Genomic DNA, 256,363 nt, shown 5'->3' with positions numbered 1-256,363 from the left:
TGAAAGACCAAACTTTTGTCTTCCAGGCTGGAAGGACTAAGAGAGCGAACCTTCTAAGAAGGAAGCTGGAACTGAGTGGTCTTTTTTGATCTTGAGATGAAAGAAGCTTCCAAGGAGGAGGTAACCCTCCCCTTCTTTCAACTTCTTTAGAGATTTCTCCCTTGGCCTTGGAGACAAGAACTCTCAGTGTCCCCGCAGTTCCAGTCCCCTTTCAACTCCAGTGTCGGATGGAAAGGGTTTTTTATTTCCATGGTCAGGCACTGGGGCGGTGACATATTTTGGAAAATCCCAGTGCTAATGCTGAAGGGATTAGTGTTAGGGCCAGGGTGGTGGAGAATATGGTGACTAGTGAGACCTCTCAAAGCCCACTCAACTCTAAATTGGATGCTATGCACGTTCTGCGATAGTCTTTATCAATGACCCGAACCAGGGAGGCAGGCTGTCACCCTTTGCTGTATGTCTGTCAGACACGGGAGCTGATACCTTCTAATATGGTCTGAACATTTGGCTCCGTCCCCTACCCCCCAAATTGGTAAGTTGAAATCCTAACTCTAAAGGTGATGGTATTAGGAGGTGGGGTTTGGGGGCGGCCATCAGGTGCTGAAATCAAACATTCTTAAAGCCAAAGCATGCTAAACCTTTTAAAAATAATTTCTATATTGAATTATTGTGGTTCATGGAGCAAATAGAGGTATGGCAATTCTTTGACGTCATAGTAAGGATGATGGGTGGCAGCTCTGTTCCAGACCTAAAAACCCACATTGTTTCTATCAACGTGACTGAGAGTGTGAAATAATCACCCTAGAGATGCTGGGCCTACTTCTTCTACCAGCTAATATTACCTTGAGCAACTGGTTTACCTTCAAAGAAGACAAAGGCCATACCGTGACGTTGGCTTTGGAATATAGCTTATATTCGATAATGAGTAAATTTGCAAATTACTTTACCTTAGATATAAAATTAGTACGATTTTTTTAACAGAAATCAGAATACTTGCATAGTTTCATCAATGAAATGAATGAGAAGTTTTTACATATATATATGAGAGAGAGAGAGAGCAGATAGGCATTTACTATACACAGCATCAACATCATAAAGCAATCTGTAACACTGCACCTGCAAAGATAGGCTAGTACCTTACCTACCAAAACTGCATGCCACTCCATTGTCCTGTGTTCTAACAATGCACTGTCGTTTTCAATGTTATCTCTTGGCCATGTGTTTGAGAGGTGTTTTGTCTACCACAATTCAACATGCTGCACTTCACCAAAAGAAAGCAAACCAAGGTAAAGAAAGTGAGGCCCGCTTTAATAAAGACTGTTCATATACTGTCCAGCTGAAACACAAACTCTCCTAAAGAAACCTTGATTTGGGTTAGACGATCTCAAACTCAATAACACCTTCCCAGTAAATGACTTTAACCCATTATCATGTAAGGGAACTACCTGGCACAGCACTTGGAATAGAACAGTAAGTAAGCGGCAGCCATTGCCAGTAAGGTTTTAGAAAACCAAAGCACAGAGGATCACTTTGCTTTTCTCAGAACTGGGCAAATACACCGAAAAAGAGAGTGGTTCTCAAACATACTGAGGCATGAAAATGATCTGATAAATGTGTTTAAAACATAAATTCCCAGGCCCAACTAACGCTGGTGATCTAAACCCCCTAAATTGCCATTAAAAAGATGTCCCCAGCTTGTTCTAATGCAGGTGGTCCGTGTCCTTGCACAAGGGAACCACTGCCCTAGGAGGTGTTTCCTCAAGGACTTGAAAGTTCAAAGATCCACTGTATTTTATTAAATATATATACATATAATTATATATATATTTTCCTTTTACAGAGACAGCATATATGTATATACTTTTCTATAGATATATGTGTGTATATGTGTGTGTGTGTGTGTATTTATGAAGGTCCTTTGCTGGGTCACAATTTAGCCAGGTCCCTGGGCCTTCTCTTAGGGCCCCCTGTGTACTTCCTTGTAAAATCCAGCTTTTGTCAGAGCCCTGCTAGCTCAGTGTACAGGGGTCCCCGTCCTCCACCTCTGCTCACTGCGTCTGACCGCGATCGCCCTGCGCCACCCGCAGGCGAGGTCGGATCGCCCCGGCCCGGCTCCACACGGACCCCGGCAGGTCCGTTTAGCCAACCTGCACCTTACCCGCGATGCTGCCTTTCAGTCATTTTCCACCCACCGCCCCCATCCTGCTCCCGGGCCGTAAGTTCCCGCTGCCTGCGCTGTACTTGGAATTGAGCCCAGTTCTATACTGAGGTCTCTTTTCTCCTGTTGCAATAGTCCTGAATAAAATTGATTTTACTCCTCTAACTATTGCCAAGGTCTGGTGTTTACTTGACAATGTGTGTGTGGCCACACTTTTAATTTCCAATGACTGCTTCTCAGAGAGAGACTTTTATAAGTATTTTGTAATTATTGTCCTGACTTAAAATAAGCAACAAAAGCCAATGGACCTCTCAAATATTTAACAGAGAATCCTCTAGACATTGAAACATTTAATCCCAATATTTATATATGTTCATTGACTTTTGTAGGATCAAAAATATCAGATATAACCTATGTTTGAAAAACTGATCTGAAAACTTGCCTTTGTGCTGAAAAGAAGGAGAGACTTAGGAAATATTACTGAAAAAGTGAGAAAGTTTCTGAAGTTTCCCAGGATGGATCATGAAGTCATCGTGTACCTCCTGCTTCCCTACTGCCCAGCCTTCCGCACTGTGAACACCGTACGCAGTGTGACTGCGTGCAAATGTTTGGACCATTTCCTTCAAGGGCTGGAGGGGCCGGTACACAAGGGAAAACAAGGGAGATCCCCTCTGTGACTGGGGAGGCCACTTCAGACCGGGGGAAGTTAATGGACTTCTGACCGAGGATGGAGGTATTTGCTACACCCTGGCAGAGATATTTTTACTGATGTTGCAGTCTGATCTGTACCTGTATTCTTCAATTTGGATACTTTAGAGGAAAAATGCTTCTCTTTCATTCTCTCCCTGGCTTCACCATCTACAAGGGACAGTCTAACAAGAAGGCCTATTCCTCAAAACTTCAGAGACTTTGGGGCTGAGGAATGCTGTAGAAAACAACTCCACCCCATGGCAGAAGGGTCAAAACAGTGATACTCATTCTCTCTTTCAACCATTAAAACAAAACAAAACAAAAACCCACCTAGGCCCAATAACATTTTCGTGTGCCCCACAACTCTAAAGGACAAGGCCTAAAAACCTGTGTCTAAGCTGAGGATAGAATCCTCAAACAAGTGGGATACTTGTTTGTTTTAAAAATTTGATAGACCACGGCGACGATAGTTGCTGGAATTGATGGGTGTCATCCGTCACTGACCATCTACCTTAGGAGGATTATAGTTTTATTATAAGTAACAAATGGACAGAGGTTTTCTTGTGACTTCAAGAATGACATGATTATTAGTGAACAGAGCCTGCTGAAAGATGATCGAACACAATTTTGCAGATAGGGCCCATGATATCTACACAATTAGGTGAAAAAACCCATTTTTTGGAGAAGCCGGGTGATTAATGAAGAACGCAGATGCAAAACTGGGGAAAACTACCCTGTTCACCCCCATCTTCCAGGAAAGTGCCTGAGCAGCACATAGCCTGGCGCACGGGAGCCACGATCTCTTACCGAATGAGTGAACAAACGGTGCACTATGGAAAAGCGTCGGGGAAAAATACAAGAAGAGAAGTACCCATGTGTTACAGTGTCTTTCTGTCCCTTTTTATTTTTTTTGATACTCTTTGCATAATTTTTTAAACATTAGATGGTATTTCTCTTATCTAAAAATACCAAATACAAAAACAAGGTCTTTATTTTCTAATTCTTCAGTTTTTCCCCAGCTGAGACCTTTGAGGTCTCGCTTTCCTATTGCTGGCAATTATTTTTCTATTTTCTCCTATGAAAGAATATTTCCAATATTGAAATATCAACATTTCCAATACCTATTGTACTGTAAGGAAAAAAGATACCCTTTTATTTGGAAAACTTACGGTTACCTAAGGAAGTTAAGATAGAACTTAACAGAAAACTACAGCTGGGCTTAATAACAACCAAACAGGAGCAAATAAGTAAACCAGGAGTGTCTGTCTAGAGAGCAGGAAGTGACAACCCTCCCTTAGGTCAGTGATGCTGCCTGCCATTTACTTCACCATCACTTACGGAGTAACACCTGGGAGGGCCGAGGAGCGCTCTGCAGGCTGCCTAAGGCTTCCTGTGCGTTACATTGTATTCATTCATTTCATCACTCCTGCGGACAATCAAGGTGCTGTTGTACCAGGCTGGTTGAGGCTCAGGCCAAACTTGTGGTCAGTAAATGACTCCTGAACTTCTTCCAGTCTCTCTCTCTTTCTTTGATTTCACACAGAGAGGAAGGGAGGGAAAGAGAGAAACATTGACTGGCTGCCTCCCGTCTGTGCCCCAACCAGGGGCTGAACATGCACCCCAGGCCCGTGTCAGACCGGGAGTGGAGCCTGTGACCCTTTGGTGCCCAGGACGATGCTCCAACCAACGGAGCCACACCGGCCAGGGCAGTTTTTCCAGGCTTAAAAGTCTTTGCAAATAGTACCAACTTTTGCTTAAAATGAAAGAATCTCATCAATCACAAAGCCTAAGGCAGTCGACAGAGGAGGGCTGCAGGAGCCGGCATGGCCCCACGAAGGGCGTAGATGGCAGTGAGGCAGGGCCTGGCGATGCAGAACAGAACCAGAGGCGCTAGGGGTAGAGGACCTCCCTTTTGTGTAATGTACTCTCTTTACCTCGGTGCAGAATTTTTCAAAATCCTTTCATAGCAGTAGTCACTCTACCCTCTGCAACTACCCTGTAAACGTGGCAGTTCACCCCGCTACAGAAAACCCCCTGCCCCGGGCATCGTGTTACTTCAGGGTCTTTATGCCCGCCGGCGTAGTAAGGACTGCGGCTCTCAATGCCCAAGTTTGGTAAAAAGGAAAGGAACTATTTATTCAAAATTTGTGCAGGTTTAGAGTAATGGCGGAATGTCGCTGTCAAACCTCAAAGTCCCTTTAAAACACCCACAAACACACACACACACAGTCCTGCCTCCCTTTGCCCAACCAGGCCAGGCAGGGGCATCGTATCTCAGGAAAAGAAAATATAAAAGTCCGTAGCTCGGTTAGGCTTCTGTTCTTAATCCGAAACCACATCCCCATGGTGAGCTGGGGAATCCTTCCTCATCCTTTTGAACCACATGGCCGAGACCCCACGCTGCTGCTCCGTGGTTGAGAGGCTTCTCCTTCCCCGGCCGCATGGTCAAGAGCCCCGCACGGCTGCTACGTCCTGCTTTTCTGCTTCTAAGCTGCGTGGTCAGGAGAACCCCTCTCTCCACTCCCAAACCTAATGGTAAAAGCCCCAGCATGGCTGCCGCTCTTGGTTTAAATCCTGGCTCGGATCTTCGTCTGTTACCCCATTTGCACCGCCTTTCACACTGGGTCACACCTCCCAGTAGCCTGGCTTCTTCTGCCTTCCTCGGCTGCCATTGTGAGTCCCTGGCTGCCAGCGAGGCCTGTGAAGTTAGAAATGCCCCAAGCTCCTCTCGCAGGCACAGGGAGGCCCTCCAGCTCTCGCATCACGGTTTGGTCATGCCCACCCCCAGGCTCCCAGCAAAGGCACCGCTTTTGACACTTTGCAATCACTGGCCAAGTTCTTCAGATATGCAAAGTAGCTCTCATTGGCCCTGCTCCACTTCCCCCGGTCTTGCAAGTGACAGCTATGGGGGTTTTCTCCATTAGGGGGCACCTCCAGCTAAGCATCTCCCTTTCCCGAATGGGTATAGTGAGGATCCCAGAGATGTTGTGACTTACCTACCTTTCTGGTGTTTTCTGTGTGGCAACTAAGGCAGGCCTGGCACTGGGTTGGCTTTCTTTTCGATGCGCCGCACTGCCTTCAAACGCCCCACAGGAGCTGAGCGAGCCGAAACGCCCCGGCCACGGCCCTGGGACACTCTGCGAGTCCTTGGCATTCGGAAAGCAGTCTCAGTAATGGATGCAACTGGATGTGTGCAGCGGCAAGTAATTTTCTGTTAGACATCATCATCATCATTAGCATTCAACGATTACATGTTTCGTCTCTTCGGCCCACAAAAGCCGGTGGAGAAGCTGTTCAGGTAGCTCTGATCCAAATTTCCCAGATCCAGGAGGCTTGGTTTTTCCATCTGAGGCTCAGTGCAGCAGGCAGATCAGTGGCGGCAGAGGCGCGTGAACGGCCAACCCTTCGGAGCTTCGCGGGCCTCCCCGGGTTGTGCTGTGCACTGTCATCTGGCGGCCGCAGCGCTCAAGCAATTACCCGTGGCCGCTTAGTGACAGTGTTAGGAAAGTCAAGCTGGAATTACTCCCAACTCCTAATTTACCACTCAATAAAAATTCAAAGTTAAAAAGAAAACTAGCTTGGCTGCAGCCTCTCCGTATTTTTGAAAGACACAGCTGGGCAGGTGGGTGTGAACAGAGCCATCTGACCAGGCACACCGACTGCTGGAGATGCTGGGGGAGGGCTCAGAGACACCCGAGAGCCAGTTCAGGGCGCAAAGGAGGCAAGAACTTCCATTTTTTAAAAATCCTCGCCTGAGGGGACACGCTTTTTAAGCAGTGATTTTAGAGAGGAAGGAGAGAGAAAGAAACATCGATTGGTTGACCCCTGTACACTCCGTGACTGGAAATTGAACCTGCACCCTAGATAGGCGCCCTGACCAGGCATCGAACCCGCGATATTTTGATATACAGGACAATGCTCCGACCAATGGAGTCACCCTGCTGGGGCAGAGCTAAGTAGTTTGAGAGGGGCACGTGGACAATCTGTCCTGACCCAGAGGCTGCTTCCCTTTTATGGATGTTCAGACTGACGCTGTGGCCTCCGCCCTTTCCAAGCACAGCTCCCTCTCGCCTCTGACAGTCCATCTTAAACCCTGTGCCATCACTGTGAAAATTCAGGGCGCTCTTTACTAATGGCAGGAAATTCCTCTTTCTCCCTGTGACTACTTGGCACACTTTAAAGAAGGTCAGTGTTATGTTAATATTTAATCCTGTAGGCTGCTTATTTGTTATGGAAATTACTTCCGATGCAAAGACTTTTTAAAGAACTATAGCAAAAGAAAGAAAAAGCAAGTGGGGGGAGAAACTCACCCACCATGCTACCACCCTAGGTTTCACTTTTCCTCTGTTACAATCTTCATTTCGGGGAATGATTAAAAAGATGTTTCCCATTAAAGATGCTGAATATTTCATGGGTTTGGGCCTCAGTAATCAGGATGAAGTGGCTGGCTGGCTGGCTTTCTGGAGGGTTGCTGCTGCTTAAACATGAGAGAATACCAGAACGATCGCAGAAATTCAGCTGACAACTGTTTAGCCACTTCCCCACCCTAGAGTGCCATATCGTCTCCCACCTCCCATGGCTCTGATCCAGGAATTCCCGACATTGAAAGTTAGCTCAACTCCTCATAATTTAAGCAAGACTTAATTTAAACAAATGGTTCAGTTACCATCTGGAAAAGGCCTGGCAGGGAGTTAGAAAAGCCCTCTAAAATGTTTAGTCTGTTTTACTCTACATGTTCCTAATATTTTGCCTTATGTGTCTCTTTCTGGTTCGCAGTTATTATTGGGTCTTCATCTTTCTCTGTGCCCACTTTCCCCTGTTCAGGCTGAATTTCCACCCTTCTTCCTTCTGTCTCCAGCTTCTTCTCTCGGTCTATTTCCTCCTTTCCCTTCTGATGCGCCAGTAGTGGAGTGCGCAGTCCAGCGCCTCAGTCTCAGTAAGGAAGGTTCCTGAAAGAGGTGTTGCGTACCTGTTTTGTCCATCCTTGAACAGGTAGGTAGGGGAGGAACAACAGTGATGACCCAAAATGAGAAATGAAATCACAACCAATTACAAATTTCAAAAAGCCAACAGACATCAAAGGCAAAGGCAGTGAAAACAAAATACTGAGACTACATCAAACTAAAAAGCTTCTGCACAGCAAAGAAAACCAACAAAATGAAAAGGCAACCTACTGAATGGGAGAAAACATTTGCGAATCCCATATCTGATAAAGGGTTAATATCCAAAATAGATTAAGAACTCAGTACAACCCAACAGCAAAAAACCAAACAATACAATTAAAAATGGGCAGAGGACCCAAATAATCATTTTTCTAAAGATGACACATGGATGGCCTATAGGTACATGAAAAGAAGTTCAACATCACAAATCATCAGGGGCATGCAAATAAGACCCACAATAAAATATCACCTTACACTCGTTAGAATGCCTATCATTAAAAAGACAAGAAACATCAGTGTAAGTGAGGATCTGGAGAAAGGGAAACCCTTACACCTTATTGGTGGGAATGTAAATTGGTACAACTGCTATGGAAAACAGTATGGAGTTCTCTCAAAAAATTAAAAATAGAACTACCTTATGACCCAGCAACCCCACTTCCGGGTGTCTATCTGAAGGAAATGCAAACACTAACTCGAAAAGGTATTTGCACCCCATGCTCACTGCAGCATGATTTACAATAGCCAAGACACAAATTACCTAAGTGTCCTCCAAAGGATGAATGTTTAAAAAACGTGGTATAACAATGTATAAATGTATAAAAATGTGTTATAATATATAATACACACACAATGGGACCATTGTTCAGCCATAAAAAGGAAATCTTGCCATTTGCAACAACCCTGAGGCCATTATGCTAAGTAAAGTGAGGCAGAGAAAGGCAGACAGCAAATGACATCACTTACATGTAAATTCTTTTAAAAAAATTCTTAAAAAAAAATCTGTGAACTCGCAGATACAGAGAAGAGATCGACGGCTGCCACAGTCAGGAGGGTGTGCGAGGTGTGGGTGAAAAAGGCGAAGGGGATTGAAAGGTACACACTTACAGCTATAAAGAGGTCCTGCCTGGGGATACAACGTGCAATGCGGTGACTGCAGCTAACGCGACACTATATTTGCAAATTGCTAAGAGGGTAGCTCTTAATAGTTTTCATCATGAGAAAAAAATTCTATGTGTGGTGATGGATATAGCTAGACTTATTATGGTGATTTTATATATTATATGCATATTATACACACACACACACACATATATATGTGATCGCTGTTATGTACCTGAAACTAATATGTCAATTGTATCTTTATAAAAATAAGTAAAATGCCAACAAAATCACACATTCTGGAGACATAGCATTAGATAGACATAATTTATAAATAATTATTGAAGTAATTGATAAATGCATTATCTAGAACATATATTAGTTGACTGACTAGCCCACCATTATTTTTCCTACATTCTTGGCTACCCACTTTTTATATCTTAATGATTTTTGTAACATCAAATAGAAAGAACTTATTCTTCATATCAGGCAAATTTTTAGGATTGTTGTCAAATTTAGGAAAAATCTCTAGGTTTTTTTCAAGTCTAATAAATCTTAAGATTTTGAGGGTACTTAAGAAACAGTGTGTCATAAATGTTCTTCTTGTGACAGTTCATTGTGCATTTATTTATTTATTTTTTAATCTCCAACAGGAAACAACTTCTGCTTCGACCCCAACACCAATGAGAATGAAACCTTCTACTTACAATTAAAATTCTGATGATTGCACAACTTTCACATGGACTAGCCTTTGGCTTTGTACATTTCAAACCTATTTCTCTGTCATGACATACATACTTTGATGTTGGGTACCCTTGTTTTACAATGCCAGGTGAGGACGCAGAGTAGACCTTAGGTATATTCATACAAGCCCTTGACACACTGGGACAATCAGCATGACTTATTAAGTGTATCCCGTGAAATCCAAGCCAAATGTATCAGCACTCAGCTTTCCCTTACCTGGATCCCCAAAACTATCATTGTGACTTTGATGTCACCAGAGGCAACAAGTCATTCGAGGGAAAGTGGAAGTAGAAAAATAGAATGGTTTTAACTGAGTACAATAGAAGTATCTCATTTTTTAAATTAAAAAAACAAACATGCGACAGGTGAACACATTCCTAAGTCCAGCTCAGGACCTTGGAAGAAGCCATACAAATAAACGCATGCCTTTGACCCCTCCCCTTCATCCGTTTCATTGCAGTTGTGGACCTCTGAACTTCAACTTCACTAGCTTCACTGTGAATCTGCTTCTGCTACAGAAAAAGTTTCTTTTTTTAATACAGAAAAAAGTTTTAAGAACAATAGAAACCTTGTTCTGTAACAAGAACTGTATTCAGTTGCTCCTACATATTTGCATAGATAAAAATCATAGCTTTGGTTCGGTGGCTGTCTGCACAGATGTGGCTGAGTAACATTTCAAGCCCGTGGACTGTGAGAGGCACGCGGTGGCCGTGAGGAAGGCGGCAGCTTCATGCACCAAGGACCTGGTGAGGCCGCGCTGAGTGGGTGGACTCACTTCAGTTCAGACCCCATGCAATTCACGCCTTGCTTTGGGTCCCCAACATCACCCAAGACGTTGAGATAACCACCATCTGATCTTTGGCAAGCAACTCTTCCAAAACCCACCCACCCAACCAACCAAGCAATAGTGAAAACGACAACCTCCCTTTCTCTTGGATTGCACCCAAGAACCTCATTCCTTCTTTGGCAAACCCATGAACCCAGATGACAGGAGAAAGGAGTTCTTTTTTTGTTCTTGTTTGCTAGATGGAAGGGCGCAATGAACCTCCGCTCTGGGGCCTATTTTTCTTACATGTGGCCCTCTACAGAGGGTTCTGACGTCAGCCTTCTTAGTCTGCACATTAAGAATCCATTGAAAACTGTTCCAAAGCAGGTGAGAGAACGTGAGCTAATCCAAGATGACAAGTCTTGGTGGCCCTTGACACAAACACAGGGAGTTTGGAGGGGGATGTGTGTCCTTTCAGAAACTGTGCTCTTGGATGTTTTGACCCCAGAGAGTAGAAGGGAGAACCTCAAATACCTACTGATATGTAAAATGGAATTCAACACGGTGGAGCTTTTTTTCTTCATGGTTTTTTCCCCACTCTCATTTCTCTGATGAAACAACATCTAATACTCAAAACACATGATTTACAAATTCATTCATAAGTATTCAGTCACAAATATTTGGAAGATGGAGCAGGGCACAGGGCAAAGTCCCTGCCCAAGGCCATTACAGCCTAGTGAGTGAGACCCTATACCAGGAGGGGAGGAGACAGAGCGAGGGGGGCAGCAGGGAATGGTGGAAGATGAGGAGGGAGCAGTCCCCTGGTCAGAGCCACTGGGGCCTGAAGGCCACACTTAGGACTTTGGATTCTATGCTAAACCACTGGGATGGTTAAGTGGCGCGATCCGATGGACACTTTAGAAAAAGCCCACTCTGCCTGCTGTCCTGAGAATAGACTGTAGGGGGCTCAGGAGGCAGGGAGCCCGGTTGGGAGGCTCTTGGTATAAATGCAAGTGAGAGCTGAAAGTGCCTTTGGTCCAGGGCAGTTGCTATAAATCTGCTTCTGTGCATCAGTACAAAGAACTGAGAACTCACCGACACACAGCAATGACCAGCATTTGACCAAATCTGGGACTCAAACCCCTGCTGAGTTTGCAGCGGCCTCCAAGTTAAATCTCCAACTCATTTTCTGCCTCCAGCTCCAATCTGAAGTCTGCAGAACTTGCATAGCATTGCATCAGGGCTCCGATCGACAGACTGAGAGCCCGCTACCCTTGTCCATGAATACAATCTGCACAGAGGGTAACTAAGCTGTTAGGGCCATACACCCAGGACCGAGTCCACGCTCTGCCACAGATTAGCGGAGCGGCTCTGGGCAAGTTCCCGAACTTTGGAAAGTCTCAGTTTCCCAGGGTAGCAATGGAGAGACTGATGCCGGCAGATTTGGGGAGGAACAAATGAGACCCCTATGTAAGTAGGGGTTTAGCAGGGTAGCAGACGTCTGCTAGTAACTGGATCCACAATGTTACCACATCAGTGGTGAAAATGGTCACTTTCTGCCCTTTGGAGGTAAAATTGCTTCTGTAATTTCCTAAGTACTCAGGGAAACAACTTTTAAAATAGTACCCAGATTGCTAGCAAATCTCCAGGAGATGGACAGTCTGGCTGATTCTCTTATTTAGTGTTTTCCAAAGTAGGCACTGCACCATGACGACACCAGAGGCCCTTGTTAAAAGTGCACGTTCCTGGGCAGCTTCTCGTTAGTTCCAAATACGAAACGAGGGCGAGGGTTGGGATTAAACTCCCCGAGGGGTCCTACTGGGCTCTAGGTAAGTCCAGGGAGAAGGGGCCCCAGGACTCGTCAGAGCTCGATCCAGGTCTCAACCCTGCTTTGCACAATGTCCTTCCGGCGTCCGCTGTGACTGCTGCAGGAGACTCAGCCACTGCAGCGAACAATTTTTCGTCTTGGGGAACTTTTCATTCTGTTTGAGAACTTAGATTATTTATGGATCAGTTTAGTGTCCCCTCCTTGGGTCCCCCCAGGCCAAGCCAGACGATGGCTCTGCTTTTAAGCCTGTCACAGGCCCTCACTTTCCCGACCACAGTGACGCCTTCCGAGACCACCGTGCCGGGCAGGGGGACCTCTGCCAGGCACAGGACACTGGGCCCTTGCCCTGCTGATGGCAGCCGCTGCCCGAGAGCACCCGGGGGATTCTCGGACAGGCACCCCACTGGCCTCCAGCTGCCACAGAGGCCTTGCGGGAGACCCGGTGTCTTTTCAGACATCAAAGGACACGTCCTCCAGCCCATGAGTGTTTCCCGTAGAGTTAAAGGAGCCTCTGGGAAAGGGAAGGGCGCGATGCTATTGCCCAAGAAGAAAAAAAAAAAACCACTCAACCCACTTGACAGTCCCTGCCAGCCAAGCCCTGGAACCTCGGCTCCCTCCCGCTTCTGCGCCCAGGGCTCGTCCATCCCACCGCCTTCCCCAGGCGGCAGCTCTGCAGAAGCAACGAGGCAGCGTGAGAACTCTCCCCCGGGAACAATTGCAGCCAGCAGGGGAAAGAGGGGACAGATGGCGGGGACAGGGACACAGCCTAAGAGAGCTTTCCTGGAAAGGTTGCCTCCCACGGTGGCGCGTGGTGGGAGAGGAGGGCAGGCACGTGTGAGCGGGAACCCTCGCCCACACTTCCTCCCGCCCAGCCACCCCCGGAGGGGTGCCCCACGGGGCACGGTCTGGAGGCGCAGGACTTGACTTTGAGGTCTCCCCGCACCCGGCGTCTTAGCTCCAGCTGCCCCACCAAACGCCACAGTCACTGGGTGACTGAAACGGCAGGCACTTAGGTCTCACTGCTCTGGGGCCTGAGAAGTCCGAGGCCAGAGGGTCGGCAGGGAGAGGCTCCGCTGGGGGCCCCTTCCAGGGGTGTGGACTGAGGTCCTCCTGCTCTGTCCTCACATGACAGGCAGAGCCGAGACGCAAGCTCTGTCCAGCCTCAGGAGAGCACCAGTCCCACTCGTGAGAGCTCAACCCGCAAGGCCGAATTTCCTCCCAGAGGCCCCACTTCCACATTCCGTCACAAGGGGGGCTAGGGCTTCGCCATTTGAATGGCGGGGCGGGGGGTATGGCCTAAGCACACTGTCCATAAAAGGGAGCCCCAGGTCACCTTGGGGATTCTGAGATGGACATACTTTGGTATCCGCATTATGTGCTATCACTTTCTATTCCCTCCCTTGTCAGTTTTATGAGGTCAGGGACTTTCTGTTTCCTCCCTGTTCTACACCAATGCCTAGCACATAGAAACCACTTAATACATATTTGTTCAATGAACAATAATAAAACACACGAGTTCGGTGTTCACTGTGTGCCAGGTGCTCTTAAAAGATCTTCACCTGAACTGACTCACTTAGTCCTCACCCCCCAGGAGGTAAGGCTTTCAGATAAGAAAAGCCAGACACCCCAAAACTAGCATGCCCAAGGCCATGCTGCCAGTGGAAGCTGCGGTCAGACCCAGGCCACTGGCTCGAGTCCCCACCACTAACCAGGGTGCCTCCTGACCTCTCCTGAGTGAATGAATGACAAAGGGCATGCAGGGTCCCCGTCAGGAGGAGGGCCCTCTGACACAGAGCTGGTGGAGGGCGGGGGTCCCGGGGTCTCCAGGCTTGGGCGCAGCAGTGGGTCTTTGTTCGCAGGTGAGTCACCTGCCAGGGACAGAAACACCCCAGCCGCCCGGGCCACGCCCCACGTGAACTGAATTAGAATCTTCAAGGGTCAAAAAAGTCAGGCATCAGTTCAGGACTTCTGAGCACTTTCAGGTGATTCCAATGGGCGGTCAAAGCTGAGGGGGGCGGGGCGGGGCGGGCTGCAGAGAAGGCACGGTTTTTCCCCCTCAAACAGTAGCCTCTGAGCCTCTGATACCAGAGACCCTGGGTTTGCTTGTCAACATATTTCTGCGTTCCCTCCAGATTTGTTGACTCAAAGTTTCTTGGAGGGGGTCACAGGATCCGTTCCAAACAATGAAGTTCCCCGTGATTTTTATGTGCGTGGGAGTCCAGGGAGCCTGAGGACCCCGTAGGGTGGTGCTTTGTCCAGTGTGGCCTGGCGCAGCACCTGGCACTTGCTAGAAACGCACAGACGTCCGCCTAGGCCGCCCACACCAGGTACCCTGGTTGGGGCGCCCGCAGCCCGTGTAACATGCCCTCCGGGTGCTCCTGGTCCTCCCCAAAGTTGGCAAGGCCCTCCTTTGAAAACTGGGGCTCTGGTTTGAACGCCAGCTTAGTCACTCACCAGCCATGAGACTCTGGGAAGGGTAACTGTCTCTGTATTTCAGTTTCTTCGTTTGTTAATTGGTTGAATTGTGTCCCCTGCCCCATTCATAGGGTGAAGTCCTCATTTCTGGTACTCAAATTGTGACAGAAGGGCCATTGTAGTCAAGATGAGGTCAGAGGGGAGCAGGCTGGGTCCCTGAGCCAATGTGCCTGGTGTCCTTGTCCTTACAAGGAGGGGAGGCTGGAGAGAGATGAGCACCAGGGAGGGTGTCACATGAGGGCCGGAGTTCTGCTGCCATGAAGCAAGGATCCCCCAAGAACTAAGACGACGACCTGGAAGGCATTCTCACTGGGCCTTCCGAGGGTGCACGGCCCTGCCCACAGCTCCATTTTGGAGTTTGGGCTCCAGAATTGTAAGATGGTCCATTTCTGTTGTTTAAGCCACTTGGTTTGTGGCTCTTGGTTAGAGCAGCCCTAGGAAATGAATACGCAGGGCTTGGGGAGGAGGTGTGTAGCTCAAGGTCTACTACTAGTGATCTCTCAATAAATGTTAGTTTGTTACTATTTAAAATGGCAGAGGTGGGGGGAGTGGTTCTCTACACCACCTCCTTAAAGAGGGTTTAAACTCAGGAAGAAGGACAAAGCAGGACCTTCTACCCAGCGGACTGAGGCTGGTGTGGTGCAGGGTGTGCCAGGCTTCTGGCTGGAGACTAAGAAACAGGGGACAGATGGCCACCATTTCTGGGCGCTCCTGACCTGGACAAGAACCAAATGACAGATCCAGAGGCAATGGCCTGTTCAGCTCTGCTGTAGCTCACCTCATCTCCAAGCTCTCCGTGGGGGCCTCCACCCCTCCCACGGACTGTGCCAGCCCCTCCCAGCCACGAGCCTCCCGTCACAGAGACCAGAGTCCGCCACGGCTGCCCTGATCCGCTCAGACCCTCCCAAACTGCCCATGTGCGTGTGTGTGAGGTCCATTAAACTCCCTGAATGGAAAGAAATGAGGCAGAATAGACAGTCCCTTGTCCTCTGCTCTCATAGTGCGGTGGCCTGGCCACTGGGCAGACAGTGCCACCTCTGTCAGCAAGGAACTCTTTTGACTTTTGCGTGTTCACCAGAGAGAGGGAAGGAGCCAGGCTGTTTGAAACGCCCTTCTGTGCATGTTACCTGAGTAACCTGGGACCCTCCTCTTCCTCACCAGCCCATCATTGCCCCCTGCCTGGCATGGAAGCTTTGAAGCTGATTTTGTAAACATCTGAAGGCGGCTGGCAAGCCAGGTTCACCAGGCGAGTAGGGTATAACGTGGTCTCCAAGGGCCTTTTCCTTTTCAGAGTCACTGAGGACATAAAGCTCATCTGAGGGACAGGTGTGTCCCCACTTCACCCGCCCCCACAGCAACGGCTCAAGGCCAAATGGAGTCACCAGCAGGCTGGGCTGATCGCCTCGGGGCAAGTTAGGGGTGCCCCCTGGACCCCAAGCCTGCCAGTGGCTCACAGGCATGACACTCAGGCCCGTGTCAGCTGGCTCCAGCGGTTAAAGAGAGTGGCTTTCTGCTCCGCAGGAAGCTAGCACTCCACCCGCAGCAGAGTTCAAGGGAAAGCTCCCGCCTGCCCGCATCCTGCCCAGTCCTCCAACAGCCTCCTTCGCCTCCGGGCAGTGAGGGATGGAAGGGGCTCCAGTCTGGGGACAGCAAAAATCTCTGCCTGTGAGCTTGTACAAAGATGCAACTTTCTAAATATGGAGACTGGTTGTTCTTTAAAACGGATTTTAATGATACCCCCTTGGCATTTCCGGTGAAATTCAAGGAGGTTGCATAGGTGAAGTGGTTTGAAAACAACAAGTTACAAACCGTAAGCGCTGCACACGGTGGGGGTGGGGTAGGGTGGAGTGGGGGCGGGAACTGAGCAGGGCGTTAGAACCTCTCCCGGTCAGGCAGGGCTCCCAGGCCTTGGTTCGAGGCTTTGCCGCGCCTTTAAATAGTGCAGATGAAATTCAACAGGAAAGGTAGCAGCTTGAATGAGGGCAAAGGGAAATGGCTACCATTCAACGCACAGCGATTTGTGACACCTTATCTCCTTTAATCCTCAAAAATCAAGTTATACCAGAGGTTCCCAAACTGTCTCAGTTCACGGTGCTCGCAGTGTGTCCACATCACTGGGAACAGAAACACCTGACAGCGCTGAGGATCGTGGAGTCGGGTTCCAACAATGTAACACGGAGCGCCAGCCCAACAACCCAGCACCTGCGGGGCCGCACAGCTTCTCGGATTTGGGAATCAGGACCACGCGCTCAGTTCTCCTTCCCTCGTGCCCTTCCCACGGGACCGGGGTTTTAACGCGGCGCGAACCCCAGCTTGTCACCGATACGACTTTCATCAAAGGACGAAGCTATTTCCTGCTGAACCTGAGCTGTCGCGAGCTAGTGCTTCACACTCGTTATTGAACAGACATTGCGCGTTTCCCTTACTATTTCAAACCTCCCCAGGCGGCCGCTGTGAGTTGACTGCGATGCCCCAGGTGCCTCTGGGCGCATTTTGGGAACTGAGGTAATAAACGAACGCTCAAAGTGTGAAGTAACTTCAAGCCAGAGCTTTACTAGCTTTAATAAGCACAGGAATCACCCCGGGGGTCTTGCTCTAACCTGGTTTCCGATTCAGTAGGTCTGCGTGGGATCTGAGATGCCGCTTTTCTAGCAAGTTCCTGAGTGTGTAGGGCGCGGCTAGTTCGCGGAGCACACCCTGGATCCTGAGGCTTGTAGATCAGCAGTCGGGGGTGGGGCTGGGGCTGGGGCTGGGGCGGGGGGGGGGGCTGGGGGCAGCCAGCCTGCACAACTGCTCAGGTCTCAAAGCCCGCGCTCTTTCCCAGGTCATTAGAACCGTAGGAAAACGTAAAACACTGCATTAGTGGATTTCCAGTCTGTCCTGTAAGGAAGCTTGGAAGCTGTCTGTCCCATCCACACAATAACAACAAATAGCTAAACTGAAAAGCAACAACTCTTCGTAGATCCATCAGAGAATTGAGGTCACAGGACAAGCCACCAACCCCCCCAAATGGAGAGACAACAAGCGGGTATAGAGTCACAACTCACCGGAGCAGACACGTCCGCGGTGGAGTCCGTGCCGGGCCGGACGAGCTCAGTGCTGGTGATGAGCTGCCGGAGGCCCCGGCGGACAAGCTGGGAGCTGAAACTGCCCCGAGGTTCCGATGCTTTCATGAGTGGTACCTGCCACTCTGCCGGGTTCTCACAGTGAAGTCCCGGAGAAAAAGCCCGTCCTGCTCCGGGACGGGAGAGGGGAAAACAGCTCCCCTTAAAGACGCCCAGAGCATTGTGGTCTTCGCCCCAGGCCCGCCCTCCAGCGCAGCTGTTTGACCACGGCCTCATCAGCCTGGGAGAAGGGAGGCACCAGTCCCCCTTCCAGCCATGAGAATCTAACAGGTTGCGAGCAGCAGAGGACCAGCTGAGAAAGTGAATCATTTAGGGCGGATGGCTAATAATGCAACATAATTGTAACAATAGGAAAATAAATCGCCATCTAGAACTACAAGTGTCCTTTTGAGGGTGGATTCTGGGAAAGGAAGAGACCCTTTTGTTGTTGGGCCTAGTTCCTAAACGGATTTGGATATGCAGATTTGGGCTGGAGCTCGCCTCTGGTGGTGGGAACTGAAAAGAGCTAAAGGGAGAGGAATTCGGTGTTGCTTCCAGGAAGCACGCAGTAGAGGAATTGAGCGGGAAGCTGGAGGCTGCGTGATGGAAAAATGGCCAAGGGATTTTTTTTTTTTAAATACAGAGATGTCTTGAATTCAATGTCAAGGTGTATGTGTTGCTATAGTAACAGGATGGCATGAAACGCTGATTGAAATCCAGCCTCATCTTAACTAATTACATCTTCAATGACCCTATTTCTAAATAAGATCACATCCTGAGATGCTGGAGATTAGGGCTTCAACATACGAATCTGAGGGTTGTGGACATAATTCAACCCCCAAAATGTGTCTGGTAGCAATGGTTATGAAACACATCTTATAAACACATGTCTTTGAGAAGAAAAGCTCCTGAATCCGAGCTTTGGGCAGCAGATGACGTTGCCCCCAGCAGTTGCTGGCCAGCGTGCCCCTGTATGGGATGTACCAGGCAAGGTATGGCTGACCAGCCTCTGAAGCTTTCCTCTGAAGATGCACCCACTTGGTGACAACTGCCAGATGAAACGCTCAGTTGCGGGAGAGGCCAGGTTACACTGTGAAGCCCATACGAGGTCATCTGAAGTTGGCTGCAAGGAAAGAGTTATCCCACTTACCAAATGTGGGATCACTTTGCCTTGTAAATGCAGAAGGAATCTCAGGGGAGAAGAAAGCAAGAAATACTGCGTGACTATTGCAAAATGGATTTTTTTTTTTTAGTATTTTAAAACTTGTGTTGGTAAACTGGTGTTTACAGACCCCCTTCAGTGGATTTCCTTGAGCACAGGAATGTTGAAAACTAATGCACTAAACAACCACTTTGATGAAAGGTTGAACTGCTGGCTCCTTTCAGCTGATTTGGGGAACTTCTGGGCCCTCCGGGTGCTCTTGGCCTCTCACTTTGGCTGCCTGCCTAGAGTTCAGGGCAGTTTAGGTCTGAGCCAACCACTGACACCAGGGTTGGGTCTGATCTGGGACCAGAGGGAGGTTTTGCAGGTTAGTTTCTTTCCGGCAGGGCAGGAGCGGCTCAGCAGCCTTGGGAACAGGTGAGCCACTAGATGGCGCTCCATGCCCATATGCTCCTGTGCAATCTCAGCACAACCAGAATCTCGCGGACTGGCTTCCAGGGCTGGCTCATCCTTCTTCCTTAGACACGGAGCCTGAGGCCCGAGATTCTCTTAGGGACCCAGAAAAGCATTTTACTTTCTTTTAAAGACTGGAGAGAAAAAGTAAATGCTTCCGATTATATTCATCTTTATAGTGCAATCAAAATACGCTTTTATATGTGTACCATATATATGTTTTACATGTATAAAATATACATATATTATGTATACAAATAGATGAAGTGGCCCATAAAGGCAAGGTGTCTAGAGCCCATGAAAATCATAATACAGCCCTGATCATGGATCAAAAATGTCAGTGAAATTTAACGCAGCTCCCAGGGAGCATCTTTCCTTGTAGACATCTTTCAAGAGGCATGCATTCATATGTGTATTTAACTCCATGGCTCCATTCTCAGTCACATGTCCTCTTGATTTCACCTCCTAGGTGTCTCTCTAAGCTGTCACCTCTGCGGTAAACCCATGCTGCCGTCCTAATCCAGGCCCCTGGATCCTTGCTCTGGACTTTCAGTAACAACCTCCTACCCACCTCTGTGCTTCCAGCCCCCTTCATAGGCAGCCAGAGGCAATTTCCAAAGATCAGGCCTGATCATGTCAGTTTTTTGCTGTAATCCAAGACCTTCCACGATTCCTTGCTGCCTACAGTGGCGCTCTCTCAAGAGCTGTGTGTGTACTTGAGGGAGCAGGCAAGATAATGTGCTGGAGCATAGGAAGAAAACACAACTGCTATTCATATTTACCTTTTATCTGATCTTTTAAGCATTTGGGTTTTTTGTATGATCTGTTTACACAATATATGTGCATTATTTATACACAAGTATATATGTATTGGGAAAGATGTGCATTTTCAAGGTTTTTTTTTTCTAGAAGGATGCAACATTGAAAGTATTTGGAAACCTTAAAAATGATGTTCGAGCCTTTCAGAATTGCACACAAGGCCTTTGCGATACAAATCAAAACTACCTTTAGAATCTTACCTGCTTAATTCTAGCCACAGAGGACACTTGGTAAGAGCCTAAGCTCTTCAGCATTCGTGTGTTTACAAATGTTTCTCACCTAGGATGCTCCCCGCCCCCCTCCAGTCATCACCCCTCACCTGGGACAACCCTCCTCCGCACTCAGCACCCAGCTCCTGGACCCCTCTCAACATGCCTGCTCTCTGTGTGTGGCCTTAGTTTTACTGTATTTATCTCTGTTACTTACTCTGTTACTTTTTACTCTGTTACTTACGTGGAGTGTGGGCGTGGCATGGTACCTGCGCATGGATGCCCAGGAGGGCTGCATTTATTGAGCAGCAACTAGATGCCTGGCACTGTGCCAGGCCTTTCCCATGTGTCGTTTTCAATTCTCTCACTTAGGTGAGCAGCTCATCTGGGTTTGCCTTGAGCTTCCTAGGTTGTAGCTCTGAAAGTCCTGTGTCCCAGAAAACTCCTCAGGTTTCTGGGAGGGTTGGTCACCCTGTACAATAACCCCCATTATATGGATGAGAAAACTAGGCTCAAAGAAGTTGTCAAAACTTAGCTAAATGAGCTAATTTTGCTAATGAGCGCCGGGACCTGGCTGTGTCCATCAGAAAATTGGCGCTCTTTCCGTTCTAGCGCGCTGCCCGTTCGTGCGCAGGGACCAGGTCTCATTCAGCTTTGTATCTTCCCGACTCTCATGCTTTCCACATATGTTAAATATTTGAGGGCCGAGTGATGGATGGATGGATGGGTGGGTGCATGAATGAATGAATGAACTCTCCACTAGAGGATCAAAACAAATACTACATGGTGACAGTAAACTATCCAAGCTGTGTCTCCTCCCCTCTGTGACTCTACATAGTCACAGAATGTTAGAAAATTGGGCTCAGAAAGGATAAATGATTTGCCCAAGGCCACACTTCTGAAAGGAAGTTGGAGCAGGGACAAGAACTCAGGTCTCCTGACTCATATCCTCCAGAGGCCTTTCTCCCAGAGCACCGTGTAAAGTGAAGTGAACCAAAGGGCAGAAGAGAGAGTGGGAGAAAACTCGGCTATTTTTTAAATATCTAACTGAACATGCTAAGCAGCTCTGAATGGCCAAGATTTGTACCATATTTTAAAAATCCTAAAAAACACCCCCTAAAGTTGGGAACTTTCCTTAAAAGATAAATAACCCTGTCAAAAATGAGTGCCTTCCACGTGGGGAGGGCTTAGCACAGGAGCATGAAATACAGGAAGCGCCACGCTTGTCCTCCAGGGGGAGCCTTTTCTCTTGTCAAGCCTCCCCATTCCCACCCTTGAATAACCAAGACTTGGGTCCAACCAACCTGGCATCTGCACACTGGAAGGGCTGTTTGGAGACCAGGCGGCCAGGCACTGCCTGCCAGAGGAGGGGTGCTGCCCACGCCCACTGCTTGAGCTGCTTTCAAATGCCCTCTTAGCTCCATGTTCATGGGCGTTTCTTGGCTTCCAGGCTGTCTGTGCTTTGTGCTTGGCCTTTACTGACCTCTGATTCTGAGGGGAAGCTCAGCCCCAGGCAAATGGAGATTTCAATGCACAACAGAAAACACGGTTTCCCCAGGCCACCAGCGGGTCCCAGCATCCTGACACGGGCCTTTCCAGAGAAGCCCCAACCCTGCCTGTGCCGAAGAACAAAAGGAGCCCAGCAGCAACCATCGGGGCAGGAGCAGCGGCTGAGAGATGGAAAGCTGATTATGTCTCCCGCACCCGCTGCCAACACCGCTTCGTGAGAAAGCGGGGAGGAGGGAAGGGAATCAAGTATTGCTTTGCTTTCTGTCCCCTCCACCCCAATCTGGTGGACTGAGGCCACGCCTGGGAACACTCTGGATGCTTATAAATGGCTGAGGAAGCAGGGTTGCTCAGCCCTTGTTGGAGTCAGGGAAATCCTTAGCCCTCTTGGGATCTGTGAGCCACCGAAGTGATGAGAAGATTGGGGTGACAGCGTGGAGGTGACAGCTGAGCAGAGCACCCCCAAATCGGCCAGAGTGTTGTTTCTGATCAGCGCTTAGCTCCTCTGAACCCGGGGTGGCGTGGTGCTGGAGTTTTGAGGAAGGCTGTGATGACGGTGTCCCGGTCCCCCTGGACCGATTGCTACTGGCCCAGACCTCAGGCGTGGCTCACCTGCCTGGAATCTGCTCTGGGAAGGTGAACTAGGACTCACCTTAGTAAGTGCTCAGGGATGTGCTGGAATTGCTACCAGCTCCTTGGACAGGCAGACACCAGGCCACTGGGAGGGACCAAAAGGAAACCCTCCCCCCTCCCCCAGCCTCCGCGAGATCCTCATTGCCCCTGGTGGTGTCACCGGTGGCTGCCGCCCTCATGGGGACTCGCAGCCGGCAGAGCTCGCCCTGTGATGGTGGCAGTGAGGCTGGCGGGTCTCCTGCTGCTGCAGCATCTCTGTGCAGTCATTCGTGTGCATTACCTGGGACCTTTAGCTCTCCCCACAGCCACACGAGCACCTGCCCAAGGCCTGGGTAGGTGCCCGTCTGAGAGGCATCCAAGCTGGCCGGGGGGCTGGGGCAGCTTCCCTGGTGGCGCGGAGACCTGGGGCATGGGGAGGAGTCGCTCAGTGGAGAGCAGAGAGGAGAAGTGGCAGGGGCAGCCCAAGTCCACAGCCCAGTGAGCTCTGTGAAGAGGGGAACCGACGTCCAGTTCACCGCTGTAGCCCTGTGTTTGTCACAACGTCCCCTGGTGCTCGAAAAGCCCGCTTGCTAATGGGGTGGAATGGCCCGTCCAAAGGCCTGGGAGCCAGGGTGCCTGAAGGGTTTAGCTCGGCTGGAGCAGAGCCGATGTGTGTGTCTCTTGGGGACTGGGTAGGGTGGCGTACCTCGAGGAGAGGCTGGGGAAGGAACCAGGTCAGGTCGGGGTGCCTAGGAAGCCATGTGTGGGGACTGTCACTTTCTCCTGAGGGCCTGGGAGCCAGGGAGAGGGAGTAGTAAGGACTGTCCTGGCGTTCCTGCTTCTCACCTGCTTAGGGAGACAACGTATTTCAGTGCCTGCCTGACCCCTTCAAGCATCCACATTCCCTAGTTGGGCTTTCTTATTCCCTTGATTTCTGTATTTTAAAAAACGACCCTGCACTGTATTGTAAACGCAGAGGACAGGAACCCCCTGGAAGGTGACCCGGTGAGGCAGCCACGCCACCACATCTCACTGTGCCCGCCGGCTTCTACCAGGGTAGATTTTGTCCTGTCATTTAACCTGGACCTCAATAGAACACGCAAAACCCAGCTACATTCTGGGCAGGATCACCACATGGCCAGCAGATGTCGCCAATACCTCACATTTTGGTCACTGCAGTGGCAGAGACCTCTTTCTGTCAACAAACTATCCATTAAGCATCGAATGTGCACTGTGCGCTGGGCTGAGCACTTTGTGGCTAATGATGCGTTTCTCACGAAATTGTTCTGAGGATAAAAGAAGGTTATTTTCCATATAAGATAAAATTTGGATAAAGTCCAGTAGAAAGTTTTAGTCAAAAGTCTGGAACCACTTCTTAAAAAGCTTGTTTCAAGGGCCTATGTCTGCATGGGTTTCAGGCATATGCATTTCACTGTGGCTAATTGCACCCCCCAGAACCTGTGATGGCAAAACCGTAACTCATATTTCTGTGTTTCTTTGGTGGAGAAAAGCCTGAACGAGAAGGCAGCCGCTGAACGAACCTGTGACGTCAATGTTGAAGGTGTGGTTGACACAGGGAGGGTGTCTAGAGTCTCAGTGGGTGGCCCCGCAAGATGACCTGCTGCCCTCGGGGTGACGTAGGTTTGGTGGAACTTGGGGGGGTTGCGCCACGGGAATGCTCGGAGCAGGGACTCGGAGGTTTGCAGGACCATCCCTGAGCTTAAGTCAACCAAAAGCACATCCTCATCCTCCTCGCTGTCCCAGCTTCCGCCTGGACCCTCGTGGAATCCAAAAATGGAGTGGGGTTGAAGGCCCAGTGTGTCCAGCATACAAGCTGGATCGGGAGCAAGGAAACCCCGACTGGCTCTCATCTGCGTCCAGCAAACATCTCAAACCGAATACACCTCAAACCGAGCTCCTGACTCTCCCCTTCAACCTGCTACCTCCACGGTCTTTCTCATAACAACTAGTTGCAATTTCATCATTTCAGTTTCGTAAGCCAGAATCCTTAGAGTGGGCCTTAACTCCTGCTTTCTCCCACGCTCACCCAGTCAGCAAATGCCATCAGACTTACCTTCCCCATAGACCTGGAATCGCTCCCCATCACACCGCCCACGGCCACGAACCAGCAGAAGGCACGTGGCACCTGGCTTGGGTCATCCCAGCGGCTTCCCAACTGCCCTGCTTGCCTCCTTCCTTGCCCGTCTTGGGTCAGGTGAAAACGCCAGCAGCCAGCCCGATCTTGCTGAAACACTCTCTGCCGGAAACCTTCCAGGGGCCTCCGCGCTGAGTTAGAGGAAACGTGCAGGCTCTGTGTGGTCCGGCCATGTTACGCCCGGCCTCCAGCCATGCCGGGCTCCTCGGCGGTCCTCCCGCTCCAGGTGCCCCTTCGGGGTCTCTGCGCTCGCTCCTCCGTGGGTCTGGGTGCTCTGCCCTCAGGTATGGGCGTGGTCGGCTCCCTCCCTTCCTTCTGGCCTTCCCAGCAAGGGTACACTCGTTCCCTAAGGCTGCCATTACAAAGAACCACAGTCTGGGTGGCCAAAGAAACAACTGTGTTGTCTCGCAGCTCTGCAGACCGAAGTGTGAAATTCAGATGCGGGCGGGGCGGGCTCCTCCCAAGGGCTGTGCCAGAAGCGGAAGCGCCTGTTCCAGGCCACTCTCCTCCCTGGTGCGGCAGATGCCTGTCTCCAGGTTCACACGGTGTCCTCCCTGTGTGCGTGTCCACGTTTACCATCCGTACAAGGACTTCACATTAACTTGATAACCTTTATAAAGGCCTATGGCCAAATAAGGTCATATTCTGAGACCCTGGAGGTTAGGACCTCGACAATCCCACCCACAGCCAAGGCCTTGTCCGTCCGCCCCCGCTAACAGCTCACCCACCCATTCCCGATGCCCTCCAATCCCCTTCCCTGCACAAGCTTTTCTCTTTTTAGAAACCGCTCATCATCCAGGGTACGGCTACGTATTGTACTGACCTGTCTTTATTGTCTCTCTCTCCAACTGTCCAACTAGATCTAAGCTCCATGGAGGAAGGGAACTTGGTTATCTTCATGCCTGTTTCCCATCACCTAGAATAGTGCCTGGCACATAGTAGGTGCTCAAGAAATACAGGGTCTGGCACAAATAATGCTCCCTTTTTAGTATAAAATCTTTCATTACAAAATCGTAAGCATGTAATTCTCTAACATAACAATATCATGCCAAGCACACCATATGGCATTTAAGGTGAAATGTTCACATTGTACCTATAAATGATTACACCCGTATTATTACCCTACCAACCACACTCAAGCCAGTGTTCCTCCTGCCAGACCCTGTATATTAGATGGACTTGATGAAATCTCTTGCAGATTAATGTTGGCTTCTAAGAAAAACAGGGAGAGGGAGCCAAAGACAGGATGGGAGGAGAGAGAGAGAGAGTAAAAGAGAGAGAGGGGTGCGGGCAGAGAGACAGTTAGTTATTGGTGATTTAAAGAAGAAAAACCCTAGGCCAGTGTGACCCCAGGCCCAGGGGGAGCCGTCCTGCTTTTGGCTCCCCGGCTTTCCTGCCATAGGAAGGGGACTTCATCTCAACCCAGGGCTCAGAGTGCAGGCGCAGCTCTTAAGTTTTGCACCAACGGACTCTGAATGAAACCAAGGGAAATTTCCCCACTGCAGAGGACGGGCTACAGAACCATGCGCTTGTGTCCATCTGAGTCTCAGGTCAGACACTGTGATGCTTCTGTGTTGCCAGCAGGAGGCCCAAAGCTTGGGAGGCGGAGCTGCTGCTTGAGAGTCTGGGGTCTGTGGTCCAGACAAGAGGGGCAGGGAGCGGCCAAGGACCGGCCCTCCTGGGAGCTGCACTGAGTCCTCAGAGAGGTCGTACCCCGAAGCCCGTAGCCCCGATCGGATGCAAACAGGCCCAGGGGCAGATCAGTGTTTTTCTCTCCCTGTGTTATTAACACGTAATGCCAATGTGAATGTTAACGCAAGGATTGCCCCAACTTTGGAGGCTCTGTGCAGCCATCTTTGTCCAGATCAATCAGCAGCCGTTCAGGGAGCGGATGCTTCGTCCCTATGTTGCGCAAGGGCAGCGGGGCTTCGAAAGGAGATCTCGCTGCTTGGGTCTCACTTCATTTCAGCACACATGCGTGGTCCACTTCCTTCTCATGTCCGCCCTGCGGCACACGTGTTGCAAATTGTCTTGTTTGACAATTGAGAGAACTAAGCATTAGAGAAGGAACTTGCTGTCCGTGGAGTAGAAATGTGGGTGCAAATCTTCTGGTACGTATCCCATACTAACCACCGTCTTCATCATCACTATTATCATCATCTTTTCCAATAGTTACTTGAGGCCCTACTGTGTACCAGGCATGATACTAAGCACTTTACATGCTTTTTCTCATGTTATTCCTCATACAACCTTTCAAGGTATGGGACATATTAACCTCCATTTGGTGAGACGCAGAAACAAACGTTAAGGTCAAGGCGAGACCTCCGTCGGTCCTTTCAGCACTCAAACGCGGGAGCCTGATTTGAACCGAGCATTCTGGCCGCACAGCCTGTGCTGCTAACCCCGCTCCTCACCGCCCCCGCCCCCCACCCGCAGCGGCAGGGAGGCCAGACAATGGGGGGCGGCTCCCCCAAGAGCCACTGGCGGGGCCTGCTGCAGGGATTCAGGAAGGGAGGAGGGGTTCAGTGCGGGGTCACCCAGCAGGGCCTGGGAGCGGGTAAGCTCTGCGTGGGAGGGAGAAAAGGGGTCCTGTGCGCACTGCATCCGGGGGCAGCGAAGAGGCAGGCCGGCCGGCGGGCCAGCCGACGGGAGAGCTGGGCCCAGGCAGTGAGCCTGGGAAGGAGGCGTGGCAGCAGCTGGGACTGCAGCCACACGGCGCGGCCGGCGCGGGGACCGTGCCCCCTGCTGACCCTGGGCAGCAGCGGCCGGGGGTCCAGGCCCCGCCGCGGTGCCACGGCCTTTCTCGGGCTGTTCACTGCAGGCACGCGTCCCGGGTAGAACTGTGGAGTCAGCACCGGGCACAGGACAGGGAAGGGGCGCGGCGCTCCTTCCGCTTCCTCCCTCGCCTTTCCCTTCCAGCTCGCGGCCCAGCCCAGGTCAGCGGAACACAAAGGAGCGCGAACAGTTCCTGTGTCCCGGGGCAGCCAAGTCACTTCCTTAAACAAAACAAAAACGTTAGCTCTAGCCATCGCCGGTCTGCACCAGCTTTCTCAACGGCCGGGGGCCGCAGGGACCGCAGGTCTCCCGCGCAGCCCTCACCCATGGCCAGGTGGCTCGCTGGCTTCAGGCCTCTCTGCCCGTCCCTGGTGGGAAGTCCACGGTCCGGCAGGCCATGCTGGAGGCCTGGGCGCCGCGGGTTAGGGACCCTCTCCCCCTCGCCCCGCCGTCTGTGTATCCTTATCAGTTTGGCTTCAAGGTTTCACACCTTGCAGGTAGCAAATAAACCTCACATTATTTATCTAGTAAATGTTTGGTGCCTGCTTCAGGCATTTTCATTAGTAAGCATCAATTAATCCTCACATGCAGAATATCAGTTTGAAGCGGGACGACTCGGTAGGGGTCCCGGAGGCGGCTCTTTGTCCCTGATGAGATAAGCAGAGGCCAGACTGTGAAGGCCGTGCGCGCAGCTGAGGCGGATTGAAAGCTGCAGCCTGGGAGGCGCTGGTGAAGGATTCTGAGGTGGGAAAACAGCATCAGACCTGTGTTTTAGGGGAAAAAACGTTTCTGAGAGTGGTTTGGAGAGTATATGAGGGGAATTTAGACTGGGGGGGGGGGCGGGGATGGGGGAGAGAGTAGGCAGGAGGTTCCTGCAGTGGAAGAAGGGCAGCAGGGTGTGAACTCCTGCTGGGGGTGGACAAAGGAGCAGCAGCAGGTAGCGAACTCGGTGACCCCGGGGTGTCCGGCTGGGCGTGATGGTAGTTCCCTGGGCCAGCTTTGGCCAGTGCTGCCTTCCCCACCGTCTGAGACTCTCCTGGAGGAAGGGCCTTCTGAGTCCTGAGATGCCGGAGAGCCACTGTGGCCGCAGAATTCGGGAAAGACCTTGCCATCGTCCCAAGTGTCTCAGAGAGCTCATTGCTCTCTGCGGATTTGTTTGTTTGTTTGTTTGTTTGTTTTGGTCAGGACTCAAGAACTAGTCTACTGCAAGGATTGTTCTCAGAATGCGGTTATTTTCACTCAAGTTCTACGAGAAATTACAGCCTCCAACCACACATGGACAACTTGGGGACCTCCCACCGTCTGTGAGCAGAAAAGGGGGCGCAGAAGAGGGGGGGCTCCGTGCCGCTTCCCAGGCACCATCTCTGCCCACGGGGCTCCACTCCGGGCAGCCTGGGGGTCTTCCTGGACAAGAGAAGCCCAGTCAGCGCTGCCTGGTCCCTGTCCCCGACTTCGGTGTGGAAAGCTGGGGCATGACAGATACGAGGGGGCGGCGCTCCAAAGTGGGGGGCTGCGTCTTTGTCAGTGGCCCTGTGAGGAGATCCACACCACGGTGTGGTTATGGCAGAAAATAAATGGGAGGTGGTGTGGTTAGGCCGCGGGGAAAGGTTTGGAATAGCCCCCACCGCCCCCTGGAGTGCAAAGCCTGTACAAGGAGGGTCGGGAAGCTCTGTCACCTGTAGGGACAAAGGCGGAGGGAAACGTGGACTCAGTAGGTGGCGGCACATGCCTGTGGTGAGGACTGACGTGATCTCACGGCAGAAGTGCCCTGAAAGCTGGCCCAGGGGACCCTCGCCCAGCCCGAGGGAGAGGAGCATGATTAGAAGGCCAGCAGGGTGCGGCGGAGGCCTGGGTCCTCCTGAGCAAACTCCCAGCCCACATCAAACACAGAATCAAGAGCTGCGACTTGACCAGCTCTGCGTGTGGCTGGAGCTGGGGTCTTGACTCCCGTCCCCAGGAGCCCAGTGGAGGCAGGAGCCCTGTGGTCAGAGTCCTGGGTGTCTGCGGGTGTGTACGCCCTGCTCATGCGCTGCGTCCTGTGAGATGGCTGCCTCTCTGTCGGGTAAGAGAATTGCGCAAGGGCCAGAAGTACTTGACTCGAGATGAGCATGCCTAAAGCTTTAGGGGCCTTTTTTGTTTAAAGCAGAGAAGAGAAGACCTTGAGGAATCCAGAAGACCCTGAAGAAGAACTCCACCAGACAGGGATCCCTGTCCCTGAGGTACGATTTTGTGGCTCGTGCACCAAGACCAGCGCAAACGCATTTCGGGGTCTGCAAGTTTGAACAAGAACCAGATTCTGAGGTGGCAGGAGCCCTCACCCCCATGGCACAGACTGTTTCAGTGAAGAGTCCCCAGCGTCCTGGGCAACGGGAACGTCCCTCCTTCTCCATCCCCCTCTGGCGTGCAGCCGAGGGCTTCCGCTCTCCCTTACCGGCCTGCACTGCTCCAGATCCTTACTCAGGTTCCCCAGACCCTCACCCAGGTTCCCGTCCTTCACAAGCTGGAGACCCAGGTGCACACAGCCGCCGTTACCCCGACTCCCGGGTCTCACAGCAGGGACTCGGCTGGCGCGGGCTGCCTCCTAAAGCTTCCAGTTACACGCCACATGGGTCTCTTCTTCCCTTTTTTCATTGGACAGAGCAAGTCATTTGGCCACTCCTGAGTTCAACATGGTGAGACATGTCACTCTGTGGGAGGAGGGACCACCCCGAGCCACAGGCCAAGCCTGACATCAGAGCGCAGGATGTGTCGTCTTCTGTAGGGAGGTGCAGCGGGGACTCCGAAGGGACAGTCTATCAGTGCTCATCCACCTGGATGTCCCTTTGCCCCCTCCTCCTGCCCTCAGGCCTCGTGTGTTGGGGCTGCTATTCTAGGCCAGGCCATCGCCACCAAGGCTTAGAGCTCCCTTTGGTACCTGGTCCTACTCCGGTGGCACGAGGCAATGACAGGGGTGGTTGAATTCTCCAGATCCTAGAACATGAGCAAATGGGTGTGATTTCCAACACAGGGTGTTTCAGTTCTGTGATAACTCGGCGGCAACCTCTGGTTTGGTGGCCTCTGGGCTGCCTGGGACTGGCTCGCTTACCTGTAGCTCTTGGCAAGCAAGCGATTTCCGAGTTCCACACCCACCGCAGATGGAGCAAGAAGCCACGGGGCACGAATGGTATCTTTAACATAATCTTATATTTGGAAAAGCAGTTTAAAAAAAAACACTTGAAAATACAAGGAAAGGTAACCGTGACTGATATAAGTTTTCACCTTATATTGCCTGGCCTTTTGTACATATAAATTATTGCTTACTAGCTTCGATAAATACACAGCACAGTCATATGTACAGAAGCAGAAAGCATGAAGTCTTAGAAAGAAAATACTGTTAATGGCAATTCTGGTAATTCAACCAATGTTTCATATTTACCAGCTCTTACAATGGTGGAAAACTACGAAATGTAGTCCCTGAGAAGTTAGGCAGACACCCTGATCGCGGGCTTGCTGTCTTCTAACTGTTAACGCGAGCTGACAATGCTGCAGCGGTCGTACTCAGTGATACATGAAAAGGCAGGAGTCCTTGCTTCAGGTCCTCGATGTCATCCCAGGATTTCATAACAGTGTCATATGAATACAATAAATAGGCTATGCAAATAAATAGTATTCTGCTAAAAAACGTTTAGTATATATACAGCTTTGCTTTTTACAGTAGTATATTTTCATCTAATTTTTTGGCAATTTTTAAAAACATTTCCTCCCTACTAGCTTTCAGCACAATGGCCCACTCATTACTAAGCAGGCTGAAATTTTAAGGACGTGTTCGAAGCATTTAAAAGAAACTCCATGTTAGACAACTGCAGTGCACCTGATCACCCCGTGGTAATGTTTGTGCCTAGTTTCTGGGAAGCTTGGATTAGTTGTGCCATTGAAGGTCACTAAGTTTGGAACTTGCATATGAGATGCTGTAACAAGGTTGGGGGGGGGGGGGTGCTGGGGGAGCTGGGACTGGGTCAGCAGGGCAAGCCTGCTCTGGGGATCTGATGTCACCGGTACCCTCTCCCCCCTGTAACCATTTCTCTCGCTGGGAGGGGGGTATGCCTTGTAGGGCAACGCCTTTCCCTGCAACTGGGAGGGTGGGTTTTTACAGTCCGCCCTACCTGATTTGTGGACAGTTTTTACTGTCCACCCCACCTGACACGCTCCCCTGGCCTGTGGATAGGGGTCTGGGAAAATGAATTTCTTCGAAACATAATTAATGATACTAGAATAAAGTAAATGCAGTCCATAATATTTATCTTGGCAACTGTGCAGATTATATCAAAGAGTGAATTTGAAAGACTGTAGTCTTTGGAGCATCTGCATGTATGAAAAAAAAAATTCAGAAAGGTTGCGATTTTGCCTGCATGAACTTGTCTGGGGCTAACTTTTAAGCAGGGATGGCTCGCTGGGAGGCTGACAAACCCACAGACCCGCGGGACTGTCAGAAGTTGTGCTGTAGCAAAAAGAACTGCTGAGAAGTGCCTGTGCGCCCCTCGCTGGTGAAGACAGCAGATTACAATTTTCAGCAGGAACGGAGATCTCACGCAGTAATAAACATCTGAGAGAACTGAGAAGCAGCGTGGACGTCTTCCAGGCTGGCCTTCTAAGAACAAAACCTACTCCGAAGAGGCTGTGGCACATATTTGGAGAGGGAACACGGCCCGCTCCTATAAACAGGGAGCCGCTGAGTCCCGCATTGGCCTGTTCATGGTTGGACAGCTCAGATTTGTTAGAACGAGCTTCATGTTGAGTAATCCTGGCTCCCACAGTTCTGCCCTGAATTCTTTAATTCCAGATTTACATCTTCGTGGAGCTTCTGAAATTTCTGAGAGCCGCTGCCTGGGAAATCTCTGGAGACAGCTGTTAAATCTTGCAAAGATTCGGAGAGTCTGACATTCAGAAGATGGGGATGGAAGAGCAAATCTAAACTGAACAACCTCCCCCCCCCCCCCCGCCCTTGCCTTGGCTGGCCTGAGAGCCACCTGGCTGCAGGGTGGGGAGGAAACTGTGGACAAGCACCTCACTCTCCCCCAAGCTGTTCCCACCTATGCTGTGAGGCAAGCTCTGCCTGCCCCATCAGGATGTGTCGAACCTTGATGGACGTGTGAATTCCTTTGGCTGTGTACCTATGTGCATTGGGTTCTAAACAACAGGTGCCATGCTGAAAGAGTTCTCTGCTAGAGCAACTGAAATAGTTTTAGTTGGAGCAATGCAGATTTCATGTGAAAAAAATTTAAACTGCAAAACATGGAGACAATGTCAAAAGGACCTTACATGATTTGACTGGGCCAATGCCATGTCCCAGTGTAGAGGACAGACCAGCACACCTGTGTGGGGGGTAAGCACACGCTATCTTCAGAAACTGCCAGACCTTTTCCAGCGCTTGATCAGCTATGAGAGAAGTCTGTCTCCCTGTTTCCAAGGCTCTGCTCTCCTTCAGCGGGTCTCCTTCCATCCCCAGCAGCCTCGAGTATTTCCCTGTGTGGGCCAGCCCTGGGTGGTGCCTTTGTATAGAATCCTAGCTTTAGGATTAGATTTAGGATGTAGATTCTATTGCCTTTTCAGGACTGGAGTTTTATAGGCTGGGAGAGACTGAATCTTCTTGAAAGTTCTACCAAAAAATCATCTCCCTGTGCTGCCTCTAGCCATCTACCAAGTGCAGTGTGGTTCCTGAGCCCCGTCAACAGCATTGCCATCAAGGTGCCAGGAAGTGTCAGGCACAGCTCAGGAGCGAGGTGCCCATGAGACCCAGGAAGCAGTTCTGCGCAGGCTCCGACGAGAAGAACCGGCGGGAGCGTGGGAAGTGCCCCAGGGCTCCCAGATGTGTTTTAGCCATGTGACAAGCATCTAGCTGGCAGGGGTGGATTCCATTACTGTATCCAATAGGCTGTCTTGGTCATCTGAAGGCTGAGGGAGCTCTAACCAGTTGTGAGAATAGTGAAGAGTCTTATCTACTGGAGGAGCCCTACTCTATAAAAATGGGCATAAAAAAAAAGGGACAAATAACAGGAAGGCTGCCGCCTTAGTTGGAAGGTGAACAACAGGATGTGTAAGTGTCCACCGAAAATCAGGCATCTGGATGTCTCGGGGCCCCTCTCACCTGCTGTAAGACGGGCAATCGCCACTGTCTTACTACCCTGCTCTTCCCCAGGGGCTGCTGAGTGCTCTGCGCTTCCCACCCCCTCGCCCTCCAGGACAGGCTGTGATCACTGCGCACGGTGGGCAGGGAGCCTATGGGGGCGAGCAGGACACCAGGGCATCGCCAGGCACGGGAGTGCAGATCTTTGTCACCCTGTCACCTTGATCGACAGTTCTGGAGCGCCTACGATGTGTCAGGCACTGTGCTCTTTCAGAAATCACGTTGCTCCCAGCAGGACATGACAGCCTGCTTGCACATGTAAAGAAAATCCTCAGAAATTAAACTATGAGTCAATTTCCTAAAGGTTCCTATTTTGTTCCTTATCGGCAAAGTGACTTAGCTTAACTTGCCCATAGCTGCAGATGAGTTGTGCAGAAACGAATTTCACCGGCGAGCCAACATCGAAAGTGATTGTGGGTGCAAAGAAATGCATGCCTGGCATTCCCCTCCAGGAAGGCAGAGCATGGATGGCAGCTGTGGGTCCTCACTAACTCCCTGGACACAAGTGGCCTTTGGTGATGTCACAGTTTGTATCAAAAGAGACCGCGCCTTCTCCCTGGAAATCTGGTGATGCCATCACTTCAAACAAGCTACCTCTTTGACAACCTATAAACAACGATCTGCCACCAGGCAAAGTAGAATCGCTTCCTGATTCACGCACCCTCTTACTGAAATATTTGGTCACTGTGTAAGAAGACCTGCTCTCTGGTCTTGACGGTGGCACATCTCAAACTGAAAACTGGGTGGGTGGCATCAACAATGTCAGCGTCAAAAACCAGGCTTCTCCATTTCCAGAACGCTGACTCTCTTTGTCTTCTTGTTCTGAGCGCAGTGAGGAGAGGCCTCTCCGCACCCCTGGCAGCTGACGTCACTTCCTGAGCACGCTTTGGTTGGCTTTCCTGTGTGCGTCTCGTGATTTACTGATAAAACTCAGCAGCTTCGTGTCCCACAGGAAAGGGGCGTGCTGGGCACTGGCATCCCCGGAGCTCAACGTGCTGCAGTTGCTCAGGGGTGGCGGGGGCAGTGGGGCGGCAAGGGGGTCACACCCGGGGCTCGATCCTGTGTGAGAGCTCGAACAGGGCCTGCTGGCTGTCAATGACGTACAGGTGGTTCACGTAGGATTTTAGCTCTTGGTGCTCTTTTGGAGACATGTCACCTCCTGATTTTTGGAGGAAAAAGAAAAGGCAGTCAATCTCATGAGAGTCATAATGCAACTTCTCCACACCGGTAAAACCCCACACGCAGGCTCTGAGTCCCCCGACCCGGCAGGCTCTCGTCAGTCAGAATCGCAGACGAGAAGGTACCTTTGTGCTCACGGCGGAGTTGGTTTTTCAGCTCAGATGAGGCTCCTTGGGTCAGGTAGTTAGACTGGCCGGGTATTTGTTTTACCAACATTTATACCGTGTTTTTTATGTAACATTACACAGTATTTAATGATTGTGTTATCTCCCTCCCAGGATGGGAACAGCACAGACACACAAGTCAGTGGCAGCGCAGGACCGGACCAAGTCCGCAGGCTGAGGTCCTGCGTCACAGCTGCCTGTTTACTTGGCTTTCCCTGGTCAGAAATCACTGCTGATCTGGTGAATGCACGGAAACATTAATTCTTTTTCTAAAAATTTTATTTAAGATTTTGTAGAATCCTCTGGTGTCCTTATTTTTGGGGGGGGAAAAAACCCCTAAGGGACCGACTGAATGAACAGATAGCATGGAACTGAACGGAAGGTATGGCTAACAGGCAACATGGGTTCCCTAAGCATGTGGATGGGCTAACATCGACCTGGTGAACGACAAGGTGCGGGTGGGGGTCCCTGCTCCCAAATCCAGGGCGGTTAAAAAATTGAAGGGCCGCGAGAGGCTCTGGTGCACTGTGAACCAATGTGTCCCCGCTGGTGGCCGCTCTGATAAGGAACCAGAGATAAGGCAGCCTAGAAAATGTGGTAAGCGCACTTGCCGTACTGGGGACGAACCAATTCCCCCTCACCGCCAATACCCAGGGCATCGGGAGACTGGCTGAACTGCAGTACGGAGAGACTAGGCCCAGGGGGGGAGGGGGGGCGAGGTCAGAGGCCCCTGCTGCGGGGGGCTCCGGGTGGGAGGGGCCGGCGCGGGAGGCTGAGCATGTTAGGGCAGCGATTTTTTCTCTGGGTGAAAACCTGTTTTTTTCCCTCCCCTATGACTGCGTTGGACATATAAGGCCTATGTGTCATGGGTGGCTTATAATTCTTCGGTTTACTAGAAACAAGACTTCTTGATTTCAAAGAGTAAAAGCATCCAAAGTTAAAGTTTTTACCATCTCACTTGTTTAAAAGTGACCAAAGAGCTGTGCCTTCTCAGGCGCCTTTTCTGGAAGACGCTGAGAGGCTGCTTTTGGTTTATCAAACGTTGGTTTAGCGACCATGATGCTACCAAGGTAATTTTGTTGTTAAATTTTGGCCTTAAAAAAACTTGATAGAATGAATGGTTCCAACCATGACAACTGACACACATGCATGCACTTTATCATTGATAAGATTAACATTATCTTGTTTTATCCCAAACGCTGACATTGGTTTACTAGGCTTATATCAACTGTCAAAATGAATTTAGGTAACTCAGTCCCAGACGTGATTTTTAAAGATACAGAAATACAGAACACAGACAGGCCTCTTGGTTGTTTAAGTTTCTCCTCTGCTTTGTGTGAAAGAGACTTGCTATCTGGTGACGAGACAGAAGTTGAAGACTGGGTCCAGGCCAGCTGAGCCGGTGTAACATTCCTGCCCACAGCAGCAGCGCACAGCGTAGGCAAAAGTATGTTTACAGTTGTGAGTAAGCAAAATACAGTTTATTCTTGTATTCTTATTTATTATTGTATTGTTTTCCATAGGAACAGCTGTAAACATACTTTTGCTCCACTCTGTATACAGACTGCCTTAATAAATGAGTCTTTAGTCTTAGAATTAGCCGAGTACCCATAAATACTTGGGAAACAAAGGAGGATGAAAGAACTATGAACTCATCTGCAACATTATGCTGGTACATTGGAATGAATCTCCATGGCAAGGTTATTATCACTGTTTCTATTATAACAGCATTGTACTTGTGTACGTAATGGAGAATTATATAAGCACATATCTAATGGAAGTAAGTGATAGGAATACTTAGAAAATTAAGTCTTGTATTTATAATTCTCCCTTTTGAACAGAAACTTTGCAATTCCTACAGAAGTTCAGTTGCTTGGCTGGGGGACAGTATTACCAGCCAAGGCCAGTCCAGTCTGAAAAAAAATTCTTAAGAACGTGCACCTATCCTTAGGGAGTGCGACTTTGTTCTACAATGAGGATATACTGCTCAACGAAGTAAGCGTTCCTTACTGGCCACCTTTGAATGATTTCTAATGATTGAATTCAACTTTCTATTTTTTAAAAATTGTCCTTGGTACCTACAGAATCTGCACAGGCAAAGGAGAGGGTATGGACTGGGAAGTCGGACAGGCTTGGTGTGATTCACAGCTCCCGGGGGCGCCCGAAGCTCCCCCTGCTCGGCGCCCACAGGACTGACGAGCTCTGTCCACCGATGCAGGTGGCAGAGTCCCGCTGCCCTGTGAGAGCTCCACGAACTCAGCGAGGGCGGCTTCCTTCCTTCCTGCAGTGTTCTACCACGATTTCAACAGAATGTAAATTGTGCCTGAGATTCAGAAAAGAACAAATATTCCTACTTACATTTGTCTCGGTGGGGAGTCTACTGAACTGCTCAGAAAAATACTTTTTCAGTGAAAAGCAGCCCCAGACAGGAAGTTTTTGTTGGAGAGGAGGAAAGATTCTAGAAGGCTGCACTCGGCACATTTGCAAACTATATTCCTATTCCAGGAAGGCTCCAAGCAAGGAGGTTAGGGACGGGGTCACCCCTGATAAATCCACTGGTACTTCCGTGCCAGTGGCCAAGCAAACAAGACTCTCTGGATTGGGGGTGGGGTGGGAGCTTCAGATGGTCCACAGTCACTCTCTACTGGAGTGTCCAACCCACGGCCCAAGGGCCACATGCAGCCCAGGTTGGCTATGAATGGGGGCCAACCCAAAATCGTAAATTTACTAAAAATATTATGATACTTTTTGTGATTATGTGTCGCAATGTATTTAATGTGTGCCACCAGACAACTGTTCTTCCAGTGTGGCCCAGAGATGCCAAAAGGCTGGACACCCCTGCTACTTTCTGCCATGTCTTGCCTTCCTCTGCATTCCAAACACGCAGCGATGACACAAAGAGAGAGCACAGTGTGTGTGTGCGACATGCACATTATACCTTACAATCTGTTTCAACTTATTACTGTCAAATACTCGTGGCAGGGTCACAGTCTACACCATTGTATGGCAGATGCACATGGCACACCAACTTCAGCTACTCACCGAACTGGTTAGTCCTGCAGTGCCTCAGGGTTCGGACAGTGTCTGCGATCATATGCTGGAAGGGAGAGCAGGAAAATGTCAGTGGAAGGGTCCTTCAGGGTGTTGCTAGGGTAGCCTGCCTGCCGGAATCACAGGACCCTCATACCCTTGGGCATAATTTGGAGCTGGACTCAACTGTCATTGATAATACTGGACTTGCGTTACAAAAGAAGATTGGCCCCTTGTCTGCAGGAGCCATGGCTCCTAAACTCCAGCTGCGCAATTCTGACCGAGCCTTGAGAAAACAAACCATAGAGAAACACAGTTCTCAGCCCCGCCCCTGCCCCTGCCCCTGGCAATTTGCTTAGGCCTTTCACTTCTGGGGCAGGGGGAGGGGGTATCCCGCCTCTTCTCCGCTGAGCCTTACTGAGCTCTCCCTTCTGAACTTGGGAGGTGCCATTCTCAACATTCCCACTGTTCTCTGTACAAAATATACTGGCTCTGTGTTGTCGTACTTGTTGTGGAACTTTTCCTGTAGACCAGGCCTCCCAGAGGGCTTTGCACACCCAGCCTCTACGGTCAGCCATACACATGACTCATACACACTTGCTGAATGGAGGCAGGGCTCCTTGGGGAATCAAAGGTTCACGCATCTCCAATGGTGGCAGGAAGCGAGACAGTCATGGGAGGCAAACATTTTTTAAAACATCCAGATCTTCACAAAGATGGTTTTCTGTTTTCCTTCCTATACTCTTCGGTATTCTACTTCAGTTTCTGCCTTTAAAGCTCTCACTGATCTCCAGGCAGAAGTCTCCTGAAACTCACAGCTGCTTTTGGCAAGATCCCTCCACCTCCTGTCTGTGTACCTGAAGCGGCCTTCTAAGCTCTGTCGTTTTCAGTTTTCCATGATGAAGGAAATACAGCATTTAGGCAGGGCCATCCCCCGCGCCGCTCCTCCAAGCTGCCCGGGTCATCTCCAAACACTGCTTGCCATCATGTTCTAGTCCTCTGGAGAATCTACAGGGGCTCCCTGACTTGCTTCCCATCAAACTCCAAATATCATCCCATTGTTCAAGAATCAACCTTGTTCACTGGCTGGTCCTTCAAACCTCCCCTCGCGGCTCCTCCCCTTTCACGCCCTGTGTAAATGCACCTAACACGGGCCCATCCCTACGCAGCAAATCCTCAATGAGGGGTTAAAATACAGTTAATTTTTCTTTTTTACTTAAAAATCCATCAGAACTACAGAAAGTGTATTTGAACATGACCTACTTACTCGACTGTTCTCACAGCTGTATTCCCACTCAATCGTGGAAAATTCAATAGGACAGTGATCACAGCAGCAGCTCTGGTTGCCTTTGTAAAGGAAATGAGACCTGACTCCTGTCTGTGAGCGTATTGTTCAACTTCCTTTCTCCCGAATCCCCGCCGTTCCCAGGACAGTCCCCTCGCTGTGGCGCACTCTGGCGTCACACCGATTCCTATCGTGTGCCATTTGCAGAGCGCACGCGAGGCTCAGCCCAGGGGCCGCACTGAAACCCGAGCCCGGATCCTCATCTTGGGGTTTTCTCAGAGAGGATGCTAAGGTAAAAGATGACCCTCTTAACGCAGAGGGATAAAGAGAAGAAGAGGACAGAGCGTTTGTTTCTTCATTACTGCCCAGGGTGAGGCTGAAACGTGAGGAGCTGCTGAGGCAGCACGGGGCACAATGGAAATCTTATTAGACCCTACGCGCGCTCCTGCGCCTTCGTGTCGTCTGCCTTAATGTGTTGGCCTGTATCAGCCAGATAAAGATAATACACTGAATTATCTGCTGGCTGGCTTGAGCTAATATCCATCATGAGGAATTGGCTCCTCACAAGTTAATTCAGTTACATTCTATTGGTTCATTATTGTGAAAGATGATCTTGTTTTAGCTTAAGTGAAACCCTGTCCTTTGCTAAGAAATACTCCTTGGAATACTGCCTCTACTAGGAAATTCAGTTTCGTTCCCCGGCACCTAAGTATAACATAGGGCTATGTACAATAGAAAATAGATCCTTGCCCTTCTAGAAAATTCTAACATCACCCTATCTTTTCTGTGCGAGGAGGGCATGCTGTATCTTAAATGCCATTTGCTTTGGACCAGGAACCCAAGGTGTGTCCTAGGGGACCTCATATATAACTGTACTTATCCTCTGTCTTTTAAATAAATAAAAGTTCTCTTCAGAAATTTAAAATTAAAAATAGACTATTACTTACCTATGTTATGCTATGTTTCCTTAAATTTTCTTAAAGAATTAAGGGTACAGGTAATTACTGACCTCAGTAGAAACACTATGCATTAGGCTTTCTTTGTTTATACTCCCAGGGGTCAGTCTGAAGTCTTAGCACATATGAAAGCAAGGCCCCAGATGACATCTGCTGGCATTAAAAACCGTCCCCTGGACTGTTGGAGAAAGCAGGGGAAGACGAGAGGCGCTGGCCAGAAAGAGAAGAGCGTGGGGGATCTTTCCATCGCTCTCTCCCCTTTGTGCCATTACTGCATTGTTCTCTCACTCTGGTGGCACTTATCTGAGGGGAAATGACAAAATGAACTTAACTAAACTGTTGGTTCCCTTTGGGGAGAAGGTCAACCACCAGCCTGCCCTTGACAATGGGTAAGAGTCAGCTCAGAGAGCACATTCTCCTCCCACATTCTTCCTGGTTGGTGAGAAGGAAAGTAACTAGACCTTCACGGGGAATTCCACTTGGTGTGACAAACGTCATCTTACACCATCACCATGCCTTCTAAAGCTTACATGGCATTCTTAACCAGATGGATTAGCCAGGATTTGAAGTAAGTATTGACCAAAGGCTTTATATTCCTGCAATCATTTCATTAACACCAAACACTGGAGATTAATCTGCCTGGGAACCAGAATGTAGTGCCCACAGCCTTTGGGTGCAAATAGGTGCCCGTGCGCTTCAGAACATTACATAGCGACACAGGACAAATCTCCAAAGAACTGGTACTCAAACCCCAACACTTTAAATACCCATTTCCAGCTGTGCTGATTTGACTGTAGCATCTAAACAACTGAACTCTGATTCCAAAGCACTCAGTGCAGAGACAGAGGCGTGAAAAGTTATAGATATATCCACTTTAATAATAAGTAGTCATAAAGGGATCATCCTCAAGGGATTAAAATGGACCTCTGGCAGGAGAGGCTAAGACATCTGCCATCCAGACCCTGGGGCTGCGGCTTCCAGGCTATGCGGTGATCCTGTGCTGCCTCATCCTGCGTGGGGCCGGGTAGAGCAGGGCCCTCGTGAGGCAGAGCTCAGACGCCCAACCTCCTGTGGACTCGTCGTTTGTACTGTCCTTGGATCATGGCCGGCAGCCCTCACCTCACTCAGCCTCCTCACACACGCCTGCCCCAGGCTCACGGGGAACTGCGGCCAGTTCCTGAAACAGCTCTCACAAATCCATTACCATTACTGAAAAGGTCACTCAAAGGCCAGGATCTATGGACAGGGGTCACTGGTATTGTTTTTAACCACAAAGGACAATCTAATCTATGACTAAAGTTCATCTGTCAGACAAACCCATCCCTCTTGTCAGCCAGGCCCCTTTGGATCACTCCTATTGTCTTCTTGCGCAGTTCTGACAGACAATTGCCCCCCTGCCCTCGGAGTGGGCGGTCAGAAAGGCCAGGAGGAACCTCTGCATGTCCTGGAAGTTAAGAAAGGACTGACAGGGCACCCCTGTCTCATGAGCAGGGGGTCACTCTGTCAGAGCTGCTCGCACTTCCTGTCCACAGGCTGATAAAAGGCTGGCCTTCCCCTCACACATTCCAAACCCTTCGCATCCCACCAGCCAGGAGTGTGGGGAGGTGGGCGCATCTCCCAGAAGGGGACCTTTCTCTGGTGCCCAGAAGCAGTGCATGCTGGGACAGAGACAGGTGCCTTTAAAGCAGAAAAGCTTGCCCTCACGAGTGTAACTGCCCCCGACAGGTCCCTTACGGCTTCATTTTGGTTCGATAACATAAATGCAATTGCTGGTGTTAATCTATCTAATTAAGTTCCATTTTTAAAAATAAAGAGCAGATTTTTGTATTTGTTCCTCAAAACCTCGCTAGCACACTTATTTTTAATTGGAATAAATTTTATTGACAATGCACAGCATGCAGCAAATAAGCTCCTGGAAATCATCAGGCATTAAATGAAGAAAGTGCTACGTCCACTGGTTTCTTGGTACGAGAAAGCAAAGTATACATTTGAAAAAGGAGAAATGATGAAATTTACCTACCAGCTTTTCAAAATTGACAAGATTATCCAAAAAGGTCTTATTTCCCTCGTGAATAAACGTTACATCTGAAAATTAAAAACAAAAAGGTACAGTAGCATTAGGAATGGATCATGAGTCAGGGCTGAGGAGGCCCGGATGCAATGTAATTTATTAATTTTTCTTCAACACTATGGATTGTTCCATGCACTTGACAAGACAACTTGAAACTGAGACTGTATACTAGTCAGTGTCAATGGGCATCATTAGTGTGTGTGTGTGGAGAGAAAACATCTTAACATTAACACAAGTATATATTTTGCACTTATAACAAAGTGTTTGACTTCAACCTGATTAATGTAAACTAACACTGTTCTATAACCTAACTGGTCCATTATGTTTTTCGGCCAGAACATTGAGCAGAAAAGAACTGAATCTCCAGAAATAATAGGATTTAATATTTACATGTTTCATTTTTTAAAACAATTTTTGGCCAAGTGTAGGGGACCTGCTTTATTTAAAATGTTCAGATTTAGATTTAGATGTTTAAATTTAGGTTTTTGGCTCACAAAGTCAGCGCCTGATTGTGTATCAGAAGTGCGTAAAGAAAGCGACAAGTTTGAGATAGCAAGGTTCCTGGCCCTATTCAACTGGCAGAAAGAAAGCAGGGCTGATTAAAATAACCTAAGGAAAGTGGGATGAGGGGTTCTTGTCAGAGGAAGAGAAAGTTACATTTGGTTTGAGCCCCACTTCACTTAAAGTGACAGATGCAATTCAAATACAAGTCTCCTTGTGGTTGCAAGGAGCACAGGAATGCCTCCAGAGAGACAGGGGTTTAGGAACTGGGTACAAGGAAGACAGCAGCTGAAGCTATGAGAATGGATAACAGAAAAACTCAGATCAGAGAGTCAGTGACTGAGCATTAGCGAGTCCTCACAGACAAGAATCAAAGTAAGAAATATGCCACACTTTACATGGTGGGCAAACCAAATCAAAATAACTTTCAAAAATCTATTAAAATAACCTGATGTCAACGTGGGAAAAGAACAACCTAAAATTCCCTTAAATAGAAAGGGAAAACATTTGCATGTAATCAAGACTTTGATCCTGCTGGTTCTTAGGGGGCAAACAAGAGCTAGGTGCTCGGAAACCCACCTACAACGCACTCGGCCACCCAACTTGGACTGCCCGCCAGGGGGCGACTCGAGTTAGGTAGTTACACACGCATTAACACAACACTTTCCTCAAGGCATCCCTGACAGCCTCCAGCACGTTCTGCAAAGTTTTCCTGTGCTCTTTCTTTTCTTTCTTTCTTTTTTTTAAAAAACTGATGTCCTAGCAGAAAAACAATTCACAATCACACAGTCATTTGACAAACTCTCTGATTGTTTTACCGCCTTTCATGATTTTGCTTTCAGAAAAGAACTGTAAAGTTTCGTTGTATAACAATCATTAAGAAAGAGTAGTCAGCACAGGTAATGTTGACCTTTTTTGTATCACACACAGAATCCTGTGTGTACTCCATCTACACGAAACAGCACTAAGCCTGGCCTCGCCCAACTCCCTGAGCATTCAGATTACAAACGCTGAGTCCATCCCCTAGTGCTACTAGATTTGTCATCCCCCTTCTACGTTCCTGAGGATGACGATGAGGGGTGAGGAAAATAACGACAGCTTATATTTATTAACAGCATCAGGCACGGCACTGACTCCTTGAATCTTCACAGGAGACTGCAAGGTAGAGCCCTAGCAGGAAAGAATGTGAAGAAACCCGGGTCCAAGGAACACATGCAGCTGGCCCAGGATCACAGGCTAAATGTCACAGCCAGGATTCACATCAGGGACCCATTTCCTGTGTCTCTCTGTTCCTAACCGGCTGAGAGGACTCGGACATTTCTTACAACCTGTCACCGTCAATTGCTGCATTTATGGGACAGAGGGTGCCCTGTAGCCATAAGTCTCCTCTTCCTGGGTGGTCTCACTGAACCTCAATGCTCAGGGACTTGTCCAGGTCAGGGAAGAGAGGCTGGAAGGGACAGCCACCCAGGAGGATGGGGGGGTCCCAGTGACTGAAGGTGTGACACTTCTGAATGGCAGATGTGTGAAGAGAAAGGCGTGAGAGAGATAAACCAACAGGTGGCTGAGCTCGCACCCTGGGATCTCAGAACTTAAGCCGCAGGTTGTGAAGCAGCTCAGGCTGTGGGGAAGGGGCACCTGCCAGGCCCCTATTACCTGGAGACCCCTGAACGCACTCCAAATGCTTCACAGGCTAGAACTGCTGGATGAAATGACTCTATTTAAACAGGTGGCAGGTAAAAGAGAAGGAACATACAAGCACCCTGACATTCCTTTAATTCCAATACCCCCACAAAACTGCAATAATAATCTCTGCTCTAAGACCCATACAACGACCCACGTGGACCTCAGTTTATCTTCAAAAACCCGTTGAATGCCCACTCCGTGGGAAGGAACTACCATCACCCAAACCCCCACATAATGGACTATTCAGCTGCGTTGGACCTTTAGCTCAGCTGCATCTTCTCAACAACACTTATTTAGGGTTTCCTGCTTTCTTAAAAGATTCCACACCAGAGTGGAGGGAAAGTATATCAAGAGGCAAGAAATTCAACTGGAAAGCAGGAAAGCTGATGGCTGACAGGGTCCTCAGGTTACGTGCTTCACTCATACTCTGCAGGCTCGCCGGGCACTGAGCACCTCAAAGCACCAGACATGGGAAGCCTTAGCTTCTCAGCACCTATGGGCCCAGTTCAGTCGTTTTCTGTAACTAAAAGGAACCCAAAATACGAAGTGGGGGGTGGGGAAGATTTTCATTAAAAAGTTGGGTCCTTTAAAGTAATTTATTGAAACTTTTAAAATAACTTTTTTGCAATTAAAAAAACCCCTAAGAAATAATGTTTCTTTTTTCCAAAATGTCTTATCTTTGCATAATACATACATATTTCAAATTTTCATCCTGTTTTCCTCTGGAAATTATTTCAGACAAAATGGCAACTTTAAATATGATGGCGTGCTAATGATGCTTATTTTTGTAATGACAAATAATTAAAGGAAAAAAATAAATGCTTATTTAACTCAAGAAAGCTTCTAAAGAAAAAAAAAAGAAACACGTGTTTCATTTCCTAGTGCAACTGAGTGAATGTATATTCAGTAGGAAATAAGGGAAATCTGTTGTGCTGCCAACCAAGGGGCCTAGATAAGCTCAGCCGAGCAGAAAACTGCATCCAGGCTAAGATGTAAATGTGTGACACTTGGCTGCATTGCGTGTTTTTGGGGAGAATCACTAACATCTAGCAGAAAGCTCTGCTCATGTTTAATTAAATTAAAGGGACACTGTCCACTAATTTCTCATTACCTTAAAAATAGTAGTTTTAAAATTTTTAATTCCTGAAGTCAATTCCTTTCTAAGGTCTGTCCTCATATTGTTTTCCTATTTGTGTCTAAATGAATCTCTGTGCTCCTTCCCACTACCACCCACCCCGTTCTCCAGCTGAAGGTGTTTTATTTTGCAAATAAAAACCATAAGCCTAAGTAAACTTATCTTACCAGGAAATAAATATGAAGAATCACAGGAACTTCTAAATTATTTCGACATTACAATCTCTCCTTATCTCGTTCCTTACATCTAGCAGAATCTTTTCAGCTTTGATGAAGCATCTCTATGCCTCTAGGTTGTCTTGCTATATTATTGTGTTCACTGTTTCACAGGGATTCTTACTTTATACCCGACGAAGACTAAATGACTAGCGGCAAGAGCGCACAGCGACTCAGCGATTCTCCAAGCTCTGCCTGCCCTCGAGAGGAGCCTAAGAGACTGGAATCCCGGCTCTACTGCCAGTGGGGCTGGCAGTGGTGGGGGTGGCAGGGGTCGGGGCAGGGGGCGCAGTGCGGGGAGTGTGGGACGGCCAGGCCACCCAGCAATCCAGTTCCTACATAACTCGCTTCCACAATCACATTCATGGGCTCGGTCACGGGGGCCTGACCCAGCCGAAGTTATGAGCCTCTGGAGAGCAGAGGCTATATAAAAGAGTATTCCTATAAAATCCTGTGGCATCAAAATATGGCCAAGAAACACGGCCAAATCCCCTTTCCCTGGAAAACACACAGGTAGGAGTGGAGACCAGGTTCAAATGGACTTCCCCTTCGTGAATTCCTGTGGTTTGAAAGAGACCACTGAGGTCTCATTAGTGAATGTAACTAATATGTCCTGTATGAAGCATGTGCTACTCCACAGAGAAGTTGGTGGACTAACGCAGGGTGGCCACCATCTTCCCCACATGGATTTCGCTCCTGGGAAGAGGGAGTCTGTGCCTGACCGCAGGCGTCTCTCGCACTGCGCCAGGCTGTGCGCTGCCCTCTGGGCCGCGGGCGGCTGACGGAGCCCCGGACCGAGCACTGTTTGGGTTCCTCACGCCAGCCGATTCTTGGTTGAATGCAGTGGTGTGTAAACTCACAGAAAATAGAACAGCGCTTAGGAGCAGGGTGAGGTAAAAACACAAAAGTGCCAAATTTTGTGGGTCAAGGGAAAATGTTTTGATGTCTGCTCAAGTACAATTCAGTATTTTAGGCATTTCAGAAATAAACGAGCATTTGAAAAACAATCACAAGCAAACACTGTTAGGTCTGAATGTCAACAACACTTTAAAGAAATAAACTGCGTCCTCTTTTCTTTTCTTTTCTTTTTTTTTTTTTTGCTCTCTACAGTTACAGCGATAAATTTCTGGAAGATGGAATTACAGAACATAAAAGATAAAAAATCATTACCTTTAAGCAATAAAGGCATGAAAGGGATCTTGGGTGGCTTCATCTTTTTGAATGCATCTCTGTAGGCTTTGTGATTCAATGAAGGATCCTGCCGAAGCAAGCACATTACGAAGAGAAAGAAAAAAAAATCAATGTGCTATAGAAACAATTCTAAATCCACTTCTGCTATACAATTTGAACATGGTTTAGATACTGAGAGAGCCTCCCTAAGAACGAAGTAGATAAAGGTTTCCTAGGAAAATAAACTCGCTAAATTAGGGCAGGAAATCTAGGCAATGAATGGAAGCCAAGTTATTGGTTTACAATAATGGGAAATGACAGCAAAGGAGAGACGTCTTTTGATTGCCCTATTATTTTCCTCGAATTGGTTCTCCAAGTATAGTTTCCTCTGCATAATTTCTATCATGAAGAAACCCCAATGTCTTTTGTCAGGTACACGGCAAAGCAAAACTGCCCTCACAATATACAGACATGCAGAGAAAACAAGAGAACTCTGTCTTGCTGTGTTTTGAAAAGAAACTATACATTTTGTACCTAACCTAAGAAGTGGTAAAAAGGAGAGAAGAATAATGCATAAGACATTGATTGCACACTAAATTGATACTCATTCCACAGGCTTTGAAGTGGACCACACTTAAAAATCTGCCTTCTCAAACTCATACTGAAAGGACCATTCTCACTACCTTTTCCCACAAAGAAGCAGCAGCATTAGTTGTAGACCTGCTTCACTTCCTAAGGAGCAAAGCTACATTTTCACATACAGGTGAGCTCGTCTGAGCTGCCTGCCCCAACGGAGGGCAGACACCCACTGCTGGGATCTAGAACAAAATCAGACACTAACCACTAATTTGAGGAATAAGTCCCCTCCAGCTCAACTACTTACTGTTAAACTTTCGAGTTCAGAGAAAAGTTTCTTAAACTTCCCAGGGATTTTCTAAAAACAAACAAAAAACAAAAACAAAAAAAAGGTCAGAGAAGTCTGTCATTTTGAGAGGTGCCCAGGGGAATGTTCGCTAAGTTGTGCTTACATGTGCCCTGTATCCGAACACAAATCCATCTCTCATGGGGTTCTTCCCTGACTGCTTCTCATCATGTGGTTTTCATCCCCAGTCAAATGTGACATTCCTTGGGATGTCTCCCTTTCATCCCAAATGTGGCTAAAAACAGTTTAGAATACATAACAGCCGCAGGACTGGAATCCAGCTGGTTGGACATTCCACACACTTGGTTTTTAATAATGACTTGGGTTTCAGTCCATAACCTACCTTTGGCAGGTGCTCCCATCTCCTTAAATAGCCTTGCTGGTTGGGAATAATATTGCCGGCGGGCATTTTTTGTACCAGTGATACGGTGATGCTTCACAGCAGAGGGCTAAGTCATGAAAGGCCACGGAGACCCTAAATGACAAAGCCTGCGCTTCCATAGGTAAAATTACTGACTTATAAAGGCCAACCACACCAATAGGGGGCGGGTAAAATGACAGAGGATATGCCATCCTCCCGGATAAAAATTGGGGTCTAAGGGAGAAGAGCCTGGCATTTTCCTGGAATTGTCCAGCCAGCCTTTAACGTGATTAAGTGAAAAGCTGGGCGCCTTTCATTTGGACGTAGTAGAAGACCATCTGAACTTGAATTCTGCCTCTGCCCCTTCCTAGCTGTGTGGTTTGTTGCAAGTCTCCACGCTCTCTAACCGAAGAGGAGACAACTCACAAAGAGTGTGCAGTTCATGGTCAGTGCTTCCCAATTCCAGCCATTAACACTCACGGCTATATTCTGGAAGATATTTGTCAGACTTCCTGTTTCCAAGTCAAAGTGATTGAGGCAAACCCCGCAGTAATTAGCCTTTTAAATTATTTAGAAATAAACTTTTCAGTTGGGTAATTTTGAATTTGGACTCAGTGAATCACTGCAAACAGGCAGTTGAACCTGTTTGGAAACTACTGTTGTACAGACACACCTGTTAATGAATGGAGGGCAAGCCACATGAGAAAAGAGAACGTCTCCATCTGCGACTTACTCCCATCATTCCTCTGAGCTGTGTATCTGCGTCTGCTGTAGATGCCACCGAATGGCCCGGTGGCAGCCCCCACTGTGCCTTCCACCAGCGCATCTCCCTGACTCACCGGAAGTGGGTCTGTAAGTTGCCCAGACCTACGCTGGACTCTAATGTGAGAAAAGAAACAGCTGGCCTCTCAGCCTTTCTCTTGCAGGTGTTTGCGATGGGAACCATGAAGAGAACAGAGCAGTTACTGCTCAGAGCTGAATCTAGGAAGACTGCAGAGAAGCTAAGGAGACCGCAGGGAGCCATAAACAGGCTAGAGCCAAGAGGGGCCAGGTGTGACGGTCAAGGAGAAGGGGTGACGTAGAGAAATGGTGCCCGGTGCGAAGCAGCCAGTCAGTAGGGAACACAGCCCCAAAGGGAAGAAGGGGACGGGGCTGTGGGAGAGGCCGAGCATCTCACATCTGTGTCTGGCTAAACTCAGGGACACCCCCATTTCAGTTCTCCCCACATATACCCTGCAAGTTCGTGTTTGAGACCGTGCGCTGACTTGGCGGTTCTCCATCTGAGAACCTGAACCACCTTCCCCATACAACACCAACAGAGGCAGGGCCAGGATTCGGGAGGCCTGGAACCTAGAGCATTTTGTGGGCCTTCTTTAAGAAAATGAAAATTACTTTACTTTCGCAAATTTTACAAAGACGTGTATCATCCACGTGAACACACTGCTGGGCGCCCTGCACGTGGCGGGCCTGGAGCGTGATTCATTAGTCTCCCAGCCAACAGACTTCCGGACCCGTATCGTCACACAGGTGAGCTTGGAAAGGAGCCACGCCGTCACGGGAGTGGAGCAGAGGGAGACTGATTCTAGCTGGGAACATCTTACAACTCTCGCCCCTTTCATATGTGTCACACAACCAGTGTGAAGACCATTTGATCACAACAGTCCCTCCCAACACGACCCATTTTTTTAAAACATTTTTTCTAGTAGTACTTATTAAAACCATGTAAGTCAGTTTATGCATGGTAAACAACGGCTTCTGGCCGTTTCCGTTTGGCTTTATCCGTCCCTCCTTCCGGGGCCCCGGCTCACCTCCCAGGTCTGCGACAGCCGGCTGACGGACGCAGTGTTGAGACCCATCACGATGGCAAAGAAAGAATTCAGGTTTCTCTGGGCTTTGCAGCTGCAACAAAACAGAAAGTGGAAGGCACTCTGAGGCTACATTCTTTCTCCAGATGATCACAAAAGGTGACGTTGAAAATACCCGCCCTAGGCCACCGAGTCCAACCTCAAGGGCAGGGCTGCACGCTGTGCCACAGCCCGCGCCCGCCAGCGCCCCGTCGTGGGACGGTGTCCCCGAGGCTGCCACTCACGGAAACGAACCAGTTCCAAGTGCAGCAGCGCACCCTTACCTGTAGGAGATCTCGGCTCTTGATACCCTCTCACCCTTCAAAAACTTCCTCCTTTTTAAAAACCTATGCTGGAGGCATTTACAATTTCAACTAACAATTCTTAAATTCATCTTTCTCTGCATATACCATACTCTCATTATATTTGCTCCCCAGTCCCGGCCCCTTTCTCAGCGAGGTGTCTGCTTAGTGGCAGACAAGCCCCCTCGCCTCATGGGTCTAAGCTGCCCCTCCCGTTACATGTATACAGACTTTCTTTGCTCAAGAAAACTGCTACTACATTATGCATGTACGTAAAATAGGGCATATATTACAGGGATACGGTCCCATGTTTCTCATTTAAAGAGAAAAGGAAGTAAAATGCAAAATAAGATCATGTGGAGCTCCATTCACTCTGTAAGGTTTTCTATTGTGCATGTCATACCCTTGACTTAACTGGTCAAAATTCCACCGATTTTCAAAGCCCGCTGAGGGCATTTGCCGTAGCAGAGGGAGGCTGGGCTTCCCGCGTAGCCAGGAGGACCTGTGAATTCTAGACACTCCCTTATCTGGGACTCATTAGGAAAGGACTTCTGTGAGGCCAGTCTTCAAAATTAAGAAATTACCCTAAGTTGGTGATTAGACATGAAAACTATGAAAGCGCTTAACTGTAAGCTGGGTGCAGAAAAAATGCCTATCATATTTTTAGCTTCTGTCAGACGTCGTCTCTTCTTTGATATCTCCATCAACGTATCAGATGGAATTTGGGACAGTGTATATATTAACTTTGTGTCTTGCTCTTTCAGTTATATACCATATTCAATTAAACATTACACACAGCAAGCCACTCAGATGGCATTTAATGGAACTGAAACCAAGACTTTTGGGGGAAATGGTTTGATTATTCTTCATTACACAAAGGTTTATTCTTTTCATTCAGCATCATTCAGCCATGTGGAATGTTAGACATATAATCCTCACTTTTTAAATCTTTAACTGCTCCCTCCCACTCCCACATAGTTTTCCTGGTCTGGATCTCTTTTTCAGTCATATTTAAAACAAACAAACAAAAAAGCATGTAAAACCAACACCTGAATCTGTAAAAAGGAAAGAGGAGTTAATACAGACACGATTTCTCTGGAAGACAGACTGAGGCGGCACAAACACTGGGTGCCATTCCAGCCTGGAACCCTCTGTTACCAAGGTCCGTTCATTCCAGGGTGAGAACAGGCTGCCTGACACTGAACATTCCGAATTAGCAAACACTCCTTTGTCTGTGTGAGGGATAAAATCCACTCAGTCCTCAGAGGTGGGGGGATGGGGATGGTGAGAGGAAAGGAAACATGAATATGCAAATAGGATGCCTTAGGCAGGGAAAACACTTCGTGATCATGGAAATTATTATTTTCCCTTGGTTATTCCTACTCCTGTGATTATAAAAAATTTAACTTTGTGTTTCCATTGGCATTCCAGTCCATGGGCTGGGGTTAGAGACCAGGACTGTAAATAATTCAAGATCAGGAGGCCACAGGGAGAAGATGTGAATAGATTTTATTTCCCTGGGGACAGATACAATCTTATACTGGGGACAGAGCTGCGTTGGATCATTTTACTCCTCGGGACATTAATGTCCCATTTCTCCCAAGTAGCTGATAGTTACTTATTTTTGATCCAAAAGAGCCTCACCTTTAGGTATTTCACGGACTATTATGGAATATATTGGCCAAATAAAATAAATAAAAGGAGCATTTAACATGAAAAGAGTCCAAGATTTGGGCTTCTCTCTCCCTCCAGTCCAATCACACCAAGCAAGTCAGGTACGTCTACTGCCTGTCGCCTAAGTGAACGAACTACCCCTGCTCCTGGCTTGCAGTTCGGTCTGGGTGCAATTTGCAGACCAGCCTTTTCGAGGGACAACCCGGGTCATCGGTTCCCTGCACAAAAGCCGGCCGTGAATTCCTGCCGCCTCCCCAAGGCCGCCTGCGCTCTTCAGGCCGAAATTCAAAATCCTTCACAATCTGGTCCCATCTTTCTTTGCAGCTGAATCTCCCACGACTTCCTCACCAATGCCCTCTGCTCGGGTGAAGCGGGACGTGGGTGCTTTCCCGGGCCTCACATTCTCTGTCTCCCATGAGCTTCTCTGCGTCTGTTCCTCGGTGACTCTGACCTGTTTTGGACTGATACCTGTCAAATTCTACCCAGGGTTCCAACATAGCCTTGGATGTTATTTCTTTCACAAATGTTTTCCAGGTCCTCCTTTCCCACATTGGTGGTATATGAGTTCCCCCTCCTCTAAAGCCCCCAGGATGGGACCCTCTGCGTTAGCGAAGCGCGGCCCCTTCTGCCAGCGGACCGCAAACTCCATGAAAGCAGGGCCTAGGTGTACTTCCCACAATGCCTTGCATAGCCCTGCACCTATAATGAGTGATGAATACATATTTCCTGAATATGACACACTGACAGGTACTCAAAACACTGATGTAACAACATTTTGGAAGACAAAGGAGAAATGAAATGGGAAGGCTGGCCGGTAGAAGGAACTGGGAAAGACTTTGGTTCCTGCTGCCTGCTCCTGGCGGGACGCTCTTCCAAGAGCAGTCTGAGGAGACTGATCTGATATTTTAAGAGATGCTCCCAGCCAGTTACTACAATGAAATGCCATTCAACCAGCATTTACTGCATCACCGGTGCTCACTAAGTTCTGTACCAGGCACCCTGGTGCAAGGACTGATTAGAATGGGTCCCTGTCCTCCAGAGGCTAACACAGCCCAGGGGAGGGGCCCTACGTAAACAGGTTAAGTTCAGTACAAATAAGAAAGAAATTTTTAGAAAGGAAAAAAGCATGTGTATGCGTGTGTGTGGGAGGGGGTCAGGGTAGGAAGTAGCTGGCCTTGCCTTTGAAAATCAGCAATGTCTCCAAGAGGGAAGCAACATCTGAGCTGCATCTGAAGGAGTGAGAGCAATCTGCTGGGTGGAAGGGGCCGCTCTTAGCAGACGCAACAGCACGGGTCCATGCCAGGAGGACGGTGTGCCCAGGAAAGAGAAAGCCTTTCCGAGTGGCTGGCCACGAGGCGCGCCCAGTGGGTGAGGCTCTGAGGTCAGGCGGGACCAGCCAGTGTGGGGCCTGCTAAGGAGTCTGGAAAGTTCGTACTGTGGCATCAAGAAGCCACGTGCAGAATTCTCGAAGGCGCCTGGTTTTCAGTGATGCCTTCCCCCTCACTCACCCTTCCCCACTTTCCGAGCCTGCTGCCGCTCACCAGCCGCACTGTGATTTAGCTGCGCGACGCGGTAGGTGTGCTTCTGAGTCTATAGCACAGAGCAGGGGGCTTCAGTCTGGTATTTTGACATTTACTTTAGACTATAAATACTTCAAGTACAAAGACATAAATATTCATGAACAGACCTTTTCAAGCATTTGGTCACTTAACTCAGTATTACCCACTTACATCCAACCCTTCTTATCATCACAAGGAAAAAAAATAGCACTCTTGCAAGGAGATGAGAGGAATTGCACTTTTCACCACTTGAGACTCACTGAGCAGCGATTTTGATGAACTTTTTCACCAGCTGCACGCGCTTGCCCAGCTGGCTGCAGAGCAGGATCTCCGTGGCCACCCAGAGCTGGACCTCGTTGCAGCGCCGCAGCAGAAGGCTCAGGTTCGCGGTGTGTTCCCCACTTCCTTGTCGGCTGAACGTGAAATAGATCAGCTCTTGCTGAAAGAAAATGTGTTCATGCCAGTGTTTATTTTTAGCACAAAGTCAACTTGATACAAAATGTAGTCCATTTAAAAGAGCTATTTCTGGTAGTCACTCTCATATCATAACATGCTACAAGAATATAACAAATAACAATGTATTAAATTTGAAACAACTCATTTTTGGTTTTCCAGATGCCTCATTAAATGACGTTCACTCAGACTCCCTATGGCTTTTTTTTTTTTTTTTTTTTTTTTTTTTTTTTTTAAAGAAAGTAAGAATGATGACCCTTTGTGAAAGTCTAAGACATACGAAGTTTAAATCTCAGGCTGAATCAAATCCAAACGTCCTAAACTTGTTATATTGGCAAATTCATGTGCAAATGAATACTATTACTAGCATTTGTTAAGGTGCACATTAGACCCTCACAGATAGATTCTCTAGACCCCACAAGTAGATTCCCAAGACAGGGGCTCTCAAATTTCAGTGAGAATCAGGATGTCCCCCAACCAGAGTTTCTGATTTAGTTGGTCTGCGGTAGGGACAAAATATTTTCCATTTCTAACATGTTTCCAAGGTGGTGCTGATGATGTTGTTCTGGAGACCCACTCTTCGAGAACCACTGACATAAGATGGTGCCAAATTGTAAACAGAAAGAGCAAGGTCTAAAATTAAAAAAAAGAAAAGCAACAAACAAATAAGACCAGTAACTGGTAACTATTTACTATGTATAACTGATTACATATAAAGCAATAGAACAGGTTTATTTCCAAATGGAGGTGTGTATATTTCACAGAAGTAATTCATACTCTTCCACGGCAGACGCAGGGACACGTCCCATTCAACTAACATTTCCAAAGTCAGACGCTATTTAGCTGGAATGAGTTCCCTACTTGCTCAAACTGACATCATTATGTGGAAAATTCAATGAGAAAATATGAGGACATTGAAAAGTCATTCTAAAATGAATGTGAAACTCAGGGATTAAGTTGGGCACGAACTCCTCCTTCAGAAGGAAAGGACATTTCACAAGAAAAAAACTTCACTACGTGGCAAAGTAAGTGCCACATCTGGTTGCACGGAGCTGCCTCATTTCTCATCTTCTGATTCCTGGAAGCATTTCCACCGGCCACATGTTTTCATTAATGGTCAGCAGCATTTCACCCATAACCTATCATTGTTATAAGCTGTCCTCAAGGGAGAAGTTGATGGATGTAAAAATTTGAAATATAGCTCAAGGTTTTCAAGAAAGTACTAGAAGTCTTGCCGAACAGTCTAAATTTATAGACTGTTCTTCAGTAAAAGGATGAGTGTGTATATGTGTACAGACATGTATATACATAAATATAATACGGTTCTTGTTTAACTTTGTAAACTTTATGGGAAAAATTAATATTAGTATCAAAGGTATCACATGCAAAATGGCTCCTTAATCCCATTAGAGCTCTATTCACACAAACACACTATACACACACACACGCACATATTTATACATATAAAAATGATATGTTTATATTAATTCTACAAACATATGATTGCACTAAGAACAAATAAAGCATGACTGAATATTTTGATTTTCCCAGGACTGGATAAGACTTTCATATATCTTTTTGGACCATGGTATCCTACCATAATGATACCACCAGAGGATGGATCTTTTAAAAACCTAGTCATATGCATAAATGCTCTTCAAAAAGAATTCACAGTTAAAAGAGCACTAGCATTTATTTGATCTTTTTACTCTTTCCTTACCTCGTGAATCGAATTGAAGAGGCTCCAATCAAAATTCATTAATTCCAGAGCAAGATCCCAAGTATTCATTCCCAAAATCCTCATCGGCCTTTGCTGCGATTCCTCATTTTCCGCCAACGGGTTCTAAAGCAACAGAAGCAAAAGGATCCTCAGTAACTCCCAAAGTTTGGCTGTGCACTGGCAGCCCAGAGGAAGGCACTAGATGCCGAGATCAGAAAAGCAGTCTTGTCTGAGGGCACTTAATATTCTCTCCAGTCTGTTCACCTTCTGTGAGTTACAGCCCATTTAGGAGACAGCCTTGAAAACAGTAGAAGTGCTCAGTGAGCGAGCCAGCCCCGGCCACTCCCACACGTGCCCCGCAGAGCTGAATATAGAAACTGCCGGGCCGACCGCGGAATGGAAGCTGAAGCCCTGAAAGCACTGGGGCTCCTGGTAAGAACTCAGGTGCCAGCAGGGTTAGCACAAAACAAACAGAAGAAATGTCACGGTGCACTTCAATAGAGGCAGACAAGGCTTTCACAGGAAATATGTTTACCAAGTCTCACCCCAGACACATGTTTACAAATTTTATCAAAACGCTTGTGGAAAACGGGAAAGAAATTGAAACATGAAATAAAAAATAAAAGTTTCTTCACCTAGGCTGGGTGGTTAAGTATCAATGGCTCTCCCTATACAAATAGGTATGTGTTTGGTGACAGTATTTCCTTAAAGTATGGTGTGAAATTATTCAATGCCCCCACTTTATATTTAGCATCTTTTCAAAATATTTGATATATTTTAATTAAAATATAAATTCTCCTATCTGAGGGGCTGGACTGGAACAGTTAATGATGTTGAAATAGTTAATGATTTAGGGGGGAAAAAAAAGAACGGGACTTTGCAAACTAAATGACGTAGCAGGATGAAGGGAAGAGGTCAGATTCCAAATATTAATCTCTGTTTCTAAAGGGCAAGATACGTTATTTGCATTTTAGAATTTTTACGTTTATAAATACATGGAGCTTCTCCACAGACTTAGTTTTGTTCAGAGCAGATACAGACTGTCCGTGTCCCTGGAATGGGAGAGAGCGCGGAGCTCGGTGAGGGCAGGCAGCAGGAACGCACGTGCCCTGCGAACACTGAGCCGCGGGGGTGGGGACAGCCAAGGCTTCGCACGGCTTGTCTGACTGGGACCAGACGGACAGCAGGCTGTGTGGCAGACAGTCAAGGGCAGAGCCACGAGCTGGGAAGTAACACTCGTCTCAGTTTACTAATCTGGAGTGTAAAGGTATCTTCACGTGGATTTTTGCCCCTCCTCCTTTCTCCCTAACTATGCCCCTCACCTGGTACTGCCCTATGGTTTTTCAAGATTGTCCACCACCTGCTCCAAGAAACACTTTATGTCTATTTCTCCAGCCCACTCACTCGGGGCTCTAGTTCCTGCTTTCCAGGAATATAATCCACAGGCAAGTAGAGAGATACTAGTGGTTTCACGTGTTATTCTTCCCTTGCAATGGTCCATTTCAACTGAAATACCTTGGAGATAAAAATACTTAAAGCTATGAGTCTAACAGGGAAATTTTCAGTGGCGTGCAAAGTTCGTGGGGGAACCACTCGAGGGCAGGATGGAGCCTGGCTTCTCTCGGAACCCACTTCACAGCACCCACATGTCCCAGGAAGGCGGCGGCTCAGGCCTGCCCCTCCTGGGCAGTGGAGGTGGGGGGCTCTGCGGTGCCCACGAGGGCGCTGCACGGGGAGTCTGTGAGACGCAGGAGGGCAGGAGGGCAGGGAGACGATGAGATCGCGGGTTCCCGCCATCGCCAGGAGCCCCGGGCAGCTACCCAGTAGACTGTCCTCCTCAGGGGGACAGCTACGGTCACATCAGTCTCACTATTTGCTCAAAGATGCTGCGCAGCGTCACCCACTGTGTCATTTCACTGATGCGATTACATCATGTACAGCCAGGGGACCAGTGACCTGCAGGACACGTGGAACTGGAAAGGGCCCACGTTGGACAAAAGGTTTCCCTCTTCCTTCCTCTCACCACATCCAAATGAAAGGAACATGCAGGTGCCTCAGAGCCAAGTACAAAGGGACAGGGGTCCTAGCAGAGAAAGCTCCTCTCAGCCTCTCAGCCTCAGTTATTGGGAATGTTAAATAAGACACTGAATGTAAATTACTCAGCATCTACGTGTCTGGTAATAAATTATCAAAAGTGAAACAGTGACAGATATTATGGTAGCTTGATATCCTGTGGATAATTTTACATAAAGCATTTTTATTATAAGCATTTTTTGTTTATCCACACGGTATATACGTCCCTCAAATATATATACAACAGGAAGCAGCTAGACAGATGCAGCCCTGTTCTGACCCCAGGACACAGACCAGGACCATGAGTCTGGACGATGCAGTCCCAGCCTGGTAAAGGCGACTTCTGACACGTGGCGGAGCCCACTGCACAGAAAGCAACTGTAAACTGAGAGTTTGGGAAGACACACAAATCATCTCGTTGGGTGTAAATGGCCTTATATTTGAACTGAAAGTAACTAACAGCATGGGGTCTACATTATTTCGGACACTTCCTTTCCAGTGGCAGCTGATGTCCCATTGCTGTCATGAGACCATTGTACCCAGGGGAGGCTCCCACTTCCTTCAGGGGAAGATACACTCCCAGTGCACCGACCGCAGGGAAACGAAGGGCAGTTTCTTGCCCCTCCCATCCGCACAGGGTGCCTTTCTCACCTGCTCTCCACATATCCACCAGAAATAAAGAAATGAAATTAAGACTCCCTTGGAGAGGGAGTCCCTTCTTTCAAATCACTTGTTTCAGGGGCTCAGAGAGAACTAGGATTTGACTTAGGAAGGGTTGAGAATTTCTCAATTTGCACGTCTTTGATTTGGCAAAGCGGTGTTACTTGACAAGTGCATTGTTGGCTAGAGGAGGAAATAGTTCAATGTATTTTTCTAGCATTCATTATCAAATGTACACAAATATGTTTTTAGTTTGGCATCTGTCTCTGTGTGTTTCAAGTACAAAGCCAAAGGTCCTCACCAAAGTGTCAGCCAGGTCTTTCCGATAGACATATATCCGACCAGATGCTTCCAGGGATTTGGAGATGGCCAAGTCACTTGGCTGAAGTTCATGTTTTTCTGTATTTAAAAAAAAAAAAAAGAGTAACTAGAAACACAAGAACAGCAGTAGGCATACAAGGTATAGCTAAAGAGTGAAACTTGCCAAAGAAAAATATCTAAAAGTAAATAGGATGTAAAGTAGATTTACTTTTGTTCTGCATACTCTACCGGGGTGTCCAACCTTTTGGCGTCTCTGGGCCACGCTGGAAGAAGAAGAGTTGTCTTGGGCCATACATTAAATACATTGCGACACATAACCACAAAAATATCTCATAATGTTTTAAGTAAATTTACGACTTTGTGTTGTGCCACATTCACAGCCCTCCTGGGCTGCATGTGGCCTGCGGGCCACACACAGGCTGGACACCCCTGTGAGCGGTACCCGTGAAGGCACGGACATCACAACTCGTTTTCCATAAAGGAGATCCTCTGATGGTTCTTTCTTATAAGTCTCAGTCACTCTTTGGAACACAGAACATTTTAGAGGAGAAAACAAAATTCACTCATAATCCCATCGCTCTACGTATAACCATACGATGGTAATATTGGTTAACTTTTGAGTATATTTTTGTTCTGATCTTTATGTAAGAGCATGCATGTCTCTGTACATACACACACATATAGAGGCATTTATACATATGCATACATACTTATTATGAATACATAAATATTTGCAATTATCCCATGTGTAGTTTTATATTCTGATTTTATTACAAGCACTAATCCATTTGTCAAACTTATTTATATAATGTCATGTTTAATTGGTTACATAACAGTCTATTATACCATGACTTAATCTTTCCACTTTTGTTGGACAGTTAATGTTTTCCAATTTTTTTTTTTTGTCATATAAATTAGATGGCAAGATGTATGCTACATACTAGCACAGGGCCAGACACAGAATCGGGGCTTGATAAATGGATCTATTAGTGTAGCAGCCATAATATACATCGCTGAAATCAATGTCCTTGTGCCTAAATCTTGGGCTGCTTAATGATGATTTCCTTTCTTTCTTTTTTCTTTTTTAAAGATTTTATTTATTTATTTTTAGGGGGAATGAAAGGGAGGGAGAAAAGGAGGGAGAGAAACATTATAGTGGGAGAGAAACATCACCCAGTTACCTCTCGCAGGCCCCGACTGGGGACCAAACCTGCAGCACAGGCCTGTGCTCTGACCAGGAAACAAACCGACAACCCTGAGCTTTGTGGGACGATGCCCAACCGACTGAGCCACGCCAGTCAGCGCGCTCATTTTCTTAAGATAGATTCCCAGTAGTGGAATTACTGGGTCAAATGGAATAGATATTTTTAAAGTTTTTGATACAAACTGCCAAATTGCTTTCTATTTCTTACACTGACCAACACTGATCATTACTTTCGGTAAGTTTGTTCTTTTGCAGAAACCAAAAACAGCTTTGTACTTTATTTTGTATTTCTGGATTAGAGACGCTGAAATTTTTTATATATTCTTCTTCCATTTTATTTTCCTTATTGCAAACTGCTTCTATTCTCTGACCATTTTTCTACTATGAGACCTCTTACACCCCAATAGAGAAGCACCCTCCTCCTAACTGCAAAACGCAGATGGGAATCGGCTAGAGTGACACTCAAGTTTGCTCCACTGTAATATAATCAGCTTCTCCTAATGCAGCCCTTCTGATACCCAAGCACGGTTGGGAAATGCAATATTCCACGTCCTTTCCTATATAACTTAATCAGTTAAAATGCCAAATTTTGTTTTGAACAGTTCTGCTTAATACAGAGCACACAAATGATAATCTAATGTATTCTTTACGGCCCGGCATTATAAAGATCAATAGTACTGTCATGTCAGGCTGTTGACGTGTGTAGTAAATGGTCCCACATGGCTGGGCTCTGAAGTTCTTCCATCTCCTCCCTCTTTGTTTGGTTACAATTTCTTGCAACCCTCTGTGTGCCCATAAACACCTTAAATCTGAATTTATGAGAGCCATTCCACACTTGCTACGGGAATAAAATATCGTGGCGTTCTCAGTCATTTTTCCATGTGCTAAGAAATCTTTTTCCTTATTTTCGGGTTTGTCACTACACTATAAAAGACTAAAGCTGATAAACTGATAAAATTTTAAGCTCTGAATAACTGGTACGTTGTTGTTACTACACACATATACCTACCCTGATACAAAAATGGCTCTAAACCTACTGAAAGCTATGAGCTTAATAGTACCAGTCCCTTTAAAAAAAAATCCACAAAATCTACCAATTGCCAACATCTTCAAAGTTTTTTGAAAACTAAAACAACAGTAGATGTCATTGTCATTTCACTGTGCAGTACCATTTAAAACATTATTTACTGAAAGTTATGTAACTAGAATAAGGAATACATTAAGCTGTTTTTTTTCCTCTTTCATACATACATTATTGTTTGGGGGATATTAAGCTGCAGGCAGAAAGGTTCTTAAGGGACAAAACTACTATTTGATGCAAAATGATGGCACATTCCCAAAGCTGTGGGATAATTCAGGAGATAAGCCGATATTTCTAGTGATGATTAGCAATGAGTATCGCACATTAAAACACCACTACCCACTCTGATGAACCCAGGTTAATAGAGTGTAAAAAAGGTATTTCATAGCCATCAGACAGAGAGCAGGTAGCAAAAGAGCCACTCATTAGTTTCCAGGTTCACAGGGGGCCCTGAGGGTCTCACGTGAATCCGTGGTGCCCCATATCCACTCCGAGTCCCCTTTCTCCCCCTGCACCTTCTGTCTGGACAGGGACCCGGTGATTCCTTTTGGTAACGGTACTGTCCAAATGTTGGTTTTCATGAAACTGAATATTGTTTAGAATCACTTAATAGCTTTGGTCACTCAAAATTAAATATAATTTACATTTATCGTATCTATCTGGAATGTCTGAAATATATGATTAAAAATTTCAATCACTCCCTGATTAAAATTCATGCAATCCACATGTTTCTCAAACTTTTGCTCTTTTTTCCTGGACAACGTTTTGATGGAATGCACAATTAAAGCCCAAGGAGAGGGAGGGGATGCGCTCATTGATGACCCCTCGGGAGTGGGCTGTGTCTGTTTGCACAAGTAATCGACTAGCCTGTAGGGCCATTTCACCTGGCGCTCAGCAACACAGCAATGGAAGCAGTATTCTGTCACATAATGCTCTAAGGTCACATTAAATTCTGACATTCTTCTCCTGACTCTAGAATGATAACAAAGGGTAAGCAGAAATGCCAGCAATCTGCTCCCCTCCCCCACCCAGCCCATCTATTTTTCAATGACTGATGCTAAGTCACTTCCTCTATATTTGCCTCAGGGTTAATGAGATACTAAATAAAGATGGAAAGCCAAAAAGGAGGCCAGCGACACTGAAACCTGACAGGCTCTGGTGAGAACGAAGGGGTCTGTTCAGGTCGCAAAGATCAATAGTGTCAGCTTGTAATCTGTGTGATCTTATTCAAAACAGACAATAAACTATTCTCTGAGGATAAGTAAGGCCCAACAGAAGAAAAAGCTGTAACCAAGCCTGCTCCCCACGTCTACCTGAAGGAGCACGGCCTTGTGAGCTTTGAGCTTACTGCACAGTTTTTATTTCCATCAGTAGGTAGTCTGTAAATATTAAATCGTCAGCCAGTGATATGACTAGTTCAAGCCTGCCTTTCTTTTTTCTTCCTAAAGTAATTTCATCCTTTAGCAATTTCCCAAGTTAATTTAAATATGAAAATAGAAGGCTTATCTAGAGTACGAAATATGAAAAGCTTTATAATATATTTCAAAACATGGGCCTGCCTCTCTATTCAGTTCCAGGGGAGGAAATTCAGTATCCAACAGCACCCAACCGTTGTCATGGCAACACCTCTGGTAGGTGGCTTCTCATTGTTCCTGTGGTCATCCAGCTGCGGACCCAGAAGGGACAAGCTGCACGTTTACTCTATAAAAATGTCAACTCTCTCCTCTGGGAGAAGATCCAATAAAAGATTAATATTCAAGGACAGAAAATAATTTACCTCCAGAGAACGTGACGGCCACCAGCGCCAGATCCTCCTCTGCGTGCTGGATCTTTTCTGCCACAACTTTCAGGATCTCTTGGGCTGTACTGGAAACTTTCGCCTTCACACTGACATAGGAGTGCTCTGTTATGTACACATGGCAAAAAACTGCACAAGACAGGAGCATTGTTAGTACGCAGAGAGCTGTGGTGACAAGGTGCAGACTTTTCTAAATCAAGGCACCAGCCCTCCTGGCTTGTCTCATTAGTATAAAACATTCGCAGCTAGATTTACTTATGTATGCACACGGGCGCCTGAGGGTACGCGCATACAAATGTGGGCTTGCACACCTGAGGTATAAGCTGGTGAGCAAGCCTGTGGAGGACTTAGCTTCCCCACACGGTATGTCTAATGCATACATTTTTATTTTACACTCCATTTCTGGACAGTCACAGTGGTCCAACCAAGGCCACATTTCATTACTAGAATTCTCATAAACTTATCTAAAAATCTGTCATTTGCCATGGTTTTTGTGTTCAGCCTTCTTTATTTTTTTAAGGATGACCCCCCGCCCCCTTCCCAATCAAGATGATGGTGAGTTTAGTTTCCAAATAGAGGTTAACATTTCTAGCCATTTTAATTTCCTTTTTATTGTTTGCAGTGCTAATAATTATTACTAGTATATTATCACTAGCTGGGTGAATGTGTCCTGGAGAAATGTTTCTTTATGATTTGATAGCAGAAACTGTTTTAATAGCAATAGAGATAATTGACACATTATTTGCTTCTTATATCAGCTATTCTGAACAATAAAACCCTAGCTTCTTTAGAAAAGACAGAAGGGCAATAATGTACTTAGGTATTTTCCTCTTCTATATTACAAAATGAAAAATAAAAAGGCATGTATCTGCTAGAGAAATTTCATATGCTATTGAAACGGCATCACAAAAATGAATCCAGGACTGTTTTCACAGAAATGCAAGTGAAGCAAAAGACTAGCTATGCGTTCACATGTGCAAACCACAAAGTAAACACACCACCAGGAGGCACTGATAGTATTTTGCTTTTGGTTTAGTTGGGCGTGTCACTAAAACAATAGCATCTAACAAAGAGTTGTTGTATATGTTGTCAACAGACTTGTGAGAGACAAAAAGGCTTTTTTCCTTGCACAGAAACATGGAATTTTTGAGCAAGGCAAAGGTCTGACCTGCAAACCACTCAACGTGATGTGAGTTTACAGCTTGCTTAACAAACTGATGAACAAAAAGGAGAGCCAGGGCCTTGAAATACTCAGGCTCTTTGAAACTCAGCTTGTAAAATTAGACAATGAAATTGAGAGACGAATAGGCAAGGAAGGTCAGTGAGCAAGGAATTAGGAGGTAAGATCATTTCGTTTGCTCTTCCTCTTCCCATGACACCGCAGCACCCTCCTGAGCAGCGTTATATACAACCAAGGTAAGAGAAGAAATACCCTTGGGACATTTTGTTCTTTACGTGTTCCAGACATTGAGCAAATGTTCAATGCTCACACTTGAATTTCAGTACTTACTGAAAAGCGTTTGAAAGAGAAAGTCTCTGAGTCACAATAGTGTGACCATTTTAATTGCTCTGTTTCCCGGCTCTGCACTTGACTCAACCTTATCCAAACAAGAGGAAACGAGGCTCTGTTCTGTTGCAAGATATTACCACAGAAAAGCACACCAGTGCATTCAGAGTGCTGAAAATGGGTTTCCCCTTGTACCGGGGGGCCAGCCCTCTTCCCGGTGGGTCAGGAGCCCTGTGCGCATTGCCGGGCACCGAGTGAGGACATGCTGGGCGTGTGGCACTGCCTGGCACTGTTTTGCCTCAAAGGAATTTCAGTCGCACATCCTTCCTCTCATTATTTTCTCTGGGATATCTTCCCTAAATGTGCCCTGCACGTGGGCTTCAGTGGACTTTCCAGTTAGTCACAGGCACAAGGCTGACAGAGCTGGGAGAAGATGACCCAGGGGAAGGCCGTGTTGCCAGGCACTCCTGCGCCTCTTCCCAGGAACGCAGGAGGCTCTTTGGAGCCTCCTTTCCTTATTTTCCAAATTGAAAATGTCCTTGGTCCCTGGGACACTATTACAGGATCAGGAAGATGGTAATGCCAAAAGCAAGAAAAGGAAAACCACCGTTTTTGATGTTAATGTGCTCCTTAAAGGGGAGGTGGTTGAAGGCAGGCTGCGGTGTGCTTGCTGGGGGGCCTCGGGGACTGACTGACAGCTCCCCGACCCGCCCAAACCCCGTCCCAACCGCACTCACTTTCCTCCGTTTCCGTCATGGCTCCTCTATGCTGGAGCCAGTTCTCCTTCAGACTGAATTGGTGGAAAAGAGCTTTATTCTGTGAGAAGGGAGAAAGAGAACAATGAATGAATGTGTTCCTGCCCTTTGGAAAGCCACAGCTGTTTACAACATGTTCCAAACGAGCTAGCCAATTTCGTTTCTTCAGTATGAAAGCCACCGTCCAATCACAGAGGAATAAACTGGGAGTTGCCTCAGTTGAAGCATGTGGAGGTGGAGAGTATGAGCAACGCCACAGACCTCGGCCAAGGCCAGCACCAGGCAAAAAGTCCCTATAATCCCTCCCAGCACCATGCGGGAGGGTATCTGGTTACCAAACTCTCCTCGCCCCCCCCCCTTCTGAGCAGCTGCTGTTCCCCATCCCAACATCAACCTTGCTTTTGAATAAAGTGACTTTGAGATGCCTTCCTACTCTGCAGGACTACAGTGACTTTCGTAAGGGACCTTACCTGCTTCTACACAACTTGTACCTAGCATCTCATTTTAGTCTCTCCAAGTTGAATAGGAAACACGTTCATTCTTGCTACCCTCTCTCTGTTGGGTTGAAAAGCACAAAACTTTTCCTCATAAGCCTTCCTTACTCTTGCAGTCAAGCTTCTGGCCTGGATTTCTTTTTTCCCCATCAATGTTTGACATTCAACTTTATATCACCCTGGGGACGTTGGGGAAACTCGGAGACTTCAAAATGCATCACAGAAATAGGCGAATGTGAGCACATCAAAGGCACAGGGCTGACGCTGAATCTGTACCGGCAGAGGGAGGCTGATAGACCCTGGGCAGGCTGCACCCCAGGTCCCCGCCTCGCCCTGACCTGCTGGAAGCGGTAGGAGTGAGAAGGCAAGGGGTCGAAGCTGAACCCCCCACTCCCCGTGGGGCTGCCTTACCTTCCTCTGTGGTGAATATTCGTCTACAGTGCTGAAAGGAAAAGAACACGGCGTCAATCTTTGTCCCACACCCAGAATAATGCAATTATTGTCACAGAAGGCTAATTTTCAGACACTGGGCAGAAAGGCTTTTGCTTTTCCGGAGGCTAAGGCGCAGTGTTCATTGGTTAATGGTGTGGAACACACCTGACTGTGGGCTCTGGATTTCACGTGAGCCGGGACGGGAAGAAGCTGTCTATTCAACAGGTCCGTTTTGCTTTCCGCCCACAGAAAGTGAACACTGGAGGCACAACTGGATTTCTTCAGTACACAGCCATTCCAGTTTTCTCACATACTGGGTAAATTTTAGTTGAAATTATTGTTATTCAGGTCGCTAACTAAGTAGCCGAACTGCCTCTTTTCCAAGCTATCTCTATGTGTGGTGGGACTGGGCACATTTGGCAGGTCCTCAGCTGAAATCTTCCAGAATCTAAAGATATTTCGTAATCTTATACCAAAGACACAAGGATCACATCACAACATTTTTTTATTTCAATCTATTACTTCCCACTTTTATGTTAAGTTCTTTAATGGAATGTATTAAATTTCATTAATGTCTTTAAGGCACTTAAGTGTATTAAACCATAAATTGAAGGTTCCCAACAGAAATAAGGCTTCCCTACAGCACAGACTAACTTCTATGTGGGGGATTCTTCTGATGCTAAGTTCGTCTTTTTCTGATTCATTTAGTTGTTCATATTTTCATACTTGTCCTAGGTTGTGGAAACATTATACTGCGGACTCTGATCAAAAAAGGCCACCAAAATTCACAACATTCATTTGTAACACATTGTCCTAAATTACACCTCATTTCTAAATTTCTAAGTATGTGATTTTCATGTTTGAGAATTTATTTGCTGCCTAAAATTATACAGATGTTTAGTTGGCAGTAGGATCTCCCTTTACTAAAATTAAGTCACACTTTAAATCTCAAATCAGTAATCTGGAAGGCCTGAATGAACATTTTCTATGAGATGTGCATTTCTGACTGCTGAAATCTTTTTTAAAAAATATATTTTATTGATTGTTCTATTATAGTTGTCCCAATTTTTCTTTTGTCTATTCCCCCCTGTCCACCTTGTATCCTCCATTCCCTCAGGTAATCACACCCTCCCACTTAGTTCACGTCCATGGGTGGTGGACATAAGTTCTTTGGCTTCTCCATTTCCTATACTACTCTTAACATCCCCATCTATTCTGTACTTATCAATGGTACTTTTTAATCCCTGTACCTTTTCCCCCATTCTCCCTCTTCCCCCTCCCAACTGATAACCCTCTAAATGATCTCCATATCTATGCTTTTGTTTGCTTAGTTTATTTTTTGATTCGATTGTTGAAAATTGTGAATTTATTGCCATTGCTCATTGCTTTGATCTTCTTTTTCTTAAGTAAGTCCCTGTAACATTTCATTTAATAATGGCTTGATGATGATGAACTCCTTTAGCTTCACCTTGCCTGGGAAGCACTTTATCTGCCCTTTAATTCTAAATGGTAGCTTTACTGGATAGAGTATGGTAATCTAGGTTGTAGATCCTTGCTTTTCATCACTTTGAATGCTTCTTGTTAGTCCCTTCTAGTCTGCGAAGTTTCTTTTGAGAAATCAGCTGACAGTCTTATGGGAACTCCTTTGTAGGTAACCATCTGCTTTTGTCTTGTTGCTTTTAAGATTCTTTATCTTTAACTTTTGGTATTTTAATTATGATGTGTCTTGGTGCAGTCCTCTTTTGGTCTATCTTGTTTGGGACTTTCTGTGCTTTCTGGGCTTGCATGTCTATTTTCTTCACCAAATTAGGGAAGTTTTCTTACATTATTTTTTCAAATTAGTTTTCAATTTCTTGCCCTTTCTCTTCTCTTTCTGGGACCCCTATGATTCAAATGTTGGTATGTCTGAAGTTGTCTCAGAGGCTCCTTACCCTATCTTCATTTTTTTTGGATTCTTTTTCTTCTTGCTGATCTGACTGAATTTTCTTTTGTTTTCTTTTCTTTTTTTTGTCCTTATGTTCCAAATCGTTGATTTGATCCTCAGCGTCATCTACTCCACTGTTGATTCCCCTGTAAATTTTCTTTATTTCACTTAGTGTAAGCTTCATTTCTGCCTGGGTCTTTTTCATGCTGTTGAAGTACCCAATGAGTTCCTTGAGCATCCTTATAACCAGCGTTTTGAACTCTGCAACTGAGAGATGGCTTATCTCCATTTTGTTTAGTTCTTTTTCTGAAGTTTTGTTCTGTTCGTTCATTCTGGCCACATTTCTTTGTCTCCTCATTTTGCAGCCCCCCATGTGTTTGTTTCTATGTATCTGGTAGAGCTGCTTTGACTCCCTGTCTTAGTAGCATGGCCTATTGTAGGAAAGTGCACCTGTAATTTGAATTGGGCAGGGCATTAGGTAATCGCCAGGATTGGACAACCTGTGTGAACCAGGTTGATGGAGTCTCAGATACGGTGTCACTGTTCTGCTGGCTCTGCGTGTGGAAGGGCTCAGAAAAGGGACAATGGCCACTGCCCGAGCTCTTAAGTTTCATCTGGGAGGAGGCTATCTCCTGCCCTGATGTCAGACATTTCAGTCTCTTCCCTTCAGGTTCAAGTCACTGGTGCCCCTGCAGCTGCTGCCCCAGTGTTGGAACCCAGAGGCAGTGAGTCTGCCTAAGTCCTAAGTCCACTCGGGGCCCTTGAAGAGGAGAAGGCTGAAACTCCCCCAGTTTCTTCTGCCGCCCCAACCCCCATGGTTTTACAGCTAGAAGTTATGGGGACTTATCTTCCTGGCACTGGGTCCCTGGGCTCTGTGGTTTGGTGTAGGACTGGGATCCCTCACTCCCAAGGTATCCTTCCCAATATTTATCCACCACACTTGCATGTGGGACTATGCATTCTGTATCTCGGTGTCTCTGCTCCTCCTACCCATCTGGATGAATGTGACTTTAATTCCTTGATTGTCAGATTTCTATACAACTCGATTTTCTGATGATTCTGGGTCAGATTTCCATACAGCTTGATTTTCTGATGATTCTCGGTGGTACTTGATTCTGGATGGTAGCTGTAATTTTTGCTGTGGTTGTGCAAGCAGGGAAACTGTATTTACCTACACCTCCCTCTTCACTGTGACTGCTGAAATCTTAATAGAAGTTTTTCACAACTTGACAACAGGTACGCTTTATGTTTGCTAAGTAGAAACTACATTGTAAAACACAGGACAATTTCCCCCTTCAGATTAACTTTGCAGCTCTATCTGAAAGCTGAATAATGACTTGATGTTTCCATTTACCAAAATAAATAAGGAGAGTTCATATGATCAGAGTACAGTCAGGTTTTGGCAATTTGAAAGACTAATGATAGATACCTGGGGGATACTTGGACATGCCAAAAGTCACTGAGTAAATGGTTTTCTTTAATCTTTCTAAATTGATAAAGAAAACTCAGGGACATAAAATTGAGATTTTTAAAATGCTCCACGACTTGCTGGGACTTATCTATAAAACATTTTTTCTATTCTATTAGAGATAGCTATGAGTCCCCTAAATGACAAGTTAAATATTTACACTTTTAAAATTAAATAATGTATTGAATGATCATTTTCATGTACCTAACTTATCATGGCTCAGTTTGTTTTTCTTGTATTAAAATAGGGTTAAAAAATAGTCAATACGCTTGATTTAGTGTTTGTTCATTTAGAGATATAAAAACAAAACACATAATTTACAACTAGAAAAGGTGAAGAATCAAGATGAATCTCAGACTCAAAATGTTCAAAATGAACTTTGTAAGTCGTCTCAAATTCTATCACATTTGCTGCCTTCTTTCATTAACTGAAATATGGAAAAATAAATACTTACTGACGACGGTGCATTCCAAGTATCTTTTGAAATTCTTTCAATTCTTTTTCAAGTATTGGATATTCATACACATCATCTAGTACGTTCCTGTATATGGTCTAGGGGGAAAAGAAGAATGTCAGCTGAATTGGCTGAATGCCCTTTAGTAAGAATTTAGACTCACGCAGGGGTTAACCTGCCCAGGGCAGTCGGTGCAGCTCTGGACACAGCGGGGGATTCACCCAGGTACCACGAGATCCTGGGTGGGGTTACACCTCCGAGCCCCTCACTCAGCCGGCACGGCTCTCTCGCAGCACGTAGGGGCCGTGGGCAGGAAATGCGGGAAACTTAGAGATCTCTGGCTGGCCACTGCAGATTTCTATGCCTATTCTATATTTAAAAAAAAAAATGATATCCACATAATCATCTGGGAGGGAAAAATTCAACTGATTTAAATTATCCAGTTGTTTTGAAAGACATTAGTCAAAGGGGTGGTTGAAGCGTTTTTAACTGGATGACTAAAAGATACCGGAATTTTGAATGCAAAGTGGTTCTCTTCATGAAAGGCAGAAGCAGTTTAGACACTTGCCCATTCTGAACAGAACTCTTCCTTGTTCAGATTCCATTCTACCCCTGTGCTAACCTGCACAGCTAAGGTGGTTGTGGGGGCCAAAGGAACCCGGCTGCCCAAAAATCATCTCGGGAGAATGGTCTGTGTTTTAAAGGTGTTGCAGCATATTATTGACTAGAAAAATATACCAGTTTATCTAATTCCAAAAGTAAATCTAGGTTAACATCTATTTTACAAGTTATTATTACTTAAAATTCTTAAAATACACCACATCTTGAAAAAGTTTCATGATGTATATATCGTGAATACAGTTTTTAAATGATGTTTTATCCACATATTGTATATATGAAACTGGTTAGTTCAAATTTACAGTAAAGCTCAACATATTAAATACTATTAAGTTTTGAAGTATGTTTTATTTTACCTTTTTAAATTATTTTATTGGTAATCTAACTTCCGATGACTTTTATGAAATAACATTAAATTAGTGAATGTAAAATTTGCCCTCTATATTTTTCCTTAATGAATTCTTTAAAATTAAAAAAATATTTATCTATGTAAGGAATATCAGGACTTAGAAGCCAAAATAAATTAATGCTTTGTTCGAATCACCACTTGCATATTACAAAAAGTGAATGACTGCAACCTACAAATGAGATTTTTTAAATGCATAACTAAAATTAAAATCAGTCATCTGGCATCAAAGAATACCCAGAAGTTTTACATTACCTTTAAAAACATTTTTGAATGTTCATCTTCATGTAACCAGTCTTTGTACAGAGAAATCCACTGGGAAACAAGATGTAAGACCTTACGTTTCCGACAAGGAACATCTGAGTTTTCATCTTTGCCTTGATACTTCTTAGCAGAATAGGTGCAAATGGTTAAGAAAGAATACTACGATGTTGAAAATAGAAATATGAAGAGGTCCATTTATTCTTGCTAAATCATATTTTCAAAGAATCTACATGTATATAACCATGCGGAAAAAAAATAATATGTGTAGTGAGACTAAAAGAGGTACATTAAAAAGAACAAAAACAAAGCCAGGCAAATAATTTACATACACTCAGTAACAGGCCATGAGCATAAAGGCTAGATGATGACATCAGCAGCTTCCGACGCGGTTCCAGAGGTGGCACAGGTTAACGCCACCTCTGAGAGATACGAGGTGGCCCACTAATTTCAAGGGTGGTCCAAGAGATCTGACCACACTCTATAGGCAGACATCGTTTGCATAAATGTTAGAAGAGAGCTAGATCAGATACCCTTTGATCCTCAGAAATTTACATTCTGTAAAACCAGTTAGCTCTCAAGTAGCCCCAAATGAGCACAGATTTCTGAAGCATAATTTATAACATTTTCCAAATGCCCACCCCTAGGAATTTACTTTAAAAAAAAAAAGGACTGGATAAATGTGCAAACATAAATAAAAAGGACTGCTCATTTAAACTTTCACTGGACTAAAAAAACAGAAAATATGAATAACTTGAATGCTTTAACCATTGAGGATAGTTAACAAAATTATTTACATATCCATTTAAAGGGCAATTCTGTAGCCATAAAACTGATGGCTCAGCTACATTTACTGACACAATGTTCCCAATACATGGTTAAGCAGGAAAGTAAGAAAAGAATACATTAAGACGATCCATTTTTGTTAACTCTGCTTATTTATATGAGTAATTCCATTACCTGTAAAGATATACTTACAATTAACAGTGGATTCTCAAGGTAATGAGATTTCAGAGCCCATGAATTGTTAATATACTTATAAGCATTTTCTAATTTGTATACAATGACCATGTGTTAACTATGTTGTTAAAGTGATTAAAAATAACAACCTCAAAGGCAACATGCTTAAAGCCTGAGGAATGAGACAGAAGCTTGGTGTTTTCCAAACCAACCTAGTGTTTTTCTCCCCAAAATTACTATTTCTGAGTATCCTGGACGCATTGAAAGGTCAGCTAGGAAGAGGAAGTGCTATGACACAAAACGCAGGTAAGCTTTGGGGTTGATGGGCAGGTTCCTATATTCCTTAGTGCTGATGTGTAATTGCAAAAGGGGAACAGATGCTCTGTCAGTCTTTGTAAATACTTTAAAAACATAATACACTGTCTCTTGAATCTGCAAAAGTGTACTACAACCAGCTGGTTTCTTTAATTTCTGTTGGTGAAATAAACTCAGTCAGACATGCCAGCACTCTGTTAAAGGACTCATTTCTTTTTGTTTTTCTCTTGAAAGGCAACATATAAAGATTTATCCTTCATTATTTCCACTTATGCAAATGTCCTTTTCTTCTTTTCCTGTTAAGTGTCACAGCTTCACTAATGTAAGGAAAAAAAATCTGGAAACTTAAGTAACATTAAGAGGTCGGCACATGTAAGTGAAGAGGTGAGCTTTTTGTTATGGCTGCATATCCATTCTACGATTATGGGCCTGCAGGATAAAGCAATTTGGAGAACTGAAATTTCAACAACTTTTCTTCATTCTTAGTCACTACCATTTATTTGCTTAATCATGTTCTCTCCCCTACAAGAGAGATTTTAAAAATATTTACTAATTTACATTAGTATTATTCTGGCTTTCTGTATTGGGTATATTCAAATGTATATTCACATTTTGCTCATGCTAAGTTATAAGGATCTATAAATTCAGTTGAGGGCGGGGAGAGGAATAGTGGGGATGTGTCCATGTAATGCAGTGCCCATTAGTCCACACAGGGCTGTGAGCTTCAATTACTCCCTTTATCATGATAAAAGCTAAAAGGTATTAAATTCGATTGCAATAAAAACATCCACCTAAGATATTCCAACACAGCACACATGGCTTTAATCTATAAATAATGTTCAAAAACACTGAGTAGAAAACAACAAAAAATAATATGGGCTATTCCCTAGAATGTAATAGTAGTAGGATGTAAAAGACAGCTTCCCTGAAATGTACATCAAGCTATCTCAGATTAAATGTGGATGCCACATTTCTGTTTGGGGTCTGCATCATTTCATAAAAGGTGGAGGCTGCAACTATATCAAAATAGTCACATAAAAAGACTCCTGGCTTAAAATGTCCTGGATTTCATGGGTTTTGATAATCAGTAAAAAGACTGCTAAGAATCTGAACTAAACTTTTGTATAGAATGTTGTAGTCAAAGACTCAAACATGTCTATAGCCAAGCAAAGTTTTAGACATTCCTCAGGGAAACTCTATGAGGCATAAAATTACTCAGTGTAATCACAAATTATGTTAGGATCATATTTAACAACAATAGTTTGAAGGCATGTAATTTGCTATAAAACGACATGTATTGCTTAATGGATGGTAATTCTCTTGGAAAACTGTTAGCATTACAGCAGAGAAGAAATTAGCTCAAAAATATTTTTTTCAAAAAACATGTTTGAAGAAGGAGAAATTTAAAACTTTTCAGTTACTGTTAAATTTCTTAGTAACACCTCACTTGGAAGCTTAAGAAGAAATCTGTTTTTGAAATTTTTCAAATTCAAAACTACGTTTCAAGGTCTAAAAATCTCCAAGATATCTTTAGTGATCACATGATACTAAAGCACTAAAAAGTGATCACCATTTCTAGTTTATATATTTTAAAGAGAGATTATGCCCTTTATGAAATTTTAAAGTATTACTTTAAGCAAAAAATGCTAAAGTGGGGGAGAAATGTAACAATTACTTCACAGGAAAGGAATACAACCAGGACTATTACTAGGGCTCAATAAAACTTTGGTGAATGCAAAAAAAAAAAAAAAAATCAATTTTTCTAAAAATTTTCACGTGGGCTCGAATGGAATCTTCATTTCAGCTTAATAAAAACCTGACAGTAAAATGTTACGCAAATGCTTCTGAAGCATCTTCCTTAAACACTGTGAGGCAGGAAGCTCACTTGGAGAACTAAATATGTTTTCTTAGCTTGGCTTTTTGGCCTTTCACCTCTTGCGTCTCTTCCATTTTGTGTACAAATCATAAAGCTTCCTTAACTGGTTATTAACCTTCTAAACACATCCCTCATTCTGAGAGAGCATGCTTCTGAAAAGAGGACAATAGACTTCAGGGATAGTTTAGACCTTCCAGCTGGGGGAATGGCTTGTCTCCCTGGGCCACGTACCCAGAAACATGATATCCCATATATACATGTACCCAGAAATGTGATATCCCATATATACACTTTCCTGCCCTAACGGTCCGGCACTAACTGACTGACTGTCTTATAAGTTCACCTATCGCCAGTTCACTCAACCTCTTGACTCTGGGGCTTACCCAGTAGGCCCGATTGGCCTCCAGATTTCTTGAGACATAGTTATGAGGAAAACATAATGGACAGTACAATTTAGAGCGTGCCAACAGAAGCTGCATTCCCAGTACCCCCCTTCCCACCCCCGTCTATTCTGTCTCATTTCATCTTTTACTTTGGATGTCATTACATTAATATTGAACACAGACGTCCTCTACCGAGGCGGGGTGGTGCGTACATTAAGAAAGGCAGTTAATTCCTAATGGGAGACATCTGCCTGAGAGGAAGGCGACAGCCTCCTGAAGTTAATGAAGGATATTGCCTCAGCAGCGCCTGGCACAAGTCGTCAGTTGTCATGAAGACGGTGTACGTGAGAAGGAAGTCATCAAGGAGGGTCTCTGCAAAGAAAGAAAAACACAAGGTAAGCAAAGCAGTGATAAGAAGGGCAGCCGCTTGACCAGATGCAGAGAGGTGCAGGGCAGAAACATGAGAAATGCTGGTGGGAGGGGTTAGGGAGGAGAATTTTAGCCACAAAGCACATTATATATTAAAGTTAAGGTTTGTTTGTTTTTTTAAATGCCTTATACAAAATGCCTCAAGCAATGAAATTTTTTTTATTGCAAAACTCAAAACATACAACTTTTGTCATTCCCCCCCGAAAAATAAAACGCTCATCATTTATATTTGTGGGTAAAGATGTTATGGAAAACCAATGCATAAATCATGTGCCTTTAGAAATAAATTTTATAAGATTGCCGAGGTGCACACTGCAGGCCTACAGGGAATGAAGCCTGTGTGTTCTAATAAACTAAGGCTTTCTAAAGTCATTTACCTAGGTCTCGGGCAAGAGCAATGGATAATAAAACCCAGAGGACACGTACCAGGTTCCCAGGCCATTCACCTCTCTCTCTCAAATGTATCTGTGAGAAGTTGGGAAAGTGGTGAGTGATTTTCTTATTGCTGTGAAGAGAGACAGAGCAAAGTCCATGCTCCTTCCTAGTTCCTCTTCTACCTCTTTAACCACCAAGAACAGGTTCTTTTCTTTACTGCCTCTCTGCCTTGAGTGCTCTTCGAAAAGTCCAGCTTACATATTAATATGGAACTGCTTATCTGGCAAACGCTGACCTCAAATGCAACTTCCATACTGACAGAAAAGATTATATGCAGAACACAAAGTAAAGCTTCTCCTATAATAGCCTTTATCTAATCTCCTTAACTTGAGATTCATTTTACTATATGATTTCATTTCCATATCTTTTATATTTATATTTGAAATAGTAATAAGTTATAAGAATAGTGGGCTTGTTGTACACTCAAGAACATTTATACTCTCCAAAGTCTATATGCTATAAACATATCAACAGAAAGAACTATTGAAGACTGGAAAAATTCCAGAATCTTTAGAAATAACCAGTAACAATTACTTTAAAAGTTAATGTAAAACAACAAGGCTATGTTCACAGATGCAAAACTCTGATAAGAGAGGGTGCAGGTAATGACGTCCTATATCAGCTGCATGGGTTAATTTATTTCTATGGTTTGCTTACGTTGCAGAATGTCAAGATAATCCTGATCCACACAGGTAAGTGGTTGCAAATGGGTAACATTTAACAACAACAGCAAGGGAATTAAGGGCATTTTTTTAAAGGCATTTATTAATTTTAGATACATAACAATATTCCTTCCTTAAAAATAAATTTGACAAGTGGCACCTAAAATGTAAAATAAACTTGTAATGTTGTATCACACAGCAACCTGTGAGCAGGCACTGGTCTAAATTCCCGTTACTTTATGGCAACAGCAAGTTCTCCAATGAACCGTGCCTAGGTCTTGCTCAGCATCCGTTAAGTCCAATACAAGAAACCTGTGGGAATGCAAGCGGACACGCAGAGGCTTGCGTTCATGGAAGACCTGGGAGTGCTCTACTAGAGTCTCTGTAGCGAAAGTTTTACATCTGTGCACAAAAAGGCAGGACAAGTTCATTCAAAGATCTGCCCCTCACCTGCGAACCTGGCAGCTAAAATTCATCACTGGTCACCCTAATAAAAAATTTGGAATATACATTTGAAACTTTGTTTCTTTCATTAAGGTTTTTAAACAGTTTAAATTAAAATCAAACAATGGCATAATGCCTCCTGAATCCTTGGGGTATTTTGGGATACAATTTAGATGCTGTCACTCTGGGATGCTACTGAACAGTAAAGCTCACAGATTGTAATATTTTTCTCTACTAAATACAGTTGATGAAAATCCTCAGCTTCTCTGCCATGGTTAGAAATGGAACTTTTTTTTTTTTTTACATTCAATATTAGATACAGGAAGCAGGGCCAGAGAGCAGCCTAGACTCTGTTTTACATTAAAGCCCTTGGAGCCAACAAGATTGGAGTCAACAAGATAGAGAAAGCACAGGGTGAGTGTTGAGAACCTCACACAGCCAGCACTTACGATGCTTGATGTGACACGCAGGGGCAGGCTCTTTGGGATGCTCACACACTTAGCTAATTTAACGAGGTTGAAATGATTCTCTAATCAAGATCTACTCCGTTTGTAGCTGAGATTAAAATGAACACCAGTAGCTTTGATTTAACCAGTCCTTCTATTCTGGAACAGCCTTAGATAATGAACTGCGTGACTAGTTGGATGGTGGCAAAACAATCTGGCATTCAGTTCAATTAATCAGCTCACATGTGACAGTGTTTTGTTAAGGGCTTTGACCCAGAAATGCTAGTTCCCCAAAGCTACTACAATATTTAATATTCAATGCATTTACCTAATTGTTCTTCTGCCATAGAAATATTAAATAAAAACAATAAGGCCACATAAACGCATCTCCAGCTAAAATCCTAATGAATAGAATAGCTAAAAATCATAAAGAATAGAACAGATTCCCAATACTCCTAACTCATATCTTTTTCTATTTAACTACCATATTGTTCTGAAAATTTTCTATAAAGAGCTCTCCTTATTCTTTTTCAGCATTGTTTTTTTTTGCTGTACATGAAAGTAATTGATATAATCAAAATGACACACTTCAAATAAAAGTACATTTTATAATAACCATGCTTCAGAAAAGGCTCCCATTGGTATTTAAAGATATTTTTAGAACCACAATGGCTATATAAATGATCCCCTTAAGACTATTAGAAAACAATACCCATTTAGAAAGACTAGCAAATCCATTGGCATCCACATTAAAACTCTATAATTACCTATTATATTATATAATGCTTAATTAGTAGTAATTTAAGACTAGGCAGAAAAGCACCTTTGTGTATAAAAGCATCTTTCATTTAAACAAATTCATAGTTGCCATGTATACCAACAGTTTAATGAAAAGATGTATTCATTTTGATTTCTAACTCTGTGAATACCTAGGTATCAATATACAAAAAAAAACTTATCTTTGAAATCCTATTCATTAAATCAATCACTAAATCTAACCCCAAATTCTTGGCTCATCACTGACAAAACTATTCAGCCATTCTTTTGGGAATAGTCCCTCTACCCAAAAATAAAAGAATATTTCTTGTAGCAGCTTTTTAAAATACAAGACGTACTCTTGCAGTCTAAAAGTAACACGCTGTTGACAATCAAAAATGGAAGGCAAATACCATTGCAGTTTTAGGTACTATGTAACTTGAAATAAAATATATCAATGTGCAGTCAAAACCTAGAGCCTTGATAGAAAGGGCTCTAAATTCATGTCTATAATTAGCAGCAATGCTTTGTAATACAGGACTTTTCCTATCATCTGTTACTGTTCTAATTTTAAGGCATTAGAATTGAGTACTTGGTTTTACTCAAATGCATTTCTATTTTACGTATAAATTATTTTCTCATTCTCATTTTGAGTGTATCTAGCACTAACAATGTCCATTTTATTTCTGCAAAACACCAGTGTTTCTAGAGCCTCTTAGGCTTGAGTCACGGTGGAACAGTAATTGGTTTGGTACAGATCTTTTCTAGGATTCTACGATTATACATAAATGTAAGCCAAATAGAGGAACTGAGCTAAACGTTTCCAAAAGGGCTAAGCTTAATGCTTTTTTTAATAAAAAAAGGAAAAAAATCCATAAAAACAACACTGAAGTCTAGAAATCACAGGAGCATAGGGTTACTCAGGAGCAATCAGCGGTACCTACTTCAGTTATTTTTCAACACTCATAACCAAATGCACTGCAAAAATGAAACCACTCATCTGTTAAAGTGAATTACCAAGAAAGCAAATGAAAAGAATTTTGACAGACAACTGCCTTATAGTAGCCATTTAATCTAAGTAAGGTAATGGGAATATTCAGCATTTCTGTACCAACTCATATTCCCTAAAGCACTGTTAGCAGTTTTGTTTCACCTGTATTCCCATCTCAGGTGCAATGGAATTTAAGGCACTCTAAAATATGTTCTACTTAACCTTTATTTCGTGGAGCCAAGAAAAGCTTTGTACTTGAAAGGGCCCATTTCTGGCCCTGGAATGTTACAACTTACCATTATTTTTTGAGAAGCAGTGCCAAAATGTACCATGTAATTTGATTAAGCACACACAAAAATTTTAATGTTCATGTTTGAATTATAGGTTAAAGTGCTTCACCATTAAAAGCTATGCTTCTTTCTCAGTGTATTTTACATTTCTGAAAGGAATATTAATGACCTCCAATGAAACTATTTACCACAGCTTTTAAATTCACTTAATTTCTGCATATTTTTACAATTTCACCAGAGTATTGCTTAGCCATTCTAAAACTACCAAATCTTATTTTTCTACACTGGCTTCACAAGAAATGCTTATTAGTTAATGCTGTTTCTACATCAAATTTTAAAAGTCACCCCTTCAATGAAAGGAACTTACTACAGACACGAGTTGGGTGGCACTCTTCAAATAATGAATTAGTTTTCATTTTAACTCGTAACATGTGTTGTTGGAACCCATCATTCCCTCTTTAGGGATGACTGATTTGAATACAACAGGTATTATGTTCTTAGGCACACTTCATTCCACGTGCTGCCTTTTTAAAATGTCAAGAAGGATCACGGAGTAATCAGCACAGTCCTTGCCTACCTCCTCCACACGAAGGGTCATGTTTACAGGTCACTCTGGCACCGAGAGAGGTGACAGGCACTAAGAGCTCCTGTTGTCCCAGCCCGACTCAGCTGCTATCAGCGTCTGGGCACAATTGTAATTATGACCCATTTGTGGCTCATGCATGTGTCTGCCACACTTCCTGGGAAGCTCAGAAGACAGTAAAGAATCAAAGGGAACCACAGAGCTGCACATCCACCTGGGTGGCCTGAGATGTAGCACCGACCCTCCCTGGGCCTGGTTGAGGCACCTGGAAATGGGTATCATGTCCACACTGAGCAGAACTATAGTCAGGATTCCACAGTGTATCTAAAGCTTCTGGCAGAGAACCTGGCTTTTGACAGACACTCAATAAATACTACCTGCTCTTTATTCACATAAAATTAGATTTAGATCCTGTCCCAATTTTCCAAATGCCTCCAATCAACCAACAACAACGGCGTATGGAGAACTGATTAATATCAGACATGGAGATGGAGCCAGGGGTGGAGAGATGGGAAAGGACAGAGCCATGGCTTCAAGCTCATGATTGGCTAGGAGGTTGAGACATGTATCCATATGAGATGAACAAAGAGAGACACCATTTCGACTGTGCTGCACCAACCATAACTGTCACGGGGGATGAAGGAAAGATGCCACTATGCCAGGGAAGGCTTTACCAAACAGGAGCATGTGAGATGACCCCCTGAACTTCCAAGAAGAATTGGTGGGGGGAGAGGTGAGGTAAAAGGAGTGCATGTGGGTGTGTCCCTGGCTAAGTCACAACAAACATGTGGCCTTCAGGCCTTGTTTAATCCTTAAAGATGTTTTTCATTAGATGACAATATTTAAAAATCAGAAGATCTTGCAACACCAGGCTCACATCTCATATGTTAACCACAGTGTAGAGCTGAGTTGATCTTTTCGTGCAGGGTGCAGGGTCCAGTTTATCGCGGCTCTGCCCTGGTTGGCTTCACTCGTTCAGAGCAACTGCCTACGGACGTGTGAATCAGTTCTGGAAAAGATCATGTGGTACAACTATAAAGTAAAGCTAGAAAAGTAGGTTGGAGTCAATTTCTTGACTGCATGGATGTTGAGCACCAGACTAAGAAGACTGGGGCTCCTTCTACAGGAAAAGGGGAGCGAATGGAGATTCTGAAGGTGAGGAGTGACAAGAGACACGGACTATGCTTGCTGCACCAGGGAGCTCAGACTGGATAAAAAATAAGGGGACAGAGGATGCATTTACTTTTAAACACCTTGAGCTTCAGTTCCCTAGGTTTGAGTGAAGCTAGTGGGCAGAAACACCAAAGACCAGAGCTTGCTAGAGAGGCTGAATGACTATGGGAGCCACTGTAGAACACGGATGGCTGGGAACACCGTGAATCCTCAGGTGCGATCCTGGAAAAGGCAAGCGGGGGTCTGAGGGCTGAGCCGGAGTGTATGTCCACACTTGGGCAATAGTAGAAGAAAGATGAATTAAGGAAGGGGAAGGAGGGGAAAAAGAGAGAGAGGGGATATGGGAGACAAAAATGTAATAAAAGCCAACAAGAAAGAAGGACTGGAAAAGAGCAAATTTTAAGTGTCAAAACGGTGGTCGGAAGGAGGCTGATGAACCAGGGCATTCAAAGGCCACTGGGCTTGGTGTGTGGATGGTCTCTGGTCTGAGGGCTTTAGAGAGATGCCCCTCGTAACTGGTAGAAGCAAACTCTAGACTAAAAACAACTAAGAATATTCTGATAATCAGCTCTCACACCATCTATCACCGTTTTCCCTGGAAGACTCTTAATGGCAGTTGAATAGCTTATTGATTAGTAACAGCAGTTGCTCTCAGGAATGAGCCAGGAGGAAGAACTTCTTCATGATCAATGCAAGTGTCATTTTACTTAACAGTATAGATTAGAACATGGGAATTGTCATGGGTATGTAGCCTTCAATACCAATCTGCCAACATCTACCAACAAAAATTAATGTCCGGTTGTGAGGTTCACTCAGGTGAACATAACTGTCCTCCCTGGATTGCTCTGTTTCATTGGCTAACATCACAGAATGCATTCTTATGATATAAACGGTGTTCCTAAGGGCTTGTCAATTAAACATTCTAAAATGTCATGCAATAAATAAAAACATAATTTAAACATTAAACCTTAAATTAAAAGTCTGGGGCATGATTATTTCAAGCACTAACTCTAATGCTTGAATCAATGTAGGACAAACTATGAAATATTTATCTCCCAAGAACCAAGAAGAATCTTGACTATCAGCTTTTTTTCAAAACTAGAAATAATCATACCTTGGTACTCGTCAGCTTCAGAACTCGTCAAACCCCGTACCCGTTGCATTTTGATGAGAAAGAAAGTGTTTCAGCTCTCGGCACTTGCCTGGGACTTGTCACACTTGCTGAACTTGTATGAGTCATGCGGCCACCCGACAAGCGACAATCCCTCATCATTTGGCCCTCCTCAGTTTCGGCACTCACAACGAGTTCCGGAATGAATTAACAAGTACTGAGGTACTCACGCATATCAGAATTTTTAAAGTTACTTTTTTTCCTGATTCTTGTGAATCATTAGCACTGAATTTCAGACAAGTAAAATTTTATTTATTTTTGCTTCTGGTTAACAGAAATTCTAGGGATACTAGAGAGAAGTTATTTTCTTTAAAGTTTAGCAGTGGAGACAACTGCCTACTTTAAAGCTAATTATCAGTGTGATAGCTAGATATATTAAAGATAAAAAGACATTATATAAACTTGCTAATTCAAAGTAAATGCAGCTAAACACAACTAGGCTTCTTTCTAAATAATTTGGCACAAGATCTTTGACAAATCAAAAGCTTCCAATATGGGAAAACATACTTTGATGTATTTCCTATAGTTAAAAGTATTTCTAGGACAAATATTTCTACCAGTGGCTGATAAGCAGGCATGCCTTTGTGTTCTGGTTTCCAGAACAGTCATTGAAGTTCTTTCCAATTGCACATAGTTGCTTTCTTTCTTACACAGGTGAAAGGGAGACTTCTTATTAGGGTCACAAAGAAAGGTTTGGTCACAAAGACCTAATACTTAGATTGAGCACGGTGCTCTCTGCCATGGACGAGACAAAGTTGTAAGATATGGGGGTTAGAATTTGGTAAGAACATTAAAGGACCACATAAGGCAGCCTACAAACTGAGGCTGATAAATACTCCATTCATAGGAATATCTGAGAAAACCTCCTCGTCCCGTCCCCCACCCCCGCCCCCGCCGTCTCCCGCCACCTACCACCACCACTCAACACACTGCTTAGCCCTAGGGGGCCCAAATTTGCTTGGAATCACACTTATTTCCTACTGTGCACCAGGAAGCCAGCAGTGGCTTTGGTGGGCAATGAGGAAGCAGGGAAAGGAAGACAGTAGCTAGTCTACTTGGAAATAATCGTAACCGCCGCCTTTTAACGACTACATACTGTGTTCTGCGCCAGGAGCTTCACCCCCATGGTCTGTGCTCCCCACACCCACCCTAGGAGGTCAGTCTTCCACTCTCTTGGTGGATGCTGACACTGGGGCTGAGCTAAGTAGGGGAATAATCGCTGAGTTGTCGCCATTTAGTGTCAGCCCAGCTCTCTCTCATTCACTGTGCTCTGTTCTCCTGAGGTTGTGGGTCCACAACATCCATACTGGGGCGGGGGAAGGCAGCGCAGGAAGGTCACTGAATCCTGGATTTGGACAGAAAGAAGTGCCACAGATACAGGAACTTGGTCTTTTCATTGCCCTTAAAGATGCCTCGATGAAGTTGTTTTCATCTATGTGCCAGCATGCAGAAGTTCCATTATTCCTACTCAAATTTTATATTATTTTCTAGCAAACATTTGGCAATAGAAAAGGGCTACAAAAGATCAGCTGGATTGCTCTTCTAAAGGTAGAACTGACAATCACATGGAAGGATTAAGACAGTCCACAAATTCATAAAACATCTTCTAATGGCCAATTATACTTATTTATATTATGGACACTGAAAATCATTAGCCACTTTATATTTTGTTCACTCTTTCCTAAATCAAAAGAACAGGCTTCCATGTCCAAGTGTGAAGTGTCCCTCACTTCAGTTATCATCTATGACTATAACCCCGACATCTGGGCAAAAAGGCCATTTAATATGTATTAACTGCCATTGGCGAAGATATTTTTGTCTTTTGCCTAAAGGCACTCATACAAACTCTCCCTCTCAAATGACTTTAATAAGTCAGTTTTGTTTTGTTTTAAAATAGTTGTACTGCTCATGTAGCTAAGAACATACTCAGGCCTTTCTCTTAGCATCGAAATCGTATGCTTCATGGTGACTTGACCCACACTCGTATGTAACAGGCACATAAGAGTTCTGGAAAGTCATCAAGAATATAATTATATACCATTATATACTACAAACTACATTTAGAAGAACGAATTTAATTTGTGTTATTACTAAAAAAACTTCTTGGAAGCCATCATATATGAAATATTTTTAGTATATGGTTAGTTTACTTTATGAAAAGTATTTCTAACAATTCATAGGGAGAATTTAGAGTGAAAGATGTAAACTTCTCAAATATAAATTCACTGGCTTAAATCAGTCATGACAAAGGTACTTACAGTTAAAGAAACCTTGTATTATTTTAAGAATACATGAGATTGTTGTCAATATTCACTTGTTCATAAGAATATAAGCTAATCCAAATCACTTCATAATCTTTAAAAATCATTATACAATGCTTTAAATGACAATATATTTATATCTCTTTGAAAATACAGAAATACATAAGGCCTAGGGTCTAAGGTATCAAAACAAACTAACATAAACTTTAATTTATAAAATTACATGTCATTTTTCTTCTCTTTAGGAATCAAACTATAATTTTTCTTGGCCATATTGTTCCCCAGATATTTTTAAAAGAATCAAACACTATATTTCCTAGCTTCACTTACAGATAGACATAGTGATGAGTAAGTTTTGGTTCATGAGATAAAAGCAGAAGCCACACCTGTGATGAACAGGTGTGTTTATCTTGACCCACTCCATCCTGATACCTGAACCACAATCCTAGCTAATATCTCTCTTGGTTCATGAGATGCTGGTCAGACTCCAGGGATACTGGAGCAAAGAGCTGGAAGGAATCTCAGTACTGGGTGCTTTCAGAGTGGCCTTACCAGCTCTGGAAGGGACTTCTCCATTTTTATTTTCCCATGAGAGAGAAGAATGTTTATAACCTTGTTTAAGTCATTGTCAGGGTTTTTCTGTTGTATGAAGCCACACCTAATCACAAACAATACATACACATAGATAATTTTCAGGAACTCAAATACATGACCAGTAATGTGGTCTGGTTCTGAAGTTTCTAAATTTTACCCAAAGCAGAGTAAGTACATTTAAGGGGAGAAAACTATTGTGAATTTATCCTGATCTCACTACTGTGGATTCTAGAATGTTTTGATGAAGACACATTTGCTTTCCATGTTTTTTTTTTAAAGGACAAACACCCTCCCTGGGAGACTGTCAAATAACGTCGAATTGCCGCAGCTCTGAAATGTGTGCTCACATTATGCCAATCAGCACTGGCAGAACCGAGCTTTACATTTTATATGTCCAATTTTTGGGAAAAGACCCAAAATTAGGATGGACTATCTTTACTTTGTTCTTTGTTTTCTTAACAAATACATGACACTAGATTTCCAAGGTCTTTAAGTCTACTATGCAAAAACAAAATATGTGATATCAAGAAATGCTAACTTGCGCAAAGCACTGTGGAAACTTTCCTCAAAACAAGTATATAATGTGTGTTGAAAGGGATATAATAAGGAAAATACCAGATGCTTTGATATGAGAACCACTGTCCATCATGAGCTCTGATACATACACCCATTCACCTAAAACTATGCCCATTTTTAGACTGAGAATTCAGGCAGAGATATCCAGCCAGGTACACAAGGGGCAATTTTAACTTGTACGTTTCATCTTCACACTAAGTCAAGCTCATTTACTGGATTAAGCGATTTAAAAATGAGAAGATTCACCAAGTATCCTGTGTGCTAAGCACACACAAGAACAGTAATTTTGAAATAGAAGTGGATAAAGAATTGCTCTGAAAATAATGTTCTATCACTATTTAGAATATAACAAGGTATTTTGGGTGTTATAACAAGGTATTTTAGTTTTCCACACTTTCTGCCTACCCACATTTAACCATTCTGTCTAATTTCACATTTGTCTCTGAGATTTGGGGGAAGGACTCTCAGCCAAGAAGCTGCCTTAAGTAGAAGGCAAAAAGCTGCAAACAGAAAGAAAAGAATGGTTTCAATTGTAGAGCAAGAAAGCCCCAAGGGCAGAGAATGAAGATAATGGGAAGGGGGAGGGGAAGTTATAATGAGAAAGACAGCAAAATGAAATGAGGAAAAGCTCAATTATAGGTATGTTAAAGAAAAAATTCTCCCACTCAAAGAATATCCCTTTTAGACATATGCCTGTCAATTACAGCAATTCTGTGGCAATGCACCCCTTAAATGAAGCAATAATTTGACTGAAACACGCTGTGAGAGATTAACAGGCAGTGATTATAATCAACAAATTGCCATCCACTAACATTCTTTCCTCACACTTATAAGACTGAAGTACACATTCTTCTACTTATTTTTTTCATTTTCTGATAGGAAGCTCAATTTTGCTTGAGGAAAATGTCACAGCATTTAAAAATACAGATAGGACATCTGATGATCTCACTTTAAATCCATCAACTGTGTGGGGAGGTGACACATGAAATCTCTGAGAGACAAAGAGAGAGAGAGAGACAGAGAAAAGTTTTTTCATCTTTTGACATTATCTTAGTCTTGAGTAATTTCAGTGATTGGTGTTACAGTAAAACTATGGTTTTGCTCAAATTACTGGATTGTCAAAGTCCCTATTGAACACAGTATCTTGTCTCCATGAATTTCAGAATCTATTGCTCCTTTCAACTTGGCTGCTCCAAAAATGCCTGACTTGCATTACACATTTAAACAAGTTTCTGGAAATATGGCTGGATACTGAGAAAATCACCAGCATGTCTACTAAAGTACAATATTAAATATGACAATAGACACAAACTCATTTAGAAAATATGATAAATTGAAAAAGTTTAAGACTTAGAACAGCATTTTCTTGTTAAAGGAACAAAAATCCACTTTCCTTTTAAAAGGACAAAAAAAATTTACAGGAAAAAAATTCAGAAGCAAACTACTAAGAAACTGCAATAGAGATTATAGAACTATATATAAAAAATAAATAGAAGCAGTCTTCATTCTTAAAAAGCATATATTAGGGAGACAGAATATAAAGAGAAAACTTAGATGGAACCTACAACCTTGGCATTTCAGGACAATGCTCCAACCAACGGAGCTATCCAGCCAGGACAAACCAATATCTTATTCACATAATAATAAAACTAAAAACTATTAGGACCCAATCCTATGTGAACTCTGTGACTTATTAGACAGGGCCTTTATACATTACATTTAAAATAGATTATCATTTTATATCTTCTGATCCTTTGAAAAGGAATAAATCATATACATACTTATGGCAACTCTCAATGTGCCAGAATATTGTATTACTTGTAATAATTTATCTTCCAGCCATTCTAGGAAATTGGAAATGTACTGAACAACAAAGAAAAATATCTATGGTTTCTACAGTCACCTATTTAAAGAGATGAGTATCAAATCGGGCATCTGAGGTAGAGGGAAAGCAATTCAGGAGATTCAAACACAATGGAAATAAGGGCACATGTGCAAACGTGAATAAAGGAGCAAGTCCATTCATTTCTAAGTCTTCCATGCTGGCTGTAGTTTATCCAGGGAAACCCCTGATGATTAGTGGGCTGAGGGCATTGTAACTGCAGAACAAGCTCAAGATGGTCCTATTCTGTTTCATGAGATACTGAGCTGCTGTTCAGAGAGGACAGACCAAAACCGCATGTTATTGCAGCCAAAGCATATGCAGAGGAGAGAACTTTGATCTCCAGCTGCATCTGGAACCAAAGTCTTGACCGCCAAACCAAAGGACCAGGACATAACCAGAACTTGAACACCAGGATCCTTTCAGAAGCCAAGGGTCCATCGTCCAGGAAGATCTGGTGTTGATACTCCATTACCATAAACGGTCAAGTGCCAAGGTCCTCCAATTAAAATTTGCACCCCCCCACAATGCTTCTGTGCACCTGTTCCACCATACCCTTAAAAGCCTGAAACCTAGTACAGTAAACTTAGTCCAATAAACCTAGTCCGAAGGATGTGAGGCCCCTTTAAGTCTCACATCTTCTCCGTTAGTGCCTTCTCAGTCAATGAACCTTGTCTTACTCCAGACTCCGACGTTTTAGGATTTGGCCTGCTGAAGCATTGGGCAAAAGAACTTGGGTTTGGTAACAACGTTACTACCAAGACTGAGTTTATAGAAACAAGCAGTCAGGTGCCGTATTTCATTTAGAACACAGTGTGGAGGAATCTTTCAAAGGCCCTCTAGCTCACCTCCAGGTTCTAGGACAAGCCTTCGCTCTAACCCAACAGAAAGGGGTTGATATTTTCCTTATAAGCATTCAAAGAAGGAAGTCTAAAAACTCTTGCTAAGATGCTCAAGTTTTTCAAAAATCTTATACTCAAGAGGCTTGAGATCTAATGTGTAAGGTAATTCTTGCCCCTCACACATTTCATTTTCCATTTCCTATCTTTCGATCCTCTTGAAATTAATTTCCCATAGCTTTACAATATTTTAGTTTGTTTCTAGTGTGCTATAGAGTTATACTTGATCTCTAAGTATGTAAAGAGGTCATGTGGAGTCAACATGAAAATGATGCAATTAAAACATTCCAATGATCTGTTCTCATTCTAAATAGGGACTAAGTCCCTGAAATAAATGCTATATTCCTACTTATATCCTTACCCATTAAACATCTTCCTTTGCCCATTGGTTATACTGTAATGAAAACTTCCACATTTCCATTATTAATCAGTGCATGTTAATGACCTTATGCTTCAGTTCTGTCTCACTTCATTTCACCTTGCTTCATTACCAACAAGAATATTAATTAACCCATAATCCACTGGCAGTGTAAAGCATCAATTCCCTTGTTATCATACATAATAGCACATGTTCAAAGGTGGTGTGAATAGATTAGTCTAGAAGATAAACACCCCAAATGAAATCCACAGTAAAATCTGATTTCTAATCACTTCTCGTGTGGATGTCTGATACAGCACCCAGAGCTGAAGCTAGGACCTCTTCCTTGAGAGCCCATTTCTTCTGTAACCTTCTTGAAGCAGCTAGCTCACCCAGTGACCATTCTGCTCACAGCTCGAAACCAGGGAGCAAATCTGTACTAGAGATTAGGTCGCTTTTAAGTGGCTATAAAGCACCTGATGTGCGGTTTATAGTTAGAGCTGAATGGTAGGTTTTTATTTCCTGTATGCCTTTCACCCATGATTCCAGTCACTAGACAAAAATGATAAAGGGAGAGAGCAATAAATATACATGGGTTCATTCCCAGATTCAAATGATCACTTGATTTCTGAAACAGCTTAGTTAACTTCTTTGCTTATCTGTCCATTAGATAAGGATAATTATCCTGTACAAAGATCCATCTAATAGAAAGGAAGTTTGGATAAAGGGAGTAGAATCTTGAGCAACTCTCAAATCCTGCCTCTCAAATCCGGAAGGGACCCCTCAAGCGTCATCTGGTTGAAGTCCTCCGCTTTATAAATGAGGCAAACTGAGAAGAAAATTTCTCCACAATTCTTATGATCTCATTGCTTTGTCAATACTAATTTGTAAAGTCTCCCAATGCTTCATGTACAGCAAATACATTACATTCTTCATATTATTTACTACAAGAGAAGCTAAGGAAACTGCCAACCAACCAACCAACCAACCAAGCAACCAAAGCAAACCAGAAGAAACCAAACGCGGAGTACAAAGAGGAGAGAGCAGAGCAGAGGTTTCATATATTCTAATGTGCGCACTTTCACTCCTAGCTCTCCCTCCCTCAGCAGCACTTCAGGGATTTCCATTGTCGCAGCGGATGGCTGTTTCAAGGCTTTGCTCTGTCTGGAAACACAAGCCTCCACTGAAGAGTGATGCTCTACATCTGTCTCTGAGGCTCGCCCAGGGCAGCTGGAGTTGGTACTAATGAATTTATTTAGCCTTTTGTTGGTTTTCTTTTATTAGCATGCATGCAAACAAAAATTAGCCTAATATTTAAAACTGGCAGTTCCATAAAGCTGAAAAAGGCCTCAGTGGCAATGTAATCCTGCCATTTGTCTCTGAGAAAGCTATTTTCATAGGTCAATGTGGTAAAAGACTGATACCAAATATTTCCACAAATGCAGATTCTACGGCTTCTAGCTACAGCTACTACCATCTGGAGCACATGCACCCACTTCAAATTTCATTCACTTCTTTTCTTCCTTTGTTTTTTCCCCACTTAAATCTATTGCCGTTGGCTCTGAACTTTGTTGCATAGGACCAGAAGTTTCATGCTAACTCTCTAAAAATACTACATATATATTAACAAGTCCTCTAGCATCTTTAAAGACATGCAGACAAAGTAATCCTAAACCTGTAATTATATTGATTATTTGGCACCCATCATTAAATATCCATGATCGCCCTACTTGTTTTTGTCTGACTCCCTTCCTAGAATGGAAGTAAAGGTAAGGAGTACGTGTATTTTGTTCGCAGCTGTCTCCTTACATCTAGAACAGGGCCAATGTAATAGGAGGTTGAAGACATGTGTTTGAATGAAGAAATTTAATTTTCCTAAGGTATTAATTCATGTTCCTCTAGAAAGTGAATACTTACAAATGTCCTGTTTTATTTCATTACAGAGGCAGTAAATGGTCCTGGCTGTACATGAAAAGTAAAGGAGTTACAGGGCGGCGCGGGTAGAAGAGACAGGGCGTAGTCACTTCATCACTGGGAAGACTGATGCTTTTCTCCAGCGACAGACCGCTTCTGAATATCCCAAAATGGCTTGGCAATAAAACTGCAATAGGATTTTACTAGCGGGTGATAAATCAAAGTGACTGTTTGGAAATGCTGTGGCATAATTTCTCAAAGGAACTTAAAAAGCTTCCCACTATACATACACAAACGTACTTATTAAACCATCACCAGGCATAGCCGCTGAGTCTTGGATTCCACGTCTCCTACCCTGTCAACATTCTAACTGCTCTATGGGGCCAAAGAAATGCAGCAGTAACATAAAGCAACATGAGGTGAGACCACATAGCCTAAAGCCTTGCGCAATGGCTAAGTGACGGTGCTTTTGGCATGAAATGACCACAAGGTTCTGGAGGCTGTCTGTATGAATTCTGCTGTCCCCTCCAGATCCCAAATTCCTTCATTCTGTGCTATCTTTTGAAAGGGAAGAAGCTGATATAGAGCCCTCTGAGTCAGAGTTTTAGTGATGAAAAACACTTCAGAGATCATCACGTGCATGACTTGCTCAAAGTCGCGGCTGGTTTATGAACGGAGTCCAGACATGGGAACCCAAGGCTCGAGAATCTCACTTTAGTTCCTTCCTACTCTGTTGTATGCGTTTTCTTCTGCCTTAGAACATCATTTCTTACAGAATTAAGCGGTCCTGGCGATGAGACCCCAGGACCACCCAGAGGCCTGTGCCGTGTGACAGAACCTGGGCAAACATCCACGTGGGCTTTGTGCACTGCACCGTCAGCTCCTCGTCCTGGGGGTTAGGGAGTCAGGCAGCTGTGTGTACAGAGCCTCTGTCTCCACTGATTGTTTCCTTTTCTCAAAATCATTCCAGTGGACGGACATGCAGGGCTGGTTTGTGGATTCTGAATTCCTCAGGCTGCAGAGGCTCCAGGGCAGGGACCAGGGGACATGAGGCTGGACCTAGAGCCCTGGAAAGGGACTGGGGAGGGGCAGTGAAGGACAGGGGGAATGGAGATGCTAGCTCTCAGAGGCAACCACATATTTATAACTATTGGCAACTTGGAACATACCCTTAGAGCAGAAAAAGGGGAAAGTGAGACACAGTGCAAGTTCCGTTTCAGTGGCTCTCTCACCTGGCTGAGTGTTAGCATCACTGGCGGAGTTTTTAAGCCCATAATGCTTAGGTCTCCACTGCATCAGAATCTATGGGGCGGAGCCCAGCATTGGTAGTTTTTAAAGGTGCCCCACGGGCTGCTAATGTGCAGCCACGGATAAGATCCACCAACCTATTTGTTACATGACAGTACAAAAAGGAAAAGATAAAATTTACATGTCTATTAATTTAAAGGTCATTTTATGTATATATTAATTGCACAAAATCAGGGAGAGACTTACCACTGTCTGAAAACTTCTGTGCCTCCTGCCCCAAAGCTGTAGCCCTGCCAAGGCCAGGCCGGACAGGCTCATTCAAGTCTTGCCGCCTGCACAAGGAAGCCTGGGACGGAGGCACCGGACAGCTTCCTAGAAAGCCTCAGGGGCAAGGAAGTCAAGAAAGAAGTTCGCCCAAGTTGTATTCTATCTTTCCAATGATCAGGAGGAAGCATTCTGAATCTTTCTTCACAAGAAATATGTATCAAGTGCTTACAACAGGCTTGGTGCTGGCAGGAAAGAAGATTTTTTTTGTTTTTAAAGTAACTAGAAAGTGAAGTGCCTGTCCTAGCTTTACTCAAGGTTCTGTCAGTGCGATTATGCTCTGAAAAAGCCATTAAGCTGGCGACGGAGAATAACTTTTGGACTCTATTGATCAAGGTTGTTGTCTTGTTACAACGAGGTGCTCCACCTACTAGGTGATAAACATCCATGACATGATCGAAGCAGGCTGAGTAGACAGTTCCACGCTTAGCACATAGTAATACAATATTCTAAATGATAACCCCATGGAGTAAAAAAAAAAAAAAAAAAAAAAAAAATCACCCACACCTTGCAGAAATCAGGTCAAGCCTAATAAAGAATCAGCTGGTAGGCTTTCCCTAGTTCCCCTATCCTACTTTCTGTTTGCTTATTTTTCTTGGATACCTGTAATCATAGTCACTTTCATTAAAAAGATGAATTAAGAGCCCTAGATGGGTAGTCCAGTGGGTTAGAGTGTCAACCCGAGAGGCCAAGGTTGTGGGTTTGACCCCCAGTCAGGGTACATACAAGAAGCAACCAATGAATGCATACACAAGCAGAACAACAAATTGATGCTTCTCTCTCCCAAGTCAATAAAAATTAAAAAATTAAAGGAAGAATAAAGAATAGGAAATAAAAAGAGGGGCACATATAATGCATTTCCTCTTGCATTATGCATTCTATACCTTTTGTGTTCCCTAAGGTCAACCCATCATAATGCAGATTTAGAAGGAAAAATCAATAAGAAGGTTTTTCTTTATAGAAGCCATCCGATACATAGTTCTCTCCTGCTCTGAAACAGAAATTCCCAGAAGCATCTCTAATAAAACACACTTTATCCTCTCCAGGGTGGGGAGGGCCTATGTTGGGGCAGGGACCTCGGCAGACCTGGCAGTGCAGGGCTGGCTGCAGACTCGTTCCTCTATCCCCTCTACTCAGACCCCTTGTTTTTCTTCCTTCTTGCCTTCCTTGTAATTCTCCTGGGCTGTGAATGCTCAGGGATGTCTGCCCTATTTCTGGGGAGATGAAAGATACAGCTGCTTGACTTTTCTCTAACATTCCAAATGTTTCAAGTTAGAATCTGAACCTTGAAAGAAAAGGAAATCTTTAAAAACGGCTCCAATCACTTTCCCTGTGTGCAAATAGATGTCCAGTTACCAGACTCAAATACTTGTTCCATTTTAGACAATTAAGGGTCATTCATTCATTGATTTATTCCACAGACATTGGCTGGATGACTCCTTGTGCCTGGTACTACCAGGGGGGAAAGAAAGGTATGCACATAGGGGATTATAAAAACCAGCATATTCAATGTGTCGTGTGGCTCTAATCATTCAGGAAAACCGTTGGTAGATTGCTTTTAAGCATCACTGATGTCACTTTTGCTTTTAAAACTCAGTTTGATTTGGTGGTAGGGTACCATATCAATTCAGGTAGCAACAGAAACACGCTGCTCCGACATTCTCTCTTCTTTCCATTTAATTAAGTCAACATCAATTAGTAATCACTTCAATTTGTCCTTTGTGACATAGAAGGTTTCTCCTTTCTACTTGGCCTTTCACCGCTAAGTGACTTTTGGGGAGAAGAGATGGGAAATAATTTGCCTCTCTTGCTTGGCTATTTCCCACAGCCTGCGGGGCAGGGTGGGTGGGTGTGGGGGGCATGGGTGGGTGTAGGAATGTCAGAATGCAGAACAGGTTCATCCCAGCCACCGGGACCATTTATTTCCTCCCATGTTCCCCTTTCCTCCTCATTGCCATCGGGGCCACGTGGACGACCACCATATGGATCCGCCCAGCCCCATATGGCTCCATCTCCCTAAGAGGGGTGCTCAAGAACATAAAAACGCGGCTGTATACTTTTATTGCAGCCCCTTCTTGTTTTCCTCCATCTGTCCTCCATATGTTTATGCGACTCTTATTAGGCTCTTGCACACAGAGGCCTTTTATAATGAGGACTGTGGGCCTGACCAAGATAAAGAACTAGACTTCCTCTCTGTCAGTGACGAGGAGCCTCCATTTACTTTAAATATGTGATTCCTTGAGTGTTCAAACTACAACAAACTCATAACCAGTTCTCTTCAAATTGTACACAAAATGTATTTTATTTCATAGTCATGATATTTCTTTTAATTTCATCAACAGAACCGCATGGCGGCTTTTCTGCTGAATCTCGCCCCAGCACGGCGTGTGACGTTGCGAAGGGCTGCCTGTGACTCCCTCTAAGACGTCCCCATTACACACACATCAATCGAAAGCGGGCGTTTTAACTTCCATAAAATTCCCCATTGATTGGAGGAAAAGTTGTTCCCGTTTTTCCCCTCGAGTGTCTGTGCCACAATCTGAAGTGTGTCCTCCTCAAACTCTTAAGAAAATGAGTGGGAATGAGGACAGGCCGACCCCAGCGAGTGCCTTCCTGTCCTGCTTTGGTCAACCCACTGCATCCTAGTCCTCTCTGCTCTGCTGAGCACATGGCTAGAGTGACATATTTGATCCCAGTGTTGGTATAATTGATAGGAAAGTGGAATAACAATCACGAGACACCATGCACAACACCATTTCTCAACAGGAGGCAACTCCTGGCACCAGCAACAGCAGTCAGGGTGACCGCTCATTCCGAGTGTCCACTAGTGGGAACCTGTTAGTGGGCCGCTAGGCCATCTTTCGCAAGAAAGTAATGACAATGAGAAACAAAGAAAAAAATAGAGTTAGGCCTAGTATTGGCCTTAATAATCTCTACTCTGATCAGTATGACCTAGACACAAAGTCTTGTGTTAAATAATAGGTGCTATTAAGAAGAAAGCATTCATTCCCCTAAACCCTCTACCCATGTTTAAAGGTGTCCTCTTCATGGCAGGTAATTTGCCAGTATTCTAGTCCAAACCACCTGTGCAAAGCAGTCTGGCGATCAGTGCACAGAATATTATGGCCAGTTCCATGAGGATTATCTCTGATGAAGCAGAGCACAGGAACACTGTGCCAATACGCAAACTACTAACTGATGGGCGTATAAAACCAACCCAGCAAGTGACGCGAGAACACATTTTTCTTTTAGCTGGTTTGTGTACAAATGACAACTATTGGTTTCCCCCCAAACATACATATGCAAAATAAAGTATTTATTTGAATTGTAAGATCAAACATAATGTTGCTGTAGGATACCTGATTGGGTCATTTTGCTTTTTTCCCCTTCCCCACCTATTTCTTTCACACATCTTTGTTTCTCTTTATAATGCGATATAGAGCCAGATGTCAATTAGGTTCAGACAAACCTTCTGGGACCCAAGGAAATTCTTGCTCTCACCTAAGCTGTCACTTCACAATCATTCCGGCATGAAAAAAACCCAAGGAGTTACTTTGTACTAATAAAACTGAAAAATGTCTTTTCTTGATGCAGTCGATATACTGTTGCAAACTCTGGGCATCACAGGTGCCCTGGTGGCAGCAAAAAGTGCATTTTAGTCAGGGTTGAAAGTTACAGAAGTCAGGCTACAGCCAGAGGCCTATTCATTGGAATAATTGCTCCAGGCTGGAACAAATTAGAAATTCTGGTTAAGAGAAGCAAGTACTCACCGTTCTGTGAAAAAAGAAAGTGTAGGTAGGTGATTCTGTAAATGCAATAGCAGTGTTACCAAAGTGCAAGGGTGAAAAAGCAGAACAGGTATTTTACTCCCAGATTCGACAGAAAGGACAAGAAGTCTCATCAATAAGACTCCAGTGAACTATAATTTCTGGTCTGAGAAACTATGCATATCATGTTCTGCACAGCAGGGCGTGCTCTGAGCAGTCTGTAAACCACTTGGAAAAAGGCAGAAGTTGCTAAGCCTATAGTTGCGGAGCGCTTGTATTAATTGTTGGCATTTCTGCGGAAGGCTACTCCCACCCGTTCGGTGCCCCGCACAGGCATGGGCACAGGCCAGGTGAGTGCCTGCTCGCTGCCTGGCACTTCTTCCCATTACTGGCCACTGGCTATTGAATGCTGGCCTCTTGCCAAATGCCTTTAGGTACGATCTGGTAAAAACTGCCAAAGGAACAAGAACATCTGCCTTCGTATCATTTTTCTTTGTACAGCTACTTCCCAGGCAGCTGCTTGGACCTACATGTGTCCATTTACCAGATTTAAACAAAACAGCCCAGGGCCACAGGGGAGGGGTGCGGAGCACAGGCTGCATCAGCCGCCCGGGGTCAGCACCACGGAAGCCTTGCCCCTAAGGACACTGACAAGGGCAGCCACCACTGAGTCTGGAAACAGGAGACACCCCAGTCTTACCTGTTTCTTTGTCCTGGACTTCTTCCAGGTGCAAGTCATTCAAAAGGTGCTCCAAGATCTTCTCTGGGGTCCCGGACACGACCACGTATCTGTCAGAGAGCAGAGAGTCCACTGAATCATCCTCGGTGGAAGACTGTGAGCGGCTGCTCCATTCATCGTCCTCATCCTCCTCGTCAATGTATTTGAAATAAGGCACATCGAAGGTAGGCAAGGGCAGCTCTCGGTCTGAGAGCGCTGCGGAATCCTTCCTCTCTAAATGAGGGTCAAAGACCCTCAGCCGCGAGCTGCCCATTGTGCCGGGCTACTAACAAAGGCATCCCCTAAATGCTACAAGATCTTGGCCATCTCGGTCTTTTCACTGAGAGCTGAGTCCATCTGGCTGCTAAGGGCTCTGCAGTCAGCTAGAACGCCGGAGAGGCGGAGAGAAAAGGGAGGGGGAGGGAAAAGGAGGCAGAGCGAGCGAGAGAGCCGGTGAGAGGGAGCAGGGAAGGGCAGGCAGGCAGGCAGGCAGGCAGGGGAAAGGAAACAGGAGCGCGTGCCTCGGTGGGAACTCACCTCCAATCACTGTCGGCGCTCCCGCCCAGGGGGGCTGGGCCGCAGCGCTGCACTTTCTTCAGCACCAGGACGTTCTGCTCTTGCTCTCTAACGGTCGTCACTTCGTCATCCTGCTTTAATGAGGGGTGGGAGAAGGAAAACGGGAGAGAGAAAATTAAAAAGGAAAAGAAAAGAACTAAAAGTAAAGCTGCATTTTCTTGAGTTGCTTTGCACCATAATTTCTTTAAAGATTCAGAATAAATTAGGAGTCTGGTCAAGAATCTCCCTCTTGGACAGTGCCCGGGCTCAACTTCTATGGCCACTGAAAGCGTGAGGGAGGCATAAATACTTTAAAGCAAATAGAAAAATAAATAAATGAAGTGGGGAGAGGATTCAGAGTGTTCATATTTAAAGCCACCTGAATGATAAGAATTAAGGACTCCAAAGTTCAAAGTTTCAAAAACTGCACCACACTAACTGCTTGTGTATTCCCTTTTACCTGGTTAAGGCTTACTAAACAATCACTCTTTTAAAAGGGGAAAGGTACTTACAACATCATTTAAGCACTAAAACAAAGAATAAGCCCCATTAAGTAGTCGTGGCAGGTAAGTATCATATGTGTTCACGTCACAGCCTTGCTTTAAAAGGTGAGCCAAAAACTACCTACTCTGTCATTCAGTTCATTTTTTTTTCCTCCCGGACTTGAGGTGGCCTTCCAATGTGTCATGCGCGGACTGGTTTTGCCAGAATACAAGCAAAAATGGATCTTTAGTAAGAATCTCATCTAGGATGTCGTGGGTCAGTGCACTGACTTTCTTTACCTTCAGCCCCTTTGCAAAAGGGAGGAGGCTGAACAATCATTCATTTCTGCACACACAGCTCCCACAGCCCAGAGCCAGAGTGGCCCGCGGACACGGCTGTCGGCGACGGGCTCACTGCTGATCCCGCAATGTGCAACCCGACCCCAAGTGCTGAACTCTCCCCGGGTTGGGTGAAGTTCTCCTGATGCGCGCACGACACCCAGTTAAGTGTAAGATAGCTGGGGAGGGCGTGGGTGGGGTGGGGTGAGGAGGAGCTTAAAAATGCATGTAAGAAAACCTAGCTTTCTGAGGATTTGAGCAAAAGATTAAAGCAAGATAAGTTGATAGTTAGTAGGCTTCACCTTAAAAATGATGTCACTTCTTTACACAGGGAAACATGTCCTAGGTTCCTAGTATGTTTCTGCTACTGGCAGAAAATGCCACCCTATAATTAACTACAAACATAAGGAATATCCCCCCCCCACAAATGATGAAAGGTACTAGGTCCATTATGCCTTATTATCAATCAGTTCCACAGATCTATTGGGGTGTTAATGTATTTTATTCACCCTTCATTAAAAAAAAAGACACTCATTATAATTGCCAACCATATCAGTGATCCAATTATGATCTCAATGCCCAGGGTCCTGAGTCCTAAGAAAATGTAGCAACCTCATTTGAATCCTCTAGGATATTCTTCAAAAACAAAAATATTGGCCATTCTAAACAGCTGTATAATTTTATGATAATTTTTAAACTCTTTTAGTGGCAGATCATTTTGCGCTGTAAAGCTGATGTGTTCCATCTGAGCAAGGTCAGACATGCAGTTACTGTGGCAATTAATGTTGGATAGTCATTGTTAAACTCCCCAAGGACCGCGGTGTGACTCTGTAACGTGAATACCAATGGGTAATTGCTATCTTTCATTTCTTCAAAAGGGTTCTTTTGTTATCCATGTGAAATAAGGCGGCTAGAGAGAGGGGCACATACTGACCAATAAACAAACAAACAAACAAACAAACAAATAAAAGCATAGAATGTGGGTGCGGGATCCTGAGACTTACAGAAACAATGATTCAGTGAGCAGTAGATCTGAAAGGACAGAAATCGTTCCCTGGCCCGCCTCTTCCTGTCAGCCAGCACTCGTTTTACAGGGGCCCACCGTCATTCCCAAGCACATTTGCCATTCTCTGTGCACGTGATGTATGGCATTATTAACTTCCCCGGGCCGTGCACACACGCGCAGCCGGGCAGGGCTTTGCCGGCGCCTGTGTAACTAATATGTATTACAGGGCTGCGCTCAGGGCCGCCACACTCTGCTGGGCAGGGGAAGAGCTGAATCCTACTGATGTACTATCAGCAGCACCTAATGACCTACTCATAGTTTCCATTTTGAAAACCTGTTCAAAATCAAGAAGAGAAAAAGCAGAAAAATCGATGTATAAAGGGGGATGTCAGTTATCTAAAATTGCCATAACACGTAATAACCTTCTGTATTATGGCTGGCGCTAAAGAAGAAGGGTTGAATTAATGCCTCCTGACACCTGCGTCCTTTCCCACTCGCTCTTCCTGGAAAAGAGCGGAAATACCATGGTTGGGGCTCTGGGCGTGAAACTTTATTCTAGAGCTTGCTTGGTTAAGGGTAAAAGTAGTTAGAGAACTAACGATGAAAAATATGTTCAATGACAAATAGCTCAGGAAGGGCAAGTAAAGCATTAAAACACTCAATTAACAGTCAGATATTCGACAAACAGTGAGGCTCTCCTTTGGTAAGGCACCGTGCTGGTCACCAAGTGGCATGCAGAGACGAGTGAGACAAGTGCCCTGCCCTTAAATGACAAGTTAATAGGCTCCCTAACGATGTACGGCTAACCTGGTAAGCATGCTATGTGGAGGCCAAAAGCAAGAGACAATGCAAAGCTGTAACCTGTGGGATTCAATGGCCACAGAGAATGGGATGCCATGAAAGGGGCCAACAACGTACAGACATACTGGGCCTGGTGAGCGTGATGAGTCTAGTTGCAGGCAGCTGGTGTCTCAGGACTGAGAAGGCAACACATCATGCTGTTGACGTTTAGCGGGCAGTTAGAAATAAAGAACTAGGCCCCCGGACAAAGGTCAAGGGCAGAGACAAATCTGTGAATTATTCGAGTTTGGGGAGTGGATGCGGTTGTTACGAGGAAACAGGAGAGAAAGGGAACTATGACAATGGGGATAAAGAAAAGACACAGAAAGTTGGGGGAGAGGGGAGGGAATCAGGGTCATGGAGGAACCCCAGGGACAGACTATGAAAAAGCAAAATCAAGAGGCGTCAGGAGGACCTGGGGGACACCCTCTCAGGAGATTCAAAGGAAAAGCGAGTCTGACGCTGTGAAGTTCACCGGGATGGTCCGTCTGAGACGCAGTGAGGAGAAGATCACTCGGGCCCCCCCCCCACCCGTGGCGGGCAGGGCGGGGCTAAGCGGGGAGTGAGCAGAGCGGAAGGGGACAGATAGGGAGATGGTGCCCCAGGGCTGTCATCCTGAAGGAAGGACTCAGGCTGGAGGGCCTGCGTGGCTGGGGAGGGCAGGGAGGTGCCCGGGGCACCGGGGAGTCGCGGCAGGATCGGAACACAAGTGGAGGGGTGAGGCGGCAAAAGGACTGAGGTTTCATCCTTTCTGAGAGGACTGTGAGAAAGAGGATGTTGAAGATTTGGAAAAAATTCAAGTCGAGAGAATAAGAAAGCTGAGGTGGATCGTAGGAGATGGTTTTTCCTTCTTAGTACACTGAGAACTGAGAGCCTCTGATGGACCTTCACAGTGAGGGTGGTGGCCTAATGGGATTATTGGAAAAACGGGGTCAGAGGCGCACAGAGGGTAAAGAAGTTATGAGAAAAAGGACTGCCAGGCACTTTGTGGACTGCTGAGGGTACAAAACACATGCTTCTGGTTTTAGGCCTTTCTGCCGAAGTGCTCAGAAACCCCAGGGGGGAATGGAGAACAATGGAGCCCATCTAGGGGAAGGGGTGGGCAAAGGAAACAATAAGTAGTGACTGGGGAGGCCGGGAAGGGATTCTGGGCAGCCGTCAGCTCACCAGGAGGGCGCTCATCACCTCGCGATGTCTTTCTGGTTAGGGGAAGGAAGAGGCTAAGAAAGGAACTGATAAATTGGGAAATAGGGAGGGGCTGACGACAGACCCCGGGAGCCAGGGAGCAGACGGGTGGATGAGGAGGGAGCAGGAGGAGGAACCAAGGCGGCAAATACGTATCTGATGCAGAGCAGCTCAAAGCGGTGAAGACCGAGAAAGAGAGAGCTGCCCTGGTACCCGGCAGCTGGCCTCACGCTGCAAGCTGGGCCTGGGTGTGCGGCTGCGGAACATCCATGATTTCACGGAAAATCAGCATCAGAAAAGGCCACTCTGTGACCAAGATGGAACAAAACAAAAACACAAACACTCAGTAATTGTATCTGAACACCGACAAAGCATGAACACTGGCCAACTTGGAAAATACCAAAAAGCCCAGGTAATGGGGTGACTGCTATTTCTTTTCCACTTGCAGCTTTAACTTTGCCCTAGTCTACCTTCTCTGTAGATGAGACGTAAGATGTCTAGTCATAGTTATGCCATTTACTGACAGCACCTAATCCAGAGCAAGGCCCTCCTCTATACACCCTTCCCCACGTCACCTAACATAAACCCAAGTCCTGCAAATCCTTTCCTCTGTCATCATGTCACACCATGCTGCCCCCCGGTCCTCAGGCTGTGAGGTCTCCATCACCACACCGAGCAATAAACCCAACTTGTCCAACTACGGCTGTGCTCCTGGTGGTCTCTGGCTAGGGGGCACGACAAGAGGCATTAGATGCTGCCCTGGCCTTGGTACGCAGTGGTGTAGAAATGGTGGTTACTGAGTCAAGGATAAAAAGCATTCCCTTATCAGGGTGATCAGAATCATGCACAGGAATGTTCCAGAAAGTGATGGCAGGGAACGGGGCTCAGAAGGTGGGGAGACTGGAGAAGGTAATAAAGCTACTGAGGAAAGTGGAAGAGCACCATGAGAGGAGAGGAAAGATGGCCTGAGCAGGTGGCACAGACCTCAGAAGTGAAGGGACTTCTGTAGGTACATCAATGATACAGAAGGTGAGGTGGGGAAAGGGGTGTCTTCCCAGAAGGCACCATAGTTCTTCATGCCTTTGCCTGCGGTATATAGCCCTAGTTGGAATATGGTCAGTGAGAAATCTCCCCTCTCCCCAGGACATCCTTTAGCCCCCAGATCTGCAAAAACCAGTTCTTTTCCCTGTTCTCCTCAAGGGATAGTGAGGAGAACGAGAAACTGACAATAAATAGGAGTCCTCGGCTAAAAGAGGGAGGATGGCTGATAAGAGGAAGAGTCCCAGGTGCTTTGAACAGAGCCCATCAGGAGTAAGAAAACAGAGAAGGGCTTCCAAGTTTTCCCTGCTTCTCATCTTTGCTCCCTTCTTTGGGTGAGTAACTATGATTTATTTTCTTTCTGTGGCAACACTGCTCTCCTGCCTGTGAGTTCTGAGTAAATAATAGAACCAGTACCTTTGACTTACTTTAACTTCCATGATCATGATCAGCTTTTGTACTCTGAAATCAAACTTTTTCTTTCATTTGTTCATATAAAACACATACTTATTTTAAGACGAAATACCTTTAAAGTATAAAAACATTGACTTTTTTTAAAAAGTAAGGTGAAAAACTGATGTTCCCAGTTTAGCAGGTCTTAGCTTGTACGGCCCTAACTCATGTTTCTGACGGTATTTATATTTTCCCTTACCACCAACACTGCAAGAAAAAGTGATCACAACGGCTTTTCTCAGGCTTTGCTGAAACAGCCACAACTCCTTGCCTGACTGTCCAGTAGCAGACATAATGGAAAATTCCTCTCCCAAGTCCTCACTTGAAGTAGCCTTTGGCATTTTCTAAGGCAGCACGTCCCTGCAGCTCTCTGGGCACAGACTCATACAAGGGCGCTTAACTAGGGGTTCATGGAGGGCTTTTGGGACTTAGAGAACCCTCTGAAAGTATATACAATTTTTATGTGTAGGCACATTTTTCTAGGCAGAGTCCAGAGTTCTAAGTCTCACAGAACCTATGAACCCCAGAAGGTAACAAACCATTCCATTCGTTGCCTTCAAGTGGTAACATGATGCAACTCCTATTTATCACCTCATCTTCTTTGACGAGTCTCCTGGCACTAACTCCCTCTATCCCAACGACACGCCCGAAAGCCCTGCCATGACATTGACCCCATCGTATTGATCTCTAATCATCCCTTCCCTCTGTGCTCTCCAATGAAAGATGGTATCTTGAGGGCAGGGACCGTGACCTCCATTTCTAGTCCTAACACAGAGAGGTCTGGCATGTGATAATGTTTATTGCGCATGCAAATTAATAAGCAAGCAAGAGAGTGAATGACTTACCTTTAAAACAAAGAATTCTATCTCACGTGGCTCCAAGGCCACGCTTCGTTGGAGGCATCCTTTACCTTCCCCAGCTAGTCACACTTCTCTTACAAAGCCCGTCACATGAGGTAACTGTGTTTTGAACTTGAGTGTTATAATTATTTATTCCATCTGTCAGAATTCTAACCAAACTAAACTCCCACGCAATGCACATATAAGCAGCCATGGAACTAACACACCACGAGGAAGTCCTTCACTAAATGGCAGTGTCCCTCCGCCTAGGGTGCGTGAATAAAAGGGGAGCACACGACGAGGTCAAACTATGATCTAAACTATGAACTGGGCAATATGTGTATATATTTTTTAGTCTTCTAATCTCCCCTTCCTGCTTCATTTGGCCCCAACCAGGGTCCTTGACGACCCAGGGCTCCCTGGTCACACTTGCCTGAAGCAGGCAGCGGCAGGGGCCCTTTCAAATGGAGAACAACAAAGAGTCATCTAGCTTGGTGCCACGGCATTCAAGGTCATACAAGCAGCACAACTCATACTGCTGTTCTCCCTCAGATTTGTCAACACAGTAACTCAAGGTGTCTATTCATAGGAAGGCATTCGCTATGGACTGAATATTTGTGTCTCCCATCAAGAGTCTCCTATGCTGAAATAGCCTCCCCTGTGTGATGGTGTCTGGAGGTGAGGTCTTTGGGAGGTAAATAGGTCCTGAGGGTGGGGCCCTTGTGAATGAGGTTAGTGCCCATATCAAAGAGGCCCCAGAAAGATCCCTCATCTCTTCTGCCACATGGGGACACAGTGCAATGATGGCCATCTGTGGACCAGAGCGAGGGGGCTCTCATCAGGAATGGCATCTGCCAGTGCCTTGATCTCACAGCTTCTAGAACTATGAGAAATACATTTCTATTGTATATAAGCCACCTAGTCTGTGGTATTCTGCTATAGCTGCCTGCGCAGATGAAGACAGGATTTATAGCCAATAGGTTGTTGTGACTCCTCTCATATCATAATCTTCTTGGTCTAACTATTATTCATCTTACCACGTTCACTTCAAGAATTGCCTCCTCTGGGCCCCCAACCTCCAGTCTGATGTTCTTGGCCCTTCCCCACGACTCCTCAGCTGCACGTGAGTCCTCTGACTCAGCATTCTGAGGAGCACATACTGATACACTTCTTCATCTCCCTCCTGAAGCATACGCTCCCTTGGGGGCAGGCGTATCTTCACGGGGCAGGCACTGTATCTTCTTCAATTTTGAGTTCCTGAGAAATAGCCAGGTCTTGACATTTTACAGATACTGAAAGAACATTAACTGAATGCATACATACACAAACAGAAAGATAAATGGATAAATGTGCATTTTAGAGTGAAAGTTTAGAGAATAACATCTTAAATCCTGAAGAATACTTTTCAAGTGGTAAAATTCTAATGGTGTTGATACAGGGGACATTTTGCCAAGAGGTGCTCTTCCTAAGGAAGGGCCATCAAACTATTCTGGTGGTATAACACACTGTCCTGCCCCGTTCTGAATCTTGATCATCAACTTAGATGAGGCACTCACACAGATATGGGTCAACTCAAAACAAGGGTTGACATGCTCATCAAAATGAACCATGATAAAGACAGGCAAGAGGTTACCTATCAGATCGAAATGACTTGCACTAATTCATGGTCTTGGCCTGAGGGCAGCTGATGCAGAGATTACTGTGAGGCAGCCCCAGGATGTGGCCAATATCTAAGAGAACACGTGATACATATCATGTGAAATATAAAATGTCATACAAGTATTAGTTACTGGATCATTAAAAGCTAGTAAAACTTTTTCTCATAGTGGTAGCGGTAACCACAACACAAGAACCACGGAGACAGCACCGCCACATGCAGCAAACAGACCCACTAGAAACAGACAATAAGGGAGTGATCAAGCTCTGACCAGACGGATAAACCTATAACAACAACAAACACTGAAGGCTTACCATGTATCAAGCAAAGCTGAGAGCGGAACACCTGTTACCTTACTAATCCTCACAACAATCCTGTGAGGAAAGTACTATTAAAGCCCCCATTTTGAAAAGTAACTTGGCCAACAAAGATCACAGCGCAAGGGCATGGGAAAGGTGAGACTGAACCCAGACAAAGCTCAACGACAGAGCTCTTCACCAGAACCACAGGCGCCCCCTACAGGTGGCCAGTGATACACACTAGAGACCGTAACTACGGGAGGCGACTTGGTTTACCTTGGTGCTGAAAGCCACAGCAGGCCAGTCTGTTCTGTAGGTCAGGCAAGAGGTGTGGCCAAGCCACAGGGAGGCTCAGAGCTACGAGGGCGGCCAGCTTTTAGTTCTAGGTGGCTAGTCTGGTTTGGAAGAGCTACCAAAGGACTGAATTCCAAGAGAAGAAGGGGGCTGGCGAGGGCAGAGCATGGTGTCAGGATCACAGCTAAGTCGGCTCAGACCAGGGCAGAGCTTAAGGCCCAGCAAGAGAAATGCAGTGCTGGCAGCGCTGGAGGTAACATGGCAGGGACCTGGGGCCTCTGTGGGCACCTGGTTCCATATGATGCACATAAGCTGCCTTGGGCTCAAGGCACTGGGCAGACACTAAATTGTATATTTGGAAAGAGTTAATTTTATGCTATGTAATTTTTACCTAAAAAAATAACTGGGCTGTGATTAGCCTGTGGGCACAGGGGTTTGCTGATGGGGTACTTGGGCCCCTGCACCCAGGAGCTGCAACAGGGCCTGAGAAAACACCCTGTGAGGTACAGTCCAGGTGGCTGGGATGTCTGAGAAAGAAAAGTTCGGGAGAATGAAACCACAGGAGGTGATATCCATTCTCTGAAGCTCCCTGCCTTGTGGGAAAGGGAGTGATAGGATTACTCACGATGTTCTAGAAAGGTGACCTTCCAGTAATGGGTGGCTACATAAAGGAGGAAGACTGTGCCTTAATTGAAGGAGTATTGACCGCAGAGGGGGAATGAGCTCTCCCACATCTGGAGCAGAGCCTGTCAGCACTAGAGAACAAGGGAAGATAGTTCTTTGGGGAATGGGGCCAGACGAGATGATCTCAGCAGCTTTTCCAATGCTGAGATTCTACAAAGTTCAGCTGTCTTGACTCTACTTTCCTCACGGACGTTCAAACTGCTGGCTCTCCTAATAGGAAAGATGCCCATGAGTTAGCAGTTAGGTATCTCCCCTCATCTTGTCCTATGGAAATTTGCACACAGCTGAGCAAGCCAGACTGCCAGCGCCCGCATCGACTCTGTGCTGTGAATGTGGGTACAGTGGAAATGAAGCACTTATCTGGAAAAAAATCTCTTCGGGCCAAAAACAATTTTACCTGAGAACAGCCTTCACAAAATTTGCTGACAATGTACCTCATGATTCTTTTTTCTCATGGAAAAGAAGTAAACAGACTTAAAAGAAAAAGGTCAAAAAGTATTGCTGGCAACATAGAGCTGATTAGGGAGTGTACAAAGAGAAAGATTAAGTAAGCAGATCTGTGTCAAGAAGGTGAGCAGCGACTTAGATTTACCAGACTGCAAAGCTCTGGCCCGACAAACACATCTTTGTACAGGCAACTCTGACAGAAACAGAGTAGTTAAATAATGGTAATTGGTTCCTTTTTAAAATCCCACACGCATTAAGATGAATAACTCAAATTAAAGCCTAAATGAGACTAACAGGATTCATCATCCCAAAAGTTACCAAGTCTAGTTAAAGTCTGACTTCCGTGGGTGTGAAAGCAAATACAGAGTTGTTATGGGACATGAACCAAGTCCCAAAGAAAACCAGCAAATGATGGGACAGGAAGCTCTGGCAGCTAGAGAAGATCTGCATTTATTAAATCGTATTGCCTCTAATGATTATCCTGTAAAACAAGTTGCCTAAGAACCCTTCAATTAGGACAAGCCTTGGAATGTGACCCTGAGGCCAACTTCCTCTAGTAAGCCTATTGCAGCAAAGAGCAGAAGAGACGAGGTTGGACTCTAAAATCTTGAACTATAAAGTCAATATCTTTGCATCTCACATATATTTCAATGTGCTTTATTTGATTAATGGACCATTCTGGCAAAAAAGAGAGGCACACTCAGCTAGGGTCCTGAACGTATTTAATAAAGGAACTATTTACAGAAGTGTAGGTAGGTTTGAGGAAATTAACCCCACCAAAACGGTGAGATAGCCATCAAGCAGCAAAGAGGGGCAAGAGGAGGTAAGAGTGAGTGCTGGACCCCACTGGGAGCCACAGACGTGAACGAGAGGCTTGCAAGCGGAGCTGCAGTCACAGTGGGGTGTGCCCATGGCCAGGACCATGGTAGGACATGGGTCAGAGGTGGGGGGAAACACCTTGACTTCTCTCCTACTCACTCATCTGCTACGCCATTTCCCAAAAGCCAAGTCCCACTTGAAGGCGGGAGCCAAGAGATCATGGGTGATATAGTCCGTAGGGTCAGGACTCACTGCTTGCAGCACAGAGCAAGGCTGGAAAGAAGGCGGGGGGCGGGGTACGAATGGGAATGATTTAGCACACCTGACCTTTCAGTTTCCAGAGAAGCCTGTCTCGGCTTATGAATTTAGATGTCCCCATCCCTCAACATAGGTCATGCTGTCCATCTTGATGCCAGGAAAACAACTCACACTCTCATAGCTTTTAGAGTAGGGCATGTGAGCATTTCCCTACCTGACTCAATGTAATTCTTGCAGGTATTATTGTCTGGATACTCTTTCTTGTCTAATACCTACATCAGTATTTGCTGCCATTCACATCCTATGATTTGCTTCATAATCGACACCCCCCATGTGACCCTTGAGAGTGGTTATTAAATCACACAGGTGTCACTGCTTTTTATCATAAAAGCTTAAATGTTATTAAATCTTTCCCAGCAACTCCTCCAGTTCTAGGATAAAAGTTCTTGGTTGACGCAGATTTAGAGATGAGGATGGGAGAGAGAAGAAAGTGGAGAAACGGCAGGACACGTTTCTCTCTGACATTAGCTGTGTGAAAGCAGGGGTTTGGTCTGTTTTGTTCCCTGTACTATCCCACTATCCAGGACAACAGTGCCCGTAAAATTAATGAATGGCCTAGTGCATAGTGGATGAGCGGAGAGACTGTGTGTGTGTGTGTGTGTGTGTGTGTGTGTGTGTCTGTCTCAGAATGGCCCAAGATTAAGGACAGGAAAGTTGGCAAAGGCACGGAGGCAGTGGTTCAGCCACAGAGGGACACAGTTCAGGGAGCAGGCTGGGCAGAAAGAAGAAATTTGAGCCAAAAGTCTACAGAGCAAACGTCAAGATCTGGACCACCCGTGGCTAGGAACCAATGCTCCAAAGTCACAGGTAGGCCAGAGTCGGATTAACAGGCATAGGTCACCCACAGCAGAAACAGAGCTTGAGTCTGACCCTGGGGTCTTCTGAGTCACTTCTCATTCAGGGAGAGCCCTGTCCTAGGGAAAGGCTGGGTTCCCGACCGCAGAGGAGGCTTCTGACTACACTGAGCAGACAAGGGGTTGCCTTGTCTAGAGTGAAACCCTACCAGCCATTGAATAGCTGTGCTCCAGGGGCAAATGTACTCTTGAAATCCTAAAGTGTCATTTGAAATATGAAGCTATTCTACTCCTCAGAATATTTTTAGGTACTAAAAAAAATGTGTACGCAAACTACCCTAACTCGCCCTAACTACCCTTCAAATACCAATGACTAAGTAATATAGGTTATCAATCCACACACCCACCTTACCAAGCTCCCTTTTACCAGACCCAATATGAAGGGTGTGGTCCATTTCTACTTCATGGGTAGTAACCCATTCTTAGTACAAAAAGTAAACTCAGGTGATGACGCCCTTAAAAGCCTGTATGACCGGAATCAATTAAACTGAGAGCCGCACCAAAGTGAAGACAGACCTGCCTGGGCCCAAATCCTAGACCTGCTACTAGCTGGGTGGTCTTATCTGTGCTGTTCAAGCTCCCCGGGCATCAGTGTTCTTGCCTGTGAAAGGGGATAATACCTCCCTTATTGATCCAATATAAATGCTGGATGCAGAGAAAGCCCTCAATAAATGGATGCAGAAAAACACACAAAGTGTATTGCAACCTTATGACATCCAAGTATGTTAACAACAAAATGTTACAAAACTGGATTTGTACTGGGGCCTTGGTACAATTTAGTGTACATGAACGTGTGTTTAAACATCATCCACATTTTAAATAATGTCATCCCATTTTTTCAGTTGCACTGAAAACTGCTCCGGCGGGGCTGCATACACCACAGAGAGCCAGAAGCCACCACGAAGTTCGCTGCAAAGCTCACCGAGCCGGGAGGACAGAGGGCTTGTAGCCCCTCTGCTAAGGCACTGGGCTGGGGGTGGATCATTTTCACGGAGTCCAGGGCTCTTCCTCTCTGACACCCACCTTACCTCGGGTAGTAAGTCTCACTCACGAAGAAGCCACACATTTCTAGAAGCTGGAGTCTCAAAGAAGGGAGAAAATGAATCTCTGACTCTTACATTTTTTAAAACTAAAATTTGAAGAGTAGTGAATGCCCTATGAGCCCCTAGTCTTTGGGTGGGGCTCTCGATAATCTGCAAGGGAGCAGGCAGCACCCTTCGCGTAAGTCAGTCAGTCCGAAGTACAATCACCAGCAGCAACAAACAGGGCGGGATGCCAGCCCTGGTCCGGGGTCGGAAGCCGCTGAATCCACTGCCTCTGCTCCCCTCCATGCCAAAACCTGCAGTGCTTTCATTCTGCTAAGACTCATGGGTTGCATACACTCCCCCTGGTTAGTGGGCCCAAGGGAATATACAAAGACTTGAGCTGGGAAATCACCAACGGACGCCTTGTCTTCTCTGGAATCAAGAAGCCTAGGCGAAAGGGCACTGGAGTGCGTACAAGGCCTGACAGAGGTCTACCGGAGGGAACTCAGGAGAAATGAGGATGCCTTTGAGTTCCAGATTAGATCCCTAAGCATTTCCTAATGCGTGGACAGGGGGAAAATGGTCAGTCATTGGGGGTCACGGGAGAAAACTCTGTCAATACTTTCGACATGTAAATTCTGTCAAGCCACAGCCTCCACGCAGATGATCTGCAAGATATGTTCGCAATGGGTTCTGTCACACTGGGATTTGCAAGAAAAGGAGATGACTCAGTGCTGGGAACAGCACCATTTGCCACCTCTCATTGTTGGTGTATCTTGGTGGCCCTGAAAACACAATTCATATGTTTCCTGAGATTAAAAAAACAAAACAAAACAACAAAACCCTGGAATCTTGCATCCTAGGTTTTATAGTAACGACAATAAAACGTTACACAGAAATACGTTTCAGTTTCTGAATTCTGAAATCACTGCTTGTGTGTGTAACATACGTGCGAAGTAATTCTAAAGGGAAAATATCAGTTGGACACTTCCCAAGCAGCCCAAAGATGGACTAAAACCGATGCTGAGTTATGATGCAAAGTCTCTGCATTCTAGTAGCAGATATACTTGTCCCCAGGGGTTGGAAGAACTCATGGCAACAGTTGGACAGAACCTTCCAAATCTGAACACCAAGAGGAGAGCCCGATTGTTAGAGCGGCACTTGACGGCGAGCCCTGAGTGGGTCTCGTGGCCCTGGCTCTTCTTCCCAAATGCCTCTTACTGGACACTCAGTTGTGTTAGGAAGTGCCTCTGATTAAGACAAGATCTAATTTATAAACTGAAAGCACTTGAAAAAGCTAGCTCTTAACTCTGAAGAGATCTAAAAGGAACATTGTTCAAATTTAAAAAGTACTGAATATTTGAAATTTGCTAAGAGAGTAGCTCTTAAGAGTCTCTCTCTTTCTCTGTACTGGTCAACTGTGAGATATGGATGTGTTAATTAGCTTGATTGTGGTAATCATTTTACAATGTATAGGTATATTAAAACATCACATCGTGCACCTTACATACATACAATTTTTATTTGTCAATCACACCTTAATAAGGCTGGAAAAATTAAAATGTACAGTAGTATATAGTAATATACTTAGAAAATGCAAAGGCTTCAAGTCAAGGGACTCTTTTTCTCAATCTCTTTTGTGTGCATGTAAATGTGAGTTTACCTGTGTGTGCCTGTGTACACACTCGTGTATGTATGTAACTTTACAGAGGGCAGAGCATTAATAAAAAGGGCAGCCTCAGTACTTATGTAAGTTATGGAAGGAAAAATTCCTAGTTACCATAGCAACTGCTAGATCACATGGCTTGGGAGCATGGAGATACAAAGCATCTTAAGTCAAGGCTCTTGTATTTTCCTGTTTTGTAGGTTCCTTGATGTTTTTAGAGAGGCACGCCTTTGGTCCCTGCAGTAACCTCAGAAACCTCAGTCCGCAGTTTGCAACAAGACTGGGAGAAAGGTAAGATCGTGTCACTCTTGGTTCACTGCATAACCATGCAATGAAAGTTGGTATCAAAATAGGTTAAGAGAATTCAAAAATGCAGTGAAATATTGCTAAAGCGACCTGACAGGCAAACAAATAAAATCAGGAAATGAAAAGGAAGAAAGAAGGTTAAAAGAAGACAAAATAAATTTGGTGGCACAGTAGTAGGTTCTTCTCCCTCTTTTTCTGGGGTGGGGGATGGGCATTAAGGGAACGAGAAGAATGGACTGAAAAGAAAGTATTTAAGTGATAATAGAGACAACAAAAAATTCCTCTTTTGCTGAGTATTAATGTAGACTTGGGGTGCCAAAGAGGATGGAAACTTTCGTATACAAACCTGACGAGGTAAGAACCTTGCTCCATCAACTGCGATTCACTGAAGTTTGAAAGTTTGTGCCTACTCTTTCCCAGGTATGAATTCTCCTGAAGGCTTGTCTATAGTTGCAAATTGACTACTGATGATGAACCTTCCTGCTTTCTTTGCTTGTCATTTCTAGGTTAATTTCTCAAAGTACAAAACCTTTTGTTTAAATCTTTAAATTGCCAATGAACTGGAATCCTGGAGCTAGCACAACTTGGATTCATACAGATTTGATCTAAGGGCTTGAACTTGGGAAACATTTCAAATCACCCACAATTGCCGTCTCTACCAGATTCAGGTCCACAAGCCTTGACTGAAAGCCTAGTGCTAGATGCTGGGGATAAAAGCTCAAATAAAACACGGGGATTGCTCTCAAAGAACCAAATCTTTATGAGAGAGACAATGGAAGAGATATCAATTTGCATCTTTAAAAAGCAGTGGTTTGGAGTTTGGCTGTGGACAGGGGCTAGTTAAGGAACGTAGCCAGTATAAATAACTAGGCCACATCCTTGTCGTTTCTAAGAGTTTAAGGCACTAAGATCAAGTAATTTTTTTTTTTTTTCATTATTTGGGAGCTCTGTATCTCAGTCCTCCTTAGGACATTCTGAACTCAGAAAAACAATTCCAAATATTTAATGACTTGACTTGAAATACGGCTTTAATATCCTGATAGCAGAGATCCTTCTAGATGGATTATGTTAGATCAGCCATCTGTCCCATATCAACACCATTTCACAAAGAGTAAATTTTTAGAAGTTCTTTCCACAGGAGCAAATTTAGAACACAGAAGAACAGAATGATTCTTGGCATTGATAGGCATATTAAACCAGAGTAAAAACTCAGAGCCTCCTGAGCAATCCACTGGTACCCACTTTACACAGCGACATTTTCCCAAAGAATGTTCAACACTCGAAAGTTTGGACGCTGCTGAATTTGAGAGGGGGGCTCTTCAATTTAAGAAAGGAATATTAGAGCTAGAAGAAGCCTTAGATCTTTAATCTTTTAACTTTATAAATAAGAAGACAAAAGCTCAGAGAGGTAATGTGATTCACTAAATTTGTACTCATTATATTTAATTTGGAGAAAGTTTGTTAACAGAATCTCAATTCCTCCAGAATAAAATGGATTTTTAAAATGACTACAAAATAGTGACTTAACTGAAAAAAATTTTCATTTGATAAATAATCAAGAAATCTTATTTTTACCTTACAAAAATAAATCCCAGCTCCATTGAAGAGCTGAGTGAAAAGTGCAACTCTAGAGGAAAGAGAGGAATATAAATAAAGTTGAGTATTTGGCCAAAAAAACTGGAAAGAACTTTCTAATTTTAAAAAGCAATTTTAAAAATGAAAAACACAAATCAACAGTTTTGCTCGTATGTGTATAAAATAAGTAAATAAGAAATAAAATGGGGAAAGCTACATGCAACAAACATAACAAAGATTTATATTCTTGTAAAGAGCATATTCAAATCAATGAGAAAAATCCCATTGGGAAAATGGGCAAGGGAGGCAAATAGATTATTTACAGAAGAAAGATAAATGGATTAACATAAACTGTAAATATGCAACCTCACTAGAAAAAAATGTATATTGGACAAAATAATATCCTCCCTCCCCCATCAACCTGACAAAAATACTTAGTTTCCCCTCCCAAGAATCACAGCACTCGGTGGGGGCGAGGGGGAAGGTGAGGGCGCGGGAAGGCAGAACAAGCGCTTTCAGGCACTGCTGACGCGGGCGAAAGCTGGCACAAGCTTTGCGGAAAGGAATGAAGCAAAAACACGGAAGGGATTAACACAGTTCATACTTGCAGGTAGTAATTACTCAGGAGTTTATCCTTAAGAAATAGAAACTTAGGTAAAGGGGTTTCTTTTTCGTTTTCTTTTCTTTTTTTTTCTGTAGTGATGTGCCTGTCAGGTCATTTATAACAGCAAAATTTTGAAAACACCTGTGCTCCCCAGTGGAAGGGTGGTTAAGTACAGTGTGTATGGAAACAGTGGGAAAGCCTCATAATGTACATACTGGGAAGGTGAGCGGGACTGTGGCTAAATGCTAAACTTTTCTTTTCTTCCTTGTAGATTCTTATTATTTTAAATCTCTCGACAAAAGGCATGTATCACCTTTACAATGAGTAGAACTTCAAACAAAAAAATGTTTAACAGAAATATAACACAAATTTCAGCAAGTTGCCTAGCATCTTGTTCTTCAACTGTTTTAAACACCTCAAAACCTCCTCAGTAATGAACTCTGTTTTCAAAAACAAATTCAGTCATAAAACAAGTCAAGAACTATATTCAATATTCTTCTTTTGAAAAATATATTTTGTAGCTAGAAAATGGAAGGGCTGAATGGTAAATGCCAACTTTCTTTAGATTTGAGATTTATGAACATTGCCATTTATAACTTGTGTCCTTACCTGGTCATCACCCAGGAAATTAAAAAAAAAAAAAATGCTTAATTTATCAGGAATGTGAGAAAACAACTTTCTGGAAATAAATACCTTACTCAAAGTGTACCGCTTTCTCTCTTCTGCCTGCTCACTGCTCTCCTTCTTTGCTACCTTTGTTTTCTCATCTGTCTCCCTCGCTAAATGGTGGGTGCCTTTGGGGCTCAAATCAGATCTTGGTCACTTCTCTCTCTGTTCTATTTTCTGTGATGCCTGGTTCCCAGGTGCTCAACAAATACTTCTCTCAATACGTGCAGGCAAGAATAAATTACTCCTGGGCAGAACTGTTTAAAAAAAAAAAAAAAATGGTGCTCTATCTGTGAAAAGAAGAAAGTTCTCCTGGGATTAAAAATTATTTACATCCTCAACAAAGTCAGCTTTATCAGTTACGGCTGAATGGCATGACCGGCAGCAGCAAGCTAAACAGCCGTTGGGCTGCCTCTCACCTTCACCCGGGGTGACTCTCCCTAAAGATGTCTACGAGCTCAGGCACGGGAATCAGAGATAACTGCTGATAGCAAAGAAACGAAGTCTCTGACTGCCTGATGAGGGGTGCTGGCCTCTGTCTGAAGACCTTGGTGATGTAGGTGACTTCCCCCACGTTCAGCTAAGGGCACATTCATTTCACTAAGGGGCTTGGACAGGTCTGTGCTACCCAACTCTCCTTCCTAGAGTCCCCCAGCCTGAGATGCCTGCATCTGCCATCCTGCCTCACTCAGAAGGCAAGGCACCCTTCCTGGCTTTTCTGTCCTGGATTGAAGCAGTCTCAGAACTTTGGTTTGTGCCAACGGGGGTCCATCAAAACGCTATCACTATAGTCTTCCCTTAAAGGCTCTGGAGTAGCCAGATGTGGAGTAAAAAAGCAGAAGTCAGGGCTGAGACGCAGAACTGGCAAACCACTGAGGGCGAGGCCCAGGGGAATAAGCAGCTGCAGATCCTGGATTTACCTAGGGCCACTCTGATCTTCATTAATAAGGCTTTTTCCAGGGTGTGGCGAGCTGTTCTCCGGTCTGTGCAGATCCCCTGTATATGCCAAAATTATGAGTAATACTGAGGGACAGGAATTTGTGATTTACTGACTTGAGGTGGAAATGGGATCTACTGAAAAGTGAGATAAAGGTCAGACTTGACCGCCAAATTACAGTGGAAATGGCTTTAATGGTTCATGAAAGGCTTCAGACCACAAGCATCTGGCATTCAAATATATTCCTTCAAAGACAATCAGAAGAGAGTGGGCTCTCCGCTTTGTTCCAAGGTGTCTTCCCTTGGATTTTAAGGGTTAGTCAGAATTCTGCCTTATCCAAGGTCAAAATTTTCCCTTCGTCACCTTGCTGGCTACCCCTAATCCCAAAGGCAGAGGCATATGTCAACCCTACTTGCACGTGTGTGTGCTTCCGTCTCTGTCATTTTCCATTCTGTAGTTGTACTCCCATCTTTTAAAATTCGAGCCAAATGACTCACTAGAGGAGACAGTGTCGCCTCCGTGGGTTCAACTACCCTCTTGGTTCCCTTGGTTTCAGAGTCATATCTGGGTATTGTTTTAATACTGAGATAATTTTTAGGTCTGTGCTTCCCTGTGGGTGTTTAATAAGAAGCACTGAATGATCCTATTTATTTTTTGCTGACAAAATTGTTTGTGCCTGCTTTCAGGAGGTGCTGTGCTGATTTTCGATGGAGTAATTGCTAATAAGTAGGGGAGAAGCAGTTCAGCAGACACGCTTTCCTGGGGCAAGGGTCATTTCACTCAGGTGCGCTCGCATCAGGGCCCCGCAGAACAGTGCAGCTGCAGGAGCGCCCGGAGATAGAAGCTCCACGCCTGAATGCCAACTTTCTCTAACAAACCTGAAAGGTCTCTGATAACTGCTTTTTTTATTAATGATTTTTTGCTCTGATTACAGAAGATAAAAGGTATCTTTCACTAAAAGAATATTATCAATGAAAATATTTTAAATATTTTTGTGTGTGTTTAACAAACTCCCAACAAAATTAATGGATTATATAGTATTTATTGCCCATTTTAGAGGAAACTCTTTATAATCCTATAGAGCAGGCACCAGTTTTTAAATGAAATGTTTTCTTGCCCAAATGATAAAGACACAAGACAACCAAAGCTCTTTCCAGCATCTGTAACTCATAGAGAAACGCTCTGTGATACTTTGATTGCAAAAAAATAACACATCATCACAGGCCCCCAACTTGTAATAACAATAAGTTCACTGAGCAGGGAAAAGGGGTAGCATCCATCAACCATAAAATTCAGTTTGGGATTTTATCATGCAGTGCACCATTTGGGGATCATTAGAATTCTTTATTCATACAAGTGTCAACATAGAGCATGTTTTACCTCTGTAAGTCCTAGCCAAGGGAAGACCATGAAAGGTTTAAAGAATCAACTGTATGAAGTATACACTCATTCCCCTCTTTGATTGCAAAGGACTAAAATTTTACCTTGACACATTCCACCCCACCCCCACTTTTGTGGTCACCCGAGACATACGCTTGTGACTCATTACATTTTCATGAGCCTCCTTACAAATCCGTATCCCCAAGCCACTTCCTGCCACCTTAATTGTCTTATTATCACCATTATTCTCTCCCTCTCTGTGTTTCTTGGATTTTGAGGAGCCCCTAATCCTTCATTCTGACTCAGCTTGCCTCAATCACGCCCAACCATTCCTGGAACCTGAACAAAGAGAACATTTACAAGTGTTTGTTGAAAGTGTTGAGCCTTGTTCACTTAATTATGTACAAATGTACAATAAAGAAACTTGCATACTGTATCTTATTTCTCCATTTTGTCTTTTGTTTTAGAAGGAAAATATTGGAAAAGAAAAAAATCGAAAAAAACCTCTACCAGGTAAACCTAAGTGCTATAGCAAGTCCTTTCCGTCTCAGTAACGGAGGGGACTATTTTTTAAAAACCAAGGACAAATTTTTATGTAACAACAAATAAGAACATGGTCATGTTTAAAGTAAAAAATGGGTATTTAACATGATTTATTAGAGAAATATGTACTGCACACTTGCCCAGAGTCTGTTATGTTCTGTTAGGGTACTTTCAGCTATCTTCTATTTTTGCTATCTTAAAAACAACATTTAGGGCCGCTGTATGCCAGATGGAATTTTTCCTTTCCATCCACTTCTCATTAAAAAGGAAAAAATGGTTCTTTGCATCTCTCATGGAAATCTTTTATAAATTCCTTTTCACTCAGAAATCACCAAACTTCAGCTGAATCAATATGGGGTAAATATCACACAACAGAGTAAGTATACTTAAAGTGAACATATATGCTTGCATGGTGCTTTTTAACAGAAACTGTTCATATGACATGCAAGCTCAAAATTCATTTCTACACAAACAGGACTGAATCAGTCAAGTTTTTGAAGGAAAACGATGATGCAGTAGCATATTTTAGGATAAAGCTAATGAACTAGAATTGAGCTATAATTGGACGCTCTGTCCCTGGACTTGAGCTCCCCACAGCAAAGCCTTAATGTTTAAGCTGGTTTCTGCTTCGTGTACAACCAGCAGAACTGGGGAGAAGGACGGCCAGAAACAAAGCTTTGAGAGCAGTGAGCGTGACCCCTTCTTCTGCAAACCCTTTCCCACATTGCAGCAGCAGAATCTCAAAAATTCGAATCTAATCATCTTTCTCTCTCTTGCTTACTAAATGCCTCACAAGAGCTGGGTCTTGCTCTCAGCACACGATTTCCAGCTAAGCCTGTGAGGCCCACTTGGCCCATGTGCCTCGCTCACTGGCTGCCGCTTCCCTCGTGCCCCCGCCCCTCTATGCTCCAGACGCTGGGTCCTGTGTCTACAGTGGCAGCATCCTCTCTCCACTAGACCCTTCAGTTATCATGCATGTTCTTTCCCGTGCCTGGAATGCCCATCCTTCCTCTCTTCTCCTAGTAACTCTTCTGAACCTTCAGATTCTGTCTCTTTGTCAGGGACACACGCATGCCTCCCTGGGCCAGCTGAGCTCCCCGTGACAAGCTCCCACAGCACCTTGCATTACACCCGACAGGCAACTGTGAATTCAGCCTCTGAGTTTCTTGCCGAGCATTAGCTCCGTGAGGGTAGTGATATATCAGGCCATCCCCGGATCCAAGGCACACTGTAAGTTGGCACCTGTGTCTCTCTACTCCTTCATACCTCTTCATGCTTTGTCTCCAAGCCTGAGTAGGACACATTGTCATGAAGAGCTATCCATCTGTCTGTGAAAGACTGTCCATCTTTTCTCTACATTTTTATCTTAAAGCATCTATTATAAACCCAAATGCAACCAAACCAGCAAAGATTTCTAGTGTTATCTGATCAGACAACAATCAATAAGGTAACAAAATTATTATTAATTTAGATCAGGACTTGATGAGAGTAGAGAAAAAAGAATATACAGGGTCTGGAATGAGATATACCAACGAGAAAAACAAAAGCCAAAGAAAAATAATCTGTTTTTCAACATTTCACTTTAATGATGTCTCTCATACTAGAGATGATAAGGCTATTTTAATTCAACAAGAATGTATTAAAATTAGAGAGCAGCATCTGTACCACACAGAACAGAAGATCCTTGGAGAACACGAGTTTGATAAATCCAACCAACTGAGCCAGTATCAATTTTCTTAATTGGGTCTTCTAAAATAAACTTGGATAGTTTCAGAAAAATAAACAAAAAGCATAATGACAAATTCCTCCATCTTTAAAAATGCTGAAACTAAATTTTTAAAACTGTTGGGACTTGCGCTGGACTTCTTACGAGGACCTAAAAATACAGCTAATGTGCAGATGGCTCACCACACAGCGGGAGCGCAGGCTGACGCCAGCACGTGCACACAGCGCCGCCCCCCCCTCGTTTGAAGAGCATGATTGATGCAATTGTGAAATATGTCTGTGGAAGGTATTTCCCACTCTCTGAATGCCTGTGGAATTATTTGAAACACTTCATTAAAAGCTGTCTTGTAGGGTTAGTTGTTTCCCTTGTGTGGATTTCCCTTCAGCTAGTCATACGCTTCTCAGAGGCAAGAACTATCTTCTACCACTTTTGTGTTACTCTCGTGGCCATATTAATTCTGGTTAAGAATGAACTAAAATTACTCACTCAAGGAAGCTATTCCCTCTGAAAAGGTGCTTTAATACCAAACCGACAAAAAGTCAGGGTTTTGTTATAAAGAAAAATAACATGGTTTCAACACAGCAATTTCTCAATTTATAGGTTGGCAATTTAAAGTATTAGGAATTGCCTATTACACCTGAATTCTGGCTTTCAACACTAACCAATAATATCATAAAATTCTCATTGTCTTTAAGTAGTTTCTTGGTTTGATTAAATTACCGTTCAACTTCAAATAATGCCAAGATTGCTCTTTACTTGACTAGATGGATGATGCGAGTTTGAATATATAATTATAAAAGCACGTGGCCTTTTAGTATTTCATAGAGAGTAGAAAGAGGGCTTTCAGCTTATATCCACGCTTACAAAAAAAATGCAAAGTAATAGACAAGATGAAAGTTGGGAAAAGGCGGAGACCAACTTTCAACATATGAAGTAAGAGTGGCAGCAGCCAGAACACTCCAAACCACTTCTGCCCTAGTGATCCCTGACCAAGGACCCTTTGACGTCGGCAGAATTCCAGGATGAGGCTGCAGGAAACAGGGAAAAGGAAGTCCCGGTCGGGAGTGAGAGGGACACTGCCCTGGCAGCCAACTGCGCCAAGGTTCAGCTTCAGAACGTGCAGAATCCCCTTCCCACCCATATTTCATCAGTGAATTAGAAAAGGGGAAGGAAGCAGGGTGGGTCCCCAGACTTAACAAAGGAGCTGAAGAAAACGGGGTGGGGTGAGGGAGGCACACAGACAGGGTCCCTAGGGAATGTGCTGCTCGGCGTGGCTCTCACGTCTGTTTTATAGATCCTCAGTTCTGCAGCGTGGAAATTAGGAGCTTGGTTCAGAAGCTACTGTTGGTATTTCCACTCTACAAGTTACTGCACCGTACAGTATAAACTGCATGTCAGGGAAAACAGTTTCGGTTTTCTGGAGAAAACAGTTTCGGTTTTCTGGAGAATAGTGCAGTTGTATTCCAGAAAATAGGACCTGTATCTGAACGTGCATTTTAATACAGCTATTTCACTGATAAAATGTGACCAGTTAATGTGCTTTTCAGATCTCAGTTAGGGCTCCAACTAATCAAGCACCTTAGCATGCTCCTTTCCCTTTGATCCTCCCCACATCTACCACCACCATTTCCATAAATAACCAGATGGTCCTTTGTCTGGGGACGAAGCTGGCTCCTTTCCTCCTCCAGTCCTCCCTCCAAGGAAAAGCACCAAGAGGCCATCAGACTTGAGTTCCCTCTTCAGCTCTGTCTTACCGCTCAGCGGCCTCAGCTTCCTAATCGGTCAAACTGGAAAAACAACATTAACCTCACCTAAGTCCTCCGTCCTCCATTTTTATAAACACTCACAAAACTACTCAATGGCTCCTCATTATTTCTAGAATGAAGTGAAACTTCTCAGCCCCCAGGATTCTCTACAGTCTGGTCCCAAGCTCCTTTCTCACTAAACCTTCCTTTTTCCGCCCCCTTGCTGCTGTCTCCTCCCTCACCACTGCCCTTGGTACTCTGGGGACATCAAAGGGTTTTGGATTTCCAAAAAAATTCCTTCTATTTTGACATTTCTTTGCATTTTCTAATGTTATTCCTTCCCCCTGGGAATTGCTTTTCTTCTATTTGAATTATTTAAATTCAACCAAAAACCCATTGTAAGGTCCACATTCAACCCTACCTCTGCCATAAGAGAATCCTCCTTCTTCAGGTGTAAATTCTTCCCATGCCTATGTCTCTCTCTTGGGATTATCATCACTGCCTGCTTGTGTCTGTTATTTCTAGCCATGTTTTTTCTCCGCAGTTTGACTAGACTCCCTTGGGGTCGGAGCCTGATGCTACTCCCTCAAGGCTGAAGCTACTGCAGTCATTTCAGATGCCCTACCTCACCCACTTCAACAGAGCTATGCTGAATGAATCAGTGAGCAAGAGTACTCCAGAACAATAGTACAGCAGCACCGACTCACACTGCCTGGGTCAGAAGAGCGCCTCTAGGGTCACAGTTAATTCTGAAGAAGGGATACGCATCATTGCAGCAAAGCCAAAACTTTGGCCAAAGAATGCAGTTTATTCTGGGGCCACCAGAGAGTCTCTCTGGTTAAGGTATTGTCCAGGTGCCTGGTCTGAGAAGAAGGTGTATGCAGCCGCCATACTGTTAGCCAGAATCTCCACTGAGTGTCTTATCAAATATAACAAAGGAAAGCAAAGCAAGGTAAATGCCTTATGCATCTTTTTGACAAAGGTGACCGACCATTCTGGAACATTCTTATGTCCACCACTATACCAAAAAACCTTAAAATTCAAAAATTGCTCACACACACACACACACACACACACACCCCTTACCAGTCATCAAATTCTGCCAATTTCACCACCTAAATGACTCTCAACATCTACACCTTCTTATGTCTCACAGTTACCTTCCTGGTTTTGGCTAACACTGCCAACTGGCTCACTACAATAGCTTTCTAAGAGTTCCCTCCCGCACTTTTCTCTTCCGCACTCAATTTTTCCTCTACAGATATGTGAGCGAGATCTTGTGAAGACCACATCTGATTATGTCACTTCCCATCTCTGATAGCTTTTGTTTACCAGAAAAGCAAGTCTCAACCCCTTAGGGTGGCTTACCGGGACTTTCACAACTGAATTCTGGCCTCTCCAGCAGCCCACTGCCTTCATTCCCCATGACTCACCCAGTGCTCAAGTCATGCGTCTTCTTGCCAGTCCCTTTGCCTAAAATGCTCTTCCCCACCCTGCCCTTCTAGGACCATCAGTCATCTTTCAAGTTCAAGCTCAAAAGTCCCCATCTGGTAACACATGATGCCCCTTCTCCATTGATAAAATCATACAATTAAGTAGGAAATACGATGCCTATATAAGAGGTAATTTCTTTAAAGAATTAATGACCAAATGTTAATTTCACTAATTATAATATTTAGAAGAAATGGTCAATTTCTGTCCTTAAAGTTCTCACGTAATTTTCAACAATTAGGAATACATGCTGGTAATTTTGCCTACAGCTAGTTCACAGAAAATAGGAAAACCAAGTGCTTCCTGAGAAACTTGTGATAATTATACATTTAACTTTCTTTCATTTCAGAAACACCTTGGCAAAAGCATAAAGTGAAGTGTTTCTCTGATTGCATGCATTCATAATCATGGCATTTACCAGTTTAAGCAAATATTAGAAATGCCTACTCAGAAAGCTCTGAGCCTCTTCAATTTGTAACAAGACATGCTAGCAACAAAAGCTTTATTCTATCAAATCCATGTCTTTCTCATTTTGGCACGTATGTATAAAAAAGGATGTGGCATTCTAGAATGGAGAAGAAATGCAGCTTTGTAAAAAGAATGACTTGAATGGCACCTTGGATCCTAACTCAGATATCACCACCGTCTCCTTAAAAACGAGTGGATTGAGCACTGGCCTGTGAACTGAAAGGTTGCCGATTTGATTCCTAGTCAGGGCACATGCCTGGGTTGTGGGCCAGGACCCCAGCGGGGGCGTGCAAGAGCCAACTGATTAATGTTTCTCTCTCTCCCTTCCCTCCCCCTAAAAATAAATAAATAAAATCTAAAAAAAAAACAAAAAACCCCCATTAAATAAAGGAAATCTGTAAGTCATTCCAGGGTTTGATCATTTTTGCTATTGTTATAACAAGAAGAGGAAACTGCAGACCTAGGTTTACGTTAAGTAAACTGTAGTTTCCTCTGCACATGCTGTGTGTTATAACTGCGTTTTCATGAGTAAGAGCAGATCACGGCTATTGGAAAGAAAGCAAGGGCAGGAAAAACAAAAAATGCTGCCCCCACCTCATAGACATTATGAACTTAACACTCAAACACCAGTATCAACATATTGAATGCTTAAGACATAAAAGAGCAATGTAACCTACCAGGTAGTTTTTATTCCTAATAAATTATTGTAAAAAGTATAATCATTTAGTATCAAATAATCCATTTAATGGATCACCCAATAAATATCAGCCTTGAATATGGAAGCAACCTAAGTGCCCATCAATCAATGACTGGATAAAGAAGACGTGGCATCTACATACAATGGAACATTACTCAGTCATAAAAATGAATGAAATCTTACCATTTGCAACAGCATGGATGGACCTAAAGGGGGCTAGGCTAAATGAAATAGAGCAGACAAAGAAACACAAACATTCATATGATTTCACTTATATGTGGAATCTAAAGAACAATATAAACTAAACAGAAACAGACTCATAGATACAGCAAACAGACTGATGATTGCCAGGTGGGAGGGAGTTGTGTGGCCAGGTGAAAAAGGTGAAGGGATTAAGAAGTACAGATTGGAAGTTACAAAACAGTCGTGGGGATGGAACATGCTGCATAGGGAATGCAGTCAGTAATACAGTAATAACTATGGATGGGGCCCCATGGGTACTAGGCTTATCGAAGGGTCACGTGATAAATTACATAAATGTCTAAGCACTACGCTGTACTCCTGAAACTAATAAAATAGTACTGAATGTCAACTGTAATTGAAACACAAAAAATAAAAATAAAACACTTAAAAATAAAGAAAACCATGAACACAGACAACAGTTTGGTGATTGTGGGGGTGGGTGTTGGAAGAGAGTGTAAGGGGCATAAGTGGCAATGAAGGAATAAAAGAATGTAAAGGGCAAAGAAAAAAATTAAATTTTTTTTAATTAAGAAAAATATAGCACTGAGAGCTGATTCGTTCAACTGGTGTCATCCTGTAGGAAGGAGATCAGAGAATGCCTATGTTTTTATTTGAAAAAGAGATCCTCATCTTTCCTTCCTTTCAGCTTCAGCAGTAAAAGTCTACATAGAAAAGGCCATAATTCCATGTTTATTTATACATCACCTTTCCTCTCAGAAGCACAGACACTTCACAGCTGTCAACACAACCCTGTTATGACATTATGCAAGAGGTAAAAAATGTTAGTGTTCCATTTTACAATCTTAAGATGCAGGTTTGAAGATGACAGAGTAGATAACATAAGCAAAGCTGCAAACCTACCACTAAATTCCTGTCTCATGTTAAAGGTCTTTACAATTATTGGCATCAAGTTCAGATTTCTCTTATTATATGTTAGGAGGGTATTATATTCTCATTAGCTAGAACTGTAAGTATTCTGAATTGAACTCAATATAAGTCAAAGGTAACACAGATACCTTTTAAATAAGCACAAAGGTGTTTGTGGCCTAAGGCTGATGATTTCTAACCTTGGTGAAGTGGTACTCTACTGTTGGTTTGATTTTAAAATATCTCGCTCTATGCTCAGGTTGTCGCTGGTCCACTGAATGGAATGTGCAATGCATTCATTGCAAAGTTTGTCATTCATTTTAAGGACTACTTGGAAGGAAAGGTGCCCACAAATAAACTATAACATGTTTTCATGCCATCCATCATTAAGACCCACCCTGATTTCAGTGATGCATCATGAAATCAAGGAAATATGACAGATGAAAGCTGGTGCTCTTCTAATTAAAATGAATTAAAAGAAATATTGCTTTGAGAAATTTAAGCCATGGGTTGCAACATGCAAATATGCTAAAGACATGGCAAGGGTTAGGAGTCAGTCTTTGATATTGTCAACCTTCAAATTGCTTTTAACAACTTGAGTACCTTAACTTTTCTCTTTTTTTGACTTAATCTTTATCGTAATATTTTCTACTACCATTTAGTCCCCTTATACCCTCCTCCTCCCAGCAATCACCACATGTTGTCCATGTCCACGAGTCCTTTTTCCTTTTTGCCCAGTCCCTCAAGTCCCTAAACTTTTCATCAGTGCCTAAGGGAGCGAGGGCTCCTGAGACCTCCATTTATAAAGTCAACAGTCGCCCCTGCAATAGTTCCATTCCATGGCTTTGAAACCGCTGAATTGTTCCGTGCCTTGAGACAATGATCGTGATCACTGGATGTTACACTGGGAGAGGTGTTATGTTATTAAACTAAGCAGCCTGTTCTCTTTGAACATCCTCCTCTCCTGCTCAGTGAGACCCTTTGGTATTGGTGGCCTTGGAGCAGAAAAGCATGAAGCACTTTTTTTCCCCTTTAGAAAGAGTTGAAAATAAAATTCCAAGGAAAAATGAAAGTCAGAGAAAGACATGTTTATAAGCACTGAGGAACTGCCCCCTTCATGAGCAGCCCTGGCTAGTTCGGCACTGAGAGTGAAGCCTGACAAACAACAACAAAAGCCAACAGACACCAGTGTGTAGCAGAAGAAAGTGGTTCCATTGTCTTCTCAGCATGAGGGCGGCGGTCTCAGCTCCTCGGCTCAATCTGAATAAACGCTTTCAGGGGAACCGAGCAGCGCGCCCCTTTCTTCCCGTTTCGCTACATCCAAACAACATAACTCTTGTTGGCACACAAACATTCATAAAACACTGGGAAAACTCCCTTCTGACTTTCCCACTTGGTGAGAGCATCTATAATCTGTTCTTCTGTTCTGGTCTCTCTAGTGACTTAGGATACATTTGTTTGCTCACTAGATCCACTCTTGTCCTAATTATAAAAAGTACATGTCCTCTCTAAATTCATATTCCACAAACTTTCTGATAGGATGACATTCCCAAAGTCAAACTTGAAGGCCATCAAATCAGGATCATAAATCAACAGACATTCATAGTTGCTAACATGTATCCTTATATTTCTACATGATTTATTTCTGAGAAGAGCTCTCTTATAAATCCAGTGTCATAAACCGCTGGCTTCAAGATCTATTTTTACTAAGGAGGATGCTTTGGGTGGTAAAACAAAACAAAACAAAACAAAAAAACCTTAAAGAATTTAAAATAATTCTTACAACCAGGCAAAAACCCCTTCAGATCTGCACCCCCAAGAGGGAAAGGGCTTACGTGTTCAGGCTTCTCCTGGTCTTTTTTGTCCGTCTGCAAAAACTGACAGTTCTCTCTTGCCAGCTTCTGGACCAGCTCGATTCGCCCCATGTCGTCTCTCTCCTGCAGCTTGCACATCACCCCTGCCTTCAGAGTTGGGGAAAAAGCAAAGATATACTTAAATCCACAGTCCCAGGACATGACACCGCTGCAGAGTTCACCTTACAATAAGCTCATCTTCTATGTCGCCTGGATTAAATCATGGTTCTGGTGAAATAGCTGGCTTTTCCCAAACTGAAATGGTATCATTTAAATCGAGGACTGCCACATCAAAAGTCTTAAAGTTGAGATCATTGATTGGTCTACTTTAAGAGAGCGAAGGGCAGAGCAAACTAAATCATTTGCTACTAATGTGTGCTCCTGATATGCCACTATTTGTTCCTGACAGCCTGTTTCCTGTTACATAAGCAAAGCCTAGCAAGAAGGTTAAAACTCATGGGAAAGTTAGCCAGGAACCACTCTGGCAAAAAGGGTGAAGTGATACAGAGTTCTAAAAATAACAGGACACAACCTTCTGATTCTTTAGCTCCACCAGATCATTCCATGTACAAACACACAGTTTACAAGATCACGAGGTTTGTTTGTTTTTGTTTTTTTTCACAACTGGAAAGTTACTATGGGTCATTATTGGTAAAATACTTTCAGTGTTGCAGAAAATATAGTGGAAAAGTTTATTAAAAATAAGCTGAAAAATAAAAGGCTTAAAATTTCATCAGGGCTTGGAAACAATTCATAAAGCATTGTTATGCCAAAGGACCCAAGTGATAATAATAATATGAAGGTGGAGGATCTAGGACTGTGATTAGATGAAAGACATACTTGTTATATACAAGTTAGAAAATGTTTCTGCTCAAACTCTTTCCAAAATGGTTCATACTGACATATCGGGACATGATCTAATAAAGAAATAAAAAGTTACTCTTAGTAGAAAGATTCAAAACTATGGAATTTTTGTTTTACCCAATATAACCCACACAATTTAAATGAACTCAGCAAAATAAATAAATACGGAAAGGGGGCCAGAACTGATCACAGCTTCATGGTCTTAACGCTAAGTGCTGATGACACCCATTTTGTTGAGTGGGTATCAGAGAAGTGGGACCATACACACAAAGCAATGACTACATCTTTATTCCCGGGGGCAAGGGCATCTACTTATCTAGGAGTTTCTCTAGCAAAGAGGAAGGAAGCAAAAACAGTCCCCTAAGTGGCCCAAATCATCCCCTCACCCAAGTCAGAGATTTATTTTTACAACATCCTCACAAGAGGTATTTCAGTTTCTTTCCAAGGTTTCCTTGCATACACATCTCAGTTTATCTTAAGATAGCCTGTGTACTCTGGAGAGTCAGGATTGCTGGAAAGTCCCTTTCACACTAGACAAAACTTTGAAACCACTGAACTTCAACCCACAAGTACCAGTTTTGCCTTTTAAAGCAAGTGAAACTCTATTACTTATACAACATGACAATCTTTCAAATATTTAAATACTAATATTTATGATAGCCTCCCTTTAGCCTTCCCCATATATATCCCCCAGTTCTTGACTTTATTCATTCATTCATTCATTCATTCACTCACTCACTCAACAGATTTTATTGGAGCACCAATCATGGCTAAGATCTACCGCAGGTTCTAGGAATATAGTAGTGAAAAAAAAAAAAAAAGTCTCACATGGCGCTTCCATTCTGTAAGAAATGTGGATTCCATAGCACACAGATATGAAATATCAGGTGGTAACATATGATGGGAAGGAAAATAAAGCAAAGTAATGGAGCAAAGAAATGATTGGAGGATTCAGACTGAAATGTCAGAGAAGGACTCTGTAGTAAGATAACATCTGAATGGAGAGCTGAAAAAACGTGAGGAAGAGTGTTCCAGGCAGAGGAAGAGGGGTGCAAGGGCCCTGAGGCTTGGGGATGTGTGGCAGGTTCAAGGAAGAGCGTGGCTGAAGCAGAACTGCTAAGGGAAAGGGGCCGGTGGGCCTGGGGGGAGAGGGGACACTGGCCCAAATCATGTGGTTTCCTTCCAGGCTGTGTAAGGACAGATGCTTTTGCTGAGCAAGATGGAAATCCTTTATAGAAGGTCTCAACATAGGCCTGGCATGGCTACTTACATTTTTAACAGGATCATTCTGTGTCCTGGGTTGAGAAAACACTGCTGGGTAGTAGGGACAAGAAGCTGAAGACAGAAGACCAATTAGGAAATTGGTCTTCAAAGCCGAAATGGCTTGGAAGTTGCGGTAGTGGTGGAGACGGCGAGAAGTGGTTAGAACTGGGTGTTCTTCAAAGGCAGAGGCAGCAGATTTTATTGTTTCCGTGGTATCTGGCCTGAGCAACTGGAAGGGTAGGAATACCATTTGCTGAGATGGGAAAGATCGGGGAGAAGGCCTGGGAAGGAAGGTGCCTATGAGACACCAGGGGGAGCTGCAGTCGGGGCTTCAGTGGAGAACTCCAGGCCAGAGATAGGCATTTGGGAGCCATCATAGTGTAGATGGCATTGAAAACCAGGGGAATGAGCGAGGCCACCAATGGAGCGACCTGAGCAGAGAAGAGAAGAAATCGAGGACTGAGTCTGGTGTTTGGACCCTGGGAAGATGAGGTGTAATCAGAGATGGAGGCTAAGAAAGAGCGGCTCCAGGAACCACAACCTGGCGACAGGTGACGAAGGTGCTTCAAGGAGCTGCTGAAATCACAAAGGCGAAGGGTCCAAAATAACTGACATGGAATTTCACGAAAGTAATCGGTGACGTTACACGGAGTTTTTTTGGGGAGAGAGAAAAGTGGTGGGGGAGAAAATCCTTCGCTTGGGTTCAACAGAGGATGAGAGACAGCTCGCCTCCAGAGTTTGTTATAAGAAATGGGCGCTAGTCAAAGAGTGACGCTGGAGGGGGTTTTGCTTCCTTGCTTGTGTAAGGTGAGGGGCCTTGCAGCCTATTTATCTTTATGAGAAGTCATCCAGGATGGAGGGAAATTTGATGGTATAGGAGGGAGAGAAGGCATTTATAGGACTGTGAGAAGATGCTGGAAGTATGAGAAAAGCAGTCATTTCAGTTGTGAGGATTGGCAAGCTTTTTCTGTAAAGGGCCAGAGTGTAAATAGTCTAGGCTTCATGGGCCAGGCGCATGGTTTCTGGTGCGACTCCCCAGTTCTGCAGTTTTAAGACAAAAGCTGCAAGGGACAATATGTGTGTGAAAGAACACAGCTGTGTCCCAGTAATACTCCACTTGGACAGCCAGTAGGCTGTGGTTTATCAGCTCCTGACCTAAGAGAAGAAGAGACTGAGTGAGGAGAGCAGAATGAGACTGCCAAGCTTCACTGAGGGCCCACTTGATTTTCTTTTTAACCCTTTTACCATCCCAGCCAGCCTCCTGAGGCTGTATTTTTGTTTGTCAGGGTGTTACGAGAGCCCTAAACCTGAGTTAATGCTAAATATGTGGGCCAGTCTTGCAGATGCTTTTTAAATCAATAGGAGAGAGTAAAAGACAAACGTGGTGTTAAGTATCCTCCTTTAAATTAAGAAGGCAAGGGAACTATTCCGAGAAATTTCTACACAAAAATAGTTAGCCTTCTTTAAATGTTTTGACATTTAAAGGAATACGTTTCTGTTATCTGGAAAATTCATTTATGTCGACCATCCAGGATTTTTTCTCTCTCCATCCATGTCATCCTCACAGTTTTAAATATTTGGTCTGCCCTGTGAAGAGAGGACATCAATGTCCCTGCAACCTCAGGACCTGCTCCCTGGCTGTCTATTCAGCAGTGTGATGGATTAGTCCTCATGTCTCTGCTCCTCAGGGCGGCCCCGGTGGGTAACAGAACAGAGGACATGTGGGATCTGGCCAGGCTGGGGTGGACACGGGAGGAAAGCACCCCAGAGCCATCTAATTTGGAAATGGGAACAAGCCTGTTATCTTTTCTCACCGGCACAGGCTCCAAAGACACTAGGCTAAACGCCCCTGGACTCCAACTGGAAGTCTTGCCTTCTGTTTGTGGGTCCCACATACATTAAAGAAAAAAAAAAAAAGGCGATAACATAATCAACAATAAAAAGGTGGGACTGAGTGAAGGAAATTTCAGAGACCTTGATCTGACTACTTTTTTGGTTCTGTGTAAGCATGAGTTTTTAAGGAACTCTAAACATTCTTCGTATCATATGCTTAGGATTCTAAATACAGACTTTTCTTCCTTAAGGAAATATATTTTTATTAGAACCTGATACTTGGGAGCACAAATTATGTATTTCAAACACAAAATGCTAATGTTACTTTTAAATGGGTTTCAGGTTGACTTAATTATTTCATATTTATAATTCAATCTTAAAATTAAAAAAGGAATACTGCTGTCTTGATTTTCTAGTTTCTGCATGATTCCTAAGATGCATTTTCAAAAGGTAATCAATTCTAAGTACTCTCTACATAACACTCATCAAAAAAGGTTTTCAAGGAGGGTTATGAATCCTTCTTCATTCCCTGGAGAACCTGAAGCCCACGGAGATGCTCATATATTCTATGTCATTCTGTAAGGCAGTCCTCTTTGGAGGTACCACACTAAACCAGATGTTTTCTGGGGATCCCTTTTAAAGCTCCATAATTCAGTGATTTAATTAAAAAACCCATGAATTTATTAATAAACTTTAGGAGCTTTTTTATGGCAGAAGCAGCAAGATTACTAACAGTTCTTGATCTAGACTTTTATATTCCTGGACTATTTAATTTATTGATGTGAAATTATTATAAACAGTTTACCTAACACTGCTAGGCCAGAAAAAAATTAGAAGATTAATGTGTAAGCGTCAGAAGAGTTATTTAAGAGCCTTACTTCAAGGTCTACTTTGAAAAAAAATCTGTGCAATGTATAATTAAAGTTATTCATATGATTTTCAGTATTTCAGAAGAGAAATGTTATGAATGTAAATGAAAAGTCTGTTTCTTTTATAAATGGAGTCATAAAAATGTTGGGCTCATTTTTCAGTGGTAAAATGAAACTTGGACAGGATTCCCCTAGGAAAAGCTATAGTGATAAATGGACAACCTTTATGACAAAAGGTGAAAGAGCACAGTTGTATGTATGAAACATTTTCTGCATTATTGTAACTTTAAAAATCACTTAGGAAAAGAAGTCATGCAAAAATTGCTATTGAGGGAAGATCTGGGACAAAAGAGTGTACCTTATATTTGTTTTTGGTATTTTTTAATCCTAATCTGAGGAAATATTTTCATTGCTTTTAGAGAGAGAAGAAGGAGGGGCGGTGGAGAGCGCAAGAAAGAAAATGAATGTGAGATGATGCTTCAGCCAACTGAGCCATGCCAGCCAGGGTGAAAGAGTCCACTTTTTATGAAGCACTTTTACAATTACAGAGTGCTATTTAATAGAAATTTAGGATATTTGAACAATTCTAATATAACAGTCAGTTCTTTAAAAATTAAACCTTAGCATGGCTGGTGTGGCTCAGTAGACTGAGTGCCAGCCTGCAAACCAAAAGGTCGCTGGTTCAATTCCCAGACAGAGCACATGCCTGGGTTGTGGGCCAGATCCTCAGTAGGGGGTGCTCAAGAAGCAACCACACATTGATGTTTCTCTCCCTCTCTCTCTTTCTCCCTTCTCCTCTCTAAAAAAGAAATACAATCTTTAAAAATAAAACCTTAAATAGAAAGTCACAAAATAATTTTTTTTTACTACTTTAAACAGAAAATCCAAATGACAGCATAAAACACGGATGGGTTAGGATGGTATATTATATTACTCAATTTTCTGTACCTATTTCCAACACAGAAAATATTAAGAACTCTTTCCAGGAAAATTCAGGACACACTTAATAATAAAAACAACAGTAATTACTACTACTACTACTTCTACTATTACCATTATTATTATATATTAGAGCAGCAAGTATTTTCTGAAATTTCTTCAGAGGAAGGAAGAAAACTAAGAAAAATTTCTTCCTGTTGGGATATAAAAATGCACCCCTTGATAACTGAGGAAGGACCACGGAGCATTCCCAGGGAGACTGCAGACGGTACAGACTGCGATGGTGGAGGCAGGTCTAAAATCCGGTCCATCCCTAGCGCAGGCCGCACACACCGTGCTGGGGCATCACAGGGCCTTAGACATCATTCAGTGTCTCCTCGACCCTCACCGTACAGGTGAGGCGATGCAAGCTCAGGGCGGTTCATGTCTGTCCTCCTCCTTTGTGGAATTGCTTGTGTCAGCACACCATGCTGGTCGGGCAGACCCATCCTCTACAAATACTCTGTTGTCCTGAGCCCTCAGAGCAGGCTGGGAGCAGCAAAGAAGGCAGAAACCATGGTTTTATGGAATTTATTGCTGTGATTTCCCTCAAACATTTTCTTACTCTATTATACTCATAATTTTCTCTTCTGATAAAACTAAATATATTACATATTTACATCATTGATACAGTAAGGGGTTCACTCATTATGTATATTTGATTCCTTGAACTTTCAGACTGAAATGGGGGAGGTTATGCATATTTTATCTTGTTTTGACCGGAGAGAAATTACAGCTCAGATCTGTATATATTATTGACCATACTGCTGAGCAGGGCAGCAAAGTTGACAGATAATAAAGTAAAAAAAAAAGAGGATAAGCAACTTCTAATAAATTCTAACATAAGTGATTTAAAAGGATCACCCTTTTTCTATGACACCTATCCCAGCCTTAAATAAGCACTTTCTTCACTCTACTAAAGAAAATTCACACTTTGGTTACTGAGAAATCAATTGTCAAATATACGTCAATTAATTTGCATAATTAACAGTTATTACACTTACTATTAAAATAATTGATTCAAATGGGGAGATAGGGGACAATGAAAATAGTGACTAAATCCAGTGGTCAGTGGCCCCCTGAATAAAAGTGAGAATTCCCAAAGTTTCACACATCATAAATTACTCATTGAAGCTCTCTTTAGAACACTTAAGCTAGAACCTGGCAAAAAGTCTATACATTTTGGTAAAGATTCTTTAATCCTTAGTCCTATGAAAGAGTCATCATGAGTGAAGGGTCTAGAATGTGTATGTATGTGAAGATACCCTAATGGTAGCCAGACAGTGCTACTGCAGCCCAGCCCGGTTAGGTACATTAAATATCTGAGCCAAAAGCAACGGGATAAATGATCACAACAGCGATAACCCATGAGGCTAACTTTTTTTGAGTACTACGTGTCAGGCACTGATCTAGTTACTTCACATACACTCATTGAATCTTCAAAACAACCTAATGATGACCCTCACTTTACAGATCTTAGAAAGGCAGTTTAGCACCGTGGTTAAAAGCCAGCATGCCGGAGCCAGGCTGCCTTGGTTTGATTCCTGGCCCACCACTGACCAGCTCTTCTGTAAAGCGGTGATACTCATACTACCTGCCTTGTAGGGTTTGCTGCGAGGTTTGAATACATTAACGAAAACCAAGAGCTTAGAGAGTGCCTAGTGCATAGGAAGTGTTGCATATGTAAGTGTTGCCTCTCGGTCTCGTTCCAGAAAAGGACAGGGGCACAGGAGAGTGGAGTCCTGGGCCACGGCTGGACCTCGAGACAGTACTCTTCAGCCTCACGCACGCTGCCTGACAGTTGCTGGAACTCTTTTACGAGCCAACACGGCATGGCAGGCGTATTTTATGTTGCTTCATTTCAAACTCATGACAACTTTATAGTGTCTCCACTTTACAGAGATGAAAACCAAGCATGCTAATTACTGCCAGCACAGTGGGGACACTTTGGTGACAAAGACACAGATGCTGCCCTGCACGAACTTGCAGGTTTCGAAACATAAAGAACCTGCCTACAGGCACCAGCTAGGAGGAAGCCGGGCTGGGAGGCGGACTCAACTCTGCACGCACTCCTCACTCTGCCCACGCATCACTGCATTAAAACAGGGCGTTACTTAAGCAGGAAAGACTTTTTAGTGAGAAAAGAAAAAAGAAGGAACCAATGCATCAGGGGAGGACTGGAGTTTTCTGGTAAATGGAAAAGCTGTGTACAAGGCCAGTTTCTCTGGGGTTAGTGATAGTCTTACCCCTTCATACACCCAACATTTTCCACAGCCTAAGGGCATATTTTCCCCAAGTGACATATTTCATCACATATAGGGAAGGAATGACAAACCAGTTTCCACTTAACATGTTTAAATATGCTCTGGAGTGAAGATTGCAATCATGTGAAATACCATAGAGCCTGGCATATAGGTGCCTACTTGCTTGCTTCCTTCCTTCCTCCCTTCCTCCTCCAACTCCTTCACTCCTTCCTTCTCCCTTTCTTGCCTCCCTCCCTTCCTTCCTTTCTTCCTTTTATAAAGATTTCATTTATTTTTAGAGAGAGAGAGAGAGAGGAAGGGAAGGAGAAAGAGAGAGAGAGAAACACGGATGTGCGAGAGATACATGGATTGGTTGCCTTTTGCACACCCCAACCAGGGACCTGGCCCACAACCCAGGCATGTGCCCTGACCAGAAATCGAACAGGTGACCTTTTGGTTTGTGGGATGATGCCCAACCTGCTGAGCCACACCTGTCAGGGCCCAGGGCCGGACAAGGCTTTCTCACATGCATTGGAGAAGGTGACAGCTGCCTCTCCTCTTACGCAGGCAGCCTAGGCCTGCGACACCTATAATTATGCATCCCAGTGAACTTGACTCATGACTTTCAAGCCTAAACAGAATCTGTTCCTGATCTAATTATCAATTCACTGGCTCCGACTGGTTTCATGATTTCACCCCTCTGTACATCCTGTGTGATTATGTCACTGCTACTGAAGAAAATCACAAAGTCTCGATGAGCAAGCTCTGTGTATCCTTTTGAAATACACAAAGAAATAAAATTACATTGACACAGATTTTTGCCCATAGAATTAGTTCAAAACAAATAAAGAATAACAAGTTTAGAAACATCTGTCCCACTAATAACTTAAAGATTAAAGAAAACTTCAAGAAAGGAATTCCTGCCCAGGTTTCCTGGAAGCCTGACATGTAATTTCACTATGAACTTGTGGATCGCAGCACGTAGAATATTACCACAGCAAAATGATTCCAAACAATTCCTTATATGACCTTGCTAACATTATAACCTGTGCAGTGTTGATGGAAAAATGCAATGTAATTATTCTGAAGAGTTTTAGAACTTTACAGGTGAAGTGCAATGGGTCAACCAAGCTAAGAATCTTTTTTCCATTTTTTAAGCTTTATGTGAAGCATACATAATATACAAAAAAAAATGCAAATATTTAATGTATATATCTTCATGAGTTTGAACATATGTGATGTTGTAATACTGTTGCCACAATTCTTAAAGGCAGTTTCCTCTGCAGGGTGGAGAAGAACAGCAACAGCCTGCAGAGAGGGCTCACGTGCTGCAGGCTCCGGCATCCTGGTCTGCCTGAGCACAGAGCCTCAGATTTCCCCGCCCGGCCAGACCTGGCCGGACCCGGCCAGACCGGCCCATTGCTCCGTCCACGCCCCAATCAATTTCCAAGCAGTAGACTCACCCAGACCCACTCCTTTCATGTAATAAAATCCAATGGCTTATTTATGTTACATACTTCTCTTTTTAATCCTCACAGGTCTCCCATCAGATAGGTTTATAGACGAGTAATCTAAAACTCCACAGCGTTAAGAAACCAGCTGAAGGTAACTAGCTCTTTAGCTATGTCGCATAATGCTATAGCTAGGTGTCAAGGCGGGTGGGATTCTGAGGAGTTGAATTATTGGGGACTTGCAAAAAGAAAGTCATTGTTCTGTTTCTCTTCTTGCTGTCCCCACTAAGAATCTTTCACTGCTCTGCTTTGACATCAAGTTAACAGTTGACAGCACCGGGGGGTCCACGGTTTCATGCTGCAATAGCATTTGGAGGCAGGTTGCTGCCAAAAACGTATCCGTGCCATGATTCTGGGCTGACGCAGAACCTCTGGCAGGTGAGGTGTCACAGCGAGTGGCCGGTCTCGCACCCGGCTGTGCTGTTAGCTGAGACTCCTCTGCTCCTGTGTCTCCTGGGCGTGGTCTGCCCAGAGGGTGCTCTCTTCCAGTTCTTCCCTTATTTCCCTTGCTTTCTCCTGGAAGTGGAGTATGTCTCCCTCCCTGTCCCTGCCCCATGAATAAAATCATCCATGTGATGACCAATTTAGAGCGTTCCCTGTGAAACGTCTGTTTACAAAAATAAGTACTCTATTCTCATAATGTGACACTTTTACAAAACACAAAAGGTAAAACCTACATCAAACCTGCACTCTCTTGCCTTTCTTGACACAAAAGAAAGGCGACTGAGGGACTGTCCCAGAACTGACCATACCTGAGAATCCGGAACACCGTCAGCTTCTGTCACAGTCACGTGCTTGTCACTGTTTTCTTCATCTTGTTCAATTGCTTAAATAAATAAAGAAGAACTATATTAGATGCAGCATCATAAGAAAAATCATTTCAGATCATTTTCTTTCTGACAGCAATTTGACAGGAAAAAATGTTAGGCAGATTCACAAAATGTAAATATCAGTACTACTTTGTTATTACTTGGACAAACGGTTTAACGAATAGCACTGTGCACTTTCCATGTACATGATCTCATTTATTAAGTCAATACAGTGGAAGACTTTGATCTCATTCTCCTTTTCACCAAAATCTGTCAAGACATCATCACGTCAGTTTTGTGCTTCACCCAAAGAGGAACTGAAGTGTAGATGAAGGCTTCTATAAAGTTCATGTGAGAACATTTTCTAATGTGATTTCTTATGGCTAACAGTTGAGTGTTGTGTAATAAAGGAAGCACAGTGTTTTATATTTGGATTGCTACCACAAAATTCCAAACCATTGAGTCTTGGGTCCACCTCTTCTCCCACATTCCCCCAGCATCTCCCCATCCGAGTTCTGCCTCCCTTTCTGTGCTGGGGCTGTAACCTCCTATCTCAAAGCCCCTGATTCCAGCCTCTCCCTAATACAGCCGAGCATGGGCACAACTTCTAGAATAATTAGCCTCAAAAAAAATATAACAAGTGCCGTGCTTTGGCCTATGTATTGCTTATCTTATCAAGTTCAAACTCCGTTCCCCATTGAAGGTCTACCTTGAACTCTCTTGCTTCCTCCTAATCTCCGACTTCACCCTGACATTCGGCGCCAAAACATATGGCACCCAACACTCACGCAAGTACAGTGATTTCATTATTTTCCTCTTTATACAGCTTGCTCTTCCATTTTGACAACTATTTATTGAGCATCTGTGATGGGCTTGGCACTGGGTTATTCCTTTGAACAAGACAGATTCACCCCTGACCTCGTGAAGTACACGCACAAGCTGGGGAGATCGCCAAGGAACAATAACTATAACTAATAATAACAATAACAATAACTTAAAAAAAAGGAATTAAAGATCACAGTAAGTAGATGACAGAAAACCACGTGGGAGAGGTCATTTTGGAGAGGCAGCACGGGGTGATGCTTCTCTAAAGAAGTGACATTTGGGCTGAGACCTGAAGGCTGAGATGGAGCCGCCCAGGGCAGGTGACAATGACATTATGAGACCCTCCTGGAGTACAGACCATGGCAAATTCAAATCTTAGCATAAGACATAAGGAAGCACGGAGGAATTTAAAATTGGCAACTTCGTGAATTGATGGATTTTTTTCAAAAGTTGTTTCTGCGTTCTTTATGGAGAACAGACTTAAGAGAGTCAGGCCAGAGAGACCAGTTAGGTGACTGTTGCTCTCACCTCGGCTAGAGATGACACTGACTCAGACCAGGCTGGGGGCAAGGAGCTAGAGAAACATGGAGGATGTGAGTTGTAATTTTAGACAAAATGAACACAATCTGCCAACGAATTGGTTACAGGGGGTGGGGGGAGGGGGGAGAAGAAGTAATCAAGGATGACTCCTAAGTAGAATGAGTTATTGCTCACATCCATCATACCATTTATTCTTTTTGCCCTCTCCATCTCAAACCAAAAAAAAAAAAAAAAGGTGGGGGGGCAGCCACAACATATACCAACCTCACTGACAATGAGGTCACCCACTGTGCTTTTGGATTCAGCTTGCATTGTTTTGTGTACTTTTAAATACTATGCTTTCTGCTGCATACTTTCTAAAATATCATGTCATGCACCTTTTGCTTTTGCATGCCTTTTATGCTCACGTAAATGCCGTACACACAGTATGAGCCATGTAACTACTAATGGGATGAACAGTTTCTCTGCAAGTGAGCAGAATGGCACGACTTGACTATACCTACTTATATAAGTTCTGTCTTTCAAAACTATTTATGAAAAAAGAGGGAAGGGAAATTCTCTTCAACTCCACGGGGACCTAGGATAACTCCTACCAGCTGAGCCTCTCAAGGAAAAGCAGGAACAGTGAAGGTGGGCAGAAGCTTTTCTTCTTTTTCCAGCAAGTTCCATTCATGCTTGTTCAAAGAAGGTCCCCTGTTGCTACTGTTGCTCAATTAGGAGGAAACTTAAGAATAAAGAAAAACACTAATGTTTTCTCTGAAAAACTAGAGGCAAATGCTAAGGAAAGAATAAAATATAGACTAACATCCTAAATTTCACTTAAAGATGCAGTGAGCTGGAGAAGTAAGGAACTTACCTCTACTAGTTGAAATAATAGGAGAATTCTTTTCTCATCCTGTAATGGGCAGTAATTTTCTTTGGGGGGGTGCAATCTGATACCATGCGAATGTGAGACAACTTCACCCGCATGAAGTACCAAGAATACCCTGGCCCTTAATTTATGCTTTATTTGAATTTTTATTCCTTCAAGTTTTAGTTTTGATGAAAATGAAAATTAAATTTTGGATTGATTTATTTACTTATTTTGCCTACTAAGTTCATGTTTTGTTTTTAAAACAACAATGCTCTAGGGTAGAGGCATTTTTTTTCCCTTACCTTAATATACTCAGAAATAGGACATGTAGAACAATGAATAACAATTTCAGAATTGAGAGTTAACATTATTGTTTGAACTTTACATGAAATTCTTAATACATATAGACAGAATTAAGGGGGCAAGAGATTAGCACAAAAGCATACTTGGGACAAAAATTCAATGCTATAGTTCTAGCTTCTCCCCAACAAAAGTGCTACATTATTTGGTCACATCTTTGAAGACATCAGTATTTGTTGTCCTGCATTATACTTTGGTTAACAGAACAAAAATTAGAAACACAAGCAAGTTAAGGGACGTGGCAAAGGGAACTCAGTAATCTATCTCAATCAGCATAATGGAGAGACTCACAAAGTTCTGGTGGACGCTTGACCTCAGCACCCTGATCGCAAAGAGAAGACCTCGGTCTCTCTCTCTTTTTTTAATCCTCACCCAAAGATATGTTTTTTGATTATTTTTAGAGAAAGAGGAAGGGAGTGCAGGGAGAGAGAGAGAGAAGAGAAACATCAACATGAGAAAGAAACATTGATCAGTTGCCTCCCATATGCACCGTGACTGGGGATCAAACCTGCAACCTAGGTAGATGCCCTGACCAGGAACTGAACCTGCAAACTTTAGGTACATGGGATGATGCTCCAACTAACTCAGCCACCCAACCAAGGCAAGACCATGGTTTCTTCCAATACACTGATATCATTATTTCCTTGGAAATACCAAAACATTATGATTCCAAAAATGTGTTTTTGCCAGTAGTTTATATATACTAGTTAAGAACAAAATTTATGTTGGACTTTTAAGGATTTATGATTTCCCCATGAAACCTCATGTATGAAATACACAGTCACCTAAAAAGAGAGTGCTCCAATAACCTTTAATACAAAGATTAATGTTGAGGAATAAATAAGGAGGCAATTTCTCTCTTCAAGGGTCCTACTACTGTAGCTAATGTGGTGGAAGGAGGAGGAAGCAGTTATTTAGAATTTTGAGCTTCGTTTTTTCATTTATCTGATCAGAATGAGAGTAGGTTGGGAGATATTTCCTCTGCAAATATTGATTCTGGGACGGTTCCCTCTAGTGTGATGCGTACACAGGAGTGACGGCTCGTGGGACCAGGGAGGCTCGCAGCCCAACTCTGCCAACACAAACCAGCCCCTTATCTCTCAGCACAGAGTCTAAAAGCAAGAAAAGGCCTTTGAAAATAGCTTAACACAACAAAAGTCACACACACAAGATCAAAAGCATATATTTTGAATAGTGAACATGAGAGCCCACGCAGGAACTAAGAATACATGTAGATTGATTATTTAGCACTAATCACATAACAGCCCTTAGTTTAATTGTACCGATTTGTAAGTTAGCCAAGAGTAATTCATGGGGGGCTACAGTTGACAGCCCCCAAGAACGGGAGGGCTTACCTACTATCACTGTCTTGTTGCCTTGGGGACAACAGGTATTCTCTCGCTTCCACTTACTGGAATGGCTACTAAGAAAACTCTCCTAATAACTCTACTAATATTATTATTTAAACACAAAAGGGATTGATGGCCTTTCAGAATGATGCTTATTTAATTTCTGTAGACCACCTTTGTAAAGGTAAGAGCCACACTGACACATTGAACATACAATGACTGTAATGCAATGAGTGACTACAGTTGTAAGAACTCCTTAAAAAAATCAACCAAACTAGTTTTTTAATTTACAAACCAACCAAAAATTTAACTATAGACAGAAAGTTAGCATCTTGCATATCAATGTGAGAAATCGGCAAACATAGTTAAGAAAAATAATTTCTTAAATGTTTTGCCAAGCATTAAAGTTTTGTCAATAACATAGCCTTTCTTCTGTGCAGCACTGCACTGCGAAAAAGCTCCTTCATGCAGGGTCTCATCTGATGGCCACACGACCTGACGAGTCGGGCAGGTCAGGTCAGCCCCATCTTACAGGCGAGGGTACGTGACCTGTCCCGGTGCTCCACGGAAAAGGCATGCACCCGCGGCAGCCAGCCTGCCTGGGTCCAGGCGGGAGCAGAACAGTGCCTGTCACACAGCACATCGCAGATCCATTCATGCGGACGTGTGTTTCTTTTCACTTCTTTAATGAAATGGAACAGAATACAATAGAAAAAATAGAAGAACATTTAAAAATCAAAATGCACTGCCACCAGTATTTTTCATGAGCGTGGATGAGAAGTGTACCAGCTCAGGCTCTGTTGTGTGTTCCATGGGTTGTGGACATAAAACTGTTAGGAAAACAGAGGTGTTTCCAGGCCACAGGAGGCAGGACCGGTTCCTCATTATCTAAATAACCAGCTATTTTTTTGTACCATTCCTGGAGAAGGGCCATAATATTTACTTTAGGAGGCCCCTCCACAGCACAGCGTCCACTCTCAGCAAGCAGCGCACCCCTTGTGGGATAGCGAGGAGATGAGCTTGCAGCGAGAAATGCTGATGGCGGATATTCAATTGTGGGTACCAGGAATGAAATCACAAATGCTTCAAAATGCTCAAGTCTTTTCTATTCTTTAAAAAGTACAGGAGAAAAAGCAGTTGCAACCTTCACCTTATCACTCTTTTTTTTTAAGTGTTAAAATTTGCAAAACAGTGATCAGTATTCACCATCAAGACGTGCCTTGTAGCATTATAACCTGGCCTATCCAGTGCCGTTCAAACTTCTCTTTGAAAGTTGACCAACGACCACTTTATCTCTGTCCAAACAACCTTTCCTCAGCCCCAATCTGTTCAGCCTGTCAGCTGAACTTGAGACTGTTGTTTTTAAACCCTCTTTTCTTGGTCCTTATCATCCCTGAACCCTCTAAAAACGCAAGCTTCCCGCAGGCTCTCTGTCCTCTGTGATCTTATCTGTTCCCGTGGTTTCAGCTTGCACCACCATGTGGGTTATTCCCGAATCTGCGTCTCCATCTCTTCCCTCGTCCCTGAGTTCCAGGCCCACCGCTCCAGTTACACGCTGAATGTTCTCTTTTCACAGACCGTCCCGTATCTGCATAGCAGCGTGTGAGTTGCTATGACAAGTGCAGCGGCACAACTTCCGTCCTCAAGAGTGTCATCTGTTTAACAAAGGCCTGAAATCGCATGCACCTTCGCTACATACCACAAGCCTCTTCCTCCTCCCGGGGTCTGTATTTTAGTCTAGATCACCACCAGGCATCTTCTTGTGTTTTCCTTTTCCCCAGTCCTCATGTAAATCTTTCACTAAATCCGGTCACTTCTACCTCTGAAATGGTTCCACATGCTTCTTCCTGGCAGCTCCCATAGCTCATAACCTCACCACCTCTCACCTGGGCCACAGCCACAGTCACAGCCACAGCCTCCGAGCCAGCCGGTCCCTCTACCCATTCATTCTCCACCCAGTTGCCCGAATTCCACCTCCAAGGGCCAGTCTGATCTTGGCCCCCCGCCCCCACCCTTCAGATTCCCGCCTCTCCTCATTTAGGGAAAATGAGAAGCACACAAGCAGCTCAACACCAATTCAGGCTCCAGGGCCTCATCCCCAGTGTTCCCGATGCAGCTGGGTTTCGCCCAGGGACACGCAGGTTGAGCACCTTGACACCTGTGATTGCCTGGACTATTATTAATAAAGAGTAATTAATAATTACTCTATTAATAAACACTGGCCAACATTCAGGCTGGAGCCTCAGCCTGCCCTGGAAGGCTGGGCCATTGGGTCTCAGACTCTATTCCCAGGTGCACCAAACAGTTATTGGATTTATTTCATATAGAAATCAGAACCAAATGAGATCATATAACTGTTATCCCAAAATGGGTGTTTACTCCGAAGTGATGTTTCAGGATGGGTGTATGGTTGGCCTTCTCCTTAATCAGATTCCTGGCACTATTTATTATGATCACCCTCATTTTACAGGTGAGAAAACTGAGGTCAAGAGATGCTAAATAGCTTGACTAGAGTGACAGAGGAAGTCAGTGGAGGGGACAGTTAAATACCCAGGTCTTATTCTTTATCTGCTCTAATATGCTATGGAAATTTACACTGTCTAAAATGAATTAAACAGGAATAAGACTGAAAAGACAGAAAACAGGAGGTTTATTGCAAACAGCCTAAGAACTGTCTTGAATTTCCTGCAAGGACTTCAGTCTCGCTGAAAATTAGGGCCATAATGACCAGTTCATTTCTTAAAAGCTCCTACACACCCACTTCCCCTGCAATTCTCCCATGTATCACAACCCATGGATTTATAGAGAACAAATAGTGTTTATTGCACAAAAGAAATGTATTACTTTTATTAACATTTGAATATAGGTGTGCTGATGTTCTGAAAATTCATAGCACCCAGGCAACATAGAAAAGGTATAGCGAGAAGGCTGAAATCAGAGGTAGCTGAAGAACCGCCACCTCCCCCATCAGACGCTGCACACACTGCACAGGTGGCGGAGGCGGCGGAAGCCCCGGAGAGGGCTCGGGCTGCCGCCCCGACGGCCACGGCTGGCTGGCTGCGTGATTTATCTCCCCCGCTCCGCCAAGGCAGACAGGTTTCCACTTCAGTTCTCCGCCTTTGTCTTATGGCAGAGACCCTCCAAACTTCCTTTCTGTCCACTTTTTATTAGGTTTTTACAGTGTTTTCTTTTGAGTAACATGTAATACATGTCCATTCCATGGAAAAGTCAATCAACAGAGAAAAATGACCATGCCACCAGAAGAAAGCGTGTCCTGTATCCTGTAATTAGACCATAAATATTTGCTTTGTAGGCCAGAGTGATAAAGAGCTAATTCGTCCGTAGTCCCAATAGCCCATTTGTTTGCCCTTCTTATAAGGAAAGGTCCCAGAAAAAAAACAAGTTTCCTTTTAATGCAAAGATGGCTTCTACATAATCCAACTAAAACGAAACCTCAATAAAAGGAAGAAAAAACAAGTTAACCTTCGTTATAATTTTTCTTCAATGTTTTTACCGAGGAACAGACAAGCTTTAGTTTTCTAAGTGCAACTCACAGCTGTGTTCTGGTGACAGGACAGGCTCCATCTACTCTGACCACACAGCAAAAGCATCGGGCAGCAGCGACGCCCAGACCCTGCCAGGCGTGCATTCCCAAAGATTCCCGTGCACACCACTACATGTCATTTCCCTCAGATGAGTTAAAACGTGAAGAGAATGTTAACCCAGTGGGTAGGAGAAAAGGGATTTCTGAGCCTATGTGCCAACGTGAAGCTATATGCCATTTCATGTAACTCTCCTCCCCTTCTCATCCCTCCTCCTCTGAAAAAACTCAAAAAAAAAACAAACCACCCTCCAAAATCCCCAAGCCCCAGAGCTATATCCATCAGCTCCATTTCATAGAATAAGAAAATGAGCCTTTGGAAGCCAGTGAGTCATAGCAAGTGGCTAAGGCAGAACGAAACCTGAGTCAGCTGATTTGTTCCTCACAGCTACACAAATCTGCCTCTGGGATCGTAAACCAGGAAACACAATAAGTCAGGTCTACACTGGCTCCCTTGTTAAGTAAGGTTTTATGGTAGATGAACATCTACATTTAAAAATTAACATTACAACTTTCTGCCACTCATATGATGCCCATCAGATGTTTTTCGTCCTGATTTTTCAGCAATTCTACTGCTAAATCTTCCCCTTGACATGACAATGAAATTCATGACGGAGGACTCCCTAAGGGCCCTTGTGTTTGCAAACACAAGCAAAGTATTGGTTCAATCAATTAATCAATCAATGGAGGGTGGGCAGCCCAAACGGAGGCCAGGAAAGATTTGTAAAATTTCCTTAACCGTCATCTAAACCTTACCTGTTAGAATTTAAAGGAATTTCCTTTTGTTACACATTTGGCATCCTTCCTGTATTATTTCTAGTATAGGACAAGGTGCATCAACTCACCAAACTTCAGTGTCATTACTTGCAAAGGGGGATGACGATAAGCACCACCCCACAGGACGGGCGTGTGGAAGAAAGGAGGGTGAAAAGTGCTTCAGCAAGGGTGGCTACTTTCTATTAAAAACATGGCAACGTGCTTTTTACTTTTGCATTTTCACCTGTGGATGGGAGCGTTTTTCCAATCAGACCCACCTCTTGTTGGGGTAGAATAGAAGACAAGGGATACAAAAACAAAGTCATTAATATTTGCAGTCCGACATCCAAGGCAGAATTTTGTAGCAAGACAGGCTTGAAAGGGCAAAATCTATGGAGAAATGTTACCTTCCTTCACACATCAAGGGCTCTGGAAGTCCCAGATCTCTGATCCTTCTCTCCTGGGACAGCTGTGCCACAGGGAGGCAGTCGGCAAGTAATGGGCTGGAAGAGCCCACGGCTGCCCTAATATGTTCCAGGTGGGCTGCGGGAAGGAGACGGGGAAAGAGGCGGCAAGCAGAGACGCAGGTCAGAGCTGTGGGCCTGATCTCCCCTGGCGGGGCCTGGGCTCTGAGAAGGTGAGGACACCGGTGACGGGGGTGGAAGTTTACACCCAGACGGAGCCCTGGCACACAGAGGAGACCGCCTGGCAGTCTGCCCCCAGCCCCATGTGGGGCTCAGCGCACTCACAGGAGATGGGCAGCGAGCAGTGCAAGGCTAGAGGCAGCCAGGCGCACAGCTTGTCCTTCCTGGGTTGCTCTTCTTTCCCAGGATGGGAAGTTTATAAGGACTCACAGGTTTTTATGTGCTCTGGGGACAAAGGCCAGCGAAGGAGCCTACCTCACAGAGAGGGAGAGGCTGGATGGAGCAGACGACAGGTGTTTACAACCCAGCAAGAGGTGCTATGGGGCGGGACAGCCAGGAAGGCCCAGAGATGCTGACCCAGCCGGGATGGGCCCCTGACCGCACTAAAGATGCTGACGGAGCAGCAGGGACTAACTAGCACAGGCGTCTCTGCAGGGGCCGCAGGGGCCTGGGGGCACTGCAGGGTCCCAGTGACCCTCGCATGCCAGAGACTGAGTGATCCAAAAGGGAGCATTTAACTAGGCCCAGGCAGGTGCGACATTCTGAACAGACCATTTTCCACAAGAACAGTTCAAATCAGGAACAACTTAAATATTGTTCGCTGGCGGTAGGTAGCAGCTTGTGAGGGCCACAGCGCAGTTGTCAAAAATGAAGAACGCAACATTTCCCGTCTACATTTCAGTGAATGATTTTGAGAACCTGCTACACTACCGTCTTTGAGAATCAGAGTAAGTGCTTTAATGGCTCATGAGGTAAGACAATCTTATAAGATTACGAGATAACAAACTAGGTCAAAATATAACTTTTCCAAAATATTTGGAAAAAGAAAAATTACCCTACAGCATTGGCTATTAGCCTGAACTACTTTTGATATTCATGCCTAAAGCTCTGAGCCATTATTTTCTCTCACAGAAGTAAAAGTAAATATATTTTAAATTTTCATATAAAATAGAAAAAATATGGGTTGTTTTACCTGTCTGGCTCTCTTCTTGAAATATCAAGGAAATAAAAAACAGCATTAGGGCAGGCCCCAAAAAACTCCCTGGGAGGGGCCTGGACCACTCCCATAAATGTGATCTTTGACAAGACTGTCCAGTTGGTTACCAGACTAACCCTGAAGTTAGTCGAACCTTGCAGGCCTCATGTTACCAGCAAAATAAAGCAACTTCAGGAACTTGGATTCACCTACGAATGCTAAGCCTGAGTTCCGAGCCCTTTGTTGATTTCAGCGACGGCTCTGAGAGGAGGGGCGGGTATGAGGAGCGCAGGGAGGGGCCCCCAGCCTCGATGTGCTGCTACCTCACAGTAAGGCCCAATGACGGCATCGGTCCCTTCCCTGCTGGCCAGGCAAGGTAGTCCTACCACTTCCTGGGGACCACAAACAGCTGGGACACTGCCTGTCCCCTGCACTCACCCACTGCCACTGTCAGCAAGTGCAGGGCTTGTCCACTGTCTCCAATCTCCCTCAATGCCCCCTATTTGAAGGATGGGGGAGTTTGCTTCCTTATGAATTGTAATGTTTGCTGTATAAGGCTCCCTTTAGACAGAAGGGAAGGTCCTGCACTTAGCTCCACCTTCTGAAATAAGATGTAGAAATGGGTCTTTTAAATACACGAAAACAAAACTGAAAATTAAAATGAAGAAAATAAGAACATACAAAACTAAGTTGGCAATTGTGATCTGTCAGGCTTTGCTCTCTACTGCAGTTAGAGTGGAGGAAAACTGGCAACAGTCTGAAAACTACCATCTGTTCCTAAGGGTATAAAGATAACCCCAATCTCAAATTTCTCAGTCATTTTTTTCTACTGGAAAACAATAACAGGATAAGGTGTAAACTTCCTCAATTGATCTTAATAGGTTTTCAAGTGAATGCTTCATTTTTATAAAATGTTTGCATTTTCAATAGATAGAAGTAAGTCACTTCTTGGCAAAAGGAGAACCAGACAAGACCTTTAGATCAACTGACCTGGGACCTGCCCCCTATTTACAAGGATATGGCTTCGGTGCAGGTGCGCTTGTTTGGAACCAGGCTTGAAGTCACTTCTCTTTAAACCAGTGCAATCACTCACCTAAAAAAAGTCCTCCTGCTACTGTAGTACAAAAACTTCAGTGAGAATGTTTACTTATTCCTGAGCCTGCCCACTAAATAAAACTTGGTAATAGTTCTCTTCTTTTATAAAGCTTTTACTGCTAATGCCATGAGAACTTCATAATAATTCTGTTATCATTCCCATGAGAAAGTCTCGTTTCGGGTAGAGAAACGCTGAAAAGTTAGGCAGTTGTCCAATAAATGAGTGAGTGGCAAAAGCATAATATGTTTGATGCCCTCTGCCATGCTTGGTTCCCTAGACCAACATAAAAGCCCGACCCGCTTCCTGACGTGGCAGGTTCAATCTGCAGACTAGCCCTGCACCCAACAAGGAATCATGATGTAGCTTTACAGAATGAAACCCAGGATTCTTTTGACCAGCAAGTATCCATCTCTGTTTCCTACCTTCAAACAAAAACCACTTCCATCAAAAGTGTACAATGCAAGCCTTTGCAAACTCTAGGGTCAAAATTTCCATCACTGATCTCAAAAACAGATCACAATCACTGTATGCAGTATTAAAATGAAGTATTGTTATAACCCATCTGAAAAATGCAAATAGCTAGAGCCATGGTTTGTTCAGCCACCTTCAAGGAAAATGTCTGATTTAGAAGTGATCAAATGTTAAGTATATAAGTGTCACATCAATGGAAAGAACAGCATGTGAAGTAGATTTCACTTTTATCAAAATGGCATCACTTACTCTGGCAGAATTCAGTTGAATCAAATTGCATGCTTCGCGTTATGCACCATAAGCATTATTTGCTTACATTCACACACACGGTGTTCATGCCATTTTCAGTTTTACTGAAAACAGCTCCATTTTCATGGCTGTTTATACAATTAGACTTTTAATGTGACGAATGATGGACAATAGCTGGGTCATATGGCCGAGGCAAAGATTTCCCTTGATAGCTCTTACTTCTCAGAACGAGTGACAGCAGCAAACATGCCCAGGGGTGCGGGGGGTGGGGGGAGGGCAGGGGAAGTGGGCCTTTGGTAGACGTTCACTTAGGAAAAAGTCAATGACATGAAAATGTTCGGAAAGCAAAATAAATAATCAGTAGTTATTATTCCTATATTCTTATCAAATAGACAGCAATGCATGATGAAGACAATAAAGCTGCACGGCATTTGGTACTTAGGACCTACCTGACAGCAGGCCGGCCATGGCACCTCGTCACCTACCAGCCTGGCCTCTTCCCTCACAAACAATGGAGACCGAGGGTGAGGGGGCCAGGACTTACCAGTGAACACAGGCTGGGGGGTGGGTGCGGAGGGTGCGGGGGCGGGGGCAACGGGTGGAATCCGCTTTCCTAACTACAGGCCTGCGACAGCTGGATGTGCATAGGAAACTGTGTTTACCAGACGGCAGAATTTCGTACCTTTATAAAAAAGAGCATATGGCCAGCATTCTTCTTCTTAAGGAATATTTTAGTTCATAAGAGAGATGATTTTAACCATTAATCTACCTTTCTTCTTAATTATCTAATCACCTTCTTCTAATATTTCCTTAACTATTCTATCTAGTACTTTAAAACATCTACAGACTACTCTTATTTTGTACCTGAGGGATGTACAGAGAAACAATCACAGAATTACTCATTTTGAAAGCAGATTATAGATCAAGCCACCTCCTGCCGTCGCCCATCCCTCAAATGCAAACTTTTCCTCAAACACAGAGGATTAGTCGGATACATGGTTTCGGGGGATGCATGTCCCTTTGGGGCACTTGGTAAACGGCCTCTCAGCCTCATGGGCCGAGTCGGAAGCTGGGTGGCAGTGATCAGGGGTCCGTCTGGGAGGCAGCTGCCACTCCCCAGAAGCCCAGGCACCTTAGAGCCCGCGGCGGCCCCGGAGGGGAAGCTGCCCTGTCCACAGTGCATGAAAGACAGCTATTAGTTGCCTCAATCAGCTAATTAGCTCAACAAATGCAAAACCTAAATCATTAAAGAAAGTGGCCCTGATTGCACTGCTGGCTCCTGATTCGATGTCATCAACCCAGCGGGAAGCGAACGGAGTAGTCCCACAAAAACAAAACACTGTCCACACTGGGGAGCTGGGATGGGACGGGGCTTCATTTGTTATGGAAGTTGAGCCCTGCCAGGAAGTTCCACTGCAAAAAAAGGGGTACTGGGGAGACCTCTGTGTTTATGCTTTGAAATTTAAATCAATTTAAATATAAATTGCTCTCCTTTCCCGTCATTATGAGAAGGAAGTAAAATGTGGGTTTCAGATCTCTGGTGTGCAAATGGTCATTAACTTTCATTTGACCTTGGGTGTCGAGCTAATATTGAATTTATGCACAGGGTACACTCATTATACTCATTTAGTTCCCTCACAGAAACTATGTTCCCAAGAGCTGCAACGCTAGAAGCTGCCTTTTCAGCACTCAAACAGAAAACACGATCCTCTCCTTCATGCCTTCCTCCAGCCTTACACCCACCTCCAAACCCCAGGAAACCGGTTCCCTACTCCTGACAACGTTCATAAAACACAGGCAATAACAGGTAGGAATCTGACCGATGTAAAATCGTGGCCTGGACTGCACGGGACCACACAAGTCCTGGTCTGTGAGCCCTCACATTCCTTGTTCAGGGACCTTCGGTGCTCATTCTCCTTCCCTGTATCTGCCTCTCTAAAACAGGAACAAAAGCCCATTTAGAGCAGTAATTACCTCTAATAAGCACTACATACTGCCACTGACATGCCCTGCAGCACGTTTTTGAAAACAAAGGCCTCAAAAATCTTGCATTCTTGAGTATGCTCTGTTGTGGTTGTAATTATTCGCCTCGTTGGCAGATCAGTTTCGTTTACTATCTTACTAGACAATACCATGCTGAAGGATGAAGAAGACAATCCTCTTGCCTTGCTTTCTACTTTCCTAAATTCTGAAGAATCCTCGTTGTTAAAAGAGTCCAACTTCCTATATTTGATACTCTCAGCCCTCTGGCTGTTCAGGAGAAATCAGGGCAAAGGGCTATTTTCTTTTATAGTATGTCATTGAATGGTTATTTATCATTTCGACTTAATAGCTCTAATTACAAAAGACAGTGTCATGGGATTTTTTTTTAAAGGCAATTTTCTTTGCATCCCAGTGGGAGAGTTAGGAAAAATTTACAGAGCATCAGCTGCGTGCATTTTCAATTGTTCCTGGGTTTTACCAATGCTATTATTTTCTCAGTTGTAAGAATTTTACATTTTCAAGTATCTTCCAACTTTATACTGCACTGGGAATTATGGTTTCAAGATTCTTATTGTGGTTTTATGCCGTTAAAATAAAAAAAGGAGACACACAACCTGTCAACCACCGAATTGATTGCTGTTCGGTCAAGAACATGCACTGGATGGGATGTGAATGTACAAAATCTGTTAGCAAGCACAAACAGAGCAGTCTCGGGAAATGTTATAACAAGGGGTTACTATAGCACTGGTGGAGGAGAGAGATTTTACAAACTTCGACAATCAGCCTGGTGTTAGATAAAGCTCACTCTTCAAGGAAAAACATCCTAGACCATCAATCAATCAGGGGATCAGAGTGTGGTTGATTACTTTAGGAGGAAAACACATGCTGCTTCTTTCCTCTTGGTTAACAAATGCTGAAGACCACATTTGGCGGGGTTATAGGACAATCGGTGTGAGCCTGTGCCGACCACAAGCAGGCGTGATGGCCACAGGCCAGCCCAGCACCCAGGCAGTGGTATAGGAGAAGGAAAGTGCGAAAACCAAACTATGGGAGAGAACAAGGTGCATTCTTTGGAGCCAGGCTGTGAAAGACTTGGAAATATTTAAGTGGTTGAAAGCATCACTAAAAATTAAGCACAATGTCTTCATTGCATAAATACAACCAGCAGACATCTGCCATTTTAAATCACTATTATTTTAGATCAAACATTCATCATAAGAACACTCAGAGATTAAACAAAAAAAAAATATTGAAGAGATGATCACTACAGCTTTTAAGCACATTTAATTTTTTCCAATAAAGGATGATGACAGAAAACCAAAAAATAGAGCCGGAGTTTGAGACAGCAATAATTGTACTAGCACATGAGTCTATCTTTGCTGGCCTTAATTTTATTATTAACGTCTACTCTAAAATCCCATTATATTATGCAGTTCTCTGTATATGAGCGATGTGTTTACAAAAGGATAAGGGTCAAGTCAAACAAGGTACAAAGGAAAAGAAGAATCTGTCAACCAAAAATAAAAACTAAAAATTTAGAGCACCATAAAAGTCAGAGCAATTATACAGGTTTAATGGTGATTTTTTTCTCCTAAATGTGCAAAAGGAAACGTCTTATCTCCTACTGTTAAAAATAATCAGTCAAACTATTTCATTTCTCATGACGAAGCGGCATGAAAATCTTGTATTCGGAATGCTTCTGCCCTGAAGGACAGTATCCCTTTTCAATTGGGTCAGACCTGAAACCTCAGACAGAGCTCCCTGCCAACATCTGACTTCCCCAGTTTACATATGTATGCTTAAGACGTGGGCTCAGAACTGCTAAAATTTCCTAAAAAGCGTTATTGGTGACCAACGATTGCTACTAACAGCGGACCCCCAAAGCTGGGAATTGAATCAGAGTCCCAGGGTGACAGGAGGACCTCGACTTGCCGGGTGGGCCCGCCATTATTACCAGGGGCAGAGGCTGTCTCCCTGGCTGCGTTCCGCACTTCAACGCATGGCAAACAGGAGTAACCGCATTGTTGAAATCACACACCATTCAAGTGCCTAGAGAAGGCTGAACATGGGATTCAAAGGTGATCGAGCCAGAGGATCTCTGAGGCCAGGAGAAGCAATTTAACTCCAAAGTGAAACACTGCCTGCCCTCTTGTTCTTTCTAGCCCATTAAAAATAACATTTATAAAAAGCCAAAACTAAATGCAACAGGTAAACCGTTTTATACTATTTTACATTCCATAATTTTAGTATGTCAAAGAAATAATAAAATATCGTACTATACAAATAACACTTTATCCGGAATCTCTGGCTGACTTATCTTAGAAAGAAGGGGGAAATGCTGCCATCCACTACTTTAAAAGTTTTTTGAGTTGTCTTTTCCATTTCCAGGAACAAAAGTAGAAAATGGGAATGTCTTTTCACAAATCACATCCTTCCTCTCATAATCCAGAGAATCACTAACGTCTGAGCGTGGGAAAACCTGGGTTTGCATTCTGTCTGCAGACTTCCTAGCTTAAGTGATCTCGGGCATTGCACTTCCTCCCTAGCTTTTGGGATTGGGTCAACAGAAACAATTCCACAGGCAGTGGACACCTGGAGCTCTGGTGACCAGCAGCCCTGCCCCTTCCGCTGGTTTCCTTTGAGGAGCCACGCCTACCTGCTCTAGCCTCCTCCTCTGTCTGGTGTGGGGCTGACCTGATCTACATGCCCCATCTACTGCTCCAGAGGTGGGCACTTCATGCCTCCAGCAAGGTCCCCACCAAGACTGCTCTCCACCAGGAAAGAGTTGCTCTCTTTCTGCTGAGATTACTGGTAACTCCATAGATTCTCTGAGCCAATCAATCTTTTCTGGTTTTCAGTTTGTCTATCCCTTGCACCTAAAAGAGTCCTGAATGAAATATTCCTAGGGTTGTAACTCCATAAAGGATAATGAGTGAAAATATTCATTGTTGTAATTAAATATTAGAGCTGGAAGGAATCTCTAAAGTTACCAGAATCTACACCAACCTTCCTCTGCCCAAGCCCTCCCCTCTACAAGATACAAACTGGAGTCACTTTGCTAAGGCCACAGAGGCATTTAATGGCATTAACAGAGCCTAAAAAACCATCCTTCTTTTCCAAACGTTAATGTCCTACATATGTAGTTTTAAAATACTTAATTAGCCATGGATTAAGCAGAGAGAGTGCAATATAAAAACTGCCAAAGTGATTTACCAATATGATATTTCTGTCTTTCTGGAAATAGAAGCCCACCATGGCACAAGGTTCATGTGATCTAAAGATAACAGAGATAAAAGTGCTTTGGCTGTGAATTCCCTGGAAAAGAGAAGAAACATATCTCCCAAGATACTAACTAGCTGACATTAACTGCAGAATAAGCAATCCAACGAAAAGAAAGACATGCAAGGATATCTGGGCTAAGTTTAAAAAATCTTGTGAAGCCTTAAAATGTTGTTCACATTCACTAAGGTTAGCAGGTAGAGAGAAAACATCCTAATGGCCTCTCAGAAGATTACAACAAAATGGATTTTTTACTAAGCTAGAGCCTTGAATCATTTATATAATTTATCAGTTGGATATTATTTTCATTTGTTTGTATGGTGAGCTGAAACAAACAAAAAAAACCCTTTTCTTTATCCTAATTTTTGTTTTAATAATGCTTTACAACCAGACATAAATCTGGTATGACCACCTGAGCCCTAATTAACGTTTCACTGCAAGACATAGATATTAGGGTAATCAATTCCTCTGTCAAGCCACAGATGTACCAGCTATCATTTTAATACATTTCCTTAGATGTTTACCAGCTTCTTTATCTTCTTCTTAAAAAAAACAAATAAGCAAACACAAAAATTGTTTTAAAAAACAGTAAGCACACACAAAAAGTACCACTCTGCAGTGGGAACTCTTTTAAATTAAGGCTGTGCTTAACAGTTTTGCATTTTATCACCTCCTAACTATACAGTAATGTTTTCCTTTTTCAGCCGGCCATTGACTATTAATGTTTTTATTTATAAACCACATGTTGTGATTTAAAAAACAGCAGGAACCATAGCTGTCCCTGCTCACTTTTGCATTCTTACCTCTTACACTGTACCTGGCATACAGTAGATGCCGAAGGAGAATCTGATAGAGGAATGAATGCAATACCTATGACTGAGCCTAGCTCGTACCTTGTCACTTTAATTTTTCATTTACTCTCCATGTCAACTCAGGTAATGAGAGTGTAGAGTAGTATCTCTAGTAATTCTATATTTGAATTATTTAAGTACTGTAAAATAGAACTTGTTGGCTATTTTTGTCCTTAGATTGCTTTAAAATTTTGTTTGTGGTATGGGGGAGAAATGTCCTGTTTCTCTCTAAAACAATATTGTTTGCTTATATTACTTTTCTACTCAGAAAATATTATATTTAGTTAAAGCCAGGGACTAAATAATAATGCCAACTATCAATGATATTAGTCAAACTTATATTGCAGAACCACGGGTAATAAAACAATAACAGAAAAAAAGGAGTTACTTGGATTGGTAACAGAGACAAAATAGTCACTATTGACACATGATGTATTTATTTACACATGCAGAAAATCCAAGATGATTTTAAAACAAGCTATCGGAATTCATTTGAGTTCAACACCTTTGCTAGACTCAAAATTGAGTTCTCATACAACAGAAACATAACCAATCAGAAAACAGCTGTGGCTATCAACAAACATTCTAAAGCATATACGAGAAGGAAAAGAGCCAGACGAGCCAGCACAATACTGAAGGAGAAGAGCAAAGTTGGAGGACTGACACCACCTGATGTCAACACTTGATATAAACCTACAGTAATCAAGAGAGTGCAGTATTGGTGAAATAACAGGCAAATAAATCAATGCAAAGGAAAACCTAGAAACAGACCCATACAAATCTAGTCAACTGATCTTTGACATAGGAGCAAAGGTAATACAAGGGAACAAAAACGGTCTTCTCAACGAAGATGCTGTAACAAATAGACATCCAAGTGCAAAAGAAATAAAAGAAAAGAAAAGAAAGAGGGAGGGAAAGAAACAAAGAAAGAACAGGGGAGGGAGAGAGGGAAGAAGGGGGAGGGAGGGGAGGGGAGGGGGGAGAGAGAGAGAGAGAGAAAGAAAGAAAAGGAAGGAAGGAAGGAAGGAAGGAAGGAAGGAAGGAAGGAAGGAAGGAAGGAAAGAAAGAAAGAAAGAAAGAAAGAAAGAAAGAAAGAAAGAAAGAAAGAAAGAAAGAAAGAAAGAAAAACCTAGACACAGACCTTACACCTGTCACATCATCAAATCAATATGTAAAATGCAAAACTATAAACTTCCTAGACTATAACACAGGAGAAAACCTAGATGGCCTTGGGAATGGCATCCTAGGGCATAATCCCATAACAGAAAAATAAGAAAGGTAAGTTCAACTTCATGAAAATTAAAGACTTCTTCTGTTCTTTGACAATGTGAAGTGAGTAAAAAGACAAGTCCCAGACGGGGAGAAAATATTTGCAAAATATCTGAAAAAGGACTGTTATTCAATATACAGGGTGGGGCAAAAGTAGGCTTACAGTTATTAGTATGTGAAAACAGTTTATTCTTGATTATGTATTAATTATTGTATTATTTCCCATACAAACAATTGTAAGCCTACCTTTGCCTTACCCCATACATGAAGATTTCTTAAAACTCAAAAATCAAACCACCAACCTGAATAAAAAGTGGACCAAAGACCTTAACAGACACTTCCCCAAAGAAGATATATGGATGGCAAATAAACATATGGAAAGATGCTCCACATCATAAGTCATCAGGGAAATGCAAATTAAAACAACAATGAGATACCGCTACACACCTATCAGAATGGCCAAGATCCAGAACACTGAAACCAATTCTGGCAAAGATATGGAACAAAAGGAACCCTCTCGCTCATCGCTGGCGGGAATGCAAAATGGTACTGCCACTTTGGCACACAGTTTGGTTATTTCTTACAAAACTAAACATGGCTTTACCATACCTTTATCCAGCAATCATGTTCTTTGATATTTATCTAAAGGGGATGAAACCTCAATCCACACAAAAACCTGCACAGTGATGTCTGTAGTAGATTTACTCATAATTGCGAACACTTGGAAGCAACCAAGATGTCCTTCAGGAGTGGATAAATAAACTGTGGCACATGAAGACAATGAAATATTATACGGTGTTAAAAAGAAAGAAACTATTTAGCCATGAAAAGTCAAGGAAGAACCTTATATGCACATTGCTAAGTAAAAGAAGCCAATCTAAAAAGGCTACAAACTGTATGATTCCAACCGCGTGACATTCTGGAAAAGTGTAAAAAGATGAGAGGTTGCGGGGTTATGAGAAGCGGGGCTGAGCAGGCAGAGCCCGGAGGATTTTTAGAGCAGTGAAACCACTCTGTAGGATATTCTAAAGGTGGGTACATGCCATTATACATTTGTCCCAAACCAGAAAACGTACAAGAGTGAACCCTAATGTAAAGTATGGGCTTTCGGTGACAAAGCTGTGTCAGTGTAGGTTCGCGGACGGTAACAGATGTGCTGCTCTGAGAGGATGACAGTGAGGGAGGCTGTGCAGGGGGGCGGGGGGGGCAGCGGGGGGGGGGGGCATGGGATGTAGGGAGCTCTCTGTACTTCCTGCTCAATTTTTCTGTGAACTTAAAACATCTCCAAAAAGTAAAGTCTATTTTAAGAACAATGTCATGAAAGACAAAGACCTGAAAAACCATCACAGAATGAGATGAGGACAATTATAAAGAGAGAATGGGAAAAACAGTTTACTTATACTAGTAACCATGACCACAAGGTATCTAACAGTACATCAACCAAAAAAAGTGCAGGACCTTTAGGAGAAAGCTTTAAAACAATATTGAAGATTTGAAAAAATGGAAAGATAACCCTGGGTTCATGGATGGAAACACTTCCCTCCAGAGTGTCAAATTCATCTAATAATCCACAAATTCAATATATTTAAGAAAAAACCCTACAGGGGTTTCATGGGGATTGACAAATAAGATAATGAAGAAAACAAGAAGAGAAGGGAACTGCCTTCTCCCTGTCCCCCCACCCCACCAAGAAAAGCCTTGTTTATAATGCCTTGGTAACTGAAACAGGATAGTACAGGCACAGGCACAAACAGATCAAAGGAATACAAAAATAAGAATTAAGCCCAAGCAGAGAGAGAAACTTCGTATTTGATGGCGTTAGCATCATATCCAATAAATGCTGCTGGGTTATGTAACTGGCTTAGCATAAGGAAAACAGAAAACCTGACACCATATACAAAAATAAATTCCAGATGACTTAAAGTCCTAAATGGGAAAAGCGAAATGTTAGCGCTGTCCACTCCTAGCTATTGATCTAGCCATCCTATTTTTAGTAATGGATTTTGAGAAAATAATTGGAAAAGGGCAAAAAGACATGTGTATGAGAAGATATCCTCAGGTCCTTCTATTATTATTTACTGTAAAATGGAAGAAAACAAAAAACCTAAATGCACAACGGAGAGTTAATTAAAGGGTATAGTAGCACTAATAGGATGATGCAGATCTACACTGCTGACATGAAAATGAACCCTATAAAAGTGGATTGCGTATAGCTCCAGTAATCAAGGCGGTAGTTTGTGTGGATACCAACAGAATCTGTTCAATGTGACAGAACAGAGAACCCAGAAATATACCCACACAAATATCCCCACTTATTTTTGAGAAAAGTGCAAAAGCAGCTCAACAAAAGATGCTTTTCAACAAATGGTGCTGGAGCAACTGGACAGTCGTAAGCCAAAAAAGAAAGAAAAAGATTTAAAAAGAACCTTGAACAAAATCTCTTATCTCATACAAAAACTAACTCAAAATGGATCATGTATTCAAATGCAAAACTATGAAACTTGTAAAGAAAAAAAACACAGAAGAAAATCTTTGAGATCTGGAGTTAAGCAAAGAGTTAGACTTAACCCGAGGACACGATCCATAAAAAATGAATAAATTAGACTTCACTACAATTAAAAACTTTTACTCTGTGAAAGACTTTGATAAGAAAATGAAAAGACAAACTATAACCTGGGGAAAAAAATATTTGCCAATCACATATCTGACAAAGAACTTGTATCTAGAATGTTTTCAAAACTCCCAAAAATTGACAGTAAAAAAAAAATCCAACTACAAAAAAAGCAAAAGACATGAACAGACGTTTCATCAAAGACAACATTCAGATGGCAAGTAAGTACATGAAAAGATGTTCAATAATGTTAGCCTTTAGGGAAACGCAAATATAAAGCACTTTGAGGTATCACCGTATGCTTATTAGAATAGCTAAAATAAAAAACAGTAAGAATACCAAATGCTGGCAAGGATACAGAGAACCTGATCAATTATATATTGCTAGTGAGACTATAAAATTGTTCGGCCACTCTGGAAAACAGTTGGCAGTTTCTTAAAAAACCAAATATGCAACTATTAAATGACTCCACAATTGCACTCGTGGGCATTTCAATGGTGAATGATTAAATGTACTGCCGTACATTCATGGGGTGGAATACTGTTCAGCAACAAAAAGTAATGAAGGTTGATGTATGAAATAACCTCCAGAATGAATCTCCAGAGAGTTATGGCGAGAGAGAATAGCCACTCCCAAAAGATTATATCTTGCATGATTCCATTTATGTACTATTTTGGAAATGACAAAATTACAGAAATAGAGAACAGATTAGTGGCTGCAGGGATGAGGCGGGGAGAGGGGTAGGAGGTCGGCTGCTGTAGCTATGAAATAGCACCATGCGGTGGTGGGAACAGCCTGCATCCGCATTGGTGTCCCGGCTGTGGCACTGACTCTAGTTCTGCAAGGCGCTACCATTTAAGAGAACTGGGTAAAGGGAACATGACGTCTCTGTAGTCTTTCTCCTAACTGCATGTGCTTATACAGTTATCTCAAAATAAGAGAGCACATACGAGTCCACTTTTATACAGTCTGCGTATTAATATACAATAACACAATCTCTACATCTTAATAAATGTCTGGAAACATATACAAGCAAAGAGAAATAGTGGTTATTTCTGTTAGTGACATGATGGGTGATTTTTCAATTTCTTCATATGTTCATGTATTACCAAATTTTTTTTAATGAGCATGCTATATCATAATTTTAAGAAAAAATAATTAAAGCTGTTTTTATTATGAAAAAGAGAATATATGCTTATGGTATATATTTTTTCCAGTGAACATTTTACTACATTAATTCTTCAAAATGTAACTTTAACAGTTGTTGAACATTCTGTTACACTAATCTATTAATTTTATCATTTCCCTTAAGGACGGTGTCTGATTTCTTACTGTTAAGAAAAATAACAGTGCAATAGATTCCTTGAACTGGCATCTTTACATGCATCGATGGTTATGCCCAATAGCTGGAACTCCAGTTAATGAGTTACTGGGTAGGAGTTAGAGATACTAGAGTACTGAAGAATTGCTGTCCTAAGACTAAGAATTTATGTCCCCATCATTAGTGTATGTGCGAGAGACCATTTCACTCTGTCCCTGAGAAGCTGTCAAAGCTGTGTTCGCATTCCCAGCTCCACAGATCAACTAAGTAACAAAAAGACATACTAACTTCATACAACCACATCAAGGCATAATACAGTTGACTTCATCACAACCTTCAACTTTGCACAATGTAACACACATGGGCCTTCCCCCTCTTCATTTCCCTTCACCTCTGGAAAATTTACCCTTCTTAGCCTGACAATCAAAACTTACTTCTTTTTACCTTGTTCACCTGGCTCCAGCCACTCTCACCTGCTTGCTGCTCCTCAAACATACTACACACACCTCTGCCCGAATGCCCTTGTCTGGGTACCCCCAGGCTCACCCCTCACCGACTCCAGGTCTTTGCTCGGAGGTCCCATCAGAGGCCTTCCCACCCCATGCTGTGCAAATTAGCAACCCCCTTCTCCAGCCTCCCTGTCTGTATTTACTTGCTCCGTTTTTCTCCAGCAACGACACGAGAAGTTTTTTAAAATTATTTTCCCAACATTTTCCAAAAGTGAAAAAACAATCCTCCAAGGCAACTGCCATCCCAACTTCAGTCTGCCCTTATTATTACAGGAACCGAAATCAGCTCTAGCACAGTTTATTTCTCAGCCTTCCCTCCTACAACCTTTACATTGCTATCTTTCCCCCACGTTGGCCTCTACCCACACAAATGTCCACAAGTTAATGCTGCTCACTGAGGAGCTCCGTTCACACCGCCCTCTCTGTTCAGTAACGTTTGGGTGAAGACTGCTGTTCACGGCATCCTCCTTTGCACCTTTATAGCACCCAGTCTCTGTCCCCGACAGAAGCCAAATCAACAAAGATTAGTAGAAATATAATTAGTTAATTCATCCTAAGGGCGTGTGATTTGATAAGTAACTGAGAGAAAAGCAAATTCTTGTAGTTTGTAACTGGAAATAAGAAAGATATAAAAATCTATGGCCTGTGTTCTTAAGATACTTCCATTCCATTTATTTCTTCAGGTTTTATCATCTCTTTTATTTTGTCTTATGTCTTTCCGCCTGAAAAATTCTTATTCTAGTTTGACATTATCCAAAAAGCATCTCCCTAGTGTGTGTCATTCCATTCAGCACTGACCTCCTCCCTCTGAATAGCTAGGGCTGCCTCCTTCTGACGGTTCTCCACCCCAGGCAAGTGCCTTCTACCTCAGTGAGTCTCCAGGTCGTACTGAATTTCAGCCTCTCCCTCAAAACATATTTGAAAGCTCCCTTTCCACACATCACTTCATGGACTGTTTCCTACGGGTTTTAGGACTCAGATCCATGCAATCAGGCCTTCAGAAAACGCTCGCTTTTAAATGCCATTACCCAATTAAATTATTTTTAGAAGAAAGTACTTCGAGATAAAAATACATCTTTAAAAAAGACAACTTTATGTTATTTATTTTCCTCTCTCATTATAATAGGCAATGCAATGCGCTTGCTTTCTTTTGTTTTTTACCTAGACTTTTCCATGGTTGAACTGGAAACATTTTTAATTTTTAATTTCATTTTCCTTGAAATGTAAAATAAACTAAAGCAAGGGAGAGAAATTTTAAAGAACCACAAGTAACATCCTGTGCTATTTTGATGGTAGAAAAAAAATGATTTTGAAAACAGTGATACCTTTCTGCATTCTGCACCAAAACTTCCTGCGCTGCACTCAACGGCTCACTACCACATGATACATGAAATATTCCCTAAGAATTAAAACCTTCCTTAGGGGCCATGAAAGACTACTCACCAGACTTCTTTGCTCTCAAAGCAATAACAGCTGCTAGCTCTCTCTGCACCTAATAAAATATTAGAGGAAAAAATCCATTAGAATAGGAAAAAGGTTAGCTATCAAAAGCGGTACTTTGTTCTTACATATGCAACCCAAATTAAGAGCTACTGCAATTAGAGCTAAGTTTGCTGCCACTTCTGGGGTTTTGGTTTGATTTCAGTAATGTGGAAAAACTCTGCATAGGAATTCTAGGCCAAAAATCCAAAAGAGTTATATTGACTAACTTTAAAAAGAAATTAGTTGCCAGAATATACATATTATAAAACACTGCTTTTCTGCCATCCCAATGGGAAGATTCAGAAATAAAGCAAATAAAAAATTATTAAAACAGGCACAAAGTTGGCAAGGATACTATTATTTATACCTCAAAGATTCTAGTTTATATAGGAATTCTAGAACAATTAAGATAGGCTCCCCCGCTTTAGTTGGACCTTTGCTCAAACACAATTAATGTTCACCTGAAGTCTAACACGTTTATAGCGAGCAGTTCAGAAAACAAGCCATATAAAACCTCATAGCACAGGAGAAATGGGAACAGGCAAGACGAACTTAAAAATCGAAAGTGCTATATCCCCCCCTCACAACACTTATTTCTCCAGATTTTTGCTTTCTCATTCTCTGTTTTTCATCCCCACACACTTTGAATACTTTAAATCCTTTCCCGAAAACCTTCTCAAAGAGGAACATAAAAGAGACAAAAAAAAAAAAAAATGTTAACCATGGTCACCTTCAAGGACAACATGAAAAAGGAAACTAGCAAACATCATTTTTGGGAAATCTGTGTTTGGTAGCAATTAAAAATTCCGTATCAAGCAGGCTCATTCCCCCACAGGGCACGACCTTTGAAGCTTAGAAGCGTGGTGGTGGCGGTGCCGCTGCTGCATTTGGAGGGGTCCAGATAATGACATTTCAAAGCGAGAACATGGAAGTTCAAGGTTCAAGAAGCTTTGCTGTTAAAGTAATCTAATTTCTATTCATTTACTTGTAGCAATAATAGCACAAGGTGCCGGACACTGGGGCTCCACTCAGGGCCCCCTTCACGACGGTCGGGGCATCATCCCCCAGAAGGGGGCCGCTTCCCCGGCTGGCAGGGCGGAATGCCGTTCCCAAGGGGATGTTCTTATTTAGCTGCGTCTTTGACACCTGAAGACTCTCTCTCAAAAATTATCCAGTAATGAGAAGACAACTGGTCCCACCGCAGCCGTGGAGATCTGAGTTCTGAAAATGCTCACAGCAGGAAGCTTTGCAGGTCAAGATCTTACAGGGAAAAAGACGGCTGGCGGAGACAGAAGTGACGAGTGACCCTAGGAGAACCTTCACAGAAACCTGCGGAGGTAGTCAGTGAAAACAACAGCAGTAAACAGCAACTACTGCTTATTTTATATATTGAAAGTCGTTAGTAAGTTTTATTGTAGTATCACCATCTCTTTCCAGGATTGTGCTCCTTCAGAGTGTCACAAATTTTGGGGGTGAGGCCAACATACAGACTATAAGCATTCACTGGGATCTTGCCGATGGCGGCCAGGTGTTAGGACCCCCCCAGAGGCTCTCACCACGGCTCAGAGACAGAAGGAGAGCGGAGAGGCAAATGGTGCTTGTGGATCACTTCGTTTGCTTACAGAGGGTCAAAACCAGTCTTTTCTCCCCGCCCTCCTCTTTCAGCTTTCCATATCTGAAACTCTCTTCATGAGACCTTCAGCTTCTCTTTTCTTTTTCTTTTTTTTTTATTCTCACCCCAGGGCATGCTCATTGATTTTGGAGAGAGAGAAGGGAGGGAGAGAGGGGAGAGAAATATTGATGCAAGACAGAAACTGGTTGCCTCTCCTATGCCCCTGACCAGGGACCCAACCCACAACCTAGGTATGTGCCCTGGCCAGAAATAGAACCCACAACATTTTGATTTATGGGAAGATGCTCCAACCAACTGAGTCATACCAGCCAGGGAGAGGTCTTCAGCTTTTCTTTTTCTAATTAGAACTAAGGATCAAAATACAAATAGCTCAGAAAAGGAAGGTATTCTATTCCTACCATTGAATAGCACTATGCCTTTTCAAAGATTTGGTGGGGGAAAGAAAGGGAGGAATGGGATGAGCAAGAAGCCAATATAGCATTTTGGGGAGCTGGGAAGGAGATGAGAGATGGCAGGGAGAAAGAACTGCACAGGTGAATTGGAACCCAAGTTTGCTTTTTTTTTTTTTTTTAAAACATAAAGTAAATGAGATTACTATAGGACACTAAATACCCTGAATGTCTGCAGTCTGGGAGGATGTAGGAGTGTTTGCTCTATGCAGGGTAGGGTGTGGAATAGCATCTGCTGCCCCAGGATGGAAAAGATTTTTTTGAGAGAACCCCAAAGTAGGTTATTCTTCTTACAAAACACAAACCACAAAACACTGTTCAAGCAAAAACACAAATTAGCTAAGACCACATTGTAAGATACTATGGCATCTCCACAGCACTTTCTTTTTTTTTTTTTTTTTTTTTAGTGTACTGGTAATCATTTAATCATTCTCAATTGTATGACTAATGCCTGTCTTCTGGAGGGAAGCTCCACTGAGGTAGGGACCTGTTTCCTTTCATGGTATAATCCAGGGCAATCAAGACTTATTCATTGACCCACAGGAGGTGGAGGCACAGGCAACCTTAAAAGAACATAGAAAAGATTTAGGGGAGAGAAAAAGCTGCCCTACGGAGGACAATGAAGATCAAAAGAGAAGGCACTCCCCACTAATAAGCTACTCTCAGCAGGAATCTTCAGGACTCAGGCCCGATTAGCATGCAAGGCCTCCTTTGCAAAGAATTGTTAGGCTTATATTGAAAACTAAAGCCCTGAGCAACTGCAGAAGCCAAGACTAGAATTTTTTCAGTATTAATAAGAGACCTATTGGAATTGAAAGACAAACGCCACAGACCAGCATCGGTCTAGCCTTCAAAGGACCCACATCCTGGCCCACGATTTGACAGCTTCCTGAGAGACTATGAGCAAAACCATCCAGCTCTAAGATGCTCCTGAATTCCTAACATTCAGAAACTGTGTGAGATAAAAGATATGTGTTGTTTTACACTGGTACAGTTGGGGGTCATTGGTCATGCTGAAGAGTCTTTTGCAGGACAGTGATTATTTTTCTTCTTATCTACTTGTGTGTTGCTGGTCAACCTTAGTCTCTCCCCATGATGGAAATAGAACCCTCTTCTCAGATCAGGCTGGAGAAATGGACATGTGTAGAGCCAAGAGCCACGTCTGCTACTGGCCATTGTTTTTATTTGATGCGGATGCTAAACCACTGCCGAGGGAATTACAAGAAAGGTTTTCTTCCTCTGACAGAAAGTACTTCACTGCCTTGGCTCTCCCCACCACAAGTCTTCCCCACTGTGCTCTGAAACCCCCGAGGCTAGATGGATGTCGAAATTCGAAATTTTATACATTTCAGAAAGGTGCCCTACTTACATCACACCCTCGGTGAGGTCTGGGGTGGCAGTTTGTCATCAGAAATCAGATGCATTAATATTTATGCAATAAAATGTGTGATTATTCACACCAAATGGGATGAAGGAAGACTATACAAAGCCTCAGGATTTTCCACTAAATAGGTTCAGTAGGTTTGATTTTTTTCACAAAGTAAATTATGAAAAGGTTTTGTTTTTCAGTGTTTTTATATTCAGAACTGAATATCGGATTGTAAACTATTAATTTTACACTAAAAGTTTCTCTCATCTTTTTTGTTTCCTCTTGTCAAATAGCTATGTAATCACTACTTAAATCTACTAAGAAATGTTTTAAAATAGTTTGGATATTCATCTACCTATTTCAGCAGTTTTCAAACCTGACTGCACATGAGAGCCACTTGGGGAGCTTTAAAATACTACTGATTCTTGGGCCCCAACTAAGTCAGAATCTCTGGGGGAAAAGTCCGGGCACCAGCATCTGCTGCTGCTGCTGCTGCTGCTGTTCCTGCTGCTGCTGCTTCAAAGGTTCCTAAGTGATTCTAGGTTGTACCCAGGGCTGAGAATAATTCCTCTGGACAGTAAGATATCTGAGTTTCCTCAAGACTCAATCTTTCAGTCCTATAATCATTTCAACGGACAATTGATCTTTACTCTTTATTTTGTTCTCCTCTAATTTAATTCATTTGTAAAGGAACATGGCCTTCACTGTGCTTTAAGTATTATGTAAATGATGCTATAACCCAATGCAATGATGAGATTCAGTTACTAACAGCAATTTGACAGACACAATCTACTCAAGTACAAGAAAAATTGCTAGGATGCTTTTTAAGAAGCTTAGACTTTAATTTAAAATGCAGTTTATTCAGTGTAAAAAACTACATAACTCAAAACACATTTCAAGCTTAGGGTATATTCGCTCTTAGAAATATCTAAATTGAGGGTAATTCAGGGACTGATAAGACATATTTCAAAATTTTCCCTCTCCCCTCCCTACTCATCAGAAACATGTTGGATTGCTTTGGTTTTTCTATCTTCAATAACCAGCAGGGCTGTTCACAAAACAGCCCTGCAATTTAACAGGCACAAGAGTCCATCTTCTTTCTAGAATTTTCTGTCTTCTCTTCTCGCTGGTACTTCAGCCACAAAATCTGAATGCCCCCAAAACTGTTCTGCATCAATGCCAAGATTCAAGAGGCAACAGAAAGCATCAAATGCAAACACTGAGCGCCAGGGAGCATCTCCGTGCGAAAGGTCAACTGAGAAGACACGAGCAGCCTGCAGGGAGCAAGAGGCCCTTGAAAACCAAGTGAGAAGCTGGAGAGAAAGAAGGTCATTTTTGGAGGACAGGCCAATAGTGGCAAACAGCTCACTAAAGGGTTGTCTGCCCAAAGAAATTTTTAATAGAATCACCAAATCACCAATTTCCTAAGGGTTTTTGGTAAATCTATTAATTTTAGAAACACTTACATTTTGATACCATGATAGAAATGTTTTTTAAAACATAGAACCCCTTTTCTCATTTCCTTAATTAACTGTAAGAAGAAACATAATTCAGTATTCTTTCCTGTTTTATTCCCAAATAAACTCATTTTTAAACTTCTATAAAATTTTAAGCTAGTAAGGACTTTAAACACTCTAGGGAAAAAAAATCAAATAAATATGCTTCTTACAGTAATCAAGGTACTCTTAGATAAAACACAAACAGAGCAGTGATAGTAACTAGACTTCTGCCATATAAATGCCTGTGGGCTAAATAACAATTTCCTTTGTTCCTCAGAAGCGTGTTTTCCTGTTTCCAAGTTCATTATTTTCTGTAATGTTGCCACAAATCTAACACATGGATAATCTTGCAATTACCCGTTCATTTTGAATAATTGAAAAATAATTGAAAAGTTATTTTTTCAATAATTGAAAAATTAATTATTGAGCTAATAATTGAAAAATTAAGAAAGATATGTAAAGACCTGTCTAGACACTAGGCTCTCCACCTAATAGTTTATTTAGCAAATAGTTGTTTTCCCAGTAATTGCTGTCACCACATCAGAAATGTGTTTAATACACTGGGAGGATAAAATATGCTCATGCTCACTCATCTGTTTCAAGGGTAGGGATATTTGAAAAATTTCTTATATACCTTTTTGTTGAACACACAGAGATATGCCCACTAATTTCATTACAACTTAGACAATAGCTGACTATTCAAAGGCTAATATATGTAGAAGTGTCCTGAACATAACAGATGAACAGAAATTGAGTCCTACATGTAGGTTTCTAAGTCTCTTCATTAAGTCCGCTACACATGCATACATCTACTTGGACAGAGGGTCACATTAAAACGATGTGATCATTTTCAGGTGGTCATGAGCACGGTATGAGTTAACAATGGAAACTGGATTACTTAGAGTGGGTGACAATGTTTTCAGGAATATTACTAGAAGAAGGACATTCAGGCCACACACACAAAGATAGTGATGGACTCCAGAAAGACCAACATCTGGGTGGTATTGGGCTCGGGGCACCCTTTGTTTAGGTTTACGGGGGGCAGACAGCATCCACAGGAGGCCGGCCAGGAGAGAGCCACCGCTTTGTACTAAACGCAACAAGCAGTCTTCATTTCCCTTGTCCTCTCTGCAGGAGTGGACTCTGTTACCCATTCTCTTCTTAACCACTGGGATTCCGCGATACCACGGGCTCCAGGCTTTTTTCTTTCCTCTCTGGCTACTACTTCTCTTCCCCCAAGGCTCTCCTTTCCCTCTTGCAGTTCTCTGAGGAAGCCATGTTCTTTCTTGGCTCTGGGCCTTTCCATATGATTACCTCTCTGTCTGGGATGCCTCTCCACCTCCCCCCTTGGTGTGCTTGCTCCTTCTTGTCCTCCAGGTCTCACCTTAATTGCCATCTTCCCTTGAGTGGAGTCCTCCCTGTTTATACTCCAGAAGAGTTCTATATTCCCCTCACTTATAACACTATCACAGGCTGGCAAAGTCACTTCTTTAGCTGGGACTCTTCAATAGCAGATTACGAGCCTGTTGAAACGAACTCCTTTATGAATCATTCTGCCCTTGGCTCCTGTCGCCACCCCTGATACACACATTTGTGCTCGAGAACACAAGAGAAGTGTTTGTAGTTGCTGCTGAGAAGACTTAGGGGGAACATGATCGCTAGCTTCAAATATTTAAAAGGCTCAAGGTAAAATTCAGACCAATGGGAAGAAGTTGCAAAAAGGCATGTTTCCCTAAGAACTTTCAAATAATCAGAGCTGTCTGCAGCGGAAGGGTCTCCTACGAGTCTGTGAGGCTCAGCAGAAGAGGTTTCATATGGGAAGGTAAATATCAGGAGCACCCAGACCAAGGAACTGTTCTAAAGACTTGTTTTTACGAATGCTTCTTTTCCAAATCATCCACTATCAAAAGAAAATAAGCATGAGCCTCCAGGGGGTGGTGATGTCTGTCAGCCTGCAAATGAGCAGTTGGTGATGTTATAGCCATTTAATCCATCCAACAGAGCTGGAGGCGGTGCAAATCTTAACAAAGAGAAGAAAAATAACTGTGGGAGGCCATTTTTGGTTGCGGCAATCTCATAAATTTCATAGCATAAGGAACAGGAGAAGCTACAAGTGTACTGGTTGAAAATTTTTTAAAAAAATAACAAAACAAACAGCAAAGAGCAAGCCAACAATATTGATATCTTTTCAAAAAGTAGGTATATCTGCTTCTTCAGTCCTCAAAGCTGCTTTAGGCACTCCTGATCTGTGGTTTCCCTAACGCCGCAATTGCTGGCCAATGCTAATTTCTTAACAAATAAAAAATTTATAAAAATTAAATGTATTTTAAGGAAACCGGTATATTTTGGATATTTTCATTTTGCTATAATAACGAAATAAAACACGGATTATGTTTACATCATTAAATTTTTTTCATTATCTGATAAGGCCAGAGTATTTTCAATATATACCACATTTAAATGATTCTTTAGTCAATTTACATGACATAGTTTATTTAACAAAGTATCTTTAAAGACATAATATAACTTGCACAATCATGTGTTAATATACCTCTTATTCCACATTACATACCAGTCCTTGAAGAGTAAAACGCCTTTTCTCAATCATTGTGCTTTTCGGAGGCAAACCCCTCAACTGTAGAAATGCCATAACCACAACACGAGCCAGGCCCCAGGTATTTTAGGGCCCTCCCCCGGCAGAGGTCACCTATCTGCAGGGGTCAGATCCTGTAGAAGCTTTAAGAGATGTTACGTTAGAAACACTGTATTGCTATGAATCCAGATCAAGTAGGACCTTTTCCAACTAGAAAGCCTACCTATAAAAACTGCCAACACAGGAGGGGTTCCTGGGCAAACAAGGTTCAGAACTCAAGATCCAAAAGCCTAAAACATGACAAGGAAATCTCCGCTTGTTCTACACCCACCTTGAAAGAAGTTCTAGGATTCCAGGGTGGGGTGGAGTCACAGCGCATAGGACTGTTACAGAATTAAATAAGTTAATACCTAAAGCATCTGGGATGGTACCTGACACAGAGTAAGTGCTTTCTGAGTGTTAGCTGCCATCATCATCATCATTATAATCATCATCAGTGCATCAGTATAAATACAGTTGAGCTTAACAATAAAATAAACAGAAGACAATCCAGTCCTTAATTGCCTTACTATTTCATATGTTTAAGCCCCATCTTCCCACCTAACTTAAAATATAAGTAAACTCCTTGACAACCAGTATTACCTCTGCTTAGTATGTTCCACCTACCTAGCAACCGCCCCCCATGCAACTGGCATAAAACGGGCTGATACATTTCATCAAAAAGTTGTGAACAGTACTTCAAGTCTTTGTAGTTTGTTTACTTGAAAAATAAGCTTTCGGATTTCCACAGAATCCTGAAGCCTTTATAAATTTAAGAAGGACAGACTTTAGTTTTAAAAATTCACTTTGAAACTTCAAAAGTTTCAATCAACTAGCTGTGGCCTGGCAGCTTTTGACATTGGAGAGGTAACTGCTATTTTATGAATCCAGGGGTTGTGGGTATGTAATCAACAAGAAATGTGCATTAATTTTGTAGTTCTGCCATAACAAATTACTACCCATTTAGCGGCTTAAAAAGGCATCCGTTTATCATCTCACATGTCTGAAGGTCAGAAGTCCAGGAACAGTGTGGTTCACCAGGATCCTCTGCTTAGGGACTCACGAGGCCAAAATCAAGGGATGGGCAGGGCTGTGATCCTTTCTGGAGGTTCTGGGGGAGATCGTGCATCCAAGTTCATTGAGGTTTTGGGAGGAATCTAGCCCTTGCATCTATAAGATTGGGGTGCTTGTCTCCTGGCTGATTGTGTCACCTGGAATCTGCCCTTAACTGCCAGAGGCCTCCCTCTGGTCACTGCATGGGGGCTCCTCCTCCTTAGAGAGGGCAATACGATGCTTTGTCTTTCTCATGCCTGGAATTTTTTTTATTGTACCTCTGTTTCTGTCATTTTTCTTTGATTTTTGCCAGAGTGAGCTCTTAGCTTCTAAGGGTCTGTGAAATTTGACTGGATCCATGCAGACAACACAGGTCTGTAGCCTTGATTATATCTGCGATGTACCTTTTCCATCTAATGTGATATTTACGGGCACTAATTAGGGTGTTCATCTTTAGGGGACCAGTCTACCTACCACAGAACAGTAACACAGATCCTCAGAACCTTTGTGAGAAACCATCCCTCAACACCTTTTTAGGGCCTTACAGTATCTTGCTAATAGAGTCTAGTTTTGGAAAATCATTGACCTGTTATAAAATCTTTACCAGAGTTCACATATTTCTGAGTGAACATAATGAAACCAGATGACGTCAGAATGAGTCTAAATGAATTATCAATTGCTAAACCACACAGCCATGTATACAAGTATTTAACGATTCCTAACAGGTTAAAAATTAAAATGTTATTTACTATAACTTGACAGGTCTCATTTCATAAAACTCTTCAAATGAAAAAAATTTATAATCAAACCTTAAAACCCCATTTGTTGAGACCTATTCAGTAACTATATACTGTTTTAAGTGAAGAGAATGTGAAAATTGCATTTTGAACCCTAAGTTGTTATTTTTAATTAATGTGGATTCTTAATTCCTACTTCCTGTCTAGGAGGCGTCACCTCTGCAACGGGAACAATGACACGCTCCGCTCCCTGAGACTGAGACGCGACCACGGATGAAGAGCGACAGCGGATGAAGAGCGGCGCAGAACGCCTGCGCGAGGTGAGAACGCCACAACCACCAGCAGCCACTCAGCCTCTGCCCCCTTTCTCGGCTGCTCTTTCGAAACCAACAGGCTAATAAACGAACATCTGCAAGCAAGATTCTTCCCAATTCACCCACACAGAAGTTCATCTCTGTGTTGTTTATAATAACAAAAGATTAAAAATAATCACAATATTCAAAACTAGGGCAAATGCTAAATCATAGAAGGGGGGACTATGAATTGTCATTGGAGGTACTTTCAGCACCGAAAACTTATTAAGTGAAAAGTGCAGACCACGAAATAAAAGAGTCATTTTTTTAAATATAAAAAATATACACACAAGACACGCCGGCTGGTGTGGCTCAGCAGATTGAGTGCCAGCCTGTGAACTAAAGGATCGCCATTTCGATTCCCAGTCAGGGCATGTGCCTGGGCTGCCAGCCAGGTCGCCAGTTGGGGGCGTGCAAGAGGCAACCACACATTAATGGTTCTCTTTCTCCCTCCCTTCCCCTCTCTCTAAAAATAAATAAATAAAAGCTTTAAAAAAATATACACACAAGAAAAGTAACCTAGAAAGTAATAAATACTAGAATGTTATAATAAGTTATTTCTGAGTGATTCCCTTGTGGGCATTTTTGCCATTCTGGGATTTTTAAAAACTGTAAAGTCTTTAAGTCCAAGTTAAACCATCAAGAGTCAGCTACATAAAAAGAAGACTGTAGGAAGAAGGAGCTCCTGCCCTTCATGGCAGCATGGATGGAACTGGAGAGCATTATGCTGAGTGGGACCTAATCAACGAAACAAACAAAGGAGCAAAATAGAACCAGAGGCTTGGAAATAAAGAACAAACTGACAGTGACCAGAGGGGAGGGCGTCGGGGGTCCTGGGGGAAACAACAGAAAAGGGCAAGCAAAGGAACGAGGACAGAGAACTAACTGGTGGGGGCAATGGTGGGGGGATGAGTGGGAGTGGTGGGGGCACGGGACAGGCTGAGCAATGGGGGAAAAGGCGGGGCAACTGTAACGGAGCAGCGATACATTTTTAAGAAGAAAGAAAACTACAAAGAATAATCCACAGTATTGACAGCTCATGACCAGGCTCACCACCATTTTGATACATAAATACAGGAAAAGCATTCACACTATTTTTACCCAGTAGTCACATGAAATTTCATTATATTCTAAAATTTTTATAACAAAATAAAAAACAGAAACATTTAAAAATCTATGTCATTCCATCACCATCAAAAAATTCAAGTTCATTTTTACTTTTTTATATTCCTCCCGGTCCTTCTCCAACATGAACATAAAGCGTATTATACCATTGACTTAAGAATATAAAATTACATTTCATTGAAGCAGCTATAAGAAGTTTTATTTTAAGAAATGCACAAAGCAGCAGCCCAATGTGAAATGTTCATGGATCATCCTTTTAAAGCTCCTTAAACTTCTCTCACGTAGAATTTCAAAATAACACTTTACAAACTCAAGACTATGAAGACACAAATTGACAGCTGAAGGGTGTATTTCTACTCCCTGTCAATTAAAAATGTCTTTGTTTTCTATGCATATTGCATATCAAATTGATTTCCTTCATCTTGGGAACAGATAGCCAAATACCATAGTATAAATATCCATGTACACACATGTACATGTCCACACACCCACATTCTTCCTTTATTCACAAGAGATCCCTTGAGACACGTTTTACTCTTGAATGGCTTCTACACACTCAGTCTCCCGAATAGATGCTTTTAAATGACTGTCCCCACATTGGGCTTGTTTCAGTAGCAACTCAGCTTGTATTCTACTGCTCACCAAGCTAAATTCTCAAGGCTAGAGATAAATCAGATTACCACATAGTCTGGGAAGGTGCAGAAGGTTTTCTTGGACATAGAGATGATAACTTAGCAATTAACTTTTAAAAGTTGTGTGTGTATCTGTATCTTTTGGAATTTGGGGGTCCATTTCCATGATGAAGAAAATCATTGTGATATATAATATACATAGAACATATATGCATTTTTTTTAATTAACAAAGGATAAAAATATACCATTCAGTTGTCTGTTCAGATGTTGACAGTCACAGGTTTGTGACGTGTCACTGGGATCCTTCCTGAAGGACACAGCTCTCCACTGTTCCCAGGGACCTACGAGCCACAGCCCAGGGCCCTGTGGATACTGTAGCTGATGAGGGAAGCTACTAATCAGCCCCATGACTTCTTATAACAAAATAAGGACAGGGACAGAAATGTGCTACAATTCCTCTGATGCTCTTTAAATGCTCCTCGAAACCAGATCTGTCTTCTAGGGTCTCACTTGACACTTTCTCTAAAAACTCAATCTCGCTGGCCCTTCTCCAAATCACACAGTAGCTCGTAAGCCACTGGAAGCATTGGAGCCAGGCTGAGGATTCCAAGTAGGAATTTTATGTTCCCTGCAGATAAGAAATATAAGGTAACAAGATGTTCCTGATCCTGTGGCAGCCAGACAGAAGGTTAGTCATTCCCTGAGGGAGCAACTTGCTTTGATTCTCTGAACCAACATGCTTGCTCAGGTCTGTGGCAGATGAAGAAAAGGGAGATTAATGACACTCTGTTTCTCCATTCCCCAGAAAGGAAGAGGCAGACAGCCAGGTAAAAGGTGAGTGGAAACTCGTATTTCAGTGTTTTAAAAATATATATATTTCTAAATATGGTAAAAATCATCACTAGGTTGTGCTCATCGTGTATTAAATGTGACAGATGCTCCCCATGGTGACTGACCTAAGATTATGTCTAGACCTTGCTAACTTGGCATACAGTCACTTAAGTCTCTAAAATTCCAACTTTTAGAGATTCATCAAAACAAAACTCCCATGTTATTTCTCCTTGCTGAACCAGTACCAATTGGAAAGTTTCCGATTTAAAAAGTTGTCATCGTTATCTTCAGATACTACTGTTAAAAAAAAAAGAATTCTCCAATGACTCAAACCCAACTTGCAGATTCACCAAGTACAAACAATAGGACTCCTGGCCATCGTGTATGCTTTCTGGACCCAGAAAGGCTATAAACACATCCTTAAAGATACATTCCTAAAAAAAATTACTGGAGCTTTGGGTGAAAGATTGGGCATGGCAAAGAAGAAAAGTTTTACATAAGTGAGAATAAAATATGGGAACCAGCAATTAGCGGGAGGAGATGGATGACAAGATAGAGAATCTTAAGAGGTTGGTGTCCTTGAGCTCCATAGCATTAGGGGTTCAGCGGCTGTTCAGTAAACACACTTCCTTGTGCCTCTGGAACCAGCACTCTTTTTTCTTAAAGAACTATAAGGAAAAAGATGACTTGGGAGAAAAATCAAAGGTCCAAGTTAAGTGCAGGCTTTGGCTAATGAGAGTAAAATCAGATCCATTTTACCTGTCAAGTAGGATCCCAAATGAGGGGAAAATGAGAACAAGGCTTTGGAAAGAATACTAGAGATCATGAGAGTTCACAATTGATGTGAAAACTGATCAAGTTACATCACAATTTCTGGGCACTGAGCAGGGAAAAATGTTTTTGTGAAGCTGATAATGTGCAGCATAAGTAATAATCATCTCTTTTTTTTTCCCTAAGGAAATACAGAAAGGAATTCCATAGCAGGTTTCTTTTCCACTAACACTTTCACCAAAGGCATGGCTTGTTTGCTTTTGGTGGTGGTGGGGGGTGGTCATTTGCTTCAAAATCTTCCAGAACTTTGAGCAGACACCTTCATTTATAATTTGGGTTTGATTGGGAAGTAAGATTTTTTTAGCTCAGCAGTATTTCTCTGCAGGGTACTTGGGAAGCATCCAAAGGCAGGAAACAGAAACACAGATATCCTTAAATAGGAGACCAAAACTGATTTTAGACTTTCATCTCTTGCTTTCTTTAAATTAACATCCCAAACAATCCCTATTAGAATATTTCTCTTTCTTTAGGCTAAATTTTTTTCAATGCACCTGAAGACCCCGGAGAAGAAATACAGAAAATACCACTGACAGCGTCAGAATCTCAGGTTCTACATTAAAGTTGGACGAACCAAAGAACATGAGTGAGGGGGATAGAGCACAGACATGCAGAGAAATTTAAACTGATGAAAATTGTAAACTCAATAGGCTCTGAGAAGGAAGGTGAGGGCAGCGTAGGAGTGTCTAGTTAAATGATCCCCAAACATCAGATTTTGCTCTCATCCCCACTGACCCCTCTTCCTAAATTCTGAACCCTCGTTTTGTAATTTTAATTCGTCTCTCAAGACGTGGCCACAAACTCTCCACCACCATCACTGCCAAGTCAGTGTTTTACTGTAGACGCTCAATACTCTTTGCTTTCACCATCCAAGTGATGGCTGATTTCATAGGACCGAGCAGCACAGGGTACCACATCACATGTCCCCTGTCCTCTTCTAAATGCCACTAATGTAATCATGCTGCCAAAGAGGCACCTAATATATAAAATACACGTCTTAGCCTAACTCACATCACCTCAGTGGTCTGACAATTAGACTGTGTGAACAAAATCACAAATTTCACTCAAGCACAGATAAAATGCTTGTGTTTTATTATCCCTACAATTTCCATCATGAAAATTGAGTCTAAACAAAGAGAAATGGCCTCATAGGGATTACTTGGGATGTTGATTTTAAGAAAGCAACAGATGAAAAGTCTGGAGTCAGTTTTATCTCCTATTTAAGAATATCCACGTTTCTCTTTCCTGCCTTGGGATGCTTCCCAAGTACTCTCAGTTCTTTACAATGCCTCAAAGTTTAACATAGCTCCAATATTTACATCCGAAGAACTATGGCTTTGAAAGTAACACTTAATTCATTGTAAACTCCTCCTTATATTTTGTTTACCCTGCATTGTAATACAAATATATAAAAGCTATATTATCAATTCTGAATACCCATTTTGTTATGAACACTGGAAGAATTCATGTTTAAAAATCAAATCAAATCGCCTTGCCTGGTGTAGCTAAGTGGATTGACTGCAGGCCTGTAAACCAAAGGGTCTCTGGTTCCATTCCCAGTTTAGAGTACATGCCTGCATTGCAGGCCAGGTCCCCAGTAGGGGGCGCACAAGAGGCAACCATATATTGATGTTTCTTTCCCTCTTTTTCTCCCTCCCCCTCTCTAAAAATAAATAAATAAAGCCTTTTAAAAATAATTTTAAAAATAAAATAAAATCAAGCCCAGAACTTCAAGAATGGAAACAGGTAGACTATGTCTTTCAAGGGCCCTTCTTAGCCCACTAGCTTAATCAGACCAAGAGACTCATAACAAATGAAAAAGAGAAAGTTTTCAAGGTAACAAAACTTGTAGGGTCAGAAGACATTAGAAAGGAAGCTACAGTGCTAAGGAAGAAACCATATGTGCAACAGAGAAACAATTTCCAGATAATGTCCACTGCGTTTCTGTAGACTTTGTATAATGGAAGGACTCTATTGTAACTATGTCCTTTCCCATCAGCCAAAAACTTCTGACAGTTTTATTGTTTTGGTCTGTGGATATCAGGCACTTGGGGGCGTGGCTCTTCGCTGAAAATCACCAGAATCATGGCTGAAATATTTTTATCATTCATGTTTGTATAAATTCAACAACTGCAAATCTGACTCAATTATAAAGACATTTTTTTATTTCTACACATGCACTATCTTTCCATGTTCCTTTCCTATGAAAACTGACTTGTGTTTTCTCCCAGGGTAGAATTTCAGGAATTACTGTTTTTTAGATGACAGGATGTTTCCCTTGATGAACCTAACCTGGGACTTAGAAATAAACTATCGGGGTTAAAGAAATGAGTTGTTTTTGTTTTTGTTTTTAAGACAGCCACCTACAAAACTTCCAAGTTTGAATAAAAAGAGATGAATGTACAAGACAAGTGCAGTGCACGGCATCGCTGCTGCCCCATGCCAGTGCCCCCAGACCAGCCAGCCCTTGCAGAGCACCCTAGCAACTCTGCATCGCAGGTGACATTTTGCTTTCCTTCAATGAATGCATTTGGGTCATGGGAGATGAGAATCGTTAACTTGAGTGAGCTATGGAACTATTTTCCTTCCAGCATGGTGCGAACACCTAGGTTACAAAGTTTTTATCCCGCTATCAATGGGAACAATTACATCAGGAAGACCGAAGCTCAACAGTCCCTCAATAAATGCTTATGCAATGGTTGCAGAAATCTTAGAACTTCGGTACTGTCTAGTCTAACCACTCAATTTGACCAAGGTCACACTGCTGGAAGAATTAAGAATCAAGGTCCTCAATCTCTCTTTAATGATTTTTTCACTATTCGGGGCCAACTGAAGAGATGAAATTTTCTCCTCTGCTGTTTATTCTCATGCATAAACACCACTACTCCAGCACCTTACCTCAGTTATTTCAGTCTAAAAACTTCAAGATTTTTTCCAGGAGGATGACCTCAACCAAACACATAGCAAACACTTTGCTATCCATGCCCTGCCACTTTTTTTTTGTAGAGGCTTTCTTGAATTTGACTTTCTTGAGAGAAGTTATTTCCACTTCCCCTGTCTTTCTCCTCCCCACTGCCCTCTCACCCAAGGCCTCGCCCTCCGCTCTGCGTTTCAATGGACAGCCTCTCCGTAACTGACTCCCGGTACTTCAGCGCGGACCTCTCTGAGCTCCAGATTCACGTCTCCCGGCGTTTCCCAAATACTTTTATGTTCTTCCCTCCTCAAATTCAGTATGTCCAAAAATATATCATCTCTCCTTTCACATATTTTGCTCAACTTCCTATGAGGATCATCACTTTCCCACTCATGCAAGTTCCGAACTTCAGTCCTCTGACTCCTCCTTTACCTTTATACCCGGTTCTATTGATTTTTTAAAAAATTCTTTGTGCTCCTCTTTGAACTGTTTTGTTTTGGTTCCCACAGGAACCACTCACTACACTAGGTTTTCATCAACCTTTCAACCGGTCCCCTCACCTTCCACCATCACCTTCCTTCAAGGTCTACTTCATCACTTTTCTTAGCTATGACCCTCTCTACTCGGGTGGGTCTACATGCTATTTTTCGACTGTACTTTCTCATTCCTCTGCCTGCACACAATAAACCCCACGGCTAGAGCACACTTCCTCCTCATCGTCACCTGTTCAAAGCCTGACTGCCTTCAATGGTGATTCAAGTCCAGTCCCTTCAATGCAACTTTCTGTTACTGTCCTTGAATTTACTACCTATGAACCACAATTTCTGGTGCCCAATTGCCAATCACGTTATATATTAACTTTCAAAATGTACTTGTCTTCCTGATAAGAGTATAGGAACTATATCTTATATGTCTTTGCTGCTCCTGAAAAATATCTCAATAACTATATTACATTATGAAAAAATGAACCATAGTAGTTAAGAGTACATGATTAGGAAGTAGAAAATTCTGTCTATAGATCCTGGCTTTGTTCTATTCTATTATAGATGGGTGAGCTTGGGCAAATTACTTAACCTCCACAAGCTTTGATGTCTATAAAACAGAGATAATGCCTCCTATTTCATAGGGCTATTGTGAAGTTTAACAGAATGTGTATGTACACATATACAATGTTCATCATAGTGTCTGGTCCATGGTGAGTGCCTTTTTAAGGATTTTGCACACACTAGGGACTCATCTTTGGTCAATATTTTAAACTGCATGATCTGCAGATTCAAGGTAGTCCCTATCAAAATTCTAGTAGCATTTTCTACATAAATAGGACAAACAATACTAAAATTCATATGGAACCACAAAAGATCCCCCCCCGCAATAGCCATAGTATTCTCAATAGAAATATTGAGAAAGAAGAACAAAGCTGGAGGCATCACACTTTTTGGTTTCAAACTATAATATAAAATGATAGTAATTAAAACAGTATGGTATTGGCATAACAATAGACACATACATCAATGGAACAGAATAGAGCCCCAAAATAAACTCATGCCTATATGGTCAATTAATGTATGACAAAGGAGCCAAGAACATACAACATAGGAAAGACAATCTCTTCAGTAAATGGTGTTGAGATAACTGAACAGCCATATGAAAGAATGAAACTGGATCACTACCTTAAACCATACACAAAAATTAACTCAAAATGGATTAAAGACTTCAATGTAAGATCTGAAACCATAAAAATCCTAGATTAAACCATAAAAAATAACCTCATTTACATCAGTCTTGATGACTTTTTTTTAATCTAAAACCAAAGCAAATGAAACCAAAACAAAAAATCAGTTAAGTGGGACTACATCAAACTCAAAAGCCTCTGAAGAGCAAAGAAAACCACCAACAAAATGAAAATGGCAATCTACTAATAAGAAAAAGTATTTGCAAACTATATATGTGAAAAGGGTTAATATCCAAAATATATAAAGAATTCATACAACTCAATACAAAAACAAAACAAACAAAAAAAAATACAATCTAAAAATGGGCAGAGCCCTGGCCCATGTGGCTTAGTTGGTTGGAGCACTGGCTCATAAACTGAAGGGTCGTGGGTTTGATTCCTGGTCAGGGCACATGGCTAGGTTGTGGGATTGGTTCCTGGCTGAGACGTGTTCAAGAGGTAACCAATGTTTCTCTCTCACATTGATGTTTCTCTCCCTCTCTATTTCCCATTCTTCCTCTCTATCTCTCTAAAATGAATAAGCATGTCCTCCAGTGAGGGTTAAAAAAAAATTTTTTTTAAATGGACAGAGGATCTAAATAGACATTTCTCCAAAGAGGATATACAGATGACTAATGGGTATGTGAAGATGCTCAACATCATTCATCATCAGGGGAATGCACATCAACAGCATAATGAATTTTTATTGCACATCTTGTTAGAATGGCTATTATTAAAAAGACAAGAAATAATAAGTGTTGGAAAGGATGTGGAAAAAAGGGAGACTTTGTGTACTGTTGGTAGGAATGTAAATTGGTGCAACCACTATAGATAAAAGTATGGAGGTACCTCAAAAAATTAAAAATAAACCCACCATATGAACCAGTAATTGTACACCTAAAAAATTTATCCAAGAAAAGGAAAAGACTAACTAGAAAAGATATCTGCACTCCTAAGTGTCCAATGACAGATGAATGGATAAAGAAAATGGAATATTATTCAGCGGTGGGGTGAAGGGTGGGCAAAATGGGTGAAGGGAGCCAAGGGTACAAACTTCCAGTTATAAAAATAAATAAGGCATGGGATGTGATGTGGCACATGGTAACTTCAGTTAATGATACTACATTGCATATCAGAAAGTTGCCTGGAGAGGAGATCTTAGAAGTTCACACCCAAGCTGGTGTGGCTCAGTGGGTTGAGTGAACCAAAGGGCCACTGGTTTGATTCCCAGTCAGGGCACATGCCTGGGTTGCGGGCCAGGTCCCCAGTTGGGGGCCTGCAAGAGGCAACCACACATTGATGTTTCTCTCCCTCTCTTTCTCCCTCCCTTCCCCCGTCTCTAAAAATAAATAAATAAAATACGTTAAAAAAGAAAAGAAGTTCATATCACAAGAAAAAAATTCTGTAACTACGTATGGTGACAGATGTTAACTACGGTTGGTGTGGTGATCATTTTACAATATATACAAATATTGAATCATTATGTTGAAGCTAAAATAATGATGTATGTCAATTATACTTCAATAAAAATAAATAAACAAAAATAAGCTACAAAGGTCATGCTAAACAGTTTTTCTTAACACACTGTCAAGATTCTATTTCACATGAAGTTTTATACCACCAATCACTGTATTTAATCAAAAATTACTTTTCTATGCTATTTTTAAGAAAAATAGGAAAGGCAATTTTTAACTTTGAAGCTGTGCCCAGATGCCAAACTGGTCTGTAAAACTGTATAAAATCAGTTTCATCCACATACATAACCCAATCCAGCATGGTTCTCAGCATTTACCATTTCAATAACACAGTTAAAGCAGAATTAAAGAATTGTTGGGAAGGCTAGAAAAGCCCCCAGAGAGCCAAGCCACTGGATAAGGATTTTGTGTGAAGGACTGTTTGAGCCTCAAAAGTGAAGGTCCATGATGAGCGACCGTAGCCGGCTTTGTCTACGAGGCTGGGCATAAGCATTTCTTCAACCAAGAAGGCAATTGCCAATTCTGACTCACGGCTTTGAAAAACACCATGAAGATACTGCAACCTGGTACATTAAAAGCCAACAACCTGGCTGTTTGTTGGCTGTGGTAATTCTTTTTTTTTTTCTCTCCCAGGAGTAATGAAACATACAGTCTTTTATTCTTCATGCAGCAGGTCACAACTTTACCTTACCTAAGTCATACTGCAGTTTAAACATCAGATTTTACACCTCCATTAGATTTTACACCTCCTTCAGATTTTTAAACCTCAGATATTACACTGCCATTAAGGTTCTAGGAACTTCCCACCAGGTATATCTATGATCTCTCAGGAGAGGCTGCAGCAAGTACAGCAAGTCAACGCCATTGTTTCCTTTTGCCTTGACTTGGGCCTCCCACAATGATAAGCAGCCACAGGGCAAGTGTCTCCACATCTTTACCCAAATGCCTCCCTTCAAAACCCTGGATTCACTGTTTCTGCACCGCTAAGAAGGGAAATTGCATGGCCTTACCGCAGACGTTAGACGAGCAAGAATTTCATCACTGCTTTCTTCCGAGTCTTCAATTTTCTGATGAGACCTTTGAAAAACAAAGAATGAATGAGCCTTCAGCTTTGGTTGCTCAAATTTATCTGTCAAGTTATGGGGAATACATGGCATTCCCCATTCTTTAATACATTACAATTTAATACTTTTTTAAAATTAATATTGTGAAATAAGAGGGGGGACCCCAAAAAACAGGAATTTATAAAAGATTATGTACTTATTCTTACATGTTTAAACTTCAGTCACCTTCAAAGAGCTCTCCATTTGATGCAATACACCTATTGAGACCTTTTTTCCACTACTCAAAACAGTTTTTGAACTCATTGATTTTGGTGCCTTTTAGTGCTTCTGCTGTTATTTTCACCTTTTCCACATCAGCAAGCCGTTTCACTTTGAGAACTTTTTTCATCCAGGGAAACAAACATAAAAGTTGCTCAGGGCAAGTTCAAGTGAAGGGGGGGACACACAGGGTCACGCCAGTTTTGGTCAAAACCTGCTGAACACTCAGCACAGTGTGGGCAGGTGCACTCGTAAATCGCCCATCATGAAATGGGCAAACGAGTTGAAAAAGTCTTCCAAAAAAATTCACTGAAGCTAAACACAGCCTCTCACAATAATGCCAGCTGGTACAGATACAGATGGGTTCCTGGAATAATCACCTAGCAGGGGAAGCCTATACTACAAGGGACCCACCCTCCAGAAGAAAATTCCATCTTTTGGAGGGGAGTCCCTTTCATACATTAGTGAAAATACCCAAGCAAATAGCATGGTGTCAACAGTGCCACAGGAACACAGCTCTGTTGCAGCCCAACTGTTTCTTCAAAAGCAGTTAGCAAGAAACTCTTTACAAAACACCAATTAAACCCTGAAGATGGAGTGTGGTTCTCCAAGTGATTTCATGGAACAATTCTGGCATACTAGATTTACAAATATGGGCATGCGCAAAGCACAAGTAGATGTGACTACGTGATGGGTTAAGTACTAAAATACCCTCCAGTCTAAATGAAATCCAGATTTTGAAAATATGAATCATGAATTTTCCACCACATTTGAGTTTCATCCAAAACAGATGTATTATAAAAGGGTCTATTATAGATCTAATGCTATGATAGGATTTATATGGAAAGCAACAGCAGAAGAAGCCCTTTATTCTTTTTTAAGAGACACAGCCCAGTGGAAAAGCCAAAAAAATTATGCATATGTTAAATAACTAAAGAAGCATATAACATATTACACAGAATAAGATCAGATTGTTTGCTTAGGAAAATCACCTTCCCAATCTAATTCATGAAAAAATTTTCACTGCACAGATGCACACACATACTGACATATAAAATAAAACAAGTCTTTAAAAACTGCATCCTTTTCCCTGGTTTGGCTAAAGAAAAAAATTAACTAATGCCAACTGAATATATAAAACTGCTCCCAAGCAATCCCTTTCAGCACCTTCTGTGGAATCGGAGTGGGTGGCGGTAACTGACCCGCAGAGCGGCCTTATCAGAATGGCCGCCCAGCGATTGATTTCAACCTCGGTAACTGCCGCAGGTCAGCTGGAGCACTCACTGGTGGGCAGGAGCGTCTCCGAGCTCAAGGGGAGCTAAGGACAGAAAAGCCAGTCAGATCAATTCTGATGCTGGCTTCCTTTATAAGTTATTAAACCTTCTTATGGAAAAAAAAAAAAAAAGCCATACCCTTTCAATCAGAGCAGTGAGTTACAAACTACTTCTTCTGTAAGAACTGCACGATACAGGTATGAAGCAGTGCAGATGTTGTCAAACGGCTTAATTACTTGTGTAGCAAAGTGTTTGAAACATTAGCTAATATCCTGCCTGATAAAACCAGTGGGAAATAAACAGTGGAATTTACCGTATTCCTCCAAAAGCAAGTTGCCTTGATAATGAGTATTTCAAACAATAAGCTTTATTATTAAAATGATCTATGGACAAGGTTTCCCTATACATGAAGTTACACTAAGAAGAGATTTGCAACCCTTTATAACCTAAGCCACCAAAACCGAATTTATATGATTAAGCGGAGGTGACTGAACAGACCTGACAGGAAATGAAGCGCCACGCGCCCCAGACACACAGCAATGGCTTCGACGCCCTGCCTGGGCCTGTAGTGAGGCGTGGGCTGGACATGCTGTCTCGTGTCTCTCAGACCCCAGCAGACACCGGAAGGATTGGCTAAGGGGATGTCGTATTTCGCACTGCCACAGAGTCTGCCATGGTTGTCTTTCCAACAAACTGCTGAAAGACACTCAAAATTCCTCGGAAAGCCCTTATGTATGTGACTGATAATGGCCATTTCATGAGTAATGGCTGAGCAGTTGCTGGTTTAGTGGCAAATAATTTAGTCCCTGTTCAGAAGCAAAGCTATCTTTCATCATTCTTCCAGCACAAAACATGCCTTGGCAAAAACGTTTCTAAAGGAAATATGTGTAAGAACGACAGGGTGATGATCTCCCGAGAGCTGCGCCGCAGTCCCTAGCCCACTGTTATCACCTCAATCACCACGATTTATGCCCTGGACTCCCCAGTCTCTCTCCAGCTCCGGAAGCTCCCCTGAGCTCACCCTGTTTTCCACCTGCCTTCAAAGTGGCTGTAGGTGCAGGGAATCTTACAGGTTCTTCGAACTCCACTTAACTTACACTGAACTCCTCTTGCCTCCTGCGCTGCTGTTTCTGTTGCGCCTCTCACAGCTCAGCTTCCTGGCCACCTTGTGGCCTTCCCTTCCTCCTGCCCTCTCTGCCTTTTCCGACACCAGACTCTCCCACTTCTCCTCCTCAAGCTCTGCTTTCCTTCAGTCCCTGGTGGTCAAGCCTGACCGTCGAGGCCTTCACCTTCTCTTGAACAAATTATGATAACCACCTCTGACCCCTTTCTCTGCCTCTGGCTTCTCCTCTTGTGCTCAATCTCCAATAGATACCAGGACTGCCTTTCCAAAACCCAGACCGGGTCCTGTTGTTTTCCAGACTCCAGACTGGCAGGGATTATCCCACTGCCCACCGAGAGCTCCAGAATTCAGAAATACCCTTCCGTTCCCGCTGATGTGCCCCATGCGCCCCTGCACCAGCAGGCCACCTGCATGTCACCTGGCTGAAAGGAGAGTCTTGGGAGCAGAACAGGTGGGAATGGGCAACAGGGGAAGTTTGAAAAAGGGGAAGGAAGAGAGAAGGTTAACCCTCAACCGCTCGCCTTCCTCCCTCACCGCTGCGGTCCCCCCCAGCTCGATGCCAAAATGCCCAGAGGTATTAGACTCTCTTTTCCCAGCAAGGGCATTTTTATAAAATGTAGGCAAATTCTGATTGTTTTCTGTATGTAAACACACATCAGGGCAGTCCAGTGAAGACAGAGTTCTCTATCGGATTGAAATAGGTAAAGAAACAGATTGGACCAGGGAGAATGCAGAAAAGAACCGACCGCAATACTGGCGCACTTTCTGTGATCACTGAAGGGGGCTGTGCTGCTCAGTGAACAAGAGAGGAAGAGAGAAGCCCGAATGCGGCTGCTCAGTGGTTAGAGAAGGGAAACAAAGAAGCCCTGGCTGGAACCAGCAGGTAATGGCGACGACAAGGTGACATTAAGACAGAGAAGAGAAAAGGAGTGACCCCAGGAAGGAAGACCTATCCCCGAGGGTTTGTGCCAGCAGGACACCCCAGCCCGACAGGCAGTCGCCTGTAAAAATTCTCATGGCTGCTTCTCAGGGTCTCTGCCTGACAAAAGCCCAGGCCTGAGCCCAAGTCCTGGTGCTGTGGGCAGGTGTCTTTATAAGTTCAAGGTCAATATCTAAGGGTACAGCTATGAGGAGAGAGTGGTGGCGAAGCCTGTGGTCTTCTGCCCTTGCCCCTCTAACCATCAAACTGGATATATTATCATACTATCCAGCCTCCACCAAACAAACAAGCAAACAATCGAAAGTCTTGTCCTTCCCTACAGTCTTCCCCCACCTTGACTAACGGCAAGTCCATCCTTCCCTTCGGAAGTCATCCTTGAGTCTCCCCTCTACTCACCCATATTCCACACTGTTTCCATCCTGGAATCCTACTGGCTTCAGGGTGTATCTCCTATTTAACCAGTTCTCACCACCTCTACTGCTACCCCTGTGGTCCAGCCACAAAATCTCTTGCCTGGGCCCAGGAGCTCACCCTGATTTATTATTAATATATAAGTTAGATCATGTCCCTCCTCTGCTCAAAGTCTCTCAAATAACTCTCCATCTCCTTCAGCATAAAGTCAAAGTCTTTCCAGTGGCAGACAAAGCCTTTGGGATGCAGCCTCCTGGTAGTTTTCTCGTCTCTCCCTTCCTTCCCTCTCCTCCAGCCACATTTGTCTGCTTTTAATGCTCTGCCCTGAGCCCTTACACTGGCTGTCCTCTCTACCCGGGACAGTTTCCTCCGATATCCACGCTGCTCCTCTCCCACATCCTCAAGTCTCTGCCAACTTCCTGGAGAAGCTTCTCCTGACCTGTATCCACATCCCTCATCTTCGACTTCATTTTTCTTCATAAAGGATTCCACCTTTAGCGAATGTAAATCTGTTTATTTGTTTAATTCTGTCCTCCCCTACTAGACTGTAGGCTCCATGGGAGTAGAGATTTCTGTTTTGTTCATTGTTACATTCCCAGCACTTAGAACACAACCTACCATGAGAGGCATTCAATAAATATTTGCTGAATACAGGGTGGGGCAAAAGTATGTTTACAGTTGTGAGTACACAACACAGAGTTTATTCTTGTATTATTATTATTTATTGTGTTAACAATACAATACCCCCACCATGTATATTGACTGAGTACCTTAAACTTCAAGGAATGCTCTGCAGTGAACTACCATCCCAGAAGCACCACTGCACAAAATATTAGCTTGTTGTCTAATCAAGGCAATGGGAGGACCCTGCTTATCCTCAGGAACTATTTCCCCTGGTTATTCCATCATTCTCAGTGCCCCGAAGCAACGCTTCCTTTCAACGACCTTTTGTCGCTAAAATCCAACAAGAATGACCATGTTATATCTAATACCAAAGAACTGGTAACTCTGAAAATGTAGTACCTAACAGCAACTTAATAATCAACCCCACCTCCTCATCTTTCCTTAAGAAATAATGAGTACAGACTCAATGACACTACGCAACCTAGGCACTCCTTTGACAGTCATTCACATAGTTCCTAATGCAAAAGAAAAGAAGCAGGAAGTCCCCCGCCCACCATGGCTGAGTTCCAATAAAGAGCCTAAGGAAACCACGATCTGGGAGTGGGACCCTTCTATACCAGCCAGACCCAGGGTGTCCTCTAGCAACTTGGATTTCACTGGTGTCCCTGCAGAGGCTCCCAGAATTTTCTCTTTGTGAAAATTCCTTCATGAGAATTGGTATAATGGACTTGAGATTATTCCAATGTGGTCTTTTTTAAATTAAAGCTTGTTGTAACTCTTCTATACAAGAGACAGAACCCACATTCCTTAATCAGGTTTTGATCAAAACATTTGCGCCTCAAATATTCAAGAGCAACCTGTACCATCTTGGAGCTGGAAAATCCTACTTTCCTTTCAAAAGTGGAAGAGGTTTCCTGGTATTCCATGGCAGAAGACTGGAAGCATTTCCTTAGAGAAATATTATCCAAATAATATCACTTTACTTTGTATATGATATAATTTTAAAAATGCACTAGTTCTGTCTCAATATTGAATAGCATATGCAGGCTGCCAAGAGCTAGCACTACATATAATACTGTTCCTACAGGAAAATGTGTTAAGCACATCCCAACAACCACAAAATACACAAACATTTGGAGTCAAGCTGTTCGTGAGATAGAGACTGTGCATAACTGGCACTTGCCGATCCAGCTGGGGTATCATTCACGACCTCCCGGGCCCCCTTGAGCCAGCAGTACTAGGCATGGTGCTGTTGCACATCACAGAGACATCTAACAACATGCCATGTGTCCTCAGCCAGCTATTATGGAAAATGCTCCTGCTGGCATCTCAGGGGCTTTCATTTGTTTCTGAGTGTGCCTTATATACATGCTACACAATAACCATGGTGCTAAAGAGAGATATTCCGGACTGGGGCTACTGAGGATGGTAACACACCTGTGTTCAAATCAGAGTTCTTACAGGAAAGGCACCAGCCGGTAATGGCGACAACAAGGTGACATTAAGACAGAGAAGTTCTGTGGAAGGAAAGGGAGTCATCTTGGGGGTACAGGCAGGCCTGCCCACTGCCTCCCACTGTAACCCCCAACGTCAGCCAGGCTGACGCTGACCTGCCCTGGACTGTTTGGTTTGGAGGGACTTGAGAGAAACACAACTTTTGGGGTGGACTTCAGACCACTCCTGCGGGGGCTAATGAAATCCTGGGACATGGACTCTGTTAGAACCAAGATAAACAACACAGGGCTCTTCCAAACATGATCCCACACCTAACAGGAGATGCGTGGCACACATATATGTGAAAAAATCATCATATCCAGTAGGTTTAGCAAAATATCTGTAAGATACTCTGCAAACACAAGTGAGGGTCCCTTGGCCTGACCAGTGATGGTCAGAGGTGTCCCGGCAGCCATGATTTCCACGGTGAGGGTCCAATGGATACGGATGGCCCTGGAACTGCGGCAGGATCACCAGGGCAGGGATGTGGAGCACGGCAGGCGATAAAGCTAGAGAGCGAGCCAAGGCCAGACCACTCAGGGCTCTGCCTGCTATTGCGAAAGAATTTGGGTTTTACGTGAGGACCATGAACTCTGGCTGTGATGCAAAGGAGACGGATGAAGAACCAGAAGAAGATATAAAATCAAAAGTAGGTTTGGTTTCTGTTACTATCATGGAAAGAACCATTGGTGTGCTGAAGAACAGCCAACAGAAAGGGAGCAACTGAGGAAGCCCAGGAAGAATGAGTCTTGAGCGGAAGAAGGGCTCTTCCTCCGCCCAGCTGAGAAGGAAATAATGTTAAAGTGGCAGATGATGCCACAGCTTCCATTCTCCTCGGACAACTCAGAGTCCAGTTCACGCCTGCTGATTATCACACAAGGAAAGGTACTCAAGGATTTTCTCTTTCAGAAACATGCATATTTCCTGGTCAGATTCAAAATTTTTTCTTTCTCAGAAAAACTTACTAGTGAGCCCTAGACACCACAAAAGGGAATGCTCCTCAAGGAGCCCAGACTCAATCGCTACCACATCTGATACCTGCCGACCCCAAGGCGGTAGGGAGGGTATCACGTCTCACACTCAAGTACTGTCCCATTGACATCCTCCTGTAATATCTATATTCTGGACAGCTGTTTTTTTTTTTTTCAATCCTCACCCAAGGATCTATTTATTGACTTTAGAGCGAGAGTGAGTGGAGGAGGGAGGTAAGGGGAGAGAGAAAGAGAGACATCGATCAGTTGTCTCCCGTATGCACCCCAATTACAGATCAAACTGCAACCTGGGCATGTCCTCTGACCAGGAACTGAACCTGTGAACTTCTGGTGTATGGTACGACACTCCAACCAACTGAACCACCTAGCCAGGGCTCTCTTTTCCTTAATGAAGCAAACTCTATGACAAAAAGAAAAAGTGGGATGGTAGAATAAAGAGAATTGGGTTCTTCTTGAGGTCTTTGGTATCATGAATGCAAACACCTCTTAAACCTTCTTAAAATAGTTTTTCATAACATCAAACTACTATTTATGTTTATAAAGGAAGTTCATCAAATGGTAGTAAATTAGGCATGAGACAGGTTTCATTAAGAGTTTGGGGTTTATAGTTACACATTCATCTAAAACTGAATAAGTTATTACTGATATCTCTTTTATACATTTTATATTGAGGATTTTAGGATTAGTGCTTAATATTTAATTAAACAGCTACAATCCAAATGCTAGCACAATAGGGCCTAAAAATTCAATTTGTTAATATCCCTGTACTATTCTTAAATATAGATATATCTGACAGAGATAAGTAATCTGACCCCACACCTAGAATAAGCCTTGTGTGTAAACAATGGAGAACTTAGTGTTTCCTTGGGATAAGGGATGATGAGTGACAGCAAAGATTAAGGTCAGCTGATTTCATAGCAATTTTTATACAAACAATTTAAAATGATAAATGGATTTTTTCTTTACTTATGATCCTAACACAAAACTTATGCCAAATTTTTTCATGAAAAAATTTTTTTTGAGAAATAGTCAAAAAGTGTTTGTTTACTCATACAGCATTTTATCCTTTCCAAAGATCATAAAATGGAAATCTAATTCGGAAAGTCAAAACGACAAAGGGTAGGTTTGGGATGTAGGAATGGCCCATTTGAAGTTGATCTCCCCAGCGAGAAGGTGTTAGTTAGTCCGGCACCATTTCAAAAGTTACGGACGTCCATGGATTTCTCCTGTTGCTGCTATATGTCAGGGGGGAAAGGAAAAGTTAGGGACTAGAGATGCCAGGGTGGCGAGTGGTGGTGGAGCCAGTGGGTGCTGATGGGAGACGGGGCCGTAAATCTGGGGAGTCATCACCATGGAGGTGACGTTAAACGTATGACTGGGGGAGGGCGCATCCAGATGGCGGAGAGGAAGAGAATTCGGAAGACTGAGCTCCAGGTCACTCCCTGTTTAGAGGTCAAGGTTTCCAAATGTAGGTTTTACCATTATGCACACAGGGTGAAGCCAACAGATCAGGAGATAACTGCCTCTGAGAAGACAGGTCAGCTTGGGAAGATTTAACATCTTAACAATATGGAGTCTTCCAGTTCTTCCGTGAACCTGGACAGATCCTCCACTTGTTTGTCTCATTTGATTTTCCATTTGCCTTTTGAAGTGTCTGGCAGACAGCTTTTGCACACATTTTTTACATTTATATGGAAGTAATTCATAGTATTTTTTTCCCTAATACCTAGAAATATAATTGAATTTTGTATATTGATCTTGTGTCTCATGACCTTGCTAAATCCACTTGTTAGTTCTAGTAAGTTTTTTTGTAGACTCTTTTGGATTTTCTATCTTATTATGTTGTTATTATGTTATTTCTATGTTAATTATGTTATCTGCAAAGATAGATGGCTTAAGCTTTTTCTTCTCATCTGTATACCTTTTACTTCTTTTTCTTGCTTATTGCACTGGTTAGTATTGAGTAGAAGTGGTAAGAAGAGACATATCAGTCTTGTTTCCAGTCTTAGTGGGAAAGAATTCAGTCTTTTACTATTAAGTATGAGGAAAATTCTAGATTATATCAGATTGAGGGAGTTTCCTTACATTCCTAGTTATCTGAGAATTTTTATCATGAATGAATATTGAATTTTCTCACAAGCTTTATCTCGTTTATGGAACTTATCATATAGTTTTTTTTTAAACTGTGAATATGATGAATTACATTTTTTTAAATGTTGAACCATCCTTGTATTCCTGAGATAAACTCCCTTTTTTCATGATATAGTATCATTTTTATACATTGCTGGATTCCATTTATTAATATTTGTTGAGAAGGATTTTTGGGTTTATACTTAGGAGTTATATTGATCTGCTTTCTTTTCCTGAACTTCGTCATACTAATGCTGGCCTCACAAAAGGCTTTACATTATTTGCATATTGTCACATCCTTCACAGAGCCAAGCAAAGTACTTTTCACAAACTGGTGATCAGTAAATGCCTGTTAAGTCACTTGGCAGAGTGTTGGTGACAAGTGGTTGTTTTTCCCCAGACTCTCTGCACTCCCTGCCCCTTTCCCTCACCTAAGAATTACAAGGAGCAAGTCCAATTACCAAGGAAATACCTTCCAGATACAAATGCTTATGATCTAAATTTATTGGATTTTCAGAAGTATCAGCCAAGTGGTGATAGGCACCATGTTTGATACAATTTTTTATATAACATTATCTGGCTTCTCTACATAGTATTTTGAGATTTGATTTAATTAACAATCACATTCCCTTTCACTTAACAGAGTTCTTTCTATAAGGGCAGCTTCTTAAAATAGTAGTTCTCAACCTTGGTCTGTATTAACCTCACCTTTAGAAATTTACAAAAAATACTGGTATCCATGTATCATTCTCTATCCTGATTCAGTAGATCTCATCTTAGTCCTCTTTATTTCTTAAAAGCATCATGTTTAACTACTACCGACAGAAGTCATTTCCAACTCTGCCTGCCTTCCATTCACCTTGCTGCCACTAAGTTCAGAAGCCTGTCCCTTTGGCAAGTTAGGTGACCTTGGCTGGCTCAGTTCCCTCATCTAAAACTCCAGAACAAGATGAGTCACAATGCTCAGAACAGTGCCTTGTGTGTAGCCAGTACTATAAAAGTGTTAGCTATTATTGTTACTACTGTTTTTTTTGTTGTCACTGCCAGGGCAGTTTAGGCAAAAAGACTAAGTCAGTTGTTCCCCCTTTTTTAAGCAGGGCAACTCCTTTAACATAGAGACACATCACAGACCCACAAACTCTCCAGGTTGATTGAGCAGACACCTGACAAAAATGTTACTGTGGATTCACGTAAGAAACTGTTTACTTCAGCAGCATCTATATACAGTTTGGTCATTCTCTTTATTCAGTGTAAAGACAATGCTTGGCTTCCCTGAGGATTTGCAGACCCCTGCCATCAGCCTGAGCCGTGCTTCCCACTCCTCTCGAAGCCTGAGTTCTCCAGGTGTGCCCGTCGCTCCGGTCACACAAGCTGCCTCGCACGGCCCCGGCACAGCCTGGCCTTTCAGCTTCCTGCCCTACACACCGCTCCACCCACATCAGGTGCCTTCTGCTTCTCTATCTAGAGCATGGAGATGCGAATGCTAAGAAATTCATCTTAACCCATGAAATGAAGCATTCCCTAGAGTTGGCTAGTGAGGAATCTGAATGTTGGCACACCAGCCAATTAGGCACACTGCTCAACGAGAGTGAAGAACAGGTATGATTTTAGAAAATTAGTTAGAAACTGGAAAAGTCAGTTTGAGATGCAATGAGAGGGAGCTGTTTCAGCAGAGCTCAAGTGGCTGGGGGAGGTGTCCATGGAAGCCACAGTCAGACCCTCAGGGGCATGAGCAATGCCAGCAGGCATCCAGAGGGCAGATCAGCCAGCAGGACCACCAGGCACTGATCAAGCTGGGACAGAAACACCCAGCTTACACCAGCCCCAGGCTCCATGGCAGGTGCAAGAGCCACCTCAGGGCTCACTGGGGAACTGGCTGGCCACCCCTGAGGCTACATCAGTGAGGACGGGAAAGGGCCCACCCTGACCCAAGAGCCTCCTCCACCAGGGTCCTTGGCCCACAGCCCTCACCAGAGACCCATGGGCCCTCTTGCTGAGCGGCAGTGAGAGGGTGCAGAGAGACTGAGCCTTTTAACCGAAATATGCTCAACAGCTCACTGAAAGGACTTTTAAACTTACTTGATTAGAATGATTTTACTGAGTAGGTTAAAAATACGGGGCTTCTTTCTTTCTCTTTCTTTCTGTCTTTCTTTTTTTCTTTCTCTCTTTCTCTCTCTCTCTCTCTCTCTCTCTCTTCTTTCTTTCTTTCTTTCTTTCTCTCTCTCTCTCTCTTTTTCTTTCTTTCTTTCTTTCTGACTATCCATCAGGATGGAGGCTTATGCAGAGAGCAAACAATAGCCTGCTTAGAGGAAAATGAAGAAGCTACACTTTTCTTTATACACGTCTGAGTGTGGCAAGCATGGGTTTAATTTTGGCAATCCTCTACAGCTCTTTTAAAAACAACATAAATGCTAATGGTCCTATAACTGGTGAAATTTAGTTTTATGTGTGTCAGGTTCATAAACTCAGCTATTCAGAGTACCCCCACACCCACCTATAACGGTGGCCAAGTTGAAACAGTGAAGCTTGCTCAGAGCCTAAATTCTCAAATGGGTTGGTGTTAGAGAGAGATGTCTCATTAGGCCTTTAGCAATTATTAGATGGACTTTCCCTAACTGTTACTTCAGCATTCCTACCACCACCCTGCCCCCTGCCTCCCCCCAAAAAAGAGGTAGAGAACAGTACATTTGAAATAACTAGATTTGGATTTCAGTTTGATTGAGATACCACGTCTGTTATTTTTTCCCCCAAGAGAGAATACCCTTGACAACCGATTCACTCACTTCTTTCAAATTACCTACTCAGTTTGGATATAAAAGTTATTTTGTATGGAAGATGAATTTTGTTGTCTTAAATTAGCCTTGAAACCTGCAGCAGCTCCATTTTCTTTCCTGCTTTAAACATTTGTTTTAAATTGGGAAAGAAAAGACACTTTTCTTTTTTAAAAATGCATTTGTACAGAACAGGTTGTGTTTACATGGAGACATTAAGAGGTTTCCTCACATAATTTTAAAGACAGAGAAAAGATAGCAAATTAGAGAGGCCTAATGGCGAACTGCAGAGGCCAACCTTAACAGCCTTCAGATATTAAAAAGGTTATTAAAAGGATCACAAGACTGGGTTTTCAGCTCATGAATGGTCAACCTAAGTTAATGAATCAAGTCGATGTTAGAGGGCACTTCAGGAGAATGGACTAAAAGTAATGGGTAACGTAGCAGAGTGGATAGGACTAAGAATGACAGAAAAATGAAAAAAAAATTGATACAAACACTAAGAACAGTTAAGTTACTACAAGAAATGCAGACACGGACTGGAGACATCACGGATGTGTTGCCGTCAGAGCAGGACTTGGGCTCCCCCTGGAGGGGTGGGTAGAATCTGACTCGACGGGACGGGGCAGAGGAAAGAACAGAGCACCGCTCGGGCACGGGGGATGGGCGGGCGTGGGCTGGGGGCCAGAGGAGCGCAGAGCACCCGATTCGAGCGGAAGTGAGGACGGGATCAGAGGCATCAAACCACAGGAAGGGCCGTGACAACGGAAAGAAGACAATGTCCCTGGGCATCTCTTTTTCTGAGTGCAATTTATTCCAAGGCTGCATAACCTAAGCCTTGGCTTTCCAAAATGTGATCAACTACAGAGAATATATATGTTCTCTGTCTCCAGAAGAGATGTGCAGTGGTTCAGTGATTTTACCTTTTTATAGTCAGTACTGGGACAGGCAGATCCCGAGCTTCGAATGACCACATTTTCCCAGAAGAATTACTACTCCCAAAGGCACGTGTTTGTGCTGACATAAAATTTTTGCCGATAAACAAGGCACGCTACAGGGATTCTCATCTCTAGGGATGACGCTGGTGTTAAGGGATCCATGTGACAAAAGACTGGAAGTATTCTGGACTACATGTTAAGACTCAAATTTTTAAAACCTCTGCATTCCTAGGACTTAGAGCAGACTTAGGACTTCCCTGTACACAGGGCTGCCTCCCTCCCGGGAGTCCTGATCTGCTTTCTGAGCGGAGGGGCGGGGATGCAGCTACAGCGTGAGGGCTGCTGGCAGTTGCGCCCGCGGTCCCGCTCACCTGGGGATGCCCGTGGGAATGCACCCAGGTCCATCGTGCGATCAGGGCAGGAGATGGTTAAGGCTGCTAAAGAATGCCGGTGCCCAAGCAAGCGAGTCACAGCCACCTCTAGCTTAAAAGGCAGACCACTCCTTCCCAGAAAGCCTGGTCCAGTTTATTGAGATGCTCCTTGACTTTTCTCAGGAAACTTCTGACCTATATTAAAAGCATCTTACACTAGAGAACATCCTCCATACTGAGACAATTGAGTGGGGAATTATATTTGAATTTGGTTTCACCGTTGCAAGGTCCTCTATAAACAGTGGTGGTGAATTCGCAACCGTTGCAGAGCCAGTCTAACATTTTTATAGCTTGTTTATAATGTCTCAGAAAGGGAAGCTGGAATGGCCCCCATAACCCCTGGGAACCTGGAAGGAGGTGTTAAAAGCATGGGCATTAGAGCTAGACAGACAGCACTCAAACCCTCAACACTCCACTCACTGCTTGTGTGACCCTGGGCATGTTCCCTGACTTCTGTGCTTCTGTTTCCTCACTTACAAAATAGGAAAATCAGTCGTAAGTGTCTTTAAGGATTCAACTTCATCGGAAGATGAAATAAAATGAATATAGAACATTTAGCATAGTTCCTGATATAAAATGTATTCTCTACAACCAGCTTTCCATTAGCACAAAGTCTCATTAGTATTCTGACATTTAGTTTTCCAAAAGCCTGCATTAACTGTTCAGCATTGTCATCTTTTAACAAGAGTAACTTTGTTATGGTTGTAGGTGTTTCTCAGCCATGACATGAGGACAATACTGTGTGCCCTGCTAATCTCATCGAACTGCAAGAGTCAGCCGTATGGGAGTGTATTCTGAACACTAAATGTGTAAAAGTCATTAACTGAAATTTTTAAGCTCCAATGCTCTAGACTGAAGTAAGCGTGTCATTCATGGTGTGGATAAACAAAGACATGTCAAAATCGCCATGTCATGACAAGTCCTTTTTCCCAAGCCTTCTCTAATGAGTTAATTTTAATTTATTTTAATCACATAGTGATTCAGTATCTTCATGTGATAATGACTCACGTGCTTTAATTCGCCAAACGTTGCTTCTAGATCATTTTCAGATATGCCTGTTGAGCTCTTTCTTAGGAAAGTCACGACTTGGGTAGTGGATAAGATATGAGATACTATTTTATTCTCAACTCAAGCCAAATCATGTTTATTACTAATTGAGGTCATCTACTCATACAGCAACAATTAAATAAGGTGGAGCATGGTGTGGCTGGCAAGGCATGGACTTCTGGAATTTGAATACTGATTCAGTCGTTTATGAGCTCATTTGATTTTAAAAAATTGATTTCACCTTTCTGAACTTGCAACTGAGAAATGGGACTAGAACCACCACCTTTTAAAGGAGACAGTAATCTTAAAGAGCAAAGCACAGTCCCTGGACACAGCAGCTGTTCTTAAAGTGAGAACAGTTCAACAACAGAACGGAACAGCGCCGACTTACAGCTCACAGATGCCAGCTCTGGTGGGGACGAGAGGCACGAGCTGCAGCAACAGTTTGACGCCGTTTTGCCATTCTTCTTCTCTCTCAAACTCACAGTACAAGTAGCTGCACTCATCAGATGAAAACTGGTAGAAAACATAGGTGTCTTGAAAGTATAAATGCTGGTCCACTGTTGGAAACAAAAAAGGTGTGGGTCAGTTTTTTTAAAGTGTATTATTTAGAGAGTTGTGAACGCAATACTAAATGGAAAGCACTACTAATTATTAGGGAGAAGCCAGGCATAGGACTATAATTATAGATCCTAAGTCCATTCATGGTCACAATCCCAGTGAATTAAAAAGGATTTCCTGAGTTCACTTATATTTTATAATTTTTCTGCTTTAGGGACAGGTGAAATTCATATTACTTCAAAGATAGAGGGAAGAAAAATTTTTTCAGTGTCTCAAAGAAAACTAATACATGTAATTACTTCAGTGTTACAAAAACAACACGATGTCGAGTTTCAATCAGTGGTTCTCAACCAGGGTGACTGCCCCCTAGGGAACGCTGGCAGTGTCTGGATATTTCTGGTTGTCAAAGCTAGAGGGTGCTAGTGGCATCTGGTGGGTAGAAGAAAAATGCTACTACACACTGTGTAATTGTAGGGGACAGTCCCCTACAACCAAGAATTATCTAACCCCAAATGTCAGCACTACCAAGGATGGGAAACACCGTTTTAAAGGAAGCAGAACTGGAGACTTTTCCAAAAAATATTACCACAATGTTTATATTAATGCTAACATTAACAAAATGTTGTGTTGAAACTCACAAGCAAGCTGATAACATTCCTCAAAGGTAGTTAACTGATTTTCTAAATAAGAATATCAAGTGCTAGGTATTGTTAACTCACTAAGATTAATTAGACCCAAACTTCCATCTGCACTGCTTTCCCACAGGGACTTGGGGTACGTCTTTCTACATTTCACTGTTCTCTGGCCCTCAGTATTTATTAACTGAAGGAAAAAAGGGCTCCCTAGTGACCAACCAGCACCTTTGTGACAGAGCTAAACAAAAAAATGCAGACTGCTTTACTCCTGTTCTTCAATTCACTGGGCTCAACAAAGAAAAGAGATATCTACCCTCTTGTTAGTTTCTAGTTAACATCAATTTTCTGATCTGCTTAAACAGCTAATGTTCATAGGTCATATCTCTTAACTGTTCATGATTAGTCAATCAAAATGGCATACACATTTCACTCATAAAATCAGTTTCTGATGATAGTTCTAAGTACAGCAAGATAAATCACAGATTTGGGGCAACTAAAGGTGTCACTAATTTAAAAAATAAAATTGTAAGCAACAGTTTCAGTAGAGAAGAGGGGTATGGGTTGACATCTATGAATCAGCAAGTACCTAATTATTTTTACAAAAGTTGTGAGAGAAATAACAATAAAAAGATGACCTGTCGTTTCTATTTCTAAAATAAGAGAGAATGCAAATATTTACCTGCAATAACAATTTCTATCCAGACTGTAACATCCTCTAGAAATTCAAGTGTATTTTGGTCTGGGTAGCTTAATAAAATAATGATCCTGCGCCTTCAAAACATGCGATACTAACCTGATGACAAAATCCCCATATCCAGTAGGAGCTGCCAGACCCCGATGGCCATAGACCTGCACTGGACGAAAGGACAGTGTTCCAGGAGCCAGTCTACCAGCTCTGACCCAACGCAGCTTCTCCTGGACAAACACAAAGCCATTCACCTAAGACATTGTTGCTACTCATTTGCAAAAAAAATTGATATTTAATACCCTCCCTCTCATGTGCTTGCTTTTTTAAAAAAGTGACTCAATAATAAATGACATATACCTCTTATTCATCTTTCAGATATCAGCTCAAAAACATCACTTCCTTAGAGAACTGGACTCAAATCCTCTTATACTTTTTCTTCATGTCACCTAACATTTAATAAACATGTATCTTTTTGAATGAATAATATCTGCTTTCCCCACTTAAGAACAATTTTCAGGAGAACAAGGACTATGTATAACTCACTATTAAACCCCAATAACTAAGACAGTCCAGGTAAACAGTAAGTTCTCAAAATACATAAGTTTGAAGAGATGAAAATACATGTTTAGCAGTTCTTTATATAAAGATAATGCTTCTGCCTTGGTAAGACAAGTACCTCAAATTGGTGGTGATAAACTTGGGTTTAATCATTCATATATATTCATCTCATCTCTTTAATAAGAACAAAATAATTCCAAGAGGGTTAGACAAAGCTGGGACCAGTGAGTGGAGTAGAATTTTGTTTGCTGCTTTTCAAACATTAAACCCTAAAATTTGTCTCAAAGAACAATAAATCTGACTGCGGGTCTTTTTAGTATAATCTAAGCAATCTAGCTAAGCAACCTCGATCTTAAAACCCATAAACCCAGATGTGTGAGAAGGATTCCACTAACCATACACACATTAAATATTCTCTGTAATCTATCTTAAAATATACAACTATATTCAAAGAATGTTTCAATCTTGGCATTATGAAAAGCATCTTGATGCCTACTTTTCCATCGTTATCAGTCTGTGATGAAAAACCAAAAGAAGAAACCGTTCTGAAATAGTTTTTCATTTGCAAAAATTTCATTGAATCCCACTTTCCTTTATGAGAAACTATCACCAAAACGGTTTTGTAAAAATGATGTATCATGTAAATGGCTATGTTTATTCTCTATTCAGTATTTAAGGACCAAAAGATGTCAACTTTATCTGTATTCCTAAAAATATTGCCTATCTCCTGTGCTTGGCATAGGCACAAATACCTAGAAATCACACAGTAACCAACAATACAGAAAAATCCCATGAGGCGCAACATTTTCTGGGAAAAAGAAAATAATAAGTATTTCTGCTGAGATATCTGATCCAATATTCTAGCTGTTGACAATGCATCACTTTTTTTTTTTTTTTGGTAAAGTGTCACTATTTGAAAGATACTCTAAGGCAATTAAGGCAATGCTAGACATGTTTAATTGCAGGTTAGCATTAAGAGATTGAAAAGATTAACAGTCAAATAAACAAATGTTTTTTTAAACAAAATGAGAAAACAGATCACAACAAAATGGGCAGTTAGGCCAATATTAATTCCTAATTCTACAGGACACCTTTCATGTTAAAGGCTCAAAGTGTTAATTAATACCTCAACACCTCTGTCAATTAACCAGCATCTTCAAACTAATTGCTCACAGTAGTTATCACATAGATTAAACACTGTATCATTTTTAATCATTATTCTCAGAACAATACAGCTCCTCAGCCTACTCTGTCATACGAAAGGACACAATGAAACATTTACTGAATAAACTAAACTGCCAAATTGCAAAAGGTGTCTAGACAGAGGCAGGTGCATGTTTGTTCACAGGTCACGTGGAAGAAATGTCTCAGACCAGGGCTTCTCAAAATCCTGTTCAGTCATTACCTGGGGGATCTTGTTGAGGTGCAGATTCTGAGGCAGTATGGCTGGGCGGGGCCTGAGAGTCCTCAGTTCTGATTGACAGCCTGGTGAGGCTGGTGACCACAAACCCCAAGCCCCGCCCCCCCCCGCCCCCCAGCTCTTCTCTGTCATGGGAAGAGCACAGCCTGTATGTGGGGCAGGGCTGAGTCCATATGCTAAAACACAGTACTGCCCTGGTATTATTTAATAATGAGGCAAGCTGCCTCTGCATTTAACTCACCCTCCTCTGACTTCTGACCAGGCCTGCGACAATCTGGTTAAAATACCTAAATCCACAGGATTTAGGGGAGAGCAGTGTGCGAGAAAACAGAGATGGTTGGAAGGGTGCAATCTGAATACCGACAGCTGCTCCCACTCCCAGCGTGCTTTCAGTTTTGTACTGAATTCGGACTCTGTTCTAAGGACATTGGCTCTAACCACAGCAGCACAGTAGGTAGGAACGCTGTGATACAGAGGTGATTAGCAACCAGCCTATAATGCGATAATAAAGCATTGTTTCAGCAATCTCTGAAGTTGAACATTTGATATCTGTTAGCTCCCTTCTGTCTCTGGTTACATTTTTAGCAATTAATTCATGGTCGTACAGAAACAACCCTCATTTTGAATATAGTAAAATGGGGCGATAGTATTCAGAGACCAGTTTTGAAAGTAATCTCATGCGTGCATGGGGGATACTTTACTTCACTTTAATACCAGACATAAGAAAATGATCCATACTGGGCCATCATATTAGCACTTTGTCTTTATACCCAGAACATTAATCAGTCCTTAAATTCTAAAAGAAAGGAGGTTCTGGCCTGGCCATTAGGAATCTGAAATAGCAAATCACATGCTCTCCCCTATTCTAGGCCCACCAGTGTGTTCTAATTTGGATGGATGGTTCTTTTCCATGAGCCTGACTCATGTACATCTCTCAATTCTTTTTTCAATCTATATCCATAGAGATCACATAAAGAAACAAAACAGAAAGTGAGAGATGTTAGACATAGCCTTATGTGGTAGCTAAAATGAGTCCAGTGAGCTCGCACACAACTAAACCCAAAGACTTATACAGTTTTTGTTTAAAAAAAAAGAAAAAAGTAAGACACGTCTAAATTTAGTTAAAAAATGTTTATTCTGGGACTCTTTCCCACTTTTTTTTTTTTTTTTTTTTTTGCTGTCATTTATGCTGAACACTCTTCCTATTCTTTATGGTATTATAATCTCATTTCTATAAGAAAGAATAATGGTAATAAATGATAGTTTTTCTTTCTGCTGTATTTTTGTAGTTTTCTTTTGGTATTGTTTGGTGTGGTTGACTATCTTCACGTAAAATAAAAACAATAAAATTATGAAAATAAAAAGGTGAAAATTCACTTTTGTCTTTTCTGTAGACTATACCAGAAAATGAAAACGTGTTCCAGACTTTCTAAGTGACCACTCTCTCGGTCCAGCTGTACTTGAAAAATGGCCACTAACCCTCCCACGCACCCTAATGCCTCCGCCCTCCTGCACCAGCCTAGGCCTAGAAAGGCTGTCCCCATGCCAACGGGCCCCGCCCCCTCCGCGCCACACCCAGGCAGGATGCTCACGCCCACCTGGCCAGCGGAGCCACAGTTCTCTCAGCCCATGGACCTCCAGGAGTCCTCCCCGAGCCTTGATACGGCCCCTGCAGAGGGGACCTATATTTATTGACGTCCCAGTGCAGCACGTGCCCAGTAAAATTATTATATATATCCCATCTCAGGGAAAGCAGAGGCTTCTCAAAGCCACCCACACTTGCAGACGCCAGACGCTAACTTCAGAGCCAGGAGGCCAACTGTCAAGAAACCCTTAGCTCAGCTTAAAGAAGAGATCAGTCCCCACCAATGTCCCCAAAGGACATTTTAAACAGACTGACCGACCCCTCCTACTCCTGATATAGCCTGTCTCTCTGTGACCAAGGTTATGATTTTTACACAGGTTTTTTTTTCCCCCCCACAAAGAATTTCTGCCTAGGTGTTAGAAAACTGTTTTACCTGTAAAATCCCTTGAGATTCACTCTGTCCTTTATCAGGTCAGCTGCCTGAACGATAATAATATTCCTCAGTGCTCTTCCCGCACATGACGAATTCTCCCCATAAATCTAAGTGGGAAAAACAAACATTCACTGTGAATTCAGAACAACAATGCAACACTTTGTGAGCACACTCTATGTAAAGAATCACGATCAAACCCATACGCTTAAGACGCTTAGGGAGCTACAAACACAATCACTTATTTTATTTCACTTTTGCTATTGGTTCATTTATGCTATGAAGCTATAACAGCTATTTTCCATATGGTAAACTGCTTTAACTATAATTATAAGTAATCTCCTTTTACACAAAGATGTAGTGTAAAATATCCTGTTTTTAAAAGCAAAGCATTTCTATCAATATAGCAAATCGAAGAATATTTTTATTATAACTCTGTCATATGAATAACACATTCCTGTAAAGGTCAGAAGATGGAAAATAATTGCTTCCTATCAGGTGACCGTCGCACGGCGGCGCGATTCGATGGCAGGCTGCCGTCTCCTTCGCTTTTAAGCTTCACTCAGTGGCAGAGTTCACAGTGAATTCCAACAACCCTGATTTCGTTAACCCCACGATTCCATCTAGCAGATCCAAATTTTATTTAACTTCTTGTTTTTAATCTTCTCATTTGCCCATGAGTCTCTGATTCTTGAAGGATGAAGTAGGGTATTCTTTAGATCCAGAGAGGTCTCTATCCTTTACCGCTCCTTCCTTTCCCCACAATCAGCCCCGCCTCCCCTGCCACCACCTGGGGGCCGCACCCCGCCCCGCCCTGCCTCCACGAGGCTGCTGCGCATTTGACAAAGGAGGCTAAGTGACAATGAACTGTCTTCTTAGGTGAAGTTTCATGAAAATTAATACATAGCGGGGGTACGTGTTCACATCGTTTCCTTGTTTCTTTTCATTTTTAATTATTTATTTATATTTTTTTTGTTGACACTAGTATAGACGTCCCCGTTTTCCCCCATTTACTTGTTTCTTGGTGAATTCTTTCTGCACCTACAGAATTTTGTCTCTATAAAATATACATATCTTCTCTTAAGGCAAACAAATTGATAATAGATTTGATTATAACTTGATATAACTTGACAGCGAACAGTTTAACCCTATCCTTATACTTCTTTAATATTCCTGTTATTGCCTCCTAAACACAACCTTATGAGAAACTGAGGACAGAAAATGATTTATTTTTAACATGTTAAAACTTAAAAACAAGAAAAAAGAAAAACCCAAACAATAAAACTTGAACAAGTCAGAAGACAGGAACTATTATCATAAGAGAAGAAGTCAGCTGACACCTGACTAGTCCTGACATGGTACCAATACTTGGTCATGCAGTCATTCAAAAACAAGGAAACATGTAATAAGCAGTTCTCAGGCCTCAAGCGAGGTGATGGGGACACAATAATGGAACAAGGCCAAAAGGGCCTGTGTTCTCACAAAGATCATGATCTCCTGTTAACTTAAAATACAATTCTGTTGACTGATTCTTTAACACAATACAAAAACATCTTTTCTTACCAATTAGCATACAGTGATATTCTACTATCAGTATAAATAACCCCCTTGGCAGTATTCATTGTAAAATATGCACTATTTGTAAAATACAGTGTTTCCATGCAGAAAATTGAAAATATTTCTATTACATATTAACTCGGCTACGTTGATAATGCATTCATGCAAAGGACTTGGCAGATGGGAAAAGACCTTTTTTCCTATCTAGTGAACGTCTTGAATTATGACACAGTTATCAGGACATGTCCTCTCACTGTGTCTGCGTCATCCCAGGCGAAGGAGATGGCAAGATCAGGAGCAAAGGGGACAGCTGCAACTAGAGAAGTCTACATACGGATCAATGTTTCAGTAAAGACAGTAAGAGAGAAAAGATCATACCTGGGAAGAAGAATGTTCGAGGTATGGATTGGAAATTCTTCTCGAGAGAGTCTATTTTAAAAGAAAAAAGGAACAAATTAGAACCCAACAGAACACATTGCACCATAAGGGGGCACTTTATGCAACAGCAGGAGACCCAGTAGTTAACTGCCCATGACAAACGGTAAGCTTAAATCTCAAGCCAAGGGCCACAGAAGACTAACGTCCTTACTCTCACTCAATGTAAATACTGCCTGGGCAACATTCACTCCAACCGGACAACATTTGCCATTTGAACGGCTCTCGATCCATAAAGTACAAATGTAAAAAGTGCAGCAGAAAAACTGGGATGTGTTTGTACTTGTCACTTTATTCTTAATGTGATGTTGCTTCCACTTCTCCTTTCCTTTACACATCCACTCCCCGCAGTCTAACTTGGGCTTGCATCCCCACCCGCCTGACCTGCTGCTTCAGCCTCGCCTTGGACCCCGCTGCTCTCTAGTCATACCCTCTCAGGCCATGCTGCAATCCCCAAATGAACAAATGTCTCTAAATTGTCCCCTCAACTCATAGCGGCCGTTATTGCGTACGTGCGTCAATCCAACTCCCAGCCGGCCCTACTGGGCCTACCACAGTCTGCGGCCGACAGGTTTCTAGTGTTCACTTCCCATCTCCCTGCCCGGCACCTTGATTTTTCAAGACGCACTCATCGGAAGGGCCTGCCTCTCATATGCTGCCTCTGCGCACACCATTCTCTGCGTCAGACTCCCCGGATGCTTTCCCGAACGCCACCAGGCTCTGAAGGCCAGGTTCCTGCAGTCACCTCCGACCCACCCCAGTCCACTCGGGTTTGTCCATCTCTGTTGTTTTGACTGTTCATGAGGCAGCTCCTGGGTGGTCTGCCTAGTTGGTTGTCTTGTTGTGAGTGCATTTGCCCCAACTAATCCATAACCTCTTGGAGAGAGCACTGGCAATGTATACAGCTTTGCTTTCACAGCATCTAGCACAGCAATGTTTATTTTTCTATTCATTTGTGTGTAGATATTTATCTCTCTCTGTCAGTAATATAGGAGCTAATATTTCCAACCTAACAATCCAGTAAGCAGCACCATCACCCACGCATCCTTAAGGACAATGGAAAATTATTCCCATTTCCCAGGGCAGTATAGGAAAAAGAATAGAGGAACTGAGCTTTCAACCTATGTTTTAAAAGCTTCTTACACCTCTAATTCCTAGGCTTGCTGTCTTTTCAGACCCCATAGTTTTTAGTCTGCTGCCTCCACTTCCTACAATTTGCTAAATTTACAAAACATACCCTGCCAATCATCGCTTTCCGGCATCTGAACCTTCCAGAATTTGATGTAAGACAGAATTCCCATTCTGCCTCTTATGGACTCCACATGCCTCCCACACTACTTATCTTCTGCTTAAACTAAAATAGATAAACAGACTCTTTATCCAAAAATGCCAGTTGGTACACTCTGTTATAGATTTGCAATGCCTTCAAAGAAAATGGAATTCATAAGGTAGGCAGGCCATTTTAAATTTCCATGTATAAATAAAATGTCCACCTACCCCTTCTGGTCTAGTCTATACACACTCCAATTGGCTCTTCCTGGGCCTCTGTCATCCAAGCCTTGGTAATGTATTCACTTATTGAAACGCTGAACAATTTAAAATTTGTATATGCACCAAATTTATAATTTGAAGATGATTCATCATGATAAGTGATTTTTTCCCCCTCTCAACAGAGAGACTTTTAAAAATCAATATGGCAGGCCAGAACTGACAATCTTTATTACTCATCTAATTGCTTGAATCAGCTCAGAAAAGCAAATACTTCCTTTGATCTAGTTAAAAAGAAAGTGTTTAGGTAGAAACAAGTTCCAAAGAACCAGGCAGGGGCACTTTCACAAAAGAAAGCGAATCACTTCCTTTCTCTCCGCCAACCTGAATAATCTGCCTCTCTCAACACTAGTCTTACACTCACACAATCCCACTTCACAGCAACTTCCCCCCTGGATGGCCCGTTTGAAAAGACAGGTAAATTGAGTAAATAAAGCAAAGAGATTCTTCTACGCTGACTAGATAACAGCCTTAGATAAGCTATAGCCCAGAGGGAACCCACAGGAGGGGAGAAGCACTGCCCCCCCCCAGGATACTATAGCTAGGTCCCTCGGAAGGAACTCCCGTGAAGCCCCCTCAGACCGGACCCAGGGCGCTTTGTTTCATCAAGGCTCTGAGGCAGCAGCTCTCGGACTCAGCTGAGCTGGGGGAAGCCACAGAGCTCTCTGCAGAACCCTGCAAAGTACTCATTATTGTTAAACTTAAAATAACTACCATAACGCTGTACTTTTTTTAGAGGCCACTCTATGTAAGTTGCTGTAAAAGTAGCAAGTGCCAAAGACTTAACACAAGAAGAACATGGAGGAACAGTCCATCTGTTACCTCCTTTTTAATAGGTATTGGGAAGGACGGCTGCCTAATTTTATCGGGGGAGCGCCGTGGGCCAACTTACAGGAACCTGAGAGTCCCTGCTCTAAATCACCCACAAACTGCCCTCGCAGCACCTACCTGAAGGGGTAGTACAAGAACCCCCTTGAAAATGCACCTCTCTCCTTTTCAATATGCGTTCTCTAATATATAGTGTAAAGTACTGAGCTGTTTTCGTCCTGTCTTTGAATCCCTTGGTTTTATTTCTCCTCTCAGGATTCCAGAGCTTCATCTAATTGCTCCTATGGCCACTAACTTCCGTTCATTTCACAACTACTTACGAAGCCCCTCCAGAGCTCCTCGCCAGGCACTGCGGGAGCTTCCACAAACGTACATACAAACACAAACAATATTGGTTCATCCCTAATTTAGGAATCCACTCACCAGAAGACCTGAGACCTAAAGAACACTGTAAACCCATGGATTCTCTTTCTGGAGCCCAATTTCCTATCAATTTCCTCTATAATCTTGGATGACTGGTCCAACTGATGGAGGGTGGCCCGTTTTAAATGGCTCTCACCCTCACACGTCATAAACACAGTGCCCAGGCAAGATAATGATTCTTCCCCGCCCCTTATTTCCAATTTCCTAGAATGACTTATGTTGGATGTAACGATTCTTTTATGAAAGACATACATACACCATAGAGAAAAGACTGCTAACACTACAAATAAAATTAGATTTTAATTCAAATTTATTTCTTTTCCTTTCCATTTTAATAAACCATGAAAAAGGATTCCCTAAATGATTCTAGGCAAGCCTCATATTTTAAACATATATTAAAAAATTACGACCCTTTAATATTCACAAATGAACTTCCAGGCAAAAATAACAGCATAACTCAAAAGAATAATTGGTTAGCATACATTACCTTCATGGTTTTTTAAAGTTAGGTGTCCACTAAAGTTAAACTGTAATATCTATGGAGGCTGGGTCTGAACCAAGCATGGAACTTATTACAGTCACTGAAAATACCAATAAACTATATGATAGACTTAAGGCACATTTTTTTATCAGCTTTTAAAGGACATGTCTTAATACTCTCCTTTTATTGAATTAAAGTACTCAAGCTACCAAGGGGAGGGAGAACTAAAAGGATAAAGGCTGAATCACCTCAATCACCAAAGAAAGAAGCATGACCCGCTCTACTACAAACAGGCACCAATAGAACCACCAAGTTTATTGATAACTTGAGAATTCAGTTCATGGCACAACTTTCTGTCACCTTTCGCCACTGTCCTTTTCCCATTCCGAGTGATCAAGTAGAATATGAAGATGATAAGGTAGGATAAGTATACTTAGATTTCTTACAATCCTAGGAAGACATAAAGCTCCGTAGGTAACTGAAGGGCACATATCTTAAGAGATCACAGACTAAAACAACCGAGCCTATGATCTAGCAGGCTGTCCAGTCGAGTGCCAAGACCATGGGTTCTTTTTAAGGCCCGGGATACACTTACATCTCAATCAAAGCTTGATCAAGGTTGAAAGGGCAGAATCCTAGCCTAGCATGTTGGCTTGAGATTTCCATGGTCATCACAAGTTAAGCACAGGCAATGCCAACTGGAGACATGAACCCAATGATAAAATGGAAAGGCAGGTGGTTCAACCATGACTCCCATAACCATTTCCCCAAGGAACGTGCTCCAAACAGCCAGTCACAGCCACAAAGGCCACTTGTAATATCGTCTCAGCACAGTCTGGCCACAGCCATGTCCATGATGTTCTTGAAATTACATGTTTCTATTGCTCTAGGATGAGTTTTAAAAAAAAACGGAATGAAAGGGACAGTGACAGAAAGGCCTACTGCGCACTTCCCTCTCCTTGTCTTAAGCACCTTCCCACGTCAGTAACTGCACTCCCCTACTCATATTTTTTACGGACAAGAGGCCTGAGGGTAAGGGAAATTAAGAAATTTACTTAGGTCCCAGAGCTAAAAGTTACAGAGCCAGAACTGAAACAAAAGTGATGGATTCCAAAGCTACCACTCTCCTGTAACACGCTGCATGTCATTAAATCATAATCGAAAGTATGTGCTAGAGGTTGTGTTAAATATTTTACATGCAACATATCACTTAATCCTTGAAAAAGTGTGAAGTGGGTACTATCATTAACCCCCTTTTAACAGACGACAAAACTAGACTTAAAGAGGTTAAGAAATTCACCTGAGTTTGCAGCTTAAGCCTATCTTTAGTTACTGCCCCATATATATATATAGATATAGATATAGATATAGATATAGATATAGATATATATCTTCTAACTTAGAAAGTGGTGATTTGAGAAGAAAATGACAAGCAAGTACACCTAAGCATGAAGAAGTCACAAGGAGTAGCTGCTAGATGCAGGGGTTCTCAACCCTGGTTGTGAATTAGAACTATCTGGGAAACTAAAACAAACAAACAAACAAACAAATAGGTGTTTAGGTCTCACCCCAAACCCACAGAATTAGAACCTCTAGGAGCAGAGCCTGCTGGGTTTGGGCCAGTCTCCCCAGGGAGTTCTAACCCAGGTTTGCGGAAAAACTGTCAAAATCAGTGGTTGAAATTGGCTGTTTGAATCTCATCATCCACTCTGCTATGAGTCTTGGAGCACTCCACAAACATCGCCTCAATAACCCTCCTGCCTAAGCTCACAACACGGGAGAGGAGCAAGTCATGTGACTAACAACCCTGGGCTCTGCGGCTGAGCTTCTAAGTCTGGCTGGTGCGGAACAAAGAGCCAGTGTTTCAGTAAATCCCACCTTGCACCTGTTCACGTGGCATATGTTGTCTCCACAGCCCAGCCCAGACACAGCCCTAAGCCAAGATGCCGTCTGTCTGCAGCGCGGCACAGCACCTACACACCCTCTGGAAGGGCATACCCTTTCAGCGGCATCCATAGCGTTAGACTTTATTTTTACTCCCCATTATTGAAGGACTCTTTTCCAGTATAAACATGTCTGTCCCACTTAAAAAGCTGAAATAGAAAACCAAAGTGGGTTCTAGGAACACTTACAAATATTTCACAATCTTGCCTACCTAGGGACATAAATCAGCAAAAACCAGCAGCTTCTGGGAAATATCACACACAACAGGAACAACAGAAACAAACCCCAAAGCGTCATCAACTTGATGTTATTCAACTCTTGGAAAAATATCTTTCTTCTCACTGTGTTTACAAACAAGAAAATTGTTTTGCCTAACAAGATGGGCTTCCTCGGTTAATGGAACCACCGGAAAGCCTTTAAAATTTAGGAATCAAGCCACTAAAGATTTGGATCAAGAGTCAAATCTTACTTAAAAGTCAAGCTTACTTATCTCTACTTTTCAATGAATTCCAGACTTGTATCAACACCAACCGCTAGGCACACCTGGACTCCAAGCTGAACCATTTCCACCACAACCAACATGAAGGAGCTCCCACTAGCCAAGTCTGGGACAACCTGAGCAGCAAAATAATTAAAGCATTACCTTATAACTCATAGAATGAATATCCATGAGCACATACAGATACAAATAATTGAATAAATAAATGTTTAGGGGGAAGCAGCTCTTCTGTACGGAATAAATCTAATTACTGAGTACAATAAAAAAAAAACAAACAGAAAACCACCATTACGCAAACACCACAGCACTAAATGTTGTAGATAAGAGTCATCGATGGATGCCAAAATTAATGGGAAAAGTATAATGAGATACAGGATATAGATACAGTATAATGAGATACAGGATACAGATACAGTATAATGAGATACATGGTGTCTCCCCACAAGATATGAAGGAGCACAGAGAAAAAAAACAGTAACTTTTCCGTGGAAATTAGCACACATCACCTTAACAATGTGATAAAAATTATTACCAATCATGAGACATGTTGACATCATTTGCCTGCTGATCTGATCCACTGATAAAAGATGCTTTTATGGTATTTTTACCAAAGTGCACACCTGAATTTAATGAGAAAACATTAGGCAACTCCAAACTGAGAGTCATTCTTCCATATAACTAGACTGTACTTTGCAAAAATTGTCAAGGTTATGAAAGACACACACACACCACCAAAAAGCAAAAGCAAAACTGGGGGACTACCTCCCGCTGAAACAGACCAAAGGAAACTGACCAGGAAAGGCACCGGTGATGCTGGCCTAGGAGACGGACCTAAGTGGGACAAGTGGCAAAATACGAATGACTTCCGTGTCTGAGTTCAGTTCACTGAGTGTTAAGGCCGGTTTTCACAAGTGTACTGTGATTACAGGGGAACTCTCTTTGTATTATTTGTACAATTTTTAAGTCCGCAATCATTTCCAAGTGAAAAAGTAAACAAAAAAGTAATGACCTCCTTCCTCCCCACAAATAAAGTCTCAAAAAAAAAAATGCAAATACAGTTTCGAAAGGCAGCACCTACTTGCTGCTCACAGCTGCACGGCCCTCTGCCTGCGACCCTCTCAGCTGCCCGTCAGCACGGCCCTCCTTGCTCCCTGCCCGCTCCGGCCTCCGGCACCCACACAAACCAGCCTCATCTTCCTAACACATCTTCCCGTTATCACCTTGTTTTGAAGAAATAAAACAGTTATCTAACAACAAACACCGTTCCCTTTTCCTGAGCGCCCCCAGACAACGTTCCCAGTCTTCCCCGGAGCAAGCAACGCCCCCAATCGGCGTCCGCGCGCCCCGGCGGTAGCCAGGCAGCCGCGCGCCCGAGCACGGGCCGTGGCCTGAGCCCTGCGCGACCTCCGAGTCCTGCGTTTCTCCGCATCCCGCTCTTCCTTCGAGTCCTGTAAATGCTGCAAGAAGCCCGCCCAAGCCCTGAGCCTCCCGCGGGTCACCTCTTCCCTCTAACACTTCTATTCGCCGCTGAAAGAGGACGTCTCCAGGCTCCATCACCTGTGTGTGTCCCCGCCCCTCAACCAGCCCCGTAGCCCCCAGAGGGACGTGCGCCCTCCGTGAACCGAGGGCCTTGTACAGTGTGTCACAGGGGCTGACCACTGCCCCCGGGTCACGCTGCCTGATGATCCCGGCCCTCAGGCCACCGGGGGGACATGATGTTACCGCCTCAAACGCCACGAGCCCCTCTGCCACCTCTGCCACCCCACGGCCGCCACCGTTCCTGTCACTCCTCAGCCCTGTCTTAAGTGGTCACGTGTGGAGCGCCGTCTACAGAGCGCGCAGCTAGTCCTCACTTACCGTTATCGGTAGGTGTTTGGAAACGGTGACTTTCAGATAAACGAAACATAATCCATACGATTCTACTTTTATGTGGCATCCAAAGAACATTATAAAGGAACGAACAAAACAGAAACGGACTCATGGACACAGAGAACAGCCAGAGGGGTGGGGACGCTGAGGCGCTGGGTGAAAAAGGCGCAGGGGCTAAGAAGCACACACTGGGAGTCACGGAACAGTCACAGGGATGTGCGGTACAGGGCAGGGAATGCGGCCAAAGACACTGCAGCGGCCGTGCGTGGTGCCAGGTGCGTGCTAGAAACATCGGGGGAACACCTGGTAGAGTATGTGATTGCCTAACCACGACGCTGTACACCTGAAACTAATAAGGAATAATACTGAATGTCAACTATAATTGAAAAAAAAATTTAAATAAAAAATATATAATAAAAGCAATTTTCCCATGTAATTGATATAAACCAAGAGTTAAGTTCCTACAATATATCCTGATCACAAACCTGTCACCAAACTGCTAAATAAGGATCCAAAACATTTGTAATGTTAAACGTTAATGTAGATGTGAGCTTACACATACATTTAAAAAAGATCAATGAAAACATGGAAGAGAATTTCTTCTCTCCCGATGGTTCCAGTTCAGGGTCAGAGTGGCCAGAGCCTGCCCTGGCGGCTCAGGGCACAAGGTGAGACCCACCCCGGACAGGACTCCCTCCCATCGCAGGGCCACCACACCCACGCGCACTCAGCGAGGCTGGCGCCGGTCAGGCCCGCCCGCTGCCCTCACTCGCACACCCTCCGGAGGCGGAAGGACACCGGGTACCCGCAGAAAACGGCGCAGACCTGCGGGACGCGCGGACTCCACGCACGCAGCGGCCCTGGGCAGTAATTCACTTTTTCTTCCTCATCAGCGTTGTAACAGAACAATGTTGAACGAAACAACTTTATTCAAGGACCTGCTGCAAATTTTTATACCCTGAATAATTTATGTGCTTGTTTTAAAACATAAAGATCCACTTAAATACCAATTAATTCTTTGTAATGAAAACCACTAAGTCACTGGGGTCTTCGAGAGGGAAAAATGTTCACTTTTACTTTCCTATGTTACTGGCAAGTCAGAAATGAGCAAAAGAAATACACTTTGGTGTAGATACCTTTCTTCCCCTCTTTGACTCTGGAAATAAATCTTAGATGTTTCTTGTCAATTTGTGCATAAATTTTTGAACGCTGCAAAACAATGCAGGTGATAATGAAGACTGTAGTCTTCTAGAAAAAGGCATATTTAGAAAACCAGTTCTGGTTTTTTATTTCTCAGTTATCTAAGACATACAAAGAACCTTGGAAATGTACCACCGCAAAGGAGCCCCTGAAGTTACCTGGCCTGTTCCGCGGCCTTCCTCTAAAGGCAGTCAGGTGGGAACCAAGATCTGGGATATGCAAACTACCACCCACAGGCCCACCTACCGCCACCTGTTTTTCATAACGTTTTATTGGAACACAGCTGTGCCCATTTGTTTACATATGGCCTCTGTTTTCCCGCCAAAATTATTCACTGTCTCCACCTTCACAGAAAAAGCTTACCAATCCTGGTATAGATGGTCAAATTTTACAGAGCAGGAGGCACTCTATAATCTCCCCAGCAATGTATTCCCAGTGCCAAACCAGTCATTGATGAGAATTTTTTTTCATTTTGAACCAAATTATCTCCCACTACCATTTAAGATTATTTCCTCCAAAACAGCTTAAGGCACATTTCCATCTTCACTTACATGTTACTTAAAGGCAAGAAATGGGCCAAAACAATTTTTTTGGTTTCCAAGATTAAAACAAAGGAACGATGAATTTCACTTATCCTTTTAAACTGGGAACTTCATAATATAGGCAAATCTAGACCATACAAAACTGATTCAAGGGTCAGTCCAAGAATATGCTGTTCCAAACATCTGAATCTTGCATAGTAGTCCTCTCGCCTAAAATGCCTTACTCCTTTTACACATTTAGGTTTTTATATAGTTCATGTTAAAATGTATTTATATGCTCAAATCTCCTGTTAGAATTCCTCTTCTATCTACTTCCAAAGCACTTGAGACTCCAGATACTTATTGACATTTGGATTTCCCCTAATTCACTGTAAGAATCTTTTCTCTTTTTTTTTAATTTTAGAGAGAGGGGAAGGGAGGGGAAAAGAGAGGGAGAGAAACATTGATGTGAGAGAGGAACATCGAGTGGCCTCCTTCTTCAAGTGCCCCGACCAGGGACAGAGCGCGGAGCCCTCAGACACATGCCCTGACCAGGGATCGAACCATCGACCTCTCTCGCTCTGCACGGTGACACCCAAAGAACTGAGCACGCCGGCCAGGGCTCTAAGAACCTTAAAGATATGGTCTGTACAGTTTACTCATATTTATAAATGTCCAGAGTATCTAACATGATTCATACATATAGTTAATTTTCTTTAAGTGTTTCGGAAAACCCAGCTCTTTTAACTCTTTACCTTCTGGACTTAACGGCTCCTTCCTCTGAGCATCACCCCGCAGGGTGGCTAAGAGCTGTGCTCTGAATTTATGTTGTTAGTTTCAAGGCCCATCTGTACCACTTAGAAGATATGTGTCCTTGGGCAAGTTATTTAACTTCCTTGTGCCTCTGCTTCTACCTCCTCACACTGGAGAAACAATATCTCCTCCTAAGGTTGTTGTAAGGATTAAATGACTTAAAACTGGTTCTCAACCTTCAGCTGCATTGCTGGGCCCCATCCCCCAAAGTGCGGGGTTCAGCACGTCTGGGGCAAGGCCTATGAATCTGCAGAAGCACTGACTTAAAATCTCATAAAAGAGCTTAGGACAGTGCCTGCTGTATTGTAAGCGCTCAGCCAACGGTAACTATTGTTGAACACGCAGCAAACTTTCTTACCATTTTGCACATGAATGTGGGTCCCCTCCACTCCACTGTAAGCTTCTCGCAGGGACATGATTGTGTCTTTCTCACCTGCCTCCCTGGGACCCTGCAGGGGGCCTGTGACGGCAAGGTCAGAGGAGCACCTCTCCGCCTCCCTTCTAAGGTTCCTCCTGCTCAGAGGATTTGGGGGAAAGAAAATTCCCCTACCGGCTACCTTCCTGGGGGGTTCACATCAAGGGTCTTTTGGACATGGGCTCTTTCCTTCAGCCGCCACGCCCATGAGGGCTCAGTCCCACATCCCACCCTCGGGAGTCTGGACGCGCTCAGTTAGAACCAATTGGCTTTTATAAGGCTCTTGGGACCACGGCCTGCTCCCAAAAGGGAAGAGAATCCCTACGGGCTTCTGTCAAAGATGGCTGCCTGCCAGCACCGCTGTTCAGAATTCTAGGTACAGCCAATTCTTACATAAACAAAAGTTTTACCTGGACCCTAGCGTTCATTCTCAGTTCATACCGTCTCACCTTCCTTACTGCTTCAAAATCTTTCACTTAATGATCCATTTTAGGATTTGAGAGGATCTATTCACCTTAGCTGTCTACACTATCACATAGCCAACGTTCAAAACTGACGACACTTGCCGTACCAGGGTTACGGCACAGCCCCTCCACAGTCACCAGCGACCCTCGCCGCGGTGCTCTGGCCCCATGCAGACTCTCAGGATCATGGGAGGCCGCTTCTCTGGCTCTCCGACGTCGGCTACAGCGGCTGGGAACCCCATCACTGCCTATCTTGTGTAATCCCAGTTTGAAACATCGTTTTCTTGATGGACATAAGAATAGTGTCATCTCATTGGGCAATATCTTACCATTAGCCACAAGGAATAGGCTGAGGCCTTCCTTGTTTTCTTGTTCTGATCACACGTGAAATTGTCTGCTTCCTTGGCCTTGGCTTATTTCACAAGCCCTCCCTGAGCTGGCTCCTGAGTCTTACAGGCTTGTGAAACTTTATTTATCCGGGGTCACATGTCTTCCTTTCTCTCTGTACTTGTCTTTTTAAAATCAGAGGTCCTCTGAAAGCTCACTTAAGTTTATAGCCGCCCGAGATTCCTTCATTTCCTTCTCCTCCTAATACATTCTAACGTAGTACTATACAATCAGAATTTCATTCATGTCCTGTTCGTATTTCCTCTGACTGTTTCCAGAGATGATACCCAGACTATCACTTCTCTTCATTGGCTGAAACCAGATTCCACGAAGTGCAGGGTTCAAAATAGGGTCACTGCCTCCCCGGGCTCCCTCTCAAGCCCGGGCAGAGCTAATCAGGATCCTGCAGCGCTGATGCTGAAGGCTGCAGGCTCACGCCTTCCGAAGCCTTGACCCGGATTTAGATTTCCTTCTACCGCCACTGAATCACCTTCTTTCTAATCTTCCCACCAAATTATTTCTTCTAACCTGTCTAGACAGCCTTTCTTTGCTGTAATAAATCACCACAGACAGGCCGTCTTCAGACTGCTTCCCCCCTTCCTCCCCACCCCAAACAACACTTCCTACTCTGCACTGCTAAAGTCTCAGCAAACATGGAACAGCGATGCCTTCAGCCAGGATGAAAAACAAAGCACTTCCCCGCCATCGTCATCACAGCACACAGGTGTTCTGGAATTCAAGGGGATCTCTGGTTTCCCGCTGGAAATCCCCCTTTTCCAGGGCAGGCACCAGCAACTGCCGCTCAGTTACCCCTGCTCACCGGGGGCCTCCCAGTAGAGGCTCCTGGGACGCTGCTAAAACCACCTGGCAAGTGCTCCCTTCCTCAGGCCCCGTCTCTGAATGTCAGATGCTGGTAACAGTGAGCGACACCATCCCGCCAGGGCGGCTCCGTGGAGCAGCAGCCTCCGTGGGTCGGCACCATCAGAGCACTGTTGGAAAATGCAGGTTTTCAGGCTCTTCCCGAGACCCACACTATGTACAGGTGAAGCTGAACAAGATTCCCACGTGAGTCACATCACAGTGAAGTTTGAAAAGCACTCATATGATCTAGGTAGGAAATCCTGCTGTCACAGATGTTCCTAAATCATATAAAGCCCCTGAAGATACCTACAGAGATCCTCCTAAAAAAGGATTATATGGGCATAATGAGTTTTAGAGATGTTGCTTATTCTCTCCTCCCTCCTTAAAGATGAAAAATGCACCTAAGCATGTTAAGGTACTAAAGATTTCCTGCAGTAAATAGGAGTGTTTCTAACATTTCTCAAACACATCTGACCAGGGAATTTTTTTTTCTTTTCTTTTCAACATTTTTATTTATTTATTTTTGGAGAGAAGGGAAGGGAGGGAGAGAAACATCCATGTGTGGTTGCCTCTTGCAGGCCCCCTGCTGGGGACCTGGCCCACAACCCAGGCTTGTGCCCTGACTGGGAATCGAACCCGCGACCCTTTGGTTCACAGGCTGCTACTCAATCCACTGAGCCACACCAGCCAGGGCTGAACAAGGAATTTTAAAAATCTATTCATCTATTTTTATAAACATCTGTTACCATCTCAAAGCACATTTATTGGCGTTAACAGAAAACATAAAATTTAAAAGCATGTCCTGAAGGAATAACAAGGACACAAAGTTGTATATACACATATCTACCATAAGGATTAAAAAAAAGTATATTGGTAAGGACTGGAAAGACTTATGGAGAAATTAATCCAGTTCGTTTAAAAAAAAATTTGTTTTACAAATACATACAGCATTTACCATGTGCTAGGCTTTGTTTTAAATGTTTTTCAATCCCCTTAGTTCAACAAAGTAGGTACTACTGTCATTACAGTTTTACAAGTAGAGAAACTGAGGCAGAGATGTTGAGAAAACTACCTAAGGCATGCAGCTGGTAAGAGGTGGCACTGAGATTATTTGGCTCCACAATTCCTTTTTTTTTGTTTTTGTGGGTTTTTTTTTTTTTTTTTTTTTTTACAATCTTCACCTGAGAATATGTTTATTGATCTTAGAGAGAGGGAAACATGGATGTGAGAGAGACACTGATCGCTTGCCCCTGGCATGCAGCCTGACCAGGGATGGAGCCGCCAACCCAGGCATGAGCCCTGACCAGGAAGCACACCCGCAACCTTTCTGGTGCATGGGACGACTTTCCAACCACCAGAGCCACCCGGCCAGGGCAAGATTTCATGTTTTTAACCACTATGTTATCCTGACTCTCCAGTGATTTTTTTTCCTCACGCGTGCTTTTTGTTGTTGCTGTTGTTCAATGTCTCTATAGTAGATATTTGATAATAAAAATCAAGAAATTCCAAAAAAAAAAAATAAGAAAAGCTTGTCCCAGAGCATAAGCACCTCCATCCAACAATGACAAAGTACTGCACTCATCCCTCCAAACCTCTCCTGCTGGCCTGTTTACCAACGGCTTGCAGGTACAGCCATTAACCAAGGTTAGATGTGATGTTGCCTAGTTTTTGGTTGGGGGAGGCCAAGCAGAGGCCACCCTGGGCCCCAAAGGCGGGACATTCTGCAGCCAAGGTGAACAGCGGGGGAAGAGGCCAGCACTGGAGCCACCAATGCCCCGACAACAGCAGCCTGTGGTCGCCCCACCCGGTCTGGACATACTTTGCCTCCTCTCTTTACTATTTTCACCAACTCAGAGCAAAATCACATTCAGATTCCAATTGACATGTATTCTGCTTAATAAGATCCAAATGCAACTTCAAGCTCCATGTGTTCACCCCTCCTCTTTGAGCATAATTACTGTAAGAGGTACATGAGGTTCCATTTTTAGAACTCCCTCAATTTTTACTTTAATCAAAGTTCATTTCAAACACCCACAACTGTACTCTTTCTGCTTTCCCTCTGTATGAAGATGACAAACCGAACATCTTCTCGAACTTTATTCAGTTCAGCTAGAGTTAAGTCACAACCCTGATTTTTTAAGAGGCCCCCTTTCAGGTATGTTTACATTGATTGATAATCTGTTCCTAGAGGAAAGCTCTATAGTTAATAAAATAACCTACATTCCACAAGCAGGTGACTGAGGAATTAACTGACACAATGTATGTGAACTGTAGAGGAGGAGGCCTCTTGCTAGGGTATTTTTTACCATTTGCAAGGGTTTTACAATCCTTGGTTATCGAAAAACAAAGTGCGCTTTCTCTTGCCCCACCCTTATTCCAGCTCCATCCACACTCCTACTCTCCAATGTACTCGTCCAAGTACCTGATGATGTATTAGGCAGCCACAACAAATTTTTAGGACTTGTAACACATGGAAATATTTTGGTGGAAAGTGGAGAGAGGGGTAGGAGTAAGTAAAACTGAAGAGATAGTGCAAGGTCAACTAAAACAAGTAGAAAAAATTACACGGGTACACCAAAATGCTAATAGCAACGGTCCCTGTGTGATCAGCTACTTGTAGGTTTTTGGTTTCTTTCCAATCTTCCAACTTTCCTACATTAAACACACTACTTTTATAACTAGAATAAAAACTACCTTAAAAGCAAAATAAAACCTACACTCATACCACCACTCTCCACTTCCAACCCTAAAAAGAAGGATGAAGTTACACAGATGAAAATGGCAATTCTTCAAACATAAAGGGCAAAGAACATGTCTACAGTCAGATAGAAATCGATAGTTAGGTTAGTTCTCATGGAAGTGTATTCACGGGTGGGGGAGAGTGAGATAAACCACGAAGGTGAGAAGCCAAGAGGACTGGACAGGTGAGATTCTACTCCTTCCTCCTTCCTGCTCAATGGAGGCCACGCTGCCAGGCTCTCAGCCTGCCCTAAAGGGACAGGACCGGGGAGGGGAGGCCTGCAGGTGAGTGCAAGGAGCCACCGGGAGAGAAATGGGGAGGGTGAGGACCGGAAGGGGCTACAGCCGGAAACGCCAAAGAGCACAGCAGGAGGGCGGGGAGCAGCGCTTCCGTTTCAAAAATGCCTTTATAGCCTCTGCACAGGACACAAATCGGACTCTGTCCAAAGTTCCTATTCTAATAACATCAATGCTCAGAGTGTCTTGTGTGTGTATGTGGCCAAAATGCTGAAGTGTTTAGGATCACTTTCTCTGGCCATTAACCTCTGACTACTCAGAGCTAACAGCATCTAAAGAAAATAATTTAGGAAGTAAATACCTCAAAGTCAAATATCAATACTTTTGGGGTTCCAAGTGGTTGAATTTAATTGTCTGCACAAAGCCAGGTCAGAGATCGGCTTCCAAGGGAAGAATGAGAGATACGCAATAGGTTATGTGACAGCTACATTTAATAGGTGATAAGAAGGCACAAAGTCAATGTAGTTTCCAGCAAAATCTAAACTCCCTCCTCTGCCCCAGAATACAGGCACTGCATTCACTACTCTTGGATATACAAACTGCACATCAGTGTTTTTATTAATCGTGATCCTCATATACAGGACACTGGCTTCATTGGAGCCATAAGCAAGATTTTACGTTTTGATCCCAGCTTCATGGTCTTCATTGCCCACCACATTCCTTTCTCAATCCTGAGTGACAACTCTCCAGCCCCACACAAGAGAATGTTTTCAGTACTCAACATGCAGGTAGGGACAAAGTTCTCAACCCATGGGAGGAAAAGGGGTTTTACAGAGCCTTTAAGTATATATTCAACCAGCTACTTTTCCACACAGATCTTTCAACGAAAGTGAGATTCAATTACCAAGATAGTTGTTTTTAAAGCAGTTCTGAAGCGAGACTGAAAACTATTTTAAAACTCACAAATAGAATGTAAAACTGAATTAGACCAAAATCTTTGCAGAAGAACACAAGATTGAAACCCTTTCATTTTTGTCTAAGAGATACACCCCTCTCTGGGTACGGGGCCCGCAGAACCTTGATATTCTTGTACTGGTGTGAGTTTGGTACGATCTATATGTGTCGCTTGGAATAAACGCAAAGACTCCTTTAAAAGTAGTTACAAGAGGTACTGACTTGACTAAGAACTTTCAAGAAAGAAGGAGACAGCAGTGAGCAAGTAACCAGGGATCCTTCTATTTCTGTTACGTATTTCAAAGCCAAGAATTAGACAATACTTATTGAGTAATGGAAAAACTTGGAACACAAATAGTTAAAATCCTAGGGCAAAAGCATATATATACTAAAGCTGTTATACTCCTCTGGCTTTAAATCCACGTATGATTCTGGAGATTGGTTGCACGACAATGTGAATGTGCTTAATACCATTGAACTATATATATTCTCGAAAATAGTTAAGAAGGTAAATTTTACATTATTTGCATTTTACCACAATTAATTTTTTTAAAAAATTAAACCATATTTAATAGATTCTAAAATTCCAAATTTTCTTACAAAAGATAATCTCCCCAAGTCAGTAAACGCAAGAACAGGGCAGTCCCTAGCCTTGCCTGGGGCTTGCCAGCGCCTCCAGGTGGTGGGGAGATTTGATGCCTTGTCAAACCTATTTCTTCATTTCAATGAGGTTTTAAATGGCAAGGCTAGAAATGTAATCACCAGCAAATGGAGCTCCAGGACTTAATTAACACAATTGTGTGCCATGTTGTCTTCTTATAAATGTATTTAAATGCAGCACAAAAAGTCATCGGTATAAATAAAGCCTAATTCTGAAGGGAAAACGGAAGGCCGTTCCCCTGCAGAGCACAGAGCTTGGCTCTTCCCTGGCAAAGCCCGTTCCCCCTCCACTCTCACCCACATTGCTGCTAACAAAGGTTTCAAAACTCAACCCCCATTGCTTGTTCCCGACTACATTTGACACACATAGGGAAACTTGCTTTTGAAAGCTTTCCAATTATAAATTAATTCCATGATTCACGGGAGGCAATTCCTTTCACACAACTCTCAGTTAAGTCCTATGTATCTCAAACTGGATGACAAATACTGCAACACAATCACAGTCTTATTAGCCATCTGCGGATGCCCTTAATCGTGAACTGTCATCTCTTTTCCGCACACCCTTCCCAGCCCCAGGGAGCAGCTCACCACGAGTTGAGCAGAGGCACAACTGGAAAAGGTTGGGGTAGCTGTTTTCTCTTTTTTTTTTTAAACGTCTTTGCTTTTCAAACTTTTTTTGACTGCAACCCAGTACACTTTATATGGTGGCCCAGGTCTCATAAACATGTATATATGTATATAACTGAAATAAAAGGCTTTTAATCATCTCCTTATACTGTCCACCAATGAGATAAACTCTGAGCTCCTCATTACATATATTCATATTAAATGCTAACATTCCATTATAATGATTCTGCAATCCTTGTGTTCTCAATGAAATAACTTCCACTTTTTGTGCTACTTGAATATTCAAAACATTCAATAGATTAATATTTTAAGTACTTGCATATTTATATATTCAAAATCATGCTGAGTTGCATGACTATATACTTAGATATTATGTGTGTGTCTGTGTGAGGAAAAAGAGTAACTAACTAATCCTGGGAACTGAAATAGCATATTCAACACACAGAATATACTTAATCATCGCTAGAATAACCAATGCTCCTAACAATCTTACTTAAGGGAAAGAGTATCTCAGCAAAAGAACAGATAGATGCAATTTTCTCTGAACCATATTAAAGAGGATAAAGAATGTATACCACAAATATCTTGCGTTATTTTTTACTTTAAAATATTATTGCTACATTTATAAAAGAGGAAGGGGCTCTTAAAACCCTTCATAGAGGTAGGATGGTTGATCTTTCATGAGAGTTTCCACTTGTGCTGTTCCTAATTTAACAAAACAACAGGAAGAAGAGTAAAGGGGATGTTACTAATGTTCATGAAAACACAGTGTCAAAAAGAAAGAGAAAATGGCAGGAAAAAAATGGCTATATGATCACTAAGGGTGGTATTGTTACTGACGATGTGGGCTCTCAGTTCAGCAACCTTGTTCTTTTATCTTTTTAAAAATTGATTATGCTATTAGAGTTGTCTTGATTTTCCCCCCTTTGCCCCCTTCTAGCCAGCACCCCCTACTCCCTCAGATAATCCCCCCACCATTGTTCATGTCCATGGGTCATGTGTACAAGTCCTTTGGCTAATCTATTTCCTATACTGTACTTTATATCTCCATGGCTATTCTGTAACCACCTACTTGTACTTAATCCCCTCAACTCTTCACCCGTTCCCCCACACCCCTCTCCTATCTGTCAACCATCAAAACACTCTTTGTATCCATGACTCTGTCTCTGCTTTTCTTGTTTGCTTAGTTTGTTTTTTAGATTGAACTGCTGATAGATACATATTTTTTGCATTTTATTATTCATAGTTTTCATCTTCTTTTTCTTAAATAAGTCCCTTTAACATTTCATATAATAATGGTTTGGTGATGATGAGCTCCTTCAGTTTTTTTTGTCTGGGAAGCTCTTTATCTGCCCTTCGAATCTAAATGATATCTTTGCTGGGTAGAGCTATCTTGGCTCTAGGTCCCTGCTTTTCATGACTCTGAGTATTTCTTGCAAATCCCTCCTAGCCTGCAAAGTTTCTTTTGAGAAATCAGCTGACAGTCTTATGGGAACTCCCCTGTAGGTAACTAACATCTTTTCTCTTGCCGCTTTTAAGATTCGCTCTTTATCTTTAACCCCTGGCATTTTAATTAAGGTATGTCTTGGAGTGGGCCTCTTTTTGCATCCATCTTGTTTGAGATTCTCTCTGCTTCCTGGACTTGCATGTCTATTTCCTTCACCAAATTAGGGAGGTTTTCTTTCATATTTTTTCAAGTAGCTTTCCAATTTATTGCTCTCTCACTTCTCCTTCCAGTACTCCTATGATGCGAAGATTGAACCTCTTGAAGTTGTCCCAGAGGCTGCTTACACTATCCTCATTTTTTTTTGTCTCATTTTTCTTCTTGTTCTGATTTATTGATTTTTGCTTTCTTATGTGCCAAGTCATTGATTTGATTCTCAGCTTCATCCACACTACTGTTGTGTCCCTGTAAATGTTCTTCATTTCAATAGTGCATCCTTCGTTTCTGACTGGATCTTTTTTCTGCTGCTGAGATCCTCAGTTCCTTCAGCATCCTTAAAACCAGTGTTTTGAACTCTGCATCTGATAAATTGCTTATCTCCATTTTGTTTAGTTCTTTTTTTCTGGAGTTTTGATCTCTTCTTTCATTTTGGTCATGTTTCTTTGTCTCCTCATTTTTGCAGCCTCCCTGTGTTTGTTTCTATGAATTAGGTAGAGGTGCTCTGACTCCGTGTCTTGGTAGTGTGACCAAATGTAGTAGATGTCCTGTAGGGTCCAGTGGCACAGCCTCCCCTATTAGCCAAGCTGGTACTTAAACAGTGCCCTTTGTGTGGGCTGAGAACAGCCCCCTCCTATAGTTGAACTTTGGTTGCTATTGGAAAATCAATGGGAGGGAATTACCCAGGCCAGTCAGCTGCAGGGTTTGGCTGTGCCCACGTACCACCAACCTCTGCCCTCCAGGGAGGATCAGCTGTGCAGGGGCAGCTTAGTGGTCTTCTGACGTGGTCTGTAGCTGTCCACTGGTTGTGCTGGCCCTGTGGCTTCCCAGGTGGTGCAGGCCAAGGTCAGCCCCCACCTTGTGTTTTACCCAGGGCCACCCTGCCTAAGTTATAAAGCAATCTGAGATGGCTGCTACTTGTGCTAGGTCTGGAGATTCCCAGATGAAGCCAAGCTTGGATGTTGGCTGGCTGCTGCTAGTGCTGGGTTTGAGGCTCACTGAGGCTGGCTGTTGTTTGTTTGAGAAGTATTATAAAGTTGTGAAACATGAGTGAAGACCAGCCATTCACATGGAAAAGCAGCTTCAGTGGGCCAGTAAGTTGGGTGGGGCAGAGTCTCTGGGAATCTCCAAGGTGGGTCAAACAGTGTTAGCCAAGTTGATGGAGTCTCAGATATGGCATCAGCTTGCTAGCTCTGTGGGGGGAGGGTTTAGAAAAGGGACAACGGTCTCTGCTTGCCTTGATGCCCCACACTTCGGTTTCTCCCTATATGCCACTGGTGCCTTTCAAGCTGCTATTCCAGTGGTGGAGCTCAAAGGGAGTGAGTCTGAGGAGGTGAGACCACATGTGGGTTCTTTAAGAGGAACAGCTTGGGACTCCAGAAGTTTCTTCCACCAACTCAATCCCTGCAGGTTTCTGCAGCCAGAAGTTGTGGGGACTTACCTTCCTGGCACTTTAACATGGGGCTGGGGGCCCTGGCGTGGGGTTGGTACTCCTCCTTCCTGAGATAGCCTTCCCATATTTTTATCTACCACATGTAGGTGAGAAACCAGCCCGCTCCACATCTGTGCCCCTCCTACTAGTCTGGATGGATGTGGTTTCTTTAATTCCATAGTTGTCAGACTTCCATTCAACTAGATTTCTGACAGTTCTGAGTGATGGTTGCTCTATATTTCAGTTGTAATTTTGATGTGTTTGTGCAAAGAGGTGAGCCATGTCTGTCTATGCCAGCATCTTGGCCAGAAGTCAACAAACCTTGATTCTTGAGTTCAGCAAAGAAAGAATTCAGAGCGAAGAACTTTGGTGCAAGAAAGTTTACTTAGCACAGAGACAGAAAAAGTGAGCCAGCTGGGTTATGTGGATTTGAGAAACAAATTATAGAGACAAAAGAATGGCCCTTGTAGGAAAACAAAGCAAAGATACATCCCTGAAGGGGGAAGGTGTGGTAGAGAGAGACAGAGGAAGAGAAGGGGAGAGGAGGAGAGGAGGAGAGGGAGAGAGGGGGAGAGGGGGAATGGGAGAGTGGGCAAGATGGGGAGAGGGGGAGAGAGAGAAAGAACCGTGTCCTTTGCCTTAAGGGTTTTTATCTGTCTAAATGCAGGGATTTTATGAGAGGATCTCAACAGAATATTCATCAATTTTCCAGATGCATCATTTCAGGGTCATGGTCTCTACTGATTGGTCAGCACTGGAGAAGGGGGTCATTAGTCATTGCATCTGGTCCTGATGTCAGCCATGGCATTGCTTTATCTGGTTTTGCACTTTTTCTGGATCTGGAGCTAAAACACAACTGAGGCCTAGATGTCATCTCTAGTTTAACTAAAACTCTGTCTCTGTGGTCAATAGACCCAAGGCTTTGTTCCTGATTATTTACTACTGAACAGAATCTCATTGTCCTGAGGGCTTAAAGCTTAAGCAAGTGGTCATGCAAGGTAGAAGAAAGCAGGTGAGTTAGGGTCAGTTTCTCCATTGTACTTGCCAAGGAAGTTTCTCGGCTTCTTATTATCTTACCTCAGTGTAAGGGATGAAGAAACTTTCCTGTACCCTCAAGGGTTCTTTTGGCTGTTCTAATACTCAAATAGACATGAAACAGATTAACAAGAGAAAATGACCAAGTTTAATTACATACATATGTATGGGAATCTCTGCACACATGAGAGTCAGAGAACCCATATACATGAGAGTTCCAGATGAAAAAGGGAAAATGAGGTAGATATGACATTCTGGGCTAAGGATGAGGTAAGGCACCTTGGGGATTCGGAAGGTAATTATAGGGAGAGTGCATGTTCAGTAGTCAGTAGTTTACCCTACCATGTAGATCAGTTATCTCTGACAATCTCTTACTACGGACAAGGCTCCTAATTCAAATTTCTCTAGATATTTGGGGGTGAGGGTTCGGAAGTGTCTCTTGAGCCTACCGGGTCTCAGCTGCCTTTAGCTCTAAATAATCTGCATACCATAGGGGCACATCCTGGGGTGGCTTGTTCTAAACCCCTGGAGTGGCAAAGTGAAACTAAAGCCCCAGATGTAGACATAAGGAACTTTATATGCATCTGTCATTAATAATGTTCCAGAGTCAGTGTTTCTGAGGGAACCATAAAAAACTGAGAGTCCTTGAGTAAAAGTTGGCAATTTGTAATAAGGAAAAAGCCCAGGTGAGCAAAGAAGAGGTTGTGGACATAAGCTCTTGGAAGCCTAGAGAGCAACCTGGTATATGTCTAGCAGCAGTTAAATGCCTATACATTATATACACAACACAAACACAATTTTATATATACATATATGATCTGTCCAGAAGGTATCCAGCCATATACTATGAAAAATAGAGACATTTATTGAATAAGAGACAAAATACAAGAAACATTGTACACAGGATGACACCTCAGTTCTCTTCAAAGTAGGCACCTTGGGACCTCACACAGTTCTCCTGTTCGCCATCAGCTGCCCCACCATATTTTCTTGAATTTTGTTGATGGTCTGAAATCTCTTCCCTTTCAAAGGTGATTTTAGTTTTGGGAAAAGCCAAAAGTCATAGGGCACCAAATCTGGGCTCTTGGCAGGGCTGAGTCACCGGGGTAATTTCATGTTTCACCAAAAAACTTTGCAGAAGATGTGATGTATGAGTGGGTGTGTTATCCTGATGAAGCTGCCAATCACCACTTTCCCACAGCTGCTGCCTTCTGAATCATCTGAATAGTTTCCTCAGGAGAATGTTTAAGTTTAACGCAAAATTTGATACAGATTTCATTGCTCTACTCACTCAGTCATTCTGAATGTGACAACCACACAGTACACATGCTCACTCAACAGTGTCTACCACCCCCACTGACCAGTACAGTGAAGTTGTCATTGTTCACACATGTGCATCCAGTCCACCCTCCTTGGTTGCCAGGTTACCTTGATGTCATGCAAACCATTCTCATTATACTAACAATGGCTAGACTTTTTCCAGACACACACACATACACACACACACACACACACACACACACTCAGATATACATATAGTTGTGTATTTGTGCTGTTTCTAATTTAATAAATTTAGAAGCAGCCCAAATACACAAAGTTTGGGGTCCATATATACACCCAAAACATTGCTATAGTGCTTATTGTTTTCCAGGCACTCTTTTAAGCACATTTTATAAATATTAATGTATTACTCATAATTACACATGGAGGCACAGAATGGTTAAGAAACTTGTCCATGGTCATTCAGGTAGTGAGAGACAGAGAAACCCAGGCTGGTTGGTTCCAGCGTTTATGCTTGTATTCCCCGCATTCTGTGGCTGCTTCTCTGTAAATGCGTTTGGCCCCTGCCCTTTTGGACCCTACCTCTCCAGCTGTCCAATAATTCTGGAGGTCAACCTGCACGCCGGTATCTTTCTAGTAATTTCGGAGTTGGTTTCTCTGTTTGCAATCAAGACCCCCTGACTGACTCAGTCCCAAATCCAATTATAGAGACAAGCTCAGGTGAACACAAAAGCCTGCCCTGTACTTTGGCCCAGTAACAAGTCAATTACCAGAGAAACACTGGGAAGAGGGAGGTAGGAATGGGGCATACTTGTCATGTAAATGAGCCAAATCTTCATCTTACAGGGTGGGAAGCAACAGCTATGATGACATTTATGAAAGCAAGAAATAGAGATGTTCATTATTCTCAATTTCAAGCAGAAAGCAGGTGGATTTCATGTGGTCAGCTGCAGACATTCACAATTTTCTACCTGAGTCTGCTGTGAAAAGCAGCTATGAGTATCTTCAGGCCACAATTCCCTGAACATCACACACAGAGAAATTTAAGAACTGGAAAAAGTCAGGAGTGATTAAAGGAAATAAACTCTCCTTTGTATCCAGTCAGCTGCCTCTCTTCCCACATGGGCTATCTCCTCCCTTATCTCCCTGCGCCTAACCCAAGGCTGGTTCGAGGGCAGCTGGCACCGTGCTTATCTGGCACTGAAGGTGGAGCCCTGGCACAGAGCAGATGCAGCCTGAGGACAAGGTGCTGGGGAGGGGAGGGGGGAGGGGAAGGGCGGGGTGTGGTGGGGAGGGGGAAGGCATCCATTTCTGTCTGTCTGGAGGCCACAAGGCAGTGCCAGCTCTGAGGAGACACACTAGGACAGTAGCAGACAGCCATTTAGTTTCTTCTTTCCTAAACCAAAAACTGAAACTTCAGAAAGTTTTGTCCTGGAGACAAATACCACCATTAGGTCATTTAAAAAACACAAAAAGCATCCCCTTCCCCTCTTTTTCCTTTACATAAACTGATTTACACACACAGAGACAATTTTTCATCTAAATATACACACATACATACTCTTTCTGATAATTAAGTGTCTCGGGAATCTAAGAGGCCTTCTCCGCGTTGTAGAATAAAGACAACCTTTGTGGTCTCTGTTTGGTCATATCTCCAACGGTTCCACTCCTTGTAACACCAGGAACTTACCTTGAGTGCTTGCTGATTGTTAGCTGTCCACTAAAGCAGAAGGGAAGCCACTGAGTCCTAGCACCCTGCCCCGCCCCAGCTCGGATTTCTCAGTCTCGGTGTCTCCGCCCTGGGACAGGCCTCAGCTCCCAGCACCTTGACCACAGCCCTTAACGATGTCCCTGCCTTCAGTCTCTCTGTTCTGCACACCATGAGCCTAGACTGATCCCACGAGAGAAATGCTTTTGTCAGCTGATAGTGACTGCCACCTTACATCTGTTAGATCACATCCACATACAGTCTCAATCTTACTGTGTCCCCAAAACCCATGTTTCGCATGAAGTGATTCCCAAATGTCTATGTGAGGCACAATAAGAAGGACAATATAGTAAGTTTCCTATAAACTCTTTTTAAAAAAATTTTCTTCATTTTTATTAATACAGAAGATACAGAAAGTCATCTTTTAATATCATCAAGGTTACTAATAAACTTACTAACCAATAAACAAATAACATTCACTTGACTCTTAGTTGAATAATTTCCTATTTGGTAATCTATTTATTTTTAAACTGCTTTATCATTTCAATGAAATTTCTTTTTAAAAAAAAATATTTTATGGCTTATGCTATTACAATTGTTCCAATTTTCCCCCTTTGTCCCCCTCTCCCCAGCCCACCCCCCACGTCCATAGTCAATCCCCACACTGTTGCCCATGCCCATGGGTCCTTCACACATGTTCTTAAACAAATACTTTTACCTTCTTTCAATCAGTATCCGCCTCCCCACCCCTTAGAGCTGTCAGTCTGTTCCATGATTCTGGGCCTCTGGTTCTATTTTGTTCATGGTTTATTGTGTTCATTAGAGTCCTCTTATGAGTGAGATCATGTGGTATTTGTCTTTCATCAACTGGCTTATTTCACTTGGCATAATAGTCTCCAGTTCTAGCCATGCTGTCACAAAAGGTGGGAATTCCTTATTTTTTTTTGCTGTATAGTATTCCATTATGTAAATATACCACAGGTTTTTTATCTTCTCATCTACTGATGGGAACTTAGCCTATTTCCAAATCTTGGCTATTTTAAATAGCGTTACTGTGAACATGGAATCACATTCATTCTTTTAAATAGATGTTTCAGGATTCTCAGGGTATAATCCCAACAATAGAATTGCTGGGTCAAAAGGCAGTTCCATTTTTAGCTGTTTGAGGAAATTCCATACTGTTTTCCACAGTGGCTGCACCAATCTACATTCTCACCAACAGTGAACTAGGGATCCCTTTTCTCCACATCCTCACTGCACCTGTTGTTTGTTGATTTATTAATAATAGCCATTTTGGTAGGTGTGATATCTCATTGTGGTTTTAATTTGCATCTCTCTGATGACTAGTTCCTTAAGATCAAGAACAAGACAGGAGTGTCTACTTTCACAACTCTTATTCAACATAATACTGGAAGTCCTAGCCACAGCGGTCAAACAAGAAGAAATAAAAGGCATCCAAATTGGAAAGGAGGATGTAAAACTGTCATTATTCACAGGTGGCATGATATTGTACATAGGAAACCCTATAGACTCCACCAAAAAACCACCTGACCTAATAAATGAATTTGGCAAAGCAGCAGGACACAGTCAATGTTCAGAAACTGATGGCATTTTTATACACCAATAATGAACTACCTACCAGTAAGAGAAACAATTAAGAAAACAATCCCATTTACTATTGCAACAAAGAAAATAAAGTACCTAGGAATAAATTTAACCAAAGAGATAAAAGACCTGTACTCATAAAACTATAGGACACTGAAGAAAGAAACTGAGAAAAATACAAATAAGTGGAAAGATATACTGTATTCATGGAGTGGAAGACTTAACATCATTAAAATGTCCATACTACTCAAAGCAATCGCTAGATTCAATGCACATTTCACAGAACTAGAACAAATATGAGTATTCCAAAAACTTATAAACTTTTTTACAATTAAATTTATTTAATTATGAAGAGCAATCCTTTATTCAGGATGTTTTTTGTTTGTCTTTGTCCTTGTGCTACAATGTCTTTCTCTTATGAAATGTAAGCGCTATTGAATACTTTTCAACCTTTATTTTGCAAAATAAAAGAAGTTTGAAGTCATGTTAGATCCCACTTAAAAACATTTTTATTTTTAACTAGGGCATTAAATATAAAATCTGGCAACCTCCATAATATATAGGTTTTCTATTGGCATTTTCTATTGCTAATAACAAGGTTGAGACAAAGACAATCTGAGGATCACTGATCACCTTCCCTCAGCTGACAGGTTCAACCTGTTTACCTCTTCTCTCCTGCCTCAGCCAGGCCCACCCCTCCGTGTCCGATCACATGCCATGCTCCTTCCTGCCATGACCTCTGCTAATGTCTTCTCTACAGTCTTACCAACTAGCAAAGTCTTGTCCCCAGCCACCACATCTGCCCACTAATCCCCTTACATCCGGCTACTTGAGCTCAATCTCCTTTCTCCCATTATAGATTTTCAAACCCATTATTCTTAAATGAGCCTTCATGACACACTTAGTTGCTAGATGCCATAAGCACTTTATTATTAGTAAGTGAAGTACTGAGGTTTACAAATAAATTATTGTTTTTTTAATCAAAGCAGATTGGTTTTCTAAAGTAACATCTTTTTCCAATATTCTTCCTGGGTGAGAGAACAAGAGGTGAAGACCAACTTCAGGTATTGTTTGGTAGAATCTTTATGGAAAAAAATAACCCAACATTTGTTGACAGAGGGTCCAACGTAACCATGCGATTGTCCAGCATGTGAACACCACCGTTCATGTATCTCACAACAGAGAAAAAGCTGAGAGCCATTTGAGTGCACCAAGCAACACAGGGAAGAATGTTCCATGAAAGCTCATGATGTGAAAAGACAAATCTTAAGTACCAGCATGTCATACTCAAAAAGAAGTGCCCTGGCCTGGGTGACTCAGTTGGTTAGAACGTCATCCAGTAAATAGAAGAGTCATGGGTTTGATTCCCCATCAGGACACATGCCTAGGTTGCGGGTTCAGTCCATGGTTGGGGTGCATGTGCAAGGCAACCAATCTATCTTTCTCTCACATCGATGTTTTTTCTCCCTCTCTCTCTCCCGCCATGTCTCTCTCTCTCAAAACAATAAGCATATCCTTGGGTGAGGATTTAAAAGAAAAACTAAAAAAAAAAAAAAAAAAAAAAAAACCCAAGAAGTTCTAGAGAGCAGGAATCCGATCCAATATTGACACACACTTAGCACTCCAAAACCTGCTAAGTTTAATGAAATATTACAAGCAGAATCAAACAAGTTGCTCCACCAGACTATGAGGTCCTTAAATGGTCCTCAATCTTGCTCCCCTAGGGAAGAGTATTGGTGCAATGTAATATTTACTGAATTAAAAAATGTTGAGTCTTTACGGAAGAAAAATATATGTACGTATTCAACTTTGTGTACAGTTTAGAGGAACCCTTATGGAAAAAGAAATTAATAACCCCCATGTGTTCAACAAGTATTACTGAGAACTTCTTATGCTCCGGCCACTGTCTAACTGCTAGGATTACAGCCAGGTATGAAACAGAGAGTTCTCCTGGCCCCTGAGAAGCTTACATTATAGTGGGGGAAGACTGCCTGATTATAAATAAAATAAATAAGTTTATTATCAATTATTTATGTTAGAAGGTGGTATAGGGAGATGACAGAAGAAAGAGGTAGATGTGACAATTTTAAAAAGGTGGCCAAGTTGCCTCATCGAGAGACTGGCCTTTGAGTGAACACTTAAAGCAGGTGAGCAGGCCTCTGGGGAAAGAGGGTTTCAGACAGAGAACACCAGGACAATGGCTCAAGACGGCAGTGTGTCCAGTGTGAGGAAGCACCAGCAAAGGGACCAGAGAGGCAAGGGCAGTGAAAAAGGACAAGAATATGGCTCTATTAGATCAGAGAATGAGATTGTCTTCTGTTGTCTATAAAGCAAGTTCTCTAGACTGTTAACAGACCAGTCACATTTATATCTAATGTAAAGTATGTCAGCATCTCTGGGCAAATCAAAGTACTGCATATGCAACCTTTGTTGCCTAATAACTCACCTTGATTGTTATTTTACACTGGCTTTGTTCTTGTCTTACTGTAACAGCAAGTTTAATTTTTGAGATCAAAGAACTGTCAGTTGCATAATTGCTCAGTAAAGTAGCTCTTGCGAACCTTCATTAAAAGGATCCTTGTGTGCTACACTTGGTGTGAACTAGCAGGCCAGTTCTGCTGGCAGAGTGCTTTCATTTCTTTCTTGAGGTCTTAAGGAACAGATAAGCCTACTTCTTTGTGCTGTATCCCAAATTATTAGTTGAGATGTGATACAGCACAGAAAGTAAAATGAGATACCACCCTCACCGAGGTAATGTCGATGCGGACCCAGGGAGCAGGCAAATCCCAGCTCTTTTTCTCGCCCCCAGCCCAGGGAGGTAAAGCCGCTCCCTCTGCACAACCCCGAGGCACTCTGTTCTGTCATAGTGGTTATCATGCTATGCATTCTGGGTTTCTTGTGCAGTTTTGTAAAACTATATTGTATTATTATTAACATGTTTATCTCCCCTGCTAGACATAAGAGACTGGGATCGTGCCTTAACGCATTTCTGTATCCTCAGCTTCTGGTGCCTGGGGTAAACACTACTAATACGTGTGCTGCTTTCCCCTTCAAAGCTCCTGGGTAGGGGACACTCCTTCAGCGTGAAATCAGGTAACGTGACTTGCTCTGGTGAATGAGATGTGAGCAGAAGTCACTTCAGGCAGAAGCATCACGAGCCTGTGGGAAAGCCTCCATTCTTCCTTCACCTGTGGCGGTCGCTGTGGAAGACGAGGCCACAGAACCGTGGTGAGGTGGCCGCAGCCTGGACAACAGCTGCCCGGGAGAGCACCCCGACACAAAATGTTCTCTTTCTGAGCGGAAAATAAACTTGTCTTAAGCAACAAAGATTTTGTTGTTGTCTTGTTACTGCAGCAAGGCCTGCACTATCCTGACTGACAAATCGGCGCCTAGGGGCATAATACAGGTTTTTAGAAAGAAGACACCAGGAAATGCAAATATGGGGGTGACCGCCCTGGAGTTCAGTCTGGGAGGTGAGAGGTAAGTACTATCAGGATGGCCAAAAAGCCCGTTTAGGTTTTTCTGTAAAATGAAAGACGCGTTTTTCATTTTTACCAATAACTATTGATTTGGATATTTTGAGTATGTCTGCTATCTCCTGCATGATATAACGTTGATTGTTCTCAAGTAATGTCTCAATTTGATTGCTATCAACTTCAGCTGGTCTACCTGACCATTTAGCATCGTCCAGCAAGAAATCTCTAGCACAAAACTTCACAAACCACTTTTGACACATTCCATCAGTCACAGCACCTTCTCTGTACACTGCACACATCTTTTTTGCATTTCAGTTGCATTTTTACCTTTCCTGAAATAATAAAGCATAATGTGCCAAAAATGTCACGTTTTCTTCCATCTTCAATATTAAAAAGCTACACAGAAATTCACTAATTTTGATAAGTTTTTATATGCATGCTGCTATGATAGCTGTCACAATTTTGTATATTATTATCTAACAAAATTGTTTTGAATGAAGTTAAAGACAACTAAACACTAATAGAGCCATCTTAATGGAAAAAACTAAACAAACTTTTTTGGCCTGCCCTGCTACTTTATAAGAAGCTGACTACAGTGAGAGAATAAAATACATTAATAAAATACATTGTCTTCTCTTTAGCCTTGTACTCCCAAAGCTAATTGCTTAAATAGAAGCGTCTACATTTATTACAGTCATTAAGAAATGAAACTGATTTTGAATTTCACAATCTTAAATCTCACCAGAGCAATAACTTCTTGTATACAATCTCTGACTGCGAGAGATATCCCTTAATAAACAAAGTAGTTTTGAAAATGTAATGCTAATCAGCAATGGATACATTTGTAAACTTTCTATCCCCTAATGCGGATAATGGTTACTTGTAAAAGTTCTACTTTTAGTGGGGATAGAGCAGGATTTGGAGATGGCGAAGGAGGGAATAATGTGAAGGTGTAATATCTTCAACAGCCTGAAAAAAAAATTAAGGGAGGTTGAACGAGGGCCTCTCAAAGAGTCATAAGGTAATTCTCTGTGGCACGCAGAAGTAGCCTTGAATCACCCAAACTCCATGAAAGAGCATCTAGAATCCTACCTAGTCCCTACGAAATAGAGCCCTCAGCTGGGGGCAGAGAAATGGAAACCAGGTGAAGAAATAGGGCTGTACAGTGAAACAAGGAAAACAAACAATAGGATGAGCTGATTCAGGAAAGACATGCTGGGCAAACGGCCCACCTGAAAAGCCTTAAGGCAACAAAGCTTCGCGGAGGAGAAGGAGCTGAAGAAGGAAACAGGAATGGTGACACCGAACCCAAAATGAAGATGGATAGCTCATTTCAAGGGAAGTGAGTAAGAAGATGAGTCTTCAAAAAACCAGGAGAAAGGCTAACCAGACATTTCTTAGGGCCAAACCAGAGAGGAAGACACTGAGAAAGGGCTCCTTTCCCAGCAAGCACTTCCATGCTAGACAGGCCATCTGCACCGTAGGGCCTGAGGCTGGAAACGCGGCCTGCAGGCCTGGAGGCCAGCTGCACAGGCTCCTCCCCACGGAGCGCCTCGCTCTTCCCGGAACAGAACGTGGCCTGTCCCACCAGTATCCCTCTTCTTCCCTCTGGCTAATTTCCACCAGCAGGTGGTGTCCACAGCACCACGCATGGGCACCCTCCCTGCGGATCTGGGACCCTCTCCTCTGTGCTTCTAGGGGCTTGCCTCCTCGGGTGCCCGGCCAGCAATCCTTACGAGATAAATGACTGGACAGGAGGGAAGAGTGAGTAGTATGTGATTTCATCATTAGTTGCCTCAGAAGAGGTCATACTCCCTTCTCGCTCACACATCCATGCTTTCTGACACCCAAGTATATGAAAACCCAGAAAGGGCGGGGGGGGGGGGGAATTCAAGTTAATTTTTTCTCTTAGAGAACTTTTCTTCTTTTTAAAGAACTGTAACAACAGAAAATGTAAGACCGAGGCCCTGTTTTGTCTTTAAACACTTCATTTATTAAGGCAACGTATTTGGATGTTGGTATTCAACTTTTGATACCCCTAAAATATCTATAAAAGCTGTGAAATAGTTTCAACCTGGGCATAAGATTTCAATGTAAGAGAACGAATAAACACACAGAATTGGCACGGGCTCGTGTTGTGGCCCCGCTTCATGTGAGGTTACTGCAGAAGATGATTTGGCCAAGCACCAACACCATAAAAAATGTTTTTCATCTTATTGACACACCCGTCCCTGAAACCCATGGGCAAAGGGAACTGAAGGTGTAATTATTCCATTCAACTATTTGTTACTTTGTGAATGTAGTTTTGGCAGGCATTTCAGACGTGTTCAATATACTGTGACAAAATTGAGCAAGATCAAAGGACCCCTTAAAGGTCTTATAAGTCCTGTGTATAGAATAAGAATGCTAAGAGTGGGGGGTGGGGAGTAAGGGTAGGGCGAAAAATGCAGATTCCTAGATGAGCCTCTCGGATTCTGAACACTAGTCCCCCAAGTGCAGGCATCAGAACGGTTCAGGAAAGGCGCCCGGGCCACCATCTCGCCCAGGACCGTGTCTACTAGCCACCTCTCAGGGCCGTCTGCGGTTGCGCCCTGCACCGCTTCAGAGGCCAGGCCCCTTCCCTGCACTCCTCACCCTCTGTCTAAACTTCGGGGGCTACTCTGGTTTCCCGTCTCCGGCACTGCCAAGGTGATCTCCGTGCGTGAGGTTCATCTCACCACGGCTACGCCTTCTACTGTCTCCCCTCCCAGCGCTGCTCTTCCCTGGGCTCCAACAATCAAGGGTCGTCTCAGGAAAGAGCCCAGCAAAGATGTATGGGCAGGATTCAGAGGCCCATCCGGAGATGCGGCAGCACACAAGGGCTAGTAATGACAAGTCTTTAACAGCCACAGGGGGCAGGGATTATGAGGAGATACAGCTTTACCAGAGTCTGGCAACAGCCAAAGCAATTGAGGAGGGGCTGCCTGGTAGAAGCTAGTTATAGATGGACGCAGTCTCTGCCAGTACCACGCTGAGAAAGAGAGGAAGCCGGAGCAACAGGTACCCCTGACTTTTCTCTCCTCCTGGCCTTCCATCGACTGACCCCAAACCAAAGCCTGATGGCCGAGAGGGTCCCAGGGACAAGCACCCACTGAGGGCAGCCTCCAAGGTACAGACCAGAACAGGCAAGTGTAGAGAGCACACGAGATGGACAAACAGGATAAGCAGCAGAGTGGCCACGGGCCCTTTATGTTCCACAAGTTCATCATTTCTTTTGTAACTGCCTGTCACCTTGTGGAAACCAATAAGGGGGATTTTCCAATATTATTAATCCAACAAATGTCTTATAGTCATGGTTTCACCCCTCGGTTAGGCCTTCCATCATAGAGGTGGTCAACAGAAAACTAGGCAGACTCCTGGCCTCAATAATTTTCCAGTGATGAAGGTCACCAAACTCTTGAGGCCCTTTAGACCAGTGCTACTAAGTATGGCCCATGGACCAGCGGCATCAGCATCACTTGGAATTGGATAGAAATGCAGATTTTTGGGCCCCATTCATATTCCTACGCTATCAAAGTCTCTTCAGCTGGAACCCTGGAATCTGTTTTTGAGCCCTTCGGGGAGTCTCGTGTATGCTAACGGTTGAGAAGTCCCCCTTCTCAACCGTACAAGGGATTGCCTGTGCAAGGGATTGACCTTGGAAACCGGCAGAACTGTCACTGCAGGCGATGATGGCGATGATGGTGGTGGCGGTGGCGGCAGCAGTGACAATGGCAGAGGCTCACACTTACTAAACCATCTCTACATAACTAGCTCTGTCTTCAGAGCACCGTGCATATTAACTCGTGTAGTCTCGCCACCTGTGGGGTGGGCACTGCCTTGGCCTCACAGCTGGTGAGGGCCTGACATCGGAAAAGCCCCCGGCGGCTTGCCTTTGAGTCACTGTAAGAAGGGAACACTGATTCCAAAGCTTTGAAAACCGTAAAATAAAAATGTGAAAGCGCTTTGTGAATGTCAAGCATTATACTGGGTTGGCAAAAAAAGTTCGTTTGGTTTCTCCCATTAAGATGGCTCTAGTAGCACTTAGTTGTCTTTAACGTCATTCAAAACAATGTTGTTAGATTACAACATACAAAATTGTGGCAGATGACATATCAGCATGCATTTTTAAGAAGCTTATCAAAATTGGTGAGTTTTGGTGTAGCCATTTTAACACTGAAGATGAAAGAAATTATGCAACATTTTCAGCACATTGTGCTTTATTGCTTCAAGAAAGGTAAAAATGCAGCTGAAACACAAAGATGTGTGCAGTGTCTGGAGAAGGTGCTGCGACTGTTCGAACATATCAAAAGTGGTTTGAGAAGTTTTGTGCTAAAGATTTCTCACTGGATGATGCTCACCAGTCCGGTAGACCAGTTGAAGTTGATAGCAATCAAATAGAAACATTAACTGACAACAATCAACATTATACCACACTGGAGATAGCCAACATACTCAAGATATCCAAATCAATAAAGTTATTGGTGAAAATGAAACATGTGTCTGCTATTTTACAGAAAAATAACCATACAGACTTTTTGGCCAACCCAATACAAATGACAGCAGTGTAAAAACCAACTACTGATGAAGTTGCTGAGTTTTTTTTAAAGCTCTAACTTCATTAGATTTTCAAAGTAAATTAGAATATGACTAAGTGGCTTTTTTTTTTAAGGAGTTGTGTGCCAAGAGGAGGGGAAATTTGAATGCTTCAACTGGTACTATTTGAAGATTTGTGCTATATTTAAAATAGTAGAGGAAAACAAATATTGATGCTAATTTGAAGCTAAAATACAGCTTTCACTGATGACAAGAAACAGCGACAAACCTCTTATCTAAAAGAAGATAAAACCACCTTGTAAGATCTCCCCAGACACAAAGAATTGGCTGTCACAAGTTTTCTTCTGATATCTCTCCCAGAATTCTGTTTATGACCAAACAATTTAATCTTCTAGAAGCAGATTTATAGGTACGTTCTTTTTACTCTTTTGATTCTTGATTTAATATGATTCTTCCTGCATCTTCAAACGCTCTCCATACTAACTCATTAGCCTCCCCCTCCCCAACTCAAGGGATGTAGTAAACATTAAAGATCCAACTCTCCATTTGTCCAGGACAGGCTCCAGTGTGCTCTGGGGGATGAGTTGGCATCTCAGTGGAGAAAGGCCACTGCTTTGACCTCAGTCAGACAAGGAGCAAGAAATGAAAACTGACCCCCTTCTCCCCCCATTGATTCCCATGATAGAATACTGGCTGGTATTCCATTTCAGAGACTCAAAAGGTTATTTGACTTTTTCCAGGTCATGCAGGTCGTTACCAGGTCGTTAACTGACAAACACAGAAAAATGTTCTCTCTACTGCACCACTGCCGATTCTATTTAATGGATTGATAGAGGCATCATACTTCCTCTAATTTCTACAAGGTGTCATCCTGTATCTCCCCCACCTTGTTTTTCTACAAAAGATTTCATACCTACATATAAATTCATAGCACAATATGCAGGCGTAAACCCTGTGTAGTGTTTGTTCATTACAGTCAACACTTAGTGTGTTAGATCAAGCAGAGGCGATAAGCCATTCACTTCCTTCAATAGGAACGGAAGAGAGTAAAACAAATTTACAGTCAGCACCGAAGGCATCAGTGTGGAGCAATCACAAGTATTTGCCTGTACACCTCCTAACAGCTGCAGGTAAATGATTTGACAAGGTCAAATTCAACTGAACAACAAAACCACCAATGGGGCTGTAGTTTAAGTTGCTAGACCAGTTAAGTTAGGGGGAAAAAAAAAATACAGGAAGACAACCAGCTAGATCGCAGAAGCCCTGGTTTTCCAGGCTCTTTAACTTTAGTAAAGATTTGTTTTGCTTTTATTAGAAATTCTGAATTAGGTTTCTTCTACAGATAACAGAAATAGTGCCAAATGAAAGAAAAGCATTTTACAAGGGAGAAGCCAATGCCCCCTGAACAAAGCAGATCTAAAAGGATGAACTGAGTCACAAGGTAAGATCTGCCAAATTACCACACAAAGTCTGGTGACTCAAACGCAAGTCTAAATCTATTGTCATTCAAGTATATTCACAGTTCTTACTTTTCAAAAATAAGAAATGCATATGGGAAGTTAAACTTTAAAATTTATTTTTAAAAAAATCTGTGAGGAAACTATATAATAGATTTTGTATGTATATATAATTCCACTTAACAGAACTTTAGTTTCTTCCATTTTAATGCTACACTGAGGCTATTATTCATGTTTCTTGAAGGAAAAATTTAAATGTACTCTCCTCTGATATTTAAATCATTACCTAAGCAATATCAGTGTTCATATACATTGGTAGTGTAATCTTAATTCACATTTTTCACACTTCACCAAGAGATAGGGATTTTGTTTTAAAGCTGTGATTTACTTTGTTATTTCTACAGATAAACTATGCAGCTAATTTTCAAAACTAAAACATGACTTACTATAATTCCTGTATTCTAAAACACCAAAATTTTATGACATACCATCACTTTAATAATAGCTCTACAGAGGAAAAGAATGTATCCCATTAAATGATCGCATCAGTTGTAAACATTCATCCCTACTTCAAAAGTGTTGAGGGAGGGAGGGAGGGAGAGACTGTAACCAGGAAATACATTAATTATTTTATTTAGAGAGAAAACACAGCAGAATAGAAAGATCTTGTAACATGGAGCCCAATTTCTTGGGTTCACATCTTGGCTCCTCCACTTAAAGGGTGATCTCAGACAACTTAGTGTCTCTGTGCCTCGTTTTCCTTTTTGGAATGAAAAAGGATGATGAGAGCCTCTGCCACATTAAGGTTGTTATAAAAATTAAGAGAGTTAATGTTTTTAAAGTACTTCAAACAACTGGACACCATAAGTGTTATATAAGGACTTGTTAAATCATCATCATCATCATCACTAAAGCTACCTACCAGAGCTCACGAGACACATTCACTACATTCAGAGGTGAATAATTTCCATTCAACAAACTGACAAAATACTTTAATTCAAGAAAATATTTACCGACAGCAGAATTACTGCTTGCTACTATGTTAGGTTTTTGAAAGACGGGAAGTGTAAATAAAGTAAAATAATTATAGAGTGTAGGGTAGAAAGGGCTTTGTTACTTAACCTCTCTGGATTGTAGTTCCCTCCATTTAGGGGACTATCGAGGTTTTAAACTGACAAAAACATGACAGTATCCACAATAACATATGTGGACTTTCCCTTTTCCATATACATTTATGAATGATTTATCATAATAAGAATTTACAAGAAGTCATGACATTGATTTTAAAACTATTTTGCCTTCACAGAAAATTGTTCTACTTCTCACAAACTACTTCCAGGTCATGTATCATTACAGAAATTATTGTATCCCTAACAAGGGTTGTTATGTAACATTGAAGCAAAAAAAAAAAAATCCCAAGCAGTCAAAGTCTTCACCAGTGACTTACCGCCCCACCTTTCCACCTATTTTTAGCTATACAAGTTACCAATTACTGCCAAGTCAATTTAAGAGATGTTCCAAGTATGAAACAGACTACTTTGTTATGGTGCCAGTATTTAGACAGCACCTAAAATATTCACTATCTGTTAGGATATCACTATTTTTTAAAACATGGAATCTGACATTGCATACAAAAGCAAAAAATTTTTGTGCCTAGGTTTCCATAAATATGTCTATGAAAGCCCATTTGTCTGGAATAAGCATCCAGCTGGAAAAGGAAAAATTTAAGCTGTGACATGTCCCAAACTTTCTAAAAGTTATCTCTATCCTTGGAAAAACCTGCCCCATGGTGTATCTCATTACCGAAGAAGAAACAGAGGCTTCAAAAGCTCAGAGGCTGCCATGTGAGGATACAGAGCGAGGGCGCTGGTATTCAAATGCTATTCCGAAGTCACAACCCCAGCCCTTTCCCCGTTGGTCTAATTATGCAACCAAAACCTGTGTGAGGGGTCGGAGAGGAGAGGGGGAAACAGCAACTGCAGCATCAACTTGCCATTGATTTCCTTTGCTAAAATTCACATGAAATTCATATAGAATAAATGAATCTATAATTTATTTTCCTTCTTCCCAAACAAATATGTTTAGAGGTGGCATCCGTGGAGTTTTACTTTATTTATAGCCACGGCCAACATAGTTTTATACTACTATCAAGGTTCCAGCTGGGAGGTAGGCAAGGTTTCTCAAGTAATATCATCACGTGTCCCTCTTGTCTTATCTGACTCACCTTTCCTGGAAGACACATGCCTCCCTTAAAGGCCTTTATCTTCTGACAGGCTACCATAAGCAGATAAGGAAAAACTAAACAGGTAAATTCACAAGCTTTTTGGATCGACTTAGATTGAGTTGGGCCCGGGTGATCTTTGCTTATGACACACTGAACACCACTTTCCATTTTAATACATATGAGTTGCCATTCATCCATAACCACAATTCTCTCTCCTTCCCTGCCCTCACACTCAGTAGGTCTATCCAAGCCTCTGTGTGCTCAAATGAAAGAAAATTAAGGTCTGGCATTATCAACAGCATTAGCTGACCCCTCTCCGAGTGGCAGGGCGCTATCAGTGGGTATTGTAAGGCTATGGTGGTTTAGAGTAAATATACCCTTTGCCCTCAGTGCATTTGAGAAAAACCAGAGAATCAATTCAACGCATGGACTATGGAACCAGAATGGCTAGATTCAAACCTCCCTCACTCCACCCCCTCCAGGATCTTGGGCAAGTAACATCTGTGTTTCCCTTTCCTCATTTGTAGAATGCAAATAATGGCCTCTAACTCATAGGTTTGGTGTGAGGGTTCAAAGAAGTTTATTGATATGAGAATACGCATAGCACCTCATTAAGTGTCATGAAGTGTTAGCCATTGGCTTTCCTTTAAACACAAAGGACAAGATATGTGTATAAAGTGACTCTAAATGGGGCCCGCAAGGATAAGTTGGATCAGTATGTGCTCTTCAGTCAACAGTCTCATTTCCAGCGGAGGTGGGCATTAAGTCACAGTTAATTCACTCCACTGAGGACAAAGGCAATGGGCTGCCCTGTTCCTTTAAGAGAGGGGACTGTCTGGACAGCGACTGCAAATGAAAGTGAGGAGAATCTCAGGCACAGCGCCAGCAGCTGTTCTCCCCATTTCCCCGACTCCCCCCGCCAGGCCACAGGGAGCAGCCCGAGAGGAGGACCCGGCGGAGGAGAGGCCGGGGAGGAGAAGACAGTCTGAGCCTGAGAACCACGGGAGGTCTTTTCTGAACACCCCGCCACAGTGGCGAATCCTTCGGCTGTTGGAAAAACGAAACCGATTTCCAGGCACTGATGAAGGTGGCTGAGCACCGCAGAAGACAGCCCCGCAGCCAAAGCCCAGAGCAAGTCAGTGCCAGCGCGTTGACAGTGCCTGTGGACGGCGGGAATGGTCGTCACCAGCGATTTCACTACAGGGAGAAAACGACGGTCTTTGAAACAGCCTGATGCGAAGGATTTAAAAAAAAAACAAAAAAAACAAGTAAGATGAAAAATAATGTAACCACTGAGATGCAAAAATTGGGAGATAAATGGTTTTCAGTAAAAAGAGAAAACAAAACAAAAAAACAACCAGTGCTCCGTGGGAAATGGCTGACTTCGGTCTGAAGCCGGAACAGACAAGATAAGCTTTGACTGTCTTGTAGCAGAAAGCAAGAAAGTATCAGAGACTATGGGGCCTCGTAAAATTACACAGGAGATAAGGACAAATTGAGCATCAGAAAGAATCTTGACTGCCATGGGGTGAAATGAATACATTAAGATCCACAAGTTCTTAATGATACTTTAAAAAGAGAATCTCATTGATTACCACGGGAGGTTGTTAGAGCACAAATCATTACATTGAAAATTGATAAAAGGAAAAAGTAAGCCTTTTCCCTGTCTCTCCTACACAATCTAAACTTCAGGAGACCCAAGTAGTCCATAAGGGTAAGTTCTTTATAGACAGAATTCCAATTAACAAATGCAAGAGGAATGATATAAAAAAGACAAGAAATAACATGTGCTGGCGAGGGTGTGGAGAAAAGGGAACGCTAGTATACTATTGATGGGAATGTAAGTTGGTTCAGCCACTATGGAAAACAATAAGGGGGTTCCTCAAAACTTTAAAATAGAACTGCCGTAGTATCCAGCAATTCCACGTTTGGGTATCTGCCTGAAGGAAACAAAACCACTAACTTGAAAAGATACATGCAGCCCCAGTTCACTGCCACACCATTTACAATAGCCAAGATATGGAAACAAACTCAATGTCCCTCAGTGGACAAATGCATAAAGAAAATGTGGGCCCTGGCAGGGGGGCTCAGTTGGAGCATCGTCCTATACGCCAAAAGGATGCGGGTTCAATCCCCAGTCAAGGCTCAGACCTAGGTCGCAGGTTCAACCCCCAGGGTTGATACACCCAGCCAGGGTGTATCAACTGATTGATGTTTCTCACATGGATGTTTCTTCCTCTCTCCTTCTCTCCCTCTCTCAAATCAATGAAAATATCCTTGGGTGAGGATTTAAAAAAAGAAAATGTGGTATATTTACAATAGAATATTATTTAGCCATTTAAAAAGAATGAAATGTTGCCATCTGCAATAACACTGTTGGAAACTGAGGTCATCAGGCTAAGTGAAGTAAGTCAGAGAAAGAAACAGTAGCTGTGATCTCACTTATACATGGAATCTGAAAAACGACAACAAAACAAGCTCATAAATACCGAGAACAAACTGTTGGTTACAAGAGGTGGACAAAATGGGTGAACGGAGTCAAAAGGCACAAACTTCTAGTGAAAAAAATAAGTAAGTCTTGGGGAGGTGACGTGTCAGCATGGCAACTATTGTTAATAACACCGTGTTGCATATCTGAAAGTTGCTAAGAGAGTAAATCTTAAAAGTTCTTATTACAAGAAAAAAAATTCTGCAACTACATATAGTGATAGACATTAACCAGATTTATTGTGACCATTTCACAGTAATATAAATACCTGATAATTATGTTGTACACCTAAAACTGATATAATGTTATGTAATGTTTTAACCCTTATCTAAAGACATTTTTTTATTGATTTTAAGAGAGAGAGAGGAAGGGGGAGAAAGAGAAACATTGATGTGAGAGAGAGAAACATCGATTCATTGCCTCTTATACGCAACCTTTTTGGTGTTTGGAGGACAATGCTCCAACCAACTGAGCCACCTAACCAGGGCTAAACATCTTTTAAAAAGAAAAATCATAGATTCAGATCATCACCACTTTACAATCCCTAATGAAATGGATCTAGGCTGCAACCATCTATGATGTTAAAATCATTATGTAAAAGGTAGAAAGGTTAAGTTAACTCTACCTGAACCCACTAATCAATCTTAACATCTCAGAAAGAGTCATCTAGACATCCTGTGTCTTGTGATGTGATGCAATAGATTTTACACAGCACTGCCTATGAAGGATGCTTGTCTTTGAACTTGAATCTAATCAAGCCTCTACATCTAGCTGCCAGGTTATAGGAAACATGAAGAATAGAGAAACAAATGAAATAACATCACGGTAAGAAATCAGCCCAGAAAGTGGGACATTCTATTGGACAAATGACGCACTCCCTCCATCAGATCAATGGCATGAAAAAAGAGGTAGGGGATGAGGAGACAACTAATAAAGTAGATTTAAAAACCTAATGACCAAATGCAATGTGCGAACCTTACTTAGTTCCTGAGTCCAACAAATCATAAGTGGAAGGATAGCCTTGAGAAAATCTGAATATGGGAATTATATTAAGGTATTGTTAACATTTTTAGCTGTAAAAAAAAGGCACAGAAGTTGTTTTTTAAATTTTTATTGATTTTAGAGAGAAAAGGAGGGAAGGAAGGAGGGAGGCAGGGAGGGACATTGACTTGTAGTTCCACGTATCCATGGGTTCACTGGCTGATTCGTGTATGTGCCCCGACCAGGAATGATCAAACCTGCAACCTTGGCTTATCAGGACGACGCTCTTAACCAACTGCGCTACCCAGCCAGGGTGAACTTGTTTCTTTAAAGAAAAAAAAAAAAATCCTTCTCAGAGATGTAAACTGAAACATTTATGCGTGAGATGATATGATGTCTAAGATTTTACCTTAAAAAACAGCAGCCTCCACAAAAAAAAGTGGGGAAGGAGGAAATAAATGAAAGAAGACGGGTGAATATTAGTAACTGTTGAAGCTTGGGTGCTTATTTTATTCATCTCTCATAGCCTCCAGAGCACAAAGTTCTAAAAAAAATCAATAAAGGGTTTTGGTGAGAATTCAAGCTGTGCCTTATCTTACCACTAATTTTTAGGAGGTAGCCAGGGTCCTTTCAGGCATGTTTAGTTTAGTCATTCCCCACTTAGCCTAAAGAGGTGCAGAGAGTCTTAATCAGTGTACATGTAGAATTCAATATGATTAGAAGTGACTGAACCAAGGAGCCCTGGAGTTCCGCAGTATTAACCAGATGTCAGCTTAATTTGTCCCAGTAAGAGATCGCCTAGAAGGCATCCAGGTTGGGCAACACAACTCACAAAGAGCTTACTTGCAGGCAGTGACCATCAGATTGTGCGGATTTGTGGGAGCCCAAGGCAGCATGGACAAGGGCCACCAGTATCCCTCAACCAGATCTTGGTCAATGCAGAAACTGCAAACTTTCTTACCAATCTGTGTAATGCACAGAGCTGTTTTTTTCTTTTTCTTTTTTTTTAACCAGTGGTAATGACTCTGTGTTAACTTGTCCATATAATCGCTCAGCCGTACTCTGGAGGTTCAGCCCGTGAGATACAAAACAAAAGGTCCAGAGAGGGCTTTAGCCATGAGTCATCTGCATTAACCTCATTGCCCTGACCAAGGGGCCAGCCAGATGACCCCCATTGCTCCCAAGTCGCCAACTGGTTTGGTATCTATGTCTCCAAAATGCTTCTATTATGGACTGAATGTTTGTGTCTCCTCAAAATCCATAAATTAAAGAGCTAAACCCCCGTGTGATGGTGTTTGGAGATGGGGGGCCTATAGGGGGTATTGAGGGTTAGACTAGGTCACCAGGGTAGGGCCTCTGTGACAGAATTAGTGGGCTTATAAGAGAAAGGAGGGAGAGATCATCTCCCTCCATGTGCATGAGGGGCCATGTGAGGACACAGGGAGAAGGCCGCTGTCCACACGCCAGGGAGAGAACTCCCACCAGAAACCAGATTGGCTGGCACCATGATCTTGGATTTTCCAGCATCCAGAACTGTGAGAAAATAAACTTCTGTTGCTTAAGCCACTCAGTCTACGGCACTTTGTTATGGCAGCCAGAGCAGACTCATACTACAGGCACGTATTTCACCTGTTTTTCTTTCTTTCAAATTCCTACCTCTTTGTTTTGGAAGATTCCAAAAATCACAAAGGTGGGTTCCAAAGCCAAAGGAGAGAAAGAGAAGTTGTTACATTATGGGTTCCCAACGCTGGAAAATTTGACAATTCCCCCCAATTAGAAACTAGCCGTGCACCTATGAATTGTGTCTGGAATGTCTCAAAGAGGATAGAGGATTAGAACTCCAGAAGGGTTAATAAGTATACATTATCTGAAGTAACCACACTCAGAATTATTAAGAAGATAAGGGTAAGTTTGTATACTGGCAAGGCACACAGCATCACCCCAGGCAGCGAGAATCGCAAGGCTTCATGCAGATGAACACTACAGATCGGTGTGCACAGGAGCCTGCAGCGATTTTCTCCATAGACTGCCGGACTGTGCTCCTGTCCTCAGCAGTCTGTGCCATGAAAAAGTAACTGTCAGGGATAATAGGAACACGGTCTGACCTACTTTCCTCTAGATTCCTGCGAAGTCTACAACTCTGGTTCTTGGATGTATTTAGTTATCACATCTTTGGAACATATTTCCTTGCATCCTTTGCAGGCAATCCCGCATGCCACACGTTCAGGTTGCTTGTGGGCAATTCCTAAAATCCCTTGGTCATGAGCCTAAAGACCAAGATAAACCTCAGAACATTCTCCTGAGGTAGATCGTGTAGTCAGCCCAACGTGAAAAAGAAAATGCGTGAGAAAGGAAGAATGCAGCCTAGAGAGGGTGAAGACCTACATCAATTCAGACCCTTCCCTTCCCACAGGAAGCCACGCCAAAACAAGTGTTTCTCCCCAACTCTCAAGATTCCAAGAACCTATCTTTGCAAGAGCTAGAAGTCCCCGAGTGAGGTTTTCTTTTAAAGGCAGACAACCAAGGCTTCATTTTTTAAAATATAGCCCCCCCAAATCTACCTTGTTGCAGCTGCTCAGTAAAACCTGATTAATAATGACACATTTTTTTTTTAATTGAGTAGAACCCACAAAAGTGTCCCAAAGCCCCGGTGAGCAGGGAAACCTGAGAAGTCGGCCAGGTGGCCGGAGGCCTTCGGAGTGGCTCCTGAGAGATGAGGGAGACCAGCGGGCCATCAGCTTCTCTGACGTCCGACATGCTCAGGCCACGGATGCTCTGGGAAGGCAACGGGGGGCACTCCTTCACCGCAAAACCATATTTGAACACACCATGGGGAAGTATTAAGATTTAAGATGGGGGGCGTCACCGAATACTAAGTGCTGGAGACTCCAGAACCCAGGAGCTAAAAGCTCGCTCAGTAACTTCCCACTCCGGGGTCTCCCCTCGGCGGCGGCGGCGCCAGAGCCACTCCCGATGCCCAGAGCTTGCAACGGGGCGTCCGAAACAAGCGCACACGACCCCTGCCACCTGCACGTTCGTGGATCCCACTCGTGGGCCCTGAAGCATGCTGTCGGGACAGGGCTGGCCGACTGTTAGGTACCGGGCACCTGCAGCTTGCCCTCTGGGGAGAGGCAAACTGCCTTTCTTCCGGCGATGCCCAACGGTCCGGCTGCCGGAGGCCAGGTGCCCTTGGGTTAAGTCAGGTGCATCTGGGGGGTGGGGGAGGGGAAATCGTCTCTCGTGGGGGGTATGGGGAGTGGAAACGGTACGACTCCGCCGTTCCCGGACCCTCTTCTGCCTAGCCCCGCAATAGGGTGCCCCTTCCACCACCTCCCCAACTTCCAGACGCCCCCTTCAGCGGCCCCCTAGGATGGGCGCGAGCTCCACGTGCGCGCCGCCCGTGCCCACTCGGGCCGGACCGAGCCGGCACTCACCCGGCCCCCGGCGACGCTCCGCTTCCTCCGCAGCGTGAGCCCGCTCCGCAGCAGCGCCGGCAGGTCCTTCAGGCGCGGCCGCAGCGACGCGGGAGGCTGCTCGCGCTCGCGGGCGCTGGGGCTGCGGCGAAGGGCCGGGCTCTCGCACGGCGGCTGCATCTTGACCGAGCCCACGGCCATCCCGACGCCCTGACGGCGGCGCGGCGAGGGCAGCTCCAGTCCCCGGCGCTCGCCTCCGCGCTTCGCCAGGCAGCGAGAGGGCGCGACTGCGGCTCGAGCGCGGGGCGCGCTGCCAGCGCTGCCCAGGGGCGCGCGCCGGGGCCCCTGCCGGGCTCAGCCCCGCGCACCGCCCCCTCCCCGCCCAGGTGCGCCCGGCCCCGCCCCGCCCCGCCCCGCCCTCTTCCGCGGCTCACCTCCGCCTGCGGACCTGGCCCACCTCAGCCTCTCCCGGAACCGCCAGGGAGAGGGTAGGACACCTTGGGCACCGTCTCATCCGTAGGTGCGGGGCTCCCAGAATCCTTCACCAAACCCACTTTACTGTCCACCCCCCAACTCCAATTCCCTTTAGGCTGAAAGGTCCCATTTCACTCCCTTTTTCTAACAGGCAGGGTTGACTTGGACTTCGGCCAAGTGAACTGGGAATTCTGAGACACTCCCTCCTCGTGACCCCTCCTTGTTTTTTGCACAGCCTAGCCCCAAATCACAACAGCTGTTTCTGGAAACGGTTTGTGCCGAAGAGCTTCCAAATAGGCTGTGTATTCTGCTACAAGTCAAACACCATGGAGACAGAATTGTCCCCTCCAACCACCACCATCATGCTGTCTCCTCCTTGGTACACTCATCATAAAAGGACAAGGGGGGAAAACTTGGGTTGGTCATGATAGATGTTTAGCAAAATAGGTACAAGTCTGGTGACCCGAAGGTGAATCTCTGCTAACATGTTGGAACCTGATCTCCCCTGAAAGCCTGATGCGTGTGATGCATGCGCTTGGTAAACTGTAAAGGCCAGCATGGTGTGAGTCATCGTTCACACCATTCCAGAAGCAAGGAATAGTGGAGCTTTGGCAGCAAAGTGTTCCAGCAGGGCCTTAACTTCCAGGTCTCTGTGAATCTTCACATCCCGTATCTTCAGTGAAGGCCAGCTAGGGCTTTGACTCCTTATCAATATGGCATTGGGGCCCCCATCTTTGTCTAAGACTTGTAAGAATTGCCTAATTTTACTCACATTTAAAAATAATAATAATAAATACAATGAACAAATAAGGATTACAGAAGGTCAGGAACCTGAGTTGGTTTACAGTGTACTCCCAAGTCCCTCACTGGGGGAATATATGTATGGAAATGTGGCCATGGAAGGAAGAAGGAAGAAGGAAGAGTGACCTGTGACCTTTGACTGCAAAGAACTTAAGATTTGGCCCAGGAGAAAATAAACATGTAGAAAAACAGAGGAATTGCTGCGTACTCTCGGTAATTGCCAAGTGAGTATGGATAATGAGGATTCCGAGCCACAGGAGCGAGAAATGCTTCTCGCCTTGGAAGGACAAAGAGAGACCAATGAGGGCAGTTTAAACTGTGCCTTAGAGCTAAGTGGAGAAGATCCAACCAGGCAGAAAGGAGGGAAAGGGTCCTTCAAGTAAAGAGGAAAATCATGAGAACAATTTGAAGGAAGTATCACACAGAACCTACTGGGCACTGCATGTGTCGTGCTGGTGGGAGAGAGGGCCAGAAATATAACGAGGAAGCAGGGGAACATATCAGAACAGATGCTGGTGACACACTGCAAAAAGCCTTAAATCCTGTCACCTTAAGCTGTGTGGAAGGAGCTCTGCAATGAAATCCATAGTCCATTACAGTCTCAAAATACCTACCACATTTATTTATTCAAGGCCGAATCCCACTTGTGCATACCGTATAAGATTTACCAGTTTATATAATATTGAAATACTTCCTCTCCAGTTAGAAATCAGGCATTCCCTTGAGTCCCAGAATGCTACCCTGTTCTCCAGACTTTCCTCCGAGACACCAGCTGAAGGTCCAGTCATCCTGGTCCAACAGAGGCCTTCCAAGACACTTCTAATCAACATTCATTCTGCTTGGTGGGTGCTTGTGCCATTTAATTCTTGAGGATTCTTTTTGAATCACACCATAAACCTACTCTGTTCCAAAACCATGCACATGCATTCTGTCTCCCAGTCCACATTCTTGGTCTTCGCTTTCACACAGCTTCTCATAGGGAGTTCAGACTTTATTCTACGGATTCTATGGCATTGATCAATAAGAACCTTTGGAAAGTTGGCTTGAATTACAGTAATAAATGAAAATTGCTATTCAGCCACAGTATAAGGCAGACAACACAGAGTAGCAGGAATGCGTAAACAGAAGAGCCATGCCAGTGTTTAGCTAAGTCAATCAGTGTCCCACCTCAGGACCTTTGCACATGCTGTAACTTCTGCCTGGAATCCTTTCTCAATAACGCTACCCAACAGAACTTTCCACAATGGTGGAAATTGTCTAAATCTGTTTTGTAGCCACTAGCCTCATCGAGCACTTAAAATGTGGCTAGTGTGCCTAAAAAGCTGAGTGTTCAATTAAGCAAAGTCCTAGAAATCCCTGTCTCCTCAAAATTTTTCACTGAAATGCCTCATTTCAGAGAGGCCTGCCATGACCATGTGATTTAAAACTGCAGCCCTGCCCATCCACCCCTTGTTCTGTCCCCTTCCTGGCCTCACAGACCTTGCTGCCTTACAATATATTTTACCTATTCTATATAAGTAAGTATATAATTCTCTATATTTTACTTATTCATTTGTCTATTGCCTGCTTCTCCACACTAGAATCTTAGCTCCACGAGGACCAATTTTTTTCCCTTTTGTTCAGTATCTAAAACGTATTAGTTGAGTAACTGAATTTCCACATATGAGAACCCAGTTTTTCAAAGGAGGCTAATCTGGATTTTGCAATGTTGAAAGTTTTTAAAAATGTAAATACTATATATGCCAACATCACACAGATCAAACAAAACCACTGTGGTGCTTGAGCCCATTTTTTGCTTAGGAGAAGGACATCATCAAAGCTAAACTTTATGGAAATACTTATGTAAGAAAACACAAGTTTTATTGGCTATTTTCAGTGAAGGGAAATTGGAGACCAGGAAGGTAACACTGACAATTAACTAGCTACAAAGAAATGAGGGTCTGAATTAGTGGAGTCAGTGGCAACGGGGGCAGGTTAGATGTTAGACTTTATGAAAGAAGGCTCCTTGGACTTCCGACATGTGTTAGGAGGAGTAGAAATGTACTTTAGGTGGTGTTACCGATGTTATTTTACAAAGGAGACCAGCACAGTGTTCCTCTCCCTAAGATCTTCTCCAGCGTGATCTTGCCACTCCCCCATGAAGAGACAAGGTTTATTTCTCCATCCCCTTGAACTTGGGCAGGCCCTGTGACTACCTTGGCCACTGGAAGACAGCCAAGGTAATGGTGCCTGTCCTTAATTGTCCTGCTAGCTTCTACTTCCTGCTCTCTTGGAATGCTTGCTTGTTGGAGGCTCCCACTTGGAATGCACCTACCTTGCTGGGAGAAGCCCCAGATGCGTGGAAAGTTCATGTAAATGTGCTCTGGCACCTGGGCCTCCATCCAACAATCAGCATTAGCTGCTGGCCATTTGTAAGACAAGTTGGGACACCCAGTCCAACTGAGCCTTCACATAACTCCTGTGCTAACCAACATCAGACTGCAACCACAGGTGAGAATTTGAAGCAAGAACCAACAACTAGCAGAGCCCAGTCAACTTACCAAACTATGAGAGAGATAAATAAGTTGTTTTAAGCCACTAAGTTTAGAAGTGTTTGTTACGCAACAATAGAACACATGGTTCAGAAAAGTGTGAAGAATATCATCCCTTGTGAATAAAAAGGAAGGAAATTTATATTTGCATTTGTAGTTGGGTGAAGAAACTTGAAATTTCTTGCAAGTGGCTGGGATTGGCTACATGGGAAAAGGAAAAATGGGAAATTTTTCAGGTATAACTTTATTGGTTTTTTGAAAAAAAACATATGAATGTATTACCTATCTTTAAAACTATATTTAAAACAATGGTTCCAGATGGCCCTGGCCGTGTGGCTCAGTTGGTTGGAGCATCACCCCATACACCGGAAGGTTGCAGGTTCCATCCCTGGTCAAAGCACATATTTAGGTTGTAGGTTTGATCCCAAGTTGGAGCGTGTATGGGAGGCAACTGATCTTCCTCTCTCACATTGATGTCTCTCTCTCTCTCCCCTCCCCTCCCCCACCTCCCCCATCTAAAATCAACAAATATGTCCTCGGGTGAGGATTTTAAAAAGTGGTCCAGATTAAGAGGAGTCATGAAAGTAAGGGGAGCTGACTTTGAAATTGTCATTTTACACAGCAGTTAAACTCACCAAACTAGAGGGCGCCCAAGCAAAAGTGCAACCAGCAGGAGCGGCTGGAGCTCAAGAAAAAGGACTAGAGATACAGATGCATCAGTGTCTAAAAATATGATCATAAAGGGTGAAAGCAGACTGTAGTGCCCAGCAGTGGGGAAGGAGCAGAAACGGTCTGCACCTCCTAGGGTGGGTTCTCGGAGAACACGCAGAAAGTGACTATCTATTCCCTGTTGTATGGACTTCGGAGTAGTGGCTCTCATAGGTTTTCCTCCTTTAATTTTTGTGGCCTCATATGATTACCAGGAATCCCAAGGAAAGCATCTATTAGCTGGGATTTCCCTTGTGTTTTTCCACTCCCCGAGTACCTGCTTGTCTCCTGATAAATGTACAAAGCGCACGCCATGCTAACGAGTCTCCTAACACCATCGCTATTAGGACCCTGATGAATCCTCCTTGGAGTCCATCCCTTCCCACATCTTCTGTGTTTAATTTATCCCCTATTCAAGATGTTCTGCCTTGCTTTACCGGCTCTCAAAAATAGAAAACCTAAATACAATTGTGTTTCCCTGTTCAAGCCTGCCAACCCTTCAGTATGTAATGATCCAAATGGATTGACTGTGACCTTCCCAAGGACTAAGGTTGAGCAGTGGGAGATCGGAAGGCAGATAGAAACCCAATACTGCCCGCACTGCCTCTACTGAGAGTGCCGGATATAACGGTGTACTTGATACTAACACTATTTTTATGTTTTCTTATGGAATGAATATGCAATTGGGAGAAGTATGGCAAAATAATGAAACCGGTTTCAAACCTAAAAATGTTCAGCCTTACTCATTTTATTTTCATTTTCAAAAATCCAAAATAGAACTATCTGCCGTCAAACTGTTCATGACAAACCTGTCTGATACTGTGCTATTATTTTTGTAGCACATCACGTACTATGCGTCATACAAATATTCCCCTCGGGGATGATACATTTTCTTTACACTATTTGCATTAGTGGCTCCAGCCAGACATGGGCTGATAAGGATGGGTGTCGTTCCTCATAAATTTGTCTTCTATTCATTACGCTCATAATCTTGAAATAAAATCTGCCTGCTCATACCTTTTTATGTGCTATTTACTGTTAATCTCCTAGAAAAAAACATTTTTAAGTTAGGTGTGCAGATTTACCAGGTCCTGGATTGTTAAGGACACTTTTAGGAGGCAAAAAAAAAATCTTTGTGGTCAAATGTGCAAGAAGAGGGCAATAAGTGAACTAATTTGACAGAGAGCAAGAAAGCCATGCAAGTATTGGCCCATCCTCCCTGCTCTGCACATGGAACTCTACTCAGCCTCACACAGATTAAACAGTACCTCCTCCTAGAAACCGTCTCCGTTCTTACCATTGTGTAAACCTAAAGGCTTACCTACAACTATGAATCTACTTTTACTACCTCACTTATCACAATCTTTGGCTTATCACAGTCTTTTTTTCACAGTCTTTATCACTAAATGTGAATTAAGTGTTTGCATGGAAGACCTATGTAAGTTTATAAATCCCTTGAGGGCAGAAATGACTTCCCTTTGTATTCCCCTCCAGTGCAGAGACTAATGCATAGTAGATGCTAAGTTAATAAATGCATGCATGAGTGGATGCTGGATGAATGAACAGATGAATGAACAAAATTGTAATTAGCAGCTAAACACTGACATCCTTGTTGAGGAAAGCAGGAGAGAGGTCTTAGCAGCTGCATAGTCTCGAAGGTCACAGGCAAATACTTTATCCCAAGAATGACAGGAGGCTATAAATGGACTCCAGATGGTGGCGTGTTCAGATCAGCAGGGAAGGAAGATGATTTTAGCATCAGTATGTATAGTAATATAGAATAGGGAGATGCTGGAAGCTGGGTAGCCAACAAAGCAGGTTATAGAATCCCAGGCATAAAATATTAACATGGTAATCCATAAAATCAGGTTAATGGAAACTTATTTTGTGTTTTTCTTAAACTATTTGCACCACTGCATTCTGTGCACAGTTTCTGTGCTAATTAAGTGACCTGATGTTTGCAAAGCTGTTTGCAAACATCAACGCATTGCACCCTTGTAGCACTGCCTTTCTGTAGGGATGAAGGGGAGGGGGCAGATGAAACGATGCCTTGGAGAAGGGTGTTGAAGATCATGCTACCAGAAGAGACATCTTTAAGAAAATGTTCTCTCCTGTTTGTGAATGTTAAACACTGACCCAAGCCAAGTACAGAGTAAGCCATTAGAAAATCTGCGTGAGGGAGTTCTGGCAACTTCTTATGAGCTCAAATTGGTTTTTGAAGATGTTGGAAAGACGATATAGATTTGGAGGTAGGGAACACTTGAAGTAGGAAGGTCTCTAAAGTTCTCAAACATAAAGAAGGTCTTTAGCTTGAAGAAGATGAAAGCACTTGAGGGGCAACC

At 43.3% G+C, this 256,363-nt stretch overlaps 1 protein-coding gene across 1 annotated transcript; it reads right to left on the bottom strand.

The window, feature by feature from the left end:
- Positions 1–30,708: 30,708 nt before the first annotated feature.
- RAPGEF5 (Rap guanine nucleotide exchange factor 5) lies at positions 30,709–204,690 on the bottom strand. The gene is made up of 25 exons (XM_054564179.1): positions 204,646–204,690; positions 202,714–202,820; positions 198,823–198,944; positions 197,225–197,393; positions 182,347–182,413; positions 162,056–162,104; positions 137,013–137,086; positions 126,682–126,807; positions 97,336–97,448; positions 96,781–96,869; positions 75,171–75,249; positions 71,338–71,482; positions 70,059–70,156; positions 66,192–66,222; positions 65,269–65,347; positions 63,004–63,153; positions 58,922–59,019; positions 55,888–56,010; positions 53,975–54,153; positions 50,144–50,234; positions 47,936–47,986; positions 47,053–47,140; positions 42,295–42,359; positions 38,046–38,100; positions 30,709–34,819 (listed from the first exon to the last, which is right to left on the bottom strand). The coding sequence occupies exons 3-25, from the start codon at positions 198,872–198,874 to the stop codon at positions 34,701–34,703; spliced, it is 2,190 nt and encodes a 729-aa protein (XP_054420154.1). The 5' UTR covers positions 198,875–198,944; positions 202,714–202,820; positions 204,646–204,690; the 3' UTR covers positions 30,709–34,700.
- Between the last annotated feature and the right edge of the window lie 51,673 nt (positions 204,691–256,363).

Source organism: Pteronotus mesoamericanus, unplaced genomic scaffold (assembly GCF_021234165.1).
Source record: "Pteronotus mesoamericanus isolate MK-2021 breed Mesoamerican mustached bat unplaced genomic scaffold, CSHL_Meso_final scaffold_85, whole genome shotgun sequence".
Classification (NCBI taxonomy): Eukaryota; Metazoa; Chordata; class Mammalia; order Chiroptera; family Mormoopidae; genus Pteronotus; species Pteronotus mesoamericanus.
Note: the sequence above shows the minus strand (reverse complement) of the source record. Positions and strands in the feature narration are given on the sequence as shown.

Excerpts from the sequence above, each read along its gene's own strand:
- RAPGEF5 (XM_054564179.1), bottom strand. The coding sequence starts at position 198,874 with ATGGCCATCGGGGTCTGGCAGCTCCTACTGGATATGGGGATTTTGTCA. Across the intron at positions 96,870-97,335 it reads AGCGCCGACAGTGATTGGAG|ATACGTGGTCGTGTCCGGGA; the intron begins GTGAGTTCCCAC and ends GCTCTCTGACAG. Across the intron at positions 54,154-55,887 it reads TCTTCAATTCGATTCACGAG|CAAGAGCTGATCTATTTCAC; the intron begins GTAAGGAAAGAG and ends ATTTTCTTTCAG.